This window comes from Sceloporus occidentalis, unplaced genomic scaffold (assembly GCF_023333645.1).
Source record: "Sceloporus occidentalis isolate IW3139 unplaced genomic scaffold, rSceOcc1.0.p SCAF_1, whole genome shotgun sequence".
Classification (NCBI taxonomy): Eukaryota; Metazoa; Chordata; class Lepidosauria; order Squamata; family Phrynosomatidae; genus Sceloporus; species Sceloporus occidentalis.
In genome coordinates, this window is record NW_028316981.1 from 61,555,010 (window position 1) to 61,843,367 (window position 288,358).

The window sequence follows — 288,358 nt, forward strand, 5'->3', positions numbered from 1 at the left end:
TCCAAGTCTTTTGTAAAGATGTTAAATAACAACAAGCCCAGGACAGAACCCTCAGGCCCCCCATTAGTCACTCCTCTCCAAGATGAACAGCAATCATTTCTGAGCACTCTCTGGGTTCCGTCTGTCAACCAGTTACAGATCCAGTTTACTGTAGCACATTCTGATACACTGTATACCAACTTGCCTGCAATGATATCAAGAGACATTCCCTCACATGAACAATTTCTGGTGCAAGGGGAGATTGTGAAAAGGCCATTCTTCTGCTTATTGCACCGGAGATTTTTCAGGAGAGGGTTAGGACTGTCAGCTGCCTCTTGATCAACAAGAACAGACTCCCGTTGATTGCACTAACTGCCTCCCAGTAAATGGGCATTGGGATAGGATTCACTTTGTAGCACTGTAAGTACAATGTTCATGCATACGTAAATCCCCAACAGGATTCCAACCAAAATTAATTTTCTATTACCTGTGGAGTCAAAGGCTTTCATGGCAGGCATCCATAGTTTTCTGTGGGGTTTTCGGGCTATGTGGCCATGTTCTTGAAGATTTTCTTCTTGACGTTTCGCCAGTATCTGTGGCTGGCATCTTCAAGGAATGCTTGCCTATTATTTGTTTTTAAGAAGCCCATACTGACTTTTAATATAGTTGTACTGCAACTCTCATGGTTCAGCCAGCATATCCAGTGGCTAAAGATGTTGAGAAATGTGGTCCAGCAACATCCAGAGAGCCACAGTTTCCTATGCTTTATTTAGGTGAACATTGATATTCCAAACCAGTTCACTGAGTTCAGTTTCAGAATCACTCTGCCGATCTTGACAATGTACTCTATTGTTCTTTCTTCATCATAGACTGGTCTGACCTTTTCATCACAAACTTCTGCACCACAACATACTTTGTCAAACACTCTTAGTTAGGGCCCCAGAAATGAGGGTATTTCTCTCCCCCCATAACAGTCCCACCCATAGTTTGTTTTTGTTTAATCTGCAAATTTCTAGCAATACAATAACTTGAAACTTCACTTCAGCATTTAGAAATACAGTTTAGGCATCCAAAGAAAAGGAACTTACAGGTTTACCAACATAATGCAAATACAGCAAATATAAGAGTTCTAGGCATGAATTATTTTCAATGTCTCACCCTCTGAAATGTGTGGACTGAAAAACTTTCAACGAAGGGGGCAGGTTTCTCATTTGGAGGAGCAATGTCCACCTTTTGCCAACCTCCACGCCTACTTTCAGTTCCAGTTTTCCTTACACCCTTCTCGAATTATCCAGGAGGCTACAGAAATGTGTACACAGCTTCTTTTTGCAAAATGGAATGGATGTGGGGAAAAGGATAGTTTGGGGGATCTGCCACACATTTGCCACTGTTCTTTCAAGAGGAACTGCCAAGGAACACCCTGTCAAGGGAGACAGAAGGAGGTAAAAAAAAATTAAACTCTGCTCTTTGGAGATTAATCCCAGTGGGATGAATGGCCTCTATAAAAATTGGGAGGGAGGGTTGTATGGCTTCAAGTCAACCCTGACTTACAGTCATACTCTCAGCCTCAGAGGAAGGCAAAGACAAATCTCCTCTGAACAAATCTTGCCAAGAAGTCCCCATTATAGGGTTGCCTTGCGGTCACCATAAGTTGGAAACAAATTGAGAGCACACAACAAAGATATGAAAGGCAAGACAATAAGAAACTGCACTTTCCTTTTGTTGCATTCCCCCTTTCATGCTTTTTAAAAAAGTTTGGCCCAAGTGAATATCTGCTGCTTTTAACAACCGTGATTCTTTTTCTTGAAAATCTGAGTGAATCATTTTCATTGAAATCTGATGCAAAATAAAAGGGGAGAGGAATCTTGGGAATAGCAAAATTTCTAGAGACATCATCATTTTCATCATCATCATCACCACCACCACCACCATTATCTCTCAAAAAGACAGAGTGTCAAGTCAGTTAGTGGAAGCCCAGAATCAAATCCTGGCTTGGCTGTGAAGCTTACTGGTTAGCCTTGGCCAATTTGCAGTCTCTCTCACTGGGGTTGGGGTTGGGATGCTAAAATATGCACTGAGTTCCTTTGAAGGAGGAACAGTGATGAGGAAATAAAGATGCCTAATATATAAATAACAAGTACAATGCTTATTTATAGAGATAGCAACACAGGTATAACCCGAATGCACTCAGAAGAAGAAAGCCATTTGCCAGTAGCATGGAAGTGATACATTATTATTATTTTAGAATTTATTATAAAAAAAAGGATCAATGGGGAAAATTACACCAATGGCTAAAGGTGGGAATAACAATGAAAGGAAAATGTTGATGGTGAGTGGGGAAAATATTCTGATTTTTAAAGAAGAATTTAAATTACTGGATTTAAAAAAAATACAACAGAAAACGAAGAAAAATAGAGGAAAAAATACATAGGATATGGTTTTAGCCAAAGACATATGCATTACTATAAGCAGACTCTCTCTCTCTCTCTCTGTGTGTATACTTTACATGGTATTTTCATGTAATATGCATTTCATGCATGGCTAAAGCAGATGAGATCTTCTAAGATGTATGTAAATATTTCTGTAAGTGCATATTTGTGTAAAAACATCAAAGTTGTTTCTAATACAAAATCTATATGCTACAGTACACCTAGCCAGAAAGGAGTCACCACTAGCCATGCCCAGATCACATGCCAGGAGGGAGAGTTATCTGTATTACCTTACCAACATTTAGCTAAAGTAAACCTTCCTGGCCCTCTAAAAAAATGATATAGTGCTGTCCAATGTGCTGAAACTTCAATTTTTGCTGAACCAAAACTAGTTTAAAATCTGAAGCGACTTTATTGAAGCGACTATTGAAGCTAAGGGAGTTTTCCATTGGTAGTTCTCTACAGGATGAACTAACTCTTTTTTTCACTCAATAAATAACTTAATTTAAATCAAATTTAGCGTTTTTGAATATACATTTATAAACTGCAATTCTGAGTTTCCGTTTCTCTGAGGATGCAATTAGTACTTCCAACACAGCAGGAATTGTTGAGCTACTCACAGCTGTTGGCCTGTATACTGGATTTGGAGATTATCTAATGGCAAATTTGGCTATACGTATTTTTTATTTATTCAAAGTATTTGTTTATTTCCTCTTAGCCCACCAGGACTCCCAATCTGATGCACAACAGATAAAAACATTTTTTTAAAAAAATCAGGGTAAAACGATTTTTAAAACTACTTTTAAAAACACACATGCAATTAAAAACACATACCCAAATGCTAACCCTGGCTTTAAGAAGCAATGAACAGCCATAAACAGTATAGTCAATAGGGATGGGGCCACAACTAAGGGAAGGTTGCAAAGTGAGATGTCATTGCAAGGAAAGCCCTGTTTCTTGCCCTCACTTGATCTCTCTGCCCCATATAATCCACTCTGTACACTCAAGTCCTCTGGGGGACATTTACTCCAGTCAGCCAGGACTAGGCTGGCAACTGTGAACCAGAGGACATTTTATTCAGCTGCCCGCAAATTGTGGAATGACTTGCCAGAAGAGAAGAGATTCAACAACTGGATATGCTATCTGAGTTTTAAACCATGACAGACCAATCTCTTCTGGCAGGCCTATGTAGATGTTTTAAAATTATGAATTGATTGTTTTTACTATTTATGTTTTTTAAACTGATGCCAATGCTCTTTCAACTGAGCATGTATTTTAATTGGTGTTAATGTTTTTAACTGTTGTTTTAAATGTGCTATAAGTCTATTTATTGCTATATTTTAATCAGTTTGCCACCTCAGTCCATAAGAATAGGTGAGTAAGAAATTTTTGTTGTCATCATCATCGTCGTCATTGTCGCCATCAACATAATCGTTGTTGTCATCATTGCCATCATAATCATCTCTTGAGATAGTAGGAAACACATCCATGGTTCTGATGAAGAACTGAAATTATGGGTCAGGTTCATATAGAAGTAGGCATTCTTTCAGATGTTCTGGCTCCAATCTGTTTAGAGCTTTGTCAGTGAAAACCAGTACCTTGAACTGATACTGGAAGCAAATTGAAAGCTCATATAGTTGATCCAAAACCAGTGATGTGTGGTCTTTAACACCACACTACAGTCTGACCACTGCTCCTCCCCCACTAGCTATATTTTCCAAATGCTTTCCAAGAACACCCCCACAGCCACCTTGAGTCCCTGTAGTGGGAGAAAGGCAGAATATGAGATGATAATGATAATAATAATGATAATGATAATAATAATAATAATAATAATAATAATAATAATGCACATTACAATAGTTTTAGCAGGAGATAATTATGGTGCAAACCATTAATTTCAAAATATGGCAACAATGGGTAGACAATCACATTATAAAAATTATTTGTACAGTTTAAATGTAGTGGTTCCCTATCTATCACAAAGTCTACTCAAACCAGAAAACATACACCATGTCAAGGAACAGATTGGAGGGAAGGCCAAATTTCCTATCTTCCAGCCCCTTGTCAATTGGAGGATATGAGTGTCTGGGTCCCACAAGCTGGGGTTTAAGTGTAGGATGGGACTTGCCTTCACACCTTATGCATTCTGGCCAAGGCACCACTTTGGTGTTTCTGCAGCTTTGCCAACCCTGCTTTCAATTGGGGAAGGCAAAGCACTGAGTCTTGCTGTCTTTAAGAAGATTCTTCATCGTATTACAGCTCCGCCAGGAGCTACTGTTACCATACTCTGCATTATTTTGGGGTATACATATTTTGTTATATTTTATTATAATAGCAGTTACAGAGAGGCCATAAGCATGAACCTGGAAAAGTCAGATGACCTTTAAGTGATGACTGATCACATAGACATGAAGGCATGTAATTTTATGGCTGTGAATATTGCTGCTTCCCCACCCCCTGCTGTGTACATTTCCTTTTGAAGGTCACAGAACAAAGGTTTGTCAGCCTAAAGCAGTAAGCCAATCTTTCTGCTAGCCCCCATTGTACTTTACCTCACTTGATCCTATCCCAAACTTCATGGGGTTGTCCTGATCTTATTACTGCTTGATTAAATCAATGTCACTACCATCAACAAAAAAATCCCTTTGTAACTCTGAACTTAGAACCATCAACCCGGTGGGAATCCCACTGTTTTAGGGGTTCCTGGAAAATCAACTCAAACTGCTTCAAGTCAAGTCTGGCCCATAAATACCCCTGGTTGGGCACTCCGATTTTGGTCCAGCTACAATCAGGCTGAAACTTTCTCAGAATCAAGACCTCTCAGTACTGCTGTCTGCATAGTGAGTGACATTCATTTCCCAGCTTTCACCCATGTTGGAGCCTGGCTTCTGGAATTCGTAAGCATTGTCCATTGTGATCTTTTATCCACTACTACCTTTGATATCTTAGTCCTTGTATGTGTGTATGTGTGTATGTGTGTAAGTGCTTCATGTGAATGTTGACATCCCTTTTGTTGTTAAAATAATAAAATTGAGTTGAACTTAGTACTCTGGAGTTCTAGTTTTTCGGAACTGGTAAACATTGGTTGAAAAATCTGGCCTTGTCACTGCACTCTATTGAACTAAATTAATTTCTGTATTGAATTTAATTTGTGGGTGCCCCCTAAGGACCCCCTTCAGGTAACACCACCTTCATAGAATCATAGAAACACAGAGTTGGAAGAGATCTCAAGTGCTATCAAGTTTCTTGCCATCCAGGAATACAGAATCAAAGCACCCCCAGCAGATGGCCATCCAGCCTCTGTTTAATAACTCAAAAGAAGGAGACTCCACCACATTCTGAGGGAGTGTGTTCCACTATCAAATAGCACTTACTATCAGGAAGGTCTTCTTAATGTTTAGGTGAAATCTCTTTTCCTGTAGTTTTAACCCATTGGTCCAGGTCGTTTTCTCTGGAGTTGCAGGGAACAAATTGGTTCCATCTTCAATATTGCATCCCTTCAAATGTTTAAACAGGGATATCATATCACCTTTTAATCTTCTCTTCTCCAAGCTAAACATACCCAGCTCCCTAAGTTGCTGCTCATAAGGCATGGTTTCCAGACCCTTCATCATTTTGGTCCTCTCCTCTGGACACACTCCAGCTTCTCAACATCTTTTTTGAATTGTGGTGCCCAGAACTGGATGCAGCATTTGAGGTGAGGCCTGACCATTCATTCATTCATTCATTCATTCATTCATTCATTCATTCATTTCAGAGTTTTTATACCCCACTCTTCTTCCAGAGTGGTTTACAAATTGTTAATTAGACAGTTCCCTGCCCTCAGGCTCACAATCTAACAAATATATGAAACAAAAGGAGAATGAGGAAGGAGATAAAATCCAGTAATTCTTCTCCTGAGGCTAGGATGATGGCAGCTGGAATGAATAGGGGAGCTTCTTCTGTTTCTGGGCTAGGCATGGTGGAGCTTTGCCTGCCCTTTCTCTCCCTCTGAGGCCAGGGCAGTGGTAGCTGAAATGGAAGGAGGGCCCTTCTTCTGTTTGAGGTTACCAAAGCAGAATACAGTGGTACTATTACTTCCCTCGATCTAGGCACCATGCTTCTATTGATGCAGCCTAGAATTGCATTGGCTTTTTAAACTGCTGCATCCCACTGTTGACCCAACTTCAATTTCTGGTCTACTAGGACTCCTAGATCCCTTTCACATGTAGTTTTGTCAAGCCAGATGTTCCCCATCTTATATCTGTACATTTCATTTTTTCTGCCTAAGTGTAAGACCTTACATTTATCCATAATGAAATTCATTTTGTTAGTTTTGGCCCAGCTTTCTAATCTATTAAAACCATTTTGAATTTTGATCCATTACGTACTCCTCTTAATTTGGTGTCATCTGAAAACTTCATATGTATGCCCACTATTCCTTCATCGAAGTCATTGATAAATATGTTGAATAGCACTGGGCCCAGGACAGAATCCTGTGGCACCCCACTGGTCACTTCTCTCCAGGATTCCCCACTTTCTCCACTATTCCCCTACCAAGGAGATAAGAAGCAAGAGCAGGAGAAATGAATTGGGCAACACTTCTGTTATTTTTGATCACAGTTCAGAGTTATTGGTGACAACATGCATTTTTGTTTTGTTTTTTCTCTCTCTGGTTTTGTATTTTTATTTAGGACATTGAGCAAAAAGATTTGTGGGGTTCATGGAATATTGGAAGACTGTATATATGTTCTGGTTTCAGTATAAAATATGGAGTTATTGTTGATCGGTATTTTTAAAAGTTAGTATAAATCAGAAAATTGTTTGAACTTTTGTAATTGTATTTGCAATATGCTTTTACATGTGGCCTGATAAAATTCAAGGAAGTAGTACATATGCCTGGGGGTGGGTGTTGTATGTGGTTTCTGACAGAAAAAGTCTACAAAAGTTCAATAAACAGAAACAGGGCCTAAGCATCATATGCTAGCACCCTTGCTTTGAAATGAAATAGCACTTGTGAGCCTCAGTTGAAAGGGAAGGTAATTTACAGGGCTACCCAAGCTGGCTTGGCCCAGTTGCTTAGATATGAAGAGAAGAGTGGGTGTGCAACTGTTCTGAAATCATTGCTGTGTGCGTGCTATCCGTGGGTGTTTCTTAAACTGAGCTGAACTCTTAAGAGAGGAAATGCCACACCTGTATCCCTAGCTTAAAGTGACAGGAAACCAGAGATCATCACTGATCTGCTTTCAGTTAGAAAACAGAGCTGAACAAGAAACCACAACTATCACTAATTATAGCTATAAGAAGAAAAATTGTCTGGTTTAACCAGTGAGCAGCCATTTTTTCACTTGTTGCTGGAATGACAGCAACTTTAGTGCCACTTGGGTCTGAAAGGAGAGGCTTTACCATAACTCAGTTGTGTTGCTAGTTCTGTCTCATTTGAACAGGAACATTTCAAAAGTTTTGTTGGAGTTGGCGAGACAGTTGTTTTGGAGGCTTGACTACTTTCCTGATTCCTTGGCCTTTCCAATCAATCCTTATCCCAAGATCCCACTCTTCTCCTCGAATCTTGTTCATCTCTCCATTCTACAGTCATTTGAGCAACTTAAAGTATGCATCTCATTAACTCCCTAGCAGGACAACCAGAAGGTGGCAATGGCAGAAGGATCTCCTTTATATTAGTAATGGCAATTGTGTGGCACTCCAGAGGTGGTTGGACTGTGACTCCTAACATAGCTAATAGGGAGGAATGCTGGGAGTTGTACTTCAACATCTAAAGGGCCACACGATTCTTGTCCTGAAAATATGCTGTTTTCACCATCAAAAAACAGCCTGAAATGGGGATGTAAGATTTTTAAAAAAATTACTACAGAACTGAAAAACTCCACTTTCACAAAGCCCCTTCAGTCATCTGTCTGAAATCTGGCAGGCTTTATCCCCATAGAAATCAAAACTATGTCTGCAGACATCTCCCAGTTCTGGCAAAAGCAAAGACCGTAAAGGCACTAGCTTGGTTTTTTTATTGGTTGGTTGGTTGGTTGGTTGGTTGATTGGTTGGTTGTTGGTATTACGGTTTAAAGCAGTGGTTCCCAACCTGTGGGTCGGGACCCCTTTGGAGGGTCGAATGACCCTTTCATGGGGGTCGCCTAAGACTATTGGAAAACACCTATTTATTTACAGTTATGAAGTAGCAACAAAAATAATTTCATGGGTTTGGGTCACCACAACATGAAGAACTGTATTAAAGGGTCGCGGCATTAGGAAAGTTGGGAACCACTGGTTTAAAGTAATCTGGCACCTAAAGCTGTGTACTTGTTCTCTCCCCGCCCCCCTGTAATTTGGCAGATTTCATCACTTTAGAAAGCTCCATTGTGCCAGCAAAGACCATCAAATTTGGAGACAGATAACTGACTGGGTTTCTGAATCTCACTTTCAATTTAGTTTTGAGTCAAACTGGGCAGACTTCCAAATCAGTCAATCCAGGTGGCTTTCTGAACTGCCAAATGTGGATCTGATCTGAGGAATTATCACATTTTTAAATAAGCCAACTTACCCCTGCTGCATTGAAGTCTATTTTGGGATGCAGTCTGGTATTGTTGCAGGGAAAATGCCATTGATGCCACTGCCTGACTGCATCCCGTCTAAAACCTGGCTAGAATCTGCCATCAGCTGGCCGATTTCTGCCCTCAGCTGCTGATTTGCAAAGTCATGAAACTCTTGACTTTGCAAATTGGACATCCGAGCACGTCTTGTAGCCGGGTTTTAGGCAGTCTGGCAGCAGCACTGGCATCACTTTCGCTGTAACAATACCTGACTGCATCCTGAAAAAAGACTTCAACATGGCAGGGTGAGGTCAGTTTATTTAAAAATGCCTATTCTAGGCCATTTACATTTAATTTTACTACCAAGGGATGACTCCCACAGCCTGGCCACTGATTGTTAAAGGATGCTTCTGGATCATGACCAAACAACTGGACTAGAAAAGATATAATTGGTCTTCATTCCTGATTGCATATATACACATTGCTTAAGATATTTCTTGTACCTTTTTTGTTTATTTAAAAACACATTTGTTTTGGATAATTGCAGGCAGCCCTCTTCTGTCTGCTCCCAATCAACAGCACAGATGTTCATGTTGATATTCAAGTTGTTACATTTTGCCGTATGACATATTACGCATTCTCACTTACAAAACATCCTGTGAAGTGGTAAGCCTGCATGTGAAGCATGCTGCTTTAGGGGTTGTTCCCACTTAAGATTTGAAACGATTTAAAATACAACGTTTTTAATAAAATCGATTCAAAATAACACTGTTCTTATCCCGCTATCCGAATCGCTTTGTTCATCGTTCCCATCTGGTTATTTAAATCGAAGTTTTTACCTGCAAGCGTTCCTACTTGGCCTGAAATCGGTGTTTAAATAAAGCGATTCTTCTCCTCCATACCTTATTTGGAGCTGTCAATCAATAGTACGTCAGAATGACGTAACGTTAATCCGGAATATTTGGAAGCGATTTATCTTTTGGCATCATTTCCATTTCATTGACTGTTTGTGAATTTAGCGAATTTAGGAAAGCGAATTTAGGAAACCCAAGCTCTTTCCAGAGGAACTATGGGATAGGTTTTGCATGACAGCATCCCCTCTTCATGTCTCCCAAGACAGCCAGGGAGAATCCCTTCAGAGAGCACAGAGATCAATGGGGGAAGGAAGGAAGGAATGGTTCTTTGAAAGGGCAAAGTGATCCTATCTAATCAAAAACCTGATAACATCCATGAGAACAAGCAACGATAATTCAAGGTTGTGTCCTTTTAGATTGTAAGCCTGAGGGCAGGGAACCATCCAATTAAAAAGATTGTATGTACAGCGCTGTGTAAATTTACAGTACTTTATAAATAAAGGTTAATAATAATAATAATAATAATAATAATAATAATAATAATGTCATTCTTCCAGAATTCTTCATGAATGTATATTCTAACAGCTTCTAGAACTCAAAACAATGCTTTAAATATAACCAATAATGGTCACTTTGTGTTCCTATTCTCTTTTGTGAAGACCCCCATTATGCATACCTTACTTAAAGCTTTTGCATACTGATTCTGGTTTCAATAGGATATGAATACAAGTAATACCTTATTTCCAAGCATTTTTGTGTGGTGGTGTAACAATACAGTCTCAAAAGTCCCTTTTCCTTTTTAAAAAAATTGTCCTGTCCCATTCTGTCTGCCTATATTTGCTGGTGGCAGATGGATAGACCCAATCTATGGGAGGCCATGGGCCTGGACCTGCAGGACCTGAACAGAGAGGTAGAGGATAGAGAGGCTTGGAGATGTCTCATTCACAGGGTCAACCTGAAGGCAGCTAACAACAAAACTAATTCTTTGCCACAACAGTTTTCTTGTTCTATAGTACATCTTTCTTCAGGTGAAATAAGATTGGCTCTGGAAGTACCATGAGCTGTTCCAGAGGCTCAAAGTAGTGAAGACTTTTTATTTTCTGTTTTCCTCTCATCTTTACAAGCCTATCAAAAGTTACTTACTTATTTCCTGTCATTTCTTCTCCCATTCGGCTTTCACAGTTAACTTGTACCTGTTGTTCCTAGCTGCCAATTTCTTCCATCTCTCCTGCCTGCTGCTTGTACATTCACTCCCACCCACAAAAACTCTTCCTCCTCCCTTTTCGTCTCTCCCTTTCTTTCTGTTCAAAGCCAGCTCTAGCCTTTCTCCCTCAGAGAAAGGAGATTCTCTCTTTTCTCCCGCCCAAAGCCTTCCAGCCACCTTCACTCCATTCCACTTTCTTTCCTTTTTTCCTCTCCCTACCATGCTGGCACATTGAAACATACATACACACAGTTCCTGTTGTCCCTGGACTCTAGCATATTTGCTGTTGTTGTCATGTGATATCAAGTTGACTTTGACCTATGGCAAACCTATGAATGAGAGATCTCCAAGACATGCTGTCATCAACAGCCCTGTTCAGGTCTTACAAACTCAGGGCTGTGGCCTCTTTGCTTGCATCTATCCACCTGTAGTGTGGTCTCCTTCTTTTCCTGCTGCCTTCAATTTTACTGAACATTACACACTTTTCCAGTGATTTATACTATCTCATGATATGTCCAAAGTATGATAGCCTCAAATTAGTCATTTTAGCTTCTGTTTTTTGTGAAGCCAGGGAGGTGGCACTTCTGTGAGACATAAGGTAGATCAGAAGCCCCATGTATTTCTTTTGCTTTCTCTTAGGTGCGATACAGACCACCCTTTTGCGCTGTGCTGCCGCTGATTTTAGGTTTAGGGACTGCATGGCAACCGCATGATCCCTAACCCTAGCATGGCGCAGCGGTGTAACAATGGTGGCGTCCCGTGTACAGGGGCGCTACCATTGTGACATAAGTGCCATGCAGTGTCTGCATGGCACCGTGCGTTGCTTACATCACGAGTGCTCCATTGGTGCACTCCTGACGTCCACCCTGCAGTGCTAAAAGAACCTGTTTTTCCCTGGTTCTTTTTCCTCTGGTTTGGCGTCTGCGGCTTCACTCTGTAGAGAATTAGGCCGCTGGCAGGCCACCCTTTTCAGGCAGTCTGTCAACGCTTTAGTCTGTCTATCCTTTTATTTTATTTATTTTAAAATGTCTGAATGCTGTTTTCTCAAAGCAAAACATCCTCAAGATTGCACTTCCTCAGAACTTACAAACAAACCAAAGAAATTTATGGCCTGACTCCTATCAGTTAGTCCCGACTAGAGTAGATCCATTGACTCAATTGTTGCATGGTGAATGAACACATAGGTCAGTTCCATTAATTCAATGGTTTACCCTTTCTGGGACTGACAATACCATTCAGGTCTATAAAATACAATTAGCAATTAACATTTTCACCTCTCTTCTCCTGCCAGTCTTTCTTTGCACATTTGGATGACCGTACTCTAGCCCTCTGTCATTCATTTCCTCACCTTCCTTTATTTCTTTCCTTTCCTTCCTTCCAGCTTTGCATGCTGGAGCTTTGCATTCTGACTAGTTCCTGATCCCATACACATCTAGGCATCCCTGCTCTTTCTTGTTCTCTAGGTTTCTATAAGAATACAGGTAGCAGTTGCTTTTTGTATGCTCTAGAGTTTGTAAACCAGTAGACCCTCCCCACCATTTTCTCAGTGGCTTTTGTTGCTTTTATATATCACAAAAGAAGCTGATTTCAGGCTAGTTCTATGTCAAATTGAAATGTGTCTTCACATCCTTTTTAAAAATAGCACTTTCAGATCCACTGATCCATACCCCTGTTGTCAAAACACTCTCTTCAAAATATGACCCCAAGAAAGACAAGGAGCTGGCCTGTTATGAAGACTATTTTTTTAATATACTAAAAGTTGGAAGCTTTGGCTTCAAATATTTGATAACCTCAAATATCTGTGTCTTTGCTCAAAACATAATTTCATTCTGGTATCCAGCTTTGTTCTGCAGGGGCTAGATGTTGCGGATAATGAAATAACAGGATATCTGTGATCGAAAACCTGGTTTATTGGCACAGTTGGTAACATCAGCAGCAATCTGGGCCATAACTCTTGCTACAGAGTGAAAATAAATCATTTTCTTATGCTTGTCATCTCTCTCAATCCACCCATCCACTCCCACTTTGCCACAGTGAGAAAGAAATCAGAAGGGGGGGATGTGTTTTATTGGTACAATTATAGTCCACCAAGGTTACAGACAACTAAAGCACAAAGCAGTTTTGAGCTCAAAAGAATCTTTGTGCTTATTTGGGATTCTTATCCAATGGTTAACTATTTGCTTACATTGTGACCATAAACATGAACTCCAGCTTGTCATTCATTCAGAGGGCTGCCTGGATACCTATACAACAGCCTTTCCCAATGTCTAGACGTATGACACTACAGATCCTATCATCCCTTGCCAGGAGGCATCTAAAAACAGCAATCTGGTACATTTGAAGGGTTAGTGAAACCTGCTATATGGGACTGCAATGTTAATTACACAGTGGGGCTTCCTTCTGAACAATCATATATAATAGGACTGCAGTGCATTAAGATAAACTGACATCTTCTGTGGGCCCGGGAGATATTTGCATTTCTTTTTTTGAAGTTGGCAAGATCTGTAGCTCTTAATGGCTGGTAAAACTACATAGAGTTCCAAACTGTTCCATTTTGGCAGGGACAGTCCTGATTAATCCTTTGCTCGCCCACTTTTTCAGATGCTTTTAAAATGTTTTCTTCTCCCACTTTCTCCCTTTGTTAGTTGATGCAAAGAGAGTTGAAAGTACAGAAGTGGTTTGTACTGAGTTAACTCAGCTGTGAGGGAAGGAGAGGAGAGGTAGAATCTTTTTGCCTGTTGGCTCAGGCAAAAGCAAACTACTGCAGACTCTACTTGCTTTGTGTTCTTCCCCACTAATATTTTTCCTATCTTGACCACACTCTGATATTGTTTGGCACATATGTCCCACTTTTCTTCTGAAATATAGAGGTTATGCATTCACACCTTGTTTGGGGGGGGGGGGGGGTTCCCATACCTAAATGATGGGAATAGAATGTTGGAGTAGCTGGAAAGGCCTTTGTTCTCAGAGGAGCCCTTTCTGTATTCACATCATCCTTGCTTTGGGCACAAATGTCTTGGTTCTCATCTGAGAAATGTTATAGGGTATAAAATTGAGTTGAACAGAATAGTACAGAGTAAACCAGAGGCGGGAAAGCTCCAGAGTCCAAAGTACTATGCCACACCATTCCTCCAGAGCTCTGGAGGGTCCCAGAGTACTATTGCAGATAACGTTAATCAGAAAGAACACTGCCATCATTTCCTGGGGCTGTTTAACACTACACAATTATAACACTATCATTGCACTTTAACTGCCATTACAACGTATTATAGAATCCTGGGATTTGCAGTTTAGGGAGAGGTATTTAAAATTTTCAGCCAGAGAGCTTTATTTCTTTCCTAGGATAAAAACACCAGGATTCCATAGGATGTTGCCATGGCAGTTACAGTGGAATCATGGTGCTATAACTGTGTAATATTAAAGGATCTATATATAATCTATGATTCTGTAGCCCCAGTTGATTTTGGGGATGTTTGTGGTACTTGCTATTTCATAGGCATGCTTTATGCTTTGGCCAGAATGTGGGTCCTTTTGATAAAAAAATATTTTTTGGATTACTGGAGGGGTAATTGGGTCCTCAAAGTCCATCCTGGAATGTCCTCTTAAGTCACATGATTCCCACATCAGACATAAGGTGATCTTTTTCATTTTCCATTATATCTTTTTGTCCATAAATTGATATGCTCCTGTCTCTGGCAGGATATGCACATCCATTGTTTGCTCTGTTTGTACAAGATGCATCTAGATACCACATATATTTTTTAACTTGGTAGGATGTTTGACTGAATTCAGTCCAGTTGCACTGAGCCATGAAAAGTAATGCAGAAGGACATGTGACAGAAAAGCAACAGTGTTGTAGAAAATAGTTCATAAAAATAAGATTACTGTGGGTTTCCAAATTTTTGTAGTTCAATGGTTTTTGGAGATGTTGTTCAAAATATTATATAAAGCCAGTTTTTACCAAATAATTTCTTTAAAAAGTAATTTCTAGTGATTGCTCAAATGCTGAGATTTCATTATCTAACCATGGCTTGATTACTAAAAGAAGACAAAATGAAAAATTTAGTACTAGCTCTAATCAAATATAAAGCTTTGTGCTGTATTGCTTTTTGAAGTTAGGGATTATGTATCTACCACAAATGCTGTACATATTTTGAATGTGATGAAGATTGTGTGTACTTCAGTTGGCCTGAATAAACAAGAAACACAGACTCCAAGATGGAAACAGTTCAAAGAAATTCTAATTGCTAGAACTTTGATTAATCTTTTGTGCTTCTGCTCATTCTACAGATTTCTTTCACAAGCATTGCCTTTTTCCTCTCTCCTGTTTCATTGAGTTGTCAAATGTAGAAGAAAGCAAAAAACAAAAACAAAAAAAACCTTTCAGTAATGTTAAAACATTACTGAAATGATAAAAATTTGGGTGCCAAATAGATACCTCCTGTGAATGCTGCAGGCTATTTGTTTTGATACCTTTCAACTGAAAAAAACAAAACCTATGCAATGTTAATAAGAAGTCTCAACTATTCATGATAAGACTGTGGTTGGATACAATTTGCCTGTTAATTTTTTTTAGGCGGAGCTAATAATTTTCCAATATTTCTTATGAATCTATTTATTTATTAAGGTATTTATATCCCACCCTATATGTAGAGATCTCAGATGATGGCACAGAGAACAAAACAAGAAAAAAGTATAAAACAACTTAACACAACTCAGGAACTTCAGAAAATGACCTTAACTCTGCTGGTGACAAATGTGCATGCAACCTGAAGTTATGTTCACTTATGTCTTTTTAATTTTATTGCACAAAGGGGCATCTTGTACCCTCTTGCACAGCCTGTTTCAAAGAATAGATGGGTTCTCCCTCTGCTATTCTGTGGCTAAGAGATAGTGTGAGGTGCCCAGGTAACATCTGGCTGCAACCAAACAGAGAAAAGCACGTGTTGCTCTCCCAGATCTCTACTGTACTGATGGTAGAGGAACAGGGACAGTTGCCCAACAGAACTGCAAGCTTTACACACCATTCATGTAGATGCAGGATCTTGACAAAGTATAAAAAGCCACAGTTGGATAGTGTCAAGCTATGGTCACTGTGTCCCCAAAACATGGCTGCAAGCTCAAGTTTAGATTGGTGTCCAAACGAGGCCAACATCAGTGCCAACCAGGCTTTCAAGAGGAGGCCACAGCAGAAACAGTCTTGTGGACTTTATTCATATTCACACATCATGGAAATAATGGTGCCATTCTACATCTTTAAAATGAAACAGTTCATCTCAAATTATTATCATAGTTATACCAGGAAGGGCATTTTTATTTTAAAGAAAAAACTTCAAGCCAATAGCCCCTTAGTTAACCAGATTCTGAGGTCTTTGGATTGTAAATCTGGGCTGGCCATCTCCAAAATTGCTTGTTGTGTCTGGTTTACCAAAATAAAGGACTCACTCCAATGGCTAGTCTGAACTAGAGTAGGCTTATAAAATCAATGGAATTTACATAAGTGTAGATTTACCATTCAGCAGTTGTTTGGTGAGCCTAGTTTATAAGTCACTGGATTTACATCACTATTTTCTTCACACTCATTTAAGATAAAGTGCTCACAATACAGAAAGATAAAGCATTCAAAGCTTTATTGGTAAATGAAATATTAATTTCATAGTGTATCATCCAGATTTTTCACCTACAGATTTGACAAATACATACTGCTGTGAATGGCTGATTAAGCAGTAATATTTTCTTTACATGTAGTGTTTGGCTTTCTTATTTTTCAGATATTTTACTCTGTTAGTAATCATTGTTTAACAAGTTGTACCAAATTAAACACGTCAACAGCTCTTTCCAAATCCTTTGCCTAGGTGCTAGTTTTTGAAGAGTGAATTCCACTGTTCATGCCCATCCTTTTCAAAATAAACTGGGTCAGCCACTGCTAGAAAAACACTGAGAAAAAATGTCTTGTCAAATCTCAGTTTCTCTTTTTGCACTTGAAAGCACAACATAAGCAGTTCTTAGCTTATGAGATAGCTATATAATTCCTGATATCACAAGGAGGAAAATATTTTCTCTAACTCTGGATATACAATTTAGCAACAAACTGCAACACTGAAGGGATTAAAAGTCTATTGTTTCGATGTATGTGACTATTATTGTTTCCAAATAATGTGTGTGCATTAAGAAGAATATATTGAATCCTCACACTTTTGTCTCAGAAGGGGGGATTTCCAAGCCATGCTGTCTACTAGTTGTGCATCACTAGGACTATGTGACAAGACCATAAACATGTCAAGATATGCACAACATCTGCCTGTGCTAGAGGTACCAACATTTGCATGCCTATACTCAGTAACTGCTAGTTTGTACATTTCTGTATGCATATAATTTCCTCTTTCTCTTAGCCTCACCCTCTCTCTGAGAGGAATGCATCTGAGGAAGTAGATTGAAGTCTATGAAAGCTCATGCTACCAATTTCTTTCTTTCAGTTAGTCTCAAAGATGCTATAAGATCTTTCTATGTACTGAATCTACAGACTAACATGGCTATATCTTTGAATTCTACCTCTCTCTTTCTGCATTAGTTTTCAGTTCAGTATTTGTTTGTTTGTCCTCCATTTTGTAGTCTGCATCTTTCTCTCCTTCGCTCCCTTCCTCCTCATTGTTGGATGAGCACTGTCCAGAATTTTGGACATGACCAAGTGGCTTGATCTCTCAAAGCAATTTGTTATAATGTGTGAGGCCTACTGTTTTATATGCAACCCACCCCCAACGCCCCCGTTGTTCTAATATCAGTGCTAATGGCAGGTTATAGACTGCCCATTTGGGGCGGTCTGCACCCGCCCCTTTCCCCGGAGTATTGGGGCTTCAGCGGTTACACTGGCAGCCGCTGAGGCCCCAATCTGTCGCTTTTCGGGCTGCGGGGAAGCAGCAAAACGCCGCTTCCCCGCAGCCTGAAAAGGAGTGTCCCTGGGGCTTCAAGTCCCAAGGACACCCCGCGGCGGCGGGGAGAAGAGAAAGGGGCCGCTTGGCCCCTTTCTCTTTTAGTCCACTGGACGCAGCCGTCTGAAGGCTGTGCCCAGCGGACTAAACCAGGAAGGAGCTCCGAAATGGAGCTCCTTCCTGCTCCATGTTCAGGGCGCACTAAGCACCCTGGCACGGAGCAAGGATGTCACGTCCTGACGGCGGCGGCCGTATGGAAGGGTCGCCGCCGTTTAGTGCGTGACGGGCACGCACTAGGATTAGGGCGGTGCAGAAGCACCGCCCTTTTGTAACCCTAGTGCGTGCTCGTCACGCACTAAACTGCTGGTTTGTAACCGGCCAATATTTCAGACTGAATAATTGCAGATGTCATGGAGGCAAAGGGTTATCTGGAGTCAAACTGGACAAATTTGACTCAAATTCCCTCAAGATGTTATTTCCCACAATGGTATAATAGTCAGGAGCTGTACAGATCGCCCTGAAGGGGTGGCCTGCAGCTGCCCTTTTTCGCACTGGATCGGGACTGCGACAACCTCATGCCGCGTCCCCAATCCAGCCTTTCAAGAGTGCCATAGCTATGGTGGCTCTTCAACTCTGTGTCATCTGGACTCAGCACTGGAGGTGCTTCATGATGCGGCACACTGTCTGGAGTGGTGCAAGGCATCAGGGTGCCCTGGGGGGGGGGGGGGGGCAGGGTCGGCCATGCATTGTCAGGACGCTGTGCCCTGACTCTGCCCCTAGGCCAGCCTTTCAGACTAGTCTGTAAAAGCCCTTAGTTTGATTCATATAATTTTACTAATTGGAAATGCTCTCTTTGTAACTCTGGGGGGGGGGGGGGGAATTGAAAATATAAGAAATTATCTCAGTTTCCTTTCTGTAAGTTTTCCTTGTGCAGGCTTTGGGGGATGGTCATTCTGTTCATCTTCTATGGTCCCCACTTATTGAACTGCCTCTGAAGCCTATAGCTATTCCATGCTTCATGATGAGCAGGTAAGATTACAGATGCATCTGGCTATGTCCCTATAGCCAAACATGAAATCAAGTCAGTGCTGAGCTATGCCATGTTCCTCCATACGTTTCAGCATTGCTGTAATCATTTGGTGGGTCTAATCCACTCAGATCCTGCTCAGTTAGGTCTAATGATACATGAAGTAAGGCAAGGTCATTGAGAGTACAAATTATAGTTTTATTGGTGACAAATAGGTGGAAATGGATCCAGAAACAGAAAATGTAAACAAAGGAAGTGTTCTTGCATCCCTTTAGTTAAAACTCTGGCACAGCACAAGTGTAGATTTTTTTTTAATGTGAGACAGTGCTTGAGCAAAGAGGAGAGGAAGAGGGTGAAAGTTGCACAGAATTCCTAGGATGTGAAATTCCCTCCTTTGTAAGGCTAGGTTGGATGCTTTGTGCTAGGAAGAAAAGACCTTTTTTTTTTTTTTAACCCAGGGCTTTGATTGTTAACTGGCTGTTGCAGAAGGTATTTTTATTGAGGTGTTTATCATCACATGATAACTATCTGTTTAAATTGTTTTGTATTAATGTTTTAAATATGATTGTTTATTCAATCATTTTTTTAAAAAAAAACTTTCATATTATCCATTCTTTTAACTTCTACTGTGAGCTGTGTCCCATATTGGGATAAAGGTAGGAAGATAATAATCTGGCAGTTTCCACGGCTGAACAAAGATTTGAACTTTGGTCTCCTGGAGTCCTAATCCAACACTGACTTTTCACCATGCCTGTGCTTTTCTAAGAGGTTTATCACACAAGGCTCCTTTCCTGCTACAGTTGTTTTGTTGGTTAAAAGGCTGTTTAACTGGGACTTTTTTCTTTCCTTGTACGTCTTCAGAACCATTTGGGATTAAAGCATCCATTTGCTCTAAAACTGTATTGCACACAGCATTAGGGACTGCCTGCTCACTACCCCATCCAACACATCAACCCCTGCTCTTTTCATTGTTTTGCACACACACCCAGATACCCTATCCAATTTTAAGACACCATGGCATCATAGCTTTGTAGTGAATTTCCTGGTGCAATGTGGAGTCGAAGGCTTTTGTGGCCGGCATCCATAGTTTTTTGTGGGTTTTTCGGGCTATGTGGCCATGTTCTAGCAGAGTTTCTTTCTGACCTGGTGCAGTTGCAGGCTTTGCCTAACACTGTTCTTTCCCTCAAACATTAATATTTAATAATCTTAATCCAACCCCAGCAAAGGGCAAGGGCTGCCTGGAACACTCAGCCTGCACCGACATCTAGGCCTAACCTTCACCCATCCACTCCACACTCTATTCAGCAGAGCTTCCTTCAAACCTCTGAGGAACTTCTTAGGACATAGCCCTGCCTCTTGCTTCACTCATTGGCTTGTTCTGGGTGGGCAATGATGGGCCCTCGTGCACTCGGTTGACAAAGGAAAGAGATGGACTTCAGAGCTGAGTACCACCTTCTGAGAATCACTACTGGACAACCATTTTGAAACCACAGCTGCCACCACTGTTTGTAGGAAGAACAAAGTGAGTTGAATTCTGAATAAAGAGACTCCTTTCCAATCACTGCTATGTTTCTTTGTCCAAAGGATGCCCATTAGACCATGCCTAGACCACACAATAATCAGTGTAAGGGTTCAATTAAACTTTCACACAACACATCACAACAGAAGTGGCAAAGGGGGTTATTACTAAATTTATTGTGTTAATATAAAGAAACATATTTGAATGGGTCTTCCATGGGATAACAGCAGAATTGGGATGGCATCATGAGATAAGCGCCAGCCAAAGTTGCTTTTATCCTGATGCAATTTGGATTTGCCTTGCCTCATGTGATAAGACTCTAGAATTCAGCTCCTTGTAATTTCCCCATTGAATAGTGTTATAATTACTTTTAGGTCAAAATAGACACCATGCCTCATTTACACATATGAATTTGCACATATGAATTAAGCAAGCCTGATAGAAGGACTGTTTCCTCCATTAACCGAGGGTAATGGAAAGGAAACTCTTTAGATCAACACATTCCAGCTGCAGTCTCCATGGGGTGTTTTACAACTCTTCAGGCACACTATGCTAACTGTTTTTCCCCTGACAAAAGCATTGCATCTCTATCCTTTCCCTGAGTTAAGCAAAATTTCTCTTTCCTACACAATTGATACAGAGCTGAATTGGAGTAGAACTGATACCTGATGATCAGGGAGATGGCAAACTGGAGTTGATGAACTTCATGCTTAACTCTTATTCTAAGTGATATCTTTCAGAAACTGATCTGATATTGCCTTGGACACGAATCTACAGAGAAGATATAACTTTCAATTTTCTTCTGATGTTTTCTTTGGCTTCCAGTGCTGTTCAAGATTAAACAGTGATTTGGTATTAAAAGGACAGGCATGTCTTTTCTTTGGAAAACTGCTCTATAGCTGGCTCTGGTTCCTAGAATACTTTTGTGATGCCACTGCAAATCTGTCCTTAAAACTTAGAGAATTTTGCGTAACCATTTAATCTCCATAGCCCATTGTAACTAAGTATGGCTCAGCATAGCATAGTAGTTCCACATTTGGACCTATGATAGGTTGAACCATATACACCCCTGGACTTAGACTCAGAAGCCCCCCTCTCCATCATTCTGTACATTATGGAGAGTGGGCAGGTTTGGAGAAATGTCCAGAAATGTCTGGTTTTACATCATGCTAAGATCCTCCACTGTCCTCCAAAGTCATAGCACTGCTGTAATCATTTTCGATCTGGCTATGGGGATGTAGCTAGATGCTTCTCTGATCCTGTCCACTCCCTATGGGCATTGTGGAGGAAGGAAGGTAGGAAATGCTAAGCAGAAAAGAATACATGCAGGCATATGGGAAACTTACATGTGTGCATGCCAGTACCAGGATACCAGCTATTGTGTGACTTCCCTAACTAACGTTCTATCTCTGTTCGTCTTCTCTTTCTTTTTGTCTCCCCTGTGATCAATTTTAAACTGGTGTAGGATTCATGTAGCCTGTGGGCCATACAGAGCTCACAGTGATCCAGTGTGGCTCACAGGGCCCTCATTGAACACCCAGTTTCCCATACCCACCCTAAAAAAATTTAAATAAAATAAATCATCCCAACCATCCCAGTCACAATGGCTATGGGGCACATCTTAGCTCATCCCTTAGCTGAGACCCTTCCTCTGAACATACAGCCTACAGCACCTGGTATTCTTTGCTTGTCTTCCATCCATTTACTAGCCAGGACTGACCCTGCTTAGCTTCCAAAAATCAGACAGGATTTGGTGCTTTTAGGCTATTTGGGAAGACATGGCAATCTTAAGGCAACCCCATCATAGGGTTTTCTTGGTAAGATTGGTGGGGGGGGGGTGGCTTTGCCTTCTTCTCAGGCTGAGAGAGCATGTTGGCCAGTGTCACCCAGTGGGCTTTCATGGCCGAGCAGGGATTTGAACTCTGAACTCCCAATATCCTAGGCCAATACTCTAACCACTACACTTCAATTTATGCTTGTGTACTACTATACTTGACAACATTACTCTGTTTTTGGTAGCTTAGTATACTCGCTAAATAGGCAAATATTGCCAAACACAAGATCTTCTTTGGCAGCTCACAGTTACAAAGAATCAGGATAGGAAGAACAAGTGACAGGCCCCGGAACATAAAAATGCCACAGTCACAAAATCAATGTATGAAGAGTATAGATTGCTCCTGTAATTTAAATAATATATCTGCTCCACATGACTTGTATCTTTGCTCTATATACAATTAATTTCTAATGTGGATCTGTAAATTAAATTATTTTGGTTTGAGAACAAAGCACAAAAACTTTGAAAAACTGTTAAAGAAAAACAGCTGAGTTAATTGTCTCATCACTCCCGCCAGCAGAGCTCACGGTTATATTTGCCAACAGCTGACTAGCCCAACTGACAAATAGGCAAAACACTAATCTTTGCCCGAATGTTCTATTCATGGAACAGTGTCATTAGACATGGGTTGAGTATAGCAGGAAATCCTGCACAGATTTGCTTCAACTTTATTAATCTGTCCTTGAAAGCAGTGCTAAATAAATCAGGAGGAATGTCACTAATCAAAAAGAATATCTCTAAGCAAAGCAATAGTTAATGGACAAGGGTTAGCAAATGAATTTCCTCTCCTTTCCATGTACAACTTTTGTTGGAAAAGAGTAACAGGCTGAACATTCTTCTCTTCCTATGAGACATTCAGAGCTTGGAAAGAAACATATGCAAATTGTTATACTCCAAATCCCCAAACTAGCCTAGCTGGAGGGGTTAGGGAGCTGTAGTCCCAAAAAGCAACTTTACGATGACTGGTTAGAGGCAGTGGCATCATTAGGGTTGGTGTCACTCAGTGCAATAACTCATGGTGTCACTCCCATGAAAGCAAAAAATGGACTTAGCTGTGAATAACTGGGAATTCTGGGAGTTATGGTTCCCCCCCCCCCCCCAGGAAAGAAGACCCTGCCCAAGGTTTCATAGAATCATAGAATCATAGAGTCATAGAGTTGGAAGAGACCACAAGGACCATCCAGTCCAACCCTGCCATGCAGGAAGGGTTTCTAGGAATTGAAATCCTACACATAGTGAAAAGAGGGATCTGTCCTGGGAATCTGGGGATTTGTAGTCCTCCTACATCTTAAAAATAGACCTGGCTGGAGAGTTTTATAAACTGTTTTCTTAATGACTACTACAAAGCTGATCCATGTTGTTGCATTTACCATCCCTGTGGAACCAACGGGCATGAGCCTCAGGGATGCCGTCCACAAAGGCAGCACCCCCCCCCCCCCGGCCTTCTGAGTCCCGTGGGGCAATTGCTGCACAGGACTCAGAAGGCAGTCATCCCTGCCAGGTTTACCAACCCACTGGGGGACACTCCCTTCTGGGGTGTCACCCAGTGGGGGCTGCACCCCCCACACTACCCTAGTGATGCCAGTGACAGTGGGTTGTGTTCAGGAGCCAAATGTATTATGGTGTAAACTTTTGTAGACTGCAGTCAACTTCATCACCTGTCTGTGAGTAACAAATAGGTATGTGCCATAGCAAAATATTGGCCTGAATTATACTGGTCAGTCTCAAGTCGAGTAGACATACTGAAGCCATTGTTCAATGGTGAATCAACACATAGGCGAATCCCACTGATTCAATGAGTCTACTCTAGTTGCAAATAATGAGAGAATTCAGATTATGGTTTGTATCTGCAGAAATTTCTTCATAACTGTAGTGAATCTATATTTCATGTGTCTAAGTTTGATATCTTCCATTGTAACTATTTCCAGGAGCCTTTTGTCTATGCAGAAACTCAATTACAGAACTTGGGGAAAATGGGAAATGCATTTTGTTCCTGAAGACCTGGATTATGAAATCAATTTCTTGGATTTAATGTTGTTATTGAGCAATTTCAGCATGTGCATTTTCCTATTATTTTTTTTAAAAAGTTTGGGTTACATTGTGGAATCAATGTGCAAGAGGCAGGGATGGCAGAAGCCATATGCCACATAGTAATTAAGGCAAAAAATTGATAGTACAACCAGGGGTCATGTTCAATCATTTATATTTATGCATGGGATACAGAGAAGGCTTCCTTAACTTGACAAGCATCTAAATAATTGGAAAGTGAGGATAATAATAGGGAGGGTGGGGAATGGATAAAATGTGTTTAAAACAATCAGAAGCCACTGGGAAGGATTTCCCCAGTTTCCAGTACTTTGAATCATGATTGGTTCTTGAAGGTCTGATCTTGTTCAAAACTATTTAAAGGAAATTAAGCAAATTGCTCAGCGCATGCATAATGTGTTTGTTTCTATAAATTGTAAAGGCAATGAAGGGGTAAGGTTATTTACAGTGGCCGGAATTCACTAAGGCGGGTTACACACTGCCATGAAAGTACGGAGTCAGTCTGTACTAGGGTTAGGAAGGTGCGGTGCTTCCGCACCCCCTAACCCTAGTACTGACTGAGTCCGTACAAAATGGCGGCTCCCCTTCCACATGGGGGCCGCCATGACGACGTCACGACCGCGCCGCCTCTATACGGGGCGGCGCGGACGTGATGTCATCAGTCCGCGCCAGGGCGCTTAGTGCGCCCTTTCCACGGACCAGGAAGGAGCTCCGTTTCTGAGCTCCTTCCTGGTTTGCGGCGCCGCTTTGCCTCGCTGGGCGCAGCCTTCAGATGGCTGCGCCCAGCGAAGCAAGGGAGAAAGGGGCCAAGTGGCCCCTTTCTCTTTCTCCCCGCCGCCGCGGGGTGTCCTTGGAGCTTGAAGTCCCAAGGACACCCCTTTTCAGGCTGCGGGGAAGCGGCATTTTGCCGCTTCCCCGCAGCCTGAAAAGCGGCGGATCGGGGCCTCAGCGGCTGCCGTTCTGGCAGCTGAGGCCCCGATACACTGGGGAAAGGGGCGGGTACAGGCCGCCCCAAATGGGCAGTCTGTAACCCGCCTAAGACAGTTACAAATGTATAACCTAGAGTTACACATTGACCTAGAGTTACACATTTATAACTGAATCATACTCATGATCTCTATGTTTTCCCCAGTTTAGGGAATATGTAGGGATCATGAATCCTCTAGTTTAGGGACTACGTGGCAATTCCCCAGTTTATGTAGCAAATGTAAAAGTTCCCTGATACCCACTTACCAGGCAGCAGCTGTGAGCAACAAGGATCTGTTCTACTATCGATTGGGAAGCAGCTGACCGACTTTCCTGCCCCCCCCCCCCCAGGTAATCTCCAGTGCAAGGGGAATTTTCAATAGAGGAACTGCTTATGATTGTAGCACCAGAGATTGCTCATAGGGGGAGATGGAAGTGTCTTTGAGTTGCTTCCTGATCAACAGAAGAACAGACACCCATCAATCACTGCCCAGTATGTGGGGATGAGGAGAGGGGTTGGGGGGCGGCTTGGGCCAGAAACACTTTGTGGCTGTATAACTATGTTGCTTACATATTCATATTCATGAATTCTAGTCCACATTATTTATTAAGTACTAAACTTACTAAAGTCAAATGTCCTTCCTTCTGGCAGGGCTTTCTCTCTCTCACCATTTCTGTCCAGCATTCAGCTGCACGCATAATTACATCCGCCCACCACTCCAATCATATATCTCCTTTATCATCATCCCTTCACTGGCCCCCCTTCCCCTTCCGTATTCAGTATAAGCTCCTGTTGCTGACTTTGAAAGCCCTGCATGGGCTGGCCCTTCCTTATTTATCAGACCTTCTCTAACCTCACCTTCCCACTTGGGCCCTCCATTCTGGTAGTCAAGGTCTGCTGTCTCAGCCCAGGATTTTCTCTGTCCCGTCCTGGATTCGTTCCTTTTCACCTGCTGCGCCTCACTGCTGGAACCTCCTTCTCCCAGAAACACAGCTCATAACTTCTTTAACCAGTTTCAAAACTGAGTTGAAGATCATCCTGTTCAGAGAAGCGTTGCCAGGCATTGCGTGACTATTATTTGCTATTTGACGTTTTTAATTTGTTGCCTGTTTTATTGAACGCTTTCCTGTATTGTTATGTATTATTTATATGTATTATGCTATTATTTCTTACATTGTATGTCATGGGCAGGTTTACTTTTATCTATTTTACTGTTTGTATGTACAGCACTGTGCAAATCTACAGCGCTATATAAATAAAGCATAATAATAATAATAATAATAATAATAATAATGTCATCTCATCCTTTGGGAAAAAGTGGAATACTAATAATACTAATAATACTAATAATACTAATAATAATTCATAGGGATTGCCCTAGCTGGCCTGCTTTACATGGTATCTAGAACAAGGTATAGAAAAGTGGGTTTTTTTGTTTTGTTTTTTGCATTTTTTACAATTCTTAGAATTTCTCAGCCATAATGACTACAATGCAGTTGTATACTTGAATAAAATTATAGTAGAAAAAGTAACTTTTCCAAGTTCTGAAAAGTGGCATGATTGCTGCCATTCTTGTAACTGTTCGATGCTGTGCTGGGAGATGCATTTCCAGCATACAACATACAAGTGTAATCATGCTGCTTTAGATAATGAATAAAATGATCCTAAATTGGCCTAACAGGAAAATTCTAATTTTACATATTTACTTACTTACTTAACAATGCAGGAGACCTGTAAAGTCTGACAATGTGCAGACATAAAGCTATGTATTTATCATTGCTTGGACAAAATCATTTTTATTTTTAGTTTCACCATCACAAGCAATCCAAGACCTTGTTCATTTATATTATTTTTAGATCCTCTGGAGCAAAACATGTGTGGGAATGATAATAATAAAAAAAATGTTTATTTATAATGCCCTTTTCACCAAAGGGCAGAATATACAATATATATATTCAATAATAAAGCACAATATTATAATATACTAAAAAACTAAAATAATATACTAATGTACTACAAACAAAATCCTCATCAGTGTTTGCCCACCTTTGCCACTTCAGGCACATTCAGCAGCGTAATCTGGCAAATCAAAGAGGAAGGTCTTGAACTCTTTATGAAAACAGGCAAGATTATCCTCCATCCAGAGGTACAAAGGAAGACATTTCCACAACTGCGGAGTCAGATCCTGAAAGGGCCCCAGCCTTGACAGAGCCATAAATGCTGGTGGAACTGCCAATAATCCTTTGCCTGTGGATTTTAAGTTCCTAGATGATAATACCCTGCCAGCCAAGCTACCAAATATTGGGGGAGGTTAAAGCACTGGGCCTTAAATACCAGGACCCAAAGGTTGTAATGTGCCCTGGCCTCAAACTGGTAGTCAAAGGAGGGATCTATGAGGGGAAGACACATGTTTAGGGAGAATTAAAACAACTTGAACAGCACTGTTCTGGATTAAAACCAGAGGAATTAGAAAGCAGGAAAGCAAACCTGCCAGTAGGCTATTATAATTGTTGTCGCATGAAATAACCAAGGACTGGACAAGGAAATCGGCAGTTTTGATGGTAAAAAAACTATGGATCAGGCAGAATCAATATCCAAGGTTTCTTGGAAACATGGGCAAGTGTGTAAGCCTGTAAGCACAGTGAACTGCATGAAAGTGAGCCTTCCAGGCAGTTAGGTTGAAATACCAGGATCTGTGTTTCATCCATGTTCAGCTTAAGACAGTGGGTGGTCATCCACAGTGAAAACTCAATAGGCAGTATGTCACAGACTTCCATACACTAGTATATGTTGAATCAAAGCTCTGGAAAATCTGAATGTCATCTGTATAGATCTGATACTGTAAACCCACTTCTGAAATAAGACATCCAAGGGGGAGAGTATATAATCAGAAAAGAAGAGGAACCAGTACTGCTCCTTCAGGCATCCCTTCAGTTACAGGGAAAGTTGTTAACATAGCTCTCCAAAATGAAATAGTGAAGGAACAATCCAACAAAAAAGATTTAAACCAGGGCAGGATTTCCTGTTATTCCCAATGATACCAATCGTAGTAGGATCTGATGCTTCAAAGTGTCAAAGGCTGCAGAGAGATTGAACAGGATAAACACTGATGTTTCATGCTGAGCCTTTGCCACTAGAATGTAATTTACTATGTGTGTGAGAGCCATTTCTGTGAAACAACCTGTCAAAAACCCTGATTAAAATGAATAAAAAAGAAAATGGTGTGTGATCAAATGAGGCATCAATTGGGAAAGGGCCGCTCTCTCCAAAACTTTAAGAGATAACTGGAAGCAGAGACATAGGAAGATAATTAACACAAAATGAAGGATCCAGAGAGGGTTTCTTTAATAATGGATGCAAGAAAGCATGCTTAAAGCAATCTGGAAAAGTACCCTTTGAAAAGAAGCAATTCATGAAGTGCGTTATATAAGGCAGGAGAAAAAGGCAGAAGAACTGGATAAAGAAAAGAAGGAAAATGGTCACTAGGGCAGGAAGCAGGGGAAGAAGAGTACACAATCTGACCCATGACGGCCTCTGTAACAGGGGAAAACTGAAATTCTGCCTACGGTGGTCGAGACATAGCCTTAGCCAAAGACTGCTGTGGATCAGCTGATGGCAGTAGCAGAGGAGATTTGTTAATCCGGCAGGCCTTTCCTGAATAGTTCTCCGGCCATCAGAAGGAAAATCTAACTGCTGACCTCCAACTCCACCACAGTTATTGTATTGTTTTTTTAAGTATGCTTTTATGTTTTTAATTCCACACTGTTTAATTGTATTTTAAGGGGGGGGGGGTTGAGGGTTTGGATTGTATATTTTAACTTTGTAAACCGCCCTGATTGCTTTTTGTAGAGAGGCGGGATATAAATAAATTTTATTATTATTATTATTATTATTATTATTATTATTATTATTATTATCTGTCTTGGAGTCAGTTCCAGTCCATGGCAAATCTATGGATGAGACATCTCCAAGACCCACTACCTTCCACTGCTCTGTGTAAACCCATGCTCTCCCTGATTGAGTCTAGCCATCTGGTATGTGGTTTACCTCTTTTTTCTGCTACCCTAGCATTACAGTGCCCCCCCCTTATATGCGGATTTGCCATGCGCGGATTTGAGCATCCACGGATGGCAAACCTGGCCATTGTCCCCAATGGTGATGCACGTGCATGCAAAGTCCCTCCCCTCTCCTCCTCTCCCCCCTTCCTCCTCCCTTCCCTTCCCTTCCTGACTCCCTCCCTTCCCTCCCTGGTTATTTACATTTCGCTGCCGCCGTGGCCGCGGGAAAGGCCAGGTGCCGGTGTTGGAGGCCTTGATGGCCCCTGGCGCAGCTGCTCAGCCTCCTTGCCGCCACTGCCGCAGGAAAAGGGTGGCAGTGGTGGTGCTGGAGGCCAAACCTCGGCCTTCTCGCTGCTGCTGCGGAAGTGCCAGATGGCGGTGTTGGAGGCCTTTTGGCCTCCAACACCACCTCCATCGGGTCTTTCCTGTGGCGTTGGCGGCGAGGAAGACGAGCAGCAGCACCAGAGGCCTTCAAGGCCTCCAACACTGGCACCCGGCCTCCTTGACACCTCCGCCACCGCAGTGGTGAGGAGGCCAAGGTGGCAAGGAGGCCGGGTGGCAGTACTGGAGGCCTTGAAGGCCTCTGTTGCAGCTGCGCTCCGTGCATCCTTGCTGCTGCCACCAGCTCAGGAAAGGTCTGGTGGTGGTGGTGGTGGAGGCCAACAGGCCTCCAGCACTGTCACCCGGCTCTTCTGTGGCGGCAGCGGTGGCAGCAGCGAGGAGGCTGAGGCTTGGCCTCCAACACCAGTATCCTGCCTCCTCACCGCCACTGCCACTGTGGAAGGGCCGGGTGGCGGTGGTGCTGGAGGCCACCACCACCACCAGGCCTTTCCTGCGGCGGTAGCAGCAGCAAGGCAGTAGAGAGCAGCAGCGCCAGAGGCCTTCAAGGCCTCCAGTACCATCACCCAGCCTTCTCGCTGCCTTGGCCTCCTTGCCGCTGCCATCACAGGAAAGGCCTCCAACACTGCCATCCATCCCTTCCGCGGCTTTACCTGCGGCGGCAACAGTGGTGAGGAGGCTGAGCAGTAGCGCCAGAGGCCATCAAGGCCTCCAACACTGGCACCTGGCCTTTCCAGCAGCAACGGCTGCAGCGAAAGGTAAATAAGCAGGGAGGGAGGCATGGAGGGAGGGGAGGAAGAAGGGAGGAAGAGAGGAGACAAAGGAAACATGCGCATACCAAGATTTTGGTATGTGCAGGGGGGGAGTCTGGAACGGATCCCTCGCGTATACCAAGGGCCAACTGTATTGTGTTTTCTAATGAGTCATGACTTCTCATGATGTGGCCAAAATAAAATTTTGTCATCTTGGCTTCCAGGGAGAGTTCAGGCTTGATGGTTCTAGCATCCATTTGTTTATCTTTTGGGTTGTCCAGAATATCCTCAGCACTGTTCTCCAGCATCATATCTCAAATGAGTTTATTTTGTTTCTGTCTGCTTTCTTCACTGTCCAGTGCTCCCATCCATACATGTTGATGGAGAATATAATGGTTTGGATGATTCTAACTTTAGTACTCAGTTGTATATTTCTATGCTTTAGGATCTTGTCTAGTTCTTTCATGCAGCCATTCCTAGTCTTCTTATTTCTTATCTATTCTTATCTATGTTTGTTCCAAGGTATGGGAAAACTTTGTCTTATTTTGATTTCTTCATTATCTAGGTAAAATTTATGTATTTCCTCCATGGTCACCCCCTCCCCCCAATTTTCTTTGTGTTCAGCAGTAAGTGCAGCCTTTGCACTTTCTTCTTTGATCCTCCTTAGCAACTGTTCCAAGTCATGAAGTTTTCTGCTAGTAATATGGTGTCATCTGCATATCTTAGATTATTGATGCTCCTCCCTCCTCTCTTCACTCCTCCTTCTTCTGAGTCTAAACTTGCTCTCCATATGATATTTTATGTTTACAAACTGAACAATTCTATCTAGGGTGATAGAATGCAGCCTTGCCTACCCCCCCCCCCCTTTCCGGGCTATTGAGAACCACCCTGTTTCTCCAGATTCTGTTCTAACAGTAGCCTCTTGTCCTAAATATAGATTTTTCATCAGGACTATCAAATGTAGTGGCACTCCCATGTCTTTAAGAGTGTTCTATAGGTTTTTGTGATCTATGCAGTCAAAGGCTTTGCTGTAATCTATAAAAGACATGCTGATTTTCTTCTGGAATTCCTTGCTGCACTCCATTAACCATAGTATGTTAGCAATGTAGTCTGGTTCCTCTTTCTTTCTTGAATGCTGCTTGCACCTCTGAGATTTTTCTTTCCATGTATGATTGGAGTTTATGCTGCAGAATTTTGAGCATAATTTTGCTTGTGTAGAAAATTAATGCTATGGCCTTATGGTTGCTGCAGTCTTTTGTGGACTGGGATATATATTGATCATTCCATTCATTTCCAGTCTATTGGACATTGTTTTGTTTTCCATATTTGTTGGCATAATTTAATTAGAACTGGAGCTGATTCTATTTGTGTGGATTGTAGCAATTCAATTGCAATATCATCTGTTCCTTGAGATTTCTTTGCAATTTCTCTTATTGCAACATTCACCTTGCTCTCTAGAATTTGGGATTCAAGTTCATGTGGGTCTTCATGCATGTGTAATTCATTTTTTGATCTCTTTTATATAGTTCTTCTGTGTTTTTCTTCCATTGTATTTGCAATGAATAGGTTGTTGGCCTCACAAAATTCTATCAGTCACTCTCCTGTTTCATTTTTTGAGCCTAGTCTGAATCTTCCTACTGTTACTCCAAAGTCTAGCCCTCTGCACCTTTCTTCTCTGCCAATATTTTCCCCATGTGATAAAGTACTATGTTTCATGTGGGGGATTGCCATTGCAGTGCTAATGGATTCAAAACTTCTTGGAATTCTTGAGTTATGATATGGAAGTGAATATAGCACTTTGGGTAAAATCTGAAAAAATGACATCTCACCCGAAAAAGCCATTGGATCAGTATGCTACATGGCTGAGCAGAGGTTTGAAATCAGGTCTGATCAGTCAGAAGATGGAAAATTTTCTTTTCTTTTCTTTTCTTTTTTTGGACTGCAGCTCCCAAAATAAGTCAGCCAGCATGACCAGTGTCTGTGTTCGCTGGAGAATTCTGAGAGCTGCAGTCCAAAAATGTAATGTTTCCTGGCCCAGTTCTTCATTCCTTATCCAGTTGTTTAACTATTACTACTTCATCCCAGCTCTCCTCCATGTAGGCACTTCAAAGACACTTCCATTTACATATTAGTTACTTATGACAGATCAGTTGTTTCACTGCAGCTTAATTATATTGCCCATTTTTATCACCATTTGGAACACTGAGCTCTCGCTGTCTCTGCTGTCTGCCAGACAATATATGATGCATTTATTCACTCAAGCATACCTCGCTTACTACATTGGCAGAGAGATGTGAAAAGCCTCCATGAGAAGTGGATGAGCAGAAGCCATTCATTTCAAACCTCAGCACAATCCACTGTGACTTCACTTTGCAGGCAGGTGCATCATTCTATGATGGAGACTTCAGCCTGTCAAGAAAACATATGAGGAAGAAGTCCTTTTCATGCTGAAATGTATTCCTGCATTAATAGCACTTTTCAGCAATGGAAAGTCTTAAAAACTCATGCTGGCAGTCTGGAGTGCAAGACAGCTGGATTTTACAGCTTACAAATAAGAATGTCTGTCAGCTTTCACAGGAAGCATCAGAATGAAGAACTGCCAAAGAAAGAGAGGAAACATAGAGATGACAAAAAGCAGACAGTTTCTGTATTTGAAGGACAGTCCATTCCAAGACTGATTTAAAGTTAAAGAACAGGCAAAGCCCATCATGGAGCTGAATGTGGTGGCTGCCTCAGAGGGAGGATGCTGGATGGCCTGGAGGGCAGTAGCAATACTCCCAAGGCATTCCTTTCTGTTGGAGGGCAGAAATTATTATTATTATTATTATTATTATTATTATTATTAAACTTTATTTCTAAAGCGCTGTAATTATACACAGCGCTGTACAAAGTCGGTAAACTTAAAGAGTATATAAAAGCCTGCCCAAGGCATACACTCTAAGATAGTAACAATTAAAAAGAGGAATAGATAAAATTACCATATAGAAAAGAAAAAACAAATTAAAAACATCAAATATAAAAACAAATCACATCACATCAAATATTATCAGACAGCCAGAAATAAATGAGTAAAGAGGTACAGAGGCACGCCTGACCTAGGCTATTCTGCCAACTTCACGTTCAGTAAAAGATGCTTCCCATCACCATCACCAGATCTAGCAACCAGTCTAGTTGGCTTCTGTAGTAGATGGAATGCAGGGCCACCATTTTTATCTTCATCTCAAGAAATTTAATGACTTTGCAACAGATCTGCTGAAGAAACATAAGAAGGGAGGAAGGAAGCCTTGGAACAATGCTTAACTAGGAGTTATTGGTGAATCCAGCTCTGTGATTACTGCCAGTTTCCTCATAAAATCTCTGAGTTGAATGAGAGATCTACCAGTGGCAAATCTCCATAAGGATAGATTGAGTCCAGAACTAGAAAACCACCTATTCAGCTCAGAGAAGATGTGGGAGAAATGACCATAACATCAAGAGTGGGTTTGCTGTCTGCTGATCCACTAGCCACCTCTGCACTTCACACCTAGATAGTAGATTGATCCTGACAAGAAATTCAGTTTGTAGTGGAATAATGTAACCTTTTTTAAAAGAAATGTTTGTTGGGGCCCATACACTATTCAAAACACAGTTTTTAAAACTTTTCTGCATTTACATCTCTCTGAATTTACTAGCACCATTCTCCATCATGCATATCTTAAAATGCATACAAGAGTAGATATATTAATGGAAGTACACAAATACATTGTACAGGAGGAAAGCCTGAAAAAAATGAATTCATTAGACCAAATTGCATGCAAACATTATGGAAAATGTGATTATTTTCCAACTGACTCAAACAAAATGTTTGCAAACTAGTGTAGTAATAATAATAATAATAATAATAATTATTATTATTATTATTTGTATCCCGCCTCTCCCTGTTTTGGATCGAGGCAGGTAACAACATAAGAACAATAAAAATAAAACACAACAAACCACAAGTAAAAACATAGCAAAACATATAAAATCCAGTTCTCTATCTCCCTCCCACCTTAAAATACCATTAAAAATGACAATTCCCAACTGGAGAGTGAACATTCAGAGGAGGTCAATTTGGGAAGGCCTGCCGGAATGAGATGAAACAAATGTGACACTAGAAAAATAAATAAATTGAAACTGACAGATTCTTCCATCCTTAACATCAAGTGAAACTGTTGAGATACATTGTATTTTTTAGTTAAATTCTAGTACTAATTTAATAATCTAAATCTATACATGGCTGGCATCTCGTCCAGTGTGTCATAAACCCACCTTACTATATTGTAGCTAAATTAATTCACTTTTATGGTCATTGCATCATTATAACAACTGAAAATGCTCTCCAAGACCTACCTGCTTTTTAAGCCCACAAAAGAGAAATTCATAAAGCATTGGAAAGAGGGACAGAGCAATGATGCTTTCAGCCCTCTCCTGGTATCCAGACTTGCTGTGACAAGCAGTGACAGAGATCTTGGTTGGGAACCTACATGACTTAAAAAGATAGCCGTTTCCTGGGTACCACTGGGAGATGTCGCTGTGAAGATGTAGGTATGTCATCATAGCTACATTTTCCAATGAGGAATCCCTACCTATAAAAATTAGCACATGTAAATTTCATACAGACATGTGTCCTCTTTTGTCTTTTTTTAGTGATGCATTTCCTCCTTTTTGGTCATGATTAATACTTATCCTGAGAGCCAGCATGGTGCAGTGATTTGACTATCATTGGAGACCAGGGTTTGATTCCCAGCTCAGACATGAAACACATTGGATGACCTTGAACAAGTCACATGCTGTTAGCCTCAGAGGAAGACAATGGCAAACCTCCTCTGAAGAAATCTTGCCAAGAAATCTCCATGATAAGTTGCCTTAGGGTTGCCATAAGTCGGAAATGACTTGAAAGCACACAACAGCAAATGTCTACCCTAGAGGAAAAGTGAACTGTAAAGCTGCAGAAGCAAACTAACCCAACCCCCTCTTGCTTACCTATGGCATGACTGCATTCCTGGTCTACATCTACTGGAACCAACATTATCCATCTCAAGGATGGGAACCAGCTCTGTTCCTACAGCAGTTGGTACAGGGGAAGGTCTTGACTTAGATGTTGCAGGGTAACCCTCAACTTTAGCTAGGGATCATTGGAGGATATCACATGACTGAAATTGGAAGTATAATCCAGAGTCATCCTGAACACAATCATGTGTATTCACGTTATTGTGCGACAGGTTACCACATGCCACTTCTGGCACTCTGAACACACTCCAACGCAATCACGCATCGATCCACAGTTAAGTAAATTTTGTGAACTAGCGAAGTCACAAACCCTATTCCTAGGCAACTTCACACTCAGTGCACTGTTGTTTGGTGTGATGTGCATGTCTCCTTTGGTCCTGGTTCCCCCTCCCCAATCCAGAAGGGGGGGTTTCCCATGAAGCCACACTGCAATTCTGCTTCAATTTTGCTTCCGCTTGTCCTTCAGCATTGCTGAGGGGGGCCTCCTACCTGTTAATTAAGAGGCATGGACCGGGAGCTATTGGATAACCATTATATTCATGTTTTAACGTGACAAGAGTGAATATATGTTCGTTTTAACGTGAATAGAGCATGTTCTTTCAACCATTCTTCCCGGCCCCCCTCCAACTTCTTTTGTAAATTGTGGGGTTCCTTGGTTCTTCTCGCTCACTTGCCTAAATATGCTATGCTCCAGTCATCTGGAATCTCACTGAGCATGTGCAAGGGTGCCAATTCGCAATTAAGAACCCACGGATGTGATGGCTTACTTTGCACAGAATCTGGGTCGTGTTCGGGGAGGTCAATACAGCGAATTTAAGGTGTGATAAGTAATCACGTAATTGTGTGAATTTTCTATACAGAACTAGAAAAGAGAAAGAGCCCTGGTTGAAATACAAAGATTTACTAATGATGGAGAATAAGTAAGAAAGAAAGAATATAGAATGAAATCTATAGAACAACTACAAAACGAAAAGGTAAATATAAACTGGTTTGTATATAACCAGCTTTATGCATGATTTAGACAAGAGAAGAAGGAACAAAGAATAACTAAAACATCTAATGAGCTGGATGAAATTTTCTTTGACAAGAAGGGCCATCATTTAGCAAAATTTTATAAAACACTTAAAGAAAGGGATTTAGAATCAGAGACGATAAAACACACAATGATATTATGGGCTAGAGATATAGGAAGAACTATAGACCTTGAGTCCTGGGAAAAATCTTGGACTATTACAAATAAATTCTCATTATGTCAAAATCTAAAAGAAAATTATTCGAAGATGTTCTATTGGTGGTATATGACACCATGCAAAATAAACAAATTATATAACACAGGAACAAAAAAGTGCTGGAAATGTGACACTCAGGAAGGGAACTTTTACCATTGCTGGTGGTAATGTAATAAAGCAAAGGAATATTGGAAATCAATACAAGAAATAATTAGTGATATATTACAGATAATCATTCCCTTAACCCCTGAATTGTTCTTGCTTAATATGATAGATAAAAAATCTAAGATAAACATCCATAATAAAAAAATATGATAAAATCATAATATACTTGGTCACATCCACAAGAATCTTATATGCCAAATATTGGAAAAAAGCACAAATACCATCTATAGAGGAATGGCTATTGAAAGTGAGAGAGAATATGGACATGGATATACTTACGTCATTGATGAAAAATGAATCCTCAAAAGATACAATAAGGGATTGGGATTGTGTAAAGGAATTTTATAAGAAGCAAGGATGGACCTTTAATGTAATGTAATTTGCTAAGTTGTTAAAAACATGACTGTCTTAGAAAAGATGATAGTAATCTTAAAAGTCACGCTTTCATTTTTCTTTCTTTCCCTTTGTAATAATGTATTTAAAGCAAATAGAATATCTGGCAGGAAAACATGTTTATAATTAGCACCGTAAATTTAACACAAATATACAGAACCTTTAATTATTGGTAAATTATATAGCCGGGGACTAGAGTTATAAATGATTATGACAAGGATGAAAGAATGAAAAGATGAATAGAGAATGTTCAATATATCTCGAAGAACCTCATTATTGGTTTTATGTTTTATGTTAGATGTGGTTAGTGATTAGGATTTATTTGTAGTAGGATGTGATGGTGGATGTTGTATTTGTTGTGTTATGTTATTATGACTATGTATATTTGTCTTTTATCAATTAAAGAAAAGTGGGGGGAAAAGTAATTGTGTGAATTTTCAAACTGACCTCGCTATCTTCTCTTTCGAAATTGAGAGCCTCCTGTCCCATGTGTTATCCTCCATTGAGACTCATTTTAGGCAGATGCCTACACCAAAGTCTGATTCATTTCCCCCCAGGCAGGCACTTGACCTTTGAAGAAGGTTAGCAATAGAGGAGGAAGGGGGTTGGTACACATTATGCTAATTTTCTGCAAGGAAGCTGAGTTCTTACCCTGGTAAGAGAAGCAAACTAAGACAGCTGGTTTCCTAATTTCCATTCATATTTATGTGTGGACTAACCAAGCTCCAAAGCATTATAATATTTGTTTTTGCTTAGTTTTTGATGTCTTTAAAAAATTAATCTAAGATTCTTTATTGGTAGAAGTCATTACGAGGACAGAGGTCCATCATCATAACTACATCTGCTGATGCCACCTGCCAAATCCTGTCTCTGAAGCCAAGCTGTGCCCCAACTAAAGGGTTTTGAGGCACTGCAGATCAGGGTGCTGGGAAATGATGACTGCAGCACTCTTCCAGTCATAAGGTGCTTTTAAATGGACAATTGGAAACCCACAGACATTGGGGTCTGCTGCTTATCTCAATGTACCCTACAACGGGAAGAGCACTGCAATTATCATTACCTGGTGCTCCAAACTGCTGTGCCTCATAAAACCTTTTGTTGGGGTGCTGTCCGATAGGTTATCAGGGCCATGTTCAGTCATTAATGACCATAAACAAGAATCCCAAAAGGTACGACCTCATAAATATTGAATGCCACCCCATATTTTTAAATCTAGAAAAGCAAAAAGATAAAACAATTTTTAAAAATCGATGTTGTTGTGAAACATTAAGTAGTCAGACTCTTGGTCAATTAAATGATTTTTTAAAAACACTTTTATGTTTTATTACTAAGTTGATTGCACTCAAACACATATAATCAATTCAGCTTCTTTTTTGAGACATTGAAGATGTCACACAAAAGCATTCTATTGTTAGCTTGAAAGCCTATCTGTTAAATGGTTATTCTTTTATTCCTGAATAGTAATACACCAGAACTAAATTAGGAGATTATTGCACTGCTAAATAAAGCTTCTTACCGCTGCCGAATTTAATCTTCATTTGGGCTGCACTCTGGTGTTATCGCATGGCTTTTCTCCTCAAAACCACCATCCAGGTACAGCCTGGCTCCAAGGCTGGTCCCTGAATTCACTTTGGCAGCCATTTTTCAAAGGCCAGATCTTGATGTGAAAGATGAGCAGTGAAGAGCGCCAGCAGGAGGAAATATCAACTTATTTAAAAAGTGATACTGGAGAATACTTTTATGGATACCATGGACCTCCAAAAAGAGAAACTAATGGGTTAAAGAGCATATTAAGCCTGAACTATTACTAGAAGCCCTGTTTAGTAATGCAAGGCTATTGCACTTTGGACATATCATGAGACAACAGTAATAAAAATGATATTGCTTACTAAAATGGAAGACAGTAGAAATTAGGGACATCACATTAGAGATGGATGGCTCAAGGAACCCGCAACCCAGAATCCATAAATAAAATAGTATCTTGGAGGTTACTCATCATAGGAACACCACAAGTCAAAGCCAAATTCACTGCACATAATAACAAAACAAAGGAACATACCGAATGGCAGTAGAAAGCTTGTATCTTGCAAAGTGATTGGCCAGAATAAAATGCTGGGACTTTTTGCCTTGTATCTCAAGTACTGCAAGGGCTGGAGCCTTTTTTGTTTTTGTTTTACAATCTAAGAACCTGGCCTGGATAATGATCCTATGAGATGATGGTCCATGGATTACAGCCTCCTATGCTCATGAGCCAGTATTGCTATGAAGTAAAGTTATATGGTTTTCAGCTACCAAATAAACCAGTGAAGAATGCAGCCTTATAGATGACTTCCTGTAAAGGTTGCTGCAGGGATTGAGAAATGCATGGAACTGGGTACCAAAGATCTCCAAACCAGACAAGTCCATCTCCTATGCCTGCTTATATGATAATATCTAGGTTTCTCGCGGGACTTACTGGAATTACGGAGGACCAGGTAACCAGTAACTTCCTTGAACACTATAGCAAAGTTTTGTGGGAACATTTTATTTGGCAAGGAGTCAAGCCTGCTGGAGAGTTTCATGTTCCTAGGCAGACGTGGGTTGCCATGGTACTTGCGACAGTGCAAGCTGTTAGAAAAGCTGCTCGTGAATACTAGAAAAAGGGAATGTACACTCCACCTAGAACTTCAAAAATTGTGTCTGAATGAAAAATTGATGCCTTGAAGCAAAGCTCTCATGGGAGAAGCAGCAGACACATTCATAAAATATTGGGTGCCTTTCACTGACTACGTTAGCAGCTCATCAGACCTGCAACTCAGGTATTCAATGGAAATTCTAGAAAGACTGTTTTCGTGAGATTTGGTCTTATTGTCTTCTTTAAAGTGAACTGTTGCTCATAGATGGGGAAAAGGACTACAGGCAATGCTGATAACTCATGGTCAATCCATGTTTGGCGTTAGTTTATTTCTATGTTATGCACCAACTCTTTTCCTTAATGTTGTAATCCTTACTTCAGTCTGCAGATAAAACTGCTATGCAATTTTAAAGAATCATGTTGATTCCTAGCCCTTAAATATATCATGTTACTGTTGCTCTGCATGTTCCAGTATCTGACAACCAACCTGTGATTGACACTGAACCTTTCTATACACCAGTCTTCATTGGCTGATGCTTGTAATCAAATCTCAGTGAATGTTAACGGAAGTTGAAATGTGATGGTAATAAAGTGTCATCATAAACTCTCCCTCTTGGCTCATGGCCAATCAATTGAATTAGTATGCTAAGGAATTCAGATGGCAGACCCTGTCATTAAACATATTAATTTAAGAGAGCTGTTACTGCAAGTCATTCTTTGAAAGCCTTGATGGGTTTTGACGCATAATGTCAGAATGCTTAATAATGGGAAGCAGCATTGGGTGACACAGCAGGGTTCATGCTCTGTCTAGATGACAGCTTCCCCACATTTCACTGGCACAAAAATGCTCTACAACTCAGTTTCAACATGAAAGGCTGGAGGAAGGAGGTTATATGCAAGAGGTTATCTGTATTTGCATGGAATCCAGAACAAGCTTTGAGAGGTCCTGCATTCATGGCAAAGGGGTGGAAATGTAGACCCCTTCTTGCTAAGAGTTCAACGTTCACCCAATTATTCCAGCCAATTTGCAGGACTATTATTGATTTCAGCTGAAAATAAGGAGAGTGAAATTAATTAAAGCAGTATATACATTATTTCCTGGTCATTTCCAAGCTATTAATATAAGCTCTTTTACTCAGTGGGATGAACTGCAATGACATGGGTGGATAAGGACACAACAGCAGCCACTGGTGAAAAGGAACTCAAATGCTGCCCACTGCTATCCAGATAGCTTGACAAACTCATTTATAATGACGACAGAATTGATTTCGGTTTGCTGCCAACCTACAAATGAATTTTCCATCCATATATGAATATACCTTATGCTCCAGATCTCTTCTTCCCCCTTTGTCCTCTAAATGCTGTGGTGAATACTACTTGGCACAGGTCTTGCCAGATATTTCTGGATTGCATCTCCCATGAGCCCTTGCCAGGATAGCCACTAGTGTATATCCACAGCAGCTCAACAACACCTGGAGGACCACACTTGGACCCCTCCTGATCTACAGGCAGGGTAGCGTTGCCACGGAACCACACACCAAATGGAATTCCACTTCAAATCTGAGTCTTTAAAACTATCTTTCTCTGAGGCAGCCTGGGCTCTGAGATCCTCAGGTGAGGCCCTCTGTCCCACCATCATTGCAAGCCCAGTTGGCAGAGACACAAGAGAGGCCCTTCTCAGTGGCTGCCCCTAGACTCCGGAGCTCCCTTCCCAAGAAGGCCAAAATGACAGCTTCCTTGTTTTTCTTCCACCTTCAGGGAAAAACGTTTTTATTCAGACAGCCTAATAAAGTTTTAAAAGAATGGGCTGGGGATTCTGTACCGTTTTAATTATGTTGCTTTTATCTGTTTTAATTGCATTTTATTCTTTTAATGTGTAATGTGTTTTAATACTGTAACAATTTCATTCAGTTTTAATGCCCACTTTTTTGTATGTTTTAAATTGAATTGTTCTTTTAAATTTTGGACCACTTTGAGTCCCAATTCTGGATGGAAAGTGGGATATAACTAAATATGGCAACAGCAATAAAAACAATAGCAGCAATTACAGCCTTCATACTGTATTGGCTTACAGTTGCTGCAGAGGGAAGTTGCCAATGAAAACCAAAACACAAGGTAGGATGAAAGGCACAACTTTATTCAACTAAACAGAACAGGGGTAGGATTGGCCCCAAAGCATAAGGTCCAGATCTGACATCAATCAACCCCTGGATCATTGATGAACCGAATTGCTTGGTCATGGCCAAGCTTTGGGATGACATAGGGACAATGAAAACACCCTCTCAAGACATGCAACCAGTTCATCGCATGTTCACAGTTGATCCCTTAGTCACCATGAGATGTTGAATTGATGTGGCTCCTGCAATGGCCACATGGCATGCCCTCAGCACTCCCGCATCCCAAAGGACTCCCAATCCAGGGCTATGCAGCCCTGGAAACTGCCTATCAGATCCAGGACCTATGCAACTGCCCCCATAAAGTTGTGATAATGCAGCACCCAGAACCAAGGAAGGGAGGGTGGGAGAGCTGAGCAAGAATGGCGCCCAGGCATTCTCACCATTCCTTGACACATCCTCTGCCATCTGGGGATAATGGTAGTGATAGTAGAACTCATTGGGGAAGACTGCAGTCAGAATTAATTGCTGTGGCAAAAGTCAATCACTGTTCCCAATGAGGCAGGACTAGATGGATCACTGTATAGACTTTGAACCAAAGCAAAAGAGTAAAGTGCATACCAGTCTTTTAGAGTTCCTTGGAGACTGTTCATCCTGCTTGTGGACAGAGAAATTTCCACTCATTTTAGGGCTGGTTTCTTTGCACAGCAATGGATTTACAAGCAATCCAATATAGCACCCCAGTTTCTATACAAATCTATTTCTAAATGGTAAAGGGAGATGGTAAACTAAGAATATTAAGAATATGTTTCACTTTCTATGGACAGTGGGATTGTTTAAGATAGAAAGAGCAGCTGGTTAGAGATGTTCCATGAGAGAATCTAGCAAATGGCATTTATCTATGCCTTATCTACAGCTGGTTGTAACATGGCAAAGCTGAATTCACTGAAATCGACAGAGATGATTTATAATTCCCAAGGTTGTGTCCAAACATTATGCACATAGATCAGAGCGACATGTTTGAAGACTGTGAATCAACATCTTTGACAGCACCTTGGCACTGGATTTGCTGAAATTTAGCACAACTAGCAATGCAGTAGTGATTAAACTATTGGACAGGGGCATAGAGCAGTGATAAGGCTATAAAATGGGTGGCTACAGCATCTAAATTTAAGAAAGTAATCAATGTAGGGCTTTGCCTTTTCTTTATTAGAACTGACCTTTCAATCTCATGCCTGGATTTGATGTCAACCTCATATAATATATTTCCCCAAACCTGACAAGAAAACCTTCAGAGCTGTTTGGGAACTTGTGGGAGAAGATAGGTGTAGAAGAATCACTTGCATATGAATGCAAAAGAATCATATTAAAATGTAGCAAATTTCAAAATGGAACTAACCCCACACATACATGGAATGGCATGCATTCTCATCGAATTCAAGACATTTTTCACAAGTGATCTCAAACTGTATTCCTTCATTTGATGCTTGAGTTCAAGTTATTAGGAATATTCAGAGCTTTGCAAAGTTATTTGTCTTGATTACAAATCTCAGAATCCTTCAACCAGCATGGCTGAGAAAATTACTTTTTCAGCTAAAACTACGTGAATCCCCCTTTTATCTTGGAATCAAGAATTTTTACAACTTATTGATCCATATGGGCTCTGAAAGGACTTACTGTGCTCTTTAAATTATGATAGAGCTGTAAAATATATGAAGTCCCACATTTTGAAACATGACTTTCAGTTAGATTGTACCTGTATTGGCCTATCAAAATGGGTTACTTGGTATGCCAAACTCCCTTTTCAAACAAGTTACTCACAATATCTAAATAATATAACTAACTTTAAATAGCCTTCACAGCCCTTCGCTGTCAGTCAGTGACCACAGCTGTGGTGCAAGGGTGTTGTCAAAGGACTATCTGGGAAGAAAGAATCTGCCCATGTGGCTCCAAATCAGTTGAAGATCTAATTCATTACTTATTGGAGTGCCCAATTTATAAAGATATAAGAATGCTTTATACAAAGGCTTAGGGTTGGTACCAAACAATTCTGACTCATATTTGATCATTTTTTTACTAGGATTTCTGAAAAGGTAGCCTGTTTTGCTTTCAAAGCATCAATTATAAGGAGGAAGCTCTGTAAAGATGATGGTTGGGTTACAGGATAGATTCGAACCCCAATTATTCTTGAATATCCTCAGCTTTGAAAACCAATGTTATATAGTGTTGGTGTACCTGGTCCTTACGCCTATTTAGATTCATTTGAGCCCTCATGTTTTCCCCCCCTCTAAAGGCAATTTTAACTTTGTAATGCAATGTATTATTTTTACAATGTATTTGATGTTAATATTTTATGATTTATATGGATTACTTTTTGTAATGGAGTACACTATACAAATAAAATTATTTACTTACTTATGTGAATCCCCCAGCCAGTAAGGCACCCTGGCCTACAGTTTGTTGTTTTTGTTGTTCTTTGCCATCATGTTGGATTTGACCTATGGTGACTCTATGAAGAAGGGACCTCCAAGAGCCCAAGTCATCAACAGCACTGCTCAGATCTTACAAATTCAAGACTATGGCGGGTTATAGACCGCCATTTCGGACGTCCTCAGGACGTCCCATTTAAAAAAAGGGGCGTCTCTTCTAGACGCCCCTTTCCCTATCACGGACTCAGTCCGTGACAAATGGCAGCGGCTGTTCCACACGGCCGCCGCCATTTTTATGTCTTGGACGCACAGTGTCCAGACGGGTTGCGGCAGTTATGACGTCGCGGGTGCGCCATGGGCGCCTTGCGACGTCATAACGGCGCCGCAGGAAGAAGCTCCATTTTGGAGCTTCTTTTTTTGCTCCATGAGGGAGTCGTGCGGTTTGTATGCTGCGACTCCCTCACGGAGCAAAGAGCAGCGCCGGCAGACCACTGCAAAGCAGCAGTTTGTAACTCCTCTATGATTTCATTGACTAAATAAAATACATCTATAATGTGGTCTCCTCCTTTTCCTACTAGCTTCCACTTTGCCAAGCATTATTATCTTTTTCAATTAGCCACATTGTCCAAAGAGATACGTCTAAGTACATTAGGCCCTTGGTATCCGCTGAGGTTTGGTTCCAGGACTCCTGTGGATACCAAAATCTGTGGATGCTCAATTCCCATTAAATACAATGGCATAATAAAATAGTGTATCTTATATAAAATGGCAAAATCAAGGTTTGCTTTTTGGAATTTATATTTTTAAAAATATTTTCAGACCATGGATCCTGCATCCATGGATAAAAACACATGGATATGGTGGGCTGACTGTATAGCAGTCTCAGTTTAGTTAACCCAGCTGCTAGGAAAAGTGCAAGCCTGATTTGATCTGGTACTCATTTATTTATGCTTTTAGCCATCTAGGGTATCTGCAAAACTCTCCTCCAGCAACACATTTCAACACTGTCAACTTTCACCGTCCAGCTTTCACACCCATACATAGAAACTGGAAATACTATGGCATGGTTTATTTGGGTGTTGATAAATAATAATAAGTGGTAGTGGTAGTGGTAGTAGTTCTTACTCACCTCTCCCTATGAATTGAGGCAGGGAACAACAATTAACAAATACATGACATCAGTTAAAAACATATCATTTAAAACACACATCAGTTTTTAAAAGGACAAATAAGATGCACACATATTAAAACAATCCACATTTAAAATTCATCATTTAACATTCATAGTTTAAAAATCATCTGGGTAAGCCTGCCAGAAGAAACCGGTCTTTACTGATGTTTTCAATTCTGCCAGTGTATTCAGCCATTGAATCTCTTCCAACAGGTCATTCCAAAGTTTAGGGGCAGCTGAAGAAAAAGTCGTCTGGCTGACAGTTGCCAGGTTAGACCTGGCTGACTAGAGTAAATGTTCCCCAGGGGACCTGTGTGTAGGGGCAATTTATACAGGAGGAGGCAATCCCATAGGCAACTGGAACCCAAACCATGTAGGGCTGTAGAGGTAATAACATTTTGTACCTTACCTGGAAACTAATTGGCAACTAGTGGAGTGGTTTTAATATTTGTGTGATATGATCACTCCTGGATGTCCCAGTAACCAATCCGGAAAATGACCAGTAAGCGACCTTACGCCCCCACCCCCTTCATGCTGAGACAGTTCTTTAAATTTTGGTCAGAATTCTGTTTTATTGTATTGTGTTTACAACTGCCTTTTCCACAATGCTTGAACTCAAGGCAGCTTATAAAATAAAAATAAATAAAGACACATGTAGATTAAAAAAACATACACAAGTATTTTAAATGGCAATAAATTTTCCATAGCATTTAAAAATCTCTATATAAATGACAAACAATTTTGATGAAAGAAAATCAGTGCTAGGTTAGATCTATTTAAAAAATAAATAAATACATGTTGGATATCACTTTGTTTGCAGTATCTGAATCACCTTGCAAAATTGCTTCCTTTAAATTCATTCCACAAAACCAACAGTCCTAATCTCCCACTGCACTAAAACCTATGTCTGTTTAATTCCTTGTTTATTTTATATTTTCATTTAATTTCTGAATTTATATCTCATTCTTTGAGCACTAGAGTGGTATCAGGAAGGCTTGCATTAGCATAAAAATACAACAGAGCACAAGCATCTTGTTAGCAGTTAAGGACAGCAGAGAATACAATAAATAATACTCAAGGCGAAGCACATAAAAGGCACTGCTGTCATCTGTCTAAGGAAACAAGACTACCTTTCCAGAGTGTTGGGGATGGGAAATGGAATAGGAGGATTCAGACTCAGCGGAGGCATCCTAAAACAGCAGAAGCAAACTTCACTAGCAGTGTGTTGAAGACAGCTGTATCTAGGATTGTCGAGTCCAACAGGATACCAAGGTCAGAAAATCCAGGTTTCAGTAGTGAAAACTCAGAAAACCTTTATTAAGAAACTATAGATCCAGTCCAGTGACGTTAATTGTCAGAACTGACCAGTAAACATTAAAATTGCCTAATTAAACTTCATACAATTTTAAAATTCATGCAGGCTTAATTCTTATTTGGTATAATTAATAAACACATTTCCCCTATTGTTCTCAAATCATCTCTTATTACAACCACACCCTTTTATTGAAATAGCTTTGAACAGGTTTGATTCATTCTTGCTTCCCTCCCATTCTTATCTCAGCACCTGGTTCTGAGATCACCAAGTCTCAGCAATATCCTTTTCTACTGCATAAACTTCAAAATGTGTTCAGTGCTTGCAGAGTTTAATCCCAAATTATCCCAGGATAAATTATCAGTTTTTTACCATGGCGCAGTACAGACCGCCAAAAAACGGCCAAACCATGCAACTTCCCTCCAGTGGAAAAAGAGTCCGTGAAAAGCGGGTTCTTTTTACACTGCAAGGGTGGTGTAACAAATGTGCCACTCGCGCATTCATTACATAAGCACCGTGTGTCAATGTGCGGATGCCACCCAGCACTTACATAATAATGGCGGCACCCATGTATATAGGGTGCCGCCATTATTACGTCCTCGTCATGTGCTAGGGCTGTGGGGCATGTGGGCGCTCCGCCCGAGGCAACCCTAGAACGTGACGAGGATGTCACTGAGGGCCCATTTGTACTGGGCCCTTGCCAACTATGCAAATCTTTTTTAAAAACTCGGGAGGAAAAATAGTATCGATTATCCTGAGTTAATTGGTTTTCTTGGCAGCCCCCCTCTCCCCCCCCCCCCCCAAATTAATTTGGGTGCATTCAGGATGCATGTGAACAATAGAGATTCAACACGTATTCATCCTGGATTATTTTCAACATCTGAATAGGGCCTAGGTACCACAAGGAATTGGTGGAGCCTCTTTCCTGTGAGCTGGTAGTGCTCTAGATGTGGTAATGAATTTGCTGCAAACCTTCCTGCTAGATCTTTTTGACTTTCTTTCCCAACCAGAGTTTGGAAGTTAGTTTAAAGTACAATAAATCAAATAAAGTTATGCGTAACTGAGCAGTGTCAGGATGAGGTTCATGGGTCTCAAAGCATCACCCTACCTTGGTATCCTTCCAAGTACCCAGCTTATTGGGGGCAATTAGCTTACACATTGTAAACTGCTTAGGGAATGCTTAAGTGCACTGATAAGTGGTACAGAAATGTACTTGCTATTGCTACCAATGCTCAGCTTCAGCATGCTGCCATGTTCATTCTTCTTGAAAGTAACATTTCAAGTCTGGTATCAGGACTGCTATCCAAAAGATTTTACAAGGCAGATGTCACAACAATATCAGGGCCTAAAGAAATATGTGCTTGATGCCAGAATATCAGAGTAGGTGCTACAGAGGAAACCAATATGGTATAGTGGTCTGAATGTTCAATTAGGATTAAGGGAGACCAGGATTCGAATTCCCACTCAGCCAGGGAAACCCGCTGGGTGACCATGAGCAAGTCACACACTCTCAGGTTCATAGGAAGGAGACAAACCTCTTTGGAATAAATCTTTCCAAGAAAACCCTGTGACAGAGTTGCCATAATTGCGAGCCAATTTGAAAGCACATAGAAGCAACAGCAAGGTGCTAGGGAGGTAAGTCTCCATAAGACTCTCTCACTACATGCATATCTTCCCCCATTTATCTTGGCTCTGTCTTTCAACAGAGCCCTTTCCCTTGTTGTTCCACTGTGTGTCAAAATGTAGGCTGCAAACTCTTCAAGAGATAGACCTGCATGTCCCCATGTCCAAAGTATGTGTAAAGCACTAGGTACCATAACCCTACATTATCATATACCATATTCTATTAATTTATGGAAATACAATTAGATGTACCACCTTGCATGCCAGTGGCAAGCAAAATGTGGGCTGAATGCAGCCTCTGGATGCTATGCTGGGGTGGGGGGCGCGGCAACATTAAAAATGAATTTTATCTTACCCTACAAGCTGCACACTCTGAGGGTGGGGGAGCACTTAGCTGTTTAAAGGCTAGTTAGTCCCCCTGCCACATTTAAGTCTGTTCATTCTGAAATGCTTTCTTCTTGGGGTAGGTGATGCCAGGAGTGACTTGTGGGTACATGTGACCCACCAAAATCTAGAGGAAGGAGAAAAAAAGATCCCTGGTTCCAGCAATGCTGCCCATGCCTGTTCTCTTGAACTCTGTATTTTATTTTATTTTAATTTCTGCCACTTTGGAAAATGGCTACCAATTTAAAAATGTTTTTGTGGTGTGCTTATTAGTATTGTTAAATGCTGATTTGTTCATAGGAGAACTTTAATAACCAAAGAGACGTTCAGGGCATGAAAGAAGTATTTGCTTCCCGCAAGGCAAAATATCTGTAATCGCCAGCAAAGCTGATAAGGTTAACGGCTTTTGAAAGATTATCAAACTCCTCAGCAGAGTGCCCTAATATCCAATATAAATCAGGCTGTTGCCAAGTGCAGTCAGCCATTTAGGAAGGGAAGAGAATGAAAAGTGTTCAGCTTCACCTGGGATTAGAGGAACTTGAAAAGGGGCTGAGCCTTATGTGCAACTAATTGTCTCTGATCTCTTTCTGTCTTACCTGGAGACCCCTGTGACCCTCAGCTGCTTTGGAATATAAATGACTTTCTAAAAATATTTTACATGATCTTCCTATTCCTTAGTCAGATTCTCTTCCATAGTGCTGTTAGATCTTGGAGGCCAAAGTTTTAATTGATATCATTATTTTAAGGGGTTCAGTTATGAGGGATAGATGCAAAATGAAGGCATGGGACCACCCCCTGATAAAAAATTATTCCCCCTCCCCTGAATTTTTTATTTAAATTTCTAGCTTGGTGGAGAGGGAAACATTTAAACTGTTCACACCTAGAATTCTTCTATTTGTTTTCCTTTGCATTCCCATGGTAATTTTGCCAGCCCCTTCCCTTTGCATGCCTAAATTATATATCTAAATGTATTGAATGGAATTTTTCAGCTGCAGTGAATCCTGTGTTGTGAGAAAGGAGGGATATCAATTAATTATTTAAATGAAATTTCATGAGGAAATTCTTATTTGGGTGCACCACCCTCCCCTGTAGATACACCTCTGCCATATTCCTACATTTCACCATGTGATACTCAGATTATGAGTAGTTGAAGGGATGTTAAACACCTTAGAAAGGGAAAGGCAATTGACATGGGTACCAGGGTCCATTTTCTGTGCCTGGCCACATACCAAAACTATACCAACATAAAAAATTCAGGAGAGGAAGTTAAGTTTTGATTTTAAAGAATGAGGTTTTTGTATTATATATCTATATAGATATATAGATACAGATGTGTATGTGCTAGTGCAAAGGGAGTTACATGTAACCTATTTAAAAGGTGCAAGGCTACTTCTGGAGGCTTTCAGGAGTTGTGTTGTCACTTCTTTGGCCAGCACAAGGCAGGTACTGAGGATTGCCCAATGCTGCCATACAGATGACTGAAGCCCTCTCCAATCTGGGACAGAAGATGTCACTAATCTGTTTTTCCATCCCCTGCCCTTTGACGTCCATCAACCATGGAATGTCCTTTCAGGAGGGCTCTCTCAGCAAAACCATAAGTCCAAGGGGTATTGAGTAGGACTCATAACAGAGTTCTGCCTGTGGACCTCTTATGGTATGCTGGGCAATATAGGGTTTTGGCCCCAGGTGTGGGTTCATAGTGTGGGACTGGTAGTTGCTTACAAGCTGTTAGAGAAGACAAATTACTTGTTAATCACACTATTGTCACTCACATTTCCCAACACCTTATATTCTGGCTTTAGCCCCTCTCATGCTGTCTCTGTCCTCAGCCACTTCTGGTGGGAACATAGCCTTTGACCAGAAAAAAAGAGATGTTCCTTACGCCTTGCCTTAGAACACAGGGGCCTTTTCAACAATTGATCCCCCTCTCTGGAAAGATACGGGGCTATGGTGGTAAGAAGGAGATGGATGCATCTACCCCCCCCCCTTGAGTCCCTATACTGGGAGAAAGGCAGGATATAATATAATATAACATAATATAATATAATATAATCTATACTGTAGAAATAATGCAGTGTGATACCACTTTAACTGCCATAGATCCATTCTACACAATTCTGGGATTTGTAGTTTTGCAAGACACTAGCACTCTCTGGCAGAGAAGGCTAAAGATCTTGTAAAACTACCAATACTAGGATGCCATAAAATGGAGATATAGCACTTAAACTGGTATCAAATTGCATGATTTCTACTGTGTAGATGCACCTGTACTTCAGCTTCAAGAAGCCCTATGATGAGGAGCAGAATGCTGCAGGCACCTTTGTGATTATTTTCATCATAAGATGGTCAAGGAGTGAAGTTCAACTTTAGAGCAGTAAGGCAAATGACAGAAAACAGAATCAGGTGAAGCTGCTGTCAATGAACTGAGAGGGAAAGTGGTAATGATATGAAAGTGACAGCTCCAGAGGTTAGTGAGGATGCATCCAAGTGACCTTTTGTACTTGTTTTTTTTCTTGTTTCACTTATTAAGAAACAGCTTTTTTTTAAAAAAAAAATGTCAGACAACATTTCATTTATACTTTATTCATTCACTTTTAGTTCACTTCCTTTTGTTTGTTTATGTTCTGAATTTCCATTAGGAAAACAGCTCACTTGGTATCCAGGGAAAGGAAAGCTACATCTTGAAAATGGCTGTTGCTCTAAGAAGTCTCCACTGATTTGCATAGAGGTAAAGACAGGTTGCACTCCAGAAATCATCTGGGGGAGCTCACCTTCTTGATCCCTATGAAAGGTTCATGGGACAACAGGTGTTTCTAGGTTGCAGTCTTTCTCTGCCTGTCCCTGATTTCCCAGAATCATAGAATCATAGAGCTGGTGAGGCCTTATGGGACATCACGTCCAACTCCCTGTTCTGTATATCTCTTTCTCTATTGATTTCTATAGCAGGGAAAGACAGGAAAGCCATGCCAAGAACATTTGAGGCAACAGAGTTCTAGATGGGGCAGAAGGCCAGCTGGGAAGGGGACTTTTCCCACAATGTCAGTCTCTCAGGTGGTTTCCATTTCAACAAGACTTGAAGTTACTTTTTGGGTGACAACTTCCAGAATCCCTTCCCCCACAAGTCTGACCACTGGCCATTTCCCCCAGAGAGTTCTGGGAATTTTTAATTTGAAAAAGTACTGATTTCAAATTATGCATTTCATAGAAGCCTCTTTGCTGGAACCAATAGCAGCTTCTGTTGAAATGCAGTGAGAAGCTTCAGGGATACCATTTTTGGTTTACTTGCAGCAGCGAGTGAAAACATTAAGTTTTCCCTGGGTTTCTGACTTCTCTGCAGCAGCTATTTACATAACAAAAGCATAGACATTAATTGCTTTTGCACTATTAACACCATGTCTAGTTCAGCCCTCAAGAATCACCTTTGAAGTAGTTCATACAGTTCAAGTCCTGTTCTTTTGCTTCTGGATATCAGCCATCTACTTCATTCTGCCTCTTCAACACATTTTTATTCTCTTGCCTACCTTATTTGCCAATTACATTTTATTGCTGTAATTTGGAAGCAAGTCCCTTAATATTTCATTTTCTGTACAGCACAATGTTATCCTGGTAGTACCATCATTTATAGAGAGGAGGAAAAGAATGACTGTTGGGACATCACAATACATTTGTGCTACTCTTGGACCAAATCCAGATGCCACTGATGTCTTTAGGAACAGTTGGCTTGAGGCCTCTAAGAGAAGGCTGAGTCTGGAATCCTGTTGTTTGCCCCAACATGAGTAGACCTATTTGATCAGTACGATTTACATAAGTATTTGGCTCACTGTTTAGCAATTAATTGAAAGAATCTAGTCTAGTTGGGATAATCAATAGGACTAAGGGCAGGCCTATGTGTCTACTCTCCCCTCAACAACTTTGCTCTTGTAATCCTTCATCAAATATCTTTGCATACCTTGAAATCATTACCAATTTTGAAGAGACTAAAAACAATGATTCATAACTTCATGGCTGTCATCCTGTTAGAGATATACCTACATGTAAATTTCCTTATGTATGTGTATGCCCTTTATTTGGTGTTGTGCAGTTGACATTCTCTTCTCCTTTCTGCAGCTCCCAAAGCACCCTCCCCTGCCAAATTACTAAACAGTCTCTGAAGATGATCCGTCCAGTGCTTACTGTGGGGTAAGCACTGGTAGATTGCTGCTGAGACGTTGGGGAAGCATGTGTGGATGAAAGCCTGGTGGTCTTTCTAAATGTCAGGGAATCGTCGGCTCCCCTCCAGTGTCACTGAATCGTTCGGGGAGAGGCAATTTCCTCTGAACGCAAAGTTTCCATTCAGAATTGCCTCTCCCTGAACAATTTAGTTATGCTGGAGGGGAGCTGATGATCCCCTGATGTTTAGGAAGTGTGCCAGGCTTTTACACATGCATGCTTCCTCAATGTTATAGAGGCTATTTACCAGCACTTACCCCACAGTAAGCACTGATCTGATAATCTTCTCTGAAGACTTCTGCAAGGACATTCCCTGTTTTGCACTCCTCCTGGATTCACTGCCATGGCAACTCCCTCCACAGGAGGAGGCCCTGCCACCTCAGAGAAAGAGAAGAGTGAGCATGCCCCCGAGCAGCTAGTTGAGCACTTCTCCCACTGCAGGGTGAGAAGAGATGAGAGTGCTCCTCCTAGTTTCACTGGGGTGGCAGCTCTCTCAGGAGTGGGCTGCCACTGTGATGAAGAAGAAGGGTAAGTATGCCCCTCCTGGCTTCACCCCTGTGTGTCTCCCTCCACAGGGGGAGGCTGCTGTCACAGTGAAGGAGAAGCGTGAGCACACCCCTCCAGGATTCATCTTAGCTGCAGCTCTCTCCACAGGAGTAGGCTGCTGCTGCAATGAAGGAGAAGAGTGAGTGCGCCCTTTTGGCCACCTCTACTCCCACCTGGCAGCCTCTGCCAGTACCAGTTGACACCAAGTGTGGGGATGTCACTGGGTATAATTTAGATCATGATTTAATTTGGGATCATAGAATTATATAGAGTTGGAAGAGATCACAAGGGGCATCTAGTCCAACCCCTTACCATGTGGAAATACACAATCAGGTCTTTTGAATATATTACAGCTTATTGAAATTGAGGCTGCTATCCTCAATACATTTTCTAGAGAATTAGACCCCATAGTGCAACTTATTCCTGAGGAAGCATGTATAGAGTTTCATGTCATGTTGCTAATTTCTACATTTCCTCAACAACAACAACAACAACAACAACAACAACAACACATCTTAATGAACACCAAAGGGAGCTCATCTGGATAAATAGGGCATAAAATTGTTTCTATCAAGCTTTTATTTCTTTGTTTGTTTTCTATATTTCATTGCAATGTTGATTTTCCACCTCTACTGTTTGGAACATCGACGAAAAGTGCATTAGCATTCAAGCTTTGAGAAAGCCACCATCAAACACATGGATCTTTAATATTTATACTTGATGTTTAATAAAGCAGATAAAAAGCAATGATTCAGTTTTCTTGTATTTTAGAGGAAATAATGGGGCTAAGCTATCAATAATAAATTAAAAAAAACTCTGTTTGCTTTGAACATTTGATATACAATCAGTGATCTGCAGTACTGATGCTCAGCCTCTTCGTTGTTAGAGGGATGTACAGGTGCATGTGCAGGAGATTTCAACCACCTTTGAGCTGAGAGACAGAGAGGCCAAAAGGAGTAGAGTAGGACCTGATGAACTTACTCCCTTTGATTCCTGGCTGACTGAACTCCATGTCTCCTTCACTACTTCAGTACTGGGCCTTGAGCAGTAATCTGTGTTCATCACAGGCATACTTGTGCACTATACTACAAGCAATGAGATAAAGGCATGTGGCCATAATAAGGCAGGAGGAAGATCCTCTGATGTGAGCAGTTATTTATTTATTTCATAAAAGCATAGAGTTGGTAGAGATCTCAGGGGTTATTAAGTCCAAATCCCTGCTATGCAGGAAGACCCAATCAAAGCACCTCCAACAGATGGCCATCCAGCCTCTGTTTAAAAACCTTAAAAGAAGAAGGTCTAACACACTCCAAGGGAGTGTGTTCCACTGTTAAACAGCTCTTACTGTCAGGAAGCTCTTCCTAATTTTGAGGTGGATTCTCTTTTCCTCTAGTTTGCATCCATTGCTCCAGGTCCTATCCTCTGGAGCAAGCTTGCTCCATCCTCAGTATGGCACCCCTTCAAATATTTAAACAAGGTTATCATATCATCTCTTAATCTTCTCTTCTCCAAGCTAAACATACCCAGCTCCCTAAGTTGCTCCTCAGAGGGCATCCTTTCCAGACCCTTCACTGTTTGGGTCACCCTCCTCTGGACACATTCAGCTTGTCAACATCCTTTTTTAATTGTGGTGCCCAGAACTGGACACAGTATTCCAGGTGAGGCCTGACCAAAGCAGAACATGTGGCACTATTACTTCTCTTGATCTAGACATTATAATTCTATTGATGGAGCCTAGAATCACATTGGCTTTTTTAGCTGCAGCATCATACTGTTGACTCATGTTCAACTTGTAGTCTACTAGGACTTCTAGATCCCTTTATTTAATACCCTGCCCTTCTCCCAGCATAGGATTCAAGTCAGTTTATAACCAAGGAGTGTGGATTGGGTACTGAGGAACATACACAACTTTGGAGAAGCAACTCTGACTTTACAGTGAACCATGTGAAACACATTTAATAAGCAGAAACCACTAAGCTGCCTGAAATGAATGTGCATCACAACAGTGAACACAATATCCAAATTCTCTTTCTTCTTTCAGATATTGCCAGTTACATTCCCATTTCATTTCAGTCAGCCATTCTGGGAAGGTACTTCTGCTTCATGGCCTGTATGTTGCCTTCCCATACTCATCAAATTGGCCACTGTGGGAAAAATGCAGGCCAAGATAAACACTTCATTTGAATAATCACTGCTCATCTTCTTATCTGCAGAGGTTGGAGAAGTTACTTTTCTGGATTACAGTTCCTACAATCCATCAACTGCTGTGGATTCTCAGAGCTATAATCTGAAAAAGGAAGCTGTGTTCTAACCTAAAAAAGATGAGGGAACTGGAGGGCGGGGTCCCCACTAACTGTGGCAGCATCTTTAGAACTTTTGGGGAAATGCTTAGCTCAAGAACGCTTTGCAAGAGGTTGGGTAACTTGAGGATCATTTTCACATGTGTATACCAGTACTAATGTAAGAGAACTCCAGGTTTAATGAAATAAAGAAGGTTTTATTGTGAAATCAAACAAACACATGATAGTAATTCAGACAGACACGCCATACAGAGCTAACTCAAAGAGAGAGTTGGAAATGGGACAGTGGTGATTCAGGGTGATGACATAGGCCATGGAAAGCAAGCAGGGCTTGGATTGGGGTCTGAGAGAGATGCACAGTGAGCAAGGAATACTCTCTGTGCACACACACACACACAGCGAGATTTGGGAATGATATTATACCTGAGATCCTAGCTTCAAGGCATATGCTTGAAGATTTCTAGCAATGTCACAGACTTGATGGTCTTCCCAGAAATTGACAATGAGATTCCTGACTGGTTGATGGCTTTAACTTTAGGGTTACAAAAACAGTGATTGGATTAGGACAGCCACAGGATATCAGAACAGGGAAAGTGACTGGCATCATGCCAGAGGGCTAGGAGGAAGTGGTGGCTTACTCACTTTGTGTAATGAAACCTCTTTTGTTACAGTGGAAGAAGATATGCAGAAAGTCTGTGGGAAGGATAGAGACAACAGCAAATCCATTCAGTTTTTATGGCAGCACTATTTAGGTCTTACACATGTCCTGGGTCTACCCTCCTTTTCCCATGGGAAATTTCCCTATATTCCAAAGGTCATCATGACCTCTCAAACATACTTAGCTCCAGATATGAAAATATGAAAATATAGAGATGCCAGATATGGGATATGCAGGGTACGCTAACAATTCCACCCCCACCCCCAATGTAATCCACAGGATGAAGTCATGTGCTTTCATTTTTCACCTGAGATGGGACTGCATACCCACCATATAATTGTGACCACAATAGGGTAATATGGGAGGCACACTGGGTGAGGGGAATTAGGTGCAGAGTTATCCAAATCCTATTTTAAACAGGTGGCCAGTTGGAAAATGGACCAAAAGTATTAACAACAACAAAACAAAACAAAAACCCTGCACTTTCTATTGCATCCTCTGAACAAAACATCATATATGTTGTCCAAAAGTGGGCATGGGCTGCAGAAGAGAGAGAGATGGAGAGAAAAGAAGAAAGGATCAGATCCTTTACTTGTCTTGGCATAATAATTTCCTGCAGATCAGTACCTGCTAGTAAGCAAGGTATATGGATATAATTATACAAGAAATGTACATAGAAGGATGCTCTTCTTATACAGTATATGAAATTGCCTTCTACAGAGTCAGAACATTGATCCACCCAGTCTAAGTGTCTTGAAATGCTGTTTTGGGGGAAAGGCAGGGAATAAATAAAGTTAGAAACAACAACACTCAGGATGCTTTCCTAGCCTTACCTGTAGGATTCTAGTATCATCCAGTAGTTTCCCATCCAAGTATTAACCAGATTGAACTTTGTTCAGCTTCTGAAATCAGATGACAAAAGTTTTCATGGTGGTAATCCCATGATTTTACATTGTTTGCTAGCTCAGTTACAGCTACCTGTGGCTGCGATCATTTCTCTTGGTAGATGCTTGCTGGCACTCACAGCCACATCCAGAGGAACTGAAAAGCTTCTGTACTGACATAATTACATAACAAGGTTTGTTTAGATCAGCCTTTCTCAAATAGTGGGGCGGGCCCCCCAGGGGGGGCGCGAAGCTCCGTAAAGGGGGGCGTGAGGCTCTGTTATGCAGAGGTGTACTTATAACAATTTTATAGACAAATGATACTATTTACAGTCGCGTGGGAGGCGCGAAATGTTTTCTTCTTCCTAGGGGGGGCATGACAGAAAATAATTGAGAAGCACTGGTTTAGATAAATTCAGCTGGCTACATTTCACTTGTATGGGGACAAAGGGATTTCTTTCAGATGGTTTACTGATGGGAAAAGAACAGAAAGGGGCATTTCTCCCCAAGAGGTAAGTTAACATTATAAAAATGTTTTTGATTATGTCCAAAATATGGAAATGTGTTTTCATTCAGTGTACCAATCGCTCCTCTTTCTTCTAGTTTTCAAAGAAGAGAGGGAAACACAGCAAATGTACTTTTTTTGTTTGGTGTTGCTAGTTTAGTCTACTTTGTCCATATTCCTAAATTTATCTAAGTCAGAATTCTACTTGAACAATATGAGTACCATCAATATCCTTGTGCATGAGAGGGGAAAACATTTGCCTGCTCTGCATGTTATCACTGCTTTTGTAGAAGTCTGATGTAAATTGATTTTGAATTTAATATTGTAAAAGCATATTTATAAAGAGCATAGACCAAGCTTGTATTATTTTACCAAGAAGTATGCCTGTTTGTTTCCATACATATTCAGGAAACCTTGGGCAATGTTGAGCAGTGTGTTACCCACTATTCCTTGTCCTGACATAGGGACCAATTTGTCATTAAATCAATAAAGGTGTGCCCTGTGCTGATCAATATTCAGGAGTGGTTGGTGGCTCTCATGTCACTGAGGTGGAAAATCAGCTTCAGGTTTTAAACTAAACTTTAAAGGAGTTACTCAAGGTGCTGAAGTAATTCTGGGGATAAGCTTCTATACCTTGGATTGCACCTTTAAAACTGAGAGAAAAACCTAGAATAGATTCATTATCCACTGACAAGGAAGCTGTTAGCAGTCCACATATTTGTATAGGTTGGGGCTAAATTATGTCTATCTCTGTTTGAGCCAGACCATAATGTAATCTCTTTGGTTTCCTTTGAGATGTCTTTATCTGCCTCGATACTGGCAGTCCAGCAGTCTCTTGATAAATTGGATTGGACAGATATCAAGCTACTCCAGTCAGATCACTGCTACTTAATCCACTCAAAAATACAGAAGGAATACCCTAGTTGTCAGTGTCACCCTCTCCTGATCAGGACACTTCTGTGTTAAGGTAGTGCAATCTAATGAGTGTACAGGGGGTGCTGATATTTACATGTCCTGAAAAATAGAGAATGGAAAGCAAGATAGACCATGGAAAGCAAAATGCCTGAGATTCTAGTTTCAAGGCATGTGCTTGATGATCTCGAGCAATGTAACAGACTTGATGGTCTTCCCAGAAATTGACAATGAGATTCCTGACTGGTTGATGGCTTTAACTTTAGGGTTATTAAAACAGTGATTGGATTAGGACAGCCACAGGACATAAGGACAGGGAAAGTAGCTTGGATCATGCCAGAGGGCTAGGAGGAAGTGTTGGCTTACTCACTTTGTGTAATGAAACCTCTTTTGTTACAGTGGAAGAGCATATGCAGAAAGTCTGTGGGAAGGATAGAGACAAACCCATTGAGTTTTCATGGCAGCACTATCTGGATCTTACACATGTCCTGGGTCTACCCTCCTTACCCCATGGGAAATTTCCCTATATTCCAAAGGCTATGAACCAAGGTTCAGCTTCTTTACTTAGGGTAGTACTGTCTTATAACTCCATTAGTTTCCAGTATCTATCCTAGAGAAATCCCCCACGTTAAAAAAGGGTGCACTGTATTATGAGATCTCAAAAAATCTCTGGACAGGTTCTTTGAAGTCAAAAAAGCAAATCTAAGCTCTTCATACTCTTCTGCCCCACCATATGCCTAGGAAAATATGTTGGCCATATAGCAAAGGGCAATAACATTTCAGAGGAAGTAACTTTTTGTGTTAAAAGTGCAATTTAAATTTAATCTCCCTTTGGAAGGCTTTGTTCCTAGTGCCACATGGTCAGAAGGAGGAGGAGCTTGCCTGCATGACTATCCCTCCATACCATCTCAGATCAAAACAACACCAACTACATCTTGACAAAATGGAGGCCTGTGACTTGTATGATTTTCAATCCCTTTGCCTGATGAAGAAGCCAGTAGGGCTTCGAAAGCTTGCAACATATATTTTATACATTTTGGTTGGCCCAATAAATGTATCACTGTTTTGTGGATTTTGGATGTTGTTGTACTTATCTAGGAAAATTCAAAGACATAGCTGTGTTAGTTTGGAAATCAGTATGCAAAGGAATCTTGTAGTCCCTTTGACACTAACTGAAAGAAAAGTTGGCAGCATGAGCTTTTGTAGACTTGAGCCTTCATCTGAGGAAGCAGGCTCAAGTCTACAAAAGCTCTTGCTACCAACTTTTCTCATTCAGTTAGTCTCAAAGGTGCTACAAAATTATTATCCAAAATGCCAGAGTCCCAGAGGGCATCCGCAACCAATATTTAATAGGGGAATTTTATTAGCTCAAGTAATGCTGCTGAGAGGGCTTTGGACTTTAACAGCAGGGATCAAGCCTATGTATAATGTTTCTGAAAAGCTGAACTCCAGAATGCAAGTTCCAAATGTAGCTTTATTTATAATAGCAAAAGTGAAATATATTATTATTGTTGTTGTTGTTGTTGTTGTTTATTTCTACAGTGCTATAAATGTACACAGCATTGTACATACAGATAATCAATCAAAAAATATATATATAAAACCTGCCAATGGCGTACAATCTACAAAATACATATAAACAGTAGGAAGTAATATAAAATAAAATTAGTTTAAAAAAACAGGCAACAATTAAAACATCAACACCCACTATCTAATCAAATATCAGATAAATATTCACACAGTGCCTGGGAACGCTTCCCTGAACAGGGTGGTCTGAGCTTTCATTTAAAACACACACATGGACATACACATACCAGAACTAGTGATATAAATAGTGGTAGCAGACAGTTATTTTTAGGATTGCAAAGAATGATACTGTACCTGATTCTAGAAGCAGAGGTTCCAATCAGGGGGTCTGTGAAAGAAAAGTGACTAAGCACACTGCTTGTGGATCTGAGTAGGCAAGCAGTTGCTGAGGAGTCAGGTTAGATACAGACAGGGTGTCTGCCTGACCTCAAGGCAAGACCAAATTGGTAGTGCCTGAGCTAGTATAGAACAAAATATATCCTGGGGCAGTTTGGGGATTAAGGTGAAGTTTCCATAAGGGGAAGAATTGATCTGGAAGTTTGTAAATGTCTGAATGATCACCATGAATGTTCCTTGACAAAGGAGTCTCACTTCCAGATGGAGATAATCTTGGACTTCTGTTACAGCGCACCCGCGCCATACGCGGGCGCACCATACGCGGCCTTGAGCATACGCACTCAAGCCACGGGGCACGCGCAGGGTGGAAGGGGCGGCGCGTCCCATTCAATTGAATGGGCGTGCGCGCCTGTTGCGCCCCGCGCGCACCCGCGCCGCCGCGCCACCGCACACGAGCCCCATTGTTTCCAATGGGGCTCGAGCATAGGCAGAATTCGCCTTACGCGGAGGGATCCGGAACGGATCCCCCGCGTAAGGCGAGGACGGACTGTAATGTGTAAACCCAAACCTTGATCTATCCTTGGCTGTGCTCTTAAGCCTTTCCCATGCTGAGCCATCAGGATGTCATTACATGGCATGGCTGGTTTTCTGCACTTGGGTCCCCTCTTGGCTACTTTCCTAAAAATCCTTTTAATATCAAACTGATATCAAAGAGAGTGGATGCAAAGGGAGACTAGACCATGGGGTAACTATAGGGTAATTTAAGTTTCCTGGCACCAGCCTTTCCTAAGAAAACAAAAATATTGAAATGTCAAAAATTCCAAAGCCAAACCCATTAGGATCTAGCTTTAAATGAGCAGAGTTGCAGAAAATGTGTCCTTGTCTAACTGTACTACCCTAAGAACTGAGACTAACTCAAAAAAACAACACATATAGCTTACAGTTCAAACAAAAGTTTACTAATGGCTTTAATCAATATATACATTGAGGCTATATCCTAATTTAGCTAGTGAATAGTTCAGGTTAAGAAGAAATATTTTTTTCACCATCTTTCCAAAATAAAGTTGACGGAGAAGGAAAATGGAAGACCAGCAGTTGAGTTGAAAATCTTTGAGAGAATGTCTTTTAGTCCCATGAGAGTCGGGGGGGGGGGGGGGGAGGGAGTTTGCATGCAGGAAATCTTTATCTATTTAAGGAGGGGGAAAGAGAATGCAAAAATCTTCCAACAGTAACAAGATATTTGCGTAGTGAACTAGGAAAAATTACTTATGTGATGACATAGGTGGATTTGTAATTGGTTGACTGGCTGAACACAAAGGGTGCTCAGCAATGATTCCTCTTCATCCTGGAGAGAAGTGACTAGTGGTGCCACAGGGTTCTGTCCTGGGCCCAGTGCTATTCAACATCTTTATCAATGACTTGGATGAAAGAATAGAGGGTATGCTTATCAAATTTGCAGGTAACACCAAATTAGAAATAGTAGCTAATACTCCAGAGGAGAAGATCAAAATTCAAGATGACCTTAATAGGTTAGAAAGCTGGGCCAAAGCTAACAAAATAAATTTCAACAAGGAGAAATGTAAGGTACTACACTTAGGGTGGAAAAATGAAATGCATAGATATAGGTTTGGGGACACTTGGCTTAATGAGACTATGGCCCGGTACATGCCTCCCTGAAAGTCCGGGCTGCAGGCGTCTGGTTTTCCTGCAGAGGCACACCGCAGCAGCTAAACTGTGCAGCGTCCCTCCACCCCAAAAAGAACCAGGAAAAGCCGGGTTCTTCTTGGGATGCCGCACACATGTCACGAGTGTGTCAATGGCACACTCATGATCTAAGTGACGTGCAGCAACATCTATATGATGCATGTTGCTTACATCCTGATGGCAGCCCCCGTATGGATGGGAGGCCGGCATGACACTGGCACCTGCACATCCTAGGGTTCCAGAGCATGTGGTTGCTGCATGCTCCAGAACCCTAGAATTGGCTGGAGGATGGCGCTTCCTGCCCATCTGTCCCAGGCCTATGTGTCAAAAGGATCAAGGAGTCCTAGTAGACCACAAGTTGAACATGAGTCAACAGTGCGATGTGGCAGCTAAAAGGCCAATGCAATTTTAAAAGTATCAATAGAAGTATAGTGTCTAGATCAAGGGAAGTAATGGTGTCAATCTATTCTGTTTTCGTCAGGCCTCACCTGGAATACTCTGTATAGTTCTGGGCACCACAATTCAGAAAGGATGTTGACAAGTTGGAGAGTTTCCAGAGAACGGCAACCAAAATGGTGAAAGGTCTGGGAACCATGCCCTATGAGGAGAGACTTAGGGAGCTAGGTATGTTTAACCTGGAGAAGAGATGGTTAAGAGGTGATATGATAGCCCTGTTTAAGTATTTGAAGGGGTGTCACATAGAGGATGGAGCAAGCTTGTTTTCTGTTGCTCCAGAGACTAGAACACGGAACAATGGATACAAGCTACATTAAGAGGATCTTCGACAGCAGGACACACTGCCTCGGAGTATGATGGAGTCTCCTTCTTTGGAAGTCTTTAAATAGAAGCTGAATGGCCATCTGTCGGGGATGCTTTAATTGTGATTTCCTGCATGGCAGGGGGCTTGGACTGGATAGCCCTTGTGGTCTCTTTCAACTCTATGATTCTATGACAAATTCCAATGTGTCATGCTGGGTTCCCCCCCCCCCTGAAATTGTCTAAACCAGTAACATTTCCAACTTCTCAGAACAAGTGGTTTGGTATATCCTAAATCAGTTCAAAGTTGTTGCTGCCGTTCCTCCTCCAACTTACCCGAGTATTGTGTGCATGTTCTAGAGGTGGGTTCCTGTTCTATGTAAGGATCCCTCAAATTAAATTGACTTCTGATGTTGCTATGTGATTTAGGGCAATATGTACTCTTGTATACTTCTGAGAAGGGCTCTTGTTGAATTAATGTTTTTCCAAAATACAGTAGGATGCAAGTCCCTTTATATTCAGTGCTATAGTGAAATGGAGTTCCTTATATTAAATGGCAAAATCAAGACTTGCTTTTTAGAAATATATATATATATATATATATATATATATATATATATATATTTCAAGCTGTGGATGGTTGAAGCTATGGATACAGAATCCATGGGCATAGAGGACTGACTGTAAAACATACCAAGCTATTCAGCTGAGTCAGTCTATAGGAGTAGATTCTATTTGTACTTAACTCAGCTGGCAGGCTGGGCTACGATTATTGCTTTTTTTCTCATGCGTGAGGTAGAATATTTCACAGTTAAATCAAGCAGACAGGAGACCATGTTTCTTAATAGCCCATGTTAACATGATTTAATACCCAAAGGGTTCTAACCACAAAGCATGCACTCATAACAGATTTGAAGCTCTGGACAAATATTGAAATGACATACACCCTCACTCCTCCTTTCTCACCCCAATAGATGATAGGATCTAATAAATAGCCATTACTGAAACCTGCCTGCATGCAGTTGTTTCTGTAAGCTGTAAATGTGTGTTAGTCTCTTGCAGCATAAAAAGAAGGAAGGGAGGTTTTTATTTTTGTATGAGCCTGCATGGATATAAACCCACTTCTTTGGATACAGTACAGATTGATAATAAATGCTCAGGTATGAACCATATTTTAAGGGAGGTGGTGGCTTATTGGTTAAGACGCCAATTCTGACGACTGGAAGATCGGAAGGTTGGCAGTAAGAGGCCTGAGTGCAAAAGGTGGGGTGAGCTCCTGTCACTAATCCCAGCTTTTGCCAGCCTAGCAGTTTGAAAGCATGCAAATGCAAGTAGATAAATAGGTACCACTTTGGTAGGTAGGTAACAGCATTCGGTGCAGTCATGCTGGTCACATGACCACCAGAGAAGTCCTCAGATGACACTGGCTCTTCGGCTAAGTAATGGAGATGAGCACCACTTCCTACACTCGGTTACGACTAGACTTTCATGTCAAGAGGAAACCTTTACCTTTTTCTAAAACATATTTACACAGCTGTGGGAGTGGGACAGACTGTATTAGGTTCCAGAAAGATGCAAATCATGATCCCTGCCCTAAATTTTCAAAGGGCTGCTGCATAATGTAATACAGGCCCTTCAAATCTTTACAATGGTTGGTTGCTACTGAAGTATGAAAGCAATGAATGTACTTACCAAAAGTCGGTTTCCTAGGGTTCAAAACTCTCTCTCAGAAAATTTATTTTGTTGTATGTGCAGTAGCGATTACTCTTGTATTAATATATGTAGTATGCCATGAAGCCATTGTCCTTGTTCATACCTCTGCTAATGGAATGGAATTTGCGAATATAATTCAATTTAGCAGTTTTTCTTTCTCGTCTCCTTTGTAATTTCCTTGTTCAAGGATCACAACATGTAAATCACTTACTGTGTGATCAGGAAAGTTGAATCAACTGATTTTGGGGTATGGCCAATTCTAATTTCAGATTTGTGTTCATTAAGCTTCTTGTGTAGAGATTATCCTGTTTGTCCAACATAGAATGTAGAAGAGCATAGGATGGCACATATCACATTGGAGGAAAAGCTAGTATCTCTGAAGTACCTCTGATGTTGTGAGATGTTATTGGCCCCTGTAATATTGCTCCTAGAGTATACATGGGGACAGAGTTGGTATCTGGCTTTGTGGTAGGGTCTTCAAAATAAAAACCAGTTAAAGGTACTGCCATATTTTTCTTTTCTTTTCTTTCTTTTGTTCCCCTGTTCTTTTCTCCTTTTAATATATATTATTTGGATTCATAAACAAAAATAAATAGGCTCAATTTGTCCTATGCTAACCACCAGCAAACATATAGGCCACACTTTTGAAAGCTGCTAATGTGTCTCTTTGCAGTCAAAGCCAGGGATATGATTCCTTCTTTGGTAGCTGTCATGAGCAAGAACCTTATGATTTCATGGGGCATTGTGGTGTCATAAAATCAGCGGAGCCAAGGAAATAAAAAGTTACTAACAATTATAAAATGGATGTCAGCACTTTTTGGCATGCTGCTAAACTACACAGTGTGGTACAGGAGAGCCTCAGAAGTCAGGATTGGTTTGTGGTGGGAATAGAAGTTAGCATAAACATCCCATTAATTACTTTCCTTGTGTATTAAATTGCATCAGAAGCTCTCGGGGGGGGAAATAACTTGTTTGAAAGGGACCTTTGGAAGGTTTTAATCACTGTGGTTGGTTTTGCTGACACAAATTTGAACTTTCAAGGATATGGTGCATCCTCTTCAGTAGTTTATAATTGTTCTGTGTAACTGGAAAGCCCATTCAGCTCCTGGGTCATTAAATAGGTGAAAATGCAGAGAAATGGAGAGACATATATTACTTTGATTTGAAATTAGTTCACTGAAAAAGCACCACTGCTCTCTGAATGTGGGCTAGCATTCACTATCACAGTTAGGGATTTGTGACCTAGAGTTACAGATCTGTAACTATTTAGTCTTATTGGAAACAACATAGATCTATCCGATTCTTCATGGTAGCTTGTTATATGCCAGTTTTGTTTCTTTTTCTGAAATCCAGAGTAGGCTAAGAGTAATCTAGACTTCTGTCATTGTTATCAATAGTTTGGAGGTTTTCAAATTGCAGAATCCAAAAGATACTGGGTTGTATCTAACAGAGCCTGCAATATGGACACCAAAAATAGAATAATTCGTCTTCTTCCTTCCGTACACTCTCCACATATTTGCTCCAGAACATGTCTGGGAATGGGCAGAGGAGGCAGGCAGAGAGGACAGGGAAGCTCTACAAACTACAGGAAAAGAGATTTCACCTAAACGTTAGGAAGAACATCTGACAGTAAGAGCTGTTCAACAGTGGAAAAGATTCCCTCAGAGTGTAGTGCAGTCCCCTTTTATGGAGGTTTTTAAACAGAGGCTTGATGGCTATCTGTTGGAAGTGTTTTGATTGTGTATTCCATTTCCTGCATGGCAGAGGGTTGGACTGGGTGGCCTTTGAGGTCTCTTCCAACTCTATGATTCTCTTATTTTTTGACACAAGGGGAGGGCTACTTATGTGGTTTTAGTTGTAGCCCATTGTAGTCTACTGGGTAGAAGTCAAAGTTATGTTTTGATTAACAATGACACACTTCCCTCCCCAAGTTTCCATCCCAAATGCTTTACTTCTCTTCATTTTTGTGTATGTGAAATGAACATTAGCATATCCCTTGATGGAAGAGACTTCTGTGCCAGACCAACCTCCCCTTCCTAATAACTATAGGATTGTTCTCATGCTACAAGCTTCAAAACACAGCAGTTCAGCATCTTGCCAGCAATTGATTAAGAAAGGTATCCAGCCTCAAGGTCATAATGATGATTTCCTCTTTCTTTCCCCCCTTCTTTAATTCTAAGCTCTCAATGGGGTATTCTCTAACAAATCCTCTTGATTGTTTAGTGGTAGAATCTGATAACTTGCTGATACTACTAGAATACAGAAAATATTGAATTTCTCAAGAAACCTCTTGAGGTTGTGTTCTCAGAGCTTTATATGTAATCAGGTTTCCAAGAAAGTAAGCTCCTGGGCTGCCACAATTTGTATTAACTGGATATTTTGTCATGTTTATGGAGGCTGTTGGAGACGTGATGGTTGGAGGTTTCAGAAATAAAGAAGTAAAGCCTAGAAACACATCTCCTCTGTTAACTGAGGTATACCTGTAGCTCTAGACTTTAGTACCAGGCCTACCCTTGCTGAGATGGGAAGTGACCTATCCAAATATATTCATAAACTACCTCGGAAGTTGAAATAATGAAGAGGTATGGTACAGTATAAATGTTAAATAGGTATGTCCTCAAGGTGGATTCAAAAAGACAAGATTGGCTGTTTATGGCTGTGATGGCTGTTTATGATTGCGTCACTGAATGAATGGACATTGAGATAATTGGGGTGTGTGTGTGGCTAATATGATTTTGTATAGTGACCTAGGAAAGAATGGATGTGTTTGTATGTGGTACGTGTGTGTGTGTGCATATTTCAAATTGGCCAAATCCCAAAATAATAGAATCAGCAGAAGAAAACAAGGACCCACCGTGGATAAGCATTGAGGAATGTTGCAGATATTACTGAGATGAGAATAGTGACCCACATTATAAGGCTGTTGTAAAGACAGCTGAGAAAATGAGCAGCTCAAACTGTGATATGTAAAGGCTAAGTTATAGGACTCTGAAATGGTGAACTGGCACAGAGAAAATGCAATTTTTTTTTGTTTTGGTGTAGGAACTATGTGATAGAGCAGGCAATAATGTGGGTGGACACAAAATGGTGGAAGATGTTATGTGTTTGGATGTGATGAATGGGACTTGATCTGTTTTGTTCTCATTCTTAATTTAGCAGATTTCTCAACTTTAATGTCTAGTACCTTACTTATAGGCAATGCTATCTATCTATCTATCTATCTATCTATCTATCTATCTATCTATCATCTATTTATCTATCATCTATCTATCTATCATCTCTATTTGCTTGCTTGGCCCTCTTTGGAGGCTTCAGAATGCAGTGAAGACATGTTTTCATATTTTCCTTCTTATACCTAAAGGCTGAGTACATATATTTTAAAATAAAGGGAATGAGATAGCAACAAGAAGAAGAAAAGAAAAGAAAAGAAAAGAAAAGAAAATACCCTTCCTGTTCTCTGGTCTTATCAAATAAAGAAAAGCCAACCTAATTTGTAATAGTCAGATATCAAGTTGCCATACTTTTCAGTTAATTTTGCTCCCTTGTGTTACCAGACACAGAGGAAATGCAGTTTTTAAAAGAAGGAAACAAAACAAATGTATTCCATGTTTTTATCAAGTTGCTGAGAGGACGTTAAAATCTTTATATTTCTTCAGGCACTGAATCTGAAGCAACTATCTCTGTACAAATGTAGTCTCTTGGTGCATCCTGTATGAAAGGGATCACACAAAGAATCCAGCTATATTGTAGTAAAAGTAATACAGATGGTCTTGAGACACTGTTAGAGATGATCTTTCATAAGGCTTTTTTCAGCACTGGGCCCCCTTTAGTTAGAATGGTTTCTCAAAAAAGAAGTTCTTTACATTGGCAGCATAAAAGAACAAGGTATCTTCCACCATGGAGATTCAGAGGAAAGGGTGGAATCCTAGCAAAAGTTTCCTTGAGAGATGTTTACTTTTAATAGTTAGGAAAACTTTTTTTAAAATTCTCTCTTTCTTACTGATCAGTCTAGCCCTGTTAAGAAATGGGTACAGCTGGTCTGTCTCAATAGAAAACTTTTATTCCAGGATAATACCTAAATCTTTAGGGTCTACATCTAATAGCCCAATAGCAGTAAACTCACTAAATCAATGGAACAATGGTGCTGACTAAACAAATTTCTGTTCATTAATTAGTCTACCCTATTTCAGATAAATTGAAACCGTTGGATTTAGGCCTAAATTGCAATAGTAGTGGTAATGAAGATAGATAGATAGATAGATAGATAGATAGATAGATAGATAGAGTAGATCCAATCTATATTTCCCCACTCAGTGTTTCATGATCCCCCTCTCCATCCAGTTATTTCCCTAGCCTCTTCTCACTCAAGTATGAAGCAGGAGGGCAACAAACTTAAGAGTGCTTCCAGATAGCCTGCTCCCAGTGCTTAGTTTAAAGATTTTATGCAGTGTCTTTGGCCCGTTCCGCATGGGCATATAGTACGCGCAGAGCGTGTACTAGGGTTAGGAAGGGGCGTGACTTCTTCATGCCCCTAACCCTAGTCCGCGCTGTGCGTGTACAAAATGGCGGCGCCCCATACAGAAGGGGGGCACCATGTTGACGTCGCAGGCACGTAGCGTCCGGACGTCGCACCGCAGAAATGATGCGGTGAGTGCGCCATTGGTGCCTCGCCACGTCATTTCCGCGGCACAAGAAGAAGTGCCATTTTGGCGCTTCTTCTTAGTGGCGGCGGAAAGCCTCGTGGTTTGGCCGCTGGGGCTTCTCGCTGCCGCTAATGATGGCGCAGGCAGACTGCCGCTTTCCAGCGGTCTGTAACGTGCCATAGTCTTGCTAAAAGATTTCTTGTAGTTGACAAAAATTCAGAAGCAGCAGTGGGGAAATTCAGGAGGTTGGTTCCAAGTGGAAAACAACATCATCTTGACCCCATAATATTCTGTGAATTAGATGGTTTCACTTAGAAGCATGCCACACTGGTAAGAACAACAGAAGATAGGAGGCTTAGAAAAAGCTATTAGTTAGGAAGCTAGGGAAGAATTCAAGCCTGGCCCTGGGCAGACATAACTGCATCCAGTACCATCTATTGATTAAACCATATAATGACACTATCCACACAGCACCTAAAAGCAATGTTGAATCCAGCAAATGAATTGTATCTGGACTGCAAATAAATGTGGACGAGCAGAATTCCTAGTCACATGTTTGAAGTCTTCCCTTTCTCACTTTCTCTTTGAAATTGACTTGAAGCCTATATGGCATATATGTGTTTGCAAGTTTGTGAGAGAAAGAATATGGTGAAACACAGATCTTTTCCTATTTGCCGTATTGCACCTTGGGATATTGCAAATAATTGGGCAGGGACACAATCCTGTGAATAAAAATTGGCACTATAATTCCTCTTTATTCACGGGATAATAGCAGGATATTTGTGACATCACACGACGTCATGTGATAATCTTTGCCAAATTGTGTGATATTGACGGGAGCATCCAGCTATGCTCATGTCTTTTTCCCCAGTGTGATAACCTCCATACATAAAGCAGGATGAGACTATGAGGAAACAGGCATGAAAATTAGAGGAAGGAATATCAACAATTTAAGATATGAAGATGACACCATACTACTAGCAAAAAATAGAAGAGACTTGGAACACTTACTGGAAGAATCATAGAAAAAGAAGAAAATGCAAAGGCAGGGTTACAGTTGAACATTAAGAAAACAAAAATAATGACCACAGATGATTTACATAACTTTAAAGGAGTTGATGAAGACATTGAAATAGTTCAAGATTTTCCATAGCTTGGCTCAGTCATTAAAGAAATCTGAAGAAGGCTAAAATTTGGAAGGGTAGCTATGAAGGAACCAAACAAGATTTTGCAAAGTAAAGATACTGTATATCACTGAATACTAAAGTTAGGACTGTCCATGCCATCATATTTCCCAGTAGTACTCAAGCTTTTTACTCTTGGGACCCCCCTTTACATCTACATGTGGATGCCACATCTCTCCCTCGATGTAGTATATGAATAAAAATATTTTATTTATTTAGCGTATTTTCATTGACACATTTGTGTATATTTTAATATTTTATAAAGAAATAACATCATTCAAATTAGAACAGTTTTATTTAAGTAAATTCAATATTTAACTCAACACATGTATAAATTTTACACATAAAAAGTATGGGAGGAGGAAAAAGGTTAGAGTCTCCAAGTCTAATACCTCCACCCACCCGTGAACAACACTTTCATCCCCCTGGGGTCCCACTTCATTGTTTGACAACCACTGATTTATCCAATTTCTATATATGGTTGGGAACGCTGGGCAGTGAAGACAGGTGACAGGGAGAAAATCAATCCATTTGAAATGTAGTGCTAGAGGAGAGTTCCACAGATATTGTCATCTGCTAAAAATACCAATAAATGGGTCCTAAAACAAATCAAGCCTGTACTCTCCCTAGATGCCACAATGACTAAACTGAGACTGTCTCATACTTTGGACATATCATGAAAAGACATGACTCACTAGAAAGGCAATAATGCTTGGTAAGGCAGAAGGCTGTAGGAAACAAGTAAGACTGTATCACAATTGGAAAAATGCTCATTCTTTTTGATATGCTAAACATGTGTTTTATCTCTCTCTTAATCTGAGTTTATTGGTTGGTTGGTTTGACCTCCTCCCCTAAAAAGAATATGGTCATATTTGACAGGGCTGTCTGTTTCTTTTATTGTTTGTTTCTATGAAGTGCTGCTATATAAATTGTGAAGGCTGCTATCTAAATTGATGATGATGATGATCAAAACTCCCAGTACTAGCTCACTCACTTTATTTACTTTATTTCCCACCTCTGTGAGACTCAAGGCAGCTCACTGAATACTGTGTGTGTGTGACAGATATAAATCTTTCAATCTATTTAAAAATACCATCTCCTTCTGAGGCTCAATATCAAACTTTTGACCTTGCAACCCTCACTAATCACACAGGTAGTCCAACTAAATCCTGCAAGATTTGTCTGAGTTGTTGAGTTTGCCTCAGAGAAGCTTTGATTCAGCCCCGCTCCCCATGGCTTTTCCCCACCTCTGAGCTAGTGCTGTTCTCAGCAGCTTAATGAAGCTGGTATGATCTCAGAAGTTCCCTACCACGAGTATACTTAAATGACTGTTCCATATTCTAAAGAGTTGCTGGGGTGTCTTAAGAGATCAGCCAAAGGATTCGTTTCAGTTTCAGAGCTGCCTGTATAAGCCTCCTTTATTTCTGGCTGGGATTTTAATTGTAAGATAGTTTCCTTCCCCTTTACAACTGACAGAATAATGTTAGATCAAGAAGACAGCAGGAAAAAGAAAAGCTAAAAATGTTGACTGTCTATTTGCCATTTAGGCTGTATGAGAGACACCCTTTTAAAAATGTGTTGATACTGTGCTTAGGTGCTTTAAAGAATCCTCCTCCTGTTATTTATGGATTAGTAGATTCTAGTTAATATCCCATCTGATCTTGGAAGCTAAGCAGGGGCAGTCCTGGTTAGGACTTGGATGGAAGACCACCAATGAAGGCCAGGTACTATAGGCTATATTTCAGAGGAAGGAATTGGCAAAACCACCTCTGAATATTTCTTGCCTAAGGAAACTCTTAAAAAATTATGGCATCACATAAGTCACCAGGTGACTTGAAGACACATATTCATACACCATTAATATCCTAAGATACTTGGGGCTACTATCTTTATCTGTCTATTTATGCTTTGTTGTCAATGTATATGGGCCAAATTAAAAGTAAAGATCATATGTTGCCAAAGATAAGTTCCAACAGCCCTAGCCAGTGTGGCCAATAGTGAGGAATTCTGGGAGTCCAATAATGTCATGAACTCCTTGTTGCCTCTTCCACCTTCTGGTCAATGATATTATCTGCAAGGTAAGTGAGGAATTTGTTGAACCTTAAATTTTTAGCACAGTTTGATTTCCAGCAAATATCAGCATAGTTGAAATCCCCCATTATCTCTATATCTCTTGTTTCTGAATCTGTGGTCAGCTATTCCAAGAAAGCCACATCCATGTCCTCAATTTGCCTGTTGTAGACCTCCCACAAAGACATCTTTTTTCCCCTCCCCCTTAATTTTTATCCAGATGCTCTCAATCTGGTTTCCAGTCATTGATCTCTGCACAAGTGTATCATTCTTGACATATTATGCTACTCCTTCTCCTTTCCTGTTTGGTCTATTTCTGATAGGACAAAAGATAGAATTCTCTCATTGGTATTAACTAATCAGGAATGCAAGGAGTGGCACTTGCTTCCACACTCTCTGGTAGAACCAAAGCTGTCTCTGATCTAAGTAGAGACACTCAAATCTGGAAATAGAGGAATATAGTAAGACAGTTACTATAAGGGTATCGGTCTAGGATTGGAAGCGATGTCAGCATAAGACATTGCATGTACAAGACAGTCTTGGAAACCTAAGGTTCTCCTTCTCTTTTCATCTTTTCCACTTTTTCCCATGCATCTTATGCTGCATCATCATTGTAAAATGATTGGACTCTGTTATTTCCAACAGGCTTCAGCAGCAAATCTATCTTGGGCCACAGCAGAGGTGGCAGAATGGATGAGCAGAAGACAATGCAACTATTAGGTGGATTTGTAATTGGTTGACTGGCCGAACCCAAAGGGAGTTCAACAATAGCTCCTATTCATTTTGTAGAGAAGTGACCAGTGGGGTGCCACAGGGTTCTTTTCCTGGGCACAGTGCTATTCAACAGCTTTATCAATCCTAGTAGACCACAAGTTCAACATGAGTCAACAGTGGGATGTGGCAGCTAAAAAGAGCAATTCTAGGCTGCAGCAATAGAAGTGTAGTGTCTAGCTCAAGGGAAGTAATAATGCCACTCTATTCTGCTTTGGTCAGGCCTCACCTGGAATACAGTGTCCAGTTCTGGGCACCACAATTCAAAAAGGGTGTTGAAAAGCTGGAGCATGTCTAGAGGAGGATGACCAAAATGGTGAAAGATCTAGAAACCATGCCTTATAAGGAGAGACTTAGAGAACTGGGTATGTTTAGCTGGAAAAGAGAAGGTTAAGAGGCAATACAATAGCCCTATTTAAATATTTGAAGGGATGTCACATTGAGGATGGAGCAAGCGTGTTTTTTCCTCCTCCAGAGAACAGGACCCGGAGCAATGGTTGCAAGCTACAGGAAAAGAGATTCCATCTCAAAATTAGGAATAACTTCCTGAAAGGAAGAGCTGTTCAACAGTGGAACACACTCCCTTGGAGTGTGGTGGAGTCTCCTTGTTTGGAGGTTTTTAAACAGAGGTTGGATGTGATCTGTCAGTTGTGCTTTGATACTGTATTCCTGCATGGGAGAGGGTTGGACTTGATGGCCTTGTGGTCTCTTCCAACTCTATGATTCTATAATTGTATGATATTTATCTGCAAAAATGCTAATATATTCAGGGAGGGCTTTTTCTTGGTGCCACCACCATCACAGGCTCTCCTGGTGAGGACACACGAGGGAACCTTCTTGGTGGCTGCTCCCACCCTCTAGAATTCCCTTTTGCAGGAGGTTAGGCTGACCCCCTCCCTGCTCTTCGTTCATCAGTAGGCAAATACATTTTTGTTTCAGGAGATATTTAATGGTTAAGCATGGAAGGTTTTTATTGATATTTGAGTTTTATTTGTGATTAATGTTTGTGTGGCTTTTAAATGATTTTATAGTGTTTAATGAGGGGATTTAAATTGTTTTTAAATTTTGATTTTAAGCATTTTTAATTTGCTGTTTTTGGAAGCAGCCTTGGATCCCACTTTGGGGAAAAAGATGACATATAAATGAAATAAATAAATAATACAGTCAGCCCTCCATATCCATGATAATAAGTTTATTTTATTTATATTTTCCGGCCTCTCCCGACAGATCGAGGCGGGATTACAGTCAATATCAATTCAACAGTACATAGCAATTCTAATTAGAATTATTTAAAACCAGCTTATAAAAACAAAATGTAATTCTGATTCCATTCTGTACCCAACCACCCCATGGACAGCAAAAAGCAAAAGACCTCAGTTCTTATTATAGACAATGGAAATGTGACTGTGTTGGCATGATCATGTATACATACCATTGATAATAATGGAGTGGGCCCGTCCATGGAATAGCCACTCCACAGAGGGCTAGCCCGCCAATACTGAGGGGTTACTGTGATGACGATGATGATGGTGATGAGAGTTAACCCCACACACTGCTTTTTTTGCAGAAAGCTTCAAGGTTGCATGCCTTGTTCTCTGTAATAGACCTGCAAACCATAGTTTGGAGGGCTGTCATATCTGAGTGTATCGGGAAGGGAGACTTGGATATACATCAATTTTATACAAAATATTCATGCATGAGTCTTCCTCTCAAGTCTAAATGATGCAATGTACAAATAACTGGAGATAACAATTTCAGTCATTGATTTTTCCTTTTTTTTTTCAGAGTAAACTGTTCAAAGTAAACAGAGTGATATTTTTAGCTTGGATCTAATGTACCTATTTATCTCATAGGATGAAACGTTTCTTTCAAGTGAAGGTTAAGAAAAAGAATTTTTCTGAAAGGATATTAAGAGTTAGCCTGCAAGTTTTCAAAAACTGGTTTTACAGAGACAACTTCATTGGATATGAGCAGTTTTCCTAAGGATCCAGGAGTCAGGCACATCTATTCAGAAGTAAGACCCCGAGTTATGCACAAGTAAATGTTTATTAGATTGCACATTTTTATTATTACTATAGGAATTAGGATTATTAGGGCTATTATTTTTCCCTTGTTTTATTATAATTTCAAAGCAAAGGAAAGCTCACATGGGAAATAATAACATTAGCAATAATATATATTTTAAATGATATGACAGAACAGAACCTGGGGGGAGTGTTTGCTTGTTTGTCATAACAACTACAAGATAAGTTTTGCCTTCTTCACAGTCTCCTGGCTGCTGTTCATGCAGCCTATCCAGTGTAATGATATTGCAATTGCTGTGACCCCTGAACATCCTTGACACAACCTTTTGAGCGATGGAGCCATATAGGCAGAGGACACCAGAGAGCCCAGCTTATTCACAAGCTGGAGTAGCAAAGGGTCAGAGGAGTGAACATTTGTCTTCTTTATGCACAGAGCACCAATTAATTCTATTTCTGCACTGCCAGGAGGGAACCATTTGGGGGCATTTAAGTGATAAGAAATCCAATATAGTGAGAAAACTATACTCTCTAGAATGATGCTCCCTATCCTAGGGAAAAAAATAAAATCAGAAGCAAACCTAATTCAAACACAGAGGAAAAGCATGGAGCACATTAACTGACATGGCTGTTGCTGTGTGCCTTCAAGTCATCTCCGACTTAGGGAAAATTAAGCCAAACATATCATGCAGTTCTCTGGCAAGACTTGTTCAGAGGGGGTTTGCCTTTGCCTTCCTCTGAGACTGAGAGACTGTGACCTGTCCAAAGCCACCTGTCCAAAGCCAGTGAGTTTCCATGGCTGAGTGAGATTTGAACCCTGTTCTCCCAGGGTCCTAGCCCAACAGACAAATAACTGCACTACATCATACTCGCTTTCAATTGACATAGACAGGCGACTTTTTAATGTTATCAAAGTGCAAGAATGCTTGATTCCATAGGGGTGTGAGAAGAATTTGTGCTCAGGAGTGAATGAAATGAATGCTTCTTCAATACTGTAGTACGTGTAAATACAATAGTATTGTATTCAGACACAAGTTACAAAAATAAATGATCCAACAAGGATTGATGATGTTGAAAATCCTCTGTGCTCCTTGTACGATATAATGAAATGTGATCCAGGTTTTGTTTTTCCAATAAATGTCCCCTCCCCCCTTGCATGCCATATATACGGAATTAAATTGCTGATCTATCAAACCCAGTATTCTCCTTGTTTTGATACTGTGTATATACATTTTTCAGCTCTGAATCCCATTACTAAAGAACATCTGTAGTTATTCCGGCCTGGGGTGGATTTGTATGCCCCATTGGTGAGTGATGAGTGAGCCTCCATAAAGCCATTTCTGTATTCTTTGGGCACCTATGGGGATATCCTGGATCTTCCCACACAACAAGAATTGTTCTGGGGCGGGGGTGGGATGATTCTGGCCTAAAACAAAGCACATCTCTTTCCATAATTCTGGCCTTAAAAACCTGTTTTGGGAAAGTGAAAATAACTTGCATGTTCCATCTGGTTTCCCTCAAGAAGAGTTGATGCAGCGTCTGGAGATCTGGGGTACATGGAGAAGGTCTGGTGTGTCTCCTAAATCTTCTGTGGCAATCTCCCTAGCTCCATGAACAACCCTCACCTATCTACCAGATCTTGCCCTCCAACACTGGCCACAGCACTAGTGTCTTGAGAGGGTGGGGCAGGCAGCTGGCAGGTTGGTTGATGATCCAGCAGCCTTGGTCTCCCCTAGCTGTCTTACTCTGCCACACTCCTCTGAAGATGAGGGACTTGAAAATAGATGTTCTGCATCCAGAACAGATGTTCTCCTGATTACTATAGCATCCCTCTGACTATTGGTCTGAGTATACCCCAGTGTTGTGTTCTCTGATCCTCAAAACTCACAAGACTCTCTTCTATGGGCATTTCCACTTCTGTCTACATCCAATGTGGGATTTCTGCTGCTATCTTACCACTAGGACTATCAAATGTGGCATTTCTATCCTATATGTGAGGGCACCACCTTTTATCCCACCACTGTATACAACAAGTGCGGGTGTTTTCCACTCTGGCGAACACAGAGTACCACAAACTGTAAGTATTCCTCTCAGGCAATCCCACCACTGTGGCCAAATGTGGGAGTCTTTACACATAACTCAACAAATGTGAAGCCCTCCACATTCTTCACTGAAAACACTCAGCTGTCACTGATCCCCAGCTCTGCTACCCCCAAGGATATCCTCCTGTCCCCCTTGTGTAACACCAACCCTCAGGGCTACAATGAGAATTTATACTATTTTTATCCCCAACAGGATACCAGCCTTCTGCCTTCAATGCTACCACCACATATATCTTGTCTGAAGGCAAGATCTCAAGAAGATAGTGATTCCAGAGACCAAAAATACATAAAAACAAAAATAAAACTTTATTCAAGGAAGTAAAACTCAACACAGCAGATTATTGATAGATTATATTAAAACACATCTCACTCCTCTCAAATTAACACCAGATTTTTACCAATCACTCAGTTCAAACACCTTTCTCTCACTCCAGTCCTAGTCCAACTCAAACCTCTCTCAAACTCTTCCCCTTGCACTCTTCTCAAACCCTTGCATAAACTCAACTTTACTCAAATTCTAACTGCCATTCACCAACTGTCCCAGACAAACCTCAAAATTTCTATCATAAAGCATCCACTTCAGTAACCCATTCTCTTCCCATTCCCAACAGCTTCTTACCTCATATTCATAGAATAAATCAAACAATTTTAAATGTTTTTTGTGGTTTTTTCAGGCTATGTGGCCACGTTCTTCTGGAAAAACCCACAAAAAAAATGGATGCCAGCCATGAAAGCCTTTGACTTCACAATTTTTAAATATACAAACTCATGGCATCACACCTTTATCTTGGCTTCTTCTGCATTTTGTGTGTGTATGGAGGACTGCACACAACCATGGGATGTGCACAATAAAAGATTCATCTGGAAGTAATTATAGAGGGAATGTCAGAATTCAGGTCCAATCTCAACCTCAGTTGGAAAACCAACTGAGGAAAAATGGTGACCTTGGGCAAGTCACAGGCTCTCAGCCTCAGAGGAAGGCAATGGCAAACCTCTTCTGAACAAATCTTGCAAAGAAAACCCCATGATAGGTTCGCCTTAGGGTCAATATAAGCCAGAAATGACTTGAAGGCACACAACACACACAATGATGACACTCACCCCCCTCCCCCATCCAAATAATGTTACTGAAGTATAGCAAAACTGGGATATCCAAAGCAGGGTGGGGTGTGTGTATGTGTGTGTGTGTAGAAGGATTGTGACTTCTGTTCAGTTCTTGTACAGGTTTGTTGTTGTTGTGTGCCTTCAGGTCATTTCCAGCTTATGGTGACATGGGAGTTTCTTGGCAAGATTTGTTCAGTGTGGGGGTCTATCTTTGTCTCCCTGTGAGGCTGAGAGACTGGGACTTGCCCAAGGTCACTGAGTGGGTTTTCATGGCAAAGCAGGGATTTGAACCCTGGTCTCCGGTCACAATCAAACACAGGACTTCTTTAACAGAAAATTTGGTACCAGAGGAAGAAATAACATGGAGAGAATTGGAATGCGTGTCTACACCACAAAAAAGAATAGTAGCTTAACATGTTTAAGCAAACTTTTTATTGAAAACTAATAATACACTCAGGTGAAATGAAACAACTTGGTCATGCATAAATAAAAACATGTTGGACTTTCCAGAGACCAGTGGGAGGTTTCTTCTAAAATGTATGCAGGTGTAGTCTAAATAATAAAATAAAACTTTTATTTTTATCCCACTTTTCTGTGACGAGACAATCAAAGCACAACACATTAAAATATCCATATTCAATATTATATTTCAGATCCCCCTTAAAACAGAATTAAACATAATACAATTAAAATTAGAGATTAAAATATCTATTAATAAAAAAGAAAAAAAGTATAACAATAAAAATATAATGAAGGCAGAGTGATGGGCTAACCATGATGTGAGGGGCAATCATTGTGTGGCCAGGCACTTCTATTCAGGAAAGGCCTGCTGGAAGAGATCTTTAAGCTGTCTAAGATGGCAATTTGATGGATCTCATCTGGTAGGCCGTTCCATAGTCTGGGAGCAATTGCAGAGAAGGCTCTCTGGGAGACAGCAGTTAATCTGGTTTTTAAAGACTGCAATAGATTCCTCCCAGATGATCTGAGTGTGCGGGGTGGATTATATGGAAGTAGGCAATCCCTCAAATAGGTTGGACCCAGGCCATGTAATAATAATAATAATAATAATAATAATAATAATAATAATACTGTTTATTTCTAGCCTGCTTTTCCAGAGATCAAAGCGGGTTACAACATGGATATATCAAACATACAGTATAAAACATACCAAGTTAAAAACATCATAAAAACATCCCAATAAAACATATACAATTTCCAGAAAATAAAACCAGAAAAACAAACTAGCCGAATAGCAACTGTATAACAGGGGAGAAAACAGATGTCAAGACACATGGGGGAAAGCTTGTTGGAAGAGATAGGTCTTAAGTTCCTTCCTGAATTGGTCAAGGGAGGTGACAGAGCAGAGGTTGTCAGGAAGAGAGTTCCAGATCTGCGGGGCTGAGACAGAAAATGCCCTTTGAGTAGACGAGACATATCTTGTCTTGGGAACCCTTAACAATTGCTTCCTGACCGATCTAAGAGTGCGGGGCGGATTATATGGGGAGAGGTGGTCCTCCAAGTACCCTGGGCCCAAGCCATTTAGGGCTTTAAAGGTGATAATCAACACCTTGCACTGTGCCCGGAAACTGATAGGTGGCCAGGTGTTATTCGGTCACTCCTAGGTTTTCCGGAGACCAGCTTGGCTGCCATATTTTGCACTAGTTGAAGTTTCCGGAGTAGAATCTCAAACTTCCTTAGCTCAAACTTTGTTGACTGCATTGTTTACTGCAGCCATGCTGCTGCAACCCAACATCAAAAGCCTGTGTTTCATCAGGCCTCCTTCACCATCATTCCCATGCCAATGCTGCTAAAAAGTTGTCTAACTAGAAAGAGGATGAGGAGAATAAGAGGGGCTGGGAAGATTTTTTTAAAAAGCATTGTTAAAGGAGGTTTCTTTCTGAGAGGCTTTGTTAACGGAAGGATGCCTGTACTCAAAACAACTTCCTGAGCCTACAGTTCTTTAAATGTATGTACTGTATTTTGCTTAAGGCTGCATCTGGGGGGTTGTAGGCATCTACTAAAAAATAAACAAACAAAGGAGACTTGGGGAAACCTGAAATCTGTCCACCCCTGAAGTAAATAAAATAATGAAACCCTCCATAACTGCCATCTCCAGCCTGAGAGGGAGTTCACCAGGCAGGGCCAGCCTGAAGGAAGGAGACTCCGCCCTCCATAACTGCCATCCGCCGGCCTGAGAGGGAGTTCACCAGGCAGGTCCAGCTCCATCAGGACTAGCCTGGAAGAAGGAAGAGCCCTCCCTCCAATCCATCTGCCTTGGTCCAGGCCTCAGAGGGAGAGAAGAACCACTGGACCTCATCCTCTTTCCCTCCACCATTCCCTTTTCCTTGTTTTCATGTCTTTTAGATTGTAAGCCTGAGGGCAGAGAACTGTCTGATTAAAAACAATAATTGTAAGCCGCCCTGAGAGCCATTATGGCTGAAGGGCGGGATATAAATGCCTAAATAAATAAATAATAAATAAATAAATAAATAAATAAATAAATAAGACTCATTTAAAATCAACAGCACACAATACTTATCACATTTTCAGTCCTGCCATTCCTCTAAGGCTGCACCTGCGCTGCAGAGATAATGCAGTTTGACACCGCACCAGAACCTTCTGACAGGGATGACTAAATATCTCGCAAAACTACAAACCCCAGAAATCCACAGCACTGAGCCATGACAGTTAAAGCGGTGTCAAACTGCATTATTTTTGCAATGCAGATGCAGCCTAAGACACATATGGTTCTTCCCAACCATTGTTTGTCACTGCAACCCTATGAGGCAAGCTGAGCTAAGAAAGCTAGAAATTAGCTGGGAGTTAATGAGTCAGCTTTGTGGAAAATTTGAATTTGAAGGTCTCTGGTCCTAGTGAGCCACTTTAACCACTACACAAGACTTAGAAAACAACAAACAAACTTCCTAGTGCCACCTCCTCAGAGGCTTCTGACATAATTGAGCAATCACATCTATATCTGTGGAGCTGTGGATTGTTACCAAGTTTGGTTTTATTAAAATTTTGGGTACATGCGTTATGTTATGTGTTATGACCCCTGACTGACCCCCAGAGAAGACCCGCCATTAACCTAAAAGCGGAGAGACCATGTAGGCAGCTCACCCTGCAAAGGCAGAGCCCTAGAAAGAAAGCTAAAATTGGAATTTTCCATAGGAAGTTTGGGAGTCGCCAAACCAGAATCGCCACTGCTTGCCCAAGTAAGACAATAGACTTGGCTTCTCACTTGATGGGCCAGTGATCAGCTTAACAACTTAGTATTCAAGTCGGATGCTCTTCCGAATTGTGTCCAGACCTGAGTGCATTGTGCAACACATTACTTGCTCTTGGCTTAACAAAGCCCAAGCAATCAACACCTTTGTCTAGCAGATCCCCATAGCCTCCAGATATGTTTTGCACTATAAATACCCCGATTTTCCAGACCCTCTCTGAGCTCTGAGTTTCTGAGCTGAGCTGAACTAAGCTGAACTAAGCTTGCACTGTCACCAGGTTGCAAATTGGTCCACACGAATTTGAACTCTGCTCTTAGCTCCTTTCCCTGCTCCTGCGGCCGTGATTCACTGTCTACCTAAGCTTCATCAGGACTTCCCGGAGAAGACTTCTAAGGTAGTATTCCCTACTGGTGCCTCTCTTTCTCAAACCTATTTCCCGAACTCCCCCCTCCCCCCTGCTGTAGCATTGAATGTGTGTGTGTGTGTGCTCCCCTTTTGCTGTGTGATTTTCTCTGTGCTTTAATAAACACTACCTTAATAATAATAACAATAATAATAATAATACATTTTATTTATAGACCGCTATTCCGCAATGATCATAGCGGTGTACAGTAAAAATTGAATACAATATAAATACAAGGTGACAATTAAAGGAGGGAGAAGTCTCGTCCTTCAGGCAGTCCCTGATGTTGCTGGGTCTGCCTGATCACTCCCTCTGAGGCCGAGATGACAGTTGAGGAGGGAGGGGCCTCTTCCTTCAGGCAGTCCCTGATGTTGCTGGGTCTGCCTGATCGCTCCCTCTGAGGCCAAGATGACAGTTAAGGAGGGAGGGGCCTCTTCCTTCAGGCAGTCCCTGATGTTGCTGGGTCTGCCTGATCACTCCCTCTGAGGCCGAGATGACAGTTGAGGAGGGAGGGGCCTCTTCCTTCAGGCAGTCCCTGATGTTGCTGGGTCTGCCTGATCGCTCCCTCTGAGGCCAAGATGACAGTTAAGGAGGGAGGGGCCTCTTCCTTCAGGCAGTCCCTGATGTTGCTGGGTCTTTGTAATTGGACCTATTTGGTAGCAGTGTCTCTTTCTCTTGAGGCGTGCTGGCGACCTCTGGTATACACCGTTGGGACACGATTCTGGCACGTGGTGTTGTTAGGGCCACCTCTCGGCAATATTTAAGCTAATAAAATTCCTCTAATTAGATCCTTCCTAATAGGATGCTGGTGGCATCAGTGTCTATGGAGCAGTGAATCCACCATTGGAGAGGTCCTTCAGAGTTCAAACTAAAACATGTAGTAGATTCCCTGCTCCACAGACTTCAAAGCCACCAACCTCTGCTGTTGCTAAGATGGTGAGTTCATGCGGTTAGCTTTTAGATAGGGTAAGTAAGAACAATGCAGTGCAATACTCCAGCATCGTGCAGTCCAATACTCTAACATTATGTGTTAAGAATATAATTCCCCATGTGTTGGTTAAAACATTCTTCTTTCTCAACACACACATAAGACACTTCTGGGGGAATCACTGTGTGTGATGCAATGCTGCTGATCTTCCACATCTTTGAATTTATATGTGCAAGAATAAAGCTTTGACCAGTTGGCTAGTCTCACATCGTACTGTGCAGAGAAGTGGGGGAGGGGAAGAAAAGCAAGACTATCTCTTTTGTATTACTGGCAGAAATGGATGAAATGACACTGATCCTCCAAGAATGCTTGATATTAAAAATGTCATTGTGCTTTGGTGAGGAAAATGGCAACTCAGCTGTTTGACACTGTGCAGAATTATATTGTCATCAGTTACACTTTCATGTGGCACAAACTTCAGATAGCATAAACAGCACTGTCCTACTCAAGAAGTAAGTCACATTGAGCTCAGTGGGGCTTCTTCCCAGGGAAGTGTTGCAGGATTGCAGCCTAAAGCTTTGTTCCGGACAGCACTGTTATTTACAAGCGTAGTATTATTCCATCACCAAGGCACTGGCAGTATCTCACTTTACAGGTACTATTTTACTGGTGCCAATTCACCATTTACAGCTCAGTCTAAAGGCAATAATTACAAACTCTCACATTTCCTTCAGAATAGCCTTTCAGGGGAAAGAGTGGGTTTCTTCCAGGCTAAAATACTGAAGATCTGGCCAATAAGGTTCCTGCTATTCAACAGCTGCAATTTCGCCATCCCTTTATGGCTTTATTCAAAATTACTACCAAGTTGGATGTCAGGCTGAATACTAAAGATGAACAAGCAGCAGAGATATATGATCCTCTTTTCCTTTTCCCTTTTCAAAGTCATTATTGCTTTATTTTGCATGTTACTAAATGGGTTTGCCACTGGAATGGGTTACAATCTAGGCTGTATGGTGATCACCTCTGGAAACTCCATTTTCCATCCCATTACTGTAAGATGTTGTTCTCATCTAAGGAAAACACTCAGGCTGGCAACTATGTGAGGTGAAGGTGGTGGCATTAAACACTAGGTGCATGGGCCCCAAATTTTCATCAGGGTTGCAGCACATGTGGAGGAAATCTTCCCTTCCCAGTTTACAATCCCAATTAAAATTACTCCTCACATTGACAACAATTAGCCTTAGGAGCAAAAGCTCCCATTAATGCCAATGGAAGTGCCCCCTGGCCCAAACTACTCACGGTATGGGTGAAACAATTTTCCTCAGAACTCCAGCTAGAGAGTTAAAAGTTAAACCAGAGCTTGGAATATTGTAATTTTACTTTTCGGAGTAAAATTTGACTATGTTGCTCGGGATTCTGGGATTCCTAACAGTGAGTTTAGGATTTAAGACCTGCCTCCCTAAATGCTGTGGTTCTGATATAAATTGGAAGGGGTGACAACATTTAGTTTTTAATAAAAATCCCCTGTCTTAATGGGTAACCACTGATTTAACAGAACATATCCTCTTTAATCAGAATGGAGATTGCAGTTAAGAAATCAGAACACTAGAACTTGGAAGGGCAGCTGTGAAGGAACTGGATAATTTCCTAAAGTATAAAGATATGTCATTGAATACTAAAGTTAAGATTTCCCAAGCCATCATATTTCCAGTTTCTATGTATGGGTGTGAAAACTGGACAGTGAAGAAGCCTGATAGGAAGAAAATCAATGCATTTGAAATGTGGTGGTGGAGAAAAGTTCTACAGATGTTATGGCCTGCTAAAAAGCCCAATGGGTCCTAGAGCAAATCAAGCCTGAGTTCTCTCTGGAAGCCAAGATGACTAGATTGAGACATTCATACTTTGGCCATATAATGAGAAGACCCATTAGAAAAGACATTAATTCTTGCTAAGGTAGAAACAGCAGGAAAAGAGGAAGACTTCATTACAGATGGACTCCATCAAGGAAGCCACAGCCCAGAGTTTGCATGACCTGAGCAGGATGATGAACAGGATGACTTGCAAGTCTCTCATTCATAGGGTCTCCTTAAGTCAAAGTCTACTTGATGGTAGTAAACAGCAACGAATCTTCACATGAGTAATAATTCCAACACAGGTACAATCAACCAGCACTGGCCCAAACCATGTTCCTGAGGGAAGGGAAGGTAGCTTGTGGACCACACATAGTTAATTCTGAACACTTAGAGTTGGGAAAACTCTTTGAGAAGCTGTCTGCCAATATGGTACCAGTCTTGTTAGAACTGTGAGAACTGTGGGAGTAAACAGTTCATTTATAAAAACAAATTTTAATTACTCGTGATTTGAGAAAAATATTGTATGGTCTACTTCCAACAGGTTTGTATTAATAATCTTTACATTCATCTGCTCTTCTTAATCTCGGTTTTGGCAAATCCAAAACCTCCAGCAGCAGTCCAGAAAAGAAAATTTCAATATATTCAAAATCATACTTTTCAATTAAAGTAAAATATGCACATGAAATGCATGCATGTTGCAAAACAGCATAGGCTTTCACTATGAACCTTAGTGCTAATTTTTTTTTAGGAAACCACCATTATAGTCTGAAAGTGATTTTTTTTCTTTACTTACTTAATGATGGGTTGCAGAGTTTATGTAATACTCTAACAATCAAACCATTCACTTTTGAAAATAAAATATATTAATCAACTGCAGTTAAATGTTTTCACTTAAAAGAGCATCCCAATAAGAGCAGCCAGTGAGGAAGCCAGACAAAATGGTAGGGAGCCAGACACATCAAGTTCCACAATGTGCAGGCCACCGCAAGAATGCCCTGTTTGTCAGGCTGCCAGCTGATATTCCACAACAAACCTAACCATTTACTTTATACAAAATATAACAGTGGTGAAAATAATGGGAATATTCCTCTGTGAGGCTAGAGTGGGTAGGACTGGAGGCAGGTGTTATGTCGTTTTATTCATATTGCCACACCCTCCTGGCCTGCTCCCTTGTGGCCTATCTCCCTTATGACCTGCTCTCTCCTTATCTGAAGGACCAGATATCGTGAGATCTTCTGAGGAGGCCCATTGATTTGTCTCATCACCCTCATAGTTACATTTAGTGGGAACACAGAAGAGAGCCTTCTTGGTAGCTGCTCCTAGACTCTGGAATTCCTTTCCTAGACAGGTGCCCTCCTTACTATTCTTTCGTGGGCAGGTGAAGATGTTTTTGGCCTGTTACAGACTGCCAAAATAAATCTGCTTCGGGTCTCTTTGGAGGTATGCTATTTAAATGATGCATGGGTCCTAAGAGTCTGGAGGTTGCGCCAAAGCCACACTCCATTCCTAAGCACTGGAGTGCAGCTTTGGTGCAGCTTCCGGATTCTTAGGATGCATGCATCATTTAAACAGCATACCTCCAAAGAGACCCGAAGCAGCTTTATTTTGGCAGTCTGTAACAGGCCTTTGTTTCAGCAGGCCATAAAAGGCTGACTGCTAAGGGGGGCAAGGGCCTTTCATGTGCTGTGTTTTTTAATTGTTCTTTTTAATGGTTTGTTTTAAACCACTCTCAAAAACTATATTGTATTAACTTTTGTATGATGTAAAAAAAATTGTAACTGTTTTCTTTTTATTCATACAATCACAGCTTTACTCTTTCCACAGCATATTCATAAGCACTCATATCCACTTCTCCTGCTCTAAAAAGGGTCACATGCATTATGGGTTCTAGTCAAAAATAGATTAAGGTTATATGACTTTTTTGTAGCTATGATGGAGAAATAAAAGTAATATTTTTTAGAGTGTCAGCTCCTCATTAGTTCTGACTCCTTTTGGCTAGGGAAGTTGGGAGCTGGTGGCTCAATCTGCCTGGCCCAGACATTTAAAATACTCTTGAGTGTCACGGAGCTGGCCCAAGACTGGGTTCTCTCTGGGAGCAATTTGTAAGAAACACAAGGCTGATGACCCAAAGCTAAAGAAAAGCTAACCAAGATTTGTGAGGAGGCAGAGAGGTTTCAGTGAGTGGTGCAAATGGAGGAGGAGGGGGAGGAGATATGATTCATTCTTTTAGTTAAGCAAATGCTTTTATTTTCCTGAGAAAGTCACACATCAGTTTACCATAGAATCATAGAGTTGGAAGAGACCACAAGGGCCATCCAGTCCAACCCCCTGCCATGCAAGAACCCTCCATCAAAGCATCCCCGACAGATGGCCATCCAACCTCTGTTTAAAGACCTCCAAGAAAGGATAATGTTTACCATGAATAATACAAAAGGGGACTGCTACTTTTTCTTCTTCCTATAACTTCCCTTCTGCTGGGATGTGAGAGTAAACTGGGCCATCCTCCTTGAATTTTGCCCTGAACTCTGGTCCAGTAAGAAGAGAGTCCTAAGGTCCTTTGCACTACACAATTATATTATTATTATTCCACTTTAACTGCCATAATAATATCCTATGGAATCCTGGGATTTACAGGTTAGTGAGGGGTGTTTAGAATTCTCTGCCAGAGAGCGCTACTGCCTCTGACTAAACTACAAATCACAGGCTTCCATAGGATGTTGCCACAACTGTGTAAGTGGAATTATAGAACTATAATTGCATAGTGTGAAAAGGACCCATGGTACAGCAAGGAAAGAGGATATTTCTCACATGTTCCTTGAAACAATCTGTTCTGAAGGTGTGAGCCCTCCCTCAGAACAGAGACAGAGCTGGTGCAGGGGGCTGTAGATCTAGGGTTATATATCAAATCCAGCTGGAGTTCTTCGATTGAAAGGAAAATTCAATACTTTTATAAACTGCATAATTGCTCTACTTCCACTGCAGGCAAGATTTTTGCCCCACACGTTGAAGTGCATATAAAGGAAATCCAGGATAAAGCAAATCCAATAAAGGGGTCTGATCTCACATACCTTCTCCTGCTCTAATGGAATAATTCCAATATAATAATTATTCCTGCAGTTTCCTAGGAATTGTGAATGAACACTGGAAGATGAAGTGTTGGCCAAATCTGCAACCTAGGCACACTAACTCTTAAGTGAGCACTGTTGTTCTTAGTCCAGCTTACTTCCAGGTAACTGTGTATAGATTCAGGCTAGACCACTCATTTATTGCTGGCCAAACCTTAAGTAGGTGGAAAGTAGGCTATATTTCAGAGGAAGGTGTCGGCTCTGGGTATTCCTCACCTAAGAAAACCCTAGGAAATGTATGGGGCCACCTTAATTTGAAAGGTGACTTGGAGACACACACACACACACACACACACACACAGGAGTGGCTCTGTTTGCAGTCAGCCCTGGAGGGTTTAAAAGGAGTGAGTGAATTCTTAGTGAATTTGTCATTATTAACCCCTGGCCTTAGGAATGATAACATAATCCCCACTGAGTGGTTCTCCCCACCACCACCCTTTGACTAACAGACTGCAGGACGCAAAAGCTGGACTAAGTCTGGGCAAGGGCCATCTGTTTACATGGTAGTAACCTGGCAGCAGAGAGCATGCAGGACAATTCAAAAACCCAAATAGCCTCTTCTCGGAAGAACGTTTATGAGATCAGCAAAAAATGAGGCATAAAAAGAACTGCTCATAGGAAAGCTAGCAAAGATAGCCCAAAACATGACAGCAGTGCATAAGGTGTATGTGTGGGCAGGTACAGAATCCATCTCTTTGCTCTCTCACTCACAGGCACGTGCTAACACTTCTACATATTAGTGACACATGGTAGAGATGGTGCTATCTCTATTATTGACAAAGGTGCCTTTTGGGGCCCATTCCCACTTACCAGAAAATCCGTTTCCTGAACTGTTTCCTGAAACTGGTTCTGAAAAACCATAGTTCAGGAAATGGCAAGTGGCGGGGGACAGCTTGTTGGCCCATCCCGTCTCTGGCCTCTCCTGGCCCAAAACCCCCGGCCCAGCCTCCTTACCGGCTTCTTTGGCCACTGACCAGCTTCTCTCTGCCTTTATTAAAATTTCCTGCAGCCGGGGAGGCCAAAAGGAGGTCGCAGAGAAGCCAGGGGGAAGCCAGGAAGGAGGTTACAAGGATTCTGGCTTCTCTGCGACCTCCTTCTGGCCTCCCTGGTCATGGGAAATTTTTTAAAAAGGCACAGAGAAGCTGGTCAGTGGCCAAAGAAGCCGGTAAGGAGGATGGACTGAGGATTTTGGGGCCAGGAGTGGCCAGTGATGGGTTGGGCTGAGCTGCCAGTGGGAACCAGGGTGGATTCAAATCCAATTCAAATCCACCTGGTTCCCACTTGGGCTGAATTGATTTATTTGAAAATAAATCCATTCAGCCTAAAAAACACTGCAAAAACCCAGCGTCTTTTTGATGTGGGTTAAATGGGCAAAAAAGGGCAAAAAGCATGGTTCCCCCCTTTTTGAATCGATTTCTATAATTGGATTCAGTGGGAACCATGCCCCTCTCGGCCAGGGCCTCCGGGTCCACTCTGACACAACTCCACAACTGGAGCTCTTTCCCATTGTGATTGCCATCCACTTGTAAGCTCTCCGCAGGTCCTAGTGAGACCAACATGTCAAAGGAACATCCGTTGAGTTACAGAGGCTCCATGACTCCCACACTGCCTGGCTCTTCCGGCTCAGGCAGCTCCCATCAGCCTTGGTGCAGGGCCACTAGAGCCATGATTGGCTGGCCATGGAGAAAGGAGGGGGTGTACACTGTCTGAAACAGGGTGCAAAGGGATCTTGTAGCACCTTTGAGGGTAACTGAAAGAAAGAAGCTGGTAGCATGAGCTTTTTGTTTCAGTCTTCCTCAGATGCATGTCTGAAACAGGGTTCATGACACTGACTCTCCAGAGACCTTTGAGTCTAATGGAAAGAATTCTGGTAAGGTGAACTTTCCTAGACTTCAGTCTTTTTTCTTAGGCGCATGGGGAGTGGATGGTCCAGGGACTTCACCCCATGGGCCTAAGGAAGGAGGCTCAAGTCTAGGAAAGCTCAGGCTACCAGCTCTGCTCTGCTCTGATTCCATAACCTTGAGCCAGGGCAGTTAAAGCTGTGCCAAACCAGGTTACTTCTCCAGTATGGATGCAGCCCATGTGTGCACCCAGAGCCAGATGATTGGGGGGGGGGGGGGGATGAAATTGTTCTGGATTTCAGTCCAAGTTTGAAAGGACCTCCCCGGGGTCTTGGGCCTGCTTTGAGGAGAGGGTCCCGGCCTTGTTGGGCTGCCTCCCTTAAAGGCCTGAGCTGAAACCCAGGACAGATTGAGGAGGCCCTGCTCTGAGAGGGAGGCTCAGGCTTTGGCAGGGGAGGGCTCTGGGCTGGGGGGGGGGGCTGCTCAGGGGGCAAGGACTCCCTTGGGTGGGGGCGGGGGGAGGCCCTCAGGGGAGACACAGGGGGCTAAGAGGGGGTTGGGCAGGAGGAAAGCCAGGAGATGGAGGACCTCTGGACAGTCTCTGAACCTGAGGGGGGGGGGGGGACAGCAGGGAGAGGAAAGGGCTGCCCCTCTCCTTCTCCCGCTGCTTTTCCTGCTTTCTCCCTCCTCCTCCTCCTCCTGCAGTCCTCCTCGTCGTCGTCGTCGGAGGCGAGGGCGGGGCCTCCCTCCAGGTGCCGGGCGGCAGCGGCAGCAGAAGCCGGTCCTTGGCCGGCCGGAGAGGAGCCGAGCGAGGCCCCAGAGAGGGGCTGGGCTGGAGCTCCGACGGAGAGGCCGCCGGCCGCCCCGAGAGCCAGGCAGCCATGCAGACCGCCACCGCCTCCATCCTGGACGTCTCCCGGACCCGGGTCACACGGCAGGGAGGAGGCAGCGACGCCGGCAGCAGCAGCAGCAGCAACCGCACAGGTGGGTCTCCGGGGCGATGGGACACTGGCTGGGTGCAGCCACATTCCAGAGGTAATCCGGTTTGACAGCGGTTTACGTTCCCTGGCTCAATGCTGTGGCATTCTGGGAACTGAAGTGTGTGGTGGCCCCGGCGCTCAAGGGCCACCACACACTTTAGTTCCCAGAATGCCATAGCATTGAGCCAGGCAAGTCAAATCGCTGTCAAACCGGATTATCTCTGCAGTGAGGATGCAGCCTTTCTGCCCGGGTGCAAAGGGACCGTCCAAAACGCGCTGTAGAAATAGCCCCATTATTTAACCGCCTGGTTTAATGCTAGGGAATCCTGGGAACTGTAGTTCTGTGTGAGACATTTAGCCTTCTCTGTCGGGGAGCTCTGGGGCCACAGTGAGCTACGGGTCCCAGGATCCTCCGGCACTGAGCCAGGGCTGTTAAAGCGGTCTCAAACGGAATGGTTTCCGCAGTGTGTTTTTGGACCCTGGGAGCTCGAGATGTGTTAGTCTGGAAAATCAATATGCCACAGGGATCTAAGTGAACAAAAGATTCAAAGACCAAGCTGTGTTAGTCTGGAAAATCCCCTGTATGAGACGAATAACTGGCCGAGAGAAGTTGGTGGCATGAGCTTTTGTGGGCTTGATCCTGTTTCCTCAGGTGTATGGCAAAAGATGTGGCGGCGTAAGCTTCGGCAGGCTTTTGGTCTGCTTCCTGGGTGCATACTGGCACCGACTGGATCCAGGGATGCCATGGCTGGAGCCCATGAGGAAGAGAAGGCAAAGTTTAGCAAGCAAGAATGGGAGCTGGGTGAAATAGATTCCCTTCCTGGCACCTCTACTTAAGAAAAAGAAAAAAGAGAGATCTAGGCAGGAAAGGAACTTTCCTCCAGGGTTTGTACCATTGATTTTGGAAGGATCCCTAGCTGCCCTAAAGCCCCTTAAGGTTGACAGTTGATGCTGCTGTAGGTCTTGGTGGGGCTTTCATGTGTTACAGATCTGTTCCAGATCCATAATTCCTTGGACAACCAAGGTGCTTTCCAACTCTTATGCCCTTCGCCCCCACCAATCTCAGGTCCCAAGTCGAGGTCTGACAAGTCATGGTGCCCTTGCTTTGCTGAAGCTAAGCAAGTTCGACCCTGGTCAGCGCCTTTCCCTGCATGCTGCCTTGAGTGTATGAGGCATTTAAGGTGCCTCATCAGTTTTCCATCCCATGTATTAAGACAAAATATGTCCATTTAAGAAGCAAAAGAAAACTGGAGAGTAGGTCCAACTCCTGCGGGGAGAAGCAGGGTACTTGTAAAATGATGGATTGATTGGTTGATAGTGAATTACTGTCCTCCCCCAAAAGAACAGTATCAAAATGAGAAGGCATTCAGTGTATCATAGGCTTCTCTTGTATGGAGGTCTCACTTCCATCTGCTTCCCAAATGGAAATCAGCTCCCTGTTCCGAAGCAGAGAGCTTTCTGTATAAGATCAGAGGGGAAAGGCCCCAGTTGGGCTACCCAAACAAACTGCATGAGTGCTTCATCGAATTGCGTGTGAGAACATCTCCAACACAGAGTTTGTGCCTTTGGTAAAATACAACGCAGGTCAGCTTGGGCTCCTCTGGAATAGGAACAAAAGTTTGGATTGAAAGAAGCTTGCTTTCAGATACCAGGTGGGGTATCACACGCAATTCAATGAAGCACTCATGCAGTTTATTTGGGTAGCCCAACTGGACTGTATGAGAGACTGTTTGGGACATTTCCCCTCTGATCTTACACAGTTGGGTTTCAGCTCTCCTCAGATCCATCAGGTAGCATAGTCAAGGCTCAGGGAATGATGAGAGTTGTAGTCAGAGAACATTTGGTCCTCCAGCTCTACTTCAGGGCTCAAATACAAATTCTGCCAGGCAGACGTCGTTAGGTCTCACATTGGTTTTCTGCTTGCTCTGGAATAAGAACATGCCTCTCTCATCCTTCCCTTGCACTTCTGACAAAGGTTTCTGCCCTCCAGCCTAGTAGGGAGGCACATCATCCCCACGCACCCCCACCCCACACATGGCAGGGATTGACTGAGAAAATGGCATTGCCACAGCTTGCCCCCACACTTGCTTAAAATATAAAATGAATGAATAGTTGTTTATAAATGTAGTTGGGCATTGAATCAATTTGGAAATCAAAATCCAGTCCATCAAGGGTGCTCCAGCCCAAATTCTCTTAACTTTGGTAGGGATCAGCGAAGGCAGTGTGCAACACTCCCATTGAAATAATGGGACCCTTTGGCTTGATTCTGCCCATTATTTAGAGGTAGATTCTAATGTAGAATGTGTTTGGGAAAATTACCACCCAGGATCACCAGAGTGCTCATTTTTTAGCAGAAGTCCCATGCACATGGTGTCTGGAGTAAGTGAGGAAGGAAAGTTTCTCCATTTGTAGCTGTGGTCCTTATGAAAAACCTCTCCAAACTCTGTGCATATCCCTCAGGTTGTATGTGGGCCCTGAGATTGCTTTTGTGCTTTTCAACTCTTGCAGACTCCTTGGACTGCCTAAGGGAGGTGAATCCTGGGAGCCTTTGGGAGCAACAAATCTCCTTCTGAAATGGGTTGCACTGTACTGTACTGTTCTGCATCATCAAAATAATACTGCTTTTTCAAACCAGAAGTAGACCTCTAGCCATTTTCAGTTGTTTCCTCCTGCCTTGGATTTTAAAAAACCCCAATAACAACCTTGATTGATTTTTTCATTTTTTCTTTCTTCTTGCCATTGCCTGCCACTGAGCTCTGATACTTACTGGATCATTTTGGCCTAGTTTCTCCTTCTCTCTCGAGACAGATCTACCTAGCAGGGTTGTTGTGAGCCTCAGGTGGGGAGGAGAATATGCCACCTTGAGCTCACTATAGAAAAAGCATGATACAAATGCAACTAAAAAAGCTTGAGAAGCCTGATATGCTTCCAAGTGGTGAGTTTGGTGTCACATGTGTTCTGGCCCCAAGTTAACTTTGTAGCTAAGCCTGTTAAGTGTCCAGAACAGATGCTGTTTGGTGCGCTTTAACAGAGAAGGCAAAGAATGAGAACCTTTTTTCAGACTTGCTGATTTCATCTGAGTTGGAACAGAGTGGAACATACATCCTTTGAAACAGACTAAAATTGCATGATTACCTTCCCCTTTGCTGCAGGAATAGCTATTTTTCTTTCTTTAGAATTGTTACCGTACAGAGGGAAGTGATGTCAGCTGGGGTCATGCAATAAGCTGGCCTCATGCGGGGAGAGGATGTATTAGTGAAGGTGCATACTCACTTCATTAATGGAATGTGCTTGCAGATGCACTGTGTTGGAGAAAATAGGACAACAGCAGATACTGAAAGTCAGTGATGAGCTCCTTTATGCTTAGGAGAAAATGAAACTTACATTGTGGTGTAGCTCGCTCTTGAGAAGTCGTCCATTCATGGCTATAAACTTTATTTCCCATATCCTTTAGCTAAACTGGAGGATTCATTGCACTTTTAAAAGTCTGTAGCTGAGAAGAAAGGCCCACTGGGCAGTTCGTGACAAGGATGATAAAATAAGCAGTTTCCCTAGTTTTATTTTCTAAGTGGAATGCCAAGTTTTCACCATACATTATAACCAACGGGGAAAAGCTGGCAGTCTCTACATGTATGTATATACATGTGTGTATGTATTCATATGAATACAGTCACGCAAATACACAAATCTAGCAACTCGTTCACTGTTTTCAGCTGTAGTGCCATAATTTAAGTTAAAGCAGCTCTTTTGGAAATGATTCCATCCTTAATGTAGTTCTGGTTCTGTGTTAATCATCTGTATACCAGCACAGTACTCAAATTTTCAAGCAGTTGTGCTTGCATAGTTAAAACTCAATTATCAGTTCAGATGGATCTGGTATCAGGAGACTACCGTATATACTCAACTATAAGTCGACCCCATGTATAAGTCAAGGATAGGTTTTTGGGCCAGAATTACAAATTCTGAAATGACCCATGGATAAGTTGAGGATAAAACTTAGGAGCATGAATCAAAGGATTTAAAGGATGAAGCAAGGGAAAACAATGCAAAAGAACTTACAAAATTCCAGCAGGCATAACTGTTTGTATCAACACTAAAGGTGGATGGATGAGAAGGGGATCAGTGCTTCCAGGACAGATTACACTCTTGCCTTTCACCAGAAGATTGTTCCTGTTTAAATAAGAGTGAAAATATGGTACTTAAATTGACCTGTGAATAAGTTGACTTACTCTATATACAGTGGACCCTTGTTATACGCTGGGGTTTGGTTCCAAGATCCCCCGTGTATAACAAAATCCGTGTATGCTCAAGTCCCATTAAATGTAATGGCATAGCAAAATGGTGTCCCTTATAAAAAAAAGGAAAATCAAGGTAACTTTATACTTTTTTGGAACCTTTTCAAACCGTGTATGCTTGAATCCATGTATAAAAATTCCGTGTATAAGAAGGGCCGACTGTACTCATGTATAAGTCTAGAAATTTTAGTTAAAAAATTGACCCAAAAAACCTGGGTTGACTTATCCATGGGTCAATGTAAGTACTGTACACACACACACATGTATATAGGATCCATCCCCTTTCTCTGAATAGAGTGATGAAAGGTGAGAGCTTAGTCCATCCTGGGAGCACCAAAAAGAGGCATGGTTCTCTCATCCATCCAGCCTTTAGGATGAGCATAAACAGCTATGCCTGCCAGAATTTTCTAAGTTCTTTGGCATCATCTTCCTTTGCATCATCCTTTAAATCTTTTGTTACATGCCTCTAAGTTGAGTATATATGGGTAGTTTTTTTGGGTCAATTTTTTGACTAAAATTTCTAGACTTATGTATAACATATATACAGTAAGTATGTAGATGTTAAGGTTTTCAGAAGTCTATAAGAAAAACTAAAGCCTATGTGGTGGTGGAGGAGAGCCTCCAAAATAGTGCACTGATGAGTGAGTGTGTTTCATGGTCAAAACTTGTAAATGCTACATTTTGGACTCCAGTTCCCAGAATCCTCCAGAATAAAAGAATCACTGGGGCACATTTGATAAGTGGTACTCCCAAACAGGAATTTCCCCACGTTTGGGGAAATGCAAGGGGAAGAAACGGGGGAGACAAAAAAGAATAGTTGAAAACTGAATATTAATTTAATCATCACATTAATATGATAGGTTATAGATGGTATAAAATCTTTTTTTTAAAAATTGTTATTGTGTGCCTTCAGGTTGGTTGACATGAAAGAGGGCATGTGGCAAGCTGGAACAGCAAAATGGACAGTCTTGTTGCAGTGTTTCCTTGAAATTTCCATTTGTTATTTCATAGCTGCTTTTTAACGACTGGCTTTTGTAACTCATGGCTGAAAAGGTTCATTTCTGTTGGTATAATGGTACTGAAAAGCTGTCAAGACTCTATTCAGTTGAAAAGCTATGGGGAAAACAGAGAAGGCAAGATCGACATAAACTGAGTTAGGAAACTGCCTGCTGATTACTGAGCGCTTGTAATGTATCACTGTTGGCTACATGTTTTTGCAAAGCCACAATTGTATTGTATCTAAATTCATTATTTAAAGATTGAAAATGAAAGGGAAAAACTATGGTGCAATAAATATAATGATGTCTAGAGAGATAAGCATTATTTTTGCAGCCCTGATAAATATGAAGAGCATGGTAGTGTTCTGTTCATCATCCACAGACCAGCTTTCTGCAGTGAAAGCTGTCCCCTTCTATGTGTTCTCAGAGCAGTAGCACTGAATGTACTTGTCTTCTGTAGTATGTTTTGTGGCAGTGCTATTAGAAATGTAATCTACTTTACTCACATAAAGCCTGATTCTATGGGCTTTACTTGACTATTTATGGTACAGTAATGGACCACCAAGGGAGTTATACACTAAGAACGGTCTGTTCAAGGTTGGCTGCTTCCCTGAACCCATCTGGATTATCTGTAAGGGGTATTGGGAGGCTAACAGGTCAACCTGTCGAGTGACAGGTATGATCAGGTTGCATAATCCCCACTCTCCATTTCTCTTGCATTCATGAAACAATTTTTAAAAAATCTCTTCTTTATTTTGTTTCACATCTTTTTTCACTTGTATCAGGAGATTCGCCACTGCATTGAATTTGATATTCATGTCTTGCAGGCCATTGCCAGTTTCTTTCCTAAAATCTCTCATTTCATCCATGAATCTCATCAAATATTGCAGAATCCCTTCTTCTGTAAATCCTGTTCTGAGCTGTATATTCAGAATTTCTTGGGCTCCTCCCTTCGTCTTTCTGTCAGTTGCCATGTTTTTCCTTCCTCTCTTTCACTTCAACTTCCTCTCACCCTCTTCTGCTTTTTCCCTCCTACTTTCTGCACTTTTCTTTCCTTTCTTTCCAGGTCTTCTTTCTCTTTTTCTCTATACTCCTCTAGTCCCTTTCTTCTCCTTTGCTTCTTTTTAATGTCTACTTTCCTCTTCCTTCTTCCTGCTCTCTCCTGCCTTGCTTCCAAAAGAAACATACTTTCTCCATGTCCAGCAAATGCCATGTACCTTACATTTGACATGGTGTGGGGAAATTACAGTGGTGGCTGGGGCAGAGCAACCCCATCACACCATCCCAGTGCCAAATTAGCCACATTTCCAGTTTTTTAAAAAAGTTGACACTTCCTCTTCTGCCGTCCTGGATTAAGATTGCACTTGTACACACTACACTGAGTATGAATGCCTTGGCGCGTTACAGACTGCCGAAAAGCGGCGGTCTGCTGCCGCCGCCGGTTGCAACATTGGGGAACCGCAGCAGCCAAATGGCGTGGTTCCCGGACACTGCAAAGAAGGATCGCGAAAATCACGCTCCTTCCTGCACCCCAGAAGAGACACCACAAGTGCCGAAGCGCGCACTCGCGGTGTCATATCCGGGGCGTGATGTGCGGACTCAGCGTGTCCGCTACGTCAAGATGGTGGTGGCCGTGTGGAACGGCCGCCACCATTTTGTATGGACTCAGTCCGTACTAGGGTTAGGGGTGTCTGGAAGAGACACCCCTTTCTAACCCTAGTACGTGCTGAGCACGTACTTTCCTGCCCGTTTGTAACGGGCCCTTGTTTTGAAGGGAAAATAGAGGATTTTTCTGATTCCACTTCTTGAGGATCAGGGAGTTCAAGTCCCTGTTTGACAGCTTTTCTGGAGCTTTTTTTCTAAACACTGCCTGCTGTTGTTTGCTCTTTTCCCTTTGTTTCATTGCCACTTATTAATGACTTGGAAGCAAACAAAGAGGAAGTGTGAATAGAGCAATTAGGAATACCTACATCCTTTGATGCTACAACCAAGCAACTAAGGTACTAACCTGTGTGATCTGGAAAACCTGTGTTATGTTTCTGGAAGACATAATTAGAGTGGTTTGTTGTTTTCTTGTGTCCTTGGTCTTCTGTATTGTTCTCTGAAGAAAACCTGTTTGCCTTTTAAAATATGATTATTATTGGTCTTGTTCACAGAAAACTAGTTCACAGAAAAATGTTCCAAGGACTTGCACAACATTCCTCATAGTTGGGAGGTATGCTTTAAACAGCCAGGATGCAGTAGGGTTTCTCTGCTGATGTAATTTCTCTTTGACAGGTTTGGGAGTGGTGATGTGGGTTCACTGGAAAGAAGTAGAATGTTCTGGTCCTTTAAACAACATTATCTGATTCGCCCTGTTTGGTTTAATGGTTGTATGCAAACACATTAAGCTTTTAATGTGGAAAATGTTTTATTGGAATATTTGTAATAGTATAAAGAGAATACTATATACCCATTTTCTATTTAACAACAACAAAAATAGTGTGCCTGTATTGAGGGGTTTTTTTTGGGGGGGGGGAGACATACCTGAAGAGAGCAAAATGAAACATTCTTTTGCTGAGGTATAACTATAGTTCTTTCAGTTTCACTCTCTCTCTCTGCTACTTACCTGTTCCTTTTCAAGCTAAGAGAAATCTGATTCAGTACAACTAGCTGAAAATTCTGTGTCACCAAAGGATTGATTGCATTACCACAGCCCAGACAACTTTGGATAAGTGTGTGTGTGTGTGTGTGTGTGTGTGTGTGTATGCGCGCGCGTGTTGTGGAAATTTTTCCATGAAAAAAATAGACTATAACATTGGAAAAATTGTCTGTGGAATAGTTTCCAGTGCACATCTCTGAGTGGGAGGTGAAAAATTCCTCTTCTCCTTTCTATTATACATTCAAAGTCTGTGCTGGAGTGCTGGGAAAACCATCTGGAACAGGTTTTATGACAATGGCTGTAGGAGCAGAGCAGGAAACAAAGTCCTATCTCACTAGTACGTGACGTCCAGTGCAACGCTGGTTCCAGGCCAAAGTGCTCAAGGGCTATTTGTGTTCTCTACCCAGTGGTCCAGAAGCTGAAAACATATTCTACTACACTAATTTTGTCATGTTGGCACCTCCTCTTGTTTCAGGAGCTGTACAGTTATGGAAACTATGTGCTCAGGAAATACATTTACCTACTAACTTGTGTGTTATACCCAACACCCAAAAGAAAGATGGAACATTTGAGATGCAAACAACTCGCTTATGGCTTGGAAAACATTTGTTTTCTTCTCTGTAAGAATGAAAATGTGGGTAAATGTTTTACCATATTTTGATGAAAATTTGGTCTCAGAGGTTGCCAGTTTGTCATCCTTGATTTGTATGCCATCTAATCTTGCCAGTGCCTCTAGGTTCTGTGTAGACACATTTACACACAATCTGAACAATATAAGAAGGCCGGCACAGATGTTCTTTGTGTTATGTGCTTTAAGACTGGAATCATAATTTTGACCTTCTTACTCTTAGTAAAACCCTTTGTTATGATTAGAAATTTACAGAGGATTATGATATTATTGAGTAGATAATTTCACAAAACCCATGGCCTGTGAAATAGCTATTTGTACTACCAATGGCACATGGTGATTTTTTTTGTTTTGCTTTTTTTAAAAAAGTATTCTTATATGCAATAAAATAATAAAAATAAATAATAATTTAATCAAAAATAAACCTTAGCAAACTTAATTATAGTGATTAATATTTATAATAAAATCATTTCCCTAAAAGCAGTTGATAATAGGAATCCAACAAATACACTTTTCCCCATGACCAGAGCCTAGAGCACTGTAGCCTAAAGAGCTTGGACAGGGGTCTTTGGTAGGCAGGGGAGGATGGGTGAGCTTGAACAGGGGTCTTTGGTAGGCAAGGAGGATGGGCCAGTCACCAGCTTACCTGCTTCTTTATCAGTGAAAGCATCAATACACAGGAAGAAGCTCTTCTAGAACTTGTCCACATAGCCCGAAAAACCCACAAAAAACTACATCAGTACTCTCTGCCTTCCTTTTCTCTCCAGACTGCTGTGTCTAATAAAAGTGTTGCTTTTGTTTTTCTAACACACATTCTAACGCTTACATGTGTCTTCCTCTCACCTCTCTAGCATTTTACAAATGAGAAACCTCTCTTTGAAGAGCTTTCAGAGAGCAGTCCTTTGAAGCCTTGCTTTATTTTAAGGGATGTCTGGCCAAGTCCATTTTTAAAGATTAAAAAACACTTAAAGAAGAGCAAAAGACCTGAAGTTGCTCATTAACACTGTATAGATCACAGTCAGCTAAGTTAGTGTGTTTTGATGTACAGGTTTAACTTAGTAAAACTTGCAGGTGCTTCTGGTCAGTCAGGCTTATCTGCTCTCTTGTTTTCTGTTGGTTTTTTGTTCACACATGTCCAGTAAGAGATTCTGGAGGTAATCACTGTTTACTTGCAAAGTAGACTCCTGTTCTTACCAGCAAATATTGTTTATTGAATTGTTTATTGCAGACACACTGCTGCAACATGACACTAAAAATCTGTGTTTCTCCATTCCTCACAGTGCTGAGGCTGAGCCTTTGTAAAAAGGTTCACTGTCAGATACTTTCTTAAATGGGCTATGCCAGTACATCATTTCAATTCACATTATAGTAATCTTTCTGGATTTGCATCTAAAGATATACATTAGTATATGTATACTTATGTAAGTGTGCATCCCTCTTTTTCATTGATATGATCCCTTGTTTGGGATGAGACATGAGTGGCCACTCTATACCAATTACCCTCCTGTGCCATCAGTCACCTCTTCCTCTCTTCGTGTCACAAATGTGCTGCACTTCTTGTCTAATCTTGCCAATATTTTCTTTTACTGCAGAACATGGCTGACTCAAAATTACAAACACAAAAAAGGCTTCTGTGCAATATCAACCACATAGATCACCAAAGTAGAGTAGTCACAGCAGTAAGCAAATAAATTCCAATTATCAAACCCCATCACTATCTGAAAAAAATAATAAAAAATTTGAAAGATATTCCTTTGTTAAAGATCTAGCTTTTTTTAGTGTTGTTCCAACTTTATCCACTTTAGATTTCTGCCCTGCAGTGGCCATAAAAATTAAGAGAACCTACATCTCAAATCACTCTTTAATTCTTCGTTTTACAGTAACAATGGATTGCCTTTTTATTGGTCTGGCAGATCAGATGCCTGAGGTAAAAGTGGGGTAAGTTATCTCACCAGGGAGCTATTAGTTACTTTCAGAAAGGGACATGACCAGCTTGGATAGAATACTAATGGTCACTGGGGTCTGAACTGAAGAATTTAAATGATCCCTGCTAAATCAGATGAAAGACCATTCTATCAGATATGTTTCTCACAGAAGAGCCATATTCATATCTGATGGAATAGGCTGTCATCCATAAAAATTCACATGATAAAATTGTCTGTAAGGTGCCACAGGATTCTTTCTTATTTCTGCTGCAACATACATAGCACAGCTATCTCACTGGAAACAAATTCATGTTGGGAACCCAGAAGTATCACATGAGCACCCTCCCACTTGTGCACCTCCAACTACTGGTATTTAGGGGCCTGCCATCACTAATCCTGGAGTTAACCATCATTATGGCATTGGTTACTGTCATTATCTTTACATCCCATACTTATCCTCAGAACTAGGACTAGGAGGTATAGAAGGCCTCATTTTTAATGAATTCATCTAATTCATGGCCAGCCCAAAATATTTTACTGCTTGATGTGAGATGCCATTGATTCTCTGCCTTACCCTATGATTGATTGTGTTTGTATAATTGTATTACTTGTTTTTATCTATTTTTATGAGATGTTTGTAATAGTTTTATAGTCTGTAAACCGTTTTGATCTAGGGAAAAACGGTATACAAATAAAATTTATTATTATTATTTATTATATATCACACTTAATGTACAGAAGCTAGCTAAACTTATTCAAATTTCAAGGCAACAGACAGGCTTAGGCAGCTGAGATGTACACACAGCCTTCATGGCACATGCAGCTTTCTCCTCCAGTAACATTACTATGGAAATTATTGCATACCTCTTTTCGCCTGATCTGGGTACGGACTTAAATGGATCTTATTGTATGCCTCCGTGCCCAACTTGACAGCATTGCATACTTGACCCAGACTCCTGGGATACTTTTTGAAGAACTATACTTTCCCATTCTTTGAAAAGTACGGCAGGAGTCTGGATCAGGTATGCAATGCAGCCAATTTGGGCATGGAGACATGTGATAAGATCCATTTAAGTCTGTGTCCAGCCTGTGCCCAGATCGGGTGAAAAGAGATGTGTGATAATCCCCTATGACTACCCATACCACTCAACATCTGAGGCAGCTGCTTAATGGTGAGCCCTGCCCTGGTCTGAACATATTTAAAATGCATCTGAGTTGGTTTCTGTCATTATATTTTGTGGCAGAGATTTCCAAAGGTCTATGACCAAAACGAGGGAAATTGTTTCTGTTACGTGGCATTCCCAAACCTCTTAGGGAAAACCTGGTTTCCTTCACACCTGGATTCATGTAACTTGTTTTCCTACCATATAAGGGGTTTGGCCAGAATAAAGTGATACCTTTCTTTACATAGGCTAGTTTGCTCTCTGCACAAGCAAAGGCCCCGTGGGTTCACAAAAGATAGTGACACCCAGAATCTCAAGAGGAGTTATTTTACTTCTCAACTGGAGTTTAAATTTCCTTGTCCTTTGTCTCAGTCCCCACAAGGCCAAGAGAGATGTGGCCTCAGCCTGCACTGAGATCCCTCCAAACCAACTGAACTACAGCAGAGACAACATCTATACAAAACATAGGCCCATGGTTCTAACACCCATCATCTTTTCTTTCTCTTGTGTGATTTTTAAATGCCTTTTGCCTGATGAAGAAGCCTGTTTTGTGCATTGTGGTTAGCCAATAAAGGCATAATCATTTTGTCAATTTTGGATTTTGTTTTATTTTACTCTATGGTGAGTGTGGCTGCCGCTGAATATGTTTCATGGGCTGAGTGGTGGTGGTGAGGTAAATGCATGCTTGCCTGCCTTGCCCTGCAAACACGTCTGCCTCACATTTGATATCACTGAATATCCACGTGGGAGGCATAAAGTTCTAACAGGTCTTACACATGTAAAATGCACCCATGTCAATTATGTTGTCACCCTTGAATTGTATAAGCTTATCCTATATTAGAATGTTATGGCTCCATTCCTTCAGAGATGAGGCAGGTGTGACAAGTAGGAGCAGGAGGGAAAGCACACACTTTCTTGTCATTCATTGAGGAGCAATTTGGAAAAGTGCTGTTTGGTCCTCCATTACTCATCGTTTGAGGCTCATTCACACCTCAGGTCGTTTCTCATCACAATTCCTCTATACCTGATACATTCCAGCTGGATGAGTCAACAAGACTTCACTGAAGTTTGGAGGTTGCATTAAATGTGTTCTTTGTGACTGTCATGTTCTCTTTTAGTTTTCAAAAGAAAAAAAAATGAATAGTTGCAAACAAGATTAGACTAGAGACATTCCTGCTCATAAGACTGAATCTACCCCAAGACTCCAAGCTATCTTTGCTACTTCTCAAAGCAGGGATGTAGCCAAGCGGGGGTTCCGTTGGGTCCGGACCCCCTTCCATTAGATATAATGAATGGTGTGCGCTGCTGCAGTGCCGCGCCCAAGCCCCATTATAATGGTGGCACTCAGTCTGGAACCCCCCCTCCCAAAATCCTGGCTATGTCCCTGCTCAAAGGCATAGCTGGGATAGTCTGGAAGATCAGTAAGCAAAGGGATCTTGCAGTACCTCTGAGACTAACTGAAAGATAGAAGTTGGCAGCATGAACATTTGTAGACTTGAGCCTATTTCCTTTGATGTATCTGAGGAGGTAGGCTCAAGTAGGTAGGGGAAGACCAGTGAGAAGGATGGGGATGGCTTGTAGAAAGGGGCTGCATGTCTCCTGGGATTCTGCCCTTCAGCAGGAATTATACAGACAGCACAATTTTCCCAGGATGGATTGGTGGCGATATAGTCCCCTCTTGTCTCTTGTGGGGGGAATTTGTGGATTTTTTTTTCTCAGTAGGGATTTTATACAGAGCATCAGAATGCTTCCTGCTGGGACCAGACCAGACCTTGGAGAACCCAAAGCTGAAGCCTCCACAGTCACCTTTCTCTTGCCATGAGGTACATTTCCCCAACAGCAAGAGACTGGAAGAGGTGGAGGCAGCAGCCATGGGTTCTTTGTGAACACTGGTTTGGAACACTCATAAAGAGCTTGTGAAACCTCCATTTTACAGACTACAACTCCCAGCATGACTATACTGACTGTGGGTACTAGGAGTTACAATCCAAAAGGTAACTTTTTCAGGCCCAAGCTTGATCATTGTTGGGGTGACAAAAAGGATACTTTTGTAACTAAAGCCTGTGTTGACTCACTCATACATGCATCCCTTGATGTTGTGCTCCTTAGGTACTGCGTAAACATAGGATTAAGCCATGCCAATTAAAGTAGCATTACAGCACTGTAATTGTGTAGTCTGAAAGGCAGTGTGCTGGAGTTTTGGACACATTTCAATTGTGTTTTACCTGTGATGGCCTATTCAGACATGGACATCAGTGATCTGTGTGCATATGTAAACTGGTCCCCAGTGCCTAATGGAGGAGCAAGGACCAGATTAAAGGGGCTGTGGTGGAAAACCTTAGCAGTCTTTGCACATGTCCATGAAGGATTCTAACCTGTGGTTTCAGTCTGACTGCTGACTATGAGAAGTCAGATTCCCCCTCCCTGTCGCCTGATGAAATTAGCCATCTTTAACATTAAACATGAATTCTGAATTTATACTGAGCAAGTAATCAAAACAGATTGTTGTTGGGCTCTGTTGTTTCTTAGGCAGATGTGCTGCTATTGATTGAAAAGGTCAGGGGCAGTTCTGCTTTGCTACAGGAAATCAAGGCAAGAGTAAGTCTGTTAGAACTAATCTGTAGCATTTCACTTCTCCTTTCGTTTCATTACAGTGATAAACAAGCTTAACCTGCTCTTGATACCTGGCACCCTCCCCTAATTCCCTCCATTCAGGAGAGGAAAAGCATCAGTCCTGCACTTTAATCATTTGTAGGACACATGAAATCTTCCCAGTTATTTTGGTGAGTCATTTCGGCTTTGCTAAACAGGGGCATTGCATGCTAACAGCACTTGTGCACAGATAGACAAATGATTCCCATTGCTTTGATTTCTTTAATTGTTATTTTTATCTTGTTTTGGATCTTAGTATAATTATATTTAAAGGTTAAAGACATTATCTGTGACTGCAGATTTAAAGCAGAGACTGAGTTTAATTGTCTACCATGACTGAGATGTTAGAAGGCTTAAAAAAACAAAACTTTTATACCATGCATATGTGAGCCGATAGACGGCTGGCCGGATCGATGAATGGATATTCTTCCTCTTCCTTTCTCAACTAAAATAAAAGGTATTTTGGGGGTGAGAAAAGGGATGGTGGCTGTTTAACTGTGCAAGACTCCCCACTGAAAAAGCACAAACCTAGCTTAATAATATTTTATTCACACAATGCCTCCATATATACACTTCTACATATAAAATTGCATATACAATTGAGAGTGGGATGCAATAGCAAAAGTCCCAACCCAGTGATCATTCACCTGACTGCCTGTATGGCTCAGGTGTACTCATTTGGAGTCTGGAGGTAGAGTAAGGGACCAAGAAAAAATTGCTCCCTCAACACTCCCCACATTATTGGATGTACATCATCATGTGAACAGTGCTAGTACAAGTTTCTTCCCTTACCATTCCCCCTGCGACTCCTATGTATACATGAGCTTGAAGCAGTCAGCCTGTCTCAGCTCATCTGCTCTTGAAACTACAGCTCCCAGAAGTCTTAGTAAACAATGGTAAGGGATGATGGGGGTTGCAATTCAGCAACATCTGGAAGACTACATGGAGGGTTCTCTGATTCGACAATTGATTCAAGTGGATCTGCACTAGTTGCCACTATAGGATTGAGACCTATACTTTCTGTTTCAGAACTTCTGTCATGAAAATTAGCTTAGCGTAAGAGGGATTAGTCTTGCTTGTCCTTTATCTAGAGCAGGGTAAAGAACTATGGAAGGCTAGCCACACTAGCCTTCCAGGAGACCTTGGAAGTTCATACCTATACCTCTCAGCAGAACTCCATTCCAAAAAACAACACAACACAAAACAAAGCAAAAAATTAAAATGTTTTTGACCCCAAAAGAGACTGAGGGCACGGAGGACATTTTCACCATGTTTTTGCTACCATTCCTATTATTTTAGGCTTAGAAGAGTCTTTTTAGTGGCTGAAAGTCACTTCCTGTTGCTCAAAAGTCACAGGAAAAAAGGCCCCCATTCCCTCAGAATGCATTTGGTTTTTTTAAAAAACATATTCTTGGGAGGATTGGACCATGGCTGTACTTTGCCCATCTAGAGCAATGTAAAAATTAGGAAATCAATATTGGCCTTCTATCTTCATCTTTCTCCCACAGAAAACATTTTTGAAATAAATCTAAGTAATTTCATTGGTGGGCACAGCAGGGAACATGGTATCATCACTAAATGTCTAAATGTCTATTCCAGCTTTCCATAATCTGTTCCCACCAGATGTGTTGGACTACAGCCCCCATAATCTCCACCCAACATAGCTGGGGTGGTGGGAGTTGTAGTCCAACACAGCTGGGGCACCTGGTTAGAGAAGGCTAGTCTATTTAAATGTGTTTGATAAAGTTTATCTATCTTTTGTGAATGCCATCATTATGCTCACATACAGCCCTTCTGAGCACTTGGAATTTTCATTGCTTCCAGTTTTATTTCTTTGTTTATTTATTTAATTTATATATCACCTTTTAAAAGAGCCAATTTGACATCCTCCAGATGTTGAACTGCATTTCTTGTAGGTACATGGTGTGGGATTCTGGAAGTTGCACTCCAACAACCGGTGGAGGACCTCTCAACCCCGCACCCCTGTTCTGGTCATACCACACTAGTGTTATTAGTGTAAGGCTCCATAGATAAATCCCAGGAATTATTAGGAAAGTTTGAACTGAAGAGCATTCCAATATAACTGCATTATATTATAAAAAGTATTAACTTTATTTACTACAGGTTGAATCTCCTTTCTCCAGAATTCTGAAATCTGCAATATTCTAAAAACCAATTTTTTCCTCATCGGTGGCTGAGAGAATGACACCTTTCCTTTCTGATGGTTTAGTGTACAGAAACTTTGTTTTGTGCACAAAAATATTTAAATTATTGAATAAAATTACCTTCAGGTAATATAATGTGCATACAAAACATAAATGAATTTTGTATTTAGCTTTGGGTCCCATCTCCAAGACACCTCATTATGTACATATATAAGTATTACAAAAATTGTAAAAATCTGAAACCAAAAACACTTCTGGTCCTAAGCATTTCAGATAAGGGAGATTCAACCTGTATATGTTTCAGAACAAAAAGAAGCTCAATAGCTGAAAATAGGATTTTTGCTTTTTACAATTTTTTTTTCTTTTTGGCAGTCTAGGAGTTACAGGTGTCATGAAATGTCTCCTTTTTGCTGTGGCAGTAGAATCATCAGATCATAGAATCGTAGAGTTGGAAGAGGCCACAAGGGCCATCCAGTCCAACCCCCTGCTATGCATGAAATCCCAACGAAAGCATACCCAACAGATGGCCATCAAGCCTCTGTTTAAAGACCTCCAAGAAAGGAGACTCCACCACTCTCTGAGGGAGTGTGTTCAACTGTCAAACAGCCCTTACTGTCAGGAAGTTCCTCCTAACATTGAGGTGGAATCTGTTTTCCTGTAGCTTGCATCCATTGTTCTGAGTCCTGTCCTCTGGAGCATCAGAAAACAAGCTTTCTCCCTCCTTAATATGACATCCCTTCAAATATTTAAACAAGGCTGTCATATCACCTCTTAACCTTCTCTTCTTCAGGCTAAACATCCCCAGCTCCCTAAGTCTTTCCTCATAGGGCATGGTTTCCAGACCCTTCACCATTTTAGTTGCCCTCCTCCAGTTTCTCAATTTCCTTTTTGAATTGTGGTGCCTAGAACTGGACACAGTATTCCAAGTGGGGCCTGACCAAGGCAGAATAGAGTGGCACTATTACTTCCCTTGATCTAGTCACTATACTTTTATTGATGCAACCTAAAATTGCATTGGCCTTTTTAGTTGCCACATTGCACTGTTGACTCATGTTCAACTTGTGGTCTACTTGGACTCATAGATCCCTTTCACACATGGTTTCATTCAGCCAAGTGTCCACCATCCTATATCTGTGCATTTCATTTTTCCGCCCTAAGTGCAGTACCTTACATTTCTCCGCGTTGAAATTAGTTTTGTTAGTCTTGGCCCAGCTTTCTAGTCTGTTCAGGACATTTTGAATTTTGATCCTGTCTTCTGAAGTATTTGCTACTCCTCCTAATTTGGTGTCATCTGCATGCAGATTTGATAAGTATGCCCCCAATTCTGTCATCAAAGTCATTGATAAAGATGTTGAATAGTACTGGGCCCAAGACAGAGCCCTGTGGGACCCCACTGGTCACTTCTCTCCAGGATGAAAAGGAGCCATTGTTGAGCACCCTTTGGGTTTGGCTGGTCAATCAATTACAAATCCACCATGTATAATCAGTCATCAATTACTGTTTTTCTCCCAACCCACCCAATTCAAGTCTATAGTATCTATTTGTCAAATGTCTCTCACTCACTAGTACAGAATTAGGATTGTGGAGTCTTTACGTTTGTGCTATACATATTTAGAATTCTGATATTTAGGCCTTCTGTACTTGGAATAGGCATTCAAATTTCCTGGTAAACATTTGAATTGGTTTCCTTAAATCACCTCTCATCAGAGCAATCTGACTTGGCTCTGGGATGTCAGAGCTGAAGCTCACTTAGGCCTTCTGTACTTGGAGTCCAAAGATATGGCCATGTTAATCTGTAGAATCAGTATGTAGAGAGATCTTGTAGCACCTTTGAAACTAACTGAAAGAAAGAAGCTGTCTGCATGAGCTTTTGTAGACTTACGTCTACTTCTTCTGCGTCTGAGGAAATACATTGGAGTCTACGAAAGCTCATGCAGCCAATCTATTTCTTTCAGTTAGTCTCAAAGTCTCATACTACAAGATCTCTCTACATACTGTACATACTGTTTCCTGGTGGCTATTTGAAATGGTTACCTTAAAACGTCTCCCATCAGAGCAATCTGACTTAGCCAGTGGGATTTCAGAGCTGTAAGTCAAATAGAGGGTTTTGGACTAAAACTCCTAGAATTCCTGCATCCAGTTTTAACCACTGGTCATAATGACTGGGGGATACTGGGAGTTATAGTCATAAATGTACCCAATGAAAAGTGTTGCAACATTTGCAGTAGCTTTTTCAAGCTCTGGCCAAAACATTTGAAAGGTTGTTGGTTCTTCAGTTCTTATTTATGCTTTGATGACTAGAAATGCATACTGGGTAAGTATTAGAAATGCATGGAAAAATCTCAATACTTCACTGCAGAGGCTACTTTTGTTTTATTATGGAGTCCCATTTAAAACAGTGAGATTTCTGTCTGAATAAATATCAAACTGTGAAATCAGCAGTCATCACTTGAAAAGGTGTTAAATGGTCATTGAAGTTAAATGCTTCTCAATTCTCTTATTTCAGTGGGAAAGATTTCAGTACACTTGTTTTCATCAAAATCAGTGGGAATAAAAACTTTAATTGTGTAGTTAGATTGTGTCTAGACTTACTGTTTCTTTGTTTGTTTGTTACCTGGTAACGTCCTGCAGATTTCAATAAGATACTTATTATAATAAAAGTGACTTTAATTTTATGTTACATACGGTGTTTTTCATTGTTTATGTAAGAGCAGAATGTACTGAAAAATACAACCATCATGATTGATTTCTGCAACTCTTCCATGCTAGGCAGATGAACTCAGAATTTTCACCAGAAAAAGTTGTTTTTGAGACTTGATACATATATCAGCAAGATGTTTAAATGGTGCACAAGATTAGAATTTTTATGAGAAAGCTATAGATTGATTACAAACTCAAAGTAGTTTGGGATTTGGAGTTTTGGGGATTTTTTGCAACTTGGGTGCATTTACGTCTTTGTGAATTGCTGAACTTTGTTGGAATATTATTTCCAGATAACACATCATCATTTCTGTGAGCCTGAGGAAGTAACTTTTCTTTTCATAATTGCTTCCATCTGAAAATATGGCTTCTTATAGATGGTTCCCATGTACCATTTGGGGAGATCTGCAGAAACACCTTAGTTAGCTCCACACATTTAGAAATGATAAGTGAGAACTGCTAGAGAATAATGATTAGAATTGAGCCAAGTGCTCTCCTACCTTTGCTTTTTGATGTAGAAGTAGACGTTTAGGGTGTGCAATATCCTCTCTAATTCTATTTACTTATGGCTGCTTGCATGACATGTCTTAGTTCCCTACTGTTTAAGTGTCACAAGCAAGTTGATTTTGTTTTCTCTTGACTGATCCCAGTCAATCAGGTATCATGTGCCAGATATGATAATGTGGCCAAGCAACATCAGCATGTGGTAAAGATCACAAAAGAATAATTGTAAGAAAGAACACACACCTTGGGAGAAGTTGCAGTAATTTGCTAGCATCTAAGTTTACAGGAAAGGGCAAGAGTTCACCCCTCCTCTCCCTCCTACTGAATTGATGTAGTATAAACTGCATTTGCACTTTGAACTCAGGTTGCAGCAACTGAAATAAGCTGAGAACAAAGGGGAAAGTGGGAGAAGGAAAGAGAAACAGAGACAGTTTAAAAGCAGATCAAAATGTAGTACAGCAGATGATTAATTTTGATTGTCCCTGCCAAATCAGGACTATTGGAAGACAAGCTGCTTAAACAGGATGTGACTGGCAGTGAACATAGCACCCTTTTTGTGCAAGACAGCTGCTATATCCCTGAACCCCAGGTCTTCTTGATTTGGTGAAAGATATTTCTGTGGAGAGGGGAAATCAAGAGGTGAGTGTGTGTGTGTGTGTGAGAGAGAGAGAGAGAGAGGGCAGATTTTGCCCTGGATAAGGAATTTATTTGTTGAGGAAGATATTTAGTTATGGAATCAAAGCAGTACCCTCATCTTCAATAAGTGAAGAAATGGTTATCAGCCCTCATGGGAGCATCAAGATGAAGGCCAGCTGCACAAGAAAAGGAGAGAAATTACATGCAGAAAAAAGAGCACGTCTTTTGCTGATGTTTTAGAGACCTGTGCACACTCTTTTGATTCATACATTTCACATTTTCTCACTCATTTTTATGCAAGGATAGTCATTCTAAAAAGAAAAAAGGGAACTTATCCAGCACAGTGCTCAAGGACCTTCGCTGCCTCTTCCACTGGCTGTCCTTGTCCAGGCCAGAATCTTCAGTGTTGAAGGGAGCATTAGAAAGACATAAAGCACACTATAGTCCAGAGGTAATTTTATTGTATGGTTGTTGTTGTGTGCCTTCATGTCATTCTGACGTACAACAACCCTAAGGCAAAACTGTCACAGGGTTTTCCTGGCAACACTTGTTCAGAAGGGGTTTGCTCTTGCCTTCCTCTGAGGTTGAGAATGTGATTTGGCCAAGGTCAGCCAGAGCATTTCCATGGCCCAGCAGGGATTCAGACTCTGTTCTCCCCAGGGTCACAGTCCAGCACTCAAACCACTACACCACACTATATAATCTGTACAGTCCTGTGACAGAGTCCAAGTGAAATCTGGGTGACTTACTGGGTTTATTCCCTAAGCCTTTCTAAGCTTGATGAGCACCATTAGAATGTAATAGTAGCACGAGTTGAAGAGAAAGCTAGGCCCCTTATGGCCAGAAACACTGTATGTGTCCTATATTAGTACACCATCTGAACTATGCTACTGAGGCTTTGTGTGAAGATTGGCAACTCTACTTGAACACAAGTGCTTCATGGAAATGCTAGCAGGGGAGGTTTCCTGGCCCACGTTGTGATACACAAACTTGGACTGCATAATGACACTCTCTGTGGTTCTTGATCCAGCCTTCTAATTAAGATTGTTACCTAAAACTCCATTTGGTTTAAACATTTGAAAGTGTGATGAAGTGATAAACATGCTATAAATTGACTATATTGTCATAATGTTCAAACAGAAGTATCTTTGAAAAGGTGGTTGAACCTGAAGAAGGTGAATTTACAACACCGTCCTGTGTTCATTTTTTTCATGAATGATCTTCAGTTAAATCCCAGACTTCTTATAACTTGTTCCTGAGAATTATAGTATGAGTATGAAAGTCACAACAACTGGAATTTAGGACAAGGATAAAATTGAAATCCAGAGGAGAATTTGGGGTGCTTTCATACTATGTAATAATAATGCTATGGTTCTACTTTAACTGCCATGGCTGCATTCTAAAGAATCCTAGGATTTGCAGTTTAGAGAGGCACTAGTGGTCTCTGAGTCTACCTAAAGTGCAATTCCCAGGATTCTATGGAGTGGAAGCATGGCAGTTAAACATGTTGCAGTAACTGTGTAGTATGAATGGGCCCTTGATCTTTAAAAGTATTAAACATGAAATTTTCTGAAGCAATATTAACAATTGTCATATTAGAACTATAATGTAGACTACAAAGGGATCTTGTAGCCTCTGAAAGAAAGAATTCAAATATATTATTTGTGTTATTCTGGAAAATCTTGTGTTAGTCTGGAAAATCCATATGCAAAGTATGCCTCTGAGGAAGTAGGCTCAAGTCTCCAACATATAGGATGGGTGACACCTGGCTGAATGAAACTATGTGTGAAAGGGCTCTAGGAGTCCAAGTAGACCACAAGTTGAACATGAGTGAACAGTGTGATGCGGCAGCTAAAAAGGCCAATGCTATTTTAGGCTGCATCAATAAAAGTATAGTGTCTAGCTCAAGAGAAGTAATAGTGCCACTGTATTCTGCTTTGGTCAGGCCCCACCTAGAATATTGTGTCCAGTTCTGGGCGCCACAATTCAGAAAGGACATTGAGAAACTGGAACGTGTCCAAAGGAGGGCGACAAAAATGGTGAAGGGTCTGGAAACCATGCCCTATGAGGAACGACTTAGGGAGCTGGGGATGTTTAGCCTGGAGAAAAGAAGGTTAAGAGGTGATAGAATCATAGAATCATAGAATCATAGAATCGTAGAGTTGGAAGAGACCACTAGGGCCATCCAGTCCAACCCCCTGCCATGCAGGAAATCCAAATCAAAGCATCCCTGACAGATGGCCATCCAGCCTCTGTTTAAAGACCTCCAAGGAAGGAGACTCTATCACCTTCCGAGGAAGTGCATTCCACTGTCGAACAGCCCTTGCTGTCAGGAAGTTCCTCCTAATGTTCAGGTGGAATCTCTTTTCCTGTAGCTTGCATCCATTGTTCCGGGTCCTGTTCTCTGGAGCAGCAGAAAACAAGCTTGCTCCCTCCTCAATATGACATCCTTTCAAATATTTAAACAGGGCTATCATATCACCTACTGCCTATTTAAAACTAGGACTTTACAATTCTCACATTGGGGCAAAGTAATGCATCAGGAGCATGGATGTGTGTTAAGAAAAAGGAGTGAAATGCTTCTAAGCAGAGGCTCAATCCAGATTTTGTTTTGATCAATAACAGGTCACTCATCCTTCCACACAAAAAATTATTTCTGTCTTTCTCCTGCTGTCCTTTTTCAATATCAAGGGGATGGGGACTTTTTGTCTGTCGTTGGACAATTCAGAGTCAGAAAGCTTTCCCAGTTCAAACCTTCAAACGAAGCTCACCTACTGCGTGAAGCAAGAAGTGAAAAGCCTCTTCCACATTCTACATTGGGATGCCACAAGTCAGAAATGATTTTAAGGTACACAACAGCAAACGTCTCCCCGGCCCTAGAGCCAGCATGGTGGTGTGGTTTCAGCATTGGGCTATGATCATAGTGACACCACCTTTATACACAGCTAGATGGTGTACCCCCATACCTATGTAGCTCAGCAACAGAAGGAAGAAAATGAAGAAGAAGTGGCAGCACCTAAGAGTGCACCCTTTGACTTTTCCAGTAGGAGAAGGAGGCAATTATTTCCTCCTCACACATATAGTTCTACATATAGCCAGCCATTTGCTAAATGCTTGGCTTGGAGACTACTAAGGACCAGAAACTATGGTCTAAACCACATTGCAGAAATAATCCAGTTTGAGACTGCTTTGACTGCCTGGTTCAGTTCTAGGGAATCCTGAAATTTGTAGTTTGCTGTGACACTAGAGCTCTCTGACAGAGAAGGTTGAATGTCTCACAAATGTACACTTCACAGAGTTTCTTAGCATTGAGCCATGGCAGTTAAAGTGGTCTCAAACTGGATTATTTCTACAGTGTGTGTTGGACCTATGAAACGAGTGGCCAGGAAAAATGCTTCTGCCACAACAGAGGTGATTTTCCAGGTCAAATTATAGTGCTAGGCTCGAAAGACTCCTTGTAGCATCCTCATCTGGCTGTGTGTGAAGGTGCTGTCACTACAGTCAAAATAAAATGTCTGTAGGAGCCATAACCCATCCTGCTAGACACCTAAAAAAATTGCTGTCACTGTCAAGAGTGTTTTTGGTTGTTGTCCAAGTGGCAATGCTGAATTTCAAGTTAAAATTCCACATGGAAAGGGGCTTGCTAGAAGCAAAAGGGAGAACCATAAAACTTCAGAAAATTATGGTTGAAGCCTCAACATCTGACAGAGGTTGCAGTGTCCAATATTTCAAGCAGAAAAGTCAAAATATCAAACAAGAAGTAAAAGGGGACATGTGCCGTAATTCATCAGGAAATCATAATAGATTCCTCAAACTTTGACAGAGTTGGATTTTTTAAAATTTTCACGCATATTTAAATTTTTACAACATGATTATTGTTTTAATGCTGTTTCTAAAATAGCCATGGAATGATGCTATATTTTAAAGCACTGGAACTGAAGCTTTTGGCTGTTTTAATTGAAATTTTAATTGTGTGCTGTGCTAACTATGCTCTTTTAAAATTACTTACAACTTATGTCTTGCATATTTTATCATTGTTTTGAAATACGCTGTAAACCATGTTGGGAGGTACATTTCAGGAGGCTTTTTGTAATTTCCCTACTTTAAGAATCATGGTAGCAGGCTCATTTGAGGTATATTTGCAGCTCCTTTTTGGTTGTATATTTACTGAATCCTAAGAGAGGCTTTTTACCCCAACAAAGAAGAGCGGTTTACAAGGCAGAAGAGGAGACAGGAAACATTAGCTGTGCAAGCAGCTTGCTGGTTACACAGCCTTTTGCGGTAACCTACTTTCTCTGTTATATTTGTTCTTATTTATGGACTTGCAACCAGAGCATACAAAGGGATTTTGTAGCATCTTTGAGACTTAATGAGACAGTGTGGCTGCATCCATATTGCAGAAATAATACAGACTGGGACCACTTTAAATACAGTGGCTCAGTGCTATCGAATCCTGGGCAGTGTAGTTTGTTGTGGCACCAGAGGAGGCTAAAAGTTTCACAAAAGTACAATTCCCAGAATTCCACAGCATTGAGCCTTGGCAGTTAAAGTGATGTCAGCCTCTATTATTTCTGCAGGGCAGATGCAGCCTAAGTGAAAGAAAAAAAGCTGGCAGAATGAGCTTTCATAGACTTGAACCTACTTCCTCAGATGCATGCTTATGCTGCCAGTTTCTTTATTTCTGTTAGACTCAAAGGTGCTATAAGATCCCTTTGCATACTGATTTTCCAGACTAACATTGCTATGTCTCTGGATTGTGCAACCAGAGCATACTGAGCCCATAAGGAGCCCTGGTGTTGCAGTGATTAAATGCCAGTCCTGTAGCCACAACGTTGTGAGTTCAAACCCGCAGGGCTAAAGACTAACACGTTTATTGTGGTTTATGCTTTTCTGGACTAGAGTCCATTTTATCACTTGCATAAAATGTTAACTTAAATTGGCAGCTGTACACAGAGTATTTCCCCATCCCCATGTACATACCCACACAAGATTTGGAGTGGGTGGGGTGGAAAGCAGTGAGGTCATGGAAAAATGAAATCCAGAAATTGGGAAACTATGTTGGAGCTTGTTTTAAGCATGCATGCATGCATCCATCTATCCATCCATCCACTCATTTGATTTTTATCCCAGAACTTATGGATCAGAAGTATTTTTGTCCTGTCTTGCAAAATAACAATTTAATAATTATAATAATAATAAAATTTATTTATATCCTGCCCCTCTACAAGATGCAATCAGGGTGGCTTACAAATTTGAGAGAATTAGCCTAATTAAAATAAAGCCTATTTTAAAACTGATTATAAAAACCTTTGACTATATTAACACATTCACAAACAGCACTGAAAAATCTGGCTTCAAACATCTCAAGGTGGTCCTCAGAGAGATTAAGGATAGGTTAAGGACAAAGAATAAATGACTAATGCTGAAACACAAACTAATTATACTATCCAAATATTAGTTATATAGTTCTAAAACAAACTGATAGTGTTAAAATATGTTGTAAGCTGCTTTGGGTTTCATGCTAGGAGAAAGGGAGGATATAAATTAAGTTATTAATTTAATTGGTTAAATGTACAATTATTAGTTAATAAGCCATTTTAAAGTGCATTAAATAAAGCTTAAGACTGTAATCCAGTACACACTTACCAGGAATTACCATATATCTTTGACTATAAGTCAACCTCAGGTATAAGTCCAGGACAGATTTGGGGGCCAAAATTATATATTTTAATATGACCCATGTATAAGTCAACGGTAAAACTTAGGGGTTGTTTCCACTGGCAGGATGAATTGCTTCGTGATTCGCTTCTGCCCTGGGTTTGAAAGCGATTCTAAAAAAAATCCTAGTATCAAAGGAGATCTTTTCCTTACACCAGTCCAAGTGATTTAATTTGCCTCAATTGTCATTCCCACTGGCAGTGCTGCTTCAGCATTCCTTGTCAGTCATCTATGACGTAAGCAGCTGCCGGCTTAGAAATTGGGGGGAAGGGAGGCTGAGAGAGTGTGATGCTCAAGAGAGATGCGGATGCTGAAGGGTCAGAAGGTCAGAGTGGCTCAAGTGGGAGGAAGAGGAAGAAAGAGGCAGGAGGAGGAGGAGGAGTGGGAGGCAGGAGGAAGGGTCAGTGACCTGGGGGAGAAGGAAGAGGGGATGAAGGCTCTGGCGGGGGGGGGGGGAGGAAAAGGTGGGGGCTTAGGTCCCAACTGAGGAAGAGGAGGAGGAGGAGGAGGGACCCAGGGAGCCTTGGGAAGGAGGGTACCGGGATCCAGGGAGCCGTGGAGAGGGAGGGCACCGGCATCCAGGGAGGCTTGTAGGGAGGAGGACAGGGCATCTTTTCTTTTCTTTCTTTCTTTCTTTCTTTCTTTCTTTCTTTTTGTAAATACAATTAATTGATTAAGTGATAGAGTGGTTTAGCACCTTTGCAAGTAGTTGCTAAACCATTCTGTTGCTTAATCAATTCGTTTAATTTAATTTAATTTATTTTAAAAAAGGAACCAAAAGTCACACCAATAAATGACAAGACAGCACTGGGGGGGGGGGGGGGACGTGGAGGAATGACATCTCCAAAAAATAGGGAGGGATGGTAAACACCCCTCTGCCATTTGTCCCTCCCTTCCAGAATGCTGCAATTCCAATTTGTTGTTCCCACTTGCTGAACACTCTTTGGAATCGTGTTTTTTCAAAAGAACCTCTTTTAAGCTAGTGCCTGAAAAATAACCAGTTCTTTTGCCTTTGCCTCGCTTCATCATGACAGATTCGATCACATCGCGACAGGAACCGGTTTCAAATGGGAACGAGGGTTATTTAATTCGCTCAGCGATTTGATTTTTTTTGATAGTGGAAATGAGCCCTTAGGGGCATGCAACAAAGGATCTAAATGATGAAGCCAAGGAAAACGATGCCAAAGAACTTAACAAAATTCTGGCAGGCATAACTGTCTGGGCTTACCCTAAAGGCTGGATGGTTGAGAGTAAGGGGGGTGGGGGGTGGGGTCAGTACTTCCAGGACACCAGGAATGGTTCCCTTTTTAAATAAGAGTTAAAGTACAGTATTTACATTGAGCCATAGATAACTCGACCCAGGTTTGGTGTGTGTGTCAATTTTTTTGACTAAAATTTCTAGATTTATACATGAGTATATAAAGTAAGTCCCGTGTATAACAGGGTTGAGAAAAATCAAGATGCTTTTCAATTTCATAATACATTGGAACCAATTGAACTCTCATGCTTTTTGTTACTCGGAATGGTGTTCCTACACATTTTTAGAGCATTGGTTATTAACACATTATGTTGCAACTGAAGACTTCAGTGCTATTGAGTCAAAATACTCAAGATTCAAAATACTCAAATCCCATTAAGTCAGGAAAACAGGCAGGGTCTAAAAAAATTCAATATAAAACCAGATCTAAATAACTTTGGCCATTAGGCTTGTTCAGTTATTCTTGCTGTTTAAGCTGCACATAGAATCACAGAAAGGCCATCCAGTCCACCCTCCTGCCATGCAGAACATGGGAGGAAAATATAGGCTCCAACATTTCACAGGTGAAAACCAGGACACACATGGCCAAGCAGCATCAGAGTGTGGTCAAGTTAACAAAATTTACTAACATGGAAGACAGATAAGCTAATAGAGCCTGTAGTACTTAGCTTTTACCTTAGCCTACTGGGAAGGGCAAGACTCAGTTCCTTTGTCTCTTTTCCCCACATTGTGTTAGCTGTGTGCAAACTATAGTGTGCCCGCGTTATACGCGGACGTACTACACACGGCTTTCAGCATATGCTGAAAGCCATGAGGGAGTCCCACGGGAGCTGCACGGGAGCATGCAGGGCGCAAGGGGCAGCGCGGGAGTCCGTGGGGTGCACAGGGCGGCGCATCCCATTTAGATGAATGGGGTGTGTGCCTGAGGCGCGTGCGCAGTGCCGCAGTGCCACCACATCACCGTCGCATGCACAAGCCCCATTACTTTCAATGGGGCTTGAGCATACATTTTTTTTTCATGCGAGGGGTCCAGAATGGATCCCCCGCGTTAAAAAAGGGCGCACGGTACTCTGGCATTTTGAAGTCATTTTGCAGCAATTGAAGTATTGTAAAAATAATGGAGGAAAGTAGATAAGGAGGTGAAGAAAGAAGGGAGGAGAGAGAAATTTGGGTATTTCAGAAGTAGTTGAAACAATTAAGTTTATCACACGCCATTTCCAGACCATTCTGGGCATGGGATGGGATTGGCACAGAAGGGGTGAGAATGGGTGTTATTGCACAGGAGAACACCACTGATGCTGCCAGGAGTCCCCAAGCTATTCCACATCCATATGGTAGCTGAGAAAAATGGTTCAAAATTGTTCTTCATTCTCCTGTGCAGTAACACCCATTCTCACCCGTTCCATGCCAACCCCATCCCATGCCCAGAATGGTCTGAAAATGATATGCGATAAACTTAAACGAGACAATAGAGAATGAATCATGACCATCTCTACCAAATCAGGATTGTTGGAGTGTATGAGAAAACACACTAGTTTGTAATGTACCCTAATATGAACAAATTAGTGGTTACAGTACAGATAAATCTCCAAATAAACTAAACTGCCGTAATACTGCTGAGTCTGTTCCAACTAAAGATTTGTTAAACTTTATTCTACTTTCACCCACTGCAAGCTGTGCATGTTAATTCTGGAGTATGTTTCTGTAATCTCAGTGGGCTACTCCCAGGAAAATGTGCATAGGGCTGCAGCCTTTAAAAACATGATATTTTGATGTTAATATTAAGTAGTGTCATATTAGTATCTCTGTTATTTTGCTGCTTGTTTAATTAGTCCATGAAAAGTATGCTATAATTTTTAAGCATTATGCTGTAGCAACATGAAGCATTTAAATTATTTTTGATGTGAATGTACACCTAGGAATGAAGTCTTCATTAATTCAGATATGGAAATCCTTGGCATAATGCAAATGGTTTTGGTTTAAGACATGAAATATGGGGCCAGGACCTCTTCCCTCAGTGAAGAGGAAGCAACATATAGTTCAGACTATCTCAAGTTTGGTAGTTCTGCACTACCAATCCAGTTAGCTTGTTTACTCGTCATACTATAGATGCAGAACTTGTAAATCTTCTGCTTCATCTCCTGCTTAGCATTTATGTAGCACATTTCAAACATGTAAAACACTCCATATACATTATCTGAATAATCTTTACATCAGGACTGTAATGTAGGCCAACACAATTAACCCCTATTGTAAAAGTGGAAACAGATGTTGGAAAGGCTGCTTATATCTATCTAGTGAATGTCTGTCTGTGCTCAAATATACATCCAGTAAGTCAAGGCCCTGGTTTACACCTTTAAGCAATCTGCTGCATTCTTTAATCTTGTGGTACTACCAGGATAGGTAATAGCAACTGTTTCCCCCTTCTCTTTTTCTTGCAATAGGACAATGTAGCCAAATATTTCCACCTCACCTTGGCGTATCAGAGATTATCCATGGCAATGGTACCACCGTGGGCACAGTAATTACATTCCGGTGTTCTGCAGAACACCAACTGGTTGGACAAGGAGTTGTCACATGTATCTGGAAAGGCAATAGTACCCAATGGACAGCAGACATTCCTGCATGCAAGCGTAAGTATTCATCGCTCCCTCCCCCCACCTACTACACAATCCCCTTCCTTCTTCAGCTTTTGAAAAATGACGGCTCTCCTAAGAACATGGATAGTTTGCTAGAGTGCAATTACCTGTGTGTGGATAGTAGAGAGAAACAGCTACTCATTGATAAATAAGGCTCAAATGGCAACAACACAAGGTTCTTTTCATTTGGAGCCCCCCCTCCAACAATGACAATAGCTAAATAGGGGAAGAAAACTCAAAACCAAGGCCTAGGTTTTCAGCTGCAATGTGTCAAGAGCACTATAAAACCTTAATAAATTTGAAGCAGATTCACATCTTATTTTAAAATGACCCAGGATTAAATGGCTTGCCCCCATTCACCTTTCTTTGCTTACTGTGCAGAACTATGGTTATGTATCTAGCTTAATGAATGACAGGCAAAAAAAAAGGAGCTGATAGCAACAGCTGCTGTAAAGAATTCATAAGCCATCTTGGGGGGAAAATCTTTTTGGATTACAGCTGCATAATTCTCCAGCCAGTTTGGCCAGTGCTTATGCTGGTTTAGGGATTCTGGGTGTTGTAGTCCAATAAAACATTTCCAAGTTCTCTTTCTCAGGGCTTAATCTTTCCCACTGTCCACAATAAAGAGAAAGCTCATGGAAGTAACATCTTCCTCCTCTTCTTACTGCTCAGTTACTTGGAGAGGACAAATGTACAGGCAGCAACAATGGAGGGGTGGTTGTGGAGCCTCTAGGGAGCTCTGGAGGGTGACAGTGGGTCTTTAAAAAATCATGACAGGCATAATAGTTATCGTGCTTTGAAATAACGAATAGGAGGAGGGGAGAGGAGGAGAATCTGGCCACATCCTGCCACATCCTACCACATAACTGTAGTAATGCCAGAATTGAAGCGAAGAGATTTTTGCTCCAGTGCAGCTGCACTATAATAGTGTGATTTAGAGCTCATTGATGGGTTTTGCCCATCAGTGAAAAGGTACACTACAGTAACAGTGGCAGCAGGATGGACATAATGTCTTTTGATAAGCACCAGCCAAAGGTGTTTTTATCCTATTAAAATTCCACTTTTAACCTTGTATGGTAAAGTCCTAAGCAAGTTGCCTCAGAATGCTATTCCTTGATGCTGGCCGTGTGTTGCAACTGAAAAAGTATCCTTTCCTTTCCTTTTTCTCCCCTTTTAAAAAACAACACTTGTGCTGGATTAATTGCTATGCCAAGTTCTTTGGGAAGATTTCATTGCTCATTTATAAATAGGACACATCTAAACAGTCTACACAGAGATGTTTCTACACCGAAATGAAGCCAAACCTCTTCCATACTAAAGTGAGGAATGTATTAGCAGGAGTGTGAAGAGGTAAGATAACAATGCAGATGTCACTTTATGACACCGTTTGCTTTCTTTCAGCTATATCCAGATATGAAACCTTTGGTTTTAAAGTTGCAGTGATAGCCTCCATTGTGAGCTGTGCCATTATTCTACTGATGTCTATGGCTTTTTTAACTTGCTGTCTCATCAAATGTGTTAAGAAAAGTGAAAGAAGAAGAGCTCAAAGGTATGTCAGCAAATGTAATTTAATGTTAAGATTTTAAAGTGATATAAATGGAAATAATAAGTATTTATTCCTTATTCCCCATTGGACAATTCTCATTGTTTTATTCACAGTATTGGCAAATAGAGGGTAGGATTCACAGATACTCATCGGGGTCAGAAGAATATCCACACCATAACTTTCCCCCTCAGTATAACACCTCTTAGTTTTTCATCCTGCAAAACTTTAAATTTAACTGTTGGGTTTTTTTTACCTTGCCAAATGAAATTTGAAATATCTTTCTGCCATGCTTTAAAGAGAATATCATTTGCCAAAATCAGTAAGGTCTGAAACATAAATATTATCTTAGGAATACCTTCATTTTAATCACTAAATTACTACTTCTCGATGGCAACTTTACTCCATCTTTGTAAATCATGCTTAATATCACTCAAAATATTTATATAGTTATTTTGAAATAGTTTTGAATCACTGTTTGAAATATTAAGTCCCAGATATTTAATCCATTTCTCAAATTTAAACCCAGTTTTCATCATTTTCTGCTGTTCTTTTATCATATTTTTAAGGGACATCATCATCTTGATTTTATTGACTTGAAAACCCACCAGGTCACCATAACTTTTAAAAATGTTTTCAGCCTAATCAACTGGGTTTTCCAAAAACAAATACCTGCCCCCCCCCCAAAGGAAACCTAACCAAATAATCCACAAAAGCACTAAGTTAAATTGTTGGCCTTTAATCTTTATACTTTTCCTCTATTCTTATAGCATTATTCACAATTTCTAATGTCAGTGTGAAAAGCAAAGGGGAGAGTGGTAATGCTGTCTGGTTCCCATTTGAATATCATTTGGTTTAGTTATGCCTCCATTGATAAAAAAAATGGGCTTTCTGTGTATCTAAAGGGAGGAACAGATGGGCAAAATAAAGTGGCTTCTGCTTTGAAGGTAGGACATTTATATGATGCACCCCTCCAAAATGGGCAGACGTCGGAACAAAGCTGTGCTCTGGGACTAAACACTGGAACAAATAGAACCCATGATAGTTCAACTTGATGCAGAAGAACTGCATATTCGTCCCTGCATATAAACACCTTGATATATGTGCAGGGCTGCTGCAAAGCAAAGAAATTAATGTGTGACAACTCCAATGGATAATTACAATATACACAAACCAGAAAGTCCAACAGGTGGGCATGGGGTGAAGGGGCCATGAAGTAGGGGGCCTCCATGATTGTGTTTTGTCAATGTATCACTAGCATAATGATACACCAATGCCATGAACAGATGAAGCATTGCATGTGTGACTGTGTGGATGGGCAAAGGGGCAGCTATCTAATGGGATGGCATCTGGGCAGACATGGGAGGTACTTGGGGGTCCCTTGCAGTCTGTTTGTGTGACTGTATGGTGGAGAGGCAACAAAAAAAAATTGCCCACTAGTGTGGTTTGATGCTGGACTGTGCAGTCAGGCTTTGCACATTTGGCCCACCTTGGGAGATGGCCATGTGGGCAGAGGGGTTTCAACCCACTTTGGGAAAATGCAGGATTGAACCACTTTTTTCTGCCCATCTGTTCTGAGCCATAGATGACTTCTATCCATGTAATAAATTTTCCCCCAAATCCATATTTTCTAAAACAACCATCATAAAACTGCAATGTACATTATTCAAAACCTTTTCTGCATCCAGAAAAGTCCAAGCTGCCTCCTGATTATGACCTTCCAAATACACTGTACCTGTAATATCTAATGCACATTTTTTAATTTTCCCTCAAATCTTTCCTGGGGAGGAATCTACATTGTCCTCCTTTATCAAGTCTTGTAGAACCACCTCCAATCTTTCTTCAAGAACTAGTGTAAACTATCTTATAGCCATTATTCAATAAGGAAATAGGCCTGTAGTTTTTAGGATCTATCAAGTCCTGGTCTTCTGTCAGAATCAGTTATATTAGCATTATTCCACAAGTCTGAGATAGACAGACAGTTGGATCTAAGAATACATGTCATCTCAAGATGTCTCCTTCTAGAGCAGTGGCTTTCAACCTTTAACCCATATATTTGGGGACTGTCACTCTCCCCCTCCACATCTCCCTTTCTCCTTCTCCCTATATAGAATGGTAGTGCTGTTGCTACAACTCAGTACTGACCCACCAGCTCAAAATGAGTGCAACAATAGTTTTTCTAGGATATTAATTTCCACTTTAGTTCTTTGGACTTTATCATGTGCATTAAACCACAATTTTAGCAAGAGATTAGTGTCTTTGGCAATACCTATTGGATGAAATTGTCTCTGACCTGCTGTTGCTATGCCTCTGAAGCATTATTAGACCATATCTTTGTATTGATGGGAAAAGCTTTCAATAACCAGTCAATAAGCTGCCATCTCATTACTCCACATGTGCAATAAATTGTTCTCATGGTGGTCCAGATATTGAACTGTATCATGGTGTCAATCTCCTACTTTCCCCCTTTTCTCTTGTTATTCTCAAGTAGCCTTTTTTCTCTTCCCCCTACCTTTCCTGCTCCTCCTTCTCCTCCTCCTCTTTTTACTAAATCACATTCCCATAACTCTGGAATTGTGTTATAAATAAAAATTAAAATAACCAAACACATGCTAGGTAGGGCATATGGCAGGAAGGTGGGGTTAAGGGAGAAAGTGGAAGAGAGCACGGGATTGTTGATGGCACAGAAACCCCCAGTGGCACTGTTTAAGAGACGTATGATAATAAATACTCTGAAACTGATATGTTTCCATTCTCTTTAAATAATGTGATTGCGGGCAAGACTAAAGTGAGTGTAATAAACTCCTTCCTTTACAACCAGACTTTGCACTTGAACAGAGCAGGGTGCCTGTGGAATGAGTTCTACAACTTCAGCACATTTGAGTGCTAACCTCTAGCAGTCCAGGGAAGAGCATCCCATGGGCCATGATGGAGAAAGAAAGGTCTTACCATTGCTGAGCCTTGCTGTCTCCCCAAGTCAGAGAGCCATTTTCACAAGACTGCAAAAGGCTGCACAGGCCATGCTTCTCCAACATCAGAGCGTCAGCGTCAGGAAGGGCAAGAAGAAGAGATTCATGGGCATGCTGGGAGAGGCTTGGGATTGACAAGATCCCAAACCCCATTTTTCCTAAATAGATGGGTGCAGGAATTATGATTTGCCTATTCAAAAGAAAAAGGGGGTCTTTCTTTTACAAATCGCCTGAAAAATGGGAGGAAGGGGTATCCCAATGAATTTTCCCTGTTGGCATAAATACAACTGGACAAAGGAAGCACCAATTCCTCTGTTCCATGGCTCTTCCTACCCCAAAGGATTTCTATAAAACCATCTTTTATAGCAATACCAGCAGGATTTTAATTTTCTTGTCTGTCTCAGTCATTTGGAAAAGGAAACTCTGCCCTTTTATTAAAAAGTCAACCTTGTGGACTAAGGGGTAGTTAATCAGTGTTAAGATCTGCTAATACTTGTACTAGCACTGTCATGTGAGAACCTCATCTGGATTTTCCACTTCAAGAAGCACAGTGCTTAAGGGAAGGCCCTGACTCGACAAAATTAATATCTTAACACAGATGAAAGAAAAAGCCATGAAAGCAACTGAAACCATTTTTCAGCTGGTAACAGCAGTGACAGAGGGACAGATGGGTTGAAGTGTTATTCAGGCAAGCAGGCCAGGGAGATTAGACTATTTCTCAGCTAAAATATTAGATGTACCATACTATAAAACTGCCATACTTTTTGACACCTGTGTTTTGCTTTTACATGTCCTGCGAGTGATGTTAGGCTTCCCTGAATTCCAAATAGCCATTTTTATAAGCATTCAGTACATCAGATACTAATGCCACAATCTGTTCGCCATCGTAAGATTTCCTCCCCCTTTTGCTTCAAGTGTCCTTCCCTGACAACCTTCCTATATATGAAGAATTGCATTTGTGGGCAGGGATTGGCATAGACTTGCCCAATTTGGCATGTTCCTGGTATAATAAATAATAAATAAAAATTTTATTTGTATACCGCTTTTCCGTCTGATCAAAGTGGTTCACAATACAATACAGTACAATACAAAACAGTACAATAATCAAGCAATACAGTATATCAACAGTTACATCAGCAATATTACACAATTCAATAAAAGTCTCATAGCAAATACAAATCAATTTAAAAACAATCGGTTGTGGTTGGACTACAATTCCCAACATGTTCAGCCACCACTAGTTATAAAGCCTAGTTATAATAGGAGTTGTAGTCTGGTATATCTGGAGCTGGTAGGCTGAGGTTAGCATGTATATCAATGCTAAAATAATAATAATACTCCCTAAATATTGTTTTGCTTTGAAATTGATTGTTTGGAAAATATGCTGGAGTTATGGAGTTACTATTAAAAGTATTATAAAAAAGTGTTTGAAAATTAAAATTTGTTGTTGTTCTTGTTGTTGTGTGCCTTCAAGTTGTTTCTGACTCATTGGGACCATGATTTTCATAGGACTTTCTGGGGCTGAGAGAGTTTGACTCACCCAAGGTGTCACCCAAAGCAGGTTTCCTTGCCCAAGTAGGGATTCAAACCTTGGTCTCCAGAATCTAAGCCCATTGCTCAAACCATTATGGCATGCTGGCTATGCATGCCTTCCCTGACCGAGTCTAACCATCTACTGCATTCCACCTTTCCTAGGATCATTTTCTTTTCTAATTATTCATTTTCCTCATGATATAGCCAAAGTATGGCAGCCTCAATTTAGTCATCATGGCTTCCAGAAGAAAGTTTAGGCTTGATCAGTTCTATAACCCATTTGTTTGTCTTCTTAGCCATCTATGGTATCCTCAGCACTCTTCTCTATCACCACATTTCAAATGTGTTTATTTTCTTCCTATCAGCTTTTTTCACTGTCCAGGTCTCACATCCATCCATGATGATGGGGAATACAACAGCTTGGATGATCCTCACTTTGTGTTCAGAATCATGTCTTTACACTTCAGGATCTTGTCCAGTTCTTTAATAGCTGCATTTCCCGATCCCAATCTTCTTCTGATTTCTTGACTGCAGTATCTATTCTGATCAATATTTGAGCTAAGGTATCTGAACACTTTATTTCAGTTTTCTCATTGTCTAAACTGAATTCTTGTAGATTTTCTATGGTCATTTTTTTTCTTTTTCCAATGTTTGACATTAATCTGACCATGGCCCTTTCTTCCATGACTTTGTTAAGTAATTGTTCTAGGTCTTTCTTTGTTTCTGCTCCAGGTCTTTGCTTGCTTCTGCTAGTAGCATTGTGTCATCTTGGTATCTTAGGGGTTAGGCTGTTTTTGGTATCTTAGGTTGTTAATGTTCCTTATTCCAATCTTCACTCCTTCCTGAATCTAAGCTTGCTCTGTGTATGATGTTTTCTTTATACAAGCTGAATAGATAGGGTGATAGTATGCAGTTGTACCTGACCTTTTTGCTAATTGGAAACCATTCTGTTTCTCTATGTTCTGCCTCTTGTCCTGAATATAGGTTACATACTAGACTATCAGATGTGGCACTTCCATTGCTCTTAGCACAAACCATAGTTTTTCATGATCTATACAGTCAAAGGCTTTGCTGTAATCAATAAAACACATGCAGTTTTTTCCTGGGATTCTAGTGTGCTCCATTGACCATTGTATGTTTGCACTGTGATCCCTAGTGTCTCTTCCTTTCCTGAATCCAGCTTGCCCCTCTGGGATTTCATGTTCCGTATATGGTAGGAGTCTTTGCTGTAATGTAATAAGGCGACTAAATTCTGGAAAAAAGTACATAACACACTTGCTAACACAGTGAGTATCAACTTCCCAATAATACCATAAATGTACAGTTTGTATATGTTAGACGTTTCTGGTACCCATAATGAGAAAAAATATTGCAAAATTGAGTGGTACATGATAACTTCAGCAAGAATATGCTATGCACAAAAATGAAAAACACAAAAATCCCCATCAAAAGATAAGATTTAAAGATGATGTTTACATTATATTACATGTATGAAATGGACAGACTAACTATTTACTAAGTGAAAACATATTGAATCAACATAGAAATGATCGGAAACGTATATCAAGGCTTTTGGAAAATGAATGGGGTTATTTAATCAGACTTGGAAAATATTGGTGAATAGTTGGGTTTTTGAGAACAAATTTGACCCAAGTGAAAGGTTGATCACTATGATTCTACAAAATATTACACTTTTTATACATTATGAAATGGACATAAAATATCTCACAGATATCTGAAAAGATATTAAAATGACATTTTCAGAGGTTAAGAAACAGTACAATTATGGTTTTGAAGAACAGAAGAGATACAGGGGGAAAAACCAACACTGGGGAGAAAGGAACTTTTATTTATTCTTTTTTATTATTATTATTTGTTCATTTTGATTGTTGTATGGTTGTTGATTCTAGTTGTCTTTTTATTTTTAAAATGGCAAGTTTATAAGCCAAGTTTATAAGGGTTAAGCTGTTCTCCCATTTGAACTCTGAAAAAGTTGCTGAATTAGATAGGTCCATGGATTGATCCAGTACTCATGTATGGGAGAAATTAGGGGCCTTTTCACAAAATGTTACCACTAAGAATCTGTCATGGCTGCAGCCTCTAGAAACCTGAGTTTCTGGCTGAGAATTCGAAGCTCCAAATCCCAGGATTATATGGGATACATCCATGGAATTAAAGTGGACTTATTGCACTATAATGTGGCCCCAGGAATGTATTCACTGTTCCTACTTCCAGCACAAGACTGTTTGCACACAGAGCCAGATTAAGACATACTGAGGCCTTAAACATGGTTAAGTTTAAAGGGCCCCATAGCATTACAAAAAAAATCTATTATTTTTACCAATTCTTTTGTATTTTGACTTGTTTTTAAATTGAGGATTCATAATCTGCACCCTTAAGATGTAGTTCACATGGTTTGTTCATGAATCCAGTCTTGTGTCCACTGTCCCTCCTCCCAAATTGCAAACACACTTTATTCTAAACATCAGGAGGCTGTGTGATGGGCAAGAACAGGATCAGTAGGTATAGTGCTCTTTCCTTCATTCAAGGCATATGTGAAAAGGGTAAGCAAAGAGAGTCAGGATATAAGTGTAAAGCATAGATGTATATATGTAGAGGTTTATAACATAGAATTATAGAATTAAAGACTCACAAAGTTGAAAGAGACCACAAGAATCATCCAGTCCAACCCCCTGCCATACAGGAAAACACAATCAAAGCACTCCTGACAGGTGGCCATCCAGCCTCTGTTTAAAAACTACCAAAGGAAGAAACTCCACCACTATTCAAGGCAGCATTGATAAAGGCAATGGATGCAATTGAGATGGATATGATTACAATGAGGTTAAGAGATACAGATGAATATGAAAGTAATATAGAGAATATATGGAAACCACTGATAAACTTTTGTGAAAAACGATGGTTCTAATATAGAAGTATAAGAATAACTGGGATATAAAAATCTAAAGTTGAAGCAGTATATGACATATAGATCTAGAAAATGAAAAAGATTTCACATCTCCTGGCTGCCTCACCCCACACCCTGCTCATACTCCTATGCTTAAGAATGATATAGGCTAAAGCATAATTGGAATAAGGTCTTCTTGAGGTAACACGAAAAGGGAAGGTATAAGAATTTGACAATTCCATTAAAAGTGGAAATTTAAAGGGCTATAAGACATACTATGAATAATTAATACATAGGCTTGTACAATAAAAACATCAAAATGTAAGTAAACTTTGTAGAGAGATGAAGTCGAGAATATTGAGCATGGACCGGGGAATGCAACCCAGAATTGCTGGAAATAAAATAACCTCTCAATAAGGTATCATAGAGGGAGGTGGTACCGGATGTTAATTTTTTTTTTTTTTACTTTTGACTTTTGAATATGTAGAAGCTTTCTATATGGAATAAGAGTATGTAAAGGGGGGATTTGTTTTTGGAATGGGGGGGGTTATGAGATGAACATGAGAGCATAAATAATAATAATAAATAAAAATTTTATTTATATACCGCTTTTCTAAAAATCAAAGCAGTTAACAACATGTGCAAATACAATCTAAAACCATCAAAATACAAAACATCATATAAAACATCAGAACACCAACTACAGCAATAAAACCACATCTCGTGCCAGCTCAACAGTGTTGACGAGGGGGGGAGCACATCAGGAGTCAGGAGTCAGGGGTATGCCTGCTCGAAGAGGTATGTTTTTAACCCCTTCTTAAATTGGTTCAGTGAGGTGGCCGAGCGGAGCTCATCGGGAAGCGAGTTCCAGAGATTGGGGGCCGAGATAGAGAAGGCCCTCCTGGTGGTAGTAACTAATCTGACCTCCGGAACTCTTAATAATTGCTTCCCGGTTGATCTGAGTGTGCGGGGCAGACTGTACGAAGAGAGAGGCGGTCCTCCAAGTGATTAAGCTACAATTTTTGTGTATGTACATATATGTAAAGATTATTTTTAATAATATAAAAAAAGAAAAGAAAGAAGTCACATGGATTTCAACTAACAATCTTCCTCAGTGACCAGTGAAAAGGATGCCATTTAGACTTCCATGTTTTTATTGTACCTTTATTACCAAATGCTGGCATCACATAGAAGAGATGGGATGGAGCGGGAAGGTGCATTTCTAATTTTAGGGTCAAATGTTTAAACGTTTACAGTCATATATGGATAAATTTTCACTGAATGCATGCTGCCAATTAAAACCAGTGTCTGTTTCAACAGGGATATGCAGCTGTGGTACCAGCTCAGGAGTGAAGAACTGGAAAACATGCAAGCAGCTTACTTTGGTTTTAAAGGAAGAAATAACAACAATAATAAAAAGGTCAAGAATAAGCCACCATTTGATGGTGGTAATCATATGGCATATGATAACCGAGGCTTCTGCAGGTAAGGAAGCCACTAGACTGTACTGTGCTGAATTTCTGGATGGCTTTTACATTTGTTTCTTATGAAAGAATAATATGATTTTAAAATGCTAGACATTGTCTGATCTTCAAATAAACCTGTTCTTTTCTTCGTCATATACAGGGTTTAAAAGTGTATATTCCAGCCTACAGAGTGCTCAAGTGCCTCTTGTCATTCAAAGCATTGTTAAGTGTTCTGTTTTCAGTATAAAAACCATGTTGCAAAATGATACCCTTTGATCATTTTCAGTGTTACTCCTTTAGGCTTTGTCTCCATGCAGTGATTCACTGCTTTAATTTAATACATACCACCTTGGTATATATCGTGCAGTCTTGTTTGGTGTAATAGTGCTACCTAAAACTACAGCTGCAGTTATAGTTACATTGGATGTGACTATTTTCTTTACTTCCATTCTTCCTGGAGTGAAATAAAAGAAATGTAATAGTAAAAATCAGGATAATAATACTAAAAAGTATCCCTGGTGTTTAATAGGCAAGAAAATTAGCTGATAAGTGTTCATGCAGGGCTCAAATACATGGAAGAAAAGGTGTTCCAGGTGCCGAAAAGGTGGTGTTTCTATGGTACTGGAGAGGTATAAACAAATTGTTGCAAATTCCACAGATTTGCTTTTTGGAAGGGGTTAAAACAGAGGAGATGGCCAAGATTTATGGGAATTTTTTTTTAAAAAACCCACTAACATTTCTAGCTATATAAGGTGGGAGGCATTTTAAAAGGGTAGCTTGGAGAATTCTGCAGCCCCTCTAGTAAAATCTCTTCCTCATTCATGCCTGTTATTACCTTTAAGAAAAAATGTAGATGAGCTGTGTTCATAGCTCCTTATTGGGCGTAACACCAGAGAGTTCACCCTTACCACCTTTTGCAAACACTCCCAAAATCTGATATTATATATTTGTATGTACATTGTGATTCCATCCCCATCAGACACTGAGTCTGTATGTGTCTATTTGATGGTTGTTAGCTGAAAGGATTTCAGTGTGCATGTTGAGGCAGCCATGCTGGGAGTGTCTCAGCACTTTGTGGCCATATCACAGCATCCATGGATCTAACTCAAATGGCATCTGGTCCAACACATACTTCCTGCCACACTCTAGCACAGTGATGGTGATCCTTTTAGAGACAGAGTGCCCGAATTCAAAGGCATTCTAGCACCAGGTGTTACCTGGTGCCGGGGGGGGGGGGGGGGGGGGCAGGAAAACCTGGGACTTGCAGGAGCAGGACTTCCACTTTCTGAGGGCAGGGCTTCCTGGGGTGGGACTTCCCCAGAGACAGCTGAAGGCCTGAGAGGGCCACGGGGGAAGAGGAACAAGTGTGTGCCTGTTCCCCTTCTTTACTCTGCCATCCTGAGCCTTTAGCTGTCTCCAGAGAGGCAGCTAAAGGCACAGGAGGGTGGGGCGTACCTGCTCTTATTCTCCCCCTGCCCTCCCATCTCTCTGCATGCCCTCAGAAATGGCTTTGCATGCCAGAGAGGGCATGCATGCCATAAGCTTGCCACCACTGCTCTAGCATCTTGCTTTCTCTGCTGGATGGAATGATGGTATCTAGGCATGGAACAACTTTCTGTAGTTTTGGACAGGTCATTCTCCAGACTCAAAAGCTCTGCAGGGGTGGGAAACTGATCAAGATGATCCACTCCAAGAGGCTGACGCATCTAGATGGCTTCTGATGACCTTGGGGGTTTTCCTGTCTCCATAAGCAGTTCTATTGAAGCCTCAATTGACCTCTGGAATAGAGGCAACGTCCAGAACAATGGACACAAATTGCTCTTGAGCATCTCCTCTCACATAGTGGAGCCAAACAAGCCCCTGGGAATAAAATGAGTGGGATGAGTGGCATTGACAGAAGACTCAGTGCAATGAAAGTCTGTTGAACATGGGCTAGAGCCTGTTTGAGGGTTTACTCTGTGGCAGTGGGTTCAGCAAAGAAAATATTGTTTTCTGTCGTCATTGTGCCTGCCAGGAACCACCCATTTCTTGTAGGATAAAGCCCAGAAGATGGTGCTACTGGCTTGTGGAGCTCCTCTTTAAATTCTAAACCAATGTCTGACATTAGTAATGTATTGGATGAGGGCAAACAAACTGAAGACAAGGCAGAGGTGCAAGTGCCAGTCAAAAGGTAGATCAGGAATAGTGATCTGGTCTGTGCTGAATGGGTTACACTTCCCAAGAAGACACGGGATTGCAGTTTGGGTGTACTCCTAGACTCAGCCTTAAATATGGAGGTCCAGGTTTATGTGGTGTCAGAAATGCTTTAACTGTCCATGTTCCTGGAGATAACTGATTTGCCATGATGACACATTCCCTAGTTACATTGTCTTTGGATTACTGCAGTGCACTCTACATTTGAAGTGTGTCTGAGCTACTCAAAGGCCATATCTCTTCATATGAGCCTGCCTGGGCCCTGAAATTCCCAGGAATAGCCCTTGTCTTAGTCCTATCACCTTCACAGACACAACTTGCACCTTCCCCCAGGCTCTTTGTTTTTGTATTTTTTAAAAAAGCTGTTCAGAAAACAAGAAGGGAGCTAAAACTTTCTCTCTGTGTCTCTGTCTCTTTCACACACACACACACACACACACACACACACACACACACACTCCCCATTTCATAAGATTGTGAGATTTATTTAGATTTATTTATAATATAACAATATTTCAAATAATTAGGTTAGGCCACTGAAAATTCCAAATGTTTACTATACAGTTTCTTGCCAATTTTTCACTAATCTGATACAACTAGAAAATATATGGAATATATATGTTTGTGCATATGTATGGAAAAAATACGGAATAGATGGAAATGTCATCTCTTCTCAGAGTCTAGTGGCACATTAATGAATATTTGAATTTTAAGGGGTTTCAGAAAGACCTATAAAGCTAATTACACAGGGATTATACACTAAGATACTTTGTCAACAGGATTAAGAATTTGTTTTCAATTTTTGACACCACTATGTAAAAGTGCTAATATTGGATTAATAACTAGTTTATATTAATGTTCCTGGTATTTTTATAATTGTCTTTACTAAGAGAGATTATTGTTTGGAATTTAAACATGTAAAATTAAGTATGCCGATGAACACAATATGTATCCTTCTGTTTAGTTAAAGCCTCAGATGCTCTTGTCTATCCCTCTGTCTTTGGATGAAAGACTGTGAACTACAGCCCTTCTTTGGCCCTACTTTATGCATTCTCATTTATGCCAGAAGCAAGGGGACAGTGTGCTTGTAACCCCCACCCCCATCTCTTTCATGGCATCATTTTCAGCCTAGTCCCAAAGTATATTATCATGGAATGTCTGAGGAGGAGAGTCTGTTCCCCATATGTATCCTTCTATATCAAGGTCTAAGCACATCTGTAAGCAGAGGTTGTGACCATGGGCTGGGGCAACAGTCTGAATTCCTGCAGCTACATTAGGATGCTCCATTGCATGCAGATCCTTAGCAGATAACCAAGGCTGCATCTGCACTGCAGAATTAATGCAATTTGATACCATTTTCACTGCCATGGCTCAGTACTGTGGAATTCTGGGTTTGTAAGTTTGTCAGATACATAGCCTTCTTTGTCAGAGAGGTCTAGTGGCATAGGAAACTGAAAATCCCAGGATTCCATAGGATGGTAAAAGCATTATCATTTCAGTGAAAGCATTATCAAACTGCATAAATTCTACAATGGGCAGCAGCCTGAGTATCTCCTTTTTGGACTGTGGCTACACCACCCCCATTAAGAAAGCAATAGAAATGACATCAGAAGGAGCAATGTTAATGCAGTACAATCTGAATACATCTGAAGTCTTCAAGATTCAACTAGTATCTGCTTATGGCTGCATGGGTAGGTACCTCTTTCTGCCTAATCTGCTGTTTAGCATGCCTCAAGCAGTAAACTGTGTCATGAAAGGGCAGCAAATTCTAAAAAGCTATACAGACTGTCCGAAAGGAGCGGCCTGCAGCCCCCCCCCCTTTCCTGGCCAGATTGGGGCTGTGGCAACCTCACACCGCAGCCCTGATTTGTGCTCTGAAGGGCACAAAAAGGAGCTGCAAAAAGCAGAGCCTTTTTGCGTCCTCCAAAGGGTTCCATAGCCACGGCAGCATGACTGTATGGCACCCCTTCAGGGCTGTGTCATCTGGACACAGTGCTGTAGGTGCGCCATGATGGCACACACAGTCTGGAGTGGCGTGCACCATCATAGCATCCTGGGACAGAGTTAGGGCCTGTGTCATCAGGACGCTGTGCCCTGACTCTACCCACAGGCCAGCCTTTCAGGCTGATCTGGATAGCTCCTCTGGATAGCACCTCTCCATACAAAGCATTCTCCTTGACTTGACCTTCACAGTTCAAAACATATTTTTCCTTCTCTCATATCTGTTCATTAGCCAGCTTTAAAAAGCTAATACAATCTAGTACAGAATAACCTATCGTCCTGTATTATAAAGCATATACAAAACATATGACTAACAAACATGGCAGAACCTGAGCTCCTGAGAGAAATCGGACATGTTTTTATACAAGTAGATACTTGATTTGCTTGAATCACATTTTATGTTCTTCATGAGGGCCTATATGTAAGGGATGGTGTATGGCATTTAGTCCATCGCATTCTGGGTACGTCAAAGCTGACAAATGAGGTGTCAGCTTTGTATGTCACTTTAGAGATATTTGTTGTATAATGAATTAGATGGAGTCATTTTTTTCATTATTCCAAATACATAATTTACCGCTGGCAGCAAGAAGAACGACTAGAGTAATACAGTTTCAAAAAACCTTATAATGAATTATATAAATGATAAAATTAGAAAACAACAAATGAAGTGTCATCTTGGAATGTTATTTTCAAGGTTTTTATCCTTGCATAACAATTCATCCATTCTTACTTTCAGCACACTTGACAGGTTGGACAAAGTAATGAGACAGTCTGGTTCAGCCTTTCTCAACTTTGAGCCTTGCAGATGTGTTGGACTTTGTTCTCAGAATCCTCAACTCTGATAGGACATCCAAGACATTAGGAGGACACTAGTTTGAGAGACAGTGTTCTGGACAACTCTACTCCCCTACCATATATCTGAAAAGGAGAGAAAGTTGACATCCTTGGAAGTTTGATACTCCCCACATCTGTCCCTATGGCCCTCATCCAATGAATATACAGTGGACCCTTGGTATCAATTTGGTTTTTTGTTGCAGGACCCCCAAATCCATGGATGTTCAAGTCTAATTAAATACAATAGTGTAGTAAAATGGGTCCCCTACATAAAATGTCAAAATCAAAGTTTGCTTTTTGAAATGTATATTTTTTAAAAAATGCAGTGGGCTCTTGCTATCCATAGGACTCTTTGGTTCCAGGACTCTATGGATACCAAAATCTATGGATGCTCAATACAGTAGCATAGGCCAACTGTATTTTCAAGATGTGGATAACTGAATCTGTGGATAAAGAATCTGTGGATATGGAGAGCTGACTGTATTACTTTTTAGACTACTGTTTGGAAGCTGCTGTTCTTTTCTTTGCCTCCTGAAAGAGTGGATTTCTTGAGCACATGGAACAAACTAAGAAGCCCCCTAATGAAAATGCCTGCCATTCGTAGGGAGGTGTGCAGCTCTTGTGTCTGTGGGGCAGAGAATTTCTCTCTTGAAATCCCTGCAGTTCTGCCCCCCATCCTCCCAAATAGGCTAGGTACCTTGGGCAACTCTTTTGAAACTGAGACTAAAACCTGGAGGAGAATGACTGCCCCATTGGCATCATAGCCACCCAATGTCCCTGCATATGGTAGGTCAGGATTGGATGTCATGATCTCTTTTATCTTTGGTTAAAGAAGCCATAGAGAGTGTGCAATTTATAATAATAATAAAAAAAAACTTTATTTATATACCGCTTTTCCAATGATCAAAGCGGTGTACAACAAGAATATAGGTACATACAGATTAAAAATATAAAATCCACAAATCTCAATATACATAAAAACACACAGCCAAGAATCTTTTCAGTCAATGATGTGCAAGTCTATCAAGAGTAGTGACTACAAAGAGTCAGACGGATATGCCAGTCGGAATAAATGTGTCTTCAGAGCCTTTTTAAAGGCATCCAAAGTGGAGCAAGCTCGGATTTCATCAGGAAGATTATTCCAGAGAGTAGGTGCTGTCGATGTGTATGACTTCTTGTGAGTTGTTGACAACCTCACTCTCGGACATTCTAATAAAAATTTCCCTGATGTTCTGAGAGTGTGGGGCGGATTGTGTGGGAGAAGGCATTCCTTCAAGTACCTCGGGCCCAAGCCATGTAGGGCTTTATAGGTAATAACCGACACTTTGTATTGGGCCCGGAAGCTAATGGGCAGCCAGTGAAGAGATTTTAATACCAGGGTTATATGGTCTGCCCTAGATGTTCCAGCGACCAGCCTGGCTGCTGCATTTTGCACTAACTGAAGCTTCCGGACCTGATACAAAGGTAGCCCCATGTAGAGCGCATTACAGAAATCTAACCGAGAGGTTACCAGTGCATGTACTACCATTTCAAGGTCCTTTTGGTTTAGATTTGTACAGCAGTGCTGTGGGAAAGGAATAGATTTCAACACATCTTTATCCCACTCCTCAGGCAAAAAGGCTCATGTTGGACTAGCTTATGTAAAATCAGTAAAAAGCAGCCCCTTCCAAGAGGCTTAGGACTTTGTCACTCAAGCCTCACCTTGCTGTAATCACATTATTTAATGAGAACAGAAACATACCAGTCTTGGGGCTTTTATTATGCCATATGTCTTTGATAGTGCAACTGGTGCTTTTGGTACCACTGCATTCTTTCTTCTGCCTTCCATCATAACCCTGCCTTCCTGCCCTATGCCCTACCCAGCAGATTGTTTTTTTCCCAAATGGAAATGTTATTTAGTGTTTTTTTTAAAAGAAGTTAAAAATGAAAGAAAACAGACTGCTTAGGAATAGCAAGTGGGAAGGGACAAAGGAAAGGAGGGAACTGACACCACATGATTGTCCAGTGTCTCGACTGCCAAAAGAAAGAAGGAAAAGGCTATGGAGAGGAAAGGGAGAGGGAAGCAGGTTGCAGAGCTGGTGGAATGGTTCTTCATACCACCTGATACACACACAGAAAGACACCATTACAGCCTGCTGGTGGCAATTTAAGCTTTTCCCATATACTATTTCTTCAGTAGATTTTGTACCACTCTCAGAACATCCATTTGCTTGAAAGACTTGCAAGAATCAGGTGAGAAGGTGATGTGAGAGGCCTCTGCCAAAAATCCTGGGCAGCTAGTTCCAGTGAGAGAAGACAGTAAGGTTTAACAGACTTTGGAGAGGCCTGCAGCTGCCCCAAGAATTGCCTTAGATGGAGAAATCACTTGGCTTGTTTAGAGTGGCTTCCTAGATGTGAGAAACTCTGAAAGATCTTGTTTTGACCTCCAGCTCAGCAGATACTGGTAGCCTATAGTTTGAGGAGGGAGCATGGAAGGTGCTCACCCCACTGCTGCAGGATGAGCCTCCCCTCCAAAATTGTGCTTACAACAGCTGAACATTATCTTTTGCCATTTTATTCCTTTATTTAAAAAACTGCATGGCAGTTGATTTTCGAAAAGCACATGAAGAACACTTTCCATTTGCAGCTGTTTTATCTGACATAAATACTGAAGGGAAAACATCACAGAGTAGCCCGGCTAATTGGTGCGAGAATGGCAAAAAGTCCCTGAATTTGACCAGGTGCGAGAAGCTCTCAATTGCTTTGCACATTAGATGCAACCTGTGCCACATTACCATGAAAAACCTTGCTTGCAGAGCTGCTAATTGGTGCACTGCCACAGAAGTACTGACAGGGTATTTTTAGACGTTGCCTCTGAAGGACTGAGATACGAAATACCTGGCTTTTTTGAAATGTTCAGTCAGAATGCTTTAGCACTGAACAAAGACTCAACTGGCAAGTAGCTCATTTAGTGAAAACAAACAAAGGGAAGATCCACAAACTCCTGAAGACCTTTGGAAAACTAGGAATAAAAATGATACTCAGTGATGTTCACTGTTGCCTATAGGAACATGGCAGCAAAGAAAGTAATCAAGGCTGCAAGTATAGACCCTCTAACCTGAGAATAACTCAGTAGGTCTTACTGCTGAGTAGGCATAGATAGGGATGTGCTATTTAAAGAGCTATTAAGCATTTTGCTGCTGCCACACACATTAACAGAGCTACCAATTTGGAAATGGCAGATATGATCCAAAATTAGTCATTTTTTTCTTCTACCAGTAGTTTTTATTTTGATATAGCAGTCTAAACTATACAGACTTAGGGCCAATACAGACTGGCACTTTATTCTGACCTGGGCTCAGACTAGGGTTCAAATAGGGCTGCGTGTGCACATGCTCAAAGCCCTTCTGCCATCATCCGGGCACCATCTTGGTGTGCACCCGTCCATATGGGGCATGCCATGATGACGCATGTGTGGCACGGCGCCCAAACGGCACTGGCCAGAAAGAGTGTGCCTGTGACGCCCATTCAAATAAGCTGCTCAGAGCAGCTTCTTATAGGAAACGGATTGGTGCCGCAGCGTGCCTTAGTTAGGCTTTAGGCCCCTTTATCTAAGAGGACTCTAGTTCTCAAAGAGCAAGTCACAGTTGTTTCTTTTAGGTGCTGCTGAATTCTTTTGTTGTTTTGTTAACTGTAATTGTTGTTATGTGCATTCTGACTTATGACAACCCTCTAATTAGGTTTTCATGGCAATATTTTTTTCAGAGTGGGTTTGCTATTGTCTTCCTCTGAGGTGGAGAGAGTGTGGATTTGCTCAAGGACACCCAGGGGTTTTCCATTACTGAGTTTGAGACTTGTTACAGAATAGATTTCCAACATTGGAATCACTATGCTATGCTGGCTCTGAAGCCACATAATACCACTTACTGTTTTTTGCTTTTTTCAAATGCTTTGTTTTTTTCTGTGTACAGGATTGTTTTATCCTCTGATGGCCTTTAAGCCTTGATCACACTGCTCCAACAGTTCAGTTATTTATCCCTGTACAGTATCTGGGTCTTTAATCCTCAAGAAGTATAGCCACTGTAGTAACCTTCTACACAATGAAAGCCCTTTGGAAATGTTACTTTTTGGACTACCACTGTCAAAGACATTCCCCCTTCCCTGGCCGGTATGGCTGGCTGGGGAATTTGTAATTTGTAGTCCAAAAATTATATTTTCCAAAACTGTGAAAAGTAGCACATCTGCCAGTTTTACAGCCCTTGCAAAAAACCTCTTGTTGCACTTGTGCTTGCAACCTCCAGTGTAAAGGTGACTTTCTATACATTCTTTAAGATAGCACATTGCTCATAGATCTGACAGTTTAAATGTGTCATTTCTCTGGCATCACTGCTTTATTTCATGCTTTGCCTGTTGCCCTTTTAATCTGGTGACAACACAGTGGTGGTTTGTCAGTGGAGAGAAGAAGATTTTTGTCTACATCTAGGCTGTGGGTGATAACATCACAAGGCAAAGCACACTCACCGGTAAAGATTTCTGGCAGGTCTATCCACTTTGCTATGATCATTAGGACAGAGGCAAAAATAACTATTTTCAGATACAAGTATGACCAGTGAATATAATAAGATAAAAAGTAAGACAGCAAAGACATATATCTGTTTGCAGGATGAAGACAGAGGTGACAGACAACTGAGATGGAAGGGCTCTGGGCTCTGCTGTTTTGCTTGTGATAGTTAAAAGCAGATATGCCCACATCCATCTTTTGTCTGCATTTTAAATGGTTGGAAGAACGGCTATTGTATAGTTGTCATATCCCCGGTTTGGCTAGGTTTTATCCAGAATCTAGGCATGCTTCCCAGAGCTCATTTCGACCATCATCTCACCCAGATCTGAAGCTTTCATTTTTCATTCCCCAAAAGTAAGTCATCAGCCCTTGTAGGAGATGAGATATAAGACAAAATGTGGAAGCACTATTGTGTGAAATTGTTCTGCAGGAAAGAAGCCTGCTCTTGCCTATCAGGTGTGAGGAGAGGGAAAGAGAGTGGTTTGAGTACTGGCAGTGTAAGATGGCATTGCAAGGGTGTGAGGTGAAACCAGGGAGGGTGTAGGTGGAAAAGAGAGTACTGGTATGCTGCACAAGAGATGGCAGATGGGAGTAAAGGAGTGAAGCATTGCAATGATACTAGACAGGGGAGGGGAGGGAGCAAGAGGAAGAGGAGTAAGCCATGTAAGTATCAGCATGTGAAAGGCAAGAAGGGCACATTGTGAGGGTGTAAGGTGTTCATAGGGAGGGAGAGTGGGTATTGCGAGCAGCAGTGCGCAAGAAACAAAGGAGAAAGATCTTGTGAGAACACACATTAAATGAGGAGGAAGTATGAGAGAAGGGGAGTGTAGTGTATGCATTTAGATGTGTAAGAAACAAGAGAGAGTAGTACATACTATGATTGATAGGGGAGGGAATGGAAGGTAAGCAGTGCAGTGCCAGAAGCAAAGGAATGTTAAGGTCGTTTTGATGAGAGGGAGTGGCAGCCCAAAGGCCCTTGGAAAATTCCATTGCCAAGAAGGATTTGCACCTTCCAGCACTTTAAACATTAATCTGTCCCTGTTCTCTCAGATCATTTGTATTGTAACTGTAAAAAGTGGTAGGAAGGTTGAAACATAATGGAAGAAAAAATGTAACAATTATTGTGCTGAGTTTGCATAAATATACTGCAAATTATGGGCCCAGTTTTGAAGAAGTGGAATATGTCAACCCAGTTTTGAAGAAGTGGAATATGTCAACCCAAAACAAAGGGTCCACCTTACATCCCTGTGCAAAAGACTGCAATAGTATATTCTCAAACATTTCACAGATGAAAACTGGGACTTGTGATCGAGATGGCAAACAGTATTAATGAGGGAGAAAACACAAAAGAGTCTGTAGAAGTTTGTTTTTGCCTGAGTCTATAGGGAAGGGCAAGAATTCACTGTCTCCTCTCCCCACTGGACTTGGCTTCCAGTAATTGATGCAAGGTGAGGACAAAGGGGGAAAGTCAGAGGAGGAAAGTGAGGTGTTTTAAAAGCATCTGAAAAAGTGGGATGACAGAGGATTAACTGGGACTGTCCCTGCCTAACTGGAACAGTTGAAGTCTGCAGACATAGCACTTGAAAGAACACATAGGCCAGGTTATCCATGTCATCAAATGGCTTGCGGCTGTAAAGACTGCTTTACAGAAAAACAGTCCCTATTTTCATTTTGGAATGATCTTCATAAATCATGAACAATATAGTTCATGATTTATGAAGATCATTCCAAAATGAAAATGGGGACTGTTTGTTTGTAAAGCGGCCCTTTAAAGCAGGGGAGGACAACATGCAGCCTCAAGCCATTTTTGCAGGGCCCCCCCTATGAAGTGGGGGGGGGAGAATCCCTCCAAAAATATTTGTTTCTACTGGAAGCCTCCAGGATTAGCAATTTTGTGTGGAAACAGACCTTTTCTCCAAACCCTCAGAAATGGAAAACACTTATTTTGCTTGTTTCTAGAACTAGTGCTATCTAGGGAGTGAAGGAGCTGGGGCTGAAAATGGATCCCCAGATCTTCCAAAGATGGCCACTTCTGCTTTAAAGATAAGATAAGGTTCCCTCCACAGAACCCCAAGTCCAGGTAAAGCTGAAGTACGGGGTTGAGCATTTCTACCCAGCACTTTGACCAGGAACCAGTTTTGTTTCTTAGGAAGGTGTCACCAATATAGGTATTGTTCTTTAAATCCAGAGAAGTGAGTAAATACAGAATTAGACTATGGCCCAGTCCAGATGGGCTCTTTGCACCAGCCTGGCCACATACTAGGGTTGTGTGGGGGCAGAGCGTCCACACGCCCCGCAACCCTAGTATGTGGTGGTGGTGCCATCATGGCAACCCACATGTGGACGGGAGGCCACCATGATGATGTCACACACACGCTGCGTCCAAATGGCACAGCGCGTGGGTCACGTCTCCGCGCCACCCCAGGCCACTTACGGGAATGATGGCAGGAATGACGGCAGGGAGAAAGGGGCCGGGTGGGCCCTTTCTGCCATGGCTGCGGCTCCCGGGGTGTCTGGGGTCATGAAGCCCCAAGGACACTCCTTTTCTGCGCCATGAAGAAGTGGCATTTTGCCACTTCTCTGTGGCCATTTTGCCACTTTTCCGTGGCCCGGAAAAACTCTGGATTGGGGCCGCAGGGCTGCTGGTGAGGCTGTCCTACCCTCAACCCGGAGCGAAAAGGGGCACCACAGACCCGCCCCTTTGGGGCAGTCTGTACCACACCTATAGGACTTTCAGTAAGCCACATAAGAGACCAGATCTGGTTTTAAACACTTTGTATGTAACATTTATTCTAACAAATTATTCTAACAAATTACATTTATTCTAACATTTATAATATCTATTTTCACAAATTACATATCAAGAAGCCTCATTCATACACATATTCATACAGTGCTCACATACATGCCTCTTCCCAGAGATATATTAGTTCTCTGAAAGAGCAATGGGTGGGGTGTCAGTTACAGCTGATTCTGGCACACTACTACCACGGTTTTGAAGATTCCTTTATACTTTTTTATATGTGCACCATTTTTCTTGACGATTGACTTGTTGTTCCCCTTCTGTTCATGTTCTGGTACCCCTTACATTAGGTTGTGTTGTACACATTCCATTCTTGTTTTAGTACATTCAGTTTCATGTCCTTGCATTATGTTGTTTTTTATCTTTTAACTTGTTTACGCACATTCCTTTTCAACTCAGCAGTTTCTGCTTTTCTCGTTTCTGTGTGCCAGATCCTTCATTTTATTCTCCATCTTCTAATTATGTCACATCCACACATAACAAAGGTAGGAAGATGAAAGTATTTTCAGTCAGCACGTGCAAATCCCACCTGTCTGTAGCTTATGTATGTGTATGTGCCTTCAGGCTGCCTGTCAACATATAGTGATCCTGTGAATTTTACCGAGCTTCCTTAGGCAAGGAATATAGATGATGATTTTGCCAGTTCCTTTCCCAGAAATCTAGACTACAGCACCTGGTATTCTTTGATGATCTCCCACCTAAGTACTAAACAAGGTTGATCCTGCTTAGCTTCCAGGATCAGATAGGAGGCCTTTAGGGTATTATGACCTTGCTCCTATTTCTCCTCCTCTGTGAAGGAGGAGCAGAATGCTTTCATCTGACTCTTCCTGCAGTAGGCTTGCCAGGCCAAGACACTATCAGACCCTGAGATTTCCAGGCCAAAACTTCAGACCTAATGATGATTTTTGCAGATACCGCAGGAAACAGGCTCTGGTGATGTTACAAGGATCAGCCTCTAATGATGTCATTAAGTATAATACATTAAGCATTAACCACTATTGCACAAACTATGCCATTAAATACATTAAAATTAGGACAGTATATATACCCATACGTTTCAAGTTGGTGCTGTCATTCTGAGATTCCTCCGCCTCATGCTGAAGACTGGAGGAAGGAACAGGTGCTGAGGTCCAGCTATCCTATTAGTAGCTATCTTATTTTGATCATAATAAGCCACATTATGTAAAACACATAAAAGGAAGAAAAGATGGAGATACGTTGTTTTTTAAAACCTAATTTCCCACTACAATTTTTTTAAAAATGAATGCAATCAGATTTGGATTTTATGTGGAACAAGTAATGGCCTTCATATTATGCTATGTCATTTGCAACTAATTATAGTTTTCTCAAACCATTTGATTGAGGGAAAATCTCCAGTCCAATTTATCACAGCATAGACATATTTTTCTTATTGTAAGATTATCCTCTTGCAAGCATTATTTTTGAATATATGCTTTTTCATAAAGTTGCCATCATTATTTCTATAAAAGCAGCATTTTTGCCAATGTTGTGCATTTTAAAACAAGAGAAGATTTCTTTCTACTCACCTCCTTTCAGAGGAAATTTGCTTGCAAAGCAATTTCCCCCATCATTTAGAAAACAAAGGAACATACTTATAATGTTTCGTGCTGTGCTGGAGTTTTTATACAGTCAGTTCTATTAATATTATCCTCAAAATAAAGGAGAACTAAGGTTATTCTTCTGAAGGTTTTTCCTGTGTCTCCTTTTATTCTTTCTCTCTCCCTCTCTGTTTCTCTGTCTCTCTGTATATATGTATCCAAACCGAGATCAAAACTACAAACAGTAGAAATCCTGCCCGAGAGTATTCTAATGGTCATACAAGAAAGATTTACATGTAATTCTTAGCCACACTTTTTCCAAACTGGGTGGATACACACACACAAATAATAAAATAAAAGACCACTGAGTGCAACTAACACATCACAATTGGATGCTTATCACACTATGTAGTACAGGATAAGCAGTTTTCAAGTCATTTCATTTGAAAACTGCTTATCCTGTACTCAGAAAGGTAGTGGAATGGCAATGCACCCTTTCACTCCATCACTGTATTTACATTTCAGTGGTATTCATGTCTGTGTTTGCTTTCTTGTACATGGAAAACAACACCATTTACATGACCCTGTTTGCTCCACTTCCTGACTCACAACATACAAAAAAACCCAATTGCACAATTATGTAATGATGCTATTATGGAACCACCCTGACTCCCTGTCCACATTGAAAAGATGAATACATACCACAGCCCTCCCAAAAGCACTTTTTCTATGCTTTGTCCTGGCAATTAACAGTTGCCTGGTTTTCCTTTTGTATAGTACTCTTTAAACTTTTATATATTTGTTCTTTAAATATTTCCTGAACCCTGTGGGTTTTCTAGGCATTAATCCTTACTAGAATTACATTACAACTGTGCTGTTGCTTTTTTTAAAGAAATAAAATAATATTTTTAAAATGCTGGAGAACAAAGAACATGTGTATAGTGGTACTCTTGGGATTCCTGGTGGCCTCCCAGCAAAACCACTGGAATTAGAGGAGCAATAAAATTTGCACTCAAACTGCACCCACTATGCTCCCAATATTGCAATGAAGTGGAATGAGACATTCATACTCAAAGTGGTTACTAAACCATATTGTGAAAGGGTGGGGTATTAAAATATTATTTCACATGGGAGAAATCAGTTTCCAAATGAGTTATAGCATGGTATGGCATCAGGATTGGTACAATGCTGTGTGAAAGCTCCAGACAAGGACAGTATTAATGCAGTGCAATTGCAGTATAACAGTGTGTGATAATCTCTATAGTACTAACAATGTTCAGTTGGCCTAGGATGTACATTTGATGATGCTGTAATAATAACTGAATTATAGATGTGGCAGTCCATGGGGATAGCAGAATTGAGCACAAAGAGAGGAAGAAAAATATGAAATATTCTAGACCAACAAATAAAATTTAGCATCTCTGGGAAAAGAAAACAGCTTTGATCCCAGTGGTAACAGGTGTTCTGGAAGCAATTCCAAATGGACAGGCCAAAAATAATTATGAATGAAATTTCCATAGATAAGATCACAAAAAGTGACACTATTTGGAATGCCCCACACTATCAGACTGACACTTAGATTCTTCAATAGAATCTCAATAATTGTTGGTCTCAAACATCTAGTCAGTAACACCTTACTAGACAGTTAAACTGAGGTGGTGGTGGTGGTGATAATGATGATCTGTTTGACCGCCTTTCCTTTTTGATTCATGGCTCAGTTTTTCCACTTGACTCCTCCTCTCACACATTTTGAAAACTAACAGATAGATCTAATTTTGTGTCAATTCCTGGACTCCTCGTTGCATTGCTAGATGTAAATTGAGGCCAATATAAATGACTTAAGTGGAGGAAACTAGTTCTATAGGAAATCTTATATGAAATAGGAGATTGGGGAATGTCTTATGACAGAGTTGAAGTAGTCACAAAACTTGTGATTTCACTTAACCTATCATCAAATTTAGATTGAGATTACTTGAGATTACTTTTTCCAGACTAAAGAGTTATGAAGAAGTCTCCATTGGGACTTGAAGAGGCAGTCACTCCTGATCCCAATGGACTTTGGCTGAGGTTAGCTGGTTTGTCATTCAGTAATAGTTTCAGGAACATACAGACAGAGAGCAACTAGCAAGAACTGGTGGAGAGAGAGGTGGTACATCTGTGAACTTCTTCACATGGGGACCTATGTGCTTCCATCCCGAAAATGGTTAAAGTGTTGGCATCCCAGAAAAGCAAACAAATTCACTAATGATTATCACATCAGAGCACAACAAGGGGTTTTAAAGCACATTACTTAGGGAAGAAAGTGGGTAGAAAGTGAATTTGGGTTTCAGACAGATGAGGACAAATCCCTTTTTGATAGCTTGGAAATAACTTTTTTGCACATGCTCCAAACTGTCATTTCCACAAGTGCACACACATACATGCTCCAGATGGGAAGGAAAACCAATGAGGAAAATCCTCTTTGCCCTTGTTTCAGAGGAAAGTAGGCTGAGGTTTCCCTTTGCAAACTCTCTTAAAACCACAAATACACACACGCACACACTAGAGGAAAAGAGAAGGAGGCTGGTCAATAAACTTGCCTGATTTCAGCGAGGGCTGAAACTCCCAGATGCCCTCCTTTTCCAAAACATGCCCTCCATTTCTTCCTCCTGTACAGGAGGAATTCCAAAACGTCCTCTTTCTTGCTATCCCACAAGCTGTTCCCTTAAGAGACTGCAAGAGGAGGAGAGCAGCCGTGTGAGGGAAAGAGGTGTGTGTGTGTGTATGCATCCATTTAAGAACAAGGCTGCCTTCCTCTCCAGGGCACAGCAAGAAACCCTGGGAAATCTGGGAACAGAGAGAATAGGGGAATTGGTTTTCAGACTTCTGCAATTATGTGAAGAGAGCTAATTCATGAATGAACTGGACATGAAAACATAGTACTTTTGCAAAAATGCTATTTTACTGATTCACCTCACTGGCCTGGATTCTGACCAGTTTGTATGCAGCATCATCTGAAAAGCAATTGCAAAATTGTCCCTAATGCTCTGGATGACTCTGCATTGTGACCAGTTTAAACGTCCAATTTTTCCTGTGTGATAAAGTCCTGCTATGTCTTCTATAGCAGGTGCATAGGGCACAACAGGAGCAGAGGAAGATATCTCTTGCTGTGCTTGCTTCAGCAGGCTTGTCAAGTGAAAAAAGCAGAATCAACTTGCTATCTTGCTGCTAAGCAAGCAAAGGAAACCTTTTCCAGCCACACATAAACTCCAGGATTTTAGTTTCTTCTTCCCTTCACACTCATAAAGACTCCTTCCTTCCAGGAATACTAAGACTTCAGTTGCTTACTTGCACCCTTTTTCCCAAAGTTAGCAAATGAAAAAAAAAATCAGTTCAGTCACCTTTGCTGAGTATTCATAACTCCTTACCAAAACTCCAAAAAGCTTCACTTTTCTCAACCCACCCTCCTCATTCTTTCCCCCGCTCTTAGTCTTTATTATTATAAAGAAAAAACAAATAAACAAAACATTGTACCTTTACATTTAAATTGTGTACATCCATGCAATTCTGTAATCATCAGCAGTCTTCTGTGTTTATAAACTATAATGATGTTATTGCTTCCGAAGAATTGTTTTGAATATCATTTTACATACTATATAATCTGTTTGTCTTATGTTTCCTAATATGACATATTCATTCTTTATTGCTGTTCCAAACATTATAAAGTCTGTAAAAAAAATCCCTCCCCCTTAATATATCCATTTAACAGTAATAGAGTACCTTATAACATTTCTTCTTTCATATCCCATCTTATTGCTTGGTATTTTTTGACTGGGTCCCATTCTTTTTCTGTCTTCTCTTTAGATTTATCATTGATTATTGCTGTTAGACAGTCCATATCTTTAACTTCCAACACTTTAACTAGCCATTCATTCAAAGTAGGTATATATGTTGATTTCCAGCTTTTAGCTAATAAGATCCTTGCACATGTTACTAAGTTTAAAATTATCTTCCAATAACGTCTTTCATGTATAGTATCTATTACCGAGGTCATGTTTAATAAATATAGTTCTGGCACAGATGGAAAGTCAATGTTTAACATGTGCTTAATGGTTTTATATATACTTGACCAAAAGTTCTTAATTTTTGGGCATACCCACCACATATTATATAGGAGCCTCTTTCTTTTTGGCATTTCCAACAATTACTCTCTTTTAATCTGTATATTTTAGCAATCCTCACCGGTGTGTAATACCACCTGTTTGTAACCTTTATATAATTTTCTATTAAGTCCTGTGAGGCTGTAAATTTGTTGGATTTCTCCCAGGATGTTTCCCAGTATTCTAGTGGGATATCACGTCCAATCTCTTCCGCCACCCTCCTCATTCTTTTGGCTCTCCTTACTTGCTCAACTACATAGGTGCACAGGTGCACTTGGGGAGCTATGCAGTGTGAATGAGACTTGCATTTATTTAGTTTTTGAAGAAATGTTATGAATCTCAAATGTTGTAAATTGGGGCAACTCAAATTGAGATCCACCTGCAATGGAGTTTACCCAGTCACAGGGAAAGTACATTTGGCATTTTAAAATAGTTAAAACAATATTGCTAGTGATAATACAGTATAGGATACAGTACAGTACAATAATGAATGAGGAAAACACTTTTTTGTTTATATGGCAGAGTGAACATTTGTGGGAATATGGTCTTTTCCTGCCATCCTATCTAGCAGTGCCCATAGAGAATAATAATTGTATGAATCACACAGAGCCTCGTCCTTCTGAATGTTCCAACTAGAATTTACAAGGGCATTCAATTCATCTCCTTGGTTGTATTAACTCAATATCTGGCATATTTTTAAGGGCAACATTTAACCTATCTGGATACAAGGTATTTACCCTCTTTCACGCCATCCAAATTACATCTTGTGCTGCCACACCATCATAAAACTTTAGAGAACAGTATCACTCTGGGATCAATTATAGAAGCTTGGAAGCAAACTCTGTTTAAACAGCACCAAACTTTGTTTAAAAAGAGCTTTATGTCTGAGAGAGCTTTTCCTTTATATCAAGACTATCTCCTGCTACACACATTGCAAATGAAAATCTTCTTTGTGTCTCATACAAGCTTCCTAGACAATTACACCTTGGTCCAGTAAATAAGAACTGAGAGTCAGTTGTTGGGTTTCAGTGTGCAACACCTTTTATTAATTTTACAAAAGAATATCTGCATTATCAAGACAGCTAAGCAATTATCTCTCTCCTTCCAGTGTAGGCCCCTATTGAAACATCATTGCTTGTGGACAAGTTACTCTTGTAGACTACCTATTTCAGCTACAGTTGCCCCTCCTAACTCATGGACCTGAGATCACCCAAAGGGGGGGGTCCAAAACGGATCCCTGTGCAAACAGAGGGCCAAATGTACTTAGTTATGAATGCATAGATAAGTAACATCGCCTGTCCCCAAGCCTATTTTAACATCCAACCACCTCATCGGGCAAAAATCTGTTCAGCTGCCAATCGAGGCATAAGGAAGATGATGTTTTCACTATTGTCGTCATGATAAATGCCCACATGTCATTTTTAACAACCAGCAGGAACACTGAGCAATGGAGGTCTGTTCAGATGCTGACTGGGGCTGTTGCCCTAAAAGGTGGGGAGACTTGGGGTCCCTACCAACAGTGTCAGCATCTACTTGATATTTTGGTGGGATTATTAGTTCAAAAGGAGGTCTGTGAGACGTGGATAACTGGGCATCTTTCCACCTATTTATACCAGTACTCACAACAGAGAGACTCTGGTTTTAATATAAAAGGAAGTTTTTATTTTAGAAATGTGCAAAAGTGGATGCAAAGACACAAAAACAATGCAACCTTAGGAGCCATACAAAGCTAACAAAAAGAAAGGTGTGAAAGGTTGGATAGCAAGAGGTTGGGAATTAGAAGGGTTAATAATTACCAGGCCTGTGGAAGGGTCCACAGAAGGCAGAGAGTGGCTCAGACAGTCTCTGAGGGTGACACAGTAAGTGAGAGGGACCTTATGTGCACACAGGGTGCAGGGGCAAAGTGTGAGTGCATGGGGCTAGAACCGAAGCCGATATTTATATCCAATTTCATAGCTTCAAGGAGTACATGATAGTATCCTATTGTGGAACAAAGACTTGATGGGTTTCCCATGGAATTGACAAAAGGACTCCACAACGACTGATGACTTTAACTCCAGAGTGACAAAATATTGATAGGATTTGAGACAAACCCTGGATAGTTGGACAGGAAAAGTGAATAAAGACACAGCCTGGGGTGAGGTGTAAGTATGGTCCAACTGCTTTGCAATGGAACTTGCTTAGTTTCCATTATGAGAGGATATATGTAAACCCTGGGGGAGGATGGAGTAAGCAGCAAACCCATTTAACTTTATCTAGCTAGGTCTCCCATATGTCCTCAAGTCAGTATGACCTAGCTTCCAAAGGTCATTGTAACCTCTCAAAAACATGCCTAGATGCTAAATACTGAATATAAAACCCCATATCCAATGCAGAGGATATAGAGTATGCTAACACATCCCACCAGTGTGCTTGACTGTACAGTGCATGGCTGTACATGTCATCCTTCTTGTGTCCTGATTGGCAGCTGAGCTAAACTAAACTTTTTGCTTGATGTGGCTGCTGTTTGTCAAGAGGGGTGTGGAAGTGGCATTTATGACAATAGTACCATGATTATGACTATGCAGTGTTACTGAATAGAGATCTGTAAAATCTGTAACTCTAGTTATGATTCCATAATGGCAATATAGAATGCCAGCTAATGACTCTTAGCCTAGCCAGCATAGCCAATGAAAGTTGAATGAAGTAACTTTTCCAAGCAGTGCCCCTAGTGTACTGAAGAAAGGAGTAATGCTTCTGCTGTATCAGCCTCCTAACCATGACCTTGAAAATGAAAGCAGCAGCATCTAGCAATCAGATATAAATATCACAGGAAACCCTGCCTTTTGCCTCAAGTGACTTTGTCTTCCTGTTCCTTTTCTCATTTTCTGCTGTTTAAGTTTGTCTCTTGACTTTTAATCACTTGAATTATTATCACAAGTAAACTAAATTCTTTGTATGAGATGTGACAAACCTACGCTTTTGGCAACATATAGTGCTCAGTGAGATGCACTACCTGTAAATCCTGAAAGCAGGTGTTTGTAATTCAAAAACTATAAATCAATAATAGTTTTATACTGGGTGTGAATTACCAGCACTTGATTAGGAAATCTTTACCCTTTGATTTTTCTACAACTTATTTATTTACCTGCTGTTGAGTGTTGTATTTTACAATGTGTCATCTGTGGTAGTTTATAGCACTGCTAAACAATCTACCCAGCTCTGACCTATTTCCTATTGAAATATATTGATTTCCTCTTTTGCTATGCTAAGCTAATTTAAGGAAACACTGGATGTGGCTTCTGAAGAATGGTCGTCATTTTTCAGATACCGATACTACAAAGAACCTGTCTGGACAGTTGTAAAGGCTCAAAATTACAACAGTTATGTTGCATTAAGTTTAATCTTCTATTTCCTGTGCTTCCTGTCCTACATATATCTTGAGCAGCTTTTATGAAGGCATCACACTCTCTTTCATAAAGAAGCGTTAAAAATTTTGTACTGACGTGTTGTGCACTGAGGCCCCATTCATACTGAGCTATTTGCGCTGGATGGAACTGGGTAGATCCAGATCTCCTCCCCCCGAATCCCTCCAGAAGCAAGTGCCCACTATTTACCTCAGGGTAATTTAACCCTGAATGCCATGCAGCTCTGGGGAGAGTTCTCATTTGCCAAACTGGTTTACAAAAAGGCTCCTTTGCTGTCAATCAAATTCTCTTACGCTTTCGTCAAGGTGACGTTTCTTACAGTGATTGGGCATCTGGATGGGTGATTCCTCCCCTTTCCCCCCCCCTTTAAAAAAAAAAAAAAAACAGGCACCAGTATGTGCATATTATGTCAAATTTAAAAAGCTCCTCTGTGTGTGTGTGTGTGTGTGTGTGTGTGTGTGTGTGTTGTGGGTATTTGGGTCACTGCAGGTTATGGATCTTCCCTTGGCCCCATTTTCAATCCCAAAATGCAATCTAATGCCATCTCTGCATCCTGCATCCTCCCTCCTTGCCACCCCAGAGTGCCTCATACACATGTAATAATAATAATAATAATAATAATAATAATAATAATAATAATAAATTCCTCAGCTCGGAATGCCAGAAAAGGATGCCATGCATCCTTTGCTTTCCCTCAGCTACCCTTGAATTCCTTAAAGACAGTAACAAAAGCATTCTGTATCAGTTTGCCAAATTGGAAAGAGAAACGTTTGTAACATTCACATTGTAGCATTTGCAAAGTAAAAAAGCCTCCTGCAAAGTGCCTTGCTGCTGGAAGCAAGGAAATGAAAGGGAAAGTGAAAAGGCAGGCAGCCACATTCTATCTACCCACCTGTAGCAAAAAAACATGCACACAGTCTGTCAAAAATAATTTAAAAAATAATTAAAAGAGAGAGAGAAAGCTGCCTGGTGCGAGAGTGGAGGCTTGCTCTGTCTTGTGCCCTCCCTCTGACCTACCCTGAACTTGACCCTTCACCCTGCTCCTTCCTTCTCCTTCTCCTCCTCCTGCTCCATTACCTCGATCGCCCTCCATGGCCCCCTTCTTCCCCCGGCTCCTCCATCCTCCTCCTCCTCTTGCTCCTGCTTCATTACCCCGATTGCCCTCCATGGCCCCCTTCTCCCCCCCCCCAGCTCCTTCCTCCTCCTCCTCCTCCATCACTCTTGGCACCCTTTCTCCAGTTCCGCCCTCTGTCCTCCCTCTGACCTAAACCCCTCCCATGAACTTGCCCCAATCATGATTGGGGGCAAGTTCATATTCACCAAACCCATTTTTTCCCCAAAAGATACAGCTTTTACCCCGCTTCCAAATGACCCACGCTAAGGGGCATTTGTCCCGAAACGGGTGTGGAAGCCTCAGATTCGCTTGTGGGAGATTCAGGGCAAATATGAACTTCACGTGCATAATTCGGTTCCTGATCTGGGTAAAAAGTAGTCTGAATGGCCCCTGAGGCTTCAGAGATCCAAGCTCACATCAGGCCCTTGAGCCAGTCACCCTTTCTCTCAGGCTGGCCTATTCTTACAGAGCTAAAGTGGCAGGAGGAAAGCCACATACAATGCCTTCACCTTATCAGAGGAAAGAGAGGATGCATATGTAAATTGCAACATTGTCAAGCAAACAACATGGTTAACATGCCATTTTATTACCCCCCTCTCTCTCCAAAACTGTATAGAACTACACATCCTAGTATTCAGTAGCATTGAACCATGGAAGTTAAAGTGGTGTCAAACTCCATTAATTCTGCAGTGTAGATGCAGCCCCCCCTCTCTCCCCAACCATATTCAAAGATATAGCCATGTTAGTCTATAAAATCAGTATGTAGAGAGATCTTGTAGCCACCATTGTTACGTAAGCGACATGCGGCATCCGCACATCGCTGCGCATCGCTTATGTAATGAGTGTGCCATTGGCCCACTTGTTATGTCTGCCCTGCAGCAGAAAAAGAACCCACTTTTCCCGGGTTCTTCCTCCAGAGGGAAGCCGTGTGGTTTGGCGGCTGTGGCTTCCCTCTGGAGGAAAGTAGGCCACCAGCAGGCCACCCTTTTCAGGTGGTCTGTCCCAGGCCATAGTGTCTTTAAATAATACAGTTGATTATAGATGTGGTAGTTCTTCTGCCCAGGGACTCAGTGGGCACCTCAGATAACCTGTTCAGTGTCTCATGTCCAAGGTGACATCTTCAAGACTTCCCATAAGTCCACACATCAACAATTGTAGATTGCAAAGCATGCAGCTCTTTCATTCATGTAGCTGCCATTTTTTTCTTAACTGTTCCAGGAACTAGTGAATGTAGTATATCCTCGTTTCACATAGGGTTTGTATTATACTTGCAATGAATGTCTCTCCCTTGGGAAATCTGCATCAACACGAATCAAAACATAATTGTTTTAATCTGGCTAGTTTTTTTTAAAAAAACTGTTGAGTATGGGATTGTTTTATGTAATTACAAGGACTTAGAGTATTTGATTTTAAGTACCATTAAATACCACAATTATCTATCTCTCTAACGCATTTGTATACACTGGGTACTTTTTTACTTCCTGTCAGTTATACAGCACACAGCAGAAATTAAGCAGTTTGACAACTTTAACTGTTGGAATTTTAGAGTTTGTAGTTCTGTGAGATATTTAACCTTCTCTGTCAGAGAGCTCTAATGCCCCATCAAACTACAAATGGAAGCTAAAGTGGTGTTGAACCACTTTATTTCTGCAGTGTGGCAGCTGTCCTACTTCATGGTTGTTTCTAAATTAATGTTAAAAACAGGTAAAAAGCAGGCCTAATTGTACACTTCACACTGTGAGCAGCTTTTATTCCTAGAAAAAGAAGAGAAAACCAGTGGTTAAAACATACCAAGGCCTTGCCTTATTCCTCCCCACAAATGGGAGTAAAATCTTCTGTTTTGTTTTGTTTTACAGTTTCCATGAAGACTGCAATGGAGACATTACAGGAACTGATGGCTATGGAGAAAATTATTTACAAAGGAATTTTGCCAAAACTAGCGGTGCACTTGGTCAACAGTTAGTACCAGGTCATAGTATTGCCTTGCATACCATCAGTACAATACATGTTGTAGAAGTCTATAGTCATGAAAAAGATACACTTGGAACTCTGGACACTCATTTACCTGGATACAGGGCCTCAGAAACACATTGAAGGATTTGCTGGACCAAAGCCAAATGTGAACACCGATACTTGCTGAATGTGCCTTACAGACTGCATAGAAATAAATGACTGGATTATTCCTATATATCTGCTAGAGTAAATGTCAGAATATATTTGCAGATTTAACAGAGTTATTTGAAAATATATCCTGATCTGATTTGAATAAAACAATGTGTCTTGCTATTTTACAGGAAGCTGCCATTTTTGCCATTTGCAAAAAAATTTAAAAAGTGATTACATCAAAGAACTAATAGTAAATTGTTATGGCATATGTTTCTATATATATCACTTCTCAATTGTTGGTACTTTTGCTGCATGTGAACTCCCTTATGAACAAGGACAGAAGCACATGACTGCAAATTTCTTTTTATCTTCTGTTTTTTTTAAACAAACCAGGAAGTTATAAAATGTATTTTTGCACAAAAATATGAAGTAATTACAATAAACATTTTTTAAAAAAATTAAAAAGTTGTCAACTATACTTGTGGATTTATTGTTTGGCTTTTAATGCAAACTTCCAATCCTGCAGTGAACCCGTGTTAATGGTATTTTTAAAAAGTTATTTAAAAGACATATAATTTGCCTTTTCATTAAGTGAATGAAAGGCAGATTATGCAAAATATCTTTGGAAACAAAAGCAAGCTAAAACATCAGTATGCAAACAGAAGGTGATGGAAACAGTTCAGCAGGAACATAGGGAAAAGTGCAGTGGGTAGAGAACAGAGAAACTATGTCTAAATATAGGAATGCATGATAGCAGAAGGCACAGAGAAAGTGCTTGACAGGATGAAGAGACACTGAAAATGTAACTAACCAGCTGCTGCTGCCGCCTTTTCTTCTGCTTCTTCTCCTCCTGTTGTGATTATGATTGTGATTATTACAACATTCATTTACAGCCAAGGAAAGTAATAGGAAGGGCAGGTGAATTTACAGAGGTGGTGTTATTAAAACACTGATTTATTTAAGCAAGCTGGTACAATAAACTGCAGAGTTATAAGCATGTAACAAAATTGCATTCAGATCATCCAGGTGATGCTTGGGGTTCTCGTTCCCTTGCGATTATGGTTTGGTTTATGATAAGTATACCCCCTGGACCTTTCTTTTATTGCTTGTGTAAAAATTATGTATCAGCAGAAAGAAGCACATGAGAAAGATGAAAGCAGTTGAAACTATTAAGCAAGCACATAATGGAATACAGTTATTGAATTAAACTCTTCTAGTATCTGCCAGCTAAGTGGGGCAGGCTTACCTACATCAAAAATGGGGCAGGCTGGACTGTGACAGGAATACAAAATGGCACCACAGGCCTGGCCAACCACCCCCACCAGAGGATCACCACCTCTCATGCCCATGACATGAGTCACATAGGATTATGCTATTTTTTTTGTTGGTCCCAGCAAAGCTATACATGCAAGTTCCAGTTGTTAAAAATAAATATTTATCCTAAGTAGCCATATCCTTAGATGCTTTTCAAAAATATGGTGTTGTATTGCTCTGAAAGAGGAAAGAGATGATCACAAGCAAGGCAATATTACTGGAAATTCCATTCCTGTGAGAGAAATTTCACTTGGTAGTGATGGGGCACCGGATGGTACAGAAACCTTCTGAAGCCTACCTGGGCTAGCTTAGTGCCAAAATAAAACTATCATCTTAGAATGATGGGAAGAATGACAGGCACAGAGTGTTTTGTTTTTGCCATTTCTGTGTTAACTGTGGAGTGTCACTGGGGCATCAACAAGAAAGCCCCCAGTCTTGACTATAATTCTGCATGTGTATAAAACAGTAACTCACTTCAAACAGTTGTCCTGAGGGTGAGAAAAAGTTCAAACAATTTTCCTGAGAATTAATTTGTTGTTTTGGCTGCAAGCTGCAACCTGGCACAATACACCGCAGGCATCGAGGGGTGATAAAGGTCAGAAACCAGAGTTTCCAGAGGCCACATTATTATTATTATTATTATTATTATTATTATTATTATTATTATTATTCAGGAACCAGAATTTCCAGAGGCCACATTATTATTATTATTATTATTATTATTATTATTATTATTATGCTTTATTTATATAGCACTGTAGATTTGCACAGCGCTGTACATACAAACAAGAGTAACCTGCCCATGGCGCACAATCTAAGAAATAATAGCATAATACATATAAGTAATACATAACATTACAGGAAAGGGTTCAATCCCATTTCAGGAGGAAGGTGGAATATAAGCAGAAGAAACAAACAAACCTCATACCTACGGAGTCTCCTGATGGTGAGAAGGAGGAATCTAATAGTGTATTTGAGACACACTGTTTTTTTTCAGCGTGACCCTTTGTGGATCTGCAGAGACTGCATCCAGTGACAGGATAAAAGTTGGACATGTCCCCACCCCAATCCCCACTTTCTGGCAACATAGAAATGGCTGTGTTGTGTGGGAGCAGAGACTCTACTCCTTACAAATTAGGTTGAGGGAAGCTTTTGTTCATTACATGGTTAGAAGAGACTTCCAGTATGTGCAAAGATCTTAACAATGAACTGCGATGGTGTAAGTCGGACTTATGCCATCGTAACTGATGAACAAGAAGCCAGCCAATGGTTTCTTAGCACATTACATTTATTAATATACAGGTTTTCATTACTGGAATTTAATCAAAGAATTCTCCTTGGAGGAATTTCTGACTCCAAGGAAACTGTCTATTAGTAAGCAGATCTATGGTTTGCATACACTAAAGAACACCTACTTGAAAGAGTTATATCATCTTACTCTACTTTTTGAACCTAGGGGGTCACAATTTGCATCTTCTATGTCCTACTACATTCTGATCCTACCCTGACAACTATACTTATACTACAGTGGATCCTTGTTATACGCTGGGGTTTGGTTCCAAGATCCCCTTTGTATAACAAAATCCATATTTGCTCAAGTCCCAGTAAATATAATGACATAGCAAAATGGTGTCCCTTATAAAAATGGAAAATCAAGGTTTGATATTTGAAATTTCTACTTTTTTTGAACATTTTCAAACTGTGTATGCTTGAATCCATGTATAAAAAATCCGTGTATAAGAAGGGCCAACTGTATATAGTAATTGTACTCAAGTACCTGGCCAGTCATATTAGACTCCATCAATGTAACTGAAGAAGTGAATTAATATTCATGAAAGTTCATGTTGAAATAAACCAGTTAGTCTCAAAGATGCTACTGGATTCTTTCTCCCACCCCACCTCCATTTTCTTTTTTAAGCTGTGTCAAATATCTCTTTGGAAACTCATTCAGCAGTTACTATGGGACATTGCTCAGCAGTAGCTAAAGATCTAAATACCCTAAAGGCATCAAATTCCCTCTGATCTTGGAAGCTAGGTAGGGTCAGCTCTAGTTAGTACCTGGATGAGAGACCACCAATGAATAAGGAACTGAAATCCACTTCTGAGTATTAATATGAAATTATGGCATCGCCATAAATTGACTGACAACATGAAGGCACATACACACACACAGGGCATCTGTAACCTTTCACATATCAATACATCAGCATATTTTTAGCAATTTACATAGAAATCAAAACTTAATTGTGAGCATAACAATATTTTGTTAACAGTGTATCAATTTATTTGTGACAGTGTTCCATCTTAAACATTTTGTGGTTGGAAGAAATTTTCATCAGGCTGGAAAATTTCAACAGAAATGATTATGTATACACATTTGACAACTTTACTGAAGTGTGTAAAAAAAAACTTGCATAAGTTTCACTGCTTGTACTTAAAGGACAAATAAATGCAACACTGACTTTTCCTTCCCTGGTGAATGGCACAGAACATGCATTGGTTTGTGTTCCAAGGGCACAGTGAAGTCCTCTGCTGGCCAAAGCCTTGGGGTGGCTCTTGATATTTTACTTTCACTTTTTCACAAGCTCGTCGTCACTCAGTTTCCTGCCTAACAGCAAGTTAAGGGGACGTTCATTTTAAGATTTCATGGATCTATTTCATCCTTAGTAGAAAAAGCTGTCAAACCCATGGACAATGCTCTTCAGAAAATGTAAGTTGTATGGCTCTTTTCTTAAAGGGTATGTTCATCAACTGAGTTTCTCAAAGGGATTTTTTTAAAGCAACAGTCTAAAGCTTTTTGGAAGGGAGTGCCTGTAAATTTAATTCCTCCCCTTCCCAGACATTTCCCCCTTTTTCTTACTGTGAATCACTTTTACATTCTTGTTGCATGGAAATTTGCCTCTTCCTGTTTATAATCTTTAACAAAGAGATCTGTCCATGTTGCAGTCATGGTGGGGAGCCAGTAACCATATGGTCTTCCAACCTCTTTGCAACTGAAAATAATCTTATTGGGGAATTTAATCTCCAATGTAAAGCTTGCATGCTTCATGATTTCTAGGTCTGGCATTATAATAATTTAGAATAAAAACCGTGAGATGAAGGGAAACAATATGTTTGATGGTAAAATTTTTCTCACTGATTGTTTTAAGATTTGTCACTCCAGAAGATCCATAGATTCTCCAAGAATTGTTACTGTGGATGACGCTATCGTATAAGTACATTTGTGGATACTGTGTTTCAGAATTATTTAGATTGGTGGGTGCTTCCCCCACCCCACCCCAGTTGAAGATAATGTGAAGATAATGGTGGTCAGGATGAGGTGCACTTCCCATTGATGTCTGTATTTTTATCTGTGAAAGGATATAGAAAATACAACGCCTTTAACAGGACAATATTTAAGGGTTGTTTCCATAAATTTAGATACAAGAGCTGCTTCAGAAACTGCTAATTTATAGTTGGTGTCTTCATTAGTACAAGGAATCATTACAGGTTGAGTCTCCCTTATATGGAATTCTGAAATCCAAAATATTCCAAAATTCAAAACTATTTTGATTGGTGGCAGAGAAAATGACAACTTTGCTTTCTGATGGGTCAGTGCACACAAAATGACACACAAAATTATTTAAAATGTATAAAATTACCTTCAGGCTATATGTATAAGGAGCCCTGGTGGCGCAGTGGTTAAATGCCTGTACTGCAGCCATTCACTCAAAACCACAAGGTTGCGAGTTCAAGACCAGCAAAAGGGCCCAAGCTCGACTCAGGCTTGCATCCTTCCGAGGTCGCTAAAATGAGTACCCAGACTGTTGGGGGCAAATTAGCTTACTTGCTGTTCACCGCTCTGATCAGTATAGCGGTATATAAATAAAACAAATTATTATTATTATCACTATTATTATTAGGTTCTATGAAATGAATTTTGTGTTCAGACTAGGATCCCATCTCTAAGATATCTCATTACGTATATATATGCATATATATATATATATATATATATATATATATATTGTTTTTTTATGTGCTTTCAAGTCACCTCATGCCTATTGTGAGCCTCTCCTAGGTTTTTCTTGGCAAGACGTATTCAAAGGTATGTCACTGCCTTTCTCTGAGCTGAGGGAGTGGGACTTGCTCTAAGTTACCCAGTGAATTTTCATGGCTGAGCAGGAATTCTAATCCTGGTCACCCAGAGTCTTAATCCAGCACACAAACCACTATAACACATGGACTGCTTTGCTTACTGTTATGATTTTCAACATTTGTGACAGAACTGAGTCTCCTGAGTGTTTATAAATGATTTGCTTTCAGACTGGCACATGTTTTATCATGCGCACACCCCAACCAGGCTGCATAATGGGAGAACCCATGAAGCTGTAGGGTCAGAGCTCCAGTCAGAGCAATCAAACAGGGCTGAATCATGCCCCACTGTGTCTCCTTCGCAATTCTGCTGACACAACGGTGCCATTAAGAACTCAGCAAGGGACTGCACCAGGCCAATCTGAATATGTCTGTGAAATGGGGACAAAGACGTTCTCTGTTTTCAGAGCTGTGAGACTGGCAGTATTGTCGTTTTCAAATTCACACTTGGGTTGTGAACACCACTCAGTCTACCTGAGATAGTACAAGTGGCATTGTTCAAATAGTTAGTTACACTGATGTGAGATGTGAAAAATAATCTCTTGAATCAATAGTTGGGGATTTGCTCCTTGCGTGCAATTCATTTCATTTTTGGCCTGCTAGCAATTATTTAAAACTGAAATGCATTAAGGACTGTATTTTCAGATTACCTGGATGAGGGAAGCAAATCAAACTATGGTTATTCATGGGACTAGCACAAAATGTGTCATTTATTTGAATACATAAAATCCAAGTATGCTTTTGCCAATATTTGAAAACAACAAAGCCAGCTACTAATGTTGAGCTGGAATCTTTTTTCCTATAGCTTGCATTCATTGTTCCATGTTCTAGTCTCTGGAGCATGTTCTAGTCTCCATCCTCAATGTGACACCCCTTCAAACACTTAAAGAGGGCTATCATATCCCCCCTTAACTATCTCATCTCCAGGCTAAACATACCCAGCTCCCTAAGTCTCTCCTTGTAAGGCATGGTTTTCAGACCCTTCACCATTTTGGTTGCTGTCATCTGGGCATGCTCCAGTTTCTTGACATCCTTTTTGAATTGTGCTGCCCAGAGATGGACACAGTATTCCAGGTGAGGCCTTACCAAAGCAGAATAGAGTGGCACTATTACTTCCCTTGATCTAGACACTATACTTCTATTGATGCAGTCTAAAATAGCACTGGACCTTTTAGCTGCCACATCACACTGTTAACTCATGTTCAACTTGTGGTCTACTAGGACTCCTAGATCCCTTCCACACATAGTCCTGTTAAGCCAGGGGTCCCCCATCCTATATCTATGCATTTCATTTTTTTTCTAAGTGCAGTATCTTACATTTCTCCCTGTTGAAGTTAATTTTGTTAGTTTTGGCTCAGCTTTCTAATCTATTAATTTCAAAGGCCTTACTGAAATCAAGATATGCTATATCTACAGCATTCCCTTTGTCTACCTAGCTGGTAATTTCATCCCCAAAAAAGGGAGATCAGATTAGTCTAGCATGACTATAAATAATGCTTAATTATGAAACACATATGTATTACTTTAGATTTTCTTTTTATACCATATACTTAAAAGACTGTAAACTTCTCCCACACCTTGCTGATAAATTGAGTGTTTAAACCATGGATGAAGAATTTCTGGTTCTATAGATGTTGGACTACAACTACTATCACACTGACTATTGGTCATGCTGGCTGGAACTAACTAGAGCTGGGGTCCATCAACATCTAGGGAGGCTGAAAGGTTGAGTAATCCTGATATAGACTGCACATTGTAAAGCAGATGCTAAGAGGGTTAATTTCAAAGTAATTATGCTTAGGATCACAGCTTCAAATCTTATTCAAAAAAATCAGTAGTCCTTTAAGAGTGCAAAAAATTACCTGTCAAAATATATTACATCGCCTATTTGCACATAGATGAATGAGCTCATATTTCTAGTTCCACTGTTAAACTAAATAGTGCAGACAATAAATTACACATGCAAATTATAAAAAGTATAGAAATTCTTGGAACACTTAAATTATGATAACTACATTATGATATTAAAAACCAAGCAGTTGTTGGAAAAATGAAAATTAATTTCATACCTCTAAATTTATATTCACAGTTCACTCTTCAAAGCAAATTAAGTTTCCCATTGACTTTTATTTATAGCTATGACTTAGAAATATGAATTAGAATATTTCAGCTCAACAGGATAATAAAGAAAATCAGTAAGACTTATAGGAATATCAAACAAAAGAACTAAACACTTCAAATTAAATTCTTTGCAAAATGATCCCTTGAAGTCTGACCATATATTTAACAAGGTGTTTTACGGTTCTTGGAAAATGTTTTTTTAACTGTGCAATCTTACACATGCTTATCCAGATACACATCCTTTCATTTCAACAAGGCTTAATTCCTAGGAAATATTATACACACACACACACATATACTGTACAGAACTGAGGTATCAATGATGATGGTGTAGTAGGGGATTATGAACAGAAAACACCAGTATCAGGAGCTATATCATGCAGTTTGCCTGACACATATTTAGTGCAAATACTTGTAGCTAAAACAGGGGTTAATGTGTTCTGGTATACAGAAGTAATGTGATGAGATATGCAGTAGGATGTTTATTGCAAGGGATTGTTGCTCACATTCCTACATGCTGAAACAACAGAGAGAAGGGAGTTATGTCTGGTTTGAGATTACCCAAGTTCCCTGTGAAAGTAGGCAGAAGAAATAAGGAGGGGAGTGGTGTGGGAAATAAGGGATGAGAAGTTCTTTGGCTTTTGTAACGAATGAGAAAATAGCATCACTGGGGCTTCACTGACATTTGCTGTTTAGCTCTGAGTATGAAAGTCTCTGGTGTAAACCTATAGTTACTGCATTAAGGTTTTCTGAGTTTACCACTTTAAGCCTGGAATTTCTGGACTTACTTAGAGAGTCACTGGCAGTTACTACTAAATAATAATAATAATAATAATAATAATAATTTGTTTTATTTATATACCGCTATTCCAAAGATCATAGCGGTGAACAGCAAGTAAGCTAATTAGCAAGTAAGCTAATTAGCAAGTAAGCTAATTTGCCCCCAACAGTCTGGGTACTCATTTTAGCGACCTCGGAAGGATGCAAGCCTGAGTCGAGCTTGGGCCCTTTTGCTGGTCTTGAACTCTCAACCTTGAGGTCTTGAGTGAATGGCTGCAGTACAGGCATTTAAGCACTGCGCCACCAGGGCTCCTCACAAAGACTGCTTAGGTGATCACTCCTATCAGTTGCAGCTCCTATCCAATGGCAGTGAATTTAGGAGTCTGGCTTTATAAGAGTTGCCCAAAGTGTTAAACCTATTTTGAGAATGGGTTCAGCACCTTGAATAGCTCCTTCAAAGTATGGGCTGAATCTCAAATTAGTTTCCCTGTGGTTGCATCCACACTGCAGAAATAATCCAGTTTGACACCACTTTAACTGCCAGGGCTCAGTGCTATGGAATTTTGGGAATTGTAGTTGTGTGAGATATTTAGCCTTCTCTGTCAGAGAGCCCTGGTGCCACAACAAACTGGAATTCCAAGAATTCCATAGCATTGTGCCATGACAGTTAAAGTGGTGTCAAAATGGGTTATTTTTGCAGTGCTGATGCAACCTGTATCACTGAGGTTGGGTGAGGGGGATCTATTGAGGGCAGAGGATGGAAACGATGGAGGATGAGTGGGGAGAAATACAAATGATGTGATCCCAGGAGAAGCATTGTTCAAAAAACAGTGTGTGTGTGTGTGTGGGTGTGTGTGCGCGCGTGTAAGAGGTTCCCAGTCCAATTTGCAAGTCTTTTCTTCCCATAGAAGAAACGCCTCATTTAACAATTCTTGCATCCCCCCAGTCTGATTTGCAAACCTCCTCTTCCCATGGGAAAAAAACCCCCATTGAACACCACTTGCGTCCCTTCTCAATCCGATGCTAACATGGAAACCAAACCACTACATCATGTTGACTCCGTTATACAACATGGACCTATAATATGAGGATTGCATTACATAATGATGTGTCACAGTAGTTGTGCCGGTTCTCTTGTTTACTGTTAATATTTTGGTGGAATCCAAAGACCTAGCTGTGTTAGTCTGGAACATCAGTATGCAAAGAGATCTTGCAGCACCTTTGAGACTACAGTGGGCCTTTGGTATCCACTGGGGTTCAGTTCCAGGACCACCACCAAAATCCATGCTCAAATCCCATTAAACACAGTGGTGTAGTGAAAAATGGTGTCTCTTACATAAAACAGCAAAACCCAGGTTTGCTTTTTGGGATGTTTATTTTTTGGAGTATTTCAAACTGAGGATGGTTGATTCTGTAGATAAAAAAGTCTGTGATATCAGGGGAGGGGGTGATGCTGACTGCAAATGCATGAGAGAAGTTGGTAGCATTAGCTTTGGTAGCCCCAGCTGCCTGAGGCAGAGTGGAAAGACCTAAAAGCCCTGGCCCTTCCACTTCACCCTATGCATCTGAGGAAGTCGGCTCAGGTCTATGTTACCAACTTCTCTCTCTCAGTTATCCTCAGAGGTGCTACAAGATCCCTTTGCACATGGATACTTTGGTTTAATACTGTGGGAACTGGAATACAGTAGAGAGAGAGGAAAAAACCCCAGGGCCAGGAGTAGGGTGCTGCTCTGCCCAGCACTGTTATTTCGAACCCACATGTCTGTGTCCGCATGACGTTGTCACATAACAGAGACCAGGGTGGCCAAACGTCCTAACTGCAAAGGAGGACAAGGCATCACAAAATGGAGGACATTTCAGAAAAAGGGATTCATGCTTCTGTATGAATGTAAATTCATGCTTCTGGGTCCAGCTCAAAATGGAGGTCATTTTGGAAGGCTGGAATGGAGGGCAAGTCCTGGAGAAGCAAGTCATGCTCAAAATGGAGGACATTTTGAGATTCCTTCTGAACAGAAGACTAGAATGGAGGACAGGTCCTGGAAAAGGAGGTCGTGCTCAAAATGGAGGACAAAGGCTGGAATGGAGGACAGGTCCTGGAACAGGAGGTCCTGCTCAAAATGGAGGACATTTGGGGATTCCTCCTGGATGGAAGATTGGAATGGAGGACATGTCCTGGAAACGGAGGACGTCCTCTGGCTGCCCTGGAGGATGAAATGCCAGCGTCCGCACGGCGTTATCGCGCAACAGAACTTATTTCGGAGGCGAGGGAGGAGGAGGAGGAGGAGGAGGCGGCAAAGTCTTAAGTTCAGATCCGGAAACTTGGGGCTGCTCCTGGGCTGGCCAAGCGGGAGGCCGAGGCTGCCTTGCTTGCTTGCAACCGGAGCCTCTGGGACTGGAAGACGCCTGCTGCTGCCTCTCTCTGGGAAGGAGCCCGCAAGGAAGCCTCTCTCTCCTTCCTTCCCCATTGTCCGCCATTATGCCAGGTCAGTACGTCCTCCTTTGTCTGGCTCAAGGCTATGGACTCCTGGGAGTTGGAGTTTGTTATGGGCCCCGGAGCGGAGCCGAGCGGAGAGAGGACTCTGGAGACCAGGGTTCGAATCCTGGCTCGGCCATGGAAACCCAATGGGGGAAAGGCACACTCTCTCAGCTCCAGGGAATATGGCAGTAAACCCCCCTCTGAAGAAGCCTTGCCAAGAAAACCCCAGGATAGGTTCGCCATAAATTGGAAAGGCAAACAACAAGAACAACAACAGCTCCTTTGGGCTCATAAAGGCCCCTCTCTGGCCTTTTCTTGGTGCATGCCTTCCTTGGAAGCCTGTTGCTGCGGAGTGCAACCCAGACTGACTCCCAGGGTGACCATGGGAAAGTCACACTCTCTCAGCCTCAGAGAAAGATGATGGCAATAAATCCCCTCTGAAGAAAGCTTGCCAAGGAAACAAAACCAGAATAGTTTCGCCTTAAGAGTGGCCATGAGTCGGGAAAGGCTTGAAGGCACAGCACCACGACAACAACGAAGAGTAAATTCCTGACTCTGGGCGTGGAGGCCTGCCTCCTGCCTTAGTCATGCCAAGCCTGGAAATGGAGTGCTGTGAGGGTTACACTCCTCAGCTGCTGAGGGATTAAGCCCTAGACAAGAGGAAGGAGCTGGCAAAAGCACCTCTGAAGATTCCTTGCTGAAGGAAACCCTGTGAAATGTATGGGGCTGCCATAAGTCAAGAGGAGACTTGAAGACATACACACACACACACACACGCGTTATGTACAGTTACTTGGAAGTAAGCCTCCTTCAGTTCAAAACAGGAAGAACAGTGGAAGGACAACTCAAACATTTTCTGTGATGCACAGCTTTGGGTGTTATCTCCCTTTCCATTATACATGTTTACTATAGCCTTCAGTATATAGAGACAGTTAATTCCTACCCTCTGGAGACTTATTTTAATCCCATTTCCTTTATTGTCTGAAACAGTGCTGCTTGTTGTTGTTGTTGTTGTTTACACCTGCATTCATAGGTTTTATATTTGTGGGGTTTGTTTTGTTTCATTTTCTCGCTTTTCATCCACTTGAAAATCCTGTGACTTTTCTTCTTGTTGTTGCTGTGTGCCTTCAGGTCATTTCTGACTTACGGCGACCATCATAAGGTTTTCTTGGCAAGTTTCTTCAGTGGACGTTTGCCCTTGCCATCCTCTGAGGCTGAGAGAGTGTGCCTTTTGCCCAAAGTCACCCAGGGGGTTTCCATGGCTGAGCTGAGACTTGAACCCTGACCTCCCAGTATCCTAGCCCAATGCCAAACAGTTGTACCATGCTGGCTTGATGATCCTATGGATAACGTGTAACGCAGGCCACTTTTAAATACTCAAGTTGTACAAAGATGGAATTGTGTCAAGTGACTCAGTCTGTGGATGTGAGTCAGCAGCATCTGTGTAGTTCGGTGCAAGTACAGCGTAATATTTTTGGCAAATGCTAGTTGGAGAAACTTTTATATAGAGAATAGTCTTGTTCCATGCCTTATAACAGAAGAGTATTACCCACAAGGAATTAAAATGTGTCTTCTGCTCTTAGCCTTTAATCAAGTTTTATTGCTTCAACTGGAACTACTCATTGTGTGTATTTTTCTCCACTGAGGATGAACTTCAGCAAAAGAATTGTCTTTGAAGTAGTCAGCTTGCTAACTGGAATGCCATTAACTTAAAGGCATTCCAGTGGTACTGCTCCATTTTAATTAACCCAAGAGGACTATTTTGCTGCTTTAACCACAGAGAAGCTTTGCCCCCTATTATTTTAATTCAGTTTTCTGTTAAAAAAATACCAAAAAAACCCTTTACTAACCTCCCATTGCTTTTGGTCTCCATAAGTCCTCCTTGTTTGTTTGTGATGCTAGACCTGCCTGAACCTTTCTCTACTGACTATGCTTTTCTCCATTCGCAGCATACATCTCATATGCTCCATAGTGCAGCCTGATATCATTTTAACTGCCATACCTTTGCCCTGTAGAATCCTGGGATTTATAGTCTGGTTAGATACTTAGAATTTTCTAGCCTACTTCCCCGAATTATAGCACTAGAACTTTCTGGCAGAGAATTCTAAGTGCCTCATCAAACTACAAATTCCAGAATTCCAAAGAATGGAGCCATGGTAGTTAAAGTGGTATGACATTACTATGATGGTGTAGAGTGGATACACCCTCAGTTTCCTCACTGCTATTAGATCCATCTTCTGTCTCCAACTTGCAGTGCTTGTGTTCTTCTCTCTGAACTTGCATCAGTCACCCTCTTTTCCTTTTTTTCAATCCATCTTTCCCTGACATCTTTTTCCTCCTTGTCTCCTTCAGCCTCTTATTTTGTTTGTGTTGCCTTTATGGTAACATCATACAAAGTTTTGACTCTCACAATTTACCCATGTCAACTGGGGAGAATCCTGGATGTAGGTAGACCAGACAACATGCCTCCAAATGAAGGGAAACCATGCTCTATGAGGAATGACTGAGGGAGCTGGGGATGTTTAGCCTGGAGAAGAGAAGGTTAAGAGGTGATATGATAGCCCTATTTAAATATTTGAAGGGATGTCATATTGAGGAGGGAGCAAGCTTGTTTTCTGCTGCTCCAGAGAACAGGACCAGGAACAATGGATGCAAGCTACAGGAAAAGAGATTCCACCTCAACATTAGGAAGAACTTCCTGACAGTAAGGGCTGTTTGACAGTGGAACACACTCCCTCGGAGTGTAGTGGAGACTTTTTCCTTGGTAGTCTTTAAGCAGAGGCTGGATGGCCATCTGTTGGGGATGCTTTGATTGAGATTTCTCACATGGCAGGGGGTTGGACTGGATGGCCCTTGTGGTTCATAGAATCATACGATTCTATGATTCTATGATTTTTTCATACAACTCTACATCATAGGTTTCTCTGAGGAAAAAAAATGGTGGATGGCTGAAAAAGAGGCATACCGTCCTGAAGACTTGTGTGGAAGTGAACGATGAAAATGTAAACGTTTTAGAAGATACATCTGGTCATGGCATTGTATGGAAACAAAAGTAAAATGCTGTTATTCTCTTTATTGAAATTTGCTAATTCTGTATAGTCAGCCCTCTATATCCATGGATTCAACCATCCACAGCATGAAAATATTTTTTTAAATATTTTTGAAAAATAAATAAATTCCATAAAGTAAGCGTTGATTTTGATATTTTATATAAGTGACACCATTTTACTATGCCATTGTATTTAATGAGACTTGAGCATCCATGGATTTTAGTATCCATGGGGGAAGAGGAGTGTCCTGAAATCAAACCCAAGTGGATACTGAGGTCTCACTGTGCAACCAATTCTAGCTCAGGAATGAGCAAAGTGTGGCCCTTGAGACCCCCACCAGCAGTCCACCAAATGCCCAGACCTCCCACAAAATGTTTTTAATTATTTGAAGGGGTGATTTTGGATATTGTTTTTTTTTGGGGGGGTTTAAACTCATCAAAATTGTCCAAACAACCTAAATATGTTGCAATTAGATTCCCATAACCCCACAAAGACCCCCAAAACACCACCCAGGAAAAAAATCATCCAAAATGACTGCCAGAAGTGATATTGCATCCCTTCATACACACTGAAGTCTGTCATTATGGCACACCAAACGAGTGCAGAGACAAAAAAAATGTCTGCTTTCCCCTGCACAGTTAGTTACCCATTCCCTCTATCAGAAAGCATATTTTACAATTGTTTAAAATCTATCATTTTGTAAAGCCTAAGCATGGAGAATATCAATGGACCCGGCTTTTGGGAGACTGCTTTTTAGACAACTTTGAAAGAACAGCTACAACAGGGTATGCTATTGGGGCTTCATTTGTAGAGCTGTTGTATTCTGAACTGCAGGTTGCCCATTGATCTGTGGCTGAAAGACCTCCAAAACAATACGGTCCTTAACCTGCAGTATCAAATGGTGTTGAACAACCAGGTTAATTTAATAGACTATATCTGAACTATTCCAAAAATAGCTGTGGTATTTGACTCACTCATGCAGGAACATGCTGATCCTTGAAATGGAAACATTTATTTTAATGCTTGGATGAAGGTGATACAAAAGTTAAGTAGACATAAGACAACAGTTACTTGACTGCTGATTAGAGTCAAGTGCTTTTTAATGCTCTCTTGAAGTGATGGACTGTTTTTGGACCATGCTGAAATGGTCTGCTGGTTTTTGCTGTCCACATATAGCCTTTATTTCTAACTGCTAGCCTTCAGAGCTGCTATTTTCTTGAGCAAAATGCCTGTGTGATTTGTGTGGCTGGTTATCTGACCTGGAGCCTTTCACAAAGAACCCATCATTTCAAAGCCAGATCTTCAGAGAATAACATTTATCAGCATCTGCCAGCTGTTTCTTAATGTAAAGCAAGTCTGGGGTCTTGCACTGTATCTCTGAGGACAGATATCTGTTATTTTCAAGACACCTAGGTGTGGAGAAGCCAAGGAGGCAATGGAATAGTCATTATTCTCTCAATTGTTTATCCTGAACACTTAAACCATTCATAGCATGGTAGAGTGGAAAATGGGAGTTGTGACTATACCTATGGGAGGTCATGGAGTTCAGACTCAAAGATCCCAATTATCAAATTGCTAGCTGTTGCTGCTCCAAAAGAGTGAGGGCAGATGGAGTAGTAGCAGCAAAAAATTATACAGAGCTGGATAGTGTATTAGTTATATTCTACAATTGGCTAATACACTATCCACCTCTGTGGGTATCCACCATACTAATTGCCACCCCTTGCTTATACACTGGTTGCTGTCACACAACTAAATTAAAACAATTTAACACCTCTTTTACTGTCATGCTCAATGCCATGGAATCCTGGGATTTGTAGTTTGTTGTGGCACCAGAGCCCCTCTGACAGAGAAGGCTATATAATTCTCAAATATTAAGGTCAAATGCATTAATCCTGCAGTGCAGATGCAGCCACTGTTTATATGAAGTGTATGTTAATTGCTTTTCTGCACACCAGCATCCCCAAAGTGATACACCATAAAATAGCGTATATTTAAAAGTGAATCAAACCAATTAAATAACCAAGGGCCAGAAGGAAGAGTGCAATTTTGACTGACTGTTGGAAGCTCAGTATGGCAGGGAGGCCCATAGTCTTGGGGCTACTGCAGAGAAAGTCTTGTCTTGTGTACTTACCTACTGTCTCAGGGTGGTGGGACAGGCCAAAGGGCATTTGCTTGAAAATCTCAAATTTCAGGCAGGGTTATATTCCAAGGAAAAGGTGGTCTTTCAGATATTCTAGCCCTAAATCATGTTTGTAGTTTGCAGTTTAACACCAGTGGTTGAATAAAGCTACTGGATTCTTTCTATCAGTTAGTCTCAAAGGTACTACACAATCCTTTTGCATACTGATTTTCTAGACTGATAGGGCTATGTCTTTGAAATAAATAGAGCTAGGAAGCAAATTGTAAAAACCCACTGGGCAAGTCACACTCTCTCAGCTTCGGAGGATGGCAATGGCAAACTCCCTCTGATAAAACTTGCCAAGAAAACCCCTTAGGATCACCATAAAATTGAAACAACTTGAAAGCACTCCACAACAACAATACCAAAAACAGGAAGCAATTGGAAGCCATATTTTTATGGATAATCTAAAGCATTGCTTCTCAAACGATCTGACATGGGGGACCAGCGGTCTTCTCCCCCCTCCCACTTCCCAAATGTGCCAGGGACTAGTACCATATTTGTCCCCATTGATTGCATCTGTTTCTTTCTTTCCTGGAAATGTGCCACAGACCAGCAGCCAAAAGCTCCTGGACTGGCAGCAGTCCAGATACCACCACTCTGAATTGCTCTGATTTAAACAACCTCCTTATTTAATTGCTGTGCTCCAGTTTCTAAGATAAAATGTTGCCTGAGAAATGTCTGCACCTTATTTTTAAAGGTATTTTTAAAACAGTAAACTGCTAGTCTGTGCGAACACTGGATCATTTCACAGGTTGTAGCCAGTAAGTGTTGCCAATTTCTGGGGAATTCCCTGGAATCCGAGGAATTTAATTAATTTCTTTCTGGGGCTTTTGAATGAATAATAATAATAAATATTGGTGAATTCTGGGGATCTTGGTAAAACATTCCGGGGAATATCTTTGAGGTTTGTTAGTTACACTGGTAGCCCATTCAGATGCCCCTGAGAAGTTCACAAGTAGAGCAGGTTGGAGGTGCCTTGCTTCCTCTGCTTATCTGCTCTGTTAAATGAGTAGAGAGACTGCAGAAAAATATGCCCATGGCACAATTGTGTGGCCTCAAGGGTCAAAAACTTGGAGGTGGTGGGTCAGGGCAAAGAAACATCCTTCCAAATCAAAGTCTGGAAAATAACCTCATTTGAACAGCTTTGTAACTTCTTTCTTTCATTCAATGATGTCATGTAATAATAGCCTCTTTGCTACCATCAGCAATCAAATCCCCAGTATGTTTGCAGAGTCTGCAAGAAACTATAGATTTGTCTGATTCTTTCCAAGAAGTGAATGAATAAAGTGTTGTGGAGGGGGGTAGTTTAAACCATCTGCAGTTATCATAATGACCTGGTCATTCAGCAATCATTGTTTGCACTATAATTGCCTGCTTTGTGGAAAGAATAATGTTCTGTCATTTTAGGAGCTGCCAGAAGGCCAAAACAATGAACATTTTGTTTTGTTAGCATTACTTGTTGTTTGGTGCACTAAAATACCTGCTTTATTGCTTTCTATACTGCCAGATTGCTTGGCAACATAAGCTATGGGGATGTGGTTTGTTTTGGGATAGACTTTTGATTAAATATTGAACAAGCCATTTGCATTCCATTTTTAAAAAATCCATGTGGCAAAGCTGCAGTTACACTGTGTAATAGTAATGCATGACAAAGAAAAATGTGTTGTTTGCAGAGTATGACTAAGAACGAGAAACAAAATTTTCAATCAACATATCTAGAGATATTGCTGTTTTGTGGATTTTGGATGTTACTTTACAGAGTTTTCAGTGTGAGAGTTGGTGTGTATTTTAAAAGGCTTGAGAAAAACAGCAAGGTCTGTTGTTCTGCTGATGTTGTGTCCCTTCCCTCCATTGCCTTGTTATGCAGAATTCTAGCCCCACAGCAGATGAAAAAGCAAGGCAAGTGAATGACAGATTGGGTATGGTGGCAAATGGCTCAGCTATTTATTTAGATTTTTTGGAGGGGGGATATACAAATTTTCATTGTTAAAATATTCCCAAAACAGTTTACAACAATAAAGCAACACAATGAAAGCACTGGGAAATAAACAATTAAACTGTGATAAAATAGTAAAATAATCACCATTGGTGGCTGACAAAATTAGCAGTCAAAAATGCATGGACAAGCAAGCATGTTTTCATTTGTTGGAGACATTCCACACTAGGAGCATGGCTGATCTCAGGGGAGATCATTCTGCACGGCAATAGCTGCAGCAGAAAAGATCCACCTCTGCTCTGGGCTGAAATGAACACCACTAGGTCGTGGTACAGTCAGTGGCATCACTAAGGTTTGTGTCACCCAGTGATGTTGGGAATTGCCTTGGCCTCCACTTGCCTAACCAGACCACTGCTGAGGTGGGCACACTTTTTTTCTTGAAGGAAAGGCCTTCAGTGTCTGGGGTGGATACTGGGCGAGCGGGAAAGCCCCTTTCTCACTTGCCCAGTAGCGTGTCAGTCCTTCCGGGTGCACCACCCCACTAGGTGACACCCCCTTTGAGTACAATCCGCAGGACCTTCTCCTTGGAGCATACTGATTAGTGCAGTCCATACAGAAGAAAGCAGTCTCTGCAATGACCTGACTCTAAACAGTCCTCAGCTGATCCTATGAACCAACAGTAACACCTTGAGCATGATTCATTTGCTATGTGGGAGACAATACACAGTTTTAGACATAAGAGTCATAAAAGGAATTATAAGAAACCTCCACAGAGCTATCAGGCTACTGCATCCTGCACTTTCTGCTACTTCCAAAGGCATAGTACATGCAGATACAAAAAGAAGTATGATGTTGCTTACACTATAAACATTCTTTGTGGGTGAAACTAATTAGACTGCATGCATCTCTGTGTTCCATGAAAACAATGGATCTTTTTAGATTTCTTTCCCCAGTTATCATCTAAGATAGAAAATGAATTCTTTTATACTGATAAAATGCCCCTGCCTTTAACTTTTTTGTCAGTTTCACTGAAGTAGCCACCTTCCTTATCTGTTTCCATAGTGGAGTCTAAGATAAGGCTGAATTCATTTCAGTATCTAGTGCATTCAGAGTCTGCGATGGACTATTTTTACTGCTTCATGAGAGAATAAAGCTAAACATGGATTAAAAGATTATGGCCTGGATTTTTAACTATTTTGTTAATGTTGACAAAGACAGAACTGTTGCCAAAGCAAAACCCTAAAAATAAATGCTGATATGTAGTGATTTTTCAGAAATATTTTGGATCCATTTAGCTATTGGCGTGGGGCATCTTTATGCAAAACCATCCCTTTGGAGGAATATAGAATAATGGGGTTTTCAATAAAATTATCATACTGAGATTCTGGTGAGTCCTCCAGGACGACTGATAGATAGTGAAACAACAATTAATGTTAGTGCTGGTATGTGGACAAAGGTTGTTTTTTTTAAGAGTGGCTCTCATTGAATGAGAGCCACATCAGAAGAAGGAGAAGATGTGCTAATCACCCTAAAAAAACATGAAGAGGAAGAGCTGTAGGTTAGATCTGTACATTCTATAATGTAAGAGCACTTAATGCATAATTTTAATTGCATGGTTTTGTATAAGTAACCAGGCCAGCTCTTTTTCATAAATATTCTACCATAAATGTGCTTCAAGAATAAACACTTTTTAACTGTGCTTGTCTGGATTTTGAGCAGGGACTAGATTTATAACAGGGTAGTGTTTGTGGAAATTCTACCTTTACTGAATCTAAGTCACCCCACAATTGCTGTTTATTAAAAAAAATATATAAAGGAATCTTATCTGAAATCCCAGAGACGCTTACATTGCATAATTATCTGCGCAGTAAAAATGCAGTATTTTTAATGGGTCAGCACAAAGCTTCAGATAATGGTTGAAGTTGTTTGGAAGCATAATTTCAAAGCCTGTGGTTGTAGGCATAATTCTAGTTTCCTGAATTGTTAATTTAGGAAAGATTAACTTCTTTTTATTGCTAAAACAATGTGGTTTGTAACAGTGGATGCTGCAAAAACAAAACAAAGAACAACAATCAGGCCAAATGTGCAATGTTTTCTTGTACATTTGCAGCACTGTCCTATGAATTTTTATTCAGATGTATGTCCCCCTATGTTTAGTTCTCCCGAACATGTGTTCAGTTTTGGCCCATTTTTGGAAAATAGCACATGCCCGTATATCTGCAAACTACTGACAACTTCAGAATAACCATGGATATTTTATGGAAGAATTGTTATCCAAAAGGACTGCTTTTTTTTAACCACATGCCATTCATTGCAGAGAAGTTACATAAATCTGACTTGTGCTCTATGGCATAATGAGTATGTGTGAGAAATTGTTAGCAGTGATTTTTATGTCAGGACACACTGCTAATATGGAGCTTTTTGAAAGACATTTAAATATGCAGTTGTATTGGGAAATTCCAGAAGTAGAATACCACCAACTGTTCTTGTGTTTACCAGTATGTGTAGGATATTTTACACTACAAACGCAGGATGGGAAAGGGATGAGTCTCTGACCCAAGGAGCTTACAGTCTAGGTTTCTACAGTAAGAGGAAATACCAGAAGAAAGAAACAGCTTAGAAGCAAATGGACAGTTATTCTTGACATGTAGTTGTAGAAAATGATACATGAAACAATTGCAATCTTCATGCATATATGAGCTGCCAGCTTCTGTAAGGGCTTGTTTACACCTCGAGAAATGCCAAACTCACTCCAAAGCTGATACTGGTAATCTTTACAATGCATGACTATTTTCAGGGAGATGAGAACATTTTTTGCCCTTAACCCAGCTTTGCCCCAAACTAAGCAAAATCAGGGGGAAAGCCAGTGTTTCTCAGAAGTGACGGTGTACTGAGCTCTTGCAGGGAGCTACTTTTTTTGGCAAGGTTGCAGGAGTGGTAGAGGTGGAATAGTGCTTTGGACTGACCCCAGATTAAGTGGTTGGTGTAGACGCCCGAACCTTGTTGTTGGTTTTGTCTTTGCTGCAGCCATCAATTCTCAGTGACTCGTATGTGACATTTGACCTGATCTCCCAGAATCGTTATCCTTCCTTTTTCATCACAGTCTGAAACAAGAAGGCCATATAGCATCTCAACCAGGAAAGAATTATAGCAGAGAGTACTCTATAATGAAGTACATTAATTTTATTAAGTTGCACTGAGACAATGTGGAGACAATGCATTGCTTGCCATTAGAAGCATTAACTTTATGGGGTGAATGGTAATAGCCCAAAGGAAAACCAGTTGGATCTATGGAATTGCAAAACTTGTGCAGTGTAAGGAGATGGCCTTTTTCATTTTAATAGGAATGACTCAGGCTCTGAAAGAGCCATTACTTATTGCAATTGTTGGAGAATTTTTTAAAAAATGAATACTTCTTTGGTCCTATTGAAAAATCACATTATTAAAAAGAAAAGATATAGAATATGAAGGCCATGAAAGCTTAAAAGCACATCCCACATCCTGTTATTGCAGGAATCTCTGAATTTTAAAGCAGTGATTAGAAAACAACTTCATGTTTGGCTATATGAAGCACTTAAAGTACAATTTGAGATTGTGCCGAGGTTGGATTGCTGAGCAGTTTAAATAGTTAGGATTTGAAGGCAGATACAGAATTCTAATGTTCTTTATTTGGAAAGCATTTTGACCAATAGGCAATGTACTTAGTGTTGATGTCCTAAAATCTAACAGAGCAGGGATAACTTAATGACGGTAGTCAATCATCATTAATGCCCCAATTAGACTGCTGGAATACATTCTATGTGAGGCTGCCCTTGAAGATGACATGGAATTTGCAGCTAGTGCAAAATGCAGCCAAACACCATATAAAAACTATGGCCCTTATCACACTGAGGCTTACTGTTGCTAAAACGTTCCTGAAGCACGAAGGTGTGATAGCCAGTTGTGCTTCTAAATCATCAAGTCATCCCACTTCTCTCCCGTCCTCAAAGTATTTGCGGAGCAGCCATTTTTTGAATAACAGAAGTTCCGGTTATTCAAGAAATGGCTGCTCCGCAAATGTTTGAGGATGGGAGAGAATCCTCCAGCTGTCACACCTTCGTGCTTCAGGACACTTCAGGAACATTTTACCGACATTTTAGTGACAGTAAGCACCTCCGTGTGATAATCCCCTAAGTAAGACCAGCTTTAAAGGAATTGCACTTATAGTCAATGCACTTCCAGTCTAAGTTCCAGGTGCTGGTGATAACATTTAAAGCTCTCAGTGGCTTGGGACCTTTGAATCATAGAATCATAGAGTTGGAAGAGACCACAAGGGCCATTCAATCTGACTCCCTGCCTTACAGGAAATCACAGTCAAAGCATCCCCCACAGATGGCCATCCAGTCTCTGTTTAAGACCTCCAAAGGAGACTCCACCATACTTCAAGGGAGTCTGCTCCACTGTTGAACAGCTCTTACTGTCAGGAAGTTCCTCCTAATGTTGAGGTGGAATCTCTTTTCTTGTAGCTTGCATCCATTGTTCCGTGTTCTAGTCTCTGGAAAAGTGGAAAACAAGCTTGCTCCATCCTCAATCTGACACCCCTTCAAATATTTAAACAGGGCTATTATATCAACTGTTTATTCTCTAGGCTAATCATATCCAGCTCCCTAGGTCTCTCCTTATAGGGCATGGTTTCCATACCCTTCACCATTTTGGTCACCCTGCTCTGGACATACTCCAACTTGTCAACATATTTTTTAAATTGTGGTGCCCAGAACTAGACACAGTATTCCAGGTAAGGCCTGACCAAAGCAGCATTCAGTGGCACTATTGTTTCCCTTGATCTAGACACTGTATTTTTATTGATGCAGCCTAAAACAGCATTGGCCTTTTAGCTGTCGCATCACACAATTGACTCATGTTCAACCTGTGGTCTACTAGGACTCCTAGATCCCTTTCATATGTAGTCTTGTTAAGCCATTTTTCTGCACTAAGTGCAGTATCTTATATATCTCCCTGTCGAAGTTCATTTTGTTTGCTTTGGCCCAGATTGCTAATCTATTAAGGTCATTTTGAATTTTGATCCTCTCCTCTGTGGTATTAGCTACTCCTCATAATTTGGTATCATCTGCAAATTTGATAAGCATGCCCTCTATTCTTTCATCCAAGTCATTGATGAAGGTGTTGAATAGCACTGGGCTCCGGACAGAACCCTGTGGTACCCCACTGGTCACTTCTTTCCGGGATGAAGAAGAGCCATTGTTGAGCACCCTTTGGGTTTGGCCGGTCAACCAGTTACAAATCCACCTAACAGTCATTGTCTAGCCCACATTTTACCAGCTTGTCTGCAAGAATACCACGTATCACCTTGATACTTGAAGGAATGGGTTTTCCTATATATTCCTGCCTAAGGACTGAGATCTGATAGCACAGCTTTTCTCTTTGACACACCAGTGGATGCAGGACACAGTTTGAGGATGTGGAAGAAAGTCTTCTCTGTTGTGGTAAGGGATGCTGGAATTACCTGCAGTTTACCTTGCCTGTGGTAGATAGGCAGGCACATTAACAGTAGGACCAGCTCAAGCCTTTTTGCATTGTTTACTACAGGTAGACTGCTGCAACCTGGCACAGAAAGTCTTGTGTTTCTTCAGCCCCCGCCCCCGAAATCCTCTCAGTGTGGATGCTGCTAAAAAAAAGTCCTTTGAGCTAAACAGATAAGGAGGAGGAAAAGGGGGTCTGCACAGTCATAAAAAAGACTTCGTAAAAAGGTGCTTCTTTGTCAGAAGCTTTGTTAACTGATGTATGTGTGTAAACCATTACATGAGTGGCACATGAGTATTGCCTTAACGAGTCCCATTCATTCCAGTGGGTCTACTTTAACTGAGTCTAGTAATTATATTTAGTCCATGGCCTCATTCCCACTACCTTTTAAACCAGATCGTAAATCAGTTTGAACCAGTTCAAACAGCCCTGGTTCCCACTTAATCCGAATTACTGAAGCAATTCTGAGAGGGGGGGCCATGTACTAGACCCATTTAACCCGCATCTTTTTGACACTGATTTTTTCTGCTTCTTTTTCAATAAATCAAATCTGCACAAGTGTACACATGCAGATCAGAATTGATATAAATTTGTCCTTCATGCCTGAACAAGTGGATTATTTTGGAGAGAAAAATGTGATCAGGTGAAATGAGATTATTTTGGAAGGAAAAATGTGATTGGGGCAAATGTAGTGGGAACCACACTCCGCTGTCCAATCGAGCCATTGATTCGGATCACACACCTATTTATCTGTAAGTGGGAATGGGGCCCATGACCATATTTCTGAAATTATATCTTTTTTTTTTAGAGTCATCTTCTAAACAGGCCCAGGAGTAAAGTTGGCATGTCTATTTTTGGTTTTTTAAATATTAGACAGGTGGCAGGAAGGAAAGGGCCAGCATTTTAATTCTTTCCCACCCACTATGGTCTTCACCACCCCCATTGCTTCTATTCAGAGAACAAGAATCAGTCTCTGAGAAGCATTTTTGCTTATTAGTTATTTTGTAATCTGTTTGAGTATGGTCACTTAAATACTAGAAAGCTAGCATGGTGTAGTGGTTTGAGCATTAGACTATGACTCTAGACATCAGAGTTCGATCCCCTGTTTGGCCATCCAGACCTGCTGGATGAACTCGGGTGAGTCACACACTCTCATTCTCAGAAAACTCCATGATAGGGTTGCCTTAAGGTCAGCATATGTTGGAAACAGCTTGAAAGCACACAACAACAACAACAACAACAAATTTAACCTCTGTTTTACTAGATGATACTTGTTGCCAGGACAGGGGAATATTTTGAGGTCTATAGGGTATGTAGGGCTGGCCCAATATGTTTTGCTACCTGATGCAAAAGACCAGATGACATCCCATCCTCCTGATTCCCTGCACTTGTCTTTTTTTTAAAAGAAAGGGTGGGGGAGTGCATATTGTTGTGGATTTGTTTTTGCTGTAGGCACCACAAAAGTGGTTTAGGGCCACATATGGTTCATAGAACGTGTGATGCCCATCCATGGTTCTCATCCCAGGCCTAGCAAATGCCTGGCTCTGCCAGATTCCTATTCTGAATTCAACAGAGAAAGCCTGGCCACATATGTGCATTAATCCCTTTCTTACGCTTATACATACAATCCTATTGGTTTACCATGAAAAACCTAGTGCACTTAGTGTAGAATCATAGAAACATAGAGTTGGAAGAGACCACAAGGGCCATCCAGTCCAGCCCCCTGCCATGCAGGAACTCTCATCAAAACATCCCCGACAGATGGCCATCCAGCCTCTGCTTAAAGACCTCCAAGGAGGGAGACTCCACCACTCTCCAAGGGAATGTGTTGCACTGTTGAACAGCCCTTACTATCAGGAAGTGTAGAATATTAATGAAAAATCTGATCTGTGAAATCCCTGCTTTAGATCTCACTTCAGCCATTAAATTCAAGATATCACATTGCATCCTCTCATCTCCAGTGTGGGTATGAAATCTAATGCAGCACAGGTAAGAGTGTTAACTGATGACCTATAGATTAAACAAGAACTTTGCCTTACAGGGAAGTGGCGGGGTTTGTATTGAAGGTGGGTACTCTGAACACATGAAATATAGTGTATGAATGCTCTATATGTGTTGATTTATGTTTCTGTATGATTCTATTATTTCATGAGTGTCAGCCATGGTATGGATGCCTTCATATAAAGTTGGTTAAAAAATGACAACGTGTGTTTGAGGCCACACACAAGTGTGAATAATTTTGTATTGAAAGTGAATTAGTACTTACCTTAAGCTATGCTTTGTGCCAACTTGTGGTTTTTTAAATGTTATTTTCTGTTCTTGTAGATCAGACGTACTGTGATCGTTTACGGCAGGACATGGTTTTTCTAACAAGCCACAGCAGATTGAGTGAACAGCTGGTTGACAAAATCATCCTTCAGCTAAACAGAGTTTATCCCCAAATTCTCACCAATAAAGAAGCTGAAAAGGTAGTTGAAATAATGCTGCAGTTTCCTAGGTGTCTGGGGCTCTGTTGTGGGAAGACCTCCCTCCTTCCACTTCTGCTGGATTGTGCTGTTCTTCCAATGGTACTCCAGTGTTGGATCCTGTCCATTGGTCTGTACAGGTACATCAGGTGAAATCATCACAGCCACTTTTTGCAAGAGAAAAAATACCAAGTTTTCTCTGCTATGGCACTGTGGTGCAGTAAGTAGAAGTAGATTGATGCGGCAACTGGAGGAGTATAAGAGTTTGGCAAAAACAAGTTTTAAACCCAGCCTAATGGTGCTGTTTGTGGCTGTGTCTTTTTAAAATAAGTTTTAAAACACACACGCAACCATCAGCAGCAGCACAGACACATCCTTGTCCTTTCTGAAGCTACGTTTTGGGGCTTTGTTGCCTGCTTTTAGTACAAATAACTTTCCATTAATTTCCTTTTAATTTTCCTCTAAATCAGAGGTGAGGAATGTATATTCCTTCAGATGTTGTTGGACTGCAGCTCTCATAATCCTTCATCATTGACTATGTTAGGTATTTTATTTTATTTGTATTGCACCTTTCTGCTAATGTAAGACCCAAGGCAGCTCACAGATTTTTTTAAAAAAAGCTAAACACATAATATAATGAGAATGTTTTTTATAATAAAAAAGTTTAAAACCACAGAAAAACAATGCTAATTTTAAAATATTTAAAACATAACAGTGGAAATGAAAGAACAGCATCCCACATTAAAAGACCCTTCTACAGCAACCAGTTAACAGCTAAAAAGGTCTGGGTCTGCTGGTGGAAGGGAGTAAAGCCAGTCTATCCTCCTGTGGAAAAGAATTCCAGAAACTGTGAGGAGCCACCAAGAAGACCTTCCCATGTGTGTTCCCAGAAAAATGCCTATGAAAGTGGTGGAACTGAGGAGATTACTACATGTGGCTTTTAAACTGCAGTTATAATTGGAAAATAGTGCCTTTGGTAATGCCTGTTGCATGATGTCACCGACCCATAGCTGCTCTGTCTCTGAAGCATGATTAGGGCATCCCTTTTCATTGACAGGCAAAACACATCAACAAGGATGAAAACATGTTGTGCTACTGTCTCATTAGTCCTTAGGTGTGAAATATTGCTGCCAGGCAGTTCTGATATTAACAGTTACATGATGCCAGTGTCTCCTCCTTTCTCCTTATCCCTCCATCCTCCTTGCTATTCCCAAGCAAGCTATTTTTTTGCCCTATTTCTTTTTTTTAGTTTTAAAACTTAAATTACATTAGCATAAGTCCAGAATTGCATTAAAAAGTAAAAATAAAAGTAAAATTAAAAAATCCAGTAGGCACCCCATATAGTGCAGGAAGGCAGGGTTAAGGGGAAAGTCGAAGAGAGTGTGATGGCAGAAACAGTTGTGCTATTTCAGAGAAGTGTATTAATGGCTGCTTGAAAGCCAGTATGTTTCCATTTTTATTAACTAAAGTAAACTGCACGGAGAACAGCTCTTGTGATAATGTCCCGAGAGAAAGCCTAGGCTAGGACTAATGGGAGTTGCAGTCTGACAACATCTGGAGGGCCACATTCATCACCTTCTCTTCAGTATAGAATTGAACGTCTGAAGATATATAATATATATATTCATTATTTATTAATGTAAGCCCATAACAGATTAACACTGCTGTTTGTTTTTCCTTTAGTGTGTTGTTGATGTGTGCCTTCATGTTGTTTTCTAATTTATGGTGACCCTAAGGCAAACCTGTCATGGGGTTTTCCTGGCAGATTTCTTCAGCGGGGGTTGGCCATTGCCATCCTCGGAGGATGAGAGTGTGTTACTTGTCCAACGTCACCCAGTGGGTTTACATGGCTGAATTGGGATTCAAACCCTGGTTTCCAGAGTTCTGGTCCATTGCTCAAAGGGCTACACCATACTGGCTCTCTGATTTTCCTTAGGTAATGGAGAATCCCTTTACTGTATTCCTCTTTGGCAACAACATGATGTCATGTCAGTGAAGCACTATAAATGGTCCCTATGGAATCCCATACTCAGTTTCTATGTATGTTTAAATAAACTACAAAGCTAGCTTTGTACTCTTTCATATGCTGTAGTAGTGAGACAAAACTTGCCTTAACATTATGTTTGCTGTACTGAAATCCAGCATTTTCTCTTCTGTCTCTCTAATCAATGTTTTTTTCTCAATGTAGTTCCGAAGTCCCAAAGTTTCCCTTCATAGCCGGTTGTCAAACCTTATAGCCCACTTGCAGAAGAAAGGTGACAAACCGTGTCAAGAATTTTACCGTGCTTTGCAAATCAATGCCGAACAGCTGTATAACAACTTGCCAAGCAGGAAAATTCTAAGTAAGTTGGGGTGATAGCATCTTCCCCACACCAATCATTCTGTTACAGTGTTGTCTCTTCATATGTTCTGACTTGCTTCTTTTTAAGAACTAAGTGAAACTTCCTACATGCTGTTTCTTAGAAATACTCAAAGCTGCCTGAGTGATCTTGAAGCCTACTGTTTATTGGTATCTGTTGCGGGTGCATTTGCACACCAATAGGATGTTATTGAAATAAAGCAGCTTTTGGCTTTTTACAAATGTATAGAGTTCCTTTTATGAGCTATGAAAGATGGGTTTAGGAATAAAATGGTGGATTTGTTTAGGAAAAGATATCTCATGTCCAGCTTTGAGTGTTTCTAGTCCTCTGAGATTTTGGTGTCTCTGTTGTCAAATCAAAATGAGGCTGTTCAGTTTGTGTCTGAGATAATTGCAGAGAAAATATGGCAGCTACTTTGCTTTCTATAAGGGAGGAGTTTTGGGTATTTTCATGCTTTAGACATCTGTTTCTTTTAATATTTAAAAAGGAATGCAGTTGGTTACTGCTCATACACATAATATTTTCAATCATTTCTTTAAAAAAATGTATTATAATTTGATTTCCAGTTCTTCATATCTAAGGGCTCTTGATAATAGGTAATATTTAAACACATAGTCTTGAGTAACTCCAAACTACTTAATAGAAAGTTAAGTGAGAAAAATGTTCTAAGCAAACCACAAAGAATGGGCTATGGCTAGAGCAGGGACATAATCTAGATGCTTTGGGCTATAGCTCCCATAATCACTAACTATTGCTCATGCTGGCTGGAGTTTACATGAAGTATAGGCTTATGAGCTGCATCTTGTCCACCCCTACTCTAGTTACTTGGGATCCAGTACCTTCCCATCACAAACCTCAACACAGGGGAACATTGGAACAGTCCTGGAATTATTTCCATGTGTTGCATGCAAAGCAGAGAAACAAATAAATGAAGAACAGCAACCTATCTGCTGGCAGAAGCTCAGAAGTGCTTTGAAAATGTCAGAGGGCACAGACTCCAGAGCACTTTGACATCATGAAGGGACTGTACTGTAAGCCTGCTGAAGATCATCTGTGGGGTGTTCAGTTCAGAACTAACACCTCAAGGCATAGTTACTTGTTGCTACAAAACACTGGTAGGTTTAGCCTGACTTTGAGGGAAAGTATAGATAAATATTTCTGAACCTAGATAAAATATTTTTGAACCAAGGCAACTATCTTAAGATATAAGGCTGATGTGCATTTTACCAGTTTTGTGAGATTTGACAAAATCTCTCTCCATTAGCTGTTTTCCCCACTAAATTTACCAGGGCTAGGAAAGGAGTGAAGAAACACCTCTGTTGGTATCAGTGGAGAATTTGGGTGTATCCACATTGCACACATATTGTAGTTTGATAGGATTTTAACTGCAGTGGCTTCATCCTACAGAATTCTTGGATTTGTTGTATATTCTGGGGTGTAGGTTTCTCTCCCAGAAAGGTATAATAGCGTATTTTGAGCCATGCCAGAAAATTCTAAATCCTTCACCAAAGTACAAACCCCAAGATTCCACAAAATAGAGCCATGACAGTAAAAGAAGAATCAAATTGTTATAGCAATGTAGTGGGAATATACTCTATATCTCCTTTATAACCCCCATTCTGGTGGGAGGCGCAGGCAGGCAGAATTTAAGGAGGGAATTATTTAGATGAGGAGTTACACCTACCTTTGTATGGTGGTTCTCATCCACTTCAGGGTCTTGTGTGCGCTGTGTGCTTGCTTGGAAGGCAGGCAGGCAGGTAGGTAGTCAGTCCTCTGCTACATTAGGATCTTGCACACTTTGCCTACCCTTAATATAACTTTAGTTTAGTTTAGTTTGCTATTTTTGTCTTTGTTTTAGAGATATCTATAAAATTTGTTTGCTATTATGTTTGTTTAATAAAACACACACACACACAAACATATACACACCCTTCTGCATAACCGATTAATCATCAAATGCATGTTCAAATAAAAAGATCTATGCTTGCCAGCAAAAGGAGAGCAGAGAAAGGGCCAGCCAGGGTTCAGTGGGACAGTCCTCACTAGATGGGCCTGTTGCAGGGGTAGCACCTAGAGAAAGCCCCTGACTTAGGATTGCATCGAAATCAGTGCCTACTATCTAGTTAACATCCATGACACTTGTGCAGCCCCATGCTAGATGCAGTAGTAACAAAATTTGCTAAGGCTGAAAGAAATTGCATTTCCAGTGAGCTGGAATATGCTGCCTCAGAGTGTGGTGAAGTCTCCTCATTTGGAAGTTCTTAAACAAAGGCTGAATGGACATCTGTTGGGAGTGTTTTGATTTGTATATTCCTCCATGGTAGGGAGCTGGATGGCCTTTGTGGTATCTTCAGACTCTATGATTCTGTTATTCTATGACCTAAAATTAAAGCTTGAGATCTGGGAAAAACCATCCAGTGTAAATCAAATGCCCCAATCTCTTAACCATACAGGTTAGTGGGTGTGGGATGTGACATCACATATTCCCCTGTCCCCAGTTTCTCTGCCTTTATAGGTGAATTGATTCTGCCTTTCCCAAGATAGCTTTGAGCAAGAGTAAAGCTATTCCTAGCCAACTAGGTTCCTTCCTAATGAAAGTTCACAAGATGCTTTCAGAGTGTTGTGATGGTAGTGCCTCTAATTAGCGTTCACCACAGTTAAGGCCACAGGGATGCTTTGATTTGGATTTCCTGCATGGCAGGAGGTTGGACTGGATGGCCCCTGTGGTCTCTTCCAACTCTATGATTCTATAAGGTAAGGAAAAGCATAAGCTTTTCAGCCCATGCCATTTTGGAGCTGTATCTGGGGGAAGGAACATTAGTATTCAACAGATTTTTCACTTCACAGCAAGTTATTTGTCAGCACAGAAAGGAAAATCCACTCTGATTTCAAGGTAGGATTGTTCTAATAAGCACACTGCAGGTAGCAGAGGTGAGTCATAGATGGACTATTCTATCCTCTCTTCTTATAATTTGCCAGTATTTGGTTCTGGCGGTGTTATTACTCTCAATGTATGCATTATCTCACTTCTGTTGATTTAAAAGGCATTCCCCTCTCCTGTGGTGGCTGTGATAAAACTCAAATCAAATAGACTTAGTTCCTGGCATATCATTTTAGCTGAAACAGCATCAAACACAACAGCATGGGGTCACTCTCTGAACTGCTGGATGTGAAAGAAAAAAAATTCCTTGGTTCCTAATTTTCACTGCTTTGTAGGTACTATGTGGAAGTAGTTATTACAGTCTAGGGGGCTTGTGTAACTGATTTTTTAGATCAGAATAGATGAGATCTGAATAGATGGCAGAATTCTTAGATGATTTGGCAACACCTGTAAAAAGTTTCTTTTTGGACTACACCTCCCAGAATCCCCCAGCTAGCATGGCCTGAACTAGAATGTGGGAGTTACAGCCCCCAAAAGTGATGTTTCTACATTCTTTCTTCAACATTGAAATCTTCTCAATGTATTTAGGATTACTTTTTAATAATCATAATCTGTTCAATGTGTTTAGAATTTTATTTTAGTAATTGTCCTGGTCTTTCTTCAAGGAATTCAGATGAACAACAACTTTTGAGGCAGGCAGTGAGTGAGAGAGAAAAAGAGAGATAGTAGGTTGCCCAGTGAGCTGAGGGTAACTCTACTCATTCTATGATGGCAGAGCGATGTTTGGCTAAAAGGGTAAGCTTAACATTGCAGTAAATCACAGCTCTTTTATAGGAACACCTGTTTTATATTTATACTTCCAAATATCCATTTATATCATTCATAGATTTACATTTGGAGATGTAGGGGCTTTATAGTGGTGTTCATACGACACATGCCGAAAGGAATGCCAAAAAGTGTTGCCATTGTGGCAGTGGTGCCTTTTTGCCGGCTCCGAAAGGAGGGGCATTTTGCTGTTTCTTTTAGAGCTGGCAAAGCACCGGATTGGGGCTACAGCATGCAGTTGCTACAGCCCCAATCCAGTGCAGAAAGGGGAGGCATATAGCCCTGTAGTCTTCAAACAGAAAAGTCATAGGTGTACATCTAAAAAATAAAATGTGTGAGGAGGACTCCCTGAGTGGAGATTCCTCTGCTTTAGACCAGCTTTCAAGACTTTTCTGTTGTCAACCTGATGCCCTTTGGATTTTAAGAAAATTCCCATAAGCTCCCAGTCAAAATGGCCATGGTCAGATATTGTGCAAGCTGTTGTCTAAAATAGCTGGTGGGCACAAAGCTGCCTGTTGTTGTAGCCAAAAGCTTTCTTAGAGGCAGAAATAAATTCTTAAAATTCACTGCTGGAGGTATTGACTGTATCCTTGATGCTGGCCGTTTTTTATTCATGGCAGGATGGGAATGATGTGGCCCTCTGTATGTTGTAAGATGACAAGTCCCAGAAATCCTTGACATTAGGTTTGCTGGCAAGGACTTCTGAGATTTGCAGTCCAGCAACATCTAGAGGGCAACATGATACCTACTATCCTCCAATTTATGGAACATTGGTGATGCTCTAGGATTTGCAGTCTTGTAAATACTTATTAGGAGAAAGGTCCACAGAGAGTCAGTACAGATGGCTCTAAAGGGGCAACTTAATGCCACCCTTTTGATTACCATATTAGGTCCACGGCAACTACACACTCTGGCCCCTCTCTGGCATTTTTCCAGTCCCAAAAGAATCAGCAAAATGCCACTCCTATTGGGGGCAGAAAAAAGCTGTCCTTTCTGTTGTGGCGGGGTCATTTCTGTGCTCCTGCAGTGTACGGCATAAATGACGCATCACCAGAGCCTTGCAACGCTGCTCACCATCTGGTTGGGTGGGCAGTGTGATGCCAGCTTGGGCATAATACCCTCATGCCGCCCCCAAGCCGACATATTATGATGGTCTGTTTTGCCCCTGAATTGCTTCCAAGTAAATCTGTAAAATATTGCACTATTAGTCCTATACCCACTTACCTCAGATAAAGTTTCTTTGAATTTAATGGAACTGACTGAGCATATATATACATACATATATAATTTCTTCCAAGTGCAGTACTATTGGGAAAAATTAGCCAACAGCTTTGACTCTGGTGATAATAAAATATCCAGTTGCTTCCATTTAACATGTTTCTTTGTGTCATGGAAAAGATTAATACAGGAGCTGGCTACATGTTTAGTACAGAAGGCCTGGTACAAATAAATCACGGACTGGATGGTGTCAGCTAATTTCAATCATTAAATCAATATATTATTAACAAAGTTTGCTAATGGAAAGCCATAGCCAATAGTGGATGGATGTATTTATTCTGTGATGGCTTTTGTGCAGCTTTCCATATTGCTAGATCATCCAAATGCAAGCACATGTGACTTCAAGAGCCTGCCTGCATACTTTCCGGAACTCTTTTTACTCCCAGATTTCCATAACCATCTAGTACTGGAAAGTAGTTGTGGTTCAGCAGTAGTTGTGGTTCAGTTGCGGTTCAGCATGATTAAATAAAAAGGCAAAAGTATCCTTCAGCTGCAGATACATAAAAGCTTCTTTCAAAATATGAGCTTTAAGCTTTTGGTTGTTTGTGCTACATAACTCTACTATACTTTATGCAAAAGGGTCTAGTAGCACTGTTGAGACTAACTGAAAGAAAGAAGCTGGTACCATGTGCTTGTCGTAGACATTAGTCTAGTTCCTCAGACGCAAGTCCACGAAAGATCATACTACCAATTTCTGTCTTCCAGTTAGGCCCAAAAGTACTACAAATTCCTTTGCATATTGAATTCCCAGACTAACACAGCTATGCCTTTGAATTGTACTGTACTTTGTACTGCATGCTGGGACAATCTACAGTACTTGTTACATAGCAGCTGCTTCTATTGAAGTTCCAAGGTTGTAAAGCACTGATGGGTTTCAGAGGCAGTTTGCATTGGGAAGAGGCAAAAGGCTGTAGTTAGCCTCTCCCTTGTTCGTTACTCTTTCTCCTTCTCCCAACTGCTTTTGCCCTTCCTAGTATTCCAAAACTTATGTTTTATTTTCAAACATGGAACTGAACCCCTGCATGGTAGAAATAGGAGGGGGATTTGATGTGAAAATGCAGCATTTTGGGGGGTGGGTGGGGGATGCTTGAAAAATGTGCAAAATGCTATCAAAAACAGGCATTTATATTTTCAGCACTTGATGTGCATAGTCTCAGAGTCTAAATATTTGAGGTCTCTACATGGTACATGTGTTTGTTTGATATGAAGGAAAACAGGCCTTTGTTTTCTGGCATCTGAATTAATCTTTGTCATGCTATATAATCTCCACTACTTCACATCCCACCCTCTTTGAATTAAAAGTCTATTCAAAGGGGGTGGGTGGGAATGGGAATCCTTTTCCATTCAGTATTCAGAAACAGGTTACATGTGGCTAGGTGGAGCATAACACTTCTGCTGAAAGTTGCATACAAATGGAGCTGTAGGTACAACTGCACATTAAAAATCCATGGAAAATACCATTAGCTATAACCTGGCTAAACAAATCAAGAAGAAATGAATAGTACAGGGGAGGGGAGCATTCTCTTTTTAACAATGACAACCTTTATAAAGAGAACCCTTTTAGAACTTAAATAGTTTTTAGGCCCAGCTTGAAATGACAGAACATTCCTCCTAATTCCATGTATTACCATTTTGGTACATGAAGCTCCACAAAGTCAGTAGCTTTTGACACCATGAGTTTTTGACCTACACAAATCTTCCAGTATGTAAACTGAAAGAAAGAAGTTGGCAGCATGAGATTTCATAGACTTCAGTCTACTTCCTCTGATGCATTTGATGGAGTGAAAAGCAGGGACAGACCTATATAAGTGATTTGTGTGTGAGAATGTCAATTCAAATTCAACATCCTTTGCGTGTGGAAATGAAGTGGCAAGTCTAGTTTCAACAGTGGTCACTTGTGGACAAAGTCAGTAAGGAAGCTGTTTCCTGCAGGTAAGGAGAGTGGATACGTTTGGAAAACAGAGAGGGATGTGATGAACAGGCCAAGGGCGCTCTCATGAGGATGGAGGTTAGATAGTATTGAAGTGTGAATAGTGTGCCAAGAAACTACAGTGGACCCTTGCCTTATGCGGGGATCCATTCTGGACACCACCACCCCCACCCCCACGTAAGGCGAATTCTGCCTATGCTCAAGCCCATTCATTTAAATGGGGCTCGTGTGCACGGCGGTGTGCGCATGGCACGGGCGTGCACCCCATTCATCTGAATGGGATGTGCCACCCCTTGTGCCCCTTGTGCTTCCTGCAGTTTGAGCGCGTGTGCTCAAAGCCGTGTTTAATGTGGGCACACTGTATTATCTTTGTTCAGCCCATTGCTGCTGGACTGTGGTCTGTGGATAAATTCCAATTTTGTTGTTTCTCTTTCCAATCTCTGTTTGTAGTTCTTTTGTTCAAGGACCACTGTCCTGAGGTCTGAAATGGAATGCTCAGGGAGACTAAAGTGTTCTGCCACTGGTTTTTTGTATTTGCATTCCTAATGTCTGATTTATGTCCTTGTGGTACAGGGACCTCGAGGCTCTAAAGACTGGCATTAAGGCCAGCCTGTGGGTGGAGTCGGGGTGTGGCGTTCACATGACGCATGCCCTGACTCCGCCCCCAGTCCAGTGTGACACCACACGGCGCACGGTATCACGGCACTCCTCTGCCTGCTTCTACATGACACAATGCCGAAGGAGCGTGGAAGAGCCACACACCTGCGGCTATGGCACCCTTTCCGGGGCACAAAGGAAAGGCAAGATCGGGGCCTTGGCATGTAGTTGCCACCGCCCTTATGCAGTGCTAAAAGTGGTGGCCTGTAGAGCCCCTTCATTTCCATATACAAAGGATTCTGAATTTGAATTGACATTCTCTCACACAAATGACTTATATAGGTCTCTTCCTGGTTTTCCACTCCACCAAATACATACTGGGTTCCTTCCTTGGCAGATGTTCTGGGATTCATTGGTTGATGAACCAAGTGGCAGTGTTTTAAAGCCACCTTCTTGCATCCACATGATGAACTATTTTCTGAAAACCATGGATCTGTGGTTGTGTATACAGTCAGCTTACATGAAAATATAATAAGAAGTAGAAGATTGCTGTATTTTGTTCAGCTCTTATTTCTTTAGTAATTATTTCTACCTTTTGCATTGCACTGTATTTCTTTAGTAATCACTTTTGTTTGATCAAGCCACTTCAGCTGAAGGCCACATCTCTCTCCTCATCCCAGCTACTTAGTAACCTTTTGTGAAAGCCCACAGCTACAATTTTTGAAAGCTCCTGGAAAGAGCAAACTGATTTGGCAAAAATTCTGGGTGGAGGTAGTCAGCAAGTGAGGCTTCTGAATTCCATGCAGCCCCACCTCCCCGCAACTTCCCTTTCTAATTTGAGCACTAGCATAATGTGTGGCAAAGGTTTAATAGCCATTATTTCATATTATGATATTTTTTGAAAAAGCAGTGATTTCTTTCTTTCCACTTTGCATGATTTGCTTCAGTGTGTAAGCCTGAATACAACACTAACTCTTTGGTGTGTTGCTTTTGTTTCTAGAAACCTCAGATTCCACAGGGATAAACCCTGAGAAGGAGCAATATATTCTAAATGACAGGGGTAAATAATATGTATCAAGTCTTGTTGGCTAAATCAGTGTTAGCTAGTAAGCTTAACAAGGAGTAGAATGCATGTAATTGTTATTTGTTTCCATAAGATTAAATTTAATGTGCTTGCTCAGGACATGTAATTTGACTTTTTTAAAAAAAGATTAATTTATATAAGTGTATTGAAGTTTTTTTAAAAAAAGAAGTAATTTCTGGATTGTTTGAACTGATCATCAGATGTGATAAAATCTACATTTTCTAGGAGCTTAGTAGAATCAGGGTGCAAGCACCACTGAAACAAGCAGGTGCTGTACAGGTATTGTTTGTTACAGTTAAGCTTGCTGAGTGGAATGTCCTAAGGGACTGTGCCCATGATCACCAAAACCCTAACAACAATGGGGCTGCAGATTCAAGGTCTAGTAAGCCAGTTGTGCACTGTCATGTTTGAACATCTGCATAGGTTTTATTAGCCTTCTAACATGGACAATGTCACATTCATATGAAGTCCATCTCCATGTTAAGTCCACCTGTACAGCTGCTGAACATGTTTGGAGAGCATCTGGTTTTTCAAATCTGTGCAAGAGATAAGATTTAAATGGATCTGTGAATAAAATTTCAGTTACCTGCCCAGCAGAGCTCCCTCACACTCTTGTTCTCCTTTGGAGCCTCTTGTGTCTCTTTAAAGCAAGAAAGCCAGAGGGAACCAAGGCAGCCACATTTCTTATTCATGCTGTATCATGCAAATACAGCTGGTTGCTGAGGTTATCATCTCCTGAAAGCTGTATACTTGGCTCCTTCTCCATTCTAAGAAACCCCAGGCATTATTATAAAGCACATTAATTTGATGTAAAATTGGGGTTGCATCCAGCAACCTTCCCCTGACCTATTCCTCCCTAATCATACCCAAAGGTGTCTATCCTAGGGATGTAATGAATTTTTCTTATCCCTGGTGAGAATATGCCTTGGCTCATCAAAACATATTGAGAAAAGTGTTAAGTGCTGCAAGACTTATAACATGTAGCTTAATGACAAGGTAGATTTATTTGGTATTTTCTTTCTTTTTTTTTTTCTTGGAATGGGCTTTTTCCTTGCATAGTGCAAGGAATAAAGGTATTCATGATCAATAGTTGTAATACAAAATAATTGCTGTGTGAAATAGTAATAATATGTCACAGTGCATGAACCACAAAAACAAATATAGTTATTCCAGTTATATTTGAATCAGTGTAGTCATGCATAGTAACAAAGACTGTAGTCAGTGATCCATTAATTTGAATATTTAACTTGACTGTTTCACTGCTTTTTTAATAAACAAATTATTTCTCTTTTTTTCTCCAGGCCCAACGTTCTTCCTTGCTTGCTTCAGTGTTGCTGCAGGTTTAGCATTCTTCATGTATTGCTGTAACCCAGGTAATAGTCTGAGACCTTTCTTTCTTTCTTTCTTTCTTTCTTTCTTTCTTTCTTTCTTTCTTTCTTTGCAGGTGGGCTTCTTTATCTTGTCCTAAAACATGTTTTGGAAGCTTTCCAGTATCAGGAGCAAGAAGGAATGTCTTAGAAGTGGTTGACATTTGGGACCCCAATGACATATGTCACATAATTCATGGTTACACATTTTGGGCAAGGTTGATAAAGTTCTTTATAAACCATATGGAACCTGGAAAGATTGGAAGGAATCATATGGTTTGCATATATACTTGTGATCTTTTGTTTCACCAGCATATGGTGGATACCCCCTTTTCAAACAGACGCCCCCTCACAACTAACACCAAGTTTATGGCATCTATGTAGAAGGAGGTATCCAGGTACCTACTTTTGAACAAGCACACTCACATGTACAACTCAGATTTGTGGCATGGGGCACAGCCCTATGACCAATTGGTGTCTACAAAGCAGAGAGCTCTCGCACACAATCCAGTTGCAATTTTATGACTGGGAAAAAGAATGAACTTTTGTCCTCCTGGAAGTGGAGCACAGGAGCTCTTTAGCAGAAAATTTCCAAGTACCAGACAAGACAGAGTCATGACAGTTAGAGTGGTATCAAGCTGCTATTACTGTATAGTGTGAATACGTTCTGATTATGTACTTATCTCCTTAGACACATAAGCCACTACTGATCATAGAAGTAAAAGCATTCAAACTTTCTCAGAGGCTGTGCAGACTACCCCTAAGGGGTGGCCTGCTGCCACCTCCACCTGCACTGGATCGGGGCTGTGGCAACCGCACACTGCTCCCCCGAACTGGCATTTCCATGGTGCAAAAAGAAGCTACAAAAAGTGGTTCCTTTTTGCACCCTGGAAAGGATGTGATAACTGTGGCCCTGTGGCTTTAAGACCCTCCTTTTGCACTGCATTATGTAAACACAGCAGCAGAGGAGCACTGTGATGCCACGCACCTAATAATAATAATAATAATTATTATTATTATTATTATTATTATAGGATTTATTTATATGCCGCCCAATCACTGGGAATCCAGGCAGCTTACAACAGAGGGGATAATAGACGGTTCCCTGCCCTCAGGCTTACAATCTAAAAAGACACGACACAAAAGGAGAAGGGAATGGTTGGGGGGGGGCATCAGGTCCAGCATTCTTCTCTCCCTCTGAAGCCTGGACCAAGGCAGATGGACTGGAGGGAGGGCTCTTCTTCTTCAGGCTAGCCCTGATGGAGCTGGGCCAGCCTATTCTCTCCCTCACAGGCCGAAAGGTGATTGTTAAGGAGGGAGGAGCCTCTTTCTTCAGGCTAGCCCTGATGGAGCTGGGCCAGTCTATTCACTCCCTCACAGCCCAAAAGATGACAGTTAAGGAGAAGGAGCCTCTTTCTTCAGGCTAGCCCTCATGGAGCTGGGCCAGGCTATTCACTCCCTCCCAGGCTGAAGGATGACAGTTATGGAGGGAGGAGCCTCTTTCTTCAGACTAGCCCTGGTGGACCTGGGCCAGCCTATTCACTCCCTCCCAGGCTGAAAGTTGACAGTTATGGAGGGAGGAGCCTCTATCTTTAGGCTAGCCCCTGATGGAGCTGGGCCAGCCTATTCACTCCCTCCCAGGCGAAGGATGACAGTTATGGAGGTAGGAGCCTCTATCTTCAGGCTAGCCCTGATGGAGCTGGGCCAGCCTATTCACTCCCTCCCAGGCCGAAGGATGACAGTTATGGAGGGAGGAGCCTCTATCTTCAGGCTAGCCCTGATGGAGCTGGACCAGCCTATTCTCTCCCTCACAGGCCGAAAGATGACAGTTAAGGAGAGAGGAGCCTCTTTCTTCAGACTAGTCCCGATGGAGCTAGGCCAGCCTATTCTCTCCCTCACAGGCCAAAGGATGACAGTTAAAGAGGGAGGAGACTCTTTCTTCAGGCTAGCCCTGATAATGCTGGGCCAGCCTATTCTCTCCCTCACAGGCCGAAAGATGACAGTTAAGGAGGGAGGAGCCTCTTCCTTCAGACTAGCCCCGATGGAGCTGGGTCAGCTCCATATGGAGGGCCATGTGGCATCACGCCACCATGGAGGCAGAGTCCGGCCGGGCATCGTTTGGACATCATGCCCCAATTCTGCCCCTAGGCTGGCCTTAATGGCTGGTCTGCACAGCCCCTCAGATATCTTTGGGACTAATAGAAAAACAAACATGGTTCTGTGGTCATTGTAGCTTCATCAGAACTTTGTTTTTGACAGGAAGCACAAATGTTTTAAGGAGGTTTTCCCTACCCAGTTCCATATTGTGGAAAGAAAATTTGACTCCAGTTATGTATTTTCATGGTACTGCCCTCCCCAACTTCATACCCTCTATGTTCATGTTTAATGATTTTTACTGTTTTAACTATGCTGTTTTAATCTATTTTAATGTTGGTATTATTTAATTATTTTTAAACTTTTGTAATAAATGTTTTAGCTCTGTCTTTTTTCAATATATTGTAACCTGCCTTGAATCCTACTGTGGGAGAAAGGTGGGATCTAAATCCTGGAAATAAATAAATAAATAATAGATGTGTAGGAATGCATTCCCTGCCAACTCAGCCAGTATTGGTCTGGCTCTGTGGAAATGATAAGTTTTGTAGTCCAACACTGTAGACATCCAACTGCTGCAATCTGTAAAGGACTCTGTTAGGTACTCTTTTGCTCCTGCATTCAAGCATGCATAATAAGGAATGTTTGAAAAGGACTGTAGTCTCAGTTCAGTTTACTTCTTATTTGGACACTATCTTAAGTTTCTGTTATTCTACTGAAACATTGTGGCTTTAAAGATACTGCCTTTCTCTTGCCATGTACCTTGTTGTCATTGTAATTTAGAAGTATTGATTTTTACATCCTGTAAAAACATTATTTTAGCATGTTACTGCAGCGATTCATGCTTTAGCAGTCTTGGGAATAGTCCTCTTTCTTTATGCTAAAAATGAGTTGGATTTCTGTTCAAACTAGGAAGATAAGACCACTGGGAAAGATATTTAAAACATGAAAAAAAGTTAATATGCTTGTGTCCAACAGTTTGGTCACTGGAGCTCTGGAGTTGTTTTATAGTTCACTGAAAGTTAGCTAGAAGGGATTATTTGAATAAAAATTCCATTTATGACAAAAATAACCTGTTAGCTTTATGAATTACATTCCCTTTTACAATATGGAGCCAATTCACACTGCAGAATTGTGCTTTTATTCCCCTTTAACTGCCATGGCAACATCTTATGAAATCCTGGGATTTGCACTTGGGAGTGAGGCAGTTAGCATTCTCAGCCAGAGAGCTCTAGTGCCTCTCCAAACTATAAACCCCAGGATTCAATAGGATAGAACAATGGCAGTTGAAGTGGAATGATTGTGCTTTAATTGCTTAGCATGAATGTGTTAGACAATTGCAGTCAGCCTCAGCCAGCATGTTGTACGAAGATTACGGAAATTATATCTGAGGAGTATCGGATCGTGGAATGCTGGAATGCTGTCCTTCGGAAAAATGTGAGTCAGATGTTTTGTGTCAAACACCATGACATGAAAGAAGACCTTCCCTTTTTAATGATTGCTCCTCTGACTCATTTTTTTCTCTTTTCCACCCCACTTTGGGTTTTGTTTTATTCTAGATTCAAAAGTCCTGGGAGGAGCCAAAAAGGTTTTGGGGTTTTCCCCAATCATCATAGGAAGACATGTGAGAAACATTTGCATGCTATACATGGAAGACTCATCAAGGAAACAATAAGAAGAAATCACTTTGTGGTCTAGTGTCAAAGGTCCACACCAATGAAAAAGCTACATTACAAAATGATATCTTTTTTATACCAAAGATATAACTAAGACTACAATCCTATACACACGCAACACGAAGTAAATCCACTGAAACCAGCAGGCCTCAGTGTCTGAGTAAACATGCATAGGGTTGTGGTCTAAGTGGCTTTAACAGTGTCTATATTATGCTTCAAAGGGCTTTCCAAAGGTCAAGTATATGTGCCTTTTACTTGTGAGAGTGGATTATTTTATTTTTGTACGAATGTATTTTAAACTATTTATCACTTTGATAATGTAGGTGTTTTGTGGTTTGTTTGTTTTTTAAATAGAGGCATTTGAACAAGCCCTCAATTGCTACAAAGTCTTAAAAGTCCAATCAGGGCTATTTGTTGTTGGCCTTGGTTTAGAGGGACACACAGAGAGAGTGGTTTCCATTCCAGAAAGAGCTGTATTATTGCTGAGGTTTGTCCTCAACATTGGGGCATGTTGTGTGAGGTCCCTGAGAAAGAAGAGAGGAGATTGTCTGGATGTTCATGTAGGTAATTGTGAGTTCCACATGGGAGCTCTCCTGTGCCTCTCTGCTTGATGACGAACAATCAGAAATATTCCAGTTATTACAAATGCAAATTCTATCTCTATTTAAGCATCATAAAAACAAGTTGAAGAAACACTTAGGAAGAAGGGGATCATACTAGCTCCACTCCCTTCTTATGCATTCCCATTGTGAATGGTGGCTTCCTGAAGGGACAAGTCTTCTTCTTCTGTCTGTGGAGCCTTTCCAAGTTGTTTTGGAATACTGGGAAGTTAATGTCCCAGACTGTCTTTCTAACTGGTAAAACTACACAGATGGAAAATAACACAGCAACAGTCTAGCATGCTCTTTCTCCCAGAAACACAATTTCATAGGGCCTCCATGTGCCTTTTATGTTACTTCTGATGTAGGTATATGTTGTAGACATGCCTAGTGCATCACTTCCTCCATTGGCAACTGAGGGTGGGGTTCTTCTGTGTTAAAAAGCAGCACACACGGGTTTAAGTAATGGCCTTTTTTGAGCAACACTTGAAAGCTATGAGCAGCACTTGAAACAAATGAACCCAAAGCCTTATTGAAACATGGAACATGTAGCTTTACTTTTAAGCATCAGTACTGTCTGTTCTTTCTGTTCTTGGTACACTCCAGGAATTCAGAGTGACATAAATAACTCAGGCAAAAGAAAAGACTGTCATAGATATGTGTTTGTTAGTCCAGCTGGGCAAGATTTCATACCATGCTAGTTTCTTATGTCAGTTTCTAAAAACACCATTTTAATGTGTGAGAAGGAATTCAGGAAGATGCAAATCCCTGGCTTGCTTAAAGTTAAACTGGGAGAAGAAGAGTTGTTTATTTTAAGCCCATTAATTTCTGTACTCATGGCATCAATAACAGTGATATTAATATGATACATACCCCCAAGTTCCCATCCTTTTTCAGAACCAAATGAAGTTGTACCTTCTGCATGCATGGCTATAGTGTCAATCCATTTAATTGTTTATCTCCATCTCACTCTTATAAAACCTATGAGCTGGTTAACAGTAGAGACTGCTGGAGCAGTACAGTCAGCCTTTCTTATACATGGATTTCTTATAAACGGATTCAAGCATGCATGGTTTGGAAAAGGTTTTAAAAAAGTATAAATTTCAAATATCAAACCTTGATTTTCCATTTTTTATAAGGGACACCATTTTGCTATGTCATTATATTTAATAGGACTTGAGCATCCACAGATTTTGTTATACACGGGGGATCCTGGAACCAACCCCCAGCGTATAACAAGGTCCCACTGTACTTGTGTTCTAAAGCTGCACATGACCATTGGCATGCCTCACAAATTCCATCTTTCCCCCTGAATGATAATTCTGTAACATTCCTCATCTCTGAGTGGGCTACATTCCAGAAGACTTGCCATTCTAGTCTGTTGCAGCAAAATCAATGGAAGGTCTTGTAGCAAATTAAAGGCAAACCAGTTTATTATGACAAAAGCTTTGGAGGACCTTCATACATCTGATGGACAGTAGTCCGTGCACATTTATGCAACCATTTGGTAGTCTTTAAGGCAACACAAGGCTCCTTGTTGTTTCTTTATCACACATAGTCGTTTTTCACACATGGCTACAGTATTCTTTAGAGATGACCTACAGTCTCAGTTTAAAGACCTCCAGAGAAGGAGAGCCCATCACTAATTCTGAGGCAGTCAGTTTTCAGCTTCAGGAAATCCTGGTCTCTGGAACAGCAGAAAACAAGCCAACTTGATCTCCTATATGCTATTTGAAGATGGCTATCATGTAACTTCTCAATCTTCTGCTTTCCAAGCTAAATATACACAACTCCCTAAGCTGCTCCTCTTAGGCCTTGGTTTCCAGAGTTTTTACCACTCAAGAGTGCCCTTCTCAGGACAAATAGGCATGGAACAGACTGCACAAAAAGGGCAGCTTGCCGGCACCTCCTTTTCCGCCACCAGGAAGCCACAGCGGATAAACCGCATGGTTTCCTGCTGGCAAAAAAAGAACCCGCAAAAAGCAGGTTCTTTTTGTGGTGCACTTCTGATGTCTGAGTGCGCCAATGCCACACTCGTGATGTCACAAGTGCACCATGATGTGCGGATGCTAAGCATCCATCATGTCAAAATGGAAGCGCCCGTGTGTACAGGGCACCACCATTTTGACGTATGGAATACGTACTAGGGTTAGAGAGCGTCTGCAGTGGCGTCCCTAACCCTAGTACCGCCACTGCCACACCACATTTTGCCCGTCTGTAATGGGCTGTAGCCACTGTGGGCCCTTCATATCTGCTGTGTTTGGTTCCAGGATCCCCATGGATCCCACAATCCATGGATGTTCAAGTCCCATTAAATACAATGGCATAGTAAAATAGTGTCCCTTATATAAAATGGAAAAATCAAAATTTTCCTTTTGGAATTCATGTATTTTTGGAATATTTTCAAGCCATGGAAACTTGAACCCATGGATAAAGAGGGCTGACTATATTTTAATTTCATTTTTGGTTTGTCAGAAGAATTAAATGCACTTTATAGACAAATCTGGCTGCATTGGCAATGGTTTATTTTAATCTGAGGCATCTGTCTTGCTGTCTAAATTCAACATGAGTGTGAATTTTGTTTATAAGCCTCCTGTAGGGACCTTACACATCAATTAAATGTAAATGTGCCTTTCTTCTAAATAACTGGCTGAAAAGAGCTTTAAGAAAGAAGAACCCATGCCTAGTATTAACATAATAAACATGCTATTCTTATAACTACCACAGGATGGAGCATGAGGAACACAATTTGTGTGGCTTTGCTTATTCCTCCATTTGTTTGAAGGATTCTTCCACATTGCTCAGAAAATTAGTTTAGCAGTTTTAGGCCATGAGTTCAAGTTTGTTCTTAGTTTGCCTGTTGGGAGAATTATTATACCGACATTGAGCAGTATCAATTTAGACATCCTTCTTTTGTTGCATTTATATTCCATGTTCTTCTATTTAACAGAAGAGTGTTTTGACACCTGAAATTAATCTTAACAAATACTGTATAAAATGAAATCTCATATGAATTACTGCTTAAGACTTAAGTATTTCTTTGTGGAAGAATTTAAACCAGTCTGTTTATACTCCATGAAAAAAAACCTTACAAGGTAAGGATTAGACGTGTTTGTTGACTTGTATCTCTAGTTGGGAAGGATTAATCTGTCAATCTAATTTTTTTTTCAAACTGTAGGTTTGTTTGGGTTTTTTTGCTCATGATTTTTTTAAACATTTTCCTGCAAAATGTCTGCATGAAATTTATATGCATTTCCCTTAATATACACATTTTTGTACAGACTTTTGACTAAAGTATATATTTTTACAAGTATCTTCCTCTTATAGAAAGTGTTTAAAAACATTTTCCCAATAATATCTGCATTTTTGCATGTGTTTTTGTACAGACACCCATACAAGAAAATTCTGAGAAATACAGATACTGAAAAATAATTGTGTTCTGATTTGTCTGTTGTTTTTGGATGTGTAAAACCAGGAAATTCCTCTCAAAATGCAAAATGTTTTAAATTATATCCCATCCCAATTTTCTGATTGCCACCTGCATTTTCCAGTTAGATTAGTAGGCCTTAATTCTGAAATTACATTTTTGAAATCCAGGTGTCAGCCACTTCTTTTCCACACAGGACAGATCCAGTTGCTTACCCAGTGCTCAGTCAGGGCCACTAATTTTAAAGCCTGTTACTCAGTTCTAGAATACGAGTCTTTTAGTTCTGATGTATGGAGTATTACCAATCTTTTTAAAATTTCACCCAAATTTTATTGTATTACAATACAGTAATTGTATAAAATGTTAACACACTAAAACAGCAACAGTCTTCTAACAGTTAGTAATAACAAAATAACAATATGGGCATGAAAATGTAGAAGAAGAGTATTGACCAATCACTTTGAAAACCAGAGGATTCGTTGAGGAAATTAATATTCTTTATTTTACTTCAGGATTTATTTATTTTTAATAGTAGAAGTTATGACATGGCAGTATGTATCATGTATTCTTGGAAATCTTAGGAAGCTTCCAAGCTCACATATAAAAGCAAAATTAACAGAAAATAAGTTGGGTTTGAAAGCTAAGCCATTATTTCAGTCACTTTGGAAAATAGCTTTGTACTGTAACACTGGCGACTCCAAGCAAAACAACTCACATAATCATGCTAGAAGCATCTACAAAGAAGAATGGTACATTCTCTCTTTTGAAAAATACAAGGAGTAATAGCTGGGGAAGGTATAAAAACTGTACTTCTGATTACAGGAGAGTGGGGAGGGAATCAAATCTCTCCCTTGGATAGCACCCATATTCCTAATAAAAGGGGCTGTAGTCTTCAAAAGTTGAAGTTGCAGTAATTTGTCTTTAATGGGACTTGCTTGTCTTTGCTGCAGTTGATTTAATTTTTTGGAAACAGTATGGTAATGGCAGCCATTTGCTGTGTAATTTCCCCTGGGTAATTCCTTTCAATAAAACAAAGGATGCATATTTTCTCCCCTCCCCTTTCACATGACTAGCATGGTGAGGGTCAGGAGGAGGGAGGCTCATTTGGGAAAAATTATTTAACAATGGAAGTGGAGCTACAGCAGACTGATCCACACTAGCGAATTGCTCTACTGAGATGATAGGTTAAGTAAATCGAGGGAAGAATCTCTTGTATGTTGACATCATTGTGTATAATACATTTACTAATTATAATTCCTCTCTTATTTCCCACTCTGCCATACAGCTGCTCTAAGTGATTTGGGAGGGGCATATGTCAGAGGTTGGTTGAGTTGTTGCACACTTAACTGAATCAGTCTTATGCCAGATTGTTCACTTTTGGCTTTTGACATTATCAGGCCAAACTCTGCATCTCGGTGAAGATCCAGTGTCTAACCAGTTCAGATATTGACTTGAAGATGATTGCACAAGCAAAGGATTTGGCTAGATAGGCACCAAAAAGGATTTGCATTTCAGTGGTGTAGTGTTTCAGCTTCAGGCAACTAGAAGTCACTTCTGATCATTTCTGATCAATTTTAGACTTCAGCATATGTAATATGAGCATTGGACTATGATTCTAGAGATCTGAATTCAATTCCGCACTCAGCCATGGAAACCCATTGGGTGAGTCACATGCTCTCAGCCCGATGATAAGTTCACCTTAGGGTAGGCATAAGTTGGAAACGATTTGAAGGCACACCACCACCACCACCACAACAACAACAACAGATCTGCAAATGAGTTTGTGTCAATGTAATTTAAACAAGGGTGTCTGTGTCCCCATGCAAGTGCCTCTTTCTCTGTGTGCCTTCAAGCTGCCTCACCTGTCACCTTAAGTTGACCCCTTCCATTTCATATGGTTTTCTTAGGCCAGTAGTGGTTTACTATCACCTTCTTCTGTAATATAGCCTATATCATCTTGGTGGACCCCCAGTCCAAGTACCAGCCAAGACTGATCCTGCTCAGTTTCCAAGATCAAATTGGATCTGGTGCCTCCAAATATTGTAGTTCTTTGAATGTCTCTCCATGATTGGCTGCAATAAGATGACAGATGTGCCTCCTGGTGACTGAAATGTTTTCAGTCTTTATACTTAACTGTTCTCCTGTGTTTGGCAAGTTGTGCTCCTTTTTATTTTTTAAAAAGACACATACAAGTTAATATGTTTAATGCAAAGGTGCACACTCACATAGGGTCAGAGGGTCATTTTTTACTTCTTCCAGCCCACAACGTGCCTCTGGCAGCAACCCAGAGGAGAGGTTTCAAGCAACTAGAAGCTATGCTGATCACCTTTAGACTTTTCTTTTTCTGTTATGGGGTAGAGGGGATTAAATATGCTTTTATAGCCAAAACTACTCTCCAGAGACTATTTTTCACCTGAAGAAATTATTAATTTTTGTCATTTTTTTAAAAATTAGGTTTAAGGCAACCAGGATGGCAAGGTCCATATGATAACCTCCTTCCCAAAGGGTCATTGCACTCCCAGGCTGTGCAGTGTGCACCCTGATTAAAAGGATCATGCAACACTTTCTTAATAAAAATGGTTTTGCAGGGTTGCTGCTTAAGTGCAATGCTGCTTCAGGGATAAGGAGAAGTTCTTGATAACACCTTACATGCCAGCCTATCAGTAGTGTGTTTTGGATTGGAATTTGGAGAGCTCTTTCCTCCAAAAAGTTTTACCCCATGACATCTTTGCCCACTGTAATCCCCCCTAGATACATTGGACTACAACTGTCATCATACCAGCCAACAGGCTTTGCTGAGGGTGTGGATGATGTGAGTTGTAGTCCTACATACCTGGGGGTGGAGCAAGATGGGAAAGGATAGAAGCATAATGAGGGAGTAACATGTTCAGTAACATATTCTGATTCACTCAGGGATGTTTTGCATGACCTGAAGTAGTTGATTTGATTTTGGGCTCAGGTTCTTTGTATTAAAAACAAGTCCAGAGCTTTGCTTATTGAAAAGGGAAATTATGATATAATTCATTTATATCTAGCTGTTCTCTCAGAACTGGGACTAATAATGTGTCTTATAGCAACTAAAACAAATGCACATAAAACAGGGGGGGGGGCATTGAATACAATTAAATATATAAAATAGCAAGAATAAAAAATGATCTAAGTACAAATCTTTGTGTGTGTTGTATGTATTGATATCCAAAAGAATGTAAAGCATTTGACACTCTGAAAATGTATTATTTCTGGTGTGACATTCTTCTCAAGCATGTGACCAGTATGAATGAAGGAAAAGGCGGAGGGGAAGCTTTACTGAAAGTGTAACAATGCTTTAACATAACGCACCTATTCTTTTAAAGCAACATTTATTGTCCATGGATGTATATCATTAAGAAAATGTATTTAATAAAGTATCACTTTCCAAGTCTCACTGGTTGGTAGAGGACTGGTGTTCCTTTTGTGTTTTACAGTACCATTGAATTAAGATTCCTGCAAGCACAACTACATTTGGATGCATATGCACATTCACAAACACCCTTTTCGTTAGGCCAGAGATGGGGATTGTTTGGCCTTCCAGATATTCTTGGTCTGTAAACCTCAGCATTCCTCATCAACTGTAGCCCAATAACATCTGGAGGTGTTCATGATCCCCACCCTGGCACAAGGAAAAAGGTCCTAGGTGCAAACAGAAAACAAACTCAGTTGTATGAAATATAGCATGCTTCAAATAATGTTTTGGTCTAAAGGTAGTATCAATAGAGTACCATAGCTTTAGACACAATGAGTAAGTAGATCCAAAACAATCAGGCAAGTGCCTTCTTGCTGGCTGTTAATAATTTCACACACAAGGAGAGGTCTAAGCAGCTAGTTATTCCTTGGCTCTCTTCAGCCATGCAGAATGTCTGTGTTGTAAACATACCAGGAAAGTATGTATTCCAGTCCCAGTTCTACCACCTCATCTCCCTTTACATGGAAAAGGCAGCTTTCTGCAGAGGTGAACCTCCTGTTTTGGATACATTCCACTAAAAACTGGAACCCTGTTCCAGGTAATGAAGCTACTGCTTCTGTTGCTGGAATACATCCCAAAGTAACAGATCTCACGAAGGTACATCACAAGGTGGGAAAGGGGATGTTGGGCTTTCTTCTGGAGAGAAGAGGCATCCTGGTGCAACATAGCTGCTTGTAGAGGCCTTATGAGAAACTGGAGAAAAGGCTGGGATAGGGCAGGCTCATTTTTCCCCCCTGGGATTGGAGCAGGGCCAATGCCTTCCTGGCACAGTGCCTTCCTTACCTCAGTATTGGTAGGCAGGTGCAGGAACAAACAAGTTGATTCCAGGCCTTTTCAAGCTATACAGTGATAGTGCTATGTTTCCACTTTAACTGTCCTGGTTCCATTTTGCAGAATCCTGGGATTAGCAGTTTAGGGAGAGGCATTTAGAATTCATCACTAAAGAGCTTTACTGCATCACCAAACTAGATATCCCAGGATTCCAGTAAATGTTGCCAGGGCTGAATCATTGTGGTATAATTGGGAAGTGTGAAAGGCTCCTAGTCAGCAAGTGTCTACCATTTTTATATTTTCACAAAAGTCTACTGAACCCAGATGTAATATCTTGACACACCATTATATGTATGTAGGTGGTGGCGGTCTCATAGGCTTTGGGAACAATTTTAAATGGAGAGTGCCATTTGTACAATCTGGGTTCCTGTTCAGAACAAAAAGAAAACTGTCCACTATTGAGAAATCCAGTTCTATTGTCAGGGTGTGTGTGTTGGATTTGGCACTTAGTACATCTCCTTTGGAATTGAGACTAAAAACAGAAGTGAGTTCATTTCCTCACTGTCATAGAAGTCACCTGCCACAATTGGCTGACACTTCTGAGAATCCATTCCTCCTTTATATTTTCTATACACCTTAATCAACGCTAAAGAATATTCATTTATAAAAGGTTTGTACATATATTTCAACATGTCTTTTAACTCTTGTGGTTTGAAAGATTACTACAGGTCCTAAGGGCCAGAATGAGCCATCCCTGTGAGAGGACTGTAAAGATTAGGGCCCAAACAGACAGGCCAAAATAAAGCTGCTTTGGGTCTCTTTGGAGGTAAGCTGTTTAAATGATGTATGCATCCTAAGAGGCCAGAAGCCATGGCAAAGCCACACTCCAGTCCTAAGGATTGGAGCGCAGCTTTGGCACAACTTCTGACCTCTTAAGATGCATGTGTCATTTAAACAGCATTATCTCCAAAGTGACTCAAAGCAGCTTTGTTTTGCCTGTCCGGGACCATTAGTTTTGCTATTGCAGTGGTAAAAGAAGTGGTTGGGTCTGTCATAGGGGCTATATCAGTTCTGGGAGTGTATTCCCAGAAATACCTTGCAGGTCAAATGGAGTTCTGTCATGACTCCTTTACTGAGGATTGTAAATTAGAAAAATCTACAGCCCTGAGTGGAAGCAAGATTGGGATTAAATGTTGCTCTGAATTCACTGCAGCAAAAATAAAAACAAGGTCTTACTGTGATAAATATATACATAGGAATGTGCAGTTGCAACTGCGTGTTGGTTGCATCAGCCAAGAATTATCTTTAGTGCGGGGCTATAAGTTTTTTGGCTTGTAGGTTAAGGGCTGCAAACATGCATATGCTTTCACACACATGCATGTGCGCACATAGGGACCCCAGAACTATTTTTAATGTGTGTGTGTGTGTGTGCGGAGGGGGTCAACACTGGCAAGCAAGTTGTTACTAATTTTCCCTACTTGCAAGTGTTTCTTTTTTAAAAACAAAATAACAAATATAGAATGCATTGCACTTAAATAACAGCAACAAAGGACAACTGAAGCAGGAAACAATCTGACTGCCATGAAAGGAATGACATAATTATAAATGATTTTTTTTCATAACTGAGTAAATTAAAAAATACAATATATCAAGCAAAGAGGAAAATGTGTAAGAACATTTTAGAAGAATGGTGTTTACCATAACCATCCCTCCACAACACTATTTTAAAAGCAAAGTCTGTGCAGATATGTTAGAAGATGCAGAAATGTACACTTAACACTCTCAAAAGAAAATACAAAAGCATGTATATCGAGCCTGAGGTGTATAGAATAAGATGTGAGACACAGTCACAGGGAGCACAAATTACTTTTCGCAACCATATTGAAAGGTAAAGGTAAAAGTAGTCCATTGACATGAATGTCTAGTTGTAACCAGCTGTAGGGGATGGTGCTCATCTCCATTACTAAGCCAAAGAGCCAGCTTTGTCCAGGGACTAATCTGGTGGTCATGTGGCCAGCATGACCACCAATCACTGTTACCTTCTCACTGAAGTGGTACCTCTCTACTTGCATTTGCATGCTTTTGACAGGAGCTCTCCCCACCATGTTGCACTTAGGCCTCAAACTGCCAACCTTCTGGTCTTCTGATCATCAGAATTGGCATCTTACCCACCAAGCCACTGCATTCTCTTAAGTCATCCTTAAATATGAAGCATTACAAGCACAATATATACTTAGAAGTCCCTTTCAAGTTTTCACTGTAGCTCACTGCCAAGTAAATATGCATAGGATGGATGGCATGCAACCTTTTGTTATTCATGAGAGGACTCAGCTTTGGTTGATTCACCAGCTGCATCCCTACCTGGACCAAAAGGACCCTGAAGCAGTGGTGCACGCACTGGTAATCTCTCGTCTTGATTTCTGCAATGCGCTTTACATGGGGCTACCCTTGTACCAAGTTTGGAAGCTTCAGTTGGTTCAAAATGCAGCAGCCAGATTGGTCACAAGTTCGACCGCGTAACACCTGTTTTAAAATATCTTCACTGGCTGCCAGTTAGCTTCCAGGTGCAATACAAGGTGTTGGTTATTACCTTTAAAGCCCTACATGGCTTGGGCCTGAGTTACTTGTGGGAATGCCTCTCCCTACCCAATCCGCCCCGCACTCTCAGAATAACTGGCAAGAATGTGTTAGAACACCAATCAACCAGCCTCCACCTGAAGCTTCCCAGCCAAGGCAAGGCAAGGCAAGGCGAGTCAGGGGGCGTGGCTTTGTGGGAGGACTTAAGTCTCCATCCCTCCACCCCCCTCTTAACATCTGCTGACCCTGAAGGAGCCTGAAGGGACACCTGCTGCAGCCAGAAGCCAACACTCCACCTGAGGCTTCCCAGCCAAGGCAAGGCAAGGCAGGGGGCGTGGCTTTGTGGGAGGACTTAAGTCTCCACCCCCCACCCCCTCTTAACCCCCCTTCGCTTTCCACCACCCCCTTCGCTTTCCACCGGACACGCCGCTGCTGGAGCTATGACTGCTGCCGGGCGGCCTTCCCCGGGGTGTCGGAGGTGCGCATCTGCGCACCATCCTGGGGGAACTGCCCACGGACTGGTTGCTGGACTCTGCCTCCATCCCAGCGTTTCCCGTGGTGGCTGGAGAGAGCCAAATTGAGGACACCTGGGGGGAAGGCGAGGGAGAGGCGCACCAGTGAGAGAGGTGCGCATAAAAGCCGGGCTGCCTGGCCCTTCTTCGCCATGCCCCCTTCGCTTTCCACCGGACACGCCGCTGCTGGAGCTGTGACTGCTGCCGGGCGGTCTTCCCCAGGGTGTCAGAGGTGCACATCTGCGCACTGTCCCGGGGGGGAGCCGCCCACGGACTGGTTGCTGGACTCTGCACTTCCGCAGCTGCGCAGTTGCACTTTTTTAGCGGCAGTTTGAGGGCAGGGGTGCCGTTCCCGTGCCGGATTGGGCAGAGAATGACTGAAGTGTTTTCTCTCTGCCCTTTTCACGGTACTACCGGGGGAGGGGGAGGATATGGACTCGGGGAATGTTTCGGCTGGGGAGGCAGAGGGTAACTCTTTTTGTGCGGGCGGGGCTCCCGTTGAGGTAGTGTGGGGCAAGGGTAGGAGAGTGGACCAGCGTTACAGGGGAAGGCGAGATCGATGCTTAATATCTATCCCGCCTTCCTGTCCCTCTTCTAACCAGAGACCTGAGGGTCGCTCCAACCGTACCACAAACCCTGTCTCTGCTCCTGTGCAATGCCAGGTCCATTAAGAACAAATCCCATATTATACATGACCTGTTCGAGGACAACAACTGTGACCTGGCTTGCATTACTGAGACCTGGCTTGGGCCTGAGGGAGAAGCTGTATGGGCTCAGGCCCTACCTGCTGGGTACTCAGTGAAGGACCAGACCAGGTTAGGTGGGCGGGGAGGGGGAGTTGCCTTGGTACATAAGAACACCTTGTCTCTAACTAGGAACCATGTATGTCAAACTTCCTATATTGAGTGTATTTACTTGACCCTGAAGGCCAGAGACAGTCTAGGGATTCTGTTGGTCTATCGGCCACCCCGTGCGCTAACAGACTCCCTTAACGAGCTGACACAGTTGGTCTCGGAGCTGATGTTGGAGTCCCCCAGGCTTTTGGTCCTGGGAGACTTCAACATCTCCTTCGCGGTCAACTACGTTCCATCCGGTGCGGCTCGGGAATTCATGGAGACCATGACAGCCATGGGCCTGTCACAACTGGTCTCAGGGCCTACGCATTCTGCGGGTAATACACTTGATTTGGTCTTTTGTACGGACATGGAAATTCCGTGGGTGGAAATATCTAATATTTCCCCCTTGTCATGGACGGATCATTTCCTGGTGGAGGCAAAAATCAAGGCTTCTACCCAGATCCTCCCCGGGGGTGGCGGACATATTAAAATGGTCCACCCTCGAAGGCTGATGGAACCCAAAAGGTTCCAAGAAGCCCTAGAGGGGTATACGGTTGGAACCGACGGCGATTCTGTTGATGCCCTGACTAACATCTGGGATACTAATATCTCCAGGGCTATATACAGTATCGCTCCCAAGCGCCCTCTCAGACCTGCTTCCAAAAGGAAGCCCTGGTATACGGAAGATCTCCGGGCAAGGAAGCGGGTTCTGCGACGGCTAGAGCACCGCTGGCGGAAACACCAGCACTTATCCGACCAGACTCTCCTAGACCATCTTTTGAAGGACTACGGAGAGGCGATACGTGCAGCTAAGAACTCGTTCTATGGTGCACGTGTCGTGTCTGCGGAGTTGCGTCTGACAGAGTTGTTCAGGGTTGTGAGGGAGCTAACTCAGCTCCCTCCTGCCCCGAACCAGATCCTTGAACCTTCTAAGGCCTGCTGTGACCGATTTAACAACTTCTTCGCGGATAAAATCTCTCAGATAAGCGAAGGTCTTAATGCCAGTATTAGAGCAGAGCCTAGAGAAGAGGTATCCAGAGCCTCCGTGGACTTGGTTAAACTGGATCACTTTGAGTCTGTAAGTACCGAGGATGTGGACAGGATCCTTGGAAGTGTTAGGAAGATGACCTGCTCTCTCGATCCCTGTCCCTCATGGCTGGCGGCTCAGGGGGGACCGGTTGTAACTTCAATGTTACACCGGATCATTAACACATCTCTCAGGGAGGGGCAATTTCCATCGAATCTAAAATTGGCCACTGTAAGACCTTTATTAAAAAAGCCCTCCCTTGACCCCCTGATGCATAACAATTACCGGCCAGTATCGCTATTGCCATTTTTGGGTAAGGTGATCGAGAGGGCGGTTGCGATCCAGCTCCAATCGATCCTGGATGAAACGGATTATCTAGACCCATTTCAAACCGGCTTTCGGGCGGGCTATGGGGTTGAGACTGCCATGGTCGCCTTGGTCGATGACCTCCGTCTGGGCATCGACAGGGGAAGCGTGTCCCTGTTGGTGCTCTTAGACATCTCAGCGGCTTTCGATACCATAGACCATGGTATCCTTCTGGAGCGCCTGGCAGAGGTGGGAATCGGGGGCACTGCGCTCCAGTGGTTCCGGTCCTACCTCTCTGGGAGGTTCCAGATGGTGCAGCTGGGAGACGTGTGCTCCGACAAGAGGCCCCTAACATCTGGGGTCCCTCAAGGAGCCATTCTGTCTCCCATGCTCTTTAACATTTACATGAAACCGCTGGGAGAGATCATCCGGAGACATGGGGCGCGGGGTTATCAGTACGCTGATGACACCCAAATAATTTTCTCTATGTCTCCGACTGATGCAGTGACCAGGGATGGCATCTCTCCTCTCGTGGCCTGTCTGGAGTCGGTAATGGGCTGGATGAGGGAAAACAGACTCAGCCTGAATCCAGAGAAAACGGAAGTGCTCGTGATAGGTTCTCCTGGCCCAGGGATGGCGGTGGTTCCACCTGTCCTGAACGGGATCACGCTTCCTGTGAAGGACTCAGTACGCAGTTTGGGGGTGCTCCTCGACTTGTCGCTCCACCTTACATCTCAGGTGGATGCGACAGTCAGGAGCACCTGTTATCAGCTTCGGCTGATACGCCAGCTGCGTCCCTACCTGGGCCGGAGGGACCTTGAAACAGTAGTACATGCCCTGGTAACCTCTCGGTTGGATTTCTGCAATGCGCTCTACATGGGGCAACCCTTGTACCATACCCGGAAGCTGCAATTGGTGCAGAATATGGCAGCAAGACTGGTCACTAATACACCTAGGACCAGTCACATAACATCGGTCTTAAAAGACTTACATTGGCTGCCTATTCGCTTCCGGGCGCAATACAAGGTGTTGGTTATAACCTATAAAGCCCTAAATGGCTTGGGCCCAGGGTACTTAAAGGACCGCCTCTCTCCGTACAATCCGCCCCGCACACTCAGATCCACCAGGCAGCACCTATTAAGAGTTCCAGAGGCTAGACTAGTTAATACTACCAGAAGGGCCTTTTCCACTTCGGCCCCTACCCTCTGGAACTCGCTGCCCATTGAGCTCCGTTCAGCAACCTCCCTGGCCCAATTTAAGAAGGGGCTGAAAACGTTCTTTTTAGAGCAGGCCTACCCCTGATTTTTCTCCCTGAATGCCCTCTCCCCCCTCTGTTAGCAGCTGGTGATCTGACACAAGTTCTTTATTGTTTTAATTGCACTGTTTTTATTATGCTGTACTGTATTTGTTATATTTTATTGCTGTTAACCGCCCTGATGTTTCGAAGGGCGGTATATAAATCAAGCTTTTATTATTATTATTTATTTAACCTCCCAGAGAGCCTTTACAGCAGCTGCTCAAAAATTGTGGAATGGCCTTCCAGAAGAGATCCGTCTCATTACCTCCTTGGAGGCGTTTAAGAGGGCACTTAGGACGGATCTCTTCCAGCAAGCTTACCCACCTGACCTTATGTAAGAAATACCTTCTGACCATTGCATAACTTTATTGCATTGCCACTTGATGATGAGTTAGTTTTTAAGATTAATTGTTATTAATTTTATTGATGTGTTTTTATATGTATTTTAAGTATTGATGTATGTATTTTAGAAGACTGTAATCCCACCTCAATACACCTGGGAGAGGTGGGAAAATATAAATAAACTAGTATTATTATTATTAAATTTGTCTTAATTTGTGTATATGCTTGATAATTTAGTACATTGCTGATTGATAATTCCTAAGGAAAACTTAGCTCCTGGTGGTCCAAGACACCTGTTCAGTTTGGTGGAGGGCAATCTCAGCCTCCCCCCAGCCTAGTCTTCAGTGGAGGAATTGAGCCCCCTTATTCCAGGGTCCATGTGTGCATATACTTCCCCTCCATCTGCAAGCTTAACCCAGTTGCAAGCGATTGCACAACAGGAAAGAGCAATGTGTATAAAAGTATAACGAATATAATGGGAGTGTGTGTGGAATAGGCACTTACCAGGGCAGGAAAGCTGCACTTCAAAGCTTGGGGATCCCTGGGCCATGGATTCGACTTTAGTAAATTCAAAATGGTAAAAAATTGCCTAAAATACACCACAAGCCCAGAAGGGTAATAAAACGGCTAGGCCCATGAAAAGGTGGAAAGTTAAGCAATCTTTTAAAAGTTGATACAAATGTGCAAAAATGTGGTTAAGGACCAAATGGTCCTTCCTATTGACTGGATAGATGCAACAGAGAACGGACCAAGGACTAAAACTGCCATTTTAGTAAACTCTGTGTAAGGACATTGATACATGAATGGCAATCTGAATATGTGACAGACTGATGAAGGAATGAAATGGGGGATATGCATAAAAAGGGAGCTTGGGAAGCTACATTTAAAAAGTTATATATTATGAAACTAGTCACCTCTGAGATACAGTTCCATTGTGTTACATTTTTTAAATTAAAAGTAGTAATTTATTGATGCTTAGACCATAGGCTGTTTACATAGAAAATAAGTATAATATAAAAGTGCAACAATATAAACATACTGCATAAAATGAATAAAATATAGTAACTACTTTGTTATTCTGTTACCAGTTACAGTATCTCAGTGATATAATTCATTATGTTGCCTGTTACTTTTCTGGTGCTTCTTTTGGAGGTGGGGGAAATCCTTGTAAGCAAATGAATAAATGTTGTAAAACAAAGTAAATGCCTCTAAAATGTCTTATAAAAGTAACTTTTAAAAGTAACTAGAAGACATTACTTGCCACACCAGAAAAAGAGGCAGCATAGTTTCTACTTGTTCTATTACTTTTATAATGTCATTTTGTTACCCCTCATTAACCTCAACAGAAATGGGTTACAAAAACTGTTTACTGTACTTCCAAGCTTGCACTAAGCTCCCAAAAGAAAACAGCTTATTTATAGTTGCTCACTGTGTACAGTGGAGATACATTTGTCAGGTAAAATAAGGGATAGGGCCCCTTAAGGGTTGTGTAAAAAGAAGGAATTTTGGCAGGTGTTGCTTAAAATTGTTAGTCCTTTCAACACTTGCTGAAATCCCCTCTTCTACACAATCATTGAAAGGAGTGGAGTCCTGTTGCTTATTTCACCTGGCAACTCCTAAGTGCAGAATTTGTGCCAAAAGAAAGAAAGGCAATGCAAACCACCAGAAGCACGGATGAGTGGTACCTGTCTGCTTCTTCCTCTTCAAAAGTTAAGTACATGTGTGAACATGTGGTGGAGGTGCAGAGTGTTCCCTGTTAGCAGCAACCATTCTTTCTTCCCCTTTCCTGTTTATTTGCCTTCACCTGCCTATGCCATAGGTATAAATGTGGGACGGATTTGTGTCCCAAGCATTTTAAATTTGTTGCCTGCCTACAAAACAACACATGCAGGGTCCTTGTTCAAATCCAGCTCTCCACCCTATTTAAGGGGGGGGGGGGGTGAGTGCTATGTATGAAAGGGAAGAGTGAAGCAAGTGCTAGGGAACTGGGTCATCCACTTCCATTCCTGTTCATCTGATTAAGCTAGAGTAATGCTGTTTATATATAAACACTTCCAGCCCAGACCTAAATAGCTGCTCATGTAGACGCAGAGGTCCCATGGTGCTGCCTTCCCTTGCTGGCCTCCTTTGCAGTGATCTCTAGCTAATAATAAGCCTCAATTAGAGGAGACCCATTCAATCACTTATGGAATGGTAAATAAACGTGTGTAAATCCCACTGGTTTAATGAGCCTACTTTGGGACGGACAATTGGTTTTTGGCCTTGGTGTTGCATTAATGTTACGTTTTTGTGAGGCAAACTTTGAATAAACGATTTTTGACTTGCATCAGAACACAAACCACTAGCAACAAATCAGACACCACTCCTCAATATTCCCAAAGAAAACTAGGGCTGCAACATTTGGTTAAAAGAAATATGGTGGGCCCTTAGGTGTCTGATAGGATTAGGCTCCAGCCACCCACTCCCCATGGATACCAAAATCCATGGATGCTCAAGTCCCATAATAGACAATGGTATTCTGAAATAATGTCCCTTATTTAAAAAATGGAAAATAAAGGCTTGTTTTTGGGAATTTTGTTGTTGTTGTTGGGGAGGGAATATTTTCAAGCCATGGATGGTTGAATCCTTGGATACAGAATTCGTGGATAGAGAGGGTGACTGTAATGTTATTTTCATGCCCTCCAACATTTCACAAATGAAAACGGGGACACATGTGGCCACACAACATCAAAGTGTGGTCAAGAGCCCTGGTGGCACAGTGGTTATGTGCCTGTACTGCGGCCACGCAAAAATGCTAGCCAAGGGCTCAGGCTCGACTCAGGCTTGCATTCTTCTGAGTTTGCTAAAATGAGTTGGGGGCAATTAGCTTATAGTTGTAAACTGCTTAGAGACTGCTTAGGTGGTATGAAGCAGGACATAACTGAAGTTGCTTTTGCTATCACTAATACGCTTTACAGAACGCCCCAAAAGGGCACTCTGCCGGCTCCCGTGATTGCTGTGTGAAGGAGCCACAGCAACAAACCGTGTGGCTCCTTCATGCAGCAAAAAGTGGCTTATTTTTGCGGAGCAGAAATGGTGTAGCAAAGCGCCAATGGCGCACTCGTGGCATCATTTCTGCCGTGCAACGTGCGGACGCTAGGCATCCACAATGTCAAAATGGCGGTGCCCATGTAGAATGGGCACCACCATTTTGTATGCACTCAGCGCATACTAGGGTTAGGAGCGTCCGGAAAGGACACCCCTTTCTAACCCTAGTACGTGCCGTGCAATTTCCGCCCGTTCAGAATGGGCCTAAGATAGCAAAAGTTATTAATGAAGAATAGACAAGCTAGGAGAGGCTGAAGCACTTTGTTTTTGCCTGAGTCTACTGGGAAGGGAAGAGTCTGTCTCCTCTCTTCCCCCCCCCCCCAAAACGGTTGAGTTACTTCAGGGCAAACTACTTTTGCACTTTGAACTCAGTTTGCAGCAACTGAAGTAAGACGAGGAGAAAGAGGTAAAGAGATAAAGAAGAAAGAGATAAAAAATGGGACATTTTAAAAGCAGCAGGGAAAGTGGGATGATAGGTGATTAATTCAAATTCTTTATGCCAAATTGGGAGAGTATGTATTTTAGAATACAGCATATAAATGTAAAGCAGGGACGCTGAGGATATGTTGGCTTCTCATGGCACCCTGTTGTTTCACACCTCCTCCTGCTATGTGCCCTGATTTTTTTTTTTTTTTAAGTTAGTAAAAAGGCCCATCTCATACTCTGCATTAGAAATGGAGACAGTTGAACCCCTCCCCTCCTCTGATGGTTTTATGTCCAGGAAAAACCTTGTTTTTCTAGTAAGGAAAGTAAACTGTATCCCAACAATCTGAGGGGCCAATGGAAGGCAATTTTGCCATGTAAACCAGAAGCTGACTTGAGCTTTACTCTCTGATTGGAAAAATATTTTCTTAGGCTTAAAACAGCCCACTCCCGTAGCAGCACAGAATCTGTGTGGGACTATATTGATTTAGTGGAAGGTGCAAAAGAAATACTTTTTATTTCTTTTATTTGACAAGCAGCATGTCTTTGGACTTTCCAACGTGACTTGATTCTGTTTCTCCCCTGTGCTCTTAGTGAGATGTAAAGAATTACATCTTGTAGTCCTGTGAAATATTACTGCTGATGAGCAAATTCTTGGAATTAAATAAAATAATTGGGGGGAGGGAATAGTGACAGAGATACAACAGACTCTTTTCTTCCGGTTATTGTGATAATGATAAGCATCTCAAAATTATCCACCTCCAGGAATGTCTGGAAGCAGAAGCAAAACAGTCTCTGCTATAGGAAGTGAAAACAACAGAGTAGTAATTCACAGGAACAATAACCAACTTCTTCAATGTGTGGATACTTTTTAGAACTACTTTGAATTTTCAGCTTGGGGCATACTAGGTTTCCTGCTCTAGACACTTCTGTGTCTGTTTACACTGCATAGACAAAAAAAAAAAAAAAGAGGTCATTTTGTGAGGAAGATAGTTTACAGCAGGGGCATCACTATGGATGGGGGTGATGCCACTGCTCCCCAAATGTTGAAGATGTGAGGTGAGGCATGGCTCAGTGGGTTGAGAAAGGAGATGCTCACTTGCAGTCACCATCATTGAGCAAATCAAGAATCTTCTCTGCTCACTGAGCCTCAATGGTTGCGGACGCCTCTCCTTCGTCCACCTTCCTTTTCCACCCAGCCATCAGGCCCAGAGGAGGCGCCCAGGTGGGCAGAAAAGATAGGCAGAGGAAGGGAAAGAAGCAAGGAGGTGACTGAAACATGGAATCAGCCTGCCACCTGCACTGCTGCTGTTGAAAGCCCTTCTCTTGGGGTGGAGATGGGTAGTTTCATTTTATAATTATTTTTTATTGTGGGGTGTGTGTTAAAAATGATTTGCACAAGGTGCCAAATATGCCAGGCACACCACTATCCTATACACAAGTTTCCTCAGATAAGAATAGCATACAGTCAGTTGTTCAAGGAAGATTTAGGTTCTTCCTAAGTACCAGCAACTTTTAACTAAAAACACATTGATAAGCCCAGTCCTTTTTAAATAGTGCTTTTAGCTCTAAGCTAATAGCACAGTTAACTGTCTCTACTCATAAAATGGCTTTTTCCTTCCAGTAAAATGCAGCATGTCATGCGCTTAAGGGAATTAGAACCAACTCATGGGAAGAGTTCTACCATAAAATTGGGGCTCAGTGCTAATAAAGACAGCCATAGGAAGCAATAGTCTAACTCACCCACTTCTGCTGAGGAGAGAGCGGCATTATAATGAGCCGTGGTCCCAAAGTGAGTAATAAATGCTCAAGTTGCTTTATTGTTCACATTTTGGTTTTTTTATTTTATTTTTGCTGTTGAAACACGTGCCCAGTACTGAACAGTCCTCAGCTCTTAGTGTATGTCAGGAATATTACAGAAAATATAACTCTGACTTGATGCTATGATCTCACATTTAGACAAAAGGCACTGTGAGACCAGCCTTATAAAGTGGGAGGGGAAAAAAACCAGGGATAGCAGAATTCTTTTTCAACCCAAACAACAATCCTCTGGTGGAGATGAACTCACAGGACCATAATGCTTTTTTGAGCATTACAGATTGCCAACACAGTTGGCCTTCATATCCTTGGATTTTGCATCCACGGATTGACAACATTCAACAACAAAAATATTCCAAAAGACAAACCTTGATTTCCCCATTTTATAAGGAATACCATTTTAATGTGTCAATGTATGTAAAGGGACTTGAGCATCCACAGATTTTGGTATCCATGGGGGTCCTTGAATCAAATCCCAGCAGATAGCAAGGGGCCACTGTGCTGGTATTACAAGAAAACAGGAAATTACACTTTTACTCCTGGTGCCCCATTACATTTCCTTGCGCAGTGCCCCCATTCTCTTATTTTTTTTAATTTGTTAGTTGCATTTGTCTCCCACCTTTCCTCCAGTGGGAATCTTGACTGTCCTGTTCCCATTTTATTCTCACAACATCTCTGTGATATGAGAGAGAATGACCTGCCCAAGGTCTCCCAATGAATTTCATGGCTCACTAGGGGCTTCAAACTTGCCCATCCATTTCTTGGTTCAGCACTCTAAGCATAACATCACACTGGCCTCTGATCTCATGTAACAGTTAAAATATCCTTTAAGCCAGTTTTCTGTATGGTTAAGGGAGTTGTGTATTTGAAAAAACAACTTTCCCTCCAACAAAGCAAAATGTTTGTGAAATGGAGGAGACTTTTCTTTTTAAAAATGCTTGCAATAGAACTCAACAGTTTGCGGTTCAAATGGGAAATAGCAAAAGGTCTTATTGGGCATGCCTCAACTCCAAATTACCAGAATGCAGTGAATTATCATTTCCTGATATTGAGAAGGTTGTTAAAACTGGCGTCAAATGCACACACAAAGGAAGCAGAGGACCTGAAGGGAAACTCTGGCTAGATATGGGGAAACAGTACATAGGAGATAAGCAAAGCGAGGAATAGTGAAGGAAGTGTGGAAACACAGATAATGCAATGAGCAGCATAAGTAAATACAGGAAAAATAAGGACAGTGTCAACAAAACTGCAGGTTGTCATGCACAGAGACTCAGGGACCCTTTATCGCTTAAAACCCCTGTAAAACAGTAATTTCCAAGTATTCTCAGAAGAAGCTTCAGCAGTCATTCAGATCCTATAACAGTGATGGTGAACCCTTTCGAGGCCGAGTGCCCAAAGTGCAACCCAAAACCCACTTATTTATTGCAAAGTGCCATGTCCCTCTGGCTTTCTAATAACAAACTCTGGCAAAATATGTGCTGGGGCGACGGCACATGTGCCCATGGAGAGGGCTCTGAGTGCCACCTCTGGCACGCGTGCCATAGGTTCGCCATCACTGTCCTATAATCTTGGTCACCCTTGGTCTGCCATAACAGACTAACAGTGCTGAAAGGCAAGTGGACAGTGCAGCAGGATTTATTCTCGCTCCATTAGTTCTCAAGCCTGCCTTTTGTGGTCCTCTTCCAGGTAAATACAATGAGAACTGAAGGAAGGAGGTAGCAGTATGTTCAGCAGCTAATGCCTGCCTGTTTCACCTCTTGCTAGAAGAAAAGCAAGCCTAGCTCTTCAAATGAGACAGTGTCAGTAGGTACTACAGGCCAGTGTTTTGGCAGAAGGAAGTGGGAACAAGGGTTGCCAGGTGTTACATTGGCCTTTATAGCTGTGCAATTTGACCTGTGTCTTCATCTGCAGCGATAAAGAAATGCCATTTTTTACATTATGAAGATTAAAAAAAACCAGCATTTGCTTGTTACTGTAAATTAAGGTGGGAATTGTGTGGCCTGTGGGCTTCATGCACCATGGGGTGTTTGTGTGCAAACACATAGCTTGCAGCCCTTGAGTCCCTTGAAGCTCCTGCAACTTAAAAAAAAAAAATTGGTTGTAAAAAGCCTCCATGGGCCATGGTTTTGGAATTAAACACTCAAGCCACAAAGCAAAAAAGTCCACCGAGTGACCAAAACGTCACTTCTGATCACAGAAAATGGGAGTTATGGTGAAAATGGCCCTCAGCCCCCCAGTGCATGCCCTTTCCAGCCATAGCTCTAGACAATATTAAACACTGCCTTACCTCTAAAACAGGTATGGGAAAAGTCTGGCCTATATGCATTTTTTCAACTTGTTTTGCTCCAAAATGATCCCAAGTGGGGTTGTGGAGGGCATTTGATTGGCATTTGGAGGCGCTTCAGATGAAGAGTCAAAACAAATGTCTGCATTAAAAAAAAAAAAAGACAATCTAATGGCCCAGGAAGCCAAAACTCATTTTGAGAATGCCTGCCATGTCCCCTAGGGAATGTTTGTGGACATTTGGGGGTAAAACATTTGATTTGATTTTTGCAGGAGCAAATGAACTGTGGCTCTCCAAGATCTTTGGAGACCAATGCAGCCCCCTAGACTTCCACAGTTGCCCACCTATGCTCTAAAATGCCACACGTCCTGTTGACAGGAGCTATGGAGGGCTTATTGCCCTTGGTCTCCCATATAACTTATAGGGAGAATTTTAGAGATGTCAAAGCAATATAAAAATTCTTGAACTGATAACAAATGCAGCACTTCATTGTTCTGTTGTATTACTTCATCCTCATAAATATATTTCCCTGAGGAATAATCTCTATGGAAGTAACTAGTTACAATTAAAACCACTGAGGAGCAGGTGACAATGAAGCTATTGTTTACATTACATTACAATTGCAAAATGAGGAATAATTTCACTCCTTTTGCAGTGTAACTGCACTGTTTTAGTTATGAGTGTGTGTGGCCTTTCTCCATATGTGTTTTGATTTTGAAACACAAGCCAATGGTTTATGGGACTGCTGATTTTTTAAAAAAGTAACTTAATAAAAACCCCAATGTTGTTTTCTGCCTTCAAGTTGATTCTGACTTATGGAGAACCTATTATTACATTTTCCTGGCAAGAATGTTTGCCACTACCTTCCTCTAAGGCTGAGAGAGTGTGTCTTGTCCAAGGTCATGCAATGGGTTTCCATGGCTGAGCAGGGATACAAACTTCTCCTAGTCCAAGACTCAAACAACTACAACATGACGATTCTCTATTTTAACTTTAAAAAAAAAATCCTAGAAATACCTATTCGTCACTTTTGAAAAATGAATAAACAATTAAAAAATGAATAAATACTAGAATAAATAATAAATAGTAAAAATAAATAAATATTATTGTATTGAATAATATTCAAAAATATGCTTTTGAATAATGGATAAATAGTAAATAGTTACTTTCTAAAAGCTGCACCTGCAGTGGTACTATGTTGAGGCCTCAGAAATGTTAATTACTTTTTCAAACATATTTTTAGAAAGTTGATTCTCAAAGTCTATCTCAATTTCAGTAAACTGACAGTGTAGAATAGAAACAAAATGCCCTGAGCCCAACTCAACGAAACTGTGCTCATTCACTTCAAGTTTGTATCTGCAAGACTGCAAAAGAATCAGAAAATGAAGGTCTGAATAAAATGTGAGACATACCCAGCTATCAAAAATGCTTTATTGATCAATGGAAAATTCATCTTCATAATTAAAGTACAAACAATATAATGTAGCTGCAATTAAAAAATAAAACAAGGATCCAAACCTGAGTAGAAGGATCAGAACTATTCAGATCCCACTTCCAGCAAAGGACATTTACAGTATATATGGCTGTATACACTCTGTGATGAGGCACTCAAGATATAAATGTCTAGAATATAATTTTAGATGACTTAAATACAGAGCCAGACATTTTCCCAAAAGACAGAGTGTCTGTTATGGATACACTGAATTTCCTTGTTTCTCAAACAGCAATTATTGGGTGGGGCAAGCGATTTTCTCTCCAACCACTGGTGTCAAATGGCTGTATGAATATTGCAGGCCTCTATTGGATTGTCCTCTGATATCATTTGTGACAAGCAGCGTAACACACCCACAAAATTTATTTCTCAGAGGAAGAAAGGTCCTTTACAGAAGTGTTGATGTAACTCTTTTTCAGAAATGATGAATCCAGTAAGGATACATACAAGGATATACTCACAACAGTTTGGTCAAACTAGACAAGACATTAACCAGACATTTTTCAGAACACATCTGAAAAAGACACTTCTGTTTGTCTTAGCATGTGATTTTTCCAAACTATGAACTTTATCGCACAGGGCTCCAGGCAGGAATGAGAACGGGACAAAAGGAGCTTGGAAGGGAACAGAATGAGTGGGGGACGCATTTTACTGCACACAAGGAGGTCCTTCACTCGTTCCGTTCCCTGCCCTTCCGTTCCCAATCTGTGCCCAGAGGAGGAGATTTTTGAGAACTGTTTTGAACAGTTCTCAAAAACCGCCCCCTCTGGAACGGATGGGGAACGAATGGGGAACAGAGTGGAATGAGTGACTTTGCATGCAGTAAAATGCGTCCCCCCACTTGTTCCTGCCTCCTTCCATTCCATTCTCATCCCTGCCTGGAGCCCGTGGTGTGATAAAGTTCCATATTCTCTACATTTACCATGCTTAGTTTTGTGGTTCATCACTAGAAAGTAAACAAAGACTTAATTTGCAAGTCTGATTGCTGAGGCACTTATTTCTGAGGAAATCCAGCTGCAGGAGTGCAAATGGGTACTAGCAGGGAATATAGTAGTGAATTTGTCTGATTTGTGAACTGTTTGGTCTTTCCCATCTTCATTTTTCAGATTTATTTGATGGGCCTACTCAATGCCAAATTCATCTATATTTCAATCTAAATAAAGAGTTAAACACACTTAATCCCATGGAAATGAATGGGAATAAGTGAATTTAACTCTGCATGAAATTAATGCCACAAAAGATTGTTGTCTTGGTAAGTTTCTTCAGAGGGGGTTTGTCATTGCCATCCTAAGTGGCTGAGACATTATGACTTGCCCAAGATCACCCTGTGGGTTTTCATGACCAAGCAGGGATTTGAATCCTGCTCTCCAGAGTCATAGTCCAATGCTCAGACCACTACACTCACTGGCTCTCTGTAAGATTGTTATCAACCGTAAATTCTGAAGTTAAAGATCAGTCCTAAGCATATTTTTGTTGTTCTGTGCATTCAAGTTGTTGTCAACTTATGGTAATGCCCATGGGGTTTTCTGGGGCTGAGAACATGTGACTTGGCCAAAGTCAACCAGTGGGTTTCCATGGGTGAGCAGGGAATTGGACCTTGATCTCAAGAGTTGTAGTCCAAGCTCAAAACACTACACCATGTTGGCTCTCCCTTAAGCATATTTACTTGGAAGTAAGTCTATTCCAAGAGAAGGTTCTCTTTAATTAATATTCTTAATCTCACAAAATTTTAAATAACCATATTTTTAAGAACTTTTGAAAAAATATGTAAAAAATTATACACTCCGTTCTATAAAATATTTGCTCAAATTTATGCTGACTCCAGATCATATTAAAGCATTACAGAGTTCAGGTAAATAAGAAATAATATTTTAAACTCAAAATTTACAAGAATTTCAATATTACATTAGGGTTAGGAAGAGTTAGTTGAATGTTGCATTGTACTCTTTATGAAGCTACAAATTAATAAGTAACTACAAGAGCTACTAACTAAACCAATTATAGAGCAATCTGAACAGCAACAAAAAAGAAACATATCTCAAAAGATACTGTGTTGGATTCATGCCCTCTCAAATAAGTGATTTAAGATAAATGTGACCAGTTTGAGCCGCACATATTTCAGTGGGTCTACTGTTAAGCATTCTGGTCCAATCCATTATTTTTTACTTAGCAAAACCAATGAATAAAAACAAAGAACCAAGATTTTTCATGCACTCCTCTTCTATTTTCTTACCAAAAAAGAAAAAAAGAAAAAGAAAAAAAAGAATAAATAATGTAATTATAATCAGTGGAAGAACTTAGCAAAATGGCAAAAGAAAATGCTATGATAATGAGCTATACAGGATGGATATGTTTGCATGTACGCACACACAAAATAATGAAATACAGCAATGATAAAGTTATGGCCAAGATCCAGTGATGTGCTTCTAATGGATCCCACTGTTTCCACCAAGTCCCTCTTGTTGAGTGCCAGGATCCCACTGGAGTTCCATCAGCAACTCCAGTCCCTATGGTACCCCCCCCCCCCCACTTCCTCTAGATGGCTGAGAAAGTCTCTAGAACAGTTTTTTGACATTGGCACAGAAGGCAGCAAACAGGAGGGAGAAAGGAGATGTCAATTCAGCTGGCAGATGTTATGAAGCCCACTGTTACATCTCAGCCAGTTTCTATAAATCTAAAACTAAAGGCAGTTTCTCTTTAATGTAAGATAAATAATGAATACAATGGTTAGTTTCTTAAAGGAAACACATATGATGTAAACAACTGATAAAGGACAAAGGTATGTCATTTGAATAATTTTATTTCCCAATTCACCTCTAGGTTCATTTGGAAATGATGTTTTGAAAATGATGTTTTCCAGTGCACAGTTATTAAAAGAAAACAGGTGTGAAGATGAAATCACATTGGGGGTGAGAAAGGCTTGCTGGAGTTTTAAATACCCGCAGGTTGCAAGCCACTGTACACTTATTGAGGGACAAATCCCTATTTTTCCCTCTTGAAGGAGGCCTTTGCTCCCAGTTTAACAGATAACAGTACATCTGCAGGCAAGTGCACCATGGCTTCTTTAAGAATTCTCCCGAGTGCCAGAAGGATTTTAAAAAAGGAAGCAAGCTACTCATTGAAGGAATCAGTTTGAGCCCAGAGCTGAGCCTCCCTTATTCAGATTGTGCTTGGCTCCTGCTGTTGGATTTATGGGAGACAGATGCTGTTGGGATACATAGGTTTTTGTTCCAATTCAACAGGGCTTTTCTTAGGCATATTATGAACTTCATTTTAAGATACTGCTTCCTGTTTGAACTACTGTTACTGTTCCAAGCAAAGTATGGCCTCAATAAACTCACACAGAATAACAAAAGATTTTTTTTAAAAAAAAGAAAATGGAAAGGATTTAAAAGGATGGATTCTGGCTTCATTAGAAGACTTGGATTTAGAGCATAAATCATGAATACACAAACATGAGGTATCATCAAATGACCTTCAGAGAATTGAAAGCAGAGTGTCCCAATACTTCCTACCCTTTCAAATGAATGCCCTGTAATGATAAAACATATACTTTATCTGGGATTATATAAATAAATAAAATTGCATCAGCTCTTTGAATTGCATAAAACACTGGTTTCACAGGCTTTTAGGTGGTTTAACAGACTAATCTGTTCTTCTTTATGCATAATTTACACATGCTTTTCAATACATATGTGGAGGCCATGTTTTCTGATATAGAAATTATCTCCACTGTTCAGCACCTCTCAGGAAAGTGAGAAATTTTCAGTGCGATGGAGTCATAAGATATAGCTTAAACAGCAGTCTTCTGTGATAAAATGGCAACAGGTTTATGTGAACAATTGATGCCGGTATCAAATGCTGATTCTAGTAAGCGGAATCTTTTGCACTGCAAAATTAAATTCAGTTTTCACAACAGGAACAGTTCATCATCCTTGCACAAAGTTAAGCAATTGTGTAGAATGACCTTTCTGCCACAGAGTTCACCTGAATGACAGAGACATCTTTGTTTGAATTGTTACGAGTTCTTCATGTTTTCTATCCAAATTATCTCCACATGCAGAAACTCTCTATAGAATTCAAAAGCTCACATCTCTAGGAAAAGAAAGGAAGAAAGGAAGGAAAAGCAGTTAAAAGAATCCATGTTACATAATAGTGACTATTTTCGAAGATAGGCATACTATGGCGCGTTACAGACCGCCATATTGTGGCAGTCTGGCTCCGCCTCCGCTTTAGTGTCCGGGAGCCGCAGCGGCCAAACCGTGCGGCTCCCGGACACTCCGAGGAAGGAGCGCGGACATCGCGCTCCTTCCTGGGCCCCGGAAGAGACACCACGAGGCGCTAGTCGCGCACTTGCAGTGTCACTTCCGGGGTGCGACGTGCGGACGCACAGCGTCCGCTATGTCAATATGGCGGTGGCCATGTGGAACGGCCGCCATCATTTGTCACGGACCCTGTCCGTGATAGGGTTAGGGGTGTCTGGAAGAGACGCCCCTTTTTCAAACTGGGACGTCCTCAGGACGTCCCTAATGGCAGTCTGTAACTCGCCTATACTTCTAATTTAATTCTCACCACTAATTCCATTCCAGAATATTTCAATGAAAGCCAAATCTTTCTGACTTCTGTAAATTCTGTGAAATATGCAGAATAACAAGTGTATAAAGTCTTTACCAAATCTTTATCTTCAACCTTTACCCAAGATTAGGACTTGCTCTGAAGATGGGCTATATCACTACAAGAAATATCACCATTACCTTCACAAGACCATAAATGAGCAGATAAAAAGCATTTTGTCTATTATAACAGAACGTCTCCTCCTAGGGAGCTTATAGGCTACATTTCACACCATGTGGAGCCTGGAGGTAACCATTGACAAATATTCTTTAATTTTTTATCTTACATCTTCTTGGAGCCTAAATCTGTTCATGTTCTCTTAGAAGTAAAGATATTATACAGGCATTTACAAAGTGAACAGGGAAAACTGGATAGAGAGAAGATTTTCATCTCCTCACGTATTACTAGAATCCAATAGAGTCATCCACTAAATATGAATGGCGGGGACAGATATAAGGATCTCTTTCCTCAAGCAGAAAATGGTTAAAATGGGATTAGATAAATTAATGGAGGCTAAAGCCATCAATCATTGCTAGTCAGAATCACTGTGTCTCACCCCTATATTAAAGATAGGTGTTGTATTCATGTCTCATTTATAGGCTTTCCATAGGAAGCTGGTTGGCTACTGTGTGAACTGAAAGCTCAACTAGTTATGCTTTCAGTCTGATCCACTACAGTTTTCTGATATTCTCAACAAACTCCACTGTGTTCAGCCAACCTTACTGTGAGTGGCAGATTAGCAAGCAAAAGGGCCACAGTAGTCAAGGAAAGATAGAAATACAGTGTATAAATATAACAATAATGAGTATTACTTTTTAAAAAGAGAGAGAGAGAAGACAAAAATGTACAATAAATAAAACTAAATTTTTACAGTTTTACCTGTGGAAAGTTAAAGGTGACTTCCATCTCTACTACAGATTAATACTACTGTATTAAACTGTGTACTCATTTTGTTTAAAATAAGTCTGAGCTACAACGTCCTTCATAAACTATTGGGAAAAATGTTTCTCTTCCTGTCACTTTGACAGATGGTATCAGCAAATATTGGTGCTACTGTTTGACAAGGCAAAGTGACATTATAGAGTAGAAGTACTGGCAGACAGCCCTGGAATTCCATCTTGCCATTAGTCCAAAACAACCTGAATCTGTTGCCATTTTCAGTGTGCCACATGGCCAGTGTTTTCTTTTATTATCCTCTAAGCATTTGATGGAAACTTAACAATACTAGAGTTTGTTGTATTTATAGGTCAGCCTGTGACCCAACAGCATAGGAAGCTGCCTTACACCAAATCAGATTTTTGGTCCATCTCAGCTAGTGTTGTCAGTTCTGACCAGCAGGAGCTTCTCAGGGATGCAGATACGTATCTTTCCTAGCTCTATCTGGGGATCCCTGACATTGCCTGATAGCCAAGGATTAACCAAGCCTGGCCTGCTGAGCTTCCAAAATCAGACAAGATCAGGTTTGGTCAGGGTTGCTTGACTCATTTTTGGAAGTTATCAGCCACAGCTCACTATGCGAGAGACTCAGTATGGCAGTGCTGGGTTGTGAGTTGTTCCAGCTTTTCAACCCTTTCCTTACTTCACTCCCTTAAGATTTCTTACTATCATCCAGCAATCTGACAGCCATGCACTTTTCTGTTTATATTGCTTTTTTTGAAGAGCTGAATGTGGAACTGTGGCAGTAAAGGAGTACTGGAGATAGTGCTTGTCATGGGAATAAATTTCTACCAAGATTGTCTATTGCCAAACCACTGACCTAGAGCTTTCTAAATCTCAGAAAAGCCCAGGGACTATTTTGAATCATGACATGTTTTTAAATTGTTATAATGGGGAAAAATCCAAGTAGCTCTATATTTCCATAAATATCACAGCAAACTGTGGGCTAGAATTCCTAATCCAGGTTTCTTGCAGAGGATATGAAGCGGTTTATCTGGGGAAAAGGAGTGGGGGGGGGGGGGCTTTCCAGTTTAAAATCTCTGCACATTTGGACATAAGTTATCAAATGAATTTATCTTTCATATATTTAGTACAAAAAGATATTGTTTGACAGGAATTCATGATTTCCTTAAAAAGTAAATTTTTCTATATACAGTGGACTTTCCCCATCTGCAGGGGTTTGGTTCCAGGCCCCAGCACAGATGAGAAAAATGCAGATTTTGTGCCCCATATTATTCTATATGTGTCCACTGACGTGTCAGTGTGTTTGCATGCATGCACCATCATTTAATAATATGGCATGTGGTGATCTGCAGGTGGTCAGATCCATAGATCACCAGCCCGCTGGTATGGAGGGTCCACTGTAATACCATAGAATTTGACTATACTTTCACTGTTGGGGAAAATCACCAATGTTTCTGTTCCTGGGACAACAACAGAACAGAAGGTTGTAGAGAGGAAGGGGGTTGTTATTTGTTTCTGCTGCTTTGTACCTCTGCTTCACTAGTGAGACTATGCTCTTTGCAGGACTAAACTGTGACTCAGCAGGTACTTCTCACCATCCACCACAGATGCCTTGTGTGTCTGGAACACAAAAGCATGACTCTTGTGGGGGGCAGGTTCACTGTTGGTGGGTGCATTGCTCCTTTGAGGGAGGACATTTCAGGCAAGAGCCTGTCCTTTTGAAGCAAAGGGGTTGGATTGGATGGCTGTTGTGCCATTTAAATGAATGGGGCTCATGCATGCTCCGGCACGGCAGCGTGTCCGCACAACAGGCGCACACCCCATTACTCCCTATGGGACCTGCCATCCTTTCTCCCAGTGCAGCTTTCAGCGTATGCTGAAAGCTGTGTAAAGTGCACCCGCATATGAAACAGGCGCAATGTAGACTGGATGAAGGCAAACAAACTGAAACTTAATCCAGTCAAAACAGAAGTGTTCTTGGTCACTAGGAAGGCAGATCAGGGAACAGAGATGCAGTCTGTGTTAAATGGAGTTACAGTTCCCCTGAAGACACAGCTTTACAATTTGAGTGTACTCCCAGACTCAGCTTTGAACTAGAGGCCAGGTTTCTGTGGTGGCCAGAAATGCCTTTGTACATTTATTTATTTATGTCAAGGATTTATATCCCACCCTTCTCCCACAAAGGGATTCATTGAAAGCTTGTACACCAACCTTGCCTGTTCTTTGAGATGCTGGGTGTGGTCACAGTGGTAAATGCCTTAGTTATATCCCATATGGACTAGTGTAACATATTCTATTTGGAGTTGCCTTTGAAGAATGTTTGGAAACCTCAGCTGATCCAAAAATCTGTAGCCAGCCTGTTAATTGGAGCAGGTTACAGAGACCATGCAATGCCCCTCTTGAAACAGCTCCACTGGCTGTTTCTGGGCAGAATTTATATTGATGGTTATGACTTATAAAACCCCAGGCTATTTGGCAGACCATGTATGAATTGGCCTTGGGTCTTTTTATGTTTTTAATTGTATTGTTTTAATTGAAATGTAGTAGTGATGGGTGACTTCAACTATCCTGATATTTGCTGGAATTCAAACTCAGCCAAATCTTCAAGGTCTAGCAAATTCCTCACTTGCCTCGAAGACAATTTCATTGTCCAAAAGGTGGAAAAGGCAACAAGGGGGTCAGCTATTTTAGATCTGATCCTAACCAAGAAGGATGACTTGGATAATGGGGTGCAAGTGGTGGGATCCTTAGGTGGAAGTGACCATATTCTCCTGGAGTTTGTTATACAGTGGAAAGGAGAAGCCAGGCAGAGTCAGACACGCATCCTAGACTTTAGGAGAGTGGATTTCAGTAAACTTAGAGAAGTATTGAGGGTGACCCCATGGTCAGAAACATTAAAAGAGAAGGGAATTCAGGATGGATGGGAGTTTCTCAAAAGGGAGATACTGAAGGCACAATTTCAAACAGTTCCAGTGAGGAAGAAAAACGGGAGGTGTCTCAAGAAACCAGGATGGATGACTAAGGAACTTTCAACCGAGCTAAGTTTGAAACGGAACATGTATAAGAAATGGAAAAAGGGGGAAATCACAAAAAAGGAATTCAAAGAAATAGCAGGCATGTGTAGGGGTAAAGTCAGAAAAGCTAAAGTGCAGAATGAACTCAGGCTTGCTAGAGAGGTTAAAAAGAATAAAAAGGGCTTTTTTGGATATGTCTGCAGCAAAAAGAAGAAGGAGGAAATGGTAGGGCCACTGCATGGAGAAGATGGCAAAATGCTAACAGAGGACAGAGAAAAGGCAGAATTACTCAACACCTTCTTTGCTTCAGTCTTCTCAGAAAAGGAAAAGGGTGCTCAACTTGAGGATAATGGAGCAGAGGACAGAATAGGGGAATTTCAGCACAGAATAAGTAAAGAGATAATAAAGGAATATCTGGTTAATCTAAACGAATATACATCTCCAGGAATTAAATAAAATTTTCTTAAAGATATAGTGTTACAGTGCAAATGTGCAATTTCACAACAAATATTAAAAAATTGTTTTGAAGGGAGAAGAGATATTTTTGTTCTCATACATCTTGGAATTAAAAAGATACCCATTTGAGAATGAGAATAAAATGTTGCAGCCAGGAATTGTCAGAAAATAGTCTGGGACAATAGAAAAATTGCCCAGTTATTTTTTTAAAAAAACAAAAAACCTGAGAACTATAGCACCAAATACTGTAATCCCCAGCAATTTCAATGCATTTTCTGCTATGGACCCACACATTAGGGACTGCAACTTACCTCTATATCACTTACTGATTGAGGCTGATGGCTTCTGAACTCCAAAAGCAGTGATAAAGATATTCACTACTACTATAATAAAGACCAGTCCAGTTGCAAGATTATTCAGGAAATCCAGTTTGGCATGTTTTGCAGGATTATTAAGGTCATATTTGACTGCAAGAAAAAATAATGTGAAAGATGATGATTTTATCACAGGAGCACAATTACAAATGTAGCAGATGCTTATTACTGTTCTCTAAATATCTACTAGGCGTGTAATGTGAGTATTGTTCTCTAAGCAGAACCAGTGTGGTGTATCATTTTGAGTGTTGGACTAAGACTCTGGGAGACAAGAGTTTGAATCACTTCAATCAGGGTACTCCAGTGACTCACCTTGGGCAAGTCACACTCTCTCAGTTTTAAGGAAATGGCAAACCTCCTCTAAATAAATCTTGCCAGGAAAACCCCATGGCAGGTTCTCTATAAGCAAGTGGGCAAACCACTGTTTTCTAACAACTGCTTCAGTAGAAAAGAACTCAGTATAAGGAAGTAATATTTAAAATCATGTAACAAGAGATCTCATATGAGAAGTGTGAAACAACGATTTTGAGTTCAGTCACTCCCAGTCTAACACTCTCTATATGTGAAGTTAAAGGCTTTCATGCCCGGCATCCATAGTTTTTGTGGGTTTTTCGGGCTATGTGGCCATATTCTAGACTTTATTACTGACATTTTGCCTACATCTGTGGATGGCATCTTTAGAGAAGATTATGTTTCACCTGCATCTGGGGCTGGCATCTTCATTCTGCCACAGATGCAAACGAAACATCAGGAATAAACCCTTCTAAAACATGGCCACATAGCCTGAAAAATCTACAAAAAACTACTCTCTATATGTTTTGGACTTCAAGTTACTTGATCCTTCATCATTAGCTCTGTTCACGGGAGCTGAGGGGAACTGAAGTCCAAAACATTTGGAGAACACTAGGTTGGGAAAGGCTGATTCAGATTTTAATGAGCTATTTTTCCCCCTCTTGATGCCTTTCACTAGCTTTTTGACAAACGTTTACAAACACAGCCCAATTTTATGCATGTTAAAGTATTTGGAAGAAAATACTTTAAATAAGGAAATAATTACTATAATCAACAGAATCAAAAGACTTCTTAATCTGGAATCTACCGTGTTTACTTAATTTTAAACGGTATATGAAAATTTATCTTTTGATTGCTGAAAACATGTTTGCCCAAAATTTGCCTCTTATTCCACATCAGCTCTCTGCTAGTGATTCCTTCTTACTGCTTTCATTTTTACAAATAGAGAACATTTCACTTGCTTAATCAAATGGCATGGGTCAAAGACTTGCAAGTGATGCTTAGTCTTATTCAATGCTTTGGTTGTATAAAAACATCATTACCTTGTGTTTGCTTGTATCTTCTATTTGCCTGAGTTGCTAAATGGTAAAGACAGTTGGATGAGCAGAAATGTAGCTCACGTGGAGTTATTTTTATTCTTAGCTCTTAAAAATGTATAAATGGGCTAAATTAAATATGTATGCTTGCTCATGAAATCATATGAAGTCTGGAAGAAGTGTGCCACATTTCTCTTCCTCAGCTCTCTCCCCAAATGACCTTGCATTAGCTGACTTGTCACAAAGCAAGGAACAGAAAGAACAAATCTGAGTCCAAGATGTTTTTGCTTTGTTGGATTTTCTATCATAAATATGTATGAGCCATGTCAGAGTGGGGTCCAGTTTGTCCACAGAACAATGACTGTGAACATATGAATGGGTGAAACTGGCATGATCACCAAACCTTTCTTTTGTTTTTATTTGTTTAAGGTGATTCCAGCAAAATAAGAAAGATGAAGTAAGGGCTTTAAAAGTTTCAAGTACCAGTACAAAGATTCTTTGTATTCCATAAATACTATTTTATTTTGAAGGTACACACATTGCGTTGAACCAGTTACAGAAAAAGTACTGGAGATTTTACTTACTTCATTCATAGGAGTACTTTATTCCTGCATGATAAAGGGTTGGACTAGAAGGCCCTTTTTGGTTCCTCCCAACTCTAAGGATCTATGGTTCTATGATTCCTTTGAACAGTAGGGTTCCCTCATTCACAAAATACCTTGCAAACTCCCCCAAGGGATTGAAGTAGACTATTGTGTGACCTCTCATGGGAAATTCCTGTCCAAAATTCCCAAAGTATGCAGGCCTGTTCTCATGGATCTTGGCCACAGCACCTCATTTCTCAGACACTATAATAATTCAAAACAAAAAGCATGATTCCAAGAAATGGAAACAGTCCAGAATTATCCAAATGATGCAATGGGGGTTTTTCAGAAGCTGATACAGCTATTAGATTACAACATTAGGGTATTTTTCCCCCAGTAGGCTGCTCTAACTGCTACTGGCTCAGTGCAGGACTCCCTGATTAATGTATTCAAAAAGTCATCCAGTTGTGCAGCTGACATATGCAATGATTCTTCAACACTGTGGGCATGGAAGAAGGATAAAAAAGCAAGAATGTCTATTAAGAAAGCAATGTTCTGAGTTTTCAAGGGGAATTACAGTAATCCTATTCCATTATTAAAGTACTACACAATGGAGCTATACTCAAAGCTATTCTTAAGTACAGGTATTGTTAAGGATTTTATTATAGTAATCTAATCCTACTGTCATTTAGGCAGACTTTCTTGCCTTCTTTTTTCACTTTTAAAAAAAGAAATGAAAAGGCTGTTTAAAAGTGAGCTTTTTACAGGATGAATATGTGGTCGTATAATGCCACGTTAAGAAGATCCTCCTCACAGACACAACTAAAATGGGAACATTCCCATTCAAAACATCCTCCCCTGGCACTGTCACAGCTTTTAAATGTTGTAATCTGGGCAGGAAGTCCTGGCATTTTCAAACAGGCAAAAAGTTCAACTTTGCTCACTTCCCAATTCAACATAGAACAAGGAATGCATGCTTCTCTTCTCCTCTCATTTTCATGAACAGAACAAGTTGCTGTTAAGGCACAATGAAAAAAAAAACCTGAAAGATTTCAACCACTTCTAGTTGTAATTAAAAAAAAAAAAGATATTAAAAACAAGTGAAGAGGGGAGATTTCTACTAAAAAAATATAGAGGCTTGGAATCTGCTAAGAGGAAGCTGCTCTAAAAACCCAGGGTAAAAGGCATAGAAAAGGTTCCTAGCAGCTGAGCTAACCACTTCCTTCCCTTTCTGCCCCAAAATTTAAAGACAGCCAACAATCAGGATCACAAAAACAACCAGTTTAAAGAGAAGAGCAACCAATTTGGGCCCCATTCACACTACAAAGTAACCCGCATCTCCGATAGCCTGAGTAAGCTATCATATCAATTTGGATCACTCTCATTTTGATCTGGAACGGTGGCAAGTGGAAACTTCAGACTGGATTTAAATGTCATGGAGAGATTCACTGCCTTAAAACATAGTGGGAATTGTGAATCAATTTTGAATCGATTCACAGATGCAAATCTCTCTCTGCAAAAAACCTAAGTTTGACTGGCCCCTAGGACCTGAATTTCCCTGAATCAAGAAAATGTCATGTTCCTGTCAAAGTGAAGCTGCTAATATCAATAACATGAGAAGACACAGACAGATGTGTGGATGGCTGCAGCTCTCCTGCTTTTCTTTTACTCCAAGAACTGAATAATGTATGTGAATGAAATTTCCCAAAGATGGCCTCCCACGGCATGTTTGCTGCATCGGCCTCCCAGCTGGTATCGTTCACACAAAATCCAAGGTGGAACAACAGTTTACTTTCCACAAACTGGGTTGATCCAGGATCATCATTAACCTAAGATAGAGAACAGCCATTGAAATTGATGGGATTTAAGTTAGCGTGACTAACAAGTCCCATTCATTTCAATGTCACTTCCCTAAGTGGAATCCATGTTGAACTTTACTCAGTGTTTCCATAGATGAGTGAGAAACATTATCTTTCAGTGGACTATCTGACAAGCTCAGAGGCTGGAACTTAAGAGTGATATCCCTAACTAGAAACTGGAGTGATGCAGTTGTCTCACCTTCCACCCTTTCAAACTAGATTGGACAGGAATCTATGGTAACTATCTGCTGTCTGCTTTTTCAGAAGCACGTGTTTCAAAGAGAATACTTTGGAAACTGTTTTGGAACAGTCTGTTACAAAAAAATAGGGAACAGATTTCAAAAAGTTGGAGTTAAAAATAACATACCCAAGTGACTCTAAAAAAAATCCATTTTGGTTTAAACTAGTAGAGTCTACGGCCCGTTACAAACGGGCCGTTTTGTGCAGGCAGAGAGCGCACTAGGGTTAGGAAGGGGCGGTGCTTCCGCCCCCCCCTAACCCTAGTGCGTGCTCCGCATGCACAAAATGGCAGTGGCCGTTCCACATGGCCACCGCCATGAGGACGTCATGGCTGCGCCGCCTCTATACGGGGCGGCGCGGACGTGATGTCCTCGCTCTGCGCCAGGGTGCATAGCGGCCCAGCGGACCAAAGGAGAAAGGGGCCAAGCGGCCCCTTTCTCCTCCTCCCCGCCGCTGCGGGGTGTCCTTGGGGCTTGAAGCCCCAAGGACACCCCTTTCCAGGCTGCGGAGAAGCGGCCTTTTGCCGCTTCCCCGCAGCCCGGAAAGCGGCGGATCAGGGCCTCAGCGGCTGCCGTTCTGACAACTGAGGCCCCAATACACTGGGGAAAGGGGCGGGTGCAGCCTGCCCCAAACAGGCGGTCTGTAACCCGCCTACGTAGGAATAAGCTTTGGAAATACAGTATATAGCTACAAGTCCTTGCACATAGAGCCAAGTCTCATTTCAACTACTATATCTTTCCAAATCATGGAGGGCTTTCAAACTGTTTACCCTGATGGCCTAATAAAGGTAGAGTGCTGTTATTTTCAAAGCTGTAACTCAAAAGAATACTATTTATATAGCTGGAAAATGACAGAGTATTTAAATTACTTAGCTAGTGGAAGATGAGTATAATTCAGTGGCATAAGTATAATTCAGCCTATAAATCCTGGGGTTGAAAGGACAATTTCTACATATTTCCCGAGCTAAAAATTACTCCTTAGAATCAAAAGTACAATCTACTAGTTGTTGTTTTTTTTACCACAAGTTAAGAATGAGAGACTATCAGCTGGTACTTTAGTTCCTGGACTAAAAATTCTCTAATCCTGTTTGTCATTGATCAGAAAGCCATGATATCCCTGGGGGGAAAACCCCAAAACAAAACGAAGAACCCAAAGTAGATTTTCCATACCTGATAACCTGAAATGCAAAAGGTGGCTGAGAGCCTATATAGACTGTTGTTATATGACAGTGTGGGGGTATGGTGTCACACCAGGCTCCCACACATTGCCCCCACACCAGCATCACATCATGTGCCCAACCACACAGTGAGGGGCATCATGGCACTCCGTTGGCAGTTTTTAGATGCGCTGTGCCAAAGGAGTGCTGAAAAGCTTCCACGGCCATTGCTAGGATGCCCTTTCCGTGATGCAAAAAGGAGCCACTTTTTGTAGCTTCTTTTTGCACCATGGAAAGGCCAGATGAGGGCCGCAGTGTGCGGCAAGGAAAGGGGCGGCACTGAGCCCCTGAGTTAGTTTTATTCACATGCACCATTTCAGATTTCAGTAGTGAAGAACTATATGATTTGGGACAAGTTTCATGCCACAATGCACTGTATTTAAAAGGCAGTTAAAGTAGTACTGAACCACCAAATCATGGCTTAGCATACCTATATATAAATCTTCTGGCTTTCATCTAGACAGCTGAATATATTTTTACTGAGTTCTTAAATACTCGGGAAACCCTACTACTTTTTAGGTGTGTAACAGTATGGAATGGGAAGAGTGGGGCTTGTAGGACTGTCACTGTGTTGCATCTCCTGCTGGTCTGCCCATGTGTTGGGGAAAACATCTACAAAGGAAAGCCTGTCAATGTCAATGGTACACAGGAAAATGTTGCCCATGCTTTGGTATCTTGATTGTTGTTGTTACTGTTGTTGTGAGGTACCTTCAAGTCAACTCTGGTGATCTAATCATAGGGCTTTTTTTGGCAGGATTTATTCAGAGGAGGTTTGCCATTGCTTTCATTTAAGGCAGAGACAGTGGGGGTTTTTCAAGGTCATCCAGTGAGTTTCCACAACTGAATTTGGATCCTGGCATCCCAGAATCCTAGTCCAACACTCAAACCACTACACCCGGGATTCCCCCAGGGTTACCCCACTGCACCCCTCCTTCATGTCAATACTAAACTGACATAAATGGGATGTTTAAACCACATAGCCACAAGGGCACCCTAGTGTGGGAAAATACCTTGTCTTATAAGGAAATCCAGTAAACTCAGCACGGGGGAGCTAAAGAGCATGTAGGCAGATGGATATATCAAGATCAGAATCTGCATAATCCTGCACTGATAGGAGTGATTGTGGGTGATAGAACTGGTGTTTACAGGTGAACAGAAATCCAAGTACACTCCCCTCTGTGAGCAATACTCCTTTGTTTAAGGACATTAATATTGATTGTCCAGCCATCTTCAATTTTTTTTTTGTTAATTCTTCCCTCCTGAAAATCCTTTCACACCCTGAAAGCAGCCCCAGGACATGATATGCCCTATAAAAATTCCTACCCAGGCACCACCAATCCAGTCTCATTTGAGGTCAGACAGACATTCTGTTCATATCTCACTTGACTCCTCAGCATAAGCTGGCATGCCAAGATCCTAAGGCAGCTGCTGAGCCATTTTCCTCCTTACAGTGTCCCTCTGACTGTAACTACACATCTGGAATTGCTACAGTAATACCATCTGCAAACCTCTTTAAGTTGCTATCTGCTACTACCTTTATATCATTAGTTCTTGAATATATGTGTGAGTGGGTGTCTCGTGTGAAATGAAATTATGTTAAATCTGCAGTCTGGAGTCCTGTTTCTCTGAACCATTATACACAGGTTTGATCTCCACTTTAGTTGCCCAAGCCTTTTCAGCTGTTGTCATTTGAGCTAATATAATCCCAATATTTGAATATTAAGTGTGGGTGTCCTCTTGGGGCCCTTGCATTTTGGGTAACAAGGGGATGCAAGATGGAATTTGAGATAGTGCGATGAGTGGCTTGTGTCCTTGAATGAAGAGTCACGAGTCATCACTCAATTTTTTTCCTAATAAAATGGAATCTAAATGCTCAATTTAGATTTGCATTTTATGCATCCAGTTAAAAGCTTTTTTAAAAGTTCAGTTTGTACATATTGTATGTGGTTCAATTTGTTGTTCAAAAATTCAAAATTAGACTTCTTCATCTTCAAATGTCACATTATTTTTGCAGGGGATGCAAACATTAATCAAACATTTCCTAGAGTTGTGGGCCATAGAAAAGATTGGGAACTACTGCACTATGCTATACTTGTCCAGGATCTCAAATCAGATGTAAGTAATTACATAGTATAGTATAGAAAAATTACTTTTTTGGTTGACAACTCCCAGAATTCCCCAGCCAGCCAGTTGCATGATTCTGAAAGTTATTGTCTCCAAAAGTAACTTTTTCAAGTTCTGAATGTACAAGAGGTTTTCTTTTACAGAGGGAACACAAAAGGGGAACCAGCAGGATTCCTTTCAATCAACTCTTCCACATAATTAAAATCATGGAGAAGGAATACTTGAAACAGGTTACTGAGTAAATATCTTCATTTGAACAAACCACTTTTGTTCAAAGTAGAGCCCTATTTAAACAGAAAGATGAATATCATAAACAAAGTTTATGGCACTATAGCAGAAAAGCAAGTATAATTATTTACACCATCATACATACCAAGAAATATTAGAAGGACGCCTACTCCAACTTGAAGTATGAGTGAGATGGAGATGAGGGCAATAAGTGGGACATAGAATGAGAAGGAAGGTCCTTGTTCCATGACTGCTTTGAGCTGGGATGCATTGGCCATGAGCAAAGCAATGTCCAACATGCTCTCTGCTGCACTCTTCTTATTGGCATAATGGTTAATGTTAATTGGTCTGTTGTTTCTCTGTAGCCATTGTCTTTGAGGCTGAAAGACAAAAATTCAAATACATATTTCAAAGAGTAGTAATATAGATCGCAGCAGAAACATGATCACAGCAGGAAGACCAACAGCATGTTAACAAGCTGGAGAGAAAGCAGTATCTTCAGCATTTCCCCCCTCCCCATCAATGTACATATAGGAGAGGCAGTTCAGGGGGAAATAGCCAGGTAAGGGATGTGTGAGACTGATGATTTCTGACTGGACCTCAATGAACTTCCTTGTGAAGGAAGAAAGAAAATATAGCTTCTCTACATTCTATGGCTCAAATGCTACCGATAGTCTAAATAGAACAGATCTATTGAATGAACTGTTGAATGATGAACCAATACTTATGTAAGTGCCATTAAACAGAATGGATCTACTCTAGTTGGGATTACCAATGGATTCAGGCCTGGTCAACCACAGCTCCAAGTCTGACAATTATTAGCACTGTTTCAGAATTTATGAGCTCTAAACATTTCAGATTTAATCGTTTTAAAGACCCAGTTTAAGCATTACTGTGTGGGCTGAGAAATCTTACCTACTGGGCTTTCCCTGGAGCCATCATGTTCTAGCAGAGTTGCCAATCCTTACACAAATCCTGAGTAGCACAGGTTGGATAGAAACTACATCAATGTGCTAACAGTGAACAACTAGGTTACCTCTAGTCATATGGAACCTGGCCTGGGTGGGGAATACCTTCTCTTTACTCATTGACAGATCCATACATCTAATATAGAGAGTAGTTTAACCCTAAGGGTTGTTTTTTTTATTCATACAATGGCTGGATGGAAATCACCCACAGAATTCTGAGTTTCTTGGAAGAAGCCTATGAAATAAATTACAAGTTCAGAATCTAAGTTAGACATGGGTATCATTTTAGATGATTCTTGGTGAGAAAGAACTGCTTGATTACTCATCTGTTCTCTGCCTACTCAGTTTGAAAAAGAAGCAGTTTTTGTGTGCCTTCAAGTCATTTCCAACTGGCAACCCTAAAGCAAACCTATCATGGGTTTTTCTTTGCAATTTTCTTCAGAGGGTTTTTGCTGTTGCCATTCTCTAAAGCTGACAGAGTGAGTTGTCCAAGGTTACTCAGTAGGGTTCCATTGCTAAGTAGGGATTCAAAACCTGGTCTGTAGAGTCAAAGTCCAATGCTCAAACCGCTAAACTACACTGGCTCCAGGAAAGAAGCAGTAACTCTACCTAAATTCTATGATATATGCCTGAAAACATCCTCTGACCTTTCATTGCAGTAAAACAATATATGGTTAAGGCTAAAACTGGAATTAGCCTTAGACACCCACTTTGAGTGTCTACATTCTAGGTCCTTTAACTTCAAATATAGGATAAAAGTAGGAACATGTATATATGTGCAAATTTCTGGATAAACTGAGAGTTCCAAACTACCTGAAAAAACAGCATAGTTAGGAAAAGAGTAGAGTTAATGAATGAATGAATTATATATACCGTACACGTTGTGTTTAACTTTCTCTGGGAAGATTTTATACTAAGAAAGTATTTTCAAATACACCAGTCATGCTTCATGTCAATCATAAATCCTATTTTGAGAAGTTATTAGAAACTTTACAACCACTATAAATGGTTTGTAATAAGAAGTCCAGTGGTATCCTTCTCAGATCTATGATGAAATCTTCCATACCTTTATATGGAACACATTCCATGTAAGCAGACTTGCCTGAAGTGTCAATGGTTGCACTGGCTAAAATTAGGATACTGAGCAACAATAATCTTGTGCTGTAGGGAGGGAGAAAACCACATTATATTGGCCTGTTGGGACTGTAGTGCTTTAAACTCCAGGCAGCAGGCTGCATGATTGAATTGTCCTGTACATTAAAAACAGCAGAAACCACGCTGCAGGGAACTCTGCTGTGGAACACGCTATAGGCATTTTGTATATCTTTGCAATGCTTTGGGAAGGATATAATTGGAAATGTTACCTTTTGGGACTATAATTGTCAGTGTATCCCAGCTAACTTGGAAGCTGTAGTCCAAAAAGGAATGGGGCTTGGAAATGTCTCCACTGCTGACCTCTATCCAGTTATTTGAAGATTATAATAGGATATAGGTGGAAATGGCCTCCATTCTTTTTCTCTCTGTGTTGCAATTAGAAAAATAGCCTAATTTTAGGCTTTAGGCATTAGGAAACACTCTAATGCTAATTGCTACATGAGGGAAGGGTTTGTTTTTGAAGGCAATCGAGTAGAAGCTGGGGCAAGAAAAGGAACCCTGCCTCCAACCCCCCCCCCCCCCCAATATATCTCCTTACAGACAAAATAGTAAGAAAGAGAGAGAAGGGTAAAGGAAGATGAAAAAAAGCATGAGAGATAGAAAAAGATGGGGAGGGGATGGGGAGAGAAAAAGGGGGAAAGGGAAAAGGGAGAGAACACAGGAGTTAATCAGCATGAGAGAAAGAAGAAAGGTGAGGATGAGCAGTGAAGGTAAGAGACAGAGAATGTTGCTTTTGTTGCTCTCACTCCCCCCCCCCCCCTTTTGTGGCTTTGGACATGCCTGCCACTGGCATGCAGAACCCAGAAAGATAAATAGGAGCAAATGTGGACCTCAAGCTGAAAACGGTTCCCTTCTCCTATTTTAGGAGACCCCTAGAAAACCATGTGTGTTAGAAGTTTTTGACTGTATCAAGACAGCCATCACTACATTATATGTGTCTAGATTATCTTTTAATTTCAAATAAATGCATAGAGTAGGGGCAAGGCATGCAATCCCAGTTTTCCTACCACCCCATTCCCACTGCATCAAACCCTCAGAAGCATAGTGACCAGAAGATATGGAGAAATCTATAGAATTTTGACATTGAGCAGGGCATGTGTATACTTCTCTGAAACCTTTCCTATTTTCTTATCCTTCCAAGGCAGACACTCAACGTACCTGAGTAATGTGAATCCCAAACCAGATAAAAGTGGGAAGTTCCCGCTGGTGCTGGTTTTTACACACCATCTTTCTTTCTTGACATCAGTGTCACTGCCAGAACCCTGACACACACCAAAGTTAAGTATATAAAACCAGGTTTACCTTTATTTCTGTGAAATGCCTTTCCACAAAGTAACTGTACCAGCCAGCATAGTGTGGTGGTGTGAGCACTCTGGAAAACAGTGTCTGAATCCCCACTCAGTCATGGAAGCCCACTGGGTGACCTTGGGCAACTCACAGTCTCTCAGCCTCAGAGAATCTCAATGGCAAAACCCTCAGAGAAACTTTATTTATTTTTTCATTTCATTTCATATTCTGTGATAAATATCTTTTGAGTTTCTAAGAAGAAATATAATGAAACAACAGCAAAGTTCTATGTTGATAACAAAGCCAATATTTCTAAACCAATGCAGGAGAACTTGGGCCCATTTACATTACATCACTATAGTGCCATGTCTCCACTTTGACTGCCATTATTCCATCCTATGAAATTCTGGACGTTGTAGTTTGTTGAGTTGCTAGAGCACTCTGGCTGACAATTTTAAATGCCCCTCTCACCAGTCCCAGGATTAACTGGAACCATAGCAGTTAAAATGGAACAATATTGCTATAACTGTGTAGTGTGAATGGGCCTCGTGTATTCAAACATTTCTCCTAATAGAAAAGCCTTAATCAGAAAAAATAACATTGTCCCAAAACCTCTCTTCAGTTTAACTCTAATGCATTCCCAGGTTTGGCAAACTTAAACAGAAACCACAGAATCACCAATTACTGAAAAACTGAAAAAGCTTCATGAAGGCTACTAATGGAGTTGTTGGAGATCCAGAGTTTGGGAAATCCAGGAAAGGTCCACCAGCAGCATCTGGAAACGCTCCTTTTTGTAGACTGCAATTCCCCATATTCTGTGGCCATCCCTCTCCCTCCAAAAGCAACTTTCTCGGGCTGGCCATGGCAGCTGGCCCACCTACCTTGCAGCTGCAATTGATCTTATGAGATCCTTTCACGTTCCCAGTGTTTCAATGTTTCATTTAAACAAAATTACAGTCTGGGTTTTGCATGTGTGCTAATGATTAATATGGTGAATGAGTTCTTGCACTGGTATGGAATTAAAACCAGGTTAGATTTTGGACTTCCTGCCTGAGAGTTGGTGCCAAATGACACAAGGTTGGCCAGATGCTTCTGCTCACATGTGATTGTTCCCCCTCCCCTTGAGCTTTATACAAGACAGCTGTGGCTAGGTTTCTTATTTCCTTCAGTATAATGGGAGGATGGTGGAAATAAAAGGAATAATCAAACTTTACTCTTTATTTATTTATTTATTTTTGTTTGTTTCTTGAATATAAGACTGTTACATGAAGCTTTCTTCAAAGAATATTGTGGGCTTCACCATTTTATGACCACCCACCCAGCTTCAAACAACTGTCGTTTCCCTCCCTGTGCCATGGCAGAGTCTAATGGGAAATCGGTCATCAGTCCCATTTGCCACAAACAAGCTCTTGGTGAATCTACACAGCCATGTACTACAAAGGGCAAACTTAAAACAGAAAGGATTTAACCATCAGGGAAACTGGGTTATCATTGTCATTCTGCCAAGTGGAAAGGCTTTTCATCTGTTGGGTGTAAATTTATAGCAAAATGCAAGGCAAAACATAGTGTTAACCTTCCCACTGAGATAACAATCTAAATCAGCCTGGTATCATCTCTACTGATTCACAGCTTGTTCTCCTTTTTTGTCACACTGTCACGTTATTTGAAACTTTAAATTAGAAAAGAGGGGGCAAAGCATAGCTGTTAGCAGTGCTACTGGAGTATTGTGCTTAGCAAGGAGGTATTTGGAAATCACATGGTATGACTCATACTTTAGAGTTCAGAGAAGCTTGTATTGTCAAGAGAGTGAGATTATTCAACCAGTTACAAAACAGTAAAGGAGCCAGTATCATACAATCAACAAGGGGGTGGGTGGAATTGAAATATATATGTGTGTGTGTATTCTGTGTGAAGTTTGACAATTCATTGATCAGGTAATGAATTTTAAAGAAGACCAGCAAAATATGGAGTCTTCCAGTGGGCTCTGAAGGGAATTATTTACATTTTAAAAAAAAAGAAATTATTAAATAGGATGGTGTTACACCAAGGTCCAGCCTCCTTTCACCCCTCTCTTTTCTGCTATTAATAGCAAATGGGGTGCTTTTTTGTGTTTTTTTCAGGCTATGTGGCCCGAAAAAATCTTCTAGAAGATTTTCTTCCTGACATTTCTTCAGCATCTGTGGCTGGCATCTTCAGAGAATACTTGCCTGTAAAAATTGGGTGTATATATACTATGTGAGCCTGAGAATGCAGGAGTGGTTTGTATGTGTATTGTTCTGTGCTGATGGCTGGCCTCAGCCTGGGAGGCTAATGCAAAAGAGGATTAATGTCTGTTAATTGGTGATAATTATCTGCTGGGAAAGCCCCTGACTCTGAGTGGTTTCGCATTTGCATTTGCTGAGTCCTTATTTTGCTATTCCTCAGGACTGGTAGCCAAATTTTGTTCACTTTAAGGGTTTCTTCTTTCCGGTTGAAATTATCCAGATGTATGTGGATCTCAATGGCTTCCCTGTGCATCCTGACATGGTAGTGGTTGGCATGGTCCAGAATTTTAGTGTTTTCAAACAGTATTTTATGCCCAGGATGGGCATGTTCTGCTACTACTGATTTTTCTGGATGGCCCAGTCTGCAGTCGGATGTTTGAGGCACATAGCAGCAAGGGTGTCCCCAGTGCTGGAAAATAGCCATACCATAAAAGAAGATCCAGGACCATACTTGGGGATCCAGAAGGCTCAGCATGGGGCAGCATGAGATCACATAGTCATGGAGAGATCAATCAAGATCGGAATCTGCGTAATCCCTTCACTGATAAGAGTGATTGTGGATGACAGATCTTGTGTTTCCAAGTGAACAGAAATCCAAAAAATATCTCTCTCTGGCAGCTATACTCTTTGGCCAGGGACATTTGCACCAATTGTCTGGCCCTTCCAACTTTCCTTCCCATTCTTATCTCCTGGAAACTCCACTTTAATCCTGCATTCTGGCCCCTAATAGGTTTTGCTCTATAAATATGTCTGCTTGGACACCACCAATTCGGTCTTGCTTGAGATCAAGACAAACCCTTTTTGTCTGTATTTCACTTGACATCTCAGCTTGCTGGCCAATACATGATCCCTAGGCAGCTTGCTGAGTCACTTCACTTACCAGTGTCCCCCAAATAATGGAGCTGCACTTCTGGAATCAGTATAGCATTGTCCTTTGCACCCTCTCAATTTGTTATCTGCTATGGCATCTATATCATTAGTTCTTGGATGTCTGCATGAGAGTGTCTTTGGAGATTACCGCACTAGGCTAAAAGCGTTCCCCAATGCGTTCTCACGGGCGCGAGCCTGGAACGTGATGAGGGCCAGAACACTAGTTTACCACACAACGGAACGCCGCCGTCGCCGCCGGGCGTTCCAAATGTGTTCCCAATGTGTTCCAGGGAGGCCATTTCTGGGAACGGTTTTGAAATGAGCTACTAAAATTCCCCCATTGAATATTAATTGTGGATGCCTTCTTTGGGACCATGGCATTTGAGTAACAATGGGTTTAATACAACTGCCAAAGCTTTTACTTCCAATAGCAACAAGTATCAAAATTTAGAAATATTCTCACTTATTCTAAAATCAGTTTGCCTTAGGGCTTTTATTACAACAATAACCACAAATAATAACCACTTGCTGAGTCAGCAAGATTCTTCTTATGTATTTATGGGAGGTGAAGATTGGCTCCATTTCCATGGTAACTGATGACTGCATTTGGCACAAAATGTACTCTCAGGAGAGACAGAGGGAAGGGCAGGTTAATAGATTTCTTTAGCAGCATCTTTGCTCGCAGATGTAGTGGGTGAAGAATGTCAGATGGACCACTCTCTCTCTCTCTTCTTTTAGAGCTGTGGTTCTCAACCTGTGGGTCACGACCCCTTTGGGGGTCAAATGATCCTTTCACAGGGGTCACCTAAGACCATCGGAAAACACATATTTCCAATGGTCTTAGGAGTCAAGACAAAAATAATTTTATGGTTGGGGATCACCACAACATGAGGAACTGTATTAAAGGGCCATGGCTTTAGGAAGGTCGAGAACCACTGTTTTAGAGCCTTTCTATCTTTTTATTGAGCCAGCATGACATAGTGGTTTGAGTGTTGGACTAGGACACTGGAAGACCAGGATTCAGATCCCTGCTCAGCCATGCAGGGACGTAGCCAGGATTTTAGGACGGGGGGGGGGGGGGGGGGTCCAGACTAAGTGCCACCATTATAATGGGGCTTGGGTGCAGTGGCGCAGCAGCACACACCATTCATTTTTCTAATGGAGGGGGGGGGGTCCAGACCCCAAGATCCCCCCCTTGGCTACGTCCCTGAGCCATGGAAATCCCCTTGGAGACCGTGGGCAAGTCACATTCTCTCTGCCTCAGAGGGAGACAAAAGCAAGCCCTCTTTCGACAAATTCTGCCAAGAAAACCCTGTGATAAGTTTGCCTTAGGGCTCTCATGAGCCAGAAATGACTTGAAGGCACACCACCACCTTTCTTATTATGATACAATGATTTTTTTTAAAGGCAGCATATATATTCTTGTCCATGTTTACCTGCCAGGTGGGTTAGTTGGTTCAAGATCACACAGTGGATTTCATGGCTATATGGGATCTGAATTTGGGTATTCTCAGACCTAGCCTGGTACCCTTAACACTATACCAAATGTCTTTTGCCATAGTGAAACTACAACTATTACTGTTACTTTTTTTAATTAATTAAGTAATTTTTCCAAGCTCTCTTTAACAAAAAAATTCTCTGGGCTACTTAGTATACCCTCAAAAATCACATTGCCCTAAATATACAATAAAAGCAACAAATAGGAAAAGCAAATGGTTAAAATAAATTTTGTTTAGTTTAGAACATTTTAATACCACTGTTCCTTGCACCAGGCTGTAGCCAAGGGAGATGGGATGGGAAGCAGTTTTCTTTTCACCAGTCCTGTGTATTTTCCCCTTCTTTCCTCCCCGCCTCTAGTCCCTTCGCTTTCAGTCTTTGGGCAGGAACTGCCTTGTTTATATTTATTACATATTAGTTGCTTATGATTCTTGGCTGAGGAGAGGGAATAACCTTGCTTTAAATAAATAACATAAATAAACATGCCACCATTCATTATTTTTATATATATATATATATATATATATATATATATATATATATATATAAAAAAAACAGTGGTTTCTGGAGTTTTATTGTATGAACAAATGCCGTTTTAAGGTGTGTTTAAAAAAAAAAAACAGAGCCCAGTTTCCAAGGGAAAAATATGTGTCACATATAGAAAATACAATACAACAATATAAAGGAAAATGGGGGGAAATAGAGGAATTATGGCTTTAAAACTGTATAAACAAAGGATATAACAATCTAACTAAACCTGTTGTTTATTATTACCTATGTTTAATATTTGCCGTTTGAAGGATTAGATATTAAAAATAGAGGATAAGTATCCAAAAAAAAAAAAAAAAAAGGAAAATTAAAAGGACAAAATAGGAAGGTACAGTTACCATTGAATCTAGTTTGGATAGCACACTTGTAAATAAATATTGAAGAGAATTGAAGTGAATGATAAAAAAGGTAAAGGTTATGGTTTTATTGAAATTTATTAGAAAATAATAAAATAAATAATTTTTTAAAAAGGAAAATATGTGTTACAAATGTATTATAAACACAATGGCCTCTCTATAGCCATGGATTCCGCATCTCATGGCTTGAAAATAATCAAAGAAGAAGAATTCCAATAAGCAAACCTTGATTTTGCCATTTTATATAAGGGACACAATTTTACTATGCCATTGTAAATAATGGGATTTCAGCATCCAGATTTTGGTATCCTGGAACCAAATGGCAGTGGATACCAAGGATTAACTGTACATACAAATATTAGTAATGGAATAGGGAGGAATATTCAATTGGGTAGTATTCCAATTGAACTTCTACAAGCTATATGTGACAGTGCCAGATCTCTTAAATCTCCTTTACATTGTGCCTCTTGGAACCCACCACACTGGGTCCAAATGATGTGATGACCACTGGCTTCCCCCGCCTGGTCCTAAATAACTTGAGACTTCTTTTCCCTCTGAACTATCTTCCTAACCCTTGGTCCTCTCACTAATTAAGTGTCTTTATTATTAATTGTTCTTATTACTCTTGGTAGTGTGTTTGATATTATCTATAAATCACTGCAGGCCACTCCTTGGTGAACACGAAGAAAATAATTTTTATTTGCATGCCGAACTTATGATAGTATTTTTCTTAGCACAGTTGGCCCTTGCTTTACGCAGGGGATCTGTTCTGGACCCCCCCCCCCCCCGCATAAAGCAAATAATGCATACATTTGAGCCCCAATGGGGCTCATGCTTGCTGCGTGGCCATGCGTGCACCCCATGGCCACACACGCCATTTGCAAGCCCTATTGGATATAATGGGGCTTGTGCTCACCATGTGGCAATGTGTGCGCATGGAGCATGTACGCATTTCCCAGGCGGCTTCAGCATATGCTGGAAAGCCACCTATAAGGAGCCTGTATATGCCACAGGCTCACTGTAGTTGGTTCTCAAGCTTGTTGTTACAGTACACATATTGTTTCAGTTGTTACAAATTTACTAATTTATCACATGGGGTTATCCCGTCCTTGTCCCGTCTCTCCTGTGCAATCACGGGAAGGACTTTAGACAGCATCATGCAGATCCCGTCATTAACCCCTCCAAAAACCACGATCATGCAAAAGACTTTCAGATGACGTTGTGCAGATCCCATTGTGCATTAACCCGTCATTAAAACAACATTGACCGGCATTTTGCATTATCGAAAGTGCGCTTTATTGCAAAGCTACTTTAATGATGGGTTAATGGAGGGATTGGCACTATGATTTGAAAGCCTTTTGTACTATCGCAGTCATTGACAGATTAATGACAGGAAAAGGATGGGGGAGCAATCCCATCCCTATCCCGTCTGTGTGTGATAATCTCCCATGTTTAAATTCCTTCATTGACTTGATTCATACAAAGCATACTCCTTTAGTAACACTGGACTTCTCTTGTCCTTTAAAGTTCTTTTCCCTGATATGGGAGTCTGAATTCCAATCAGGCTGAACTCCTATTTCTAACTGCACCTCCTGGCAGTTCTAAAACACCCTCTGCCTCAGCAGGCTTGGCAGACTCAACTCAGCTCTCTCTCACCTCTTAATGTTTCCTTCTCCTTTTATATCCACTCTTTTTATATCCGCTCATCAGGCAGGCCCCCATGTTTTCCCCAGCCTGTCCCTGATTGCATACTCTGAGCATTCCATTTGCTGGTGCTTCTTCACATCATACAGACAGAATCAAGTGTTAACTAAAATATGCCAACAAATATGGAACACAAAATGATTGCACTTACACATAAAGGGACACAAAAGACTGCAGTAACTATAGGACCATAGTATTAATTCCCCATGCAAGCAAAATTATGATAAAAATCCAGCAGCATAGGATCTAATCATACATGGAGAGAGAGATCCCAAAGGTGTAAACAGGGTTCAAGAAATGAAGAGTCACTTGGGACTACATTGTGAACATACGATGGTTAATGGAGCACATCACAGAATTCTAAAGGAAAGTTACCATGTGCTTTATAGACTAGAGAAAAGCTTTTGACTGTGTTGTTCATGAAAAGCCATGGAACGCCCTGAAAGACATAGGAGTACCACTAAATTTGATAGTCCTGATGAGAAATCTGTACTTTGGACAAGAGGCAACTTTTAAATCAAAATATGGATAAACAGAATGGTTCCCAATTGGCAAAGGGGTGAGGCATGGCTGCATTCTGTCACCCTACTTATTCAACTTGTATGCAGAAAATATAATAAGAAGAGCAGGTCTAGACACAAAAGCATGAGGGAAGATAGGAGGAAGGAACATCAACAATCTAAGATACGCAGATGACACCATAATACTAGTGGAAAACATTACAGACTTGGAACTATTACTAAGAAAAATTAAAGAAGAAAGTGCAAAGGTAGGCTTACTGCTAAACACAAAGAAAACAAAAATAATGACCATGGAGGGTCTACATAAATTTAACCTAGACAACGAGGAAATTGAAATAGTTGAAAATTTCCTGTATCTCAGATCAAATATTGACCAGAATGGAGACTTTAGTTAACAAATAGAAGAAGACTAGGAATGGGAAGGGCAGCCATGAAAGAACTACATAAGATCCTAAAGTGCAAAGATATACAACTGAACACTAAAGTTAGAATTGTCCAAGCCATTGTATTTTCCATCACCATGTTTAGATATGAGAGCTGGACAATGAAGAAGGTGACCAGGAAGAAAATGAATTCATTTGAGATATTGTGCTGAAGAAGAGTGCTATCATGGACAACCAAAAAGACAAATAAATGGGTCCTAGAACAGATCAAGCCTGAACTCTCTGTAGAAGTTAAGATGACAAAGTGAAGCCATTATACTTTGGCCACATCATGAGAAATCATAACTCATTGGAAACGACAATAATGCTAGGAAAGGTAGAGGGAAGCAGAAGAAGACAAAGAATGTATTCCAGCTGGCTAGATTCAATCAAGGAGGTCACAGACCTGAATCTGCAGTACCTAAGCAGTGGATGATAGGAGGTCTTGGGGATGTCTCATCCACACTGTCACCATTAGTTGGATTGGAGTTGAAGGCAGTCAACAACAACAAAAGGAGGTATATCATCAGATGAAATTCTCTTATTAGGAACTGAAGTTGCATATAGGCAGACATGCTCTTTTTTGAAAATGAGGTGTCACATAGCTTGGCATCTCTCACTAACAAGAAAATGCTTAGTTCCTGATGTATTTGCTTGCATCAAGTCTCCTGAAGCAGCAGTGGGAAGGGATGGAATGAGATCATATGTCCTTTGAGTGACGTATTGCAAGGATAGTACTTCCCTTTACTCCCACCACATCTGTCAAGAATTTCTCCCCATTCCATCATGTACCCTGGCATTCCCATAAACCTAAGATTAGCAAGCAAACATCTTCTTTAATGCCAGTTGTGCTTCAGGGGTTTTTATACTGTTTATACATTAAGAATGTTTTTGAAACCAATAGCTTTAGTAATTATTTTGTTACTTCAGTGTTGCCTGGCTCTTTGTTATCTTCTTGTTCATTATGTTCCTACACTGGAAGTTTCAAAAGTCGAATTAGCTTAAAACAGAATGTTAATTTTGGCACACAGCAGGGCATTGTTCTGGTTAGTGACTTATACTCTGTTCCTGTCAAACATATGTTTTCTAAGAGGATAGAATTAAAATAATTTAATCTCAGAAAATCAGCTCCTGATCCATCAAAAAAACAACAACAACAAATAAAATCCAATCACTTGAGTTATCTGCAGGAATATAAGCTACTTTCATGAGATTAGTTCTCTGATCAAGAACTAGTACACAAAGGGGCTTTTCCTGCAGTTGTTGTTTTTTAAAAATGCAAATAAAACTTAAAAATTGAAAAACTTGTTGGGAAGGAAGGAATTTTTGGTTTACTCCTTCCTTAAATTCCCCAACTTTGTAATGTTCAAAATCCAACCCTGTTTTTCTCCAAAATACTTCTGCCAGGAAAAAATGTAGGTAAAGAAGCAAGAAGGAGTGAGGGACTTGTTTATTTAGTACTTTGAGTTAGGTGGAGCCCTTCATGCTACACCACACTGTGAGACTTGTTCATTTAACCAGTGACTAGGAGGAATGCATCTTTTAATTGCTGTCATGCCAACCTGCTTCTTACTAGCTTTCCTCTGACTTTGGTTGGTCAAAAGCAAAGGCCAGTCTCTAGGGTTGGATACAAGCTGGAATGAGATCATTCTTTTAAGATGAAGATGTTCCATGCCACTGAGTAAGTGCTGAATTGGGATGCTGGCCATCTGTAAATCAAGTATCTGTCCAAGGCAAGGCAAATGCAGAAACAAAGGGCTTAACTCTAGCTTTGTTTACTTCAAAACCTAGAGTGCTTGTTTTTCAGGCATTTCAGGGGAAAACTAGGTTAAGGCTTTAAAGTAATAGAGAAATTGTCTCTTCAGGCTAAATTCCAAAAGAAAGTATGTAGCATATTTATTAGAATTAAATTAAATGTAATTTCAATGGAAAATACTTAATTGTTGCAATGAACTGCTTCCCAGAATACATATTCTTTAATATCTACTTTCCATGTAGATATTTTACATTCTACTACAGTGCTTAAGTTTCCTGTTAAAATTAGCATCAGAGAAGCTGCTAAGCCTATGCTGAAGAATGATTTAATGTCTAATATGAAGGCATTTTCATTAATCTATAAATCTCATTAAACGATTTGACCAGAATTGGCTCTATAAAGAATGACTTCTAATGTTTTCAGCCTTGTACAGAATACAAAAATCTATAAGACATGTTGGCACTACCAAAACCTCTCTCTCTATACACAACCTCTTCGCCACATTGGGGAAGTTGGAAATGGTCTTCCTATAATGAATTGTTCTGAACAGTATGTACCATAATATGAAGCACCAGCTAGCATATGATTTTTGGAGCTTTTTATGATTCTATTTTTCAAAGTCAGTTTACATCCCATTTTTCTCCAACACTGAGATTCAAGGAAACTCACAAAAAGATTAAAGACAGATACAGATTTTGAAAGCCAGATATAAACAAATACAGATATAGGCAGAAAACAGTTAAAATATAATTAAATAATATTAAAACAGTATTTGATGAAAAAGTGATTTAATAACAGGTTCAGCTCTTCTTGTTGTGGGCCTTCAAGTTGTTACTGAATTATGGAGCCCTAAGGTGAACCTATACACTTGTCCACTAAAAAGCCACCCTAAATGACAAGGTCTTTGCCTGTAAGCATGAAGAGAACAGGGAGAAAACCAACCTAGCTTTCTTTGAAAGGGAATCCCACATCAACCACCAAAAAGGCCCTCTCACACGCATTGCAAAATACCCCTTTGAAATGCTAGGACTGAGAGAAAGCTTTCCCCCAAGGATTTCAGAGCCTGGGAAGGCTTGTATTTGAAAATCTGTTTCTTCAAAATAGCCAAGCCCCAGGCTATTTTTATGTTAGCATGATCCTGTGGCCACTTGTATTGGCACAGTAAAAGATTTATAAGTTATAATTATTGGTAGTACATCTAATAGGAAGAATCTGTCCCATAGATGCCATTTCCAGTTCATCTGTCATCACAAAAGTAATACATAGATCAGCTCCAGGTTCAGTCTCTGAAACCTCAATAAAAAGAATGGGAAGCTGCAAAGTTGTTCATGCTAAGGCCATGCTTTTAAAGGCTATGCTCTTTTGTAGGTTGGTAAAATGAGTATCTCGACTCAGGCTTGCATCCTTCCGAGGTCGCTAAAATGAGTACCCAGACTGTTGGGGGCAAATTAGCTTACTTGCTAATTAGCTTACTTGCTGTTCACCGCTATGATCTTTGGAATAGCGGTATATAAATAAAACATATTATTATTATTATTATTATTATTATTATCTAGCTTGTTGGGGGCACTTGGCTTACACAATGTAAACCACTTAGAGTGCTTAGTTTACCATGAAGCGGTATAAAAATGTAAAGTCCTAAAGTTCTCAGTGGCATGTTAAAGACTGACTCCATCCCATTATAAAATGTGATTCCATCTACTTTGGATTGGGTTTAACATATTTATAATTTATTTAAGTACTGTACATTATTTAATATTTATATACACGCAACATATGTTTATTAAAATAATCAAAGATCTCAGCCCTATTGATTAGAAATAGAAGAACCAGAATTTCTGAAGCTGTTCTATCATGGATTGGTGAAAAGAGTTCAGTAAGATTTTTAGATGTAAGAATTTATGCCCCAAAGCCAATATAATTGTGTTTTCAGTTCCAAGGTGTTTTTTTAAAATACAACTGCATATTACTCTTGCTAAGGTTAAAGGCTACAATGTGAAGACAATTTCACAAAGTATTACCTTTTAATTACCTAGGTAGGCCTTCATTTATTCAGGAATATTCTCCTGGAAGATACTATATACCATGCTAAATCTATATCCTCCAGAATTCCTGCTGAGGCATGCAGACATACTTATGAAATTGCAGAGGTATTCCTGCCTGCACATGGATCTCCACTTGGATGAGATGAAAAGATCAACAAGGATTTGAGTCACGGGATTAATACTATGACACACATGCATTTTCTAATGTCTTCAGGCTTGCAGACTAATTAGCTCAGAGTCAAGTTATTCCCTGCACTATGGATTGGTGCTCTTTTCTATTTCTGCTGTGCTACTGATTGTTTTCATACAACAGAGAATCACTGAACTGTGTGCAGCTCCCTTATGAGGATTTACAGAACAAAAACTGAAGCTTAGCTAGTAGGCCTCAGTGGTTAATTCTGCATGATAAACTTGGTATTAAAGCATGCATTTCTTATCTAACTAAAAACCCTACTGTGCCTCTTCAGGTCTGCAAGCATCAAAACTGAACCATTTTTGTGAGCAGCTTCTTTAATTTGTTTAGATGATTAATCTGTTTTACCTATATAGGTTCAAGGGCAGTTGTTGTTGATATATGCCTTCAAGTTGTTTAGGACTTATCATGATACTAAGGCAAACTTATCACAGGGTTTTCTTAGCAAGAGTTGTTCAGAGGGAAGGTTATCATTGACTCCCTCTGAGGCTGGGAGAGTGTGACCTGCCTAAAGTCACCCAGTGGGTTTCTATGGCTGAGCAGGGATTTGAGCCCTGGTGTCCAAAGATGTAGCTCAATACTCAAAACACTACATCACTCAGGCTTTTGTCAATGGCAGACAAAAGGCAAAAATACTTTAAAGCAATAACTACAATCAAAATACTACTAGTTTTAACTTTAACATTCAAATATAAAATTAGAAGAGTTTATAAACAATATCCAAAGGACTGTAGTCCTCAGAATGCGTGGCCCAACTCAAAAGTTTCAGCTACTTCCACATGATGTACATGTCTGCATTATGATGACATCTTAGAAGTTGTTTCACGCCTGGAAGGAAGAGGGAAGTGAAGTGAACCATCATAAGGATGTGGGCAGAATGCTTGAAGGGGGGCAGACAGAACTTGTAAGCACTGGTATTCTTTTTATAACGAGAACTCCTAGAAATCCTACCCTGCCAAATTGGGAGATTGTGGCAACTGATGCTTCTTTGCAGATGTGAATCCCCTTCTGAAGCAGAATCCAATCACAAATCTCCCTCCTTTGGAGCAAGGTGTTCCATTTGGAGGCAAGATGGTGACCATTCATTTCCCAGCATTCCTAAATGACACTGGGTTGTTTTTTTGGGGGAGTCTGATTTCTGACCTGCTTTTAAAAGACTGTGGAACCAAGAAAGAGAACATCTTGAACATTCTTTCAGTGGCACTGGATGCCTTCAAAAGGCTAAATACAGAGAACCAGTGACAGCTAGTGGCTCCAATATCAGTGGGGCTGTGAATATGCTCTGGATTTTAGGCCAAACTGTAAAGAAATTATCCAACATGCCAAAGTCAATTGCCAAGTAAATTCAGTACCCTGGATTATTCCTCTAATGTTGGGACTAGAGCCAAGAATGGATGTACCACCCCAATGACACTGGTGCCACCAGATGCCTCAGTAAATAATGTTTAGGTATAGCTATAGATACAAAAGGAATGTTTTTGTTTCAGGCATTTTGGTGATAAACTCAAATCTCTATTTGGAAATAGTCTGATGGCAGATACTTTTGATTATACAATGGTTTGAAATGTATTAGTTTCAACTTTCTTAAGTATTAAAAGTATGATAATCATATTGACTCAGTTGCTTCTGCCTTTGAAGAATGGAGATTACAACACATGTCTTTTAAACTGTGATTACATTCAGAAAAAAAGGGACTTTGGCTATACTTAGTGCATGACAAGGCCTCCAACCCACAGTTGCTACATCCCCCAACCACTATTAGGGCATCCCTTTCCATTAACAGGGGAAACTCATCAATGAGCTCTCAATAGCACAAGTCCTCAGGTGCAAAACATCACTCTGGGGCAGTCCTGTTATATTCAGGCACGTTCGGGACGGGCCCTATGGGGCGCGTCATTACGTGCGAGGGGTGGCGCTTCCTGACGCGCCTTGCCCTCGCGTGTAACGAGTACATCAAAATGGCAGCGCCGCATACAGATGGGCGCCGCCATTTTGATGTCACGGACGCACAGCGTCCGGCTGTCGCGCGCTGGTAGTAGTGCCGCAAGTGCATGCCTCGCACCTTGCAGCGCCTCTTCGGGGGCGCAGGAAGCGCCATTTTGGCGCTTCTTTCTTGCTGCACCCAGGAACCGTGCAGTTTGGCTGCTGCGGTTCCCGGACACAGCAACCGGCAGCGGCACGAGACCACCCATTTTGGGCGGTCTGTAACGCGTCTCTGTCATATCATGTCAGTTCCCCCCCCCCACTTCCTCCTCGCTATTCCCAAGCAGCCCAATTGCCTTTAATTTTTTTCCCTATTTCTTTTTCTTTCTTTTGCTTTTTTATTTACATCGCTGTAGCAGAACTCTGGAACTACATGAGTTAAAAGAAAAATAAATATAAATAAAATAAAAACGCCAAAAGGCATGCTAGATAGGGCATAAGGCAGGGAGACGGAGTTAAAGGAAAGCATGATGGTGACAGCAGCCTCAGTTGCACAATTCCAAAGATATGCACCACTGGGGCTCTGAACTATGGCACTGTATAGACGGGCCCTATTGGGCACTGTCGTTACACGTGAGGGGTGGCGCTTCCTGACGTACCTTGCCCTTCACACATAACGAGGGCGTAAAAATGGCGGTGCCCTATACACATGGGCGCCGCCATTTTGACGTGATGGACGCCTAGCATCCGCATGTCTCGGCGCCTTCATGACACCACAAGTGCGCCATTGGCACCTTGCGGCATCATAATGGCGCCACAGAAAGAAGCCGCTTTTTGCAGCTTCTTTTTGTTGCACGAGGGAGCCGCGCGGTTTGTCCACTGCAACTCCCTAGCGCAACAAAGGAGGGCAGCTATGTTTCCATTTTTTAAAAATTGTTGCAATTGTTGTGAGAGCAGGGCTTATGGAGTAAAGTCCTGTGTCAACATTTTGCATATACTAGCTTCCCCTCCCCACAAAAAGTAGTAGTATATGATATGTTTCCCCTCAAAAGTCAAATATCCTTTTGTTATATGTTATTTTGCTATTGCTATATCTAGATGTCACCAGTGTACTACTGGAAAGTTATTACAAATTATCTGTTTTGCAGAGAAGGCAAGAATCGTCTGCGTTGGCTTCCTCAGGTGTTTTCAAACCACTCTTCTTCTATGACAGCTTCTTGTCTAAGGCCTGGCAAAAAGTGCCGGTCTGTGGGCGGGGTGAGGGCTGAGCGTTTCCATGCTCACACCCATCCCCATGCTGCCTGGGCACCATAGTTCCTCGCCCCCATTCATACAGGGCACACAACAATTATGTCTGCATGCTGCAGCGTCAAAACATCGCTGCACCAATGTCATCGTTGCACGTGAGCCGCACTAATGGTGCCTGGCACATGGCACAAAAAGAACCAACTGGGAGCAGGCTCTTTTTAGACCTCATGGAGGCTGCAGCATTTGTCTGCTGTGGCCTCCATCCAGGACAGAAATCCTGTCTGCCTGTACCAGGTCTTAGTTTGTAACAAAAGTGCATGTGCTTTTGTGTCTTCCTTAGCAGTCCCAAATCGCCATGGTTCTTTACAGGCAGAATAAAACCATTACACAGTGCAGTCTTAGAAACTTTTGAATGCACTACATTACCAAGTGGGATGGGGAAGACCCATATTACATAATTCCTGGGGGAAACCCACAAATGCACTATTGCAAATTTTCAAGACGCCTTATGAGAGGATATTCCCACACTAAATACGGAAAACACTACTTCTGTTTTTGTGGAGACCTGGCCTTTCTTCCTGCTCATGATAATAGTTTCCCAATAAACTTGAAAATGAAACATGCAATAGAATTCAGAATTAACAATGCAATGCAATGCAAATTACATAGTAAACAGTTTATCTAATATAGGTACAAATTTATGTATACAATTAAGTGAGTCTATAGCAAACCTTTAAGAGGTATAATTTGAACATAAGTAGCAATTTTTCTTTTCATTTTATTTATTTATTTATTTTGTAAAAGCAAACAAAATATATAATGTGCAGTCGAAGGCTTTCATGGCTGGCATCCATAGTTTTCTTCTACAGAAAAGTAGAAGAAGCTATGCTAGACCTAGTTTGAACCTGAGAAAAACAAAGTTGAGTTCCATCATTATATTAAAATATAACCCAAAATGTAATATTTCCAAAGAGCTTCATATGGATGGTTTTAAAAAGAAACCTGAAAAGACAGACAAGTTCCTTTTGGAAAATTACTAAGAACTAGAATAACTGTGTGCCAATGCTATTTTAGGGACCAACCTGTTAGAAATCAGTGAAACCACTTAAAAGCAGTCTTCTAACTTACTAGATTTCTCAGATTTTCCAACAGAATACTGTGGTCCTCTATATTAATAACAGCATCTGATGGTTGCTGAAAATCAATTTGGTTTTGCTACCGCACCCCAACCTCCAGACACTGCTCATTCCAGAGAGCAAATAAAGTAGCCTCACTTCTACAGCAAGGCCAGAAACCTGACTGAAGCATACTGAATAAATGTTTACTACTAAAAGCTGCTTCAGAACTGTGAAGTAAATGACAGAATCAATCATATTTCCCCATAAAGTGGAGATGAGAGGCCACTCAAAAATTAAATGGTTTTTCACCATTCAGCAGTTTCTTCCTCCCAAAGTACTTGTGATCTCCCACAGTAACAGATTCATACAGTACTTCATTTCTAGACAAAGAAAGATCTGTTCTGAAGCAAAGACTCTTCTGAGTTGCTGAGGGCTCTGTCGTTATTCAAATGTAACTGAAATACATTATGTGCTGGCTTACAAGTGCCCCAAGTCTGCACACCAGAAGAAGAGCAGGTTCCTCCTGCCCATGCTCTTATTTCTGAAGAAGGGAGAATTAGCAGCATATATTCCTCTCCCCAGACATCTCTCATGCCAAGGTTTTGATAAGAACTACTGCAAGAAGGTAGCCGTTTCTTAGCTCCTGGATGTGGATGAAACCACCTTTGCTACAAATTCTCTGATGTGCTCAGAGGGCTTGGGATTTTCTGGTCAATTTCAGGGAGGTATGGATAAGAAACAGTAGATGTCTCTCCTGGTAGCTTTTCATTGTACTCTAACACAAATGCATGAAACCTTCACCTCTCTCCCAAATCTTCTATGCACACTGGAAGTGGAAAAGGGGTAGAAGCTGGCTAGTAATCCCAAGCAGTATCTGCTTATGGTCATGGTATCTGGATCTATTCTTAGAATCATAGAATCGTAGAGTTGGAAGAGACCACAAGGGCCATCCAGTCCAACCCCCTGCCATGCAGGAAATCCCAATCAAAGCATCCCCGACAGATGGCCATCCAGCCTCTGTTTAAAAACCTCCAAAGAAGGAGACTCCATTACACTCCAAGGGAGTGTGGTCCACTGTCGAACAGCCCTTACTGTCAGGAAGTTCCTCCTAATGTTGCGGTGGAATCTCTTTTCCTGCAGCTTGCATCCATTGTTCCAGGTCCTGTTCTCTGGAGCTACAGAAAACAAACTTGCTCCCTCCTCAATATGACATCCCTTCAAATATTTAAACAGGGCTATCATATCACCTCTTAGCCTTCTTTTTTCCAGGTTAAACATCCCCAGCTCCCTAAGTTGTTCCTCATAGGGCATGCTTTCCAGACCCTTCACCATTTTAGTCGTCCTCCTTTGGACACGTTCCAGTTTCTCAATGTCCTTTTTAAATTGTGGTGCCCAGAACTGGACACAATATTCCAGGTGGAGCCTGACCAGAGCAGAATACAGTGGCACTATTACTTCTCTTGATCTAGACACTATACTTTTATTGATGCAGCCTAAAATTGCATTGGCCCTTTAAGCTGCTGCATCACACTGTTCACTCATGTTCAACTTGTGGGCTACTTGGATTCCTAGATCCCTTTCACATGTAGTCTCATTAAGCCAGGTGTCTCCCATCCTATATCTGTGCATTTCATTTTTCTGCCCTAAGTGCAGTACTTTACATTTCTCCGTATTGAATTTCATTTTGTTAGCTTTGGCCCAGCTTTCTAGTTTATTCAGGTCATTTTGAATTTTGATCCTGTCCTCTGGAGTATTAGCTATTCCTCCTAATTTGGTGTCATCTGCAAATTTGATGAGTATGCCCCCAATTCTGTCATCCTAGTCATTGAAGATGTTGAATAGCACTGGGCCCAGGCCAGAACCCTGTGGGATCCCACTGGTCACTTTCTCCAGGATGAAAAAGAGCAATTGTTGAGCACCCTTTGGCTTTGGCCAGTAAACCAATTACAAATCCATGTAACAGTTACCTTGTCTAGCCCACATTTTACAAGCTTGTTTGCAAGAATGTCATGGGGAACTTTGTCAAAGGCCTTACTGAAATCAAGATATACTATATCCACAGCTTTCCCTTCATCTACTAAGCGGGTAATTTTATCAAAGAAAGAGATAAGGTTTGTCTGGCATGACTTGTTTCTCCATGCTAACTTTTAGTGATTGTGGCATTGCTTTCTAGATGTTCACAGACTCTCTGTTTAATGATCTGCTCTAGAATCTTTCCTGGTTTTGATGTCAGACTAACTGGATGATAATTGTTGGGATCCTCTTTTTTCCCCTTTTTGAAGATGGGGACAATGTTTGCACTCCTCCAGTCTGCTGGGACTTCTCCTGTTCTCCAGGAGTTCTCAAAGATTATTGCCAATGGCTCCGATATTACATTTGCCAGTTCTTTTAATACCCTTGGATGTAGTTTTTGCTTCATACAGCCCCATTTTCAACCTTGGCATTGAAAACAGGTGCCAGGCCTGCAGGCCTGGTGAGTATTAGCAGAAAGGATTCTTTGTCTTAGGCAAACAGGTGCAGTGAGTATCTGTCCACTCCCTCTTCTGCAATATCAGAAAGAGAAAGAAGCTGAAATTGTATCTATGGACATTTGACAAAAGAAAGAAGATGATACCTGGAGCACAGCGCTTTGCCCAAAGATCAAAACAAAACAGGGAGAGAAGTGCAAATAGTATCAATTAATGGAGTGCACCATTAATTGTGGCACAACCCACTGGCATCTGGTCATGTCAATGCTAGTACGCTTCTGTATCCACTCTGGATTTTAGTCCAAAAATGCTATTCACAGTGTTGAACCTATTTGGGTACATAGGGCTAGTGCTCTGGATAGCTTCAGAGTAATATCCAAACTAAATTCTCCTGGGACATGGAAATCATCAGCCATGACTAAGCTCATGTTTGGATTATAATCTTTATCCACAATAAATCAAAGAACTGGGATGCACTCTAAATTTGAAAACAATGGGTCGGGTCTAGATTTAGTCATATTTAGAGGAGATACACAGAAATCAGTCTCTAAGTATGATTAATAAACCCATTCCATTAAATATTCAGAGGTAGCTGTGTTGGCCATTTAACAAATACAAACAAAAATCCATCAGTGATACCTTTATTGGCCAACCAAAATGCCCAATATCCTTGTTAAAGGCTTTCAAAGCTCCATGGTCTTCTTCATCAATCAAGATGTTACAAACCAAACAGGAGAAAGAAAAAAAAAAACAATTTGAGATCTTAGTCAGATGCCTGCATGTTGCTTCAATCCTTAGTAAAGGTGTTATGATGGGGAGGATATCTTTTGCAGGCAGGCTCCTCTTCTTTCTGGCCATGCAGCAATATGGAGATTTTCAAAGTCCAGAAAATTCAAAGTCCATTTGCATCTCAACAGGGACCCCTCTTTTGTAATCCAATATGGATTGGGACTTCAACCAAGGTAAATCATTTTTTTCTTCTGTGGAGTCGAAGGCTTTCATGGCCGGCATCCATAGTTTTTTATGGGGTATGTATATACTGTGTGACTCTGGGAAGGCAGGAATGATTTGCATATGTATTGTTCTGTTGCTAATGGCAGGCCTCAGGGTGGGAGGGTATGCAAAAGAGTATTAGTGTCTGCTTGATAAGTTATCACTGTCTGCTAGGAAACCCCTGACCCTGGGAGATTTCTCATTTGCATTTGTCGAGACTTCATCTTGCTATTTTTTTAGGACTGGTAGCCAAACCTTGTTTACTTTAAGGGTTTCCTCTTTCCTATTGAAATTGTCCAGGTGTTTGTGGATTTCAATGGCTTCCCTGTGCATCCTGACATGGTAGTTGTTGGCATGGTCCAGAATTTCAGTGTTTTCAAACAGCATTTTATGCCCAGGATAGTTTATAACATGTTCTGCTACTGGTGGTTTTTGTGACTGACCCAGTCTGTAAACCATTTGAATAGGGAAACTGGTGAAGAAACACAACCTTCAAATAGTTTACAAACCGACTAAGAAAATCCAACAAATGCTTCGCTCAGCCAAGGACCAGAGAGACCCTCTCACAGCCGCAGAAGTTTACCGCATACCATGCAGCTGCGGAGAAGTCTACATAGGGACCACCAAACGCTGTGTGCAAACAAGAATCAAGGAACATGAGAGACACTGCAGACTGGGCCATCACATTGCGACAGAAATTGGTTTCAAATAAGAACAAGGGTCATTTACACCGATTGGCAATTTGCTCTGTTTCCTAGTGGGAATGAGTCCTTAGAGTGTTCTCTCATGCCTGTTTGCAACCACACTTGTACACAGTGATAGTCCTCAGCCTGTCACTCATTCTTTGGCCTCAAAGGTCCTGCTGGGTGAAAACTGTCTGAAAATATTGGCTTTAGTACTGTTCTCCATTTGCCAAGAATGAGAATTTTGTGGCCAGGTACTGTTGGACTACAAATCCCACCAGCCCTGACCAGCACAGTCAAAGACAAGGGAAATTAAGAGTTGCTATTCAACATAATCTGCAGGGTTACAAATTGTGCACCTATGCTCTGGATTTAGAAATGAAAAAAATCATGAATTGATCACAATAGAGAGATTCTTGTAATCTGAGTATATATTGTTCTGCTATGTACCTTCATATCAACCCCACCCTATCCTAGACTTTTCTTGGCAAGATTTTTTCAGAGGATATTTTGTCATCACTTTCTTCTGACAGTGTGTGACTTGTCCAAGGTCACATAGTGGGTTTCCATGGTTGAGTAAGGATTTGAACCATGTTCTCAGGATGTCCGAGTCCAAAAGTGCAAAAGACAAAAAACCACTACACTACTGATTCCTACTACAGTGCTCCCTTGCCATTCCGGACACCTCCACGTGAGGCGAATACTTTGTATACTTGAGCCCCAATGAAAATAACAGGGCTTGTGCATGTGGCATGGCATAGCGCATGTGGCATGGGCGTGTGTGCCATTTCCAGTTTCGTTGCACGGCTTTTCAGCATAAGCTGAAAGCCGAGTATAGTGTGTCTGTATATAACGTGTGTGCACTGTACTATACTTTTGAGGCACATCTACTACTGCCCTAGTATGAATAAGTCACTTGTGATGGGAAAAATATTAAGAAGAAGCAAAATAAGAACAGAAGAATGGATGCTCAACATTACTGATCTACATTTCAATTAATTACAGTCAGTGCTCGATGTCCACAGACTTGCTATCCATGGATCTGAACATCTGCAGATGGCAAGCCCTTGTTGTCCCGAATGGGGCACTGCCATTAAGGACAGCCCGTTGTCCTGTGGCAGCCCATGCACATGGTTATGGTGCCATTAAGTTCTGTTGTCCCCAATGATGGAGTAGCTGCATGTATGCGCCACCATGGGACAGTGAGGGCTGTCCCTAATGGTGGAGCGGCGATGGGCATGCACCGCCATTGAGGACAACATATACTTGAGCAACCACGGATTTTGCTATGGGGGGATGCAGAACAGATCCTCCATGGATATGGAGGGCCGACTGTACTGCTACATCTTACGGGTTCCTGAGTGCACAGATAAGTGTACATACTTGTACAGCATAATGTGTGAACAATTTTAAGGTTAGACAGGAGTTTATCACATGGGGAAAACTGAAAGTTTAAAAGGGTCAGAACCTGCTGTTATCCAGCACAATTAGGCACACTTATTTGGCACAATTGTGCGAATGGTTTTCCCATGACCTTGCATGCAAACCACTTAGAATTCAACAAGAAAGTGACATGAATCAAGAAATAAGCTGATCCGAGATCACTTCAGCCTTCCCTCCTAGCCAGAGCTCTTAAAGAAACAGCTACTGAGGCAAAGGCAGGGACACAACAACCAGATGGAGAAAAGGCTAAATTCCCCCTTGCTCTTTCCTGTGTATGTCTGCCTGTCTCCAGCTTCAGCCTCCATAGCCAGGGCTCTTAAAGGAACAGCTGCTGAGGGAAGGCAGGGACACACACAGAGAGATTTGTCACAGTCTATGTGTGAAAATCATCTGCGCATTTGATCGCTTTTTTGGGATGCACACACTTTTACTATTATCAGGATGGAGGCATATTTGGTCCCAGCATTTGAAAACCATTCACGCATTTGTGCACAAGTGTAGATTTATCTTAGATTCTGCATGGTATAGCAGCATTTTGCATGTGAAAACTATTTGAGCAATTGTGAATTAATAATGGGTTCTTACCATTTTAAATTTCTAATTTTTTCCCCGTGTGATAAGCTCTACAGAAATAATAGTGTGGAGGGGCAGTGTTATCCTGGGGTGGAAGGGGTGGGGCTTCTCCTTGTCATGGCTCAGTTTTCCGTGGGAGACTCAGGTTGTGGCATAAAGCCGAGCCAGCTGTGTGCACCTCCCCATCCCTCCTTGCTGTAGCCCAGCTCTCCCCTGAGGAAAACTGAGCCACAGCAAGGAGGGACGGGGAGACCTGACCAGATGTCACCCCCCCCCCCGGGGTGTCACCTGGTGCAGCCCTAACCCCTCCTCCTCCAGTGACACTGCTGCAGAAAAGAGCAAAAAAATGGGGAAGGGTGTGGAAACCCATGCCCTATGAGGAGAGTTAGGGAGCTGGGAGAAGAGAAGATTAAGAGATGATATTATTTGTTGTTGTTGTTGCTGTTGTTATCCACCCTTGAGTCTATCCCAACCCATGATGACCCTATACATGAGACGTCTCCAAAACTTCCTATGCTCCACTGCTTTGTTCAGGTCCCACAAATTCATACCCATGACTTCCTTAATAGAATCCATTCATCCATTCCTCTCTTTTTGCTTCCCTCTACCTTCCTAGCATTATTGTTTTTTTGCAGTGAGTCATGCCTCCTCATGATGTGGCCAAAGTACAACAGCCTCAGTCTAGTCATCCTGACTTCAAGTGAGATTTCTGGTTTGATCTGCTCTAGGGCTCATTTGTTTGGCTTTCTCAGCTGTCCATGGTAACTTCAGCACTCTTCTCCAGCACCACATCTAAATGAACTGATTTTCTTCCTATCCACTTTCTTAACTGTCCAGCTCTCACATCCATACATGGTAGGGAGGAATACAATGGCCTGTATGATTCTAACTTTCATGCTCCATTGGATTTATTTACATTTCAGGATATTTTCTGGTTCTCTCATAGCTGCCCTCCCCAGTCTTATGGTCTTCTTATGATTTCTTGACTACAGTTCCCACTCTGATCAATATTGTATCCCAGGTATGAACATTATTTTACTATTTCTATTTCCATATAGTTTAGGCTGAATCTGTGTAAACTTTCTGTGGTCATTATTTTTGGGTTTTCTCTATGTTCTGTTATGATATGATAGCCCTGTTTAAATATTTGAAGGAAGAAGGTTCCTCCTCATGTTGAGGATGGAGCAAGATTGTTTTCTGCTGCTCCAGAGACACTGAGCAATGGCTGAAAACTACTGTAAAAGAGATGCTGCTTCAAGATGAGGAGGAACTTCCTGAAAGTGGTCACTGTTTGACAATGGAAAACACTCCCTTGGAGGATAGCAGAGTCTCCTTCTGTGGAGGTTTTTAAACACAGTTTGGATGGCCAGTTGTCAGGGGTGCTTTGATTGTGAATTCCTGCACGGCAGAATGGGAATGGACTGGATGGCCCTTGGGGTCTCTTCCAGTTCTATGCTGATTCTATGACTAAGATCTCTAGTGGTTTGAGCCCTGGGCTCTGGAGAGCTGGGTTGGATTCCCTACTTAACCAAGGAAACTAAATGGTTGACTTTGGGTGAGTCACACCCTCTCAGCCCCAGACAGGTTTGCCCTCAGTGGGGAAAGGCCTTGACAGAGCAGCAACAGCAAACCCGAGATCTATAGCTATTGAGACACTACACACAGATGGATCCTGCCAGTCTCCGCCAGGAAAACGAGGCCGGCGGCATATTTCTCCCTCAGGAGCCGCCCTGTTTCCAGCCAGCCCTTTGGTGGCAGGGCTCCAAGGCCAGCCCGCCCCGAGGGGGGCAGCCGGGGGAGGGAGGGAGACCCCGCTTCCCCCCAAACCTCCTTCTGACTGGGAGGAAACAAAGGCTGCATCCACACGGGAAGGATAACCCGGTTTGGCGCCGCTTTAACTCTTTGTCTAGCTCTTTGCTGAACCCCACAACAAACTCCAACTCCCAGAATTCCATAGCCTTGATTCAGACAGAGAGTTAAAGCGGTGCCAAACCGGGTTATCGCTCCAGTGTAGATGCGTCCCTACTGCAGAAATAACCCAGGTTGAGCACCGCTTTAAAAGCCAGGGCTGAGTGCTATGGAATTCTGGGAACTGTAGTCCGTTGGGGGGGGCAGAGTTCTCCGGCAGGGGAGGAGAAATATCTCACACAAACGCAAAAGCGGTGTCAACGGGGCTTCTTTCCCCCCTTCCCTCCGGGCCTGGCTGGGCAGGGGGAGCAGACAGCCCTGGAAACGCAAAGGAGGGCATTTAGGCACCGGGAAATGGAGGCAATTCAACAACAACAACAACAACAGAGTAGGACATGGGAGAGGGGGGGTATTAGTTTAGTCCCCAATTGTAAACCGCACCATGGTTCTCAACCTCTGCTTCCCCCCCCCCCGACATTTGGACTTCAGCTCCCAGAAGCTGCAGCCAGCGGGACCAATGGCAAGGGGTTCTGGGAGCTGAAGTCCCAAATGTCTGGAGGACCAGAAGTTGAGGACTAGGAGCTCGGGAAGCGGCATAGAAGGGCCCTCCTCCTCCTCCTCCTCGCTCTTGCTCCCTGGCCAAAGAAAGGGCCACAAACCAGGTCAGCGGCGCTTCTGAGTCCTGCTGGAAAGGGAGGCATGCCTCCTGGAGAGAAGGCTGGAATGGAGGGCAGGTCCTGGAAAGGAGGAGGACTTCTGGTCCCTGCTCCTGCTCCAAAGGGAGGGCTTTTGGGGCTCCCTCCTGGGGCCCTTGGGGTCCTACCTGGTCGGGCTGGGGGGAGGCGTCCCCGTTGCCATTCCCGGCGGCGAGGCCGTTCAGCTCCAGGGTCTCTGTGCTCTCGGGGTCCATGGCTGCCCCAAGGCGGGAGAGGAGAGGAAGGAGAGCCCAGGGTCGGGAAGGAGGATGGAGCCACCTCTGGCCCCAGAGCCGCCTCCCAGTCCGGGAAGGAGCCCCTGGCCTCCGCTGGCAGCAGCAGCAGCAGCAGGAGAAAGGAGGAGGAGGAGGAGGTGGGAGCCAAGCGCCGGTCTCTCTCTCTCTCTCTCTCTCTCTCTCTCTCTCTCGTCTCCTCCTCCTCCTCTTGGCAGAAAGAAGGCGCCCACTAGTTCCCGCCTCATCAGACCAGGCTTCTTCCTGGCTCAAGGCTCAGCTCTGCTGCTGGGAGTGAAGCCCTAGGCCCTGGGCTGTCACGGAACGGGGCACCTTCTAGTCACCGGCTTGACTCCCCTTACTAGATAGACCAGCGGAATCATTCCCGCCACTCTCCAGGTGCTCCTGGACTGCAGCGCCCAGCCTTGCCTGTGCTGGCTTAAAGGATGCTGGGGCTGGCAGTCCAAGCAGCAGCTGAAGGGGCCCCTGGCTTTTCAGCCTTGCAGTGACATCAGCTGCTGGCTGGCAAAGGGACCCTTAGGTACATCCCCTTATTTGACACCTTGACTCGGGGTGGCATTAGTCAGCAGCTGTGTTCCCTGCATTTAGAATCTTAGAGTTGGAAGAGGCCTCAAGGGTCATCCAGTCCAACCCCATTCTGCCATGCTTGTTGTTGGTTCCGCCTCAACATGACACCCCTTCAAATATTTAAACAGGGCTATCATATCGCCTCTTAATCGTCTCTTCTCTAGTTGACCAAACTAAAGGTCTACCAACCACCATTACAGTTGCAAGGCATCGTAACACCAGTTATCAGTATTTTAAAACATCGTAAAAGTTGAAATAACACGTGCAAACAGGACTGTTAACCATATCAAATACCAATTATACCAATGAGACAAATAGGGGGAGCCGTGTTGGCCATATAGCAAATTCAATAACATTCAAACTATGATACAGTGGTATCAATATTATACTTGCACAGAGACAAACTCCGCTCTGAACAAATCCTACCAAGAAACCCCCATGACAGATTCTTCTTAGGGTCTCTGTAAGTCAGAGGTATCTTGAAGGCATGAACAGCAACGTTCCACAGTCCACCTAACAGGAGGAAAACTTGCTCATAGCACATTTACAGCAAAAGAAGGAAAGCTGACCCACAGCACTTCAGATAGCCCACCCTCAAGTTAGAGAAAAAGACCCTCTTCTTGCTAGGGAATCCCTGTTTCCAGCCAGGAAAAAGTACCCTAGTCCTCATGGTTACTGGGCTCCTTGATGGCCTCTAAGCAACAGATAAGTAAAAGAAACAAGATGGGATGGGAGAACACTCCTGGGCATAGATCCTCATTAAAGATGATTGTGAAAAAAGGCACGAACACCTTCACACACATCCATATTAGCAGCAACTCCCCAGTGAAAGCTGCTAGTTGGAGGTGTGACCAGGCAGGTGGAACAACAGAACCCACAAGGGAAACACCCTCCTGATGGCCATGTCCTTCAGCAAACACTGCAGATAAAGCTTTGTTTAATAGGTGCAGAACGCTGGATGGTAGCCCTGCAATTATGGTCCAAAACACACTGCAGAAATAATCCAGTTTGACATTGCTTTAACTGCCCTGGTTCAGTGATAGGGAATCCTGGAAACTGTAGTTTGTTGTGACACCAGAAGTCTCTATGATAGAGAAGGGTAAATGTCTTACAAAACTACAGTTCATAAAATTCCCTAGCACTGAACCATGGCGGTTAAAGCAGTCTCAGACTGGATTATTTCTGCAATATGTTTTGGCACAAAATGGTGTCAACCTGGAGTATTTCTACAGTGCAGCTGCAGTCCAACAAGTGTGTCTTTCATTTTCTCATTGCCAACTGGAGACTGGGTCCTCTGGAGATGCCACTATGGAAATCAGCTGCTTTGTTTCTGCTTGCAAAGGAAGAAGTAGCCTGGTGGGCTGTTCAGTCTGGGGGACCAGACTCTGCCCAGTTTAGCATCACCGATAGCACAATAGTCATGCCTGAAACTTTTCACCCTTGAATAGCATGACTGGAAAAATACCCCCGACCTAATATAATATATTAGCTAAGTTGTAGCAAAAGAGACACCAAAGAAATTAAATAGAAAAAGCTTTGATAAAGCAGAGAACTGAAGCAATGGAGCAGTTATGTATCCACACTGCACAGTTGTAGCACTTTGGTACCACTTTAACTAGCATGGCACTGTCCTGGGATACTGAGATGTATAGCTTGGCAAGGGACTTGGCAAGTCTGCTTTCAAGACAGTTGTGAGACAACAAAGTGTGAAGGGTAACCTGAAGTTTTAGTCCAACAGTTTATTACAAAGGTTGAAGGAACCAGTATTCAAATGAAGTCAAAGAAATGGTTCTCTCATTTTGCATTCAGGTTTAAGCCCCAGTGGAGTACGTAATCCTTGAGTGTCATCAAGCGTGAACAAGGACGCATGCATGAGCTCTTTGAAAACACAGAAGTGCTCCAGTATTTATTTATTTTTTTAGCCTGGAGCTTTTTATTTTAAACAACAGTTCCAAAGTATTGGCCAAGGAAGGACTGGGCCAAAACTTCTGAGTGAAAAAAAACCCATATATCTCATTCCCAATCATGGCGGCGGGGTGAGGTGAGGGCTTGGATTGTGGAGCCCTCCAGGAGTTGTTGGACTGCAATTCCTAGCATTCCTATGCTGGCTAAATCAGGGGGAATTTGCATCTGGAGGGCTGCATACTTCCCATCTATGATATAAGGTTGGAAGGGGTCAGTATTGTATAGTGATTTGAGCATTGGACTATGAGTCTGGAGACCAGGGTTTAAATTTAGCTCAAGCAGAAAAACCCTTTGGGCAAGTCACACTGTCTCAGCCTCAGAGGATGGCAATGACAAAACTCTTCTGAAAACTTGGCAAGAAAACTCTGTGACAGGTTCCCCTGTTGCCATAAATCAAAAATGATTTGGAGGCACACAACAACAACAACAACAAACCTGGTTCTTTAATTAGCAAGCAATGATCCAGTCCTCACCTGGCCAGACTTTGATAGTGTTGTATAAAATAAAAAACTTCAGTACAGTGCATGCACATTTTACTCAGGGAGGCATACCTCTCTAAAGTGGCTCATGGTCTGGGCAAGGAAGGGACACCTCACCAGATAATGTTGAAGTTATGCATCTTTCTGCTTGAACTACAGACTTAGTACTATGATTGCACTGTAACTGCCATGATTCCATCCTATGGAATCCTGGGATTTGTAGTTTAGAAAGGGGCATTTAGAATTCTCAGCCAGAGGACTGTAGTGCAAACATCAGCATTCCATAAGATGGAACTCTAGCAGTTGAAATGGAATCACAGTGCTATAATTATGTGCAATGGGCCCTTAGGGGGTAGTTCCAGAAGCTCCAATGGATACCAAAATCTATGGATGCTCGAGTCCCATTGTACAATGGCATCCCTGAAATAAAATGGCAAGATCAAGGTTTGCTTTCTGGAATTTTTTGTTTGTGTGTGAACGTTTTTGAACTGTGGTTGGTCGAATCCATGGATGTAGACTCTGTGGAGCATGACACAAGGCAAAGCATATTCTCTTCGTGTTATTTCACCTTTTTAAATTACTTCTATAAATTCACCATTTTATCTGGCAAAACGTCTTTTAAGTATAGTTGCTCTCCATATCCATCAATTTTTTTTATCCATGGTTTGAAAATATTTTTAAAAATTATAAATTTCAAAAAACAAACCTTGATTTTGCCATTTTATAATAAGGAACACCATTTTACTATTATTGATTCCATTTAATGGGACTTTGACATCTATGGATTTTGTTATCCACAGGAGTCCTGGAACCAAACCCCAGTGGATACTAAGGGCCAAATGTAATTTCACTTTGGGCAAATCCTTTATTTTCTTTCATCCTAATTTCTCAAAACAAAGCTTTTGCATTCTATGTAATAAAACATATACAAACCATTTTTGTAATAACCAGCAACAGGAAGAGCAATCAGGAAAAAGTGATCCAATGTAATTGGCTGGGAAAGTTGTAATGAAGTGGTGATAAGATAATATTGTTGGTTACTTTGTTTGGGAACAGAGCATAAAGCCATTCCAAAATAATGACAACTGTGGGCAGTCATATCACAAGTCTCACTTACATACACCTATGAATTGGATTTTAATTGTATATTGTAATTAATGTAATGTGGTTTTAATTTTATGTTGTTTTAATAATTTTAGTATGTACACCGCTTTGATTACTGCGGAAAAGCGGTATAGAAATAAATTTTATTATTATTATTATTATTTTAATTTCCTTAAGTGATCTCAGCATTTTCAGTAAGAGAATGATAGGAGAAATTTATCTATCAATTTATTCTATTTTAGGACTGCTAAAACTAATGGATTTTGTGCTTCATCCTTCTCCCCTCCCCCCTGAGCTGTGGTTAACTGTAGTGTGGGTGGAGTTTCCTTCCCTCTCCATCACCCCTTTCATAAATTCGACACCACCCCCTCCCCATGTTCTTCTGCCATATCCATCTTCCTGACCTGGCATGTTTATGTTAAAATCGTTTTTTACAGTCATAGTGCAAACATACCATAAACGTAATGCCTTATACCAATTTAGCACTATCATTGTAGAAAAACAAAACATATTAAATATACTGTGTATGCAGCAGCCAGTAGGTTCATTTCTGGAAACAATTCAAAGTGCTGTTCATGACCTATTAAGCCCTATATGGCTTAGGTCTATCTCGCCATATAAACCTACAAAAGTTCTAAGATCTACAAGGGAAGGCTTTCTCTTGGTCCCGCTGGGCTGCCACTCCGAGGCTTCCTTGGAGTGGACACTTGAGAGCACCTTTGCAGTCGTTGTTCCTACCCTCTGGAACTCCCTTCCCTGGGAAGCTAGGATGGCTTTCCTTTCACCAGCAGGCAAATATGTTTTTATTTGAGCAGGCTTTTTAATATATAATCATCGTCAGAGAGGCTTTTATAAGGGATGTGTGCTCTTTTTATGTTTTTAACTTTTGTATGTTTTATGTGATTTTACACAGTTTTAACAAGATGGTTTTAATTGTTTTAAGTTTTTATTGTAAAGTTTTTAAATGATTTTATTTGTGAGCCACCTTGAGTAGCTTTCTGGGAGAAAGGAGGCATATTAAATAAATAAATAAATAAATAAATAAATAAAGTGTAGAGCAGTTGTTCAGCCTAGTGACCAGAAATGTAATGAGGGAAGGAGTGGCAGAAGTTAATTGCCAGGGCAAAAGTCACACCTTCATTCAACAGATCACTAGTGGGGCTACCCACATGTACAGAAGGAACCAAAACAATAGATACAGACATAGGACTCATTCACACTGGTGGCATTGCTCCAGAAGGAACTGGGCAAATTGGGGGGGCCCTCTCCCGAATCTCTCCGGAAGCAAGTGCTGACTACCAATCAGGGGCATGTTTAACACGAATACCCTCTTGGAGAATTTGTGTTTAAGGTGAAGGTGCCTGGCTGTCAATCAAAGTTAGTTCCGCAATGGTCATAGGTGACGTTTCCAGCACTGATAGGGGCATCAGAAGTGTGCTTTCCACCCCTCTTTTCTTTTAAAGAACCAGGCACCACTTGTCAAATTTAAAAACCTCTGGTCTCTGTGTGTGTGTGTGTGTGTGTGTGTGTGTGTTGTGGCATTTGGGTCAGTGTTGTAGGTAATGATCTGCCCTTGGCCCCATTTTCAACCCCAAAATGCAAGCTAATGCATCCAGTATCCCCCACTCCTTGCCACCCCAGAATGCCTCATACACAGGAAATAATAATCCATCCTTGAGCTTGTTTGGAGGTTCTAGTACGGGAGCACAGCTATCGTATACCCTTGACCGAAGAACGGTACACTCCTTCTATCTGGGATGGTCGTCCTCTTTCACCGAGTGCGCAGCTTCGAGAGGGATGCACATGGAGCGGTGAGGGAGGAAGGGGACACCCGCCAAACCAGCCAGATCAGCCGAATCAACCCTGGCGATCAATGGGGTGACAGATGTCGCAGCCAGATCGCCCTCACAGGTAATAATAGTAATAATATTAATTCCTCACCTTGGAATGCCAGAAAAGGATGCATTTTTTTGCTCTCCCTAGGCTACCCCTGAATTCCTAGCAAAAACTGTATCAATTTGTCAATTTACATAATTGAAAAGAGAAGCATTACATTCTATTGGTAACATTCATTCGCAATCCAGCAGTCATTCCAAAGGAAATAATAGGCTGCTCTAGCAAAAGCTGTATCAATTTGCCAAGTTGCAACATTACATTCGATTGGTAACATTCATTCGCAATCCAGCAGTCATTCCAAAGGAAAGAATATGTAAATAGACAGAGAAAAATAATTTTTAAAAAATACACATCAAAGGGAAAAGGTCCCTGATGGATAGGAGAGGCTTGCCTTGCTCTGCCCCCCCACCTGCCCCATCTGCCCTGAATTAACCCTTGCTCCTGCTCACCATCTATCTATATATCTATATATCTATTGCCAAGAACATGCACATTTTTTGCCAAAAATAATTAAAAAAAAATACACATCAAAGAGAAAAGATCCCTGATGGATAGGAGAGGCTTGTCTTGCTCTGCCCCCCCGACCTGCCCTGAATTGACCCTGTCAGTCACCCCCTTTTTGCCTCCTCTCACCCTTTGCCTCCAGATCCCCCTTTTCCCTTCAGCTCTTTCCTCCTCCCCCTCACCTCGAATGAGAGGAGGGAATGCTCTGACCTCTGACCTTAATCCCTCCCTGAATTTGCCCCGATCATGATCGAGGGCAAGTTCAGATTTAGCGGAACCTGGGTCTTTTGAGAAAAGACGGTTTTTAGCCCGATTCTGGATACGCCGGGGTAAGGGGCATTTCCTTGTGCAAGCCTCGACATGGATTGTGACAGAATCGGGCCCAATATGAACTTCACGTGGAAGATTCGATTTCAAAACTGGTGTAAAAGGTAATGTGAATGGCCCCATAGAATCCCTACCTGTACCACAAGCTCCTGAGATGGTGGGAAGAACCACCCTGTTCTGGGTTCAAAACCTAAAAGCCAGTCTCAGAAATTCACACGAAATAGACTGGGGCAGGACAGACACACACACTACTGATAAGTACAGGAACATTTCTCACCAATTCTCAAGGCTTTTGGCCAGGCTGGAATATAGCTCATTTTTAAATAATTCTTTGTAATAGGATAACAAAGTGCCATATGACTCTGGATAGCTTCTACGTATGCATTTTTGAGCCCAGGGGCCTTCTGGTGCTACTCAAGTTACATTCAGAATGTGGCCAGTTCTTTGAATGGGCAGTTGACTCAGCAAAATGAGTTCTGGTTGGAAGAGGAAATTGCCAAAAACCTCAGCTGCAGAAGCACTTAGATCTTTCTTTTTGTCTGCAATGTGCTTCATGTCTCATGCTTTATTTTTTTCCCCCTGCACAGAAGGTACTTAGAGGGCAACCATGTTGTAGATCATCACGTGTGATATTATATGTTGTTTACTGTGTTAAGTGTTTGTCTCTGTGTGTATATACACCACACTGAGGGTCAACAACTGGCAGTTCTCACAAAGTAATCAGATGTACGCAAACAACAAAAGTGGTGCTTGTGATACCATCACACATGATGATATATTTCTCTTTTACATATTTTCTCCCATAGTGATATCTGTCTGTAAAAACAATTATATATTGAACCAGGCCTGGTCCAGTTACTTTTTCTGAACTCCTTCCCATTGTAATGCATACAAACTGGTCTGCTGAGGATGTATTTCCAGTAAAGGAAACAGAAAAGGTATTTCATGCGGAATAAATGACTGTACATTCTGTAATGTATTAACAAAGTTCTTTCTTTCTTTTTTTTAAAATTCAACTTCCATTTTTAAAATCTCATAATTTTTAAACATTATAATCATCGGTGAATACTGAAAGTGTACAAAAAAAAACCCTAAAATAAAAAGGGCATTGTTAGAAGTTGGCTGTCATTATGTAGCTATTATAAAACCATGTTATGCAAGCTCATGATTCCAAGCAAGCATGCAAATTTAAACAAACTTGGAGTGATACAGTATTCTTTTTCACAAGGTAAAACGGATGTCATTCATTCATGCACAATAGAAACAAAGATCCACAAAAGCAGTGGTGGGGACATTGATTCACATGGGAACAGAGAGTACAAATCCAACGCTTGGTGTTGGTAATAGCTGCAATTTCTCCATGGCCTCTGTCACTTTCCGCCTGAAATTTACTACATCCATTCACTTCTATTATAATTTTGTTGTTAACTTCTCTCTCAAACTATCATCCTATCTCACTGTTGCTTTTATTTTTGAAAGACTTGGAACATGCTATTTGTATACACTGTCTTGAGTTTCTCTCTAATAATCACATCATGGATCTTTTTTCAATCACCCTCTGCACTTTACGGAGACGGCTCTCACAAAAATTACAAATGATCTGCTTCAGGCCAAGTCAATAGGTTTATACTCAGTTCTCATTCTCTTTGATCTCCCTGCAGCTTTTGACACAGTCGATCATGGTCCTTTGCTAGATTTTGTTCAGAACCTAGGATTTATTGATTTAGTCCTTAGTTGGTCCAGATCATATCCTTTAAATCGGTCATTTGCTGTGGTAGCTGAAGGTCAGATATCTTCTCCTTTTCCTGTTGGTTCCATTTTTGACGCATTGTTATTTTCTTTATACACATTTTATCTTGGTAATCTTATCAGTTTGTATGATTTTCAATATAGGCCGATCATACGCAATTATACTTTTCTACTCCAGAACTTTCTTTGACTATTGAATGATGTGTTACATCATGTCTCTCAGCTATTTCATCAAGGATGCTTTAACGGTGTCTAAAACTTAACATGGCTAAGACAGAATTACTCATCTTTCCTTCAAAACCTACTTTACAATATACATTTTCTGTCATGGTCTATAATGTTCCCATTTATCCTGTGAAGGAAGCACATAGCCTTGGCTTTATTTTTTTATTATTATTATTCTTTGTCCTTTGCTCCTCAGATTCAGGCTGTAGCCAGGTCATGCCGATTTTTTTCTTTATAATATTGCTAAAATTCAATCTTTTCTATTGGCTTCTTCTGCTAAGACCTTAGTTTGTGCCCTAGCTATCTCCCACCTTGACTACTGCAGTCTTCTTTTGATGGTGCTCCCATTGTCCCACCTTAGACCTCTGATTTCCATTCAACATTCTGCTGCTAAGATTATCTTTTTAGCTCATTACTTTGATCATGTTACCCCACTCTGGCATCTCTTCACTGGCTACCCATTCCTTTTACGATTTGGTATCAGCTTCTTCTCTTAACATTTAAAGCTTTACACAACCTAGCTCCCCTTTATCTGTCAGTCCTTATTTCATCTCACCATCCTGTTCAAGATTTGCAGTCCAGGAGCTCAGAGTGTCTTACCCATCCAAGGATTTCTTCTTTCTTGGATCAGCTTTGTCCTTTTTCACTTGCTGCACCATACTCCTGGAACTGCATCCCTGATATCTGTGGACTAAGACTTTATTGTTTTCTAAAGCTTATGAAACTGTATTTTAATATTGTTTTATAATTTTATATTTGATTATATGCATTGATTGTTTTTACAGCTTGTATTTTAACTGTATAACATGCTTAATTAGTATAATCTATATTTTATGACTTTTAGATTGTATGCTATTAGCAGGTTATATGCTGTTTTGATGATGCCTGTAAAGTGGCATGCAAATTTATGGTGCTATATAAATAAAGATTATTATTATTATTATTATTAATAATAATAATAACTGCTGTCAAGTCCACTTCAACTTACAGCAACCTTATAAATGAGAAACCTCCAAGTAACTATTGTCAACAGCCCTGCTCAGCTTTGTCTCAGTTTACTATTGATGGATTTTCTCTGAAGTCTTATCGACATGATATGGTCAGACTTTACATTATATCCTTTGACTGCTTTTGCTTCATTTCCCCTCAGTATTCTTGCCACAACCTTTCTTTTAAAAAATCCATTTCCTGAGCCAAACGCTGTGTAATTATCTGACTCAGAATGTCCAATTCCTGTCCACTTTAGCTTGCTTACCCCAAGTACCCCAATGTTTATACATTTTGTTTCTTGTTTTACTATGTATAGCTTCCTCTGATTCATGCTCCTTATATTCCAAGTTCTTATAATGGTTGTTGTGTAGCTTTAGACTTTCCTTTATTTTGGGGCTATAACAGTATGAATGCCAGTTGTTTCAGTGCATTTCCTGTCATGCCTCTGTGTGCTTCCATTGCTTTGAGATTTTCATGGGAAAAGTTTTTTTGTTGGTTTGTTTTAAGACAAGTATCATGTGACACTTTGTAGCAAAAGCCAATTTGTTTTAGTCAGCACACTTTTCTTCTTGACAATTTGTTTCTTACTGTTGCTTAAGACAAGGTTATGTAAGGCTACATCTTCTTTCCTTCCATTGTCTTGTTGTGGAATCAGTAAATACAGACAATTTTATAATACTGACTAATGAGGAAGACACTTTCCCCTTGTTGCTTGCAGACTGAGGAAGGCACTACTCTCAAAATGATAAATTCCCTGCCCTTTGTAAGAAGTGTGAAGTCATATATAGCATTTTAAACATATTTGATGTTTCTTTATTATTGTGCTGATTTTAATTATATTATTTTATGTGTGCTTGTTAGCAGCCTTAAGTTTGGGTAAAATGAATAAAAAAAAATAAAAAAAAATCCTTTGTTAGATAAAACTAGATGAAGTCCCTTATCATGGGAGCTAAGATGGTCCAAAATATAACCAAGATATTCAGGGTTAGAGATGACTCATTTGATCAATCGCCCTCCACTACTGGGTGGCTGTGTGAGAAAGGGAACAGAATTTTATTTATCACATTGTTGTCCCACTTTGCATGAAAACATTGTACTTAAAGCTGCTAACATGTCAAGTGTATGCTTTTATTTGCAAATAAAAATAAATATTTAAAAACCAAACTCCATAGTTATAAATCAACCTAATGTTACAAAACACACGTCTCCAGTTAATTTCTTTCAAAGGAACAAAACCTGGGTCTTTGCTGTGTCTCTGGAACTTCTTACAACTTGGGGAAGTGGGGGATCCCATAGCAATACAAGCAGCAAACTCAGGTGGTCAAGTGTTTATCACTTTTTTTGGGGGGGGGGGGAGTCCAGACCTTTCTACAAATAAGACAGTAATTGATGTGGATTCTCCAGGTATGCAAAAGCATATAACTTTGGGAATACACAGAAAAAACAGTGCTCTGCCCTAAACAGGTTAATGATGACTAGGATTCCCAGTTGTTTCTAGGAGCCATGATGTGTTGGGTGTCCCTTGAAAAAGAAAGACAGAAAACTGTGAAGTGGAAGATTAACTTCTAAGGGCTGTAGACTCTGTATTAGTGGTATGGCTTTTCTATAAGCCCCTCTATAAATTTATCAATATTGCAAACAAAATGGAGGCATCTGTTATCTGTGCAACAGGCACTGATCTAATAATAATAATAATAATAATAATAAAATTTATTTGTATCCCGCCCCTCTGAGAACAATCGGGGTGGCTAACAAAGTTAAAAATACAGCACATATAAAATCCCTGGTGCCCTCCCCTCCTTAAAAAAGCATTAAATCCAATGCAGAATTAAAAAAACAACATACAAGTTAAAATCTAACCAAACAAGAAATATACCTGGGCCCCATTCTCACTGGTGGTTTTGCGCTGGAAGGAACTGGGGAGCTTCGCTTTCCCCCTCCCCGAATCCCTCCAGAAGCAAGTGCTCACTATCTAATTAGGGGTATTTTGCCCTGAATGCCCTCTTGAGAAATCGGGGTTTAAAATGAAGGCGCCTGCTGTCAATCAAATTTCAGTTCCGCGATCATCATAGGTGACGTTTCCAGCACTCATTGGGGCATCGGCAGTGTGCTTCCCCCCTCCTTTTTTTTAAAGGACTAGGCACCAAAATGCACACATTTTGTCAAATTTAAAAACCTCCTGTGTGTGTGTGTCTGTGTGTGTGTGTGTGCGTGTGTGCATGTGTGTTGTGGGCATTTGGGTCAGTACAGGTTATGATCTGCCCTTGGCCCCATTTTCAACCCCAAAAATGCAAGCTAATGCCATCTCTGCATCCTATATCCCCCCTCCTTGCCACCCCAGAATGCCTCATACACATGTAATAATAATAATAATAATAATAATAATAATAATAATAAATTCCTCACCTCGGAAATGCCAGAAAAGGAAGCAATGCCATGCATGCTTTTCCTAGGCTACCCCTTTGAGACAGTAGCAAAAGCATTGTGTGTATCAATTTGCCAGTTTGCCAAATTGGAAAGAGAAACATATTGTAACATTCGCATTATAGCATTCATTCGCATGCTTCAAAGCCTCTTACAAAGGGCTCCTTTCAGTGAGGAAGCCAGGAAATGAAAGGGAAAGTGAACAAGCAGCTAGCCACATTCTATCTAAATATAGATCTACCTGAAGCAAAAAACATGCGCATAGATGGAGAAAAATAATTTTTAAAAAATGAAAATCAAAGGGAAAAGTTCCCTGCTGGAGACCAGAGCCTTGGCTTGTTGTGGCCCTCTGACCTGGCCTGAATTGACCCTTCCTCCTGCTCATGTTCTATCTATATACCTATTGCAAAAAACATGCGCATAGATGGAGAAAAATAATTTTAAAAAATAAATATCAAAGGGAAAAGGTCCCTGCTGGAGAGCAGAGCCTTGCTTTGCTCTGGGCCTCTGATCTGCCCTGAATTGACCCCGTCAGTCACCCCCTTTTTGCCTCCTGTCACCCTTTTGCCTCCTGTCAGATTCCCCTTTCTTGCATCCTTCCTCTGGCTCCTTCCTCCTCCTCCTCCTCATTCTCCGATGAGGGGAGGGAATGCCCTGTCCTCTGCCCACCCTCTGACATTAATCCCTCCCATGAACTTGACCCGATCATAATCGGGGGCAAGTTCATATTTCGCGGAACCCAGGTTTTTTTTTAAAAAAGACGGATTTTGCCCTGAATCTGGATGACCCGCGCTAAAGGGCATTTGCTTGTGCATGCCTCGAAATGGATTGTGACAGAATCGGGGCTAATACGAACTTCACGTGCAAGGATCGATTCCTGATCCGGGGTAAAGTGTAGTCTGAATGGGCCCCTGGCTAAGTTACAAAAGGGCAGAGAAAACAGAGGAGGAATGGTCTCCAGTAACAAATTATTGTAAAAAGAAGTTGGCAACATAAGAAAGAAGCAGGAATACCTAATAAAAAGACAGAATAGTAAATGTACAAAATACCAAATATCAGTGTTAAAGTAATAGTCTACATTTACTGTATATACTAAAACTGAGAATATTTGCTAAATGGTCATAGGGAAACACAAGACTATATGGAATATAAGAATAAAATAAAGTGTATTTACTATTACAGTCGGCCTTCCTTATACGCGGATTTGCCATCCACGGAATTGAGCATCCGTGGATGGCAAATCAGGAAATTGTCCCCAATGGCGGCGTGCGTGCATGCGCGCTGCCATTGGGGACAATTTCCTTCTCCTCCCTCCCCGCCCTCGCTTCCCTCCTCCCTTCCCTCCCTCCCTGCCTCCCTCCCTTCCCTTCCCCTTACTTACCTTTACACACTTGGCGTGGCGGCTTGGCCTCCACCACCGCTGCTGCGGGGGAAGCTGGGTGGCAGCGGCGGCGGCGGAGGCCAAGCCTCGGCTTCCTCGCCACTGCCGTGAAAGGGCGCGATGGTGGTGCTGGAGGCCTCTTGGCCCCCAACAGCACTGCCACCGGGCCTTTCCCACAGTGGCGGTGGGGAGGTAGAGCCACCACGCCGGAGACCTTCAAGGCCTCTAGCGCCGGCATCCGGCCTCCATCCCTGCCTCCGCCGCTGCGGAAGGGCCGGATACTGGTGCTGGAGGCCAAGAGGGCCCCAGCACCGACACCCGCCCTTTCCGTGGCGGCAGCGGCAGCGAGGAGGCCGGGTGCTGGCACTGGAGGCTTTGAAGGCCTCTGGTGCTGCTGCCCTCTGCGCCTCCTCTTCGCAAAGAAAAGTGAAGAGGAGGCGTGGAGGGCAGCAGCGCCAGAGGCCTTCAAGGCCTCCAGCACCGTCACCCGGCCTCCTCCAGGCCTCGGCAGCCACGGAAGGGCCAGGTATTGGTGCTGGGGCCTCTTAGCCTCCAACACCTCTATCTGGCCCTTCTGTGGCGGCGGAAGCCGGGTGCTGGCACCGGAGGCCTTGCTGCTGCCCTCCGCGCCTCCTCTTCCCCACCTCCGCGCCTTTCTTTAGAAGAGGAGGCACGGAGGGCAGCAGTGCCAGAGGCCTTCAAGGCCTCCAGCGCCAGCATCCGGCTTCCGACGCTGCGGAAGGGCCAGATAGAGGTGATGGAGGCCAAGAGGCCCCAGCACCGATATCTAGCCCTTCCATGGCCGCGGAGGCCTGGAGGAGGCTGGATGCTGGTGCTGGAGGCCTTGAAGGCCTCTGGCGCTGCTGCCCTCCGCGCCCCCTCTTCGCAAGGAAAAGCGAAGAGGCGTGGAGGGAAGCAGCGCCAGAGGCCTTCAAGACTTCCTGCGCCAGCATCCGGCCCTTCCGCAGCAGTGGAGGCCTGGAGGAGGCCGGATGCCGGCACGGGAGGCCTTGAAGGCCTCTGGCGCGGCAGCCCTGCTTCCTCGCCGCTGCCGTGGCAAAGGCCCGGTGGCAGTGCTGTTGGGGGCCAAGAGGCCTCCAGCACCGCCATCGTGCCCTTTCACGGCGGTGGCAATGAAGCCGAGGCTTGGCCGCCGCCGCCACCGCTGCCACCTGGCTTCCCCTGCAGCAATGGCGGTGGAGGCCAAGCTGCTGCGCCAAGAGTGTAAAGGTAAGTAAGGGGAAGGGAAGGGAGGGAGGCAGGGAGGGAAGGGAGGAGGGAGGGGAGGGAGAAGGAACTTTTGTCCCAATGGCGGCGCGCGTGCACGCACGCCGCCATTGGGACAAATGGGACTTGAGCATACGCGGATTTTGGTATACACGGGGGGGTCCGGAACGGATCCCCTGCGTATACCAAGGACCCACTGTAGTAGACTAGGGAAAGTATTAACTATTATGATATGACAAATAATAGAACTTGAGATGCATGTTTTTTTTATTTTTGTATGTGTTTTATATTGTGTATTTGTACAAAGGTATGTATAGATTTGCTGATTATGCAATAATTTTTTTTTTTAACTTGGGTCTCAAACTGCCAACTTGCCAACCTTGCTGTCATCAGAGTCAACATCTTAACCGCTGAGTCACCGCATCCCGTCTTGAGCCCATAACTCAACACAGAACGTCCAACTGCATTGAGTATCTTGCCTAACTGTTGATAGCAGGCAATGTCTGGTTAGTATAAAATGGATGGGTGCCTGTCTTCCAGTTTTCAAATATGCTGATAGGAAGAAGAATTAAAAAGAAATTAGTGGTCCCTACACTTGAACAATACCCAGATATCTTGTTACATAACAAGTCATTTCGGTCAAAAGAACAGATGATTAGGATTCCACTCCCTCAGCCCCATCCCTCCCAGGACAGGCTATCCAACTGACACAGAGCCAGGAAAATCCCACTTTCTGTTTATTTCCTCCCCCTATAATACCTGCCCCCCCCCCCCCCCCAGCAACATTAGTCTTTCAGCTTGCCTTGGATCAATGCCACCTACCTAGCAATCCATGCAGAAACAAATGAACAGAGTTACTCATTTTCTGAATCAGATACTGCCTGGCATCAATATGAACTGTCCTGCACTGGGATGTATGTGTGTGTGTGTGTGTGTGTGAGAGAGAGAGAGAGAGAGAGAAAACTGACAAATGCAGATTTCATCTTACTGACATTCTCAGTATGATTTATTTAAAGGGACAGTATAATGCAGTCTCTCTCTGAGAAAGAGGGAAAAAGAAGAGCTGAGAAGAGGGAGGGAGACAGAGAAAGGGAGAAAAAGCAGTTCTTGCCTGAAGAAAGTTGTCCTTGTGTGAACCTGCATTCTTGCAAACACTAGTGCTTGCTTCATGAGTCTGTTTTTCCCCTGGGTTTGCTCTCCTCTTATCATTAGCATGTTTCCAAAATGGCCATCATATTGGTAGTGCATGTATAAAAATAGCCATCCCCTCTGCACCAGCCTTTTGACAGCCCCACATTTTTACAGATAAAGAAGGCCCTTTAACAGTGCTAAAGATGGCTCTGCCACCAAGTTGTTGAATACAATGGGAGGCATGGCTTCAGAGAGAAATGATGTGCTGGACCTTAGCCTCTCTTAGGAAAGAGAGGGAGAGGGCATGCCCATCCAAGCCCTCATTAGTTTCAAAGACAAGGTCTCTTTGAAAATCCTGCCAACAGCCACTTCATGTTAGGGAGGGAGAAAAATGTTCAGTCAGAGATCAGCAGCACTAGAAGGCAAACAAGGGCATTTATGCAAAGTCTGATAAACATGATTTATTGGAGCTGCTACTTATTTACAAGCTGGCATTGTAAAGGGCAGCTTCTGTGTGGAAAGTAGTTCCTTCTCTTTGAGGAGTGCAGAGAGATACAAGGCAACTACCCTTTCATTGACAACAGGGATGGTGGAAAGGTTTTCATCCCCATTGTAGCACTCAATGCAGAATTTTACTTCTTCTTTTAAGAATGGATGGTATACATTAATTTCCAGGAAAGGAAAGATGCACTGAAAAGGGGGACCTAGTGGCTAGAGCACAGGGAAGTTATGCATACTCCATACAACTGAGTCCCACATTGCACACTATTTAATCTTAACCCATACATTGCAGGTTCTGTGACACTACAGCAGGGCAGAGAACTTCACATACTACTGAATTCCAGTTCCCAGAATGCCTGACCATGGTTGTGTCTGCTGCTGAAAGATGGAATTTTGTTACAGGTTCAACAGTGCTTAGTGCTGAAGAGTCCAGAATGTTGGATGGGGAGTTCTGGGAGCTGAAGTCCAAAACACATGCAGGACCAGATAATGTAAAAGTACTGTGCTAGAGAGCTGCAGCTACCCCATGGGCCACAATTTTGGGATTCCATTTGGTCAGGGATTCTGGGTAATGCAGTCCAAAATATAGGTAGAGCACCTGGTTACCTAGTCATGCACTAAAGCATAAGAGAAAAAGGCCTGAATTGTGTGATTGGTTGTAAAGATTAGGGGCTATTTTTTTAATCTTTACCACAGGGCAATTGTGCTTTTCACTGTAATGTCTCTGAAGTATTTTAGATTTAAATTTCCCAACAGACCTTGTCATGTTCTGCCCCTCTGATTTTGTAAAAAGTCTTACCTTTCCAGAAAATATCTCAGAGCAGGCTTCTGAGGGCTGGTGAAAGACCGTGTGGATACTGAGAGGTGGAACAGAGGGTCCCTGTTACAAGTTTGGAAAGAGAAATGACTCTGGCATTATTACTATACAAACTGACCTCTGCAGGAAAAGGCCGAGGAAAGAAAAACCTGACATACTGCTGAAGCTGAACTGCTGTTCACACACAAGCCTGGCTCTATTTATTTCCCAGAACCCAGGGTTAGTGCAGGGATTGCTAACATAGATGCGCCTTTAGCATTTGCCTTTCATTATATAGGCATGAAACTGATTTATAAATCTGTCACAAGATTGTAGCAGAATGTGTGCTTTGAAAAATATTTGTAAGGATTTCTAGCTATATAGCTATATAGCTTTTGTTAGATAAAGTGGAGTGGCTGGGCCAGCACATAACCAGACAGGGCTACATCTTTCTCATCTCTTCTCTTAGAAATACTGTTGCATCGGAATGGGAAGCAGGCCTTTAAAAAGGGTCCCTCATTCCTTTATCTCCTATGTGTGACATAGGAGATGATTGAAAAAATGAGGGACTCTTTTTAGGCCTGGATCCCATTTCAACATAGCAATGTTTATAATAGAAGAGGTGAGAATGGTGGGATTTTGTCTGGTTATGTGCTGGCCCAGCCACACCACTTTGTCAAACAAGAGCTATAAGTATTACCCAGAGAGAAACTCAGCAGGCAGGACTCCCTTCTTCCTACTCCTTTCCCCAGAAGTATATCAAGAGTGGGACCCTAGACTGTTTTAAATAAATAAATACACAAATAAATAAATAAATAAATAAATAAATAAATAATGTCCACCATGTTCACGCATTCTGTGAACTGAGCCACTAGTTGGTGCTCATGAGCTTTACAAATATGTGCTCTGTCACAGTACAGTACCAATAGAACAGTTCTCCTTTAGTGTTTCAGTTTATGGAAATATAGGTCCTGTACAATGCCAGAGGCACAACTCTTTTTGGCCCTGGGGATCTGTCTTATGAGATCCTGAGGAGGAATTCTAAGGAGAGTGGAAGATCGGAGAAAGGGATACTGGGGAGACCACAGGAGGAGTGAACGAAAGTTCCCACCAGCCAGAATGAGAGTTTGGAATCTCTCTCTCTCTTTTTAAAGCAATTAATTTTACAATTCATTTCAATCTCACCTTACATATAATTCACTCTTTTTAACATTATAAAATGTGTGTGTCTTACATTAGTCATAGCACTTGTTATTTTTCCATGCATTTTTGTTAAGAGTTTTCTTTTGCTGTTTTTAGAAAAACCTTAGGCTTAATAAGACTCAAAAGCATGATGTAAAATCTGTAAAAATTCACTCAGGATGTCTCTGAAAAATGCCTGGAAATGATCTGTAAAGGTAACATCAGAAATAACTAGAAAACATTACTTATTACACCAAAAAGAAGCAACATCTCTGCACTGTAATTAAAAGTAGCTTGATGACAACATTATTTCAAAATAATGATAAATTACACATGTTAATTAACTATTCACATACATGCCATGATATAGGCTAGTTTTAGGGATGATGGTTAAACAGTGGTTAGGGGAATTGATTCCTCACATCCATGGCAAATCCTTCTTTACTATAATTCAGCACAATAGGTCTTACAGACTCAGAGTCGTGACTTCCATTCATCTGAAATGCGGTATTCCTTTTTTCCTGTTGCCTCCTACCTTATTGTCTTTTCTAGTTAGTCATGTTTTCTCATGATGATATGCATAAAACACAATAGTCTTGGTTTAGTCATCTTGGCTTCTAGGGAGTGTTCAGGAATGATTTTGCTCTAGGACCCATTTATTTGTTTTTGTTGATTTTGGCAGACCACCCACAGAATCTGTAGGTGACTTTCACAGGCACAACTCCCAGTTACCTTTAAGATAATTGTGAAAGCAAGCATCCTGATTCCTTGTAAAATGCTTTATCCCCAGATACACAAACCCAACCAGAGCCTCTTGGGCATAGCACCATTCCCACACCAGCCATGGCTAGATTGTGGCAGTATGCCTGGGAACTGTTGGGATGCCCTTGCACACCTGACACTGAAATATCAGCTTCCACCTTTGCACAAGGGGCAATGGCTACTTTGGGTACAAAGCAGTTTCCAGAAACTCTGGCTCCTTCCACACACACTCAGGAGAGGAGATGAAGCAGCCCTCACCCTCTGGAACACCAGTGGAGATCTACTGATGCTGAGTTATTGACCTCAGACACTGTATGCTTTTCTTAGATATTTTATTTATATAATTTGAGACAAACTGCACAATTATAACAGCTAGGTATCACATTGGCTGCCATAGTTCCATCCTCTGGATCCTAGAACTGAATGTCTGGTGTGTTTCTGAGAATTCTCTAGTGCTCTCCCTTGAACTACAGCATTGGGTCCCTCTGGCAGACATTTCTAAGTACAGTACCTCACAAAATGACAGCTTGCATCAGCACCCTTTCCATGGCGCGAGAAGGAGCTCCAAAACGGAGCTCCATCCACGGTTTGCATAGCTGGTGCAGCCGAGCGGCCCCTTTCTC

At 41.2% G+C, this 288,358-nt stretch overlaps 3 protein-coding genes across 6 annotated transcripts; 2 read left to right on the forward strand and 1 right to left on the reverse strand.

The window, feature by feature from the left end:
• The first annotated feature begins 29,742 nt into the window (after positions 1–29,742).
• Positions 29,743–156,746, forward strand: LOC149321474 (uncharacterized). Its single transcript, XM_089513267.1, has 6 exons — positions 29,743–30,076; positions 91,014–91,292; positions 121,016–121,204; positions 122,612–122,759; positions 131,484–131,648; positions 156,076–156,746. Exons 1-6 carry the CDS (start codon positions 29,743–29,745, stop codon positions 156,311–156,313), a joined length of 1,353 nt encoding a protein of 450 aa, XP_089369393.1. The 3' UTR covers positions 156,314–156,746.
• Positions 156,747–160,226: 3,480 nt separating this feature from the next.
• On the forward strand, positions 160,227–200,134 carry LOC149321475 (caspase recruitment domain-containing protein 19-like). Of its 3 annotated transcripts, none has more exons than XM_089498209.1 (6): positions 160,227–160,349; positions 182,167–182,309; positions 184,495–184,648; positions 193,178–193,237; positions 194,563–194,634; positions 198,279–200,134. In XM_089498209.1, exons 1-6 carry the CDS (start codon positions 160,334–160,336, stop codon positions 198,392–198,394), a joined length of 561 nt encoding a protein of 186 aa, XP_089354335.1. In that variant the 5' UTR covers positions 160,227–160,333; the 3' UTR covers positions 198,395–200,134. The 3 variants fall into 3 exon arrangements, with proteins under 3 accessions (XP_089354335.1, XP_089354470.1, XP_089354398.1); XM_089498272.1 differs by lacking the exon at positions 160,227–160,349 and adding an exon at positions 166,953–167,157; XM_089498344.1 differs by lacking the exon at positions 193,178–193,237.
• A 22,510-nt stretch (positions 200,135–222,644) lies between these two features.
• Positions 222,645–268,554, reverse strand: LOC149321476 (ninjurin-1-like). Of its 2 annotated transcripts, none has more exons than XM_089522886.1 (4): positions 268,400–268,554; positions 239,778–240,012; positions 232,006–232,146; positions 222,645–226,790 (listed from the first exon to the last, which is right to left on the reverse strand). In XM_089522886.1, the coding sequence occupies exons 1-4, from the start codon at positions 268,484–268,486 to the stop codon at positions 226,783–226,785; spliced, it is 471 nt and encodes a 156-aa protein (XP_089379012.1). In that variant the 5' UTR covers positions 268,487–268,554; the 3' UTR covers positions 222,645–226,782. The 2 variants fall into 2 exon arrangements, with proteins under 2 accessions (XP_089379012.1, XP_089379003.1); XM_089522877.1 differs by having other exon boundaries at positions 231,991–232,146.
• Positions 268,555–288,358: the final 19,804 nt, after the last annotated feature.

What these genes read in the sequence shown, in the direction of transcription:
- LOC149321474 (XM_089513267.1), top strand. Translation starts at nt 29,743, where the DNA reads ATGGCGGTGTTGGAGGCCTTTTGGCCTCCAACACCACCTCCATCGGGT. An exon ending in AGACATTCCTGCATGCAAGC is followed by an intron (nt 121,205 to 122,611) that starts GTAAGTATTCAT and finishes GCTTTCTTTCAG; the next exon opens with CTATATCCAGATATGAAACC. An exon ending in GAAAGAAGAAGAGCTCAAAG is followed by an intron (nt 122,760 to 131,483) that starts GTATGTCAGCAA and finishes CTGTTTCAACAG; the next exon opens with GGATATGCAGCTGTGGTACC.
- LOC149321475 (XM_089498209.1), top strand. An exon ending in CCAATAAAGAAGCTGAAAAG is followed by an intron (nt 182,310 to 184,494) that starts GTAGTTGAAATA and finishes TTCTCAATGTAG; the next exon opens with TTCCGAAGTCCCAAAGTTTC. An exon ending in CATGTATTGCTGTAACCCAG is followed by an intron (nt 194,635 to 198,278) that starts GTAATAGTCTGA and finishes GTTTTATTCTAG; the next exon opens with ATTCAAAAGTCCTGGGAGGA.
- LOC149321476 (XM_089522886.1), bottom strand. Translation starts at nt 268,486, where the DNA reads ATGGACCCCGAGAGCACAGAGACCCTGGAGCTGAACGGCCTCGCCGCC. An exon ending in CCTCCCCCCAGCCCGACCAG is followed by an intron (nt 240,013 to 268,399) that starts GTAGGACCCCAA and finishes TTTGTCTTTCAG; the next exon opens with CCTCAAAGACAATGGCTACA. An exon ending in CGTCCTTCTAATATTTCTTG is followed by an intron (nt 232,147 to 239,777) that starts GTATGTATGATG and finishes TTTTTCTTGCAG; the next exon opens with TCAAATATGACCTTAATAAT.